The 288,358-nt window shown below is 50.3% G+C and overlaps 2 protein-coding genes and 1 pseudogene across 3 annotated transcripts; 1 reads left to right on the top strand and 2 right to left on the bottom strand.

Moving 5' to 3' along the window:
• Positions 1–12,083: 12,083 nt before the first annotated feature.
• DISP3 (dispatched RND transporter family member 3) lies at positions 12,084–125,758 on the top strand. Of its 2 annotated transcripts, none has more exons than XM_083163438.1 (21): positions 12,084–12,428; positions 27,007–27,939; positions 30,987–31,206; positions 54,463–54,599; positions 54,683–54,817; positions 56,710–56,870; positions 57,483–57,622; positions 67,522–67,667; positions 68,415–68,576; positions 75,648–75,809; positions 79,675–79,797; positions 81,912–82,048; positions 85,329–85,510; positions 90,543–90,670; positions 99,264–99,436; positions 102,348–102,474; positions 105,868–106,013; positions 111,036–111,195; positions 114,393–114,506; positions 117,010–117,176; positions 124,534–125,758. In XM_083163438.1, the coding sequence occupies exons 2-21, from the start codon at positions 27,012–27,014 to the stop codon at positions 124,891–124,893; spliced, it is 4,008 nt and encodes a 1,335-aa protein (XP_083019564.1). In that variant the 5' UTR covers positions 12,084–12,428; positions 27,007–27,011; the 3' UTR covers positions 124,894–125,758. The 2 variants fall into 2 exon arrangements, with proteins under 2 accessions (XP_083019564.1, XP_083019565.1); XM_083163439.1 differs by lacking the exon at positions 12,084–12,428 and adding an exon at positions 19,908–25,450.
• Positions 125,759–239,409: 113,651 nt separating this feature from the next.
• On the bottom strand, positions 239,410–266,986 carry LOC146043054 (F-box only protein 2-like). Its single transcript, XM_083163440.1, has 6 exons — positions 266,691–266,986; positions 264,197–264,281; positions 260,074–260,200; positions 256,993–257,088; positions 243,869–244,004; positions 239,410–240,036 (listed from the first exon to the last, which is right to left on the bottom strand). Exons 1-6 carry the CDS (start codon positions 266,853–266,855, stop codon positions 239,902–239,904), a joined length of 744 nt encoding a protein of 247 aa, XP_083019566.1. The 5' UTR covers positions 266,856–266,986; the 3' UTR covers positions 239,410–239,901.
• A 2,447-nt stretch (positions 266,987–269,433) lies between these two features.
• LOC146044439 (U2 spliceosomal RNA) lies at positions 269,434–269,563 on the bottom strand (annotated as a pseudogene).
• Between the last annotated feature and the right edge of the window lie 18,795 nt (positions 269,564–288,358).

Here is a 288,358-nt window from a genome sequence, read left to right on the forward strand (position 1 = left end):
TGTCTAACTGTTCACTGGACGCTGCTCATTCACTCATCAGCAATCACGTCTGAATCGCGCCCAAAGCCTGGTTCCACCCCTCAGTGGACATTCCTATGAACAGGCCATATTGAAGATAACATATAATTGATATTTCCCAGTCCTGCCCCTTCGGGTCATTACAGGCCCCATGGACACTCTTCAATACATCTCTGTCAGGGGCGCTAAAATCTATTTTTGCTTACCAAAAAAATTAGGCTTAGGCCGGCCCTGGTTCCAGGCCTGTCCAATTGCACTGCCTGCCCCAGCCTAACTCTGGTTCCAGTCCGGTCCAGTTGCACTGTCAGCCCCAGCCTAACTCTGGTTCCAGTCCAGTCCAGTTGCACAGTCAGCCCCAGCCTAACTCTGGTTCCAGGCCGGTCCAGTTACACAGTCAGCCCCAGCCTAACTCTGGTTCCAGTCCGGTCCAGTTGCATAGTCAGCCCCAGCCTAACGCTCTCCAAAGGCTGAGCATGCCGTATCTAACCCAGCCCTCCATAGTCTGAGCATGCCACATAACCCCACCCCTGCGGGCTGAGCATGCCACATCTATCCCAGCCCTCTGCGCTTATACTGACCACAGACCCCAAACCTCCATCATGCAGACAATAACATTACCAGGCCTCAGTGATGCTGGCACAGCTGTCTGACCACATCACTGAGTCAGACCGACATGGTCAGGAGACACGTGGCCTCCTCCTCCTGTGGCCACATAATGGAATGTGTCACACTTTCCCAGATAGCGCTCCCTTAGATCGCTTTATCTGCATGCCTAAGTGTTATTATACTCTGGTGGCGTCAGATAAAGGGCGTCAGCAGCTGTAGCGGCGTATGACAGGTTTACAAGACGTTAGATTCCGCAGTGTTATATAGTAATATATTCTGCGCCTCCAGTGAGAAATGCTCCACAAATATCTAAACTCCTAAATTTAATAAAAATGCAGATGAACAGAGATATGCGCGCCACACAAACCTCAGTGGGGACGGGATCCGGATGTTTTTAGGGCATTTTAAATTTCAATATTTCTACACTTTCCCTTGATGGTTCTTGATTGAGAGAATCATTGGTTTATATTCCTCAAAGCTCTCCTCACATAAATACAGCATTACCATAAAGCTGCTGTTATATAGGAGATGCTGGCGGCTGTGTGCACAGACTCTGACACACAGCGTAGGCTGGGACCCCTGCACTAGGGCACTGGGGTACTGGCAATTACTGGCCACATCACATTAATACATAATTACCATAAAGCTTCTATTATATAGGAGATGCTGGCCGCTGTGTGCACAGACTCTGACACACAGCGTAGGCTGGGACCCCTGCACTAGGGCACTGGGAATTACTGGCCACATCACATTAATACAAAATTACCATAAAGCGGCTGTTATATAGGAGATGCTGGTGGCTGTGTGCACAGACTCTGACACACAGTGTAGGCTGGGACCCCTGCACTAGGGCACGGGGGTACTGGCAATTACTGGCCACATCACGTTAATACAGAATTATCATAAAGCTGCTGTTATATAGGAGATGCTGATGGCTGTGTGCACAGACTCTGACACGCAGTGTAGTGTGGGACTACTGTACTAGAGCCCTGGGGCACTGGCAATCACTGGCCACCTCACATAAATTCAGCATTACCATAAGCTGCTGTTATATAGGAGATGTTGGTGGCTGTGTGCACAGACTCTGACATGCAGTGTAGTGTGGGACTACTGTACTAGAGCCCTGGGGCACTGGCAATCACTGGTCACCTCACATAAATACAGCATTACCATAAGCTGCTGTTATATAGGAGATGCTGGTGGCTGTGTGCACAGACTCTGACACCTAGGGGCACCACCTGCTGAGGGTAGCACAGAAGGACACCGGTCTGTGCCGGTGCACCATGACAGTCCAGGTTTTTAAGCTATCAATGGTAGAGCAGAGATGAATAAATCAAATTGACGAAGGTGCTAATTGAGTCACCTATGCCCAAGCATGGAGATCCTTACCACCCATGAGCTATTTAGGGATGGGGTTAAATAACGTTTTGAATATAGACGGCCTGACGCCTAAATCTGCCTTTGTCTATAATGTAAAGTTACTGTAAGCTGAGGCTTTCATTAAAGCACACAACAGACATGATAATGTATACACCGAGAACTGTCACAACTTACAGTAAAATACCAAGGGGAAATGATGTGTATACGGAACAGCTCACAATACACAAAAAGTATTCTACCAAACCATATAAACTGGTATAAACAACAATGAAATGGGAAAGACAAACAGAAAGAGAAGAGGGACCCAAGAACATATACCTCGAGCACAATAGATAAAAAAGGGTATAAAAGAATATAAAACCGTAACCTACCACCAAGTAAAAATAATAGAGTTAATCAATGTCAGATCTAGGGGAATGGAGTATCGTGACATCGATGGTATCACTGCAAATAAGGGACTGGTCCTGCCTTTCCCGATACTCACTCCACTTGAACCATCTAAATATGAATGGAGGATGCCGAGGAGGAGTACTTGCAATTCTGTAAAATGAGTTTTATGGGGTGAGGAACCCTAAGGAAGGAACTCTAAGATTACGTGGTTATAATCAGTGGTGAGTTTTACCTACGGGCTTCAGGACTGCACTGGTTACACTGTGACTGTCACTTATGTCCTATTGGAAGTCCTCCCTGATACATGCAGACACTACAGGCAGCCCCAGGGCGAGGTGTTTCCTGTCAGTCCCAAACACTACAGGCAGCCCCAGTGCGAGGTGTTTCCTGTCAGTCCCAAACACTACAGGCAGCCCCAGGGCGAGGTGTTTCCTGTCAGTCCCAAACACTACAGGCAGCCCCAGGGCAAGGTGTTTCCAGCCAGTCCCAAACACTACAGGCAGCCCCAGGGCGAGGTGTTTCCAGCCAGTCCCAAACACTACAGGCAGCCCCAGTGTGAGGTGTTTCCAGCCAGTCCCAAACACTACAGGCAGCCCCAGGGCGAGGTGTTTCCAGCCGGTCCAAAATACTACAGGCAGCCCCAGTGCGAGGTGTTTCCTGCCAGTCCCAAACACTACAGGCAGCCCCAGAGCGAGGTGTTTCCAGCCAGTCCCAAACACTACAGGCAGCCCCAGGGCAAGGTGTTTCCAGCTGGTCCCAAACACTACAGGCAGCCTAAGAGTAAGGTGTTTCCTGTCAGTCCCAAACACTACAGGCAGCCCCAGGGTGAGGTGTTTCCTACCAGTCCCAAACACTACAGGCAGCCCTAGGGTGAGGTGTTTCCTGTCAGTCCCAAACACTACAGGCAGCCTCAGTGCGAGGTGTTTCCAGCCAGTCCCAAACACTACAGGCAGCCCCAGGGCAAGGTGTTTCCAGCTGGTCCCAGACACTACGGGCAGCCCCAGAGTGAAGTGTTTCCTGTCAGTCCCAAACACTACAGGCAGCCCCAGGGCGAGGTGTTTCCTACCAGTCCCAAACAATACAGGCAGCCCTAGGGTGAGGTGTTTCCTGTCAGTCCCAAACACTACAGGCAGCCCTAGGGTGAGGTGTTTCCTGTCAGTCCCAAACACTACAGGCAGCCCCAGGACAAAGAGTTTCCTATCAGTACCAGACACTACAGGCAGCCCCAGGGTGAGGTGTTTCCTACCAGTCCCAGACACTACAGACAGCCCCAGGGCAAGGTGTTTCCTGTCAGTCCCAAACAATACAGGCAGCCCTAGGGTGAGGTGTTTCCTGTCAGTCCCAAACACTACAGGCAGCCCTAGGGTGAGGTGTTTCCTGTCAGTCCCAAACACTACAGGCAGCCCCAGGACAAAGAGTTTCCTATCAGTACCAGACACTACAGGCAGCCCCAGGGTGAGGTGTTTCCTACCAGTCCCAGACACTACAGGCAGCCCCAGGGTGAGGTGTTTCTTGTCAGTCCCAGACACTGCAGGCAGACTGGGGGTGAGGTGCTTCCTGTCAGTCCCAAACACTACAGGCAGCCCCAGGGCGAGGTGTTTCCTGTCAGTCCCAAACACTACAACCAGCCCCAGGGCGAGGTGTTTCCAATGAGTCCCAAACACTACCGGCAGCCCCAGGGCGAGGTGTTTCCTGTCTGTCCCAAACACTGCAGGCAGACCGGGGGTGAGGTGTTTCCTGTCAGTCCCAAACACAGGCAGCCCCAGTGTGAGGTGTTTCCTGCCAGTCCCAAACACTACAGGCAGCCCCAGGACGAGGAGTTTCCTATCAGTACCAGACACTACAGGCAGCCCCAGGGTGAGGTGTTTCCTGTCAGTCCCAGACACTACAGTCAGCCCCAGGGTGAGGTGTTTCCTGTCAGTCCCAGGCACTACAAGCAGCCCCAGGGTGAGGTGTCTCCTGTCAGTCCCAAACACTACAGGCAGCACGAGGGCGAGGTGTTTCCTATCAGTACCAGACACTACAGGCAGCCCCAGGGCGAGGTGTTTCCTGTCAGTCCCAGACACTACAGGCAGCCCCAGGGTGAGGTGTTTCCTTTCAGTCCCAAACACTACAGGCAGCACCAGGGCGAGGTGTTTCCTACCAGTCCCAGACACTAAAGGCAGCCCCAGGGTCCTAGGGTGAGGTGTTTCCTGTCAGTCCGAAACACTACAACCAGCCCCTAGGGGGAGGGGATTCCTGTCAGTCCCAAACACTACAGGCAGCCCCAGGGCAAGGTGTTTCCTGTCAGTCCCAAACACTGCAGGCAGACCCAGGGTGAGGTGTTTCCTGTCAGTCCCAGACACTACAGGCAGAACCAGGGTGAGGTGTTTCCTGTCAGTCCCAAACACTACAGGGGGAGGTGTTTCCAGCCAGTCTCAAACACTACAGGCAGCCCAAGAGTTATGTGTTTTCTACCAGTCCCAAAAACTACAGGCAGCCCTAGGGTGAGGAGTTTCCTACCAGTCCCAGACACTACAGGCAGCCCCAGGATGAGGCGCTTCCTACCAGTCCCAGACACTACAGGCAGCCCCAGGACGAGGCGCTTCCTACCAGTTCCAGACACTACAGGAAGCCCCAGGTCAAGGTGATTCCTGTCAGTCCCAGACCCTAAAGACCTCAATCAGCCGGATTCTATTGCATGGGACTAGTAAATCCTAGATTACCCACACTAGGATAACCATGGTGAGTGGCGCATGGACTTGCAGCTAATTGCATGCAGGGCCCAGCAATCAGGTCTGGTTATCTGTGGACTGTCACAGCTGAGACAGCCCGGTGTTCCATCTTTGTTGTCATGTCAGGTAAATTAGGAATAGTGTTCAGCAATGCAATGAGAGTCCCTGCACCCCATGGAATCCGCGTCCTTCCTCCTCCCACCGGTTACTGGTATTTCTCTGTACAATCTCGGAGACAGCTGTCTCCAGCCGCAGCCGACACCAACAAATCATTATATGCAGCGTCTGCCTGCGCTGTGCACAACAAAGTGATGCTAAATGGATGATAAGCAGGGTGTAATGAGGCCGCCATCTGATAACACAATTTCCCAGTGAGGCCTGAGCTGGACGGTATTTGCAGCAATGGGAGAATATCAGAAGTATAAGCACACATACTGTACATTACCTCTATGCACTGAGGGCCTAATTCAGTACCGCTTACCAAGCAGCAATCGTTTGCTGCTTAGCGAGTGGCTTAACGTCCCCCTCGCATGTGGCCGAAGAGGAAAGAAAGGGGAAACAAATCATTCAATAGTCGCCAGTAGGCAGGCAGCAGCAGTACTAATAGGCAGACAGCAGCAGTAGGCAGGCAGACAGGCAGCAATAGTAGTAATAGACAGGCCACAGCAGTAGTAATATGCAGGCAGCAGCAATAGGCAGGCAGACAGGCAGCAGTAGTAATAGGCAGGCTGCAGCAGTAGTAATAGGCAGGTAGCAGCAGTAGCAATAGGCAGGCAGCAGCAGCAGCAGCAGTAATAATGGGAAGACAGCAGCAGTAGGCAGGCAGCAGTGAAAGTCAGGCAGCAGCAGTAGTAGTAATAGGCAGGCAGTAGCAGTAGGCAGGCAGCAGCAGTAATAGTAGTAATAGACAGACAGCAGCAGTAGGCAGACAGCAGCAGTAGTAATAAGTAGGCAGCAGCAATAGGCAGACAGCAGTAATAGCCAGGCTTACAGGCAGTAGTAATAGGCAGGCAGCAGCAGTAGTGAAAGGCAGGCAGCAGCAGTAGTAATAGGCATCAGCAGTAATAATAGGCAGGCTGCAGCACTAGTAATAGGCAGGTAGCAACAGTAGCAATAGGCAAGCAGCAGTAATACTGGGAAGACAGCAGCAGTAGGCAGGCAGCAGCAGTAGTAGTAGTAGTAATAGGCAGGCAGCAGCAGTAGAAATAAGCAGGCAGCAGCAATAGGCAGACAGCAGCAATAGCCAGGCAGTAGTAGTAGTAATAGTCAGGCAGCAGCAGTAGTGAAAGGCAGGCAGCAGCAGTAGTGAAAGGCAGGCAGCAGCAGCAGCAGTAGTAATAGGCAGACAGCAGCAGTAGTAATAGACAGACAGCAGCAGTAGGCAGGCAGCAGCAGTAGTAATAAGCAAGCAGCAGCGATAGGCAGGCAGCAGCAATAGCCAGGCAGACAGGCAGTAGTAGTAATAGGCAGGCTGCAGCAGTAGTAATAGGCAGGCAGCAGCAGCAGCAGTAATAATGGGAAGACAGCAGCAGTAGGCAGGCAGCAGTTAAAGGCAGGCAGCAGTGAAAGTCAGGCAGCAGCAGTAGTAGTAATAGGCAGGCAGTAGCAGTAGGCAGGCAGCAGCAGCAGTAATAGACAGACAGCAGCAGTAGGCAGACAGCAGCAGTAGTAATAAGTAGGCAGCAGCAATAGGCAGACAGCATTAATAGACAGGCCGACAGGCAGTAGTAATAGGCAGGCAGCAGCAGTAGTGAAAGGCAGGCAGCAGCAGTAGTAATAGGCAGAAGCAGTAATAATAGGCAGGCTGCAGCACTAGTAATAGGCAGGTAGCAACAGTAGCAATAGGCAGGCAGCAGTAATACTGGGAAGACAGCAGCAGTAGGCAGGCAGCAGCAGTAGTGAAAGGCAGACAGCAGCAGTAGTAGTAGTAATAAGCAGGCAGCAGCAATAGGCAGACAGCAGCAATAGCCAGGCAGACAGGCAGTAGTAGTAGTAATAGGCAGGCAGCAGCAGTAGTAGTGAAAGGCAGGCAGCAGCAGTAGTAAAAGGCAGGCAGCAGCAGCAGCAGCAGTAGTAGTAGTAGTAGTAATAGGCAGGCAGCAGCAGTAGTAATAGACAGACAGCAGCAGTAGGCAGGCAGTAGTAATAAGCAGGCAGCAGCGATAGGCAGACAACAGCAATAGCCAGGCAGACAGGCAGTAGTAGTAGTAGTAATAGGCAGGCAGCAGCAGTGAAAGGCAGGCAGCAGCAGTAGTAGTAATAGGCAGCAGCAGCAGCAGTAATAGGCAGCAGCAGTAGGCAGGCACCAGCAGTAGTAGTAGTAGTAGTAGTAATAAGCAGCAATAGCCAGGCTGACAGGCAGTAGTAGTAGTAATAGGCAGACAGCAGCAGTAGTTAGACAACAGCAATAGGCAAGCAGCAGCAGTAGTAGTAATAGGTGGGCAGCAGTAGGCAGGCAGCAGCAGTAGGCAGGCAGCAGCAGTAGTAGTAGTAGTAGGCAAGCAGTAGCAATAGGCAGACAGGCATCAGTAGTAGTAATAGGCAGGCAGCAGCAGTAGAAGCAGGCAGCAGCAGTAGTATTAAGCAGGCAGCAGTAGTAGTAATAGACAGGCAGCAGCAATAGGCAAATAGACAGGCATCAGTAGTAGTAATAGACAGGCAGCAGCAGTAGTAATAGGCAGACAGCAGCAGTAGGCAGCCATCCAGCAGCAATAGGCAGGCAGCAGCAGTAGGCAGACAGCAAAGGCCAGCAGACAGGCAGTAGTAGTAGTAGTGGTGGTAGTAGTAGTAGTAGTAGTAGTAGTAGTGGGCAGGCAGCAGCAGTAAGCAGACAGCAAAGGCCAGCAGACAGGCAACAGCAGTAGTAGTAGTAGTCGGCAGGCAGCAGCAGTAGTAATAGGCAGACAGCAGCAATAGTAGTAATAGGTAGGCAGCAGCAGAACTAATAGGCAGGCAGCAGCAGTAGTAATAGGCAGGAAGCAGCAGTAAGAAGGCAGCAGTAATAGTAATAGGCAGGCAGCAGCAGCAGCAGCAGAAGTAATAGGTAGGCAGCAGTAGTAGGTAGAAAGACAGGTAGCAAGCAGTCCGCATGAGCTTCTACATGCACTTGTAGAGGATTGGTGGGGGTGGAAGGATCTGAGATCACACGCCCGCCTATAGAGGGTAGGCAGAGGCAGAAGAATCTGAGATCACATGTGCGCCTGTGGAGGTTAGACAGAGGCGGAAGGATCTGAGTTCACACGTACGCCTGTGGCGGATAGGCAGATGCGGAAGGATCTGAGATCACACATGCACCTACAGAGGGTAGGCAGAGGCATGAGGATCTGAGATCACATGTGCGCCTGTGGAGGGTGGGGAGAGGAAGACGGATCTGAGATCACACGTGCGCCTGTAGAGGGTGGGGAGAGGCAGATGGATCTGAGATCACACGTGTGCCTGTAGAGGGTGGGGAGAGGCAGACGGATCTGAGATCACACGTGCGCCTGTAAAGGGTGGGGAGAGGCAGAAGGATCTGAGATCACACGTGTGCCTGTAGAGGGTGGGGAGAGGCAGACGGATCTGAGATCACACGTGCGCCTGTAGAAGGTGGGGAGAGGAAGACGGATCTAAGATCACACGTGCGCATGTGGAGGGTAGGCAGAGGCGGAAGGATCTATGCCCACAAGTGCACCTGTGGAGGGTAGGTAGAGGCAGAAGGATCTGTGATCACACGTACGCCTGTAGAGGGTAGGGAGAGATGGAAGGATCTGAGATCACACGTACGCCTGTAGAGGGTAGGTAGAGGCGGAAGGATCTGAGATCACATGTGCGCATGTGGAGGGTAGGCAGAGGCGGAAGGATCTGAGATCACATGTGTGCCTGTGGAGGGTGGGGAGAGGCGCAAGGATCTGTGATCACACGTGCGCCTGTAGAGGGTAGGGAGAGGTGGAAGGATCTGAGATCACACGTGCGCCTGTGGAGGGTAGGCAGAGGCGGAAGTAACTGAGATCACACGTGCGCCTGTGGAGGGTAGGCAGAGGCGGAAGGATCTGAGATCACACGTGCTCCTGTGTAGGATAGGCAGATGTGGAAGGATCTGAGCTCACACGTGCGCCTGTAGAGGGTAGGAAGAGGCGGAAGGATCTAAGATCACACGTGCGCCTGTAGAGGGTAGGGAGAGGTGGAAGGATCTGAGATCACATGTGCGCCTGTGGAGGGTAGGGAGAGGTGGAAGGATCTGTGATCACACGTGCGCCTGTAGAGGGTAGGGAGAGGTGGAAGGATCTGAGCTCACACGTGCGCCTGTGGAGGGTAGGCAGAGGCGGAAGGATCTAAGATCACACGTGCGCCTGTGGAGGGTAGGCAGAGGCAGAAGGATCTGAGATCACACGTGCGCGTGTGGAGGGTAGGCAGAGGCGGAAGGATCTGAGATCACACGTGTGCGTGTGGAGGGTAGGCAGAGGCGGAAGGATCTATGCCCACAAGTGCGCCTGTGGAGGGTAGGTAGAGGCAGAAGGATCTGTGATCACACGTACGCCTGTAGAGGGTAGGGAGAGATGGAAGGATCTGAGATCACACGTACGCCTGTAGAGGGTAGGTAGAGGCGGAAGGATCTGAGATCACATGTGCGCATGTGGAGGGTAGGCAGAGGCGGAAGGATCTGAGATCACATGTGTGCCTGTGGAGGGTGGGGAGAGGCGCAAGGATCTGTGATCACACGTGCGCCTGTAGAGGGTAGGGAGAGGTGGAAGGATCTGAGATCACACGTGCGCCTGTGGAGGGTAGGCAGAGGCGGAAGTAACTGAGATCACACGTGCGCCTGTGGAGGGTAGGCAGAGGCGGAAGGATCTGAGATCACACGTGCTCCTGTGTAGGATAGGCAGATGTGGAAGGATCTGAGCTCACACGTGCGCCTGTAGAGGGTAGGAAGAGGCGGAAGGATCTAAGATCACACGTGCGCCTGTAGAGGGTAGGGAGAGGTGGAAGGATCTGAGATCACATGTGCGCCTGTGGAGGGTAGGGAGAGGTGGAAGGATCTGTGATCACACGTGCGCCTGTAGAGGGTAGGGAGAGGTGGAAGGATCTGAGCTCACACGTGCGCCTGTGGAGGGTAGGCAGAGGCGGAAGGATCTAAGATCACACGTGAGTCTGTGGAGGGTAGGCAGAGGCAGAAGGATCTGAGATCACACGTGCGCGTGTTGAGGGTAGGCAGAGGCGGAAGGATCTGAGATCACACGTGCGCGTGTGGAGGGTAAGCAGAGGCGGAAGGATCTGAGATCACACGTGCGCCTGTGGAGGGTAGGCAGAGGCAGAAGGATCTGAGATCACATGTGCGTGTGTGGAGGGTAGGCAGAGGCGGAAGGATCTGAGATCACACGTGCGCGTGTGGAGGGTAAGCAGAGGCGGAAGGATCTGAGATCACACATCAGTGCTGCTCTGAGGGGGTATCCTCCCAGCCCTGCATGAACACTGGGCTTTTGCATTGTTGTCAATCCCTTGGGAGGAAGCTTCAGCCTGTGCTCCTGCTTAAGCTCTGTGGTGTTCCAGTTACCCAGCATTTGCATCCAGCTATCCTGCACTGCTGTATCCCCAGCTTCCAGCTATCCTGCACTGCTGGTATCCCCAGCTTCCAGCTATCCTGCACTGCTGGTATCCCCAGCTTCCAGCTATCCTGCACTGCTGGTATCCCCAGCTTCCAGCTACTGCTGGTATCCCCAGCTTCCAGCTATCCTGCACCTGTGCTCCACCTGCATCCTGCACCTGTGCTCCACCTGCATCCTGCACCTGTGCTCCACTTGTGCTCCGTCTGCATCCTGCACCTGTGCTCCGTCTGCATCCTGCACCTGTGCTCCGTCTGCATCCTGCACCTGTGCGCCGTCTGCATCCTGCACCTGTGTGCTACAGTTGCCTGCACCTGTGCTTCCGAGTTGCCTGCACCTGTGCTTCCGAGTTGCCTGCACCTGTGCTTCCGAGTTGCCTGCACTTGTGACCACCTGCCTCTGCGTGCCTCAGTACCTGCACCCGCGACCACCTTCACCGCTGCACTCCGTGCTTCCGGCACCTGCGCTACAGTGGTCCTACTCCGTGCTTCTGGCACCTTTGCCGCAGTGGCCCTACTCCGTGCTTCCAAGTAACTGTTACCAGATTCCAGCTTCACAAAGACTATTACAAACTTTCAATTGTCTCCTGTACCAGTTTTCTTTCTATGCAATAAACATTACCTATTTGTATCCACGTGCCTCCGTCCTGTTTCCATTTGGTTGTCAGTTAGCCACCAAGGTCACTCCCGGGTCCCAAATCCCTAGTCGTGACACAAGGGGCACATGGTGGGGTAGGAACACAGCTGGCCAGGGCAGTGTGTTTGTCAGTACCCCCCTCACATACAGGGCACATGGTGGGTTGGGTGCCCAGCAGCCCCCTGGCCCGGGCAGTGTATCCCTCCTGGCATGGGCCATGTTGGGAGGTATGGGTATGCACATGGTGGGGTGGGAACACAGAAGGCCAGGGAAGTGTGTTTGTCAGTCAGTGCCCCCACCCCCCAGTCACATACAGGGCACATGGTGGGGTGGGTGCCCGGGCAGTGTATCCCTCCTGGCATGGGTCATGTTGGGAAGTATGGGTATGTTATGCACACGGTGGGGTGGGAGCACAGCAGGCCAGGGCAGTGTGTTTGTCAGTACCCCCCTCACATACAGGGCACATAGTGGAGTGGGTGCCTATCAGCCCCCTTGCCCTGGCAGTGTGTATGTGAGTACCCCCCTCACATACGGAGCACATAGTGGGGTGGGTGCCCAGCAGCCCCCTGGCCCGGGCAGTGTATCCCTCCTGGCATGGGTCATGTTGGGAAGTATGGGTATGCACACGGTGGGGTGGGAACACAGCAGGCCAGGGCAGTGTGTTTGTCAGTCAGTGCCCCCCCTCACATACAGGGCACATTGTGGGGTGGGTGCCCGGGCAGTCAGTCAGCGTAGTGCCAGCCAGCCGCCTCAGCAGCAGCAGCACACTATATACAGCAGCTGGGTCTGTACCAATGGCCGGGAGCACGGGGAGGACACGGTCCGGCAGAGGCTCCCTGGCATCGGGCACGGCCAGTAGCAGCCCTCGGGCACAGCCTGGGTGCAGCATCCTCCGGGCACAGTCTGGGTGCAGCGCTGGGGGCCGGTGCCAGGGAGGGGGTGAGTGAGGGCCGCCCCTCCGTCACTGCTGAGTGGTATCTGCCGCTATGAAAACAAAGGAGGAGAGAGAGAGCCGGCAGATATAAGGATGGCAGCCACCGTGTGTGGGCAGCAGAGGGGTCAGTCTGCCCGAAGCCTCCCGCACCACTAGTGCACCCGGCTCCAGGTACCGGGGAGGGGGGCATCACCAGGGAGGGGGGTACTGTGTATGACCGGGGGAGGGGGGCATCACCAAGGAGGGGAGTACTGTGTATGACCGGGGAGGGGGGCATCACCAGGGAGGGGAGTACTGTGTATGACCGGGGAGGGGGGCATCACCAGGGAGGGGGGAACTATGTATGACCGTGGGCATCACCAGGGAGGGGGGTACTGTGTATGACCGGGGGAGGGGGGCATCACCAGGGAGGGGAGTACTGTGTATAACCGGGGTGGGGGGCATCACCAGGGAGGGTGGTACTGTGTATGACCAGGGAGGGGGGGCATCACCAGGGAGGGGGGTACTGTGTATGACCAGGGAGGGGGGGCATCACCAGGGAGGGGGGAACTATGTATGGCCGGGGCATCACCAGGGAGGGGGGTACTGTGTATGACCGCAGGAGGGGGGCATAACCAGGGAGGGGGGTACTGTGTATGACCGGGGGAGTGGGGCATCACCAGGGAGGGGGGTACTGTGTATGACCGGGGGAGTGGGGCATCACCAGGGAGGGGGGTACTATGTATGACTGGGGAGGGGGGGCATCATCACCAGGGAGGGGGGTACTGTGTATGACCGGGGAGGGGGGCATCATCACCAGGGAGGGGGGTACTGTGTATGACTGGGGAGGGGGGCATCATCACCAGGGAGGGGGGTACTGTGTATGACCGGGGAGGGGGGCATCATCACCAGGGAGGGGGGTACTGTGTATGACTGGGGAAGGGGGCATCACCACCAGGGAGGGGGGTACTGTGTATGACCGGGGAGGGGGGCATCATCACCAGGGAGGGGGGTACTGTGTATGACCGGGGAGGGGGGCATCATCACCAGGGAGGGGGGTACTGTGTATGACTGGGGAGGGGGGCATCACCACCAGGGAGGGGGGTACTGTGTATGACCGGGGAGGGGGGCATCATCACCAGGGAGGGGGGTACTGTGTATGACTGGGGAGGGGGGCATCATCACCAGGGAGGGGGGTACTGTGTATGACTGGGGAGGGGGGCATCATCACCAGGGAGGGGGATACTGTGTATGACCGGGGGAGGGGGGCATCACCAGGGAGGGGGGTACTATGTATGACCGGGGGAGGGGGGCATCACCAGGGAGGGGGGTACTGTGTATGACCGGGGGCATCACCAGGGAGGGGGGTACTGTGTATGACCGGGGGCATCACCAGGGAGGGGGGTACTGTGTATGACCGGGGGCATCACCAGGGAGGGGGGTACTGTGTATGACCGGGGGCATCACCAGGGAGGGGGGTACTGTGTATGACCGGGGGCATCACCAGGGAGGGGGGTACTGTGTATGACCGGGGGCATCACCAGGGAGGGGGGTACTGTGTATGACCGGGGGCATCACCAGGGAGGGGGGTACTGTGTATGACCGGGGGCATCACCAGGGAGGGGGGTACTGTGTATGACTGGGGCATCACCAGGGAGGGGGGTACTGTGTATGACCGGGAAAGGGGGGCATCACCAGGGAGGGGGGTACTGGTTATGACCGATCGAGGGGGGCATCACCAGGGAGGGGGGTACTGTGTATGACCGGGAAAGGGGGGGCATCACCAGGGAGGGGGGTACTGTGTATGACCGATCGAGGGGGCATCACAAGGTAGAAAGGGGGGCATCACCAGGGAGGGTGGAGAATCGGTACAATCGGGGGCAGTGTAGGGGGTACTCTGCATTAGGATGAGTTGAATCTGTAGATTGGGAGGTCACTCTGCATGTGGGGAGCCACTTGGTGGGGTCACTCTAAATTTTGGGGTCGCTCGGTGGCGGTCACTCTGCTTTTAGGGAGTTACTTGTGCGGGTCACTCTGCATTTGTGGGGGTCACTGTTCATATGGGGAGCCACTTCGTGGGGGTCACTCTGTATTTGAGGAGTCACTTGGTGGGGTCACTGCATTTGGGGAGTCGCCCGGTGGGGTCACTCTGCATTTGGGGAGTTACTCACGGGGGTCAATCTGCATTTGGGGTGTCACTTGGTTGGTGTCACTCTGCATTTGGGGAGTCACTGGTACATTGTTACATGCGGGGGCTCCTGCTCTGCACTACCTGCTGGGGGACGGGTACCTATGACTGGTACATTGTTACATTCGGGGGCTCCTGCTCTGCACTACCTGCTGGGGGACGGGTCCCTGTGACTGGTACATTGTCACATACGGGGGCTCCTGCTCTGCACTACCTGCTGGGAGAGGGGTCCCTGTGACCAGAGCCGAATTTCCCATTAGGCACGTGAGGCACCGGCCTAGGGGCGGCACATGTTTGGGGGCGGCACTTGGATGCCTGTGATAGTACTGTCAGCCCAAAATGTACCAATAACTGCAAAAATCCACTGTACTGTACTATATTCCATCTTAAATAGAGGGTAAATGGATAGGACATGCAGATACTGCCCCTATAAACTGTCCTACTTAGTAAACATTATTGTTGTGCCTAGGGGCGCCCTCATCCCTAAATCCGCCCCTGCCTGTGACTGGTACATTGTTACATATGGGGGCTCCTGCTCTGCACTACCTGCTGGGAGAGGGGTCCCTGTGACTGGTACATTGTTACATTCGGGGGCTCCTCGCTTTGCACTACCTGCTGGGGGACGGGTCCCTATGACTGGTACATTGTTACATGCAGGGGCTCCTGCTCTGCACTACCTGCTGGGGGACGGGTCCCTATGACTGGTACATTGTTACATGCAGGGGCTCCTGCTCTGCACTACCTGCTGGGGGACGGGTCCCTATAACTGGTACATTGTTACATGCGGGGGCTCCTGCTCTGCACTACCTGCTGGGGGACGGGTCCCTATGACTGGTACATTGATACATGCAGGGGCTCCTGCTCTGCACTACCTGCTGGATGACGGGTCCCTATGACTGGTACATTGTTACATGTGGGGGCTCCTGCTCTGCGCTACCTGCTGGGGGACGGGTCCCTGTGACTGATACATTGTTACATGCAGGGGCTCCTGCTCTGCACTACCTGCTGGGGGACGGGTCCTTGTGACTGGTACATTGTTACATGTGGGGGCTCCTGCTCTGCGCTACCTGCTGGGAGACGGGTCCCTATGACTGGTACATTGTTACATGCAGGGGCTCCTGCTCTGCACTACCCGCTGGGGGACGGGTCCCTATGACTGGTACATTGTTACATACGGGGGCTCCTGCTCTGCGCTACCTGCTGGGGGACGGGTCCCTATGACTGGTACATTGTTACATATGGGGGCTCCTGCTCTGCGCTACCTGCTGGGGGACGGGTCCCTGTGACTGGTACATTGTTACATACAGGGGCTCCTGCTCTGCACTACCTGCGGGGGGAAGGGTCCCTATGACTGGTACATTGTTACATGCAGGGGCTCCTGCTCTGCACTACCTGCTGGGGGACGGGTCCCTTTGACTGGTACATTGTTACATGCGGGGGCTCCTTCTCTGCTCTACCTGCTTGGGGACGGGTCCCTGTGATTGGTACATTGTTACATACGGGGGCTCCTGCTCTGCACTACCTGCTGGGGGAAGGGTCCCTGTGACTGGTACATTGTTACATTCGGGGGCTCCTGCTCTGCACTACCTGCTGGGGACGGGTCCCTGTGACTGGTACATTGTTACATTCGGGGGCTCCTGGCTCCTGCTCTGCACTACCTGCTGGGGGACGAGTCCCTATGACTGATACATTGTTACATACGGGGGCTGCTGCTCTGCGCTACCTGCTGGGGGACGGGTCCCTATGACTGGTACATTGTTACATGCAGGGGCTCCTGCTCTGCACTACCTGCTGGGGGACGGGTCCCTATGACTGGTACATTGTTACATACGGGGGCTCCTGCTCTGCGCTACCTGCTGGGGGACAGGTCCCTGTGACTGGTACATTGTTACATACGGGGGCTCCTGCTCTGCGCTACCTGCTGGGGGACGGGTCCCTGTGACTGGTACATTGTTACATACGGGGGCTCCTGCTCTGCACTTCCTGCTGGGGGAAGGGTCCCTGTGATTGGTACATTGTTACATTCGGGGGCTCCTGCTCTGCACTACCTGCTGGGGACGGGTCCCTGTGACTGGTACATTGTTACATTCAGGGGCTTCTGCTCTGCACTACCTGCTAGGGGACGGGTCCCTATGACTGGTACATTGTTACATGCGGGGGCTCCTGCTCTGCACTACCTGCTGGGGGACGGGTCCCTGTGACTGGTACATTGTTACATTCGGGGGCTCCTGCTCTGCACTACCTGCTGGGGGACAGGTCCCTGTGACTGGTACATTGTTACATGCAGGGGCTCCTGCTCTGCACTACCTGCTGGGGGACGAGTCCCTATGACTGGTACATTGTTACATACGGGGACTGCTGCTCTGCGCTACCTGCTGGGGGACAGGTCTTTGTGACCGGTACATTGTTACATTCGGGGGCTCCTACTCTGCACTACCTGCTGGGGACGGGTCCCTGTGACTGGTACATTGTTACATTCAGGGGCTTCTGCTCTGCACTACCTGCTAGGGGACGGGTCCCTATGACTGGTACATTGTTACATGCGGGGGCTCCTGCTCTGCACTACCTGCTGGGGGACGGGTCCCTGTGACTGGTACATTGTTACATTCGGGGGCTCCTGCTCTGCACTACCTGCTGGGGGACAGGTCCCTGTGACTGGTACATTGTTACATGCAGGGGCTCCTGCTCTGCGCTACCTGCTGGGGGACGAGTCCCTATGACTGGTACATTGTTACATGCAGGGGCTCCTGCTCTGCACTACCTGCTGGGGGACGGGTCCCTGTGACTGGTACATTGTTACATTCGGGGGCTCCTTCTCTGCGCTACCTGCTGGGGGACGGGTCCCTGTGACTGGTACATTGTTACATGCAGGGGCTCCTGCTCTGCGCTACCTGCTGGGGGACAGGTCCCTGTGACTTTAATTACATTATATGATCAGCTGCAGGTGATGGGGAAGGTTTGTGCTCTCTCTGGTTCCTTTGTCTGATGGGCAGCTGTGTGGTGTGATAATGGGCAGATGCTGTAGGGGGCATTGTCCTGAGCACCTGGGGGAAGACCCAGCAGTCCAATAAGCAGGCAGTAATAACCCCTTCCCTCCTGACCCTCCAAAAAAAAGCAACTTGTGGCTGGTAACGGCTATGGTCTTTGTTATTTTATTACCGTATATTAAACTTTTTTAAAAATTATTATTATTATTAGAACCTTTGTGTTGTCTGGTTGTCATGTCTGGTTTGTCTGCCCTGTGTGTTTTGGTGCTGATCTGGGGGTAATACCTGGAGTTGCACCCCAGGACCCCCACGCTGGCAGCAGCCTCCTTGTTTGTCTGCCCTAGTGCTGATCTGGGGGTAATACCCTGAGTTGCACCCAGGACCCCCACCCTGGCAGCAGCCTCCTTTGTTGGCTGTCTAGATCATTCGTTACAGAAGACATGTTTTGTATCCCTCCGTTGGCAGGGCGCGGTGCCCCTGTGCATCTGACCTGATTATATAACCGTTTCTGTGGGCGAGATCCATGCTGCAGAGTGACAGCCTGCATATTAATGCCCTAACAGACTACCGCTCACTCATTACCCACTTAATCACATTTTAGCCTTTGCAATTAACACCAAGTTCTCAGAGGTGGCTGAGTGCCAGGCTGCTGTGCCCAGATACTCCGCGCCATGCCCGCTTTCCCAGGGACTGCATGAAACCTTTGTCCTCCATTCCTGTTCAAATAAGACTTTCATTCTGTCCGCCTGTATTCTACACAGCGGATTGTCAGCTCCTCGTTCAGTTTCTCCTAGTAAACATGAAGAACGGGACCTGACATCTATTCTGTAGATTCTGTCGATTCTATTCTATTATTATGCATTTCATTATTATACATTACATTATTAAATATTATATTATTATACATTGCATTATTTTATATTATGTTATTATACATTGTGTTATACATTTCCTTATTAGATAATATTATGCATATTATGCAATATTATACATTACATTATTAAATATTATATTTATACAGTACATTATTTTATATTATGTTATTATACATTGTGTTATACATTTCATTATTATATAATATGTTATTATACATTACATTATTATATATTATGTTATTATACATTATGTTATTGTACATTGTGTTATACATTTCATTATTATATAATATGTTATTATACATTACATTATTATATATTATGTTATTATACATTATGTTATTGTACATTGTGTTATACATTTCATTATTATATATTACGTTATTATACATTGCGTTATACATTACATTATTATACATTACATTATTATATATATATTTCTTTATTATACATTGTGTTGTTATATATTATGTTGTTATATGTTATGTTATTATATTATACGTTATTATACATGACTTTATTGTACATTGCGTTATACATTGTTATTATATATTACGTTATAATATATTATGTTATCATATAATACGTTCTTATACATTACGTTATCGTACATTGTGTTATACATTTCATTATTATATATTATGTTATTATACATTGCGTGATACATTACATTATTATACTTTACATTAATATATATATATATATATATATTATTTTATTGTACATTGTGTTGTTATATATTATGTTGTTATATATTATGTTATTATATAGTACGTTATTATACATTACATTATCGTACATTATGTTATACATTTCGTTATTATACATTAAGCGATTTTACATACTTTATTATACATTACGTTATTTTATAGTCCGTTATTATACATTATGTTATTATACAGTATATTACATTACCTTATTATATTACGTTATGGTACATTGTTATTATATATTATACATAATTATATTGTACATTGTTATACATTTCATTATTATACATGAAGTGATTTTACATACCTTATTATATATTATGTTATTATATATTACCTTATCTTACATGACCTTATACATTATGTTATTATATTATTATATATTATATTTATATACACATTATCTTTATATATATTATTATACATTACCTTTATGTATATTGTTATATATTTGTTACATTACATTATACACTCCTTAAAAAATACTCTGTTTCTCAATAACTTTTTTAGTTGACATTTTTAATTTTGAAGTGTTTTGTCCTTACTCCGAGCAGGCGCCCATTGTGTTACTGTGTCACATTGTGTTCCTTATGTGCGGCGGAGTGTTCTGATCAGTACATTAATAATTTTTAACGCCTGAAATGTGCGTAGGGAGAGTTTGGGTTTTGTGTACCCCACCCCAGTCAGGTGTGGGGTGACATCGCTGATCTACCTGGCACTTTACAGCAGTGGTGGGCTTCCGTATTCTACCATAATATGCCCTGTAACCACCTTTCCCCCGGTTACTCTGTCACATTAGGGGGAACAATGGGGCAGATGTATTAAGCCGTGCGAAGAGATAAACTGGAGATAAAGTGGAAGGAGTTAACGCACCAGCCAATCAACTCCCAACTGTCATATTTCAAACACAGCTGATTGGCTGGTGCGTTATCTCCTTCCACTTTATCTCCAGTTTATCTCTTCGCCCGGCTTAATACATCTGCCCCACTAGGCCCAGACCGCGGGAATGATATCTGATGATGGAGAAGTGGACTGTGCGTGGGAAATGGGGGTCTAGTTCTGAATTACACAGAGATTGTTAGGTGGAAAGGACCTTGGGAAATGCAGAGCCGGTAAGCCGTCATTGGTACATTGCTTTCTTCCTGCGAGGCTGCAAGGGTTAATCGGTTCCGACAATGCTTCGTCTCACAATGTCCTTCCTGCCAGAATAAGAATTGTATAAGGTGTATTTATTGTGACATCAATTACAGAGACACACACAGAAAGTTTATTGTGATTAAGATAAAAGTGGAAATTGTCCTCAGAGATAAATTCCAGGTTGTGTAATATTTCTCTATGGGTGCCGGGATTTATCTTCGGGACAGCTCGGTGTGTTCTGCCTTCCATTAACCCTTCATTCTACAGACTTGTTACCACAAGAGCTCACATCGTGTGTCCAGGGAGGCCGGCTGGACATGTGCACTGGTGATGTAATAGATTCTGCCATTGTTACGCGTGCTTTGTGTCTGTCGCTATGGGAAACACCGGTGATGTCATAGCGCTATATTCTGCCATTGTTATGTGTGCTTTGTGTCTGTTGCCATGGGAAACACCGAAGATGTCATAGCGCTATATTCTGCCATTGTTACGTGTGCTTTGTGTCTGTCGCTATGGGAAACGCTGGTGATGTCATAGCGCTACATTCTGCCATTGTTATGTGTGCTTTGTGTCTGTTGCTATGGGAAACACCGGGGATGTCATAGCGCTATATTCTGCCATTGTTACGTGTGCTTTGTGTCTGATGCTATAGGAAACACTGGTGATGTCATAGTGCTATATTCTGCCATTGTTATATGTGCTTTGTGTCTGTCGCTATAGGAAACGCTGGTGATGTCATAGCACTATATTCTGCCATTGTTACGTGTGCTTTGTGTCTGTTGCTACGGGAAACACCGGGGATGTCATAGCGCTATATTCTGCCATTGTTACACGTGCTTTGTGTCTGTCGCTATGGGAAATGCTGGTGATGTCATAGCGCTACATTCTGCCATTGTTATGTGTGCTTTGTGTCTGTTGCTATGGGAAACACCGGGGATGTCATAGCGCTATATTCTGCCATTGTTACGTGTGCTTTGTATCTGTTGCTATAGGAAACACTGGTGATGTCATAGCGCTAGATTCTGCCAATGTTAGGTGTGCTTTGTGTCTGTCGCTATGGGAAACACCGGTGATGTCATAGCGCTGTATTCTGCCATTGTTATGTGTGCTTTGTGTCTGTTGCTATAGGAAACACCGGTGATGTCATAGCGCTATATTCTGCCATTGTTATGTGTGCTTTGTGTCTGTTGCTGTAGGAAACACAGATGATATCATAGTGCTAGATTCTGCCATTGTCATAATAGCGTATAAGGAAACCAAGGGATATGTGCTAATGTTCAGCCGTAACCAATAGCTACAGTGCGCCATGTAGTGATCAGTCCAGTACTGGACTCATGTGCCAGTGGCCAATAACTAATAACACCATGGGCGCAGAGACAATCCCCCTCCCGATATATGGGTTTTGGTTGTTGTCACTTGTTATACACAGAGCCGATTCATTTTGTAGCTTTACTTACATTAGGAACAACCCTCTCCATTTATATTACAAGGTAACAGGACAGTGATACTACAGTATTGGCATGGTGGCCCCCCTTACCTGTGTAACTCACAGCTGTCCTCCTGACAGTGCCGCGAGGTAACACTACTCCCAGAGCATCACCAACCACAGGCCCTGCTTACTTGTATTCCCCCAGCTTCGTCCCTCCTGCGGCTACCGACCACTTCCTACTAACAGAGATCATCTGTCGCCATTTGCCACAGCAGTCATCTCTGTTGGTTTCTCACAGCTTGGCAGGTGGCTCCCCGCTGTTACTGGCGGCAGCGGTCATCTCTGTGGGTTTCTCACAGCTTGGCAGGTGGCTCCCCGCTGTTACTGGCGGCAGCGGTCATCTCTGTGGGTTTCTCACAGCTTGGCAGGTGGCTCCCCGCTGTTACTGGCGGCAGCGGTCTTCTCTGTGGTTTTCTCACAGCTTGGCAGGTGGCTCCCCGCTGTTACTGGCGGCAGCGGTCATCTCTGTGGGTTTCTCACAGCTTTGCAGGTGGCTCCCCGCTGTTACTGGCGGCAGCGGTCATCTCTGTGGGTTTCTCACAGCTTGGCAGGTGGCTCCCTGCTGTTACTGGCGGCAGGGGTTATCTCTGTGGGTTTCTCACAGCTTGGCGGCCGACTCCCCACTGTTACTGGTGACAGCGGTTATCTCTGTGGGTTTCTCACAGCTTGGCGGCCGACTCCCCATTGTTACTGGTGACAGCGGTTATCTCTATGGGTTTCTCACAGCTCGGTGGCCGACTCCCCGCTGTTACTGGTGGCAGCGGTCATCACTATGGATTTCTCACAGCTTGATGGCCGACTCCCTGGTGTTATTGGCAGCAGTGGTAATATGTATGGGTTTCTCACAGCTTGCTGGGTGGCTCCCCACTGTTACTGGCAGCTGCGGTCATCTATGTGGGTGTCTCACAGCTTGGCGGGTGGCTCCCCGGCTGTTACTGGCGACACCGGCCATCTCTGTGGGTTTCTCACAGCTTGGTGGGGGGCTCACCTAGTACAGTATATAAGCGTTACTGGGGATCTTTAGCCACTGGTAATGTCAGTCTAGCTGCCCCTGACAGACACTGAGATGATACAGTTAGGGGCCGTAGACACTACAGTGAGGGGCCATAGATGCTACAGTGAGGGGCCGTAGATGCTACAGTGAGGGGCCATATACCTTACCGTGAGGGGCCGCAGATGACACAGTGAGGGGCCGCAGATGACACAGTGAGGGGCCGCAGATGACACAGCGAGGGGCTGCAGATGACACAGTGAGGGGCTGCAGATGACACAGTGAGGGTCCGCAGATGACACAGTGAGGGGCCACAGATGACACAGTGAGGGGCCGCAGATGACACAGCGAGGGGCTGCAGATGACACAGTGAGGGGCCGCAGATGACACAGCGAGGGGCTGCAGATGACACAGTGAGGGGCTGCAGATGACACAGTGAGGGGCTGCAGATGACACAGTGAGGGGCCTCAGATGACACGGTAAGGGATCGCAGATGATACAGTGAGGGGCCGCAGATGACACAGTGAGGGGCCACAGATGATGCAATGAGGGGCTGTAGAGGATACAGTGAGGGGCTGCAGATAATGCAGCGAGGGGCCGTAGTCACTCCGTAATGCTGATAATGTGCTGGCCGTCGCTGACAGAACCTTCCGAGCAGCCATATATTGATTAGGTGGAACAATATGCTCCGTGTTCATTGAACGCCTAATGGGCTGGCACGTTTTTGGTCAATATTCAATTAGCTGTATTTCCCTGTAATCTATGACTTTAATAATGTGCGTGACTTCCAGTCATCGCTGGATAATATATACAGTAGGATCCGAATGCCTCAGATCCAGGGATCTGTGTGTGACGACTCAGCATTACTGGTGCACAGCCAATGAGGGCCCTGCTGCCAGTCCTGTGTGTGATCGGCGTCACAGCCAATGGGAGCCCTGCTGCCAGTCCTGTGTGTGATCAGGGTCACAGCCAATGGGGGCCCAGCTGCCAGTCCTGTGTGTGATCGGGGTCACAGCCAATGGGGGCCCAGCTGCCAGTCCTGTATGTGACTAGTGCACAGCCAATAGGGGTCCTGCTACCAGTCCTGTGTGTGTGATTGGGGTCATAGCCAATGGGAGCCTAGCTGCCAGTCCTGTGTGTGATCGGGGTCACAGCCAATGGGGGCCCTGCTGCCAGTCCTGTGTGTGGTCGGGGTCACAGCCAATGGGACCCTAGCTGCCAGTCCTGTGTGTGACTAGTGCACAGCCAATGGGGGCCCTGCTGCCCGTCCTGTGTGTGATCGGGGTCGCAGCCAATGGGGGGCCAGCTGTCAGTCCTGTGTACGATCAGGGTCACAGCCCATGGGGGCCCTGCTGCCAGTCCTGTGTGTGATCGGGGTCACAGCCAATGGGGGCCCTGCTGCCAGTCCTGTGTGTGATCGGGGTCACAGCCAATGGGGGCCCTGCTGCCAGTCCTGTGTGTGATCGGGGTCACAGCCAATGGGGGCCCAGCTGCCAGTCCTATGTATGATCAGGGTCACAGCCAATGGGGACCCTACTACCAGTCCTGTGTGTGATCGGGGTCACAGCCAATGGGGACCCTACTACCAGTCCTGTGTGTGACTAGTGCACAGCCAATGGGGGGCCAGCTGCCAGTCCTGTGTGTGATCGGGGTCACAGCCAATGGGGACCCTACTACCAGTCCTGTGTGTGAGTGGTGCACAGCCAATGGGGGGGCCAGCTGTCAGTCCTGTGTGTGATCGGGGTCACAGCCAATGGGGACCATGCTGCCAGTCCTGTGTGTGACTAGTGCACAGCCAATGGGGGCCCTGCTGCCAGTCCTGTGTGTGATTTGGGTCACAGCCAATGGGGGCCCTGCTGCCAGTCCTGTGTGTGATCTGGGTCACAGCCAATGGGGGCCCTGCTGCCAGTCCTGTGTGTTACTAGTGCACAGCCAATGGGGACCCTACTACCAGTCCTGTGTGTGACTAGTGCACAGCCAATGGGGGGCCAGCTGTCAGTCCTGGGTACGATCAGGGTCACAGCCCATGGTGAACCCAACTACCAGTCCTGTGTGTGACTGGTGCACAGCCAATGGGGGGCCAGCTGCCAGTCCTGTGTGTGATCGGGGTCACAGCCAATGGGGACCATGCTGTCAGTCCTGTGTGTGACTAGTGCACAGCCAATGGGGACCCTGCTACCAGTCCTGTGTGTGATCGGGGTCACAGCCATTGGGGGTCCTGCTGCCAGTCCTGTGTGTGATCGGGGTCACAGCCAATGGGGACCATGCTGTCAGTCCTGTGTGTGACTAGTGCACAGCCCATGGGGACCCTACTACCAGTCCTGTGTGTGACTGGTGCACAGCCAATGGGGGGCCAGCTTCCAGTCATGTGTGTGATCAGGGTCACAGCCAATGGGGACCCTGCTGCAAGTCCTGTGTGTGACTAGTGCACAGCCAATGGGGGCCCTGCTGCCAGTCCTGTGTGTGACTAGTGCACAGCCAATGGGGGGCCAGCTGTCAGTCCTATGTATGATCAGGGTCACAGCCAATGGGGACCCTACTACCAGTCCTGTGTGTGATCGGGGTCACAGCCAATGGGGACCCTACTACCAGTCCTGTGTGTGACTAATGTACAGCCAATGGGGGGCCAGCTGCCAGTCCTGTGTGTGATCGTGGTCACAGCCAATGGGGGGCCAGCTGCCAGTCCTGTGTGTGATCGTGGTCACCCAGGAGATTACATCACTGGTTATATAGGGAATTGTGAGGAAGTTCACAGAGGAGAACCTTGACCCTATGGAGGCATGAGGCACCAGTCCAGGCGCATTTCTACAGATCAGCGGCAGCGTGCCGGTATCTGGGTATGTGGGTGACAGATCAGCAGTGTGCCGGTATGTGGGTGACAGATTGGCAGTGTGTCAGTATCTGGGTATGTGGGTGACAGATTGGCAGTGTGTCAGTGTCTGGGTATGTGGGTGACAGATCAGCAGTGTGCCGGTATGTGGGTGACAGATTGGCAGCGTGCCGGTATCTGGGTATGTGGGTGACAGATTGGCAGTGTGTCGGTTTCCGGGTATGTGGGTGACAGATCAGCAATGTGTCGGTATGTGAGTGACAGATTGGCAGTGTGTCAGTGTCTGGGTATGTGAGTGACAGATCAGCAGTGTGTCGGTATGTGGGTGACAGATTGGCAGTGTGTCGGTATGTGGGTGACAGATTGACAGTGTGCCGGTATGTGGGTGACAGATTGGCAGTGTGTCGGTATGTGGGTGACAGATTGACAGTGTGCCGGTATGTGGGTGACAGATTGGCAGTGTGTCGGTATGTGGGTGACAGATCAGCAGTGTGCCGGTATGTGGGTGACAGATTGGCAGTGTGTCGGTTTCCAGGTATGTGGGTGACAGATCAGCAGTGTGCCGGTATGTGGGTGACAGATCAGCAGTGTGCCGGTATGTGGGTGACAGATTGGCAGCATGTCGGTATGTGGGTGACAGATTGGCAGTGTGTCAGTGTCTGGGTATGTGGGTGACAGATCAGCAGTGTGTCAGTGTCTGGGTATGTGGGTGACAGATCAGCAGTGTGTTGGTATGTGGGTGACAGATCAGCAGTGTGTTGGTATGTGGGTGACAGATTGGCAGTGTGTCAGTGTCTGGGTATGTGGGTGACAGATCAGCAGTGTGTCGGTATGTGGGTGACAGATTGGCAGTGTGTCGGTATGTGGGTGACAGATCAGCAGTGTGCCAGTATGTGGGTGACAGATTGGCAGCATGTCGGTATGTGGGTGACAGATTGGCAGTGTGTCAGTGTCTGGGTATGTGGGTGACAGATCAGCAGTGTGCCGGTATGTGGGTGACAGATTGGCAGTGTGTTGGTATGTGGTGACAGATTGGCAGTGTGTCGGTATCTGGGTGACAGGTCGGCATTCTAACCCCCCCCCCCATAAAATACTTATATATATATATATATATATATATATATTATTTGTGTATTTTAGCTTAAAGCTTTACAACATTGAGGGCCAGATGTAATAAGCTTGGGAAGTGTTAACATGGAGAGTGATAAACCAATAGCCAATCAGCTCCTAACTGCCATGTCACAGGCTGTGTTTGAATAATGACAGGTGGGAGCTGATTGGCTGGTGGTTTATCACATGTTATTACTTTTTCTGGCCCTCAGAATGAAGCCAGGCCAGGTTTTCAGCTGCAACTTGCCGACACTGCCGACTGCAGCCTATGTTTATTTATATATGCATTCCTCTGAACGCCATCCCTACTGACTGGCCTGCAGGGGAGATGCCAGTGGTTGCGGATGGTAGTAGTATGGAGTGTTATAAATGACTTTTATGAAGCTTTGTTTCACGTCCTTAACCTGTAATTAATTGTTTCATCTCTGTTCCTATGGCAACCCTTATTTGTAGAGAACATGGACAGCGATGGGCCCCTGTTACAGGATGCGTGGATGGATGACAATGAAGATGAGGAGGAGGTGGCCTTCAGGACACCAATATGCACTACTTGCCGGGGGACCTCTAAGCCGTGTACGGACTCCATGCTGACCTGTGGGTTCTGGAACATAGTTGGATGGATATTCACCAATGTTTATTGCGCTACGTTTCTGCTGGCCTTCGGATGTCTAGTTCCCGTGGTCCTCTCCATCATCATGTTTGTGTATTACCCTACACTGGACATTGACATCTCCTACAATGCATTTGAGATCCGCAACCATGAGTCGTCCCAGCGGTTTGACGCCCTCACCCTTGCCCTGAAATCCCAGTTTGGCACCTGGGGGAGGAACCGGAGGGATGTCGCAGACTTTACATCGGAAACTCTACAACGACTCATCTTTGAGCAGCTCCAGCAGCTCCACCTGAATACGTCCCAGCTGGACAGCTCGGTGAGAGTGAAACGTGACTGCGTGTGGCCCAATGCCACAGAAAGGACTAACTATACAGACACCCAAACATCATTGCCCAGCTTCTCCACAGCCAATCAGTCTCGCCACCCTCGCGGGGCATCCGTGAAGGAGTTCTCAGGTGTATACGTGACCCCGAACACGCAGAGCCACGCTCATTGGCGGATTGAGCTGATTTTCTTAGCGAGAGGGGATGATGAGAAGAACATATTTACTAAAGAGCGATTGCTGACCATCCACAAGATTGAGCGAAAGATCATGGACCACCCAAATTTCCGAGAGTTTTGCTGGAAGCCTCATGAAGTTCTCAAGGACCTTCCGCTGGGATCATACGCCTACTGCTCGCCGCCGAGTTCCCTCCTGACCTACTTCTTCCCCACCGAGAAAGGGGGCAAGATCTACTACGATGGAATGGGGCAGGACTTGGCCGATGTGCATGGTACGTATTATTTGTACACTGATCTATGGGATGGGTGCAGGGCACAGGTAGAACTATACTGGGAGCTCCAGTGCAGGGTGATGCTGGACATATAGATCTACAGGGCAATGCTGGACATATATATCTACACAGGGCAATGCTGGACAATATACAGGGCGATGGTGGACAAATATACAGGGCAATGCTGGACATATATATATACAGGGGGACACTGGACATATATATCTACACAGGGCAATGCTGGGCATATTTACATACTGGGCAATGCTGGACATATATACAGGATGATGCTGGACATATATACAGGACGATGCTGGACATATATACAGGGTGACGCTGGACATATATATACAGGGCGATTCCAGACATATATATATATACAGGGCAATACTGGACATATATATATACAGGGCAATGCTGGACATATCTATCTACACAGGGCAATGCTGGACAATATACAGGGCGATGGTGGACAAATATACAGGGCAATGCTGGACATATATATACAGGGGGACGCTGGACATATATATCTACACAGGGCAATGCTGGGCATATTTACATACTGGGCAATGCTGGACATATATACAGGATGATGCTGGACATATATACAGGACGATGCTGGACATATATACAGGGTGACGCTGGACATATATATACAGGGCGATTCCAGACATATATATATACAGGGCAATACTGGACATATATATATATATATATATATATATACAGGGCAATGCTGGACATATATATATATATATACAGGGCAATGCTGGACATATACAGTGTCTACAGAGCAATGCTGGACATATATATCTACACAGGGCAATGCTGGGCATATTTATATACAGGGCAATGCTGGAAATGTATACTGTATATATACAGAGCAATGCTGGACATATATAAAACAGAGATTGATGGCAAGGTGCATTAAATGGATTTATTATATAAAAATAGCATAAAAGCCAGGATACTGCATAGATTTGCTCATACCAAATTAAAAACAGTGTGGGCTGGTTACCACTTGGCATGCTCACTCAGACCGGCCCAGGATCACTCAGCACATATAAACACTGGATTGCGATGCGGCATCAGGGAGAGCGTCAGGGAGAGCACGGTGTCGGGAGAGCCATCGGGTAAGAGGTGAGTGTAGCAGGCCTCACCCTGACATGTTTCGTCACTAGCACTCTGTCAGAGGCTTGGCCTGCTACACTCTCCTCTTTCCTGACGGCTCTCCTGGCACTGTGGTCTCCCTGACGCCTGTGCACATCAATGCATGATGGGTCGTCCTCTTTGGCTGAGGTTTCCTCCTTGTTCGCATCATCACCTACATGTTTCCCTTGGCTATCCTCCTGTTCATCCTCCCAGTCCGTGTCAGAGTCATGCTGATGTAGGAGCTGAGAGGAAGAGCTTTCCCTGATCATAGCCCTGCACGTATCGGGTCTACCCTGTAAGTTTTTTTTGCAAACCCTGGACAGAGGCGGATAATGTGCCCACACACGGTGGCTCCACCACAGGGGAGTTACGGTGCAGATGAGAGCCTATCTACCAGCTGCGCCAACATCTGAGTAAGCGACGTGGCCCAGGCAGGATCCTGAGTGGAGGCTGAAGCTGTGGGCGGATGGTAGCATAAGCCGTCCTGGACATAGTCCTGGGGATAGGCCAGCATTACAGGCTGTGCAGGACAGCAGCGCTGGGGCCCCTGTCTTACTGGGTTTACCCCTAGAAGACATAACCAGGCTCTGTATACACTGAAAACAGCGAAAAAGACCGGCAGCTATTAGATACAGCTAACATAGAATATTGCTGACAGGCAGTGATAGTGTTAATGCAGTACACAATACACAGCAAGCATACAAAGCATACAATGCAAAGAAGGCAATGGCACTAAGCTCTTTAAGCAGCTATGGCTGACTGGAGCACACCGGCACTGCTGCCCTCACACTATGTCCCTGTAGGACCAGCCGTCCGCTTGTTAGCGCAGCCCAGCGGTCCCCAACGCCAGGCTGCATATCTGCGAATAGCCTCTCTCCGCATGCGTGCGCTCACGGTAGGGAGCGTGTTACCTTGTTTGTCTTGTGTCCCAGTGCCCGGCTTGCGATAGGTCTCCCAAGTGCCTGGGGTTGGCTGCAGTCACACACCGATGCGTGGTGCTGCAGCCGCTGGGCTCGGGTGATGGAGCAGCATCGCTGGTGTCTAATAGACCCCCTGCGCTGCTGACGACGGTCAGTGTAAAAATTGATGAAGTAAGACTGCTTATTGCAGCCCCTCAGGAAGGTGCATGTTGGCTCCAGCCAGCACAGAAAAAAACGAGTTGCCTGGCATGGAGGCGGGGTAGAGGAGTGGAGGAGCCTGGCTGCCTGGGAGGCAGAAGAAGTTTGACCTCTATAGGTGCTGGAAACTTCCTCCCACTCCCACTACCCAGCGTTAAGCCTGTGGCCACTGAATATATATATACTGTCTATATATACACACGGCAATGCTGGGCATATATATATGGCAATGCTGGACATTAATTAAGCATATCAGATATATATATATATATATATATATATATATATATATATATACACTTAACATCGGCACTCACCTTTCCTAGTTTTGGGGTGCCCTATGGCTTGTGACCACACACATATACATATATAAAACACAGTTCCGGTGCCAGGCACACAAAGGTTGATAATAAAAGCACTTACCTCCCCACGACGTGAGGAATTAGAGCCGGCACACGGAGTTGAAGAATAGGTGATTTAATGTATCAGCAACATGTAGACAGTAACAGCTGTATTACCCAACAGCCGTTTCAACTGCTCACAGGCAGTTCACTCCCCTAATTAAAACTGCCTGTGAGCAGTTGAAACGGCTGTCGGGTAATACAGCTGTTACTGTCTACATGTTGCTGATACATTATATCACCTATTCTTCAACTCCGTGTGCCAGCTCCAATTCCCCAAATCGTGGGGGGAAATATATATATATATATATATGCACAAGGCAATGCTGGACATTCCTGTATTGTGCACCCGTAATAATGAGCATTTTCTTTGCAGGCTCCCTAAAGCTGGCAATGACCCATCCCGAATTTTATTGGTATGTGGATGAAAGTCTCACTTCCGAAAACCTGAAGAGTTCCCTCCTGCGGAGCGAGATTCTGTTTGGGGCCCCCCTGCCCAATTATTACTCAGTGGAAGATCGCTGGGAGGAGCAGCACAGAAAGTTCCAGAGCTTCGTCACCACCTATGTCAACATCTTATCAAAAGAGTCCACAAGGTGCGTTAGTGTTGTTACTGTATATTCTGCAGAGTTTCGTTACTGTATATTCTGCAGAGTGCCGTTACTGTATAGTCTATGGCAAGCCATTACTGTATATTCTGCGGAGTACCGTTACTGTATATTCTACAGAGTACCGTTACTGTATATTCTGCGAGTGCTGTTACTGTATATTCTGTGGAGTGCTGTTCGCACCTGTTTATTCTGCGGAGTGCCATTACTGTATAGTCTACTCTATGGCATGCCGTTATTGTATATTCTGTGGAGTGCCGTTACTGTATAGTGTATGGCATGCCATTACTCTATATTTTGCTGAGTGCCGTTACTGTATAGTCTATAGCATGCCATTACTGTATACTCTGCGAAGTGCCGTTACTGTATATTCTGCGGAGTGCCATTACTGTATAGTCTATGGCATGCCATTACTGTGTATTCTGCAGAGTCCAGTTACTGTGTATTCTGTAGGGAGTGCCAGTACTGTATAGTCTATGGCATGCTGTTACTGTGTATTCTTCTGAGTGTCATTACTGTATATTCTGTGGAGTGCTGTTACTGTATAGTGTATGGCATGCCATTACTGTGTATTCTGTGGAGTGCTGTTACTGTATATTTTGCAGAGTGCCATTACTGTGTAGTCTATGGTATGCCATTACTGTATATTCTGTGGAGTGCCGTTACTGTATAGTCTATGGCATGGGATTCAGTATTGAATCCCGGCGATCTGGATCCCGGCGTTCAGAATCCCGACGCCGGAATCCCGACAGCCGAAATGCCGACAAGGGGGGGACGTGGATCGCCCCCCCTTGCGGGCTCGCTGCGCTCGCCACGCAGCGGGCCCGGTGCCTCGCTACGCTCGGCACGCTATTTTATTCTCCCTCCAGGGGTGTCGTGGACACCCCAGGAGGGAGAAAGTGTCGGCATTTCGGCGGTCGGGATTCCGGCGTCGGGATTCTGAACGCCGGGATCCCGACCGCCGGGATCTTAACTGCATCCCATGGCATGCCATTACTGTGTATTCTGTGGAGTGCTGTTACTGTATATTTTGCAGAGTGCCATTACTGTGTAGTCTATGGTATGCCATTACTGTATATTCTGTGGAGTGCCGTTACTGTATAGTCTATGGCATGCCATTACTGTGTATTGTGTGGAGTGCTGTTACTGTATATTTTGCAGAGTGCCTTTACTGTGTAGTCTATGGTATGCCATTACTGTATATTCTGTGGAGTGCCGTTACTGTATAGTCTATGGCATGCCATTACTGTGTATTCTGTGGAGTACTGTTACTGTATATTTTGCAGAGTGCCATTACTGTGTAGTCTATGGTATGCCATTACTGTATATTCTGTGGAGTGCCGTTACTGTATAGTCTATGGCATGCCATTACTGTGTATTCTGTGGAGTACTGTTACTGTATATTTTGCAGAGTGCCATTACTGTGTAGTCTATGGTATGCCATTACTGTATATTCTGTGGAGTGCCGTTACTGTATAGTCTATGGCATGCCATTACTGTGTATTGTGTGGAGTGCTGTTACTGTATATTTTGTGGAGTGCCATTACTGTGTAGTCTATGGTATGCCATTACTGTATTTTCTGTGGAGTGCCGTCACTGTATAGTCTATGGCATGCCGTTAATGTGTATTTTGCGGAGTGCCGTTACTGTGTAGTCTATGGAGTGCTGTTACTGCATAGTGTATGGAAACACAGATACATAGAACGTGATGGCAGATATCAACCTTTTAGTCTGTCCTTAAACATCATGCACAGTAATATGTAGCTCTGAAAATAGTCCCCAATATCACTCCAGCTTCCGTGATCCGGTCGTTATGGCGACACAAGAAAGGTCGGTACTCCTTAGGTCGACATCGGAAGGTGGACATGGACAGAAGGTCGACAGGGTCCTTAGGTCGACCGGTGCAAGGTCGACAATGCAGGTCGACACAGGTTTTTTTTTTTTAAATGTCCCCACTGTGGTTCCAGAACAGGCGGTAGTTCATGGCCTACCATCCACTAGGGTATGGAGGGAGAATAGAATGTGCCCAAAGGGGCTGCCGTACACTGACAGTGTCCAGAACCAGACGTCTAGATCTAGACGCTTATAAAAATACGTATTGACCTTCTGCATTGTTGACCTTTCTTGGGTCGACCTAGTGATCCATACCCCCAGCTTCCTGCCCTCATCACTCCGGCCTCCTGCCCCCTGTGTCATTCCAGTGTCCTTTGTACTTCAGCCTCCTGCCCCCATCACTCCAGCCTCCTGTCCCGCTCCAGCCTCCTGCCCTGTGTCTCACTCCAGCCTTCTGCTCCCTGTGTATCTTGAACCTTCTGTCATTCCAACCTCCTGTATCACTCCTGCATACTGAAACAAGCCTTCTGCCTCCTGTTACTCCAGCCACCTACCCTATCACTCCGGCATCCTATGTCACTCCTGCCTCCTGTCACTCCAGCCTCCTGCCCCGTCTCTGCAGCATCCTGTGTCACTCCTGCCTCCTGTCACTCCAGCCTCCTGCCCCGTCTCTCCAGCATCCTGTGTCACTCCTGTCACTCCAACCACCTGCCCAATCACTACAATCTCCTTCCTCCTGTGTCACTCCTGCCCCATCACTCCAGCATCCTATGTCACTCCAGCCTCCTGTCACTCCAGCCTCCTGGCCTGTCACTCCAGCATCCTGTGTCACTCCTGTCACTCCAACCACCTGCCCAATCACTACAATCTCCTTCCTCCTGTGTCACTCCTGCCACATCACTCCAGCATCCTGTGTCACTCCTGCCTCCTGTCACTCCAGCCTCCTGGCCTGTCACTCCAGCATCCTGTGTCACTCCTGTCACTCCAACCACCTGCCCAATCACTACAATCTCCTTCCTCCTGTGTCACTCCTGCCACATCACTCCAGCCTCCTGTCACTCCAGCCTCCTGTCACTCCAGCATCCTGTGTCACTCCTGTCACTCCAACCACCTGCCCAATCACTACAATCTCCTTCCTCCTGTGTCACTCCTGCCACATTACTCCAGCATCCTGTGTCACTCCTGCCTCCTGTCACTCCAGCCTCCTGCTCCGTCACTCCAGCATCCTGTGTCACTCCTGTCTCCTGTCACTCCAGCCTCCTGCCCGTCTCTCCAGCATCCTGTGTCCTCCTCCTGTCACTCCAAGCACCTGCCCAATCACTACAATCTCCTTCCTCCTGTGTCACTCCTGCCCCATCACTCCAGCCTCCTGTAACTCCAGTTGTCAGCCTCCCATCATGTCTTTTGCCCCCTGTGTATCTCACACTTTGGGGGAAATTTACTAAAGTGTATTTGTATCCAGAAATACACTTATTTTTGACATTTAGGGGGAAATTTACTAATATGAATTCGTAAAAAATAGGTGTTTTCGTAGGCAGAAATACACCTATTTTTTACACATTTGTATTTTCGGGATTTACAATCCCGAAAATACAACAATTCGTATTCCTAAAGATGGCACATTCGTATTTGTATTTACAAATACGAATGTCTACACCATCGATAGGATACGACAGGAATCACCATTCAAAAGAATGGTGACTCCTGATTTACTAAGCAGCCGTATTGATAATACGGCTGCTAATTGGTGTAAAACAGGCATGAAAATACGACAGGAAAATACACCTTGATTGTCCTGTCGTATTTGGCTTTAGCCTGCACGGATCAGTCAGATCCGTGCAGGCTTTAGTGTAAAAAAAATAGAAAAATAAATATATTAAAAAAAACAGCGTGGGGTCCCCAGCACCAGGCTGAAGGTGCTGTAACCAGCACCAGGCTGAAGGAGCCGTGGCCGGTAATTAAAAATCAGGGAACCCGACAAATAGGGGTTCCCCGATTTTTAACAACCAGCCCCAGGTCCGGGGCTGGTTCTCAAAATACGGGGGACAAAATGACTAGGGGTTCCCCGTATTTTAAGAACCAGCCCCAGGCCAAACCAGCCAGCAGGGTAATGTCACAGCCGGGGGACACTTATTATATAAGGTCCCGCGGCCAAAACATCACCCTACTGACCAGTCAGCCTGGTCAGGTAAGTCCTGGAGGGGGGGGACCCCTTTATTGGGGGGGTCCCCACTCCCCCAGGGCCCCTGGCCAGGCTGACTGGTCAGTAGGGTGATGTTTTGGCCGCGGGACCTTATATAATAAGTGTCCCCGGCTGTGACATTACCCTGCTGGCTGGTTTGGCCTGGGGCTGGTTCTTAAAATACGGGGGACCCCTAGTCATTTTGTCCCCCGTATTTTGGGAACCCGCCCCTGACCCGGACCCTGGGGCTGGTTGTAAAAAATCGGGGAACCCCTATTTGTCGGGTTCCCTGATTTTTTATTACCGGCCCCGGCTCCTTCAGCCTGGTGCTGGTTACAGCTGTGGGGGGGACCCCACGCTGATTTTTTATTTATTTATTTATTTTTTCAATTTTTTTTTACACCTTGCAGCCTGCACGGATCTGACTGATCCGTGCAGACTGCCTGAAAAATTTGTATTAGCGGCCGTATATACGGCCAGCTAATACGAATGGTTACACCATCGGAGGGTTACAAAGCAGTCGTATATGACTGCTTTGTAAATTCCCCTCCGGAACACGACTTTGCATACGACTGAAACAGTCGTATGCAGTCGTAGGGAAAATACTAATACGAATTTCTAGGGAATTCATATTAGTAAATTTCCCCCTTACTATCCCGAAAATATGGCAATTCGTATTCGTATTGATAGCACATCAATACGACTACGAATTGCCGTATTTTCGGTATAGTAAATGTAAAAAATAAGTACAAATACACCTGATTTTTTACAAATTTCCTTTAGTAAATTTCCCCCTTTATGTTATAAGAGCCTTTTGTGTCACTCCTGCCTACTGAATCTCTAGCCTCCTGCCTTTTGATACTCCAAATATGTTTTGTCACCCCTGGCTTCTGTGCCCCTTCACTACAGCCTCCGGCCCCCGTCACCCCAGCCTCCTGTTTCACTACAGCCTCCTTCTCTATAACTACAGTCTAATGCCCCCTGTGTTGTCTCCTAATTACAGGCAGCTAGATCCTGTCTCCACATTAGGAAAGACCATTAGTAAAGAACCATCAATGGTTCCACCCAACGATGGTCATCCCTGCCCTGTCATTCAGGAAGCTGCAGGCCAATCAGAGCCTGAGGGTGGGGCGTCACTCATCAGGGGCAAAGCTAGGCTCTTGATTCTGGCAACAACAGGAAAAAACTATTGAAGTGCTTTGTACCTCTAACATTGTATCAATGAACAGATAGATAGTCTCTGTATGTGATGGCGCCCCCTGTTGACAATGTTGCTCATGCATTTGAGACCAGCTGTGATGGACACTCGAACGCCATCCTGCCTATTACCACCTTGATCCTTACCTCCATGTGTTTTGTGCCCCAGCTGTCATGTCTGCTTATGCCCACCAGCCCCAAGTGGGAGGCAACTGGATGTGTGGGGTAAGTAGGAGTGGTAAGAGTTTATAATGAGGACAATGGTTTTCCATAGGCATATTGGGATGAGTGAGCATTTGATAATTGGGGTTAAAGAATGTTTTTATAATTATGTATCTATATAAATGCAGTGATGCACTTGCTGTGATGTGTTCTGTACTGCTGTAATGCAGTGATGCATAGCTGTGATGTGCTCTGTACTGCTGTAATGCAATGATGCATAGTTGTAATTTGCTCTGTACTGCGGTAATGCAGTGATGCATAGCTGTGATGTGTTCTATATGCAGTGATGCATAGCTGTGATGTGCTCTGTATTGCGGTAATGCAGTGATGCATAGCTGTGATGTGCTCTGTACTGCAGTGATGCATAGCTGTAATGTGCTCTGTACTGCGGTAATGCAGTGATGTATTCGCTGTGATTTGCTCTGTACTGAGGTAGTGCAGTAATTCATAGCTATGATGTACTCTGTACTGCAGTGATGCACTAGCTGTGATGTGCTCTGTACTGTTGTAATGCAGTGATGCATAGCTGTCATGTGCTCTGTACTGCGGTAATGCAGGGATGCACTAGCTGTGATTTGCTCTGTACTGTGATAATGCAGTGATGCATGGCTGTGATGTGCTCTGAACTGCGATAATGCAGGGATGCACTAGCTGTGATGTGCTCTGTACTGCTTTAATGCCTTGATGTATTCGCTGTGATGTTTTCTGTCTTGTGGTAATGCAATGATGTATTTGCTGTGATGTGTTCTGTACTGTTGCAATGCAGTGATGCACTAGCTGTGATTTGCTCTGGACTGCGATAATGCAGTTGTGCAAAGCTGTGATGTGCTCTGTACTGCAGTAATGCAGTGATGCACTAGCTGTAATGTGCTCTGTACTGCAGTGATGCATAGCTGTGATGTGCTCTGTACTTCGGCAGTGCAGTGATGCATAGCTGTGATGTGTTGTGCACTATGGTAATGCAGTGATGCATAGCTGTGATGTGCTCTGTACTGCGATAATGCTGTGATGTGCTCTGTACTGCGGTAATGCACTGATGTGCTCTGTACTGCAGTGATGCATAGCTGTGAAGTGTTGATTACTGTGGTAATGCATAGCTGTGATGTGTTCTGTACTGCGATAATGCAGCGATGCACTAGCTGTGATGTGCTCTGTACTGCTTTAATGCCTTGATGTATTCGCTGTGATGTTTTCTGTCTTGTGGTAATGCAATGATGTATTTGCTGTGATGTGTTCTGTACTGTTGCAATGCAGTGATGCACTAGCTGTGATTTGCTCTGGACTGCGGTAATGCAGTTGTGCATAGCTGTGATGTGCTCTGTACTGCAGTAATGCAGTGATCCACTAGCTGTAATGTGCTCGGTACTGCAGTGATGCATAGCTGTGATGTGCTCTGTACTGCGGCAGTGCAGTGATGCATAGCTGTGATGTGTCCTGTACTATGGTAATGCAGTGATGCATAGCTGTGATGTGCTCTGTACTGCGATAATGCTGTGATGTGCTCTGTACTGAGGTAATGCACTGATGTGCTCTTTACTGCAGTGATGCATAGCTGTGAAGTGTTGATTACTGTGGTAATGCATAGCTGTGATGTGTTCTGTACTGCGATAATGCAGTGATGCATATACTGTGATGTGCTCCGTACTGCAGTAATGCATAGGTGTGATGTGCTCGGTACTGCGGTAATGCAGCGATGCACTAGCTGTGATGTGCTCTGTACTGTGGTAATGTAGTGATGCATAGCTATGATGTGCTCTGTACTGCAGTGATGCATAGCTGCACTGTGCTCTGTACTGCGGTAATGCAGTGATGCATACCTGTGATGTGCTCTGTACTGCATGTGATGTGCTTTGTACTGCAGTAATGCAGTGATGCATAGCTGTGATGTGCTCTTTACTGCAGTAATGCACTGATGCATAGCTGTGAGGTGCTGTGTACTGCGGTAATGCATTGATGCATAGGTGTGAGTCAGTCACCTCTGAAGCAAGAGTACGGGCCTTCTACAAACTGCCAATATATTGGCCATTGTCTCTGCTGCAGGTCCGATGCGATGTGTCCAGTAATGTCGCTGCTACACACCAGCCAATGCGCCAGTGGTACTAAGCACCCGATATGTTGGCCAGTGTGTACCCAGCTTAAGGCCTTATCAAAAATGCAGCTTTCCAAACAAAAAAACAGAAAACCACCAAAACCCTGACTTCCTCCACTTAGTGTTACAAGCTGCAGACACAGCTTGTTTCTGCTTGTTTGGTCTCTGTTAGAACCTGCATGCCAGGTTTTCGGATGTATCACTGTTGTGAAAAAACTGGTATTGGGGTAAAGAGTCGGTTTCTGTTACGAGCCGCCTCCGGTGGGTCTGTGTCATTTATGTTCTGATTTATATGTTCTCTCTGGATTAGCACACCCGATTTTGCTGATCCACCTTGCCTGGTTTTTATGCATACCTTGGTCTTTGGGTGTGGGTGCCTGCTAGGCCTCTGTGTATTTCGGTATGCTCCCAGCAGCGAGAACCTGCCGGTTATAGTCTTGTTAGAGTCTGGTTAAAGTCCTCAGTATTCCTGTGATACTCATTGTATTCTGCTGGTTCCTGGTTATTTCCATGTTCCTAGACAGTCTCAGATACCTAGCAAACAACTGTCAATATTGACTCCAGAGTTCAGGTTATTCCAGTCTGTGTCTGAGGAGTCCTGAAAGCATACCTGCCATGTGTCTGAAATCCTGCCTGTGTAAGAGAGCCATTATTTCCAGTCCTGTTGGGGTTCAGAGTCTTCGTCCTGGCCTGGTAGTTTGCCTTGTTCCAGCAATGGAGATAACATATCTTTCTGCTATTTCTTGATTTTTCCACAGTCGCATGTGCAGCATCATCTGTATGGAGTTATATTGTCTCTCTTTCATGCATAATCTTTCCAACAGCACTGCATGGGTTATTTTCCTGATTCTGAATATCTTCATGCATTGTTGCATACATGATCTTAGTTTAAAGCAGGGGTGGGCAACAGGCGGCCCGCAAAACGCTCGCATCTGGCCTGCCACTCCTGAGTGTACCACAATTACAAGCGACCCCCCACAATGAAGTTCCTGAACAGCAGAGGTCCCGCTGCCACCGATACATGATCGCGCCATCCCCACACAGCACAGGGACTTTTTAAAGTGCCTTCGTTGCTGCTCTGTGCTCTCCTAACTAGTTCCACTGCCGCCGATGCACCGCGCCATCCCCGCACAGCATTACTGGGAGTGTGGGAGGGGACGCGGTCACGCGGTGGCCACACCAACCAATGGCGGGGAGGCGGCTGCTGCGTGACCGCATCCCCTCCCACACTCCCAGTAGTGCTGTGCGGGGATGGCGCGGCGCTGTCATGCATCGGCGGCAGCGGAACTAGTTAGGACTGGAGAGCACAGAGCAGCAACAAAGGCACTTTAAAAAGTCAGGATCCTCCTGTCCTGATCAATCAGGGATCCATACTTGGTTGGAGACACTCGTCTCACCCTCTGGCACACATGGATGTCTCTCCACATAGTCCACAGTAATTTCACCTTGCACTAAAAATCTATTATTCTAAAATCCAGAGAGTGCCGCCTATTTCTTCTACTTGTTGCTCTCACAGCAGGGGGAGGTAAAAACCGTTTATATATATATATATATATATATATATATATATACACACACACACACACATATGTACATGGTTGTGTAGGTAGGGGCCAGTCCTGGAAGACGCTGGGTGGCTTGCGGGGCAGCACTATGCTTTGATTGACAGATATTTTGTGTGCGGCCCTTGAATATTTATTGGAAGTGTAAAGCGGCCCCCAGCCAAAATAGTTGCCCACCCCTGGTTTAAAGGAATTGTTGAAATGTTTAACACCTTAATGCATTGTTGCATTCACAGTAGTTTGGTAGGAAATTGTATCACTCCTACTTCACAACCTTTGTTAGTAGACCTGCTTAGGGGTCACCTGTCCAGTGATATTTGTATGTTGGACTACTGGATAATCCTCTCCTGTGGGAGACAGCTGCACCACATTTTGTTTCGTTTACCATTTTTACAGGTTTTCGTTAGTCCTCCACTCCGCTCTGGAGGTGTTGGGCACCTTGTCTCCCTGCAAGGCCTGGTGGCACCAGATTTGGATCGGACCTAATTTGCCCCTTCAAACGTTGCTTTTATAGGTGAAGTCTTATCTCTGCAGGTGTCTATAATCTCTGGAGGAATTAATAGAGTCAGGGTTGGGATTGTGGCCTGTCATCACCAGTAAACTTTACTTGGGTTTTCTCCCTGAACCGTAACACGTAGGGCCCTGTCTGCCTCCATGTAGGGCCCTGTCTTCCTCTGCATAGGGCCCTGTCTTCCTCCACGTAGGGCCCTGTCTTCCTCCATGTAGGGCCCTGTCTTCCTCCGCATAGTGCCCTGTCTTCCTCCGTGTAGTGCCCTGTCTTCCTCTGTGTAGGGCCCTGTCTTCCTCTGTGTAGGGCCCTGTCTTCCAGAACCCTGTCTTCCTCTGTGTAGGGCCCTGTCTTCCTCTGTGTAGGGCCCTGTCTTCCTCGTCTTCATACTGTACATGTAGGGCCCTGTCTTCATACATGTAGTGCCCTGTCTTCCTCTGCGTAGGGCCCTGTCTTCCTCTGCATAGGGCCCTGTCTTCCTCTGCGTAGGGCCCTGTCTTCCTCTGCGTAGGGCCCTGTCTTCCTCTGCGTAGGGCCCTGTCTTCCTCTGCGTAGGGCCCTGTCTTCCTCTGCGTAGGGCCCTGTCTTCCTCCGTGTAGGGCCCTGTCTTCCTCCGCGTAGGGCCCTGTCTTCCTCCACATAGGGCCCTGTCTTGTCTTCCTCTGCATAGGACCATGTCTTCTTACATATAGGACCCTGTCTACATACATGTAGGACCGTGTCCTGTCTTCATACATTTATGTGTCAGTATTAGGAATATAATGTACCTGTCACCCCCTGGGGTGCACCGTTTGTGTTCCGGACGACCCTGTGCTGAGTAGCAGAAGATGAATGGAGACATTCTCTGACCCTCTTACTATCAGAGGCTGGATACCGTTGAGCAATAACTGTGAATGTCTCATTGAAGCAGTTACAGGGACACGGCCTAAGGGGCCCATTCATTCTGCGACGTGAACTTCTAATTACACCGCTTTAGACCTAATACGGGTAACACGAGAGATCCCGTAAAGACGACTAATGCCGCTTAATATCTAATTGGTCTTTACAGGTGGTAAATGAGGCCTGGACCAGGGACCTGGATCTGTCCAGGTCCCATTAGCAGCAGATGGCGACAGACGCATCTACAGCCGAGGAATATCTGGTACCCATACATACTGTATGGAATATACTCTGCGGAGATGTATCAAGCAGCATCTGCTGTAATTGACTGATTATACATCTATGCAGCTAATGGGGGGCACCGCGCAGTGCTGTTATGTCGCTAGGGAAGTGTGGTGCAGTGCTGTTATGTCACTAGGGAAGTGGGGTGCTGTTATGTCGCTAGCGAAGTGGGGTGCAGTGCTGTTATGTCACTAGGGAAGTGGGGTGCTGTTATGTCACTAGGGAAGTGGTGTGCAGTGCTCTTATGTCACTAGGAATGTGGGGTGCAGTGCTGTTGTGTCGCTAGGGAAGTGGTGTGCATTGCTGTTATGTCGCTAGGGAAGTGTGGTGCAGTGCTGTTATGTCACTAGGGAATGTTGGGTGCAGTACTGTTATGTCGCTAGGGAAGTGTTGTTCAGTGCTGTTATGTCACTAGGGAAGTGGGGTGCTGTTATGTCGCTAGGGAAGTGGGGTGCAGTGCTGTTGTGTCGCTAGGGAAGTGGTGTGCATTGCTGTTATGTCGCTAGGGAATGTTGGGTGCAGTGCTGTTATGTCGCTAGGGAAGTGTTGTGCAGTGCTGTTATGTCACTTGGGAAGTGGGGTGCAGTGCTGTTATGTCACTAGGAAAGTGGGGTGCTGTTATGTCACTTAGGAAGTGGTGTGCTGTTATGTCGCTAGGGAATTGGGGTGCAGTGCTGTAATGTCGCTTGGGAAGAGGGGTGCAGTGCTGTTATGTTGCTAGGGAAGTGGGGTGCAGTGCTGTTATGTCGTTAGGGAAGTGGTGTGCAGTGCTGTTATGTCGCTAGGGAAGTGGTGTGCAGTGCTGTTATGTCGCTAGGGAAGTGGAGTGCAGTGCTGTTATGTCGCTAGGGAAGTGGGGTGTAGTGCTGTTATGTCGCTAGGGAAGTGGTGTGCAGTGCTGTTATGACGCTAGGGAAGTGGGGTGCAGTGCTGTTGCTAGGGAAGTGGGGTGCTGTTATGTCGCTAGGGAAGTGGGGTGCAGTGCTGTTATGTCGCTAGGGAAGTGGGGTGCAGTGCTGTTATGTCACTAGGGAATGTTGGGTGCAGTGCTGTTATGTCGCTAGGGAAGTGGGGTGCAGTGCTGTTATGTCACTAGGAAATGTTGGGTGCAGTGCTGTAATGTCGCTTGGGAAGTGGGGTGCAGTGCTGTTATGTCACTAGGGAAGTGGGGTGCAGTGCTGTTATGTCGCTAGGGAATGTTGGGTGCAGTGCTGTAATGTCACTTGGGAAGTGGGGTGCAGTGCTGTTATGTCACTAGGAAAGTGGTGTGCAGTGCTGTTATGTCGCTAGGGAAGTGGGGAGCAGTGCTGTTATGTCACTAAGGAAGTGGTGTGCTGTTATGTCGCTAGGGAATTGGGGTGCAGTGCTGTAATGTCGCTTGGGAAGAGGGGTGCAGTGCTGTTATGTTGCTAGGGAAGTGGGGTGCAGTGCTGTTATGTCGTTAGGGAAGTGGTGTGCAGTGCTGTTATGTCGCTAGGGAAGTGGTGTGCAGTGTTGTTATGTCGCTAGGAAAGTGGTGTGCAGTGCTGTTATGTCGCTAGGGAAGTGGGGTGCAGTGCTGTTATGTCGCTAGGGAAGTGGTGTGCAGTGCTGTTATGTCGCTAGGGAAGTGGGGTGCAGTGCTGTTGCTAGGGAAGTGGGGTGCTGTTATGTCGCTAGGGAAGTGGTGTGCAGTGCTGTTATGTCGCTAGGGAAGTGGGGTGCAGTGCTGTTATGTCACTAGGGAATGTTGGGTGCAGTGCTGTTATGTCGCTAGGGAAGTGGGGTGCAGTGCTGTTATGTCACTAGGGAAGTGGGGTGCAGTGCTGTTATGTCACTAGGGAATGTTGGGTGCAGTGCTGTAATGTAGCTTGGGAAGTGGGGTGCAGTGCTGTTATGTCACTAGGGAAGTGGGGTGCAGTGCTGTTATGTCGCTAGGGAATGTTGGGTGCAGTGCTGTAATGTCACTTGGGAAGTGGGGTGCAGTGCTGTTATGTCACTAGGGAATGTTGGGTGCAGTGCTGTAATGTAGCTTGGGAAGTGGGGTGCAGTGCTGTTATGTCACTAGGGAAGTGGGGTGCAGTGCTGTTATATCACTAGGGAATGTTGGGTGCAGTGCTGTAATGTCGCTTGGGAAGTGGGGTGCAGAGCTGTTATGTCACTAGGGAAGTAGGGTGCAGTGCTGTTATGTCACTAGGGAAGTGGGGTGCAGTTCTGTTATGTCGCTAGACTCCTAGTCTCTGTTCCTCTGGCTGCAGGTGGAACGCAGCGCTGCCCGGCAATGTGGCTACTTCTGACATCACCCCAGAGCTGTGCAGCCGCTGCACAAAGAGTGTCGGCTAGCTTCTAGTGTAGCCGGGCAGTTTCTGCTCCAGTTCTTCTCCCCGCTTCCTACCTCCTCTCCTGCACGAGTAGCATCCTACCCCCAGTTTAACCATGTGGTGCCGGCGTTCTATCAGACCTCGCGGACCGTCAGGCATGGCACAACAAGCGCGCACAATTTATTCAGATCTGATCGCAGTATAAATTTATTCTCAAAATGGTCAAAACCATGTGCACTGCAGGTGGGGCAGATGTTATATGTGCAGAGAGAGTTAGATTTGGGTGGGGTGTGGTGAAACTGAGATCTAAATTGCAGTGTAAAAATAAAGCAGCCAGTATTTACCCTGCACAGAAACAAAATAACCCACACAAATCTAAATCTCTCTGCACGTTACATCTGCCCCACCTGCAGTGCACATGGATTTGCCCATTTTGAGAACAAATTTGTACTAAGCTCAGATTTGAATAAGGGTCAATATTTGAAATGTCCGCTGGAGGGGACACCAGTAGGGGAGCAGGAGCGCGCTCTGCACTGGGCTCTGCACTGCGCTCTGCTCCTCTACCCATAGAAGCAACTGCACCGCTCTCCGTCTCTCCCTGCAGCAGGTGCGGCATCATGTGTAATGTGTACTGTGGTGTGCGGCATCATGTGTAATGTGTACTGTGGTGTGCGGCATCATGTGTAATGTGTACTGTGGTGTGCGGCATCATGTGTAATGTGTACTGTGGTGTGCAGCATCATGTGTAATGTGTACTGTGGTGTGCGGCATCATGTGTAATGGGTACTGTGGTGTGCGGCATCATGTGTAATGTGTACTGTGGTGTGCGGCATCATGTGTAATGTGTACTGTGGTGTGCGGCATCATGTGTAATGTGTACTGTGGTGTGCAGCATCATGTGTAATGTGTACTGTGGTGTGCGGCATCATGTGTAATGTGTACTGTGGTGTGCGGCATCATGTGTAATGGGTAATATGGTGTGCGGCATCATGTGTAATGCGTACTGTGGTGTGCGGCATCATGTGTAATGTGTCCTGTGGTGTGCAGCATCATGTGTAATGGGTACTGTGGTGTGCGGCATCATGTGTTATGTATACTATGGTGTGCGACATCATGTGTACTGTGTTGTGCGGCATCATGTGTAATGTGTACTGTGGTGTGCAGCATCATGTGTAATGGGTACTGTGGTGTGCGGCATCATGTGTAATGTGTACTGTGGTGTGCAGCATCATGTGTAATGTGTACTGTGGTGTGCGGCATCATGTGTAATGTGTATTGTGGTGTGCGGCATCATGTGTAATGGGTACTGTGGTGTGGGGCATCATGTGTAATGTGTACTGTGGTGTGCGGCATCATGTGTAATGTGTACTGTGGTGTGCGGCATCATGTGTAATGTGTACTGTGGTGTGCGGCATCATGTGTAATGTGTATTGTGGTGTGCGGCATCATGTGTAATGGGTACTGTGGTGTGGGGCATCATGTGTAATGTGTATTGTGGTGTGCGGCATCATGTGTATTGGGTACTGTGGTGTGCAACATCATGTGTAATGTGTACTGTGGTGTGCGGCATCATGTGTAATGTGTACTGTGGTGTGCGGCATCATGTGTAATGTGTATTGTGGTGTGCGTCATCATGTGTAATGGGTACTGTGGTGTGCGGCATCATGTGTATTGGGTACTGTGGTGTGCGGCATCATGTGTAATGTGTACTGTGGTGTGCGGCATCATGTGTACTGTGGTGTGCGGCATCATGTGTAATGTGTACTGTGGTGTGCGGCATCATGTGTAATGTGTACTGTGGTGTGCGGCATCATGTGTAATGTGTAATGTGTATTGTGGTGTGCGGCATCATGTGTAATGGGTACTGTGGTGTGCGGCATCATGTGTATTGGGTACTGTGGTGTGCGGCATCATGTGTAATGTGTACTGTGGTGTGCGGCATCATGTGTAATGGGGTCTACTATTGAGTTTCATAATGTGTATATGGTGTGATACACTACACTCAAGGAAACACCCCCTTTTCCAGAGTGTGTATATGGTGTGTATATATATATATATATATATATATATATATATATATATATATATAGCCAGGTAGTACAAAGGTACACACAAACAGCGGCACTCAGTGGGTTTTCAAACAGGTGTATTCAAATATTGTCCAACGTTTCGGGGACTAGCCCCTTTGTCAAGGTGCAGGAAACAACCTTGACAAAGGGGCTAGTCCCCGAAACGTTGGACAATATTTGAATACACCTGTTTGACAACGGCCAGGGCGCTGGGGGGCGGACCGGGCACGCCGACGTCACAGCTGGGCGCGTGCCCGGGCCGCTGATGTCATGAAAGGGGCGTGCCCGCGCCACCGACGTCATGAAGGGGGCGTGCCCGGGCCGCCGCCGTAATGAAAGAGGCGTGCTTGGGCCGCCATTGTCATCAAAGGGGGCGGGCCCAGCTGCCACAGTCATCAAAGGGGGTGGGCCCGGCCCCTCCGAAGCCACTGTGCTGCCGGGGAAGCGCCAGGCATCGCCGTCAACGGCGACGCTGGGCTTCCCCGTGAGGCTGTTTTAGCGGGGCGCTGCGAGACGGGCAGGGCGCATTTTGCCCTTTAAAAATCGGGCAGGGCGCAGCGCCCCGCTAAAACAGCCTAGCAGGAACACTATATATAGCAGCAGGTTCCACAATTGTAGTTCCAAACACGGCACTGCAGGGACTTGAATAAAAGGTACTTTATTGCCTCAATATTTTGGAGACTGGGCTCCCCATCGTCAGGAGGAAGACATACAACATATAATGCTTATTGCTCATAGAGAGAACCAGCGATGCAGCCCGGCTGATGGAGGCCGGCGCTGCCATCAGACCCTCCCACCACTCACAGCCCGGCTGATGGAGGCCGGCGCTGCCATCAGACCCTCCCACCACTCAGAGTCCGGCTGATGGAGGCTGGCGCTGCCATCAGACCCTCCCACCACTCAGAGCCCGGCTGATGGAGGCCGGCGCTGCCATCAGACCCTCTCACCACTCAGAGCCTGGCTGATGGAGGCCGGCGCTGCCATCAGAACCTCCCACCACTCAGAGCCCGGCTGATGGAGGCCGGCGCTGCCATCAGACCCTCCCTGGGTACACCGGCGGTTTCCCAAAAAACAGCCAAATTGGGAGGGACTGAGATATATTTATTTATTTATTAACAGTTTCTTATATAGCGCACACATATTCCGCAGCGATTGAGATAAGATATTTTGGCTTGCGTATATGAGCTATAATCTGTACGCACACGCCGTCAATCCATTATCGATTGGATTGCAAAATCGCACAATAACAATCAGGTCTTCTGTATGGATTGTATATGAGAAGCTGCTCATCGTACAGTATGTGATCCTGCAATGCAAATGCAGAGGAGGTACAGTACCTACCACCCACCTGCTTGCATACAGCCTCCCCCCCCACATGCCTACAACCTCCTGCCTGCATACAGCCCCCCCCCCTCACCTGCCTAGCACCCACTGCTTGCATACTGCCTCCCCCCCTCCTGCCTACCACTGCCTGCCTGCATACAGCTTCCTACCACCCCCTGCCTACATAAGCCCCCCCCACCTGTCTACCACCCGCTTACTTGCATACAACCTCCATACTACCTGCCTACAACCCTCTGCCTGCATACAGCCTCCCCCCACCTGCCTACCACCCCCTGCCTGCATACAGCCTCCCCCCACCTGCCTACCATCCCCCTATCTGCATACAACCTCCCACCCCCATCTGCCTACCACCCCCATGCCTGCATACAACCTCCCACCCCCACCTGCCTACCACCCCCTGCCTGCATACAGCTTCCCCCTACCTGCCTACCATCCCCTTATCTGCATACAACCTCCCACCCCCATCTGCCTACCACCCCCATGCCTGCATACAACCTCCCACCCCCACCTGCCTACCACCCCCATGCCTGCATACAACCTCCCACCCCCACCTGCCTACCACCCCCATGCCTGCATACAACCTCCCACCCCCATCTGCCTACCACCCCCTGCCTGCATACAGCTTCCCCCTACCTGCCTACCATCCCCTTATCTGCATACAACCTCCCACCCCCATCTGCCTACCACCCCCATGCCTGCATACAACCTTCCACCCCCACCTGCCTACCATCCCCCCATGTTAGTAGCACCCCCCCCCCCCCCCCCCCCCCCCAAGTACAGTTAAACCCAGACAGGGCAGTTATCAGGGGTCACCAATTCTCTTCATAGGAAGAAATGCTGAGATTACACTGACTCAAAGCATCTATAATATAATTATAATTCCCTTCGCTTGTCTATCTGAATAAAATATGTACAGCAATAATAAAAAATGCATAAATGTCACTTTGAGTGTAGCAGGTAATAGATTTCCCATCTTCTCCTGGTTCCCATCTCGCCTCATTCTCCTGCTGACAGAGCAGCGCAGAGCTCACCTGCACCTCAGCGGGGTGACACCGCATTATGTGTCCCTCTTATCTCACCTCATTCTCCTGCTGACAGAGCAGTGCAGAGCTCACCTGCACCTCAGCGGGGTGACACCGCATTATGTGTCCCCTTATCTCGCCTCATTCTCCTGCTGACAGTACAGCGCAGAGCTCACCTGCACCTCAGCGGGGTGACACCGCATTATGTGTCCCCTTATCTCGCCTCATTCTCCTGCTGACAGAGCAGCACAGAGCTCACCTGCACCTCAGCGGGGTGACACCGCATTATGTGTCCCCCCTTATCTAGCCTCATTCTCCTGCTGACAGAGCAGCACAGAGCTCACCTGCACCTCAGCGGGGTGACACCGCATTATGGCATATATTCAATGCCGTGGGCGAGCGGTGACTGCGAGCAGGACTTTTTGCTCGCAGTCACCGCTCACCCTGTCAGTATTCAACTGACCCCCCTCATTCGCAAATTCCCCCTCACTCTGTTTTTTGAGCGAAGGGGAATTTGCGAATGTGCCTCCAAAAACTGCGAGAATCCAGGCTAATTACAGCGAGTTTGCTGCACTAGCCGCGGCTCTCGCAGTTTAGGGGAATCCTCGCCGTTCTGTGACTGCGAGGATTCCCCCGGAACATTGCATAGTGCGAGCGGCCGGCGCGGGGGTTAAACTGCGAGGATCACTGGTTTTCTGTAAATCCTCGCAGTTTAACCCCCTCGCCGGCCGCTCGCACCGGCATTGAATATGTGTCAATGTGTCCCTCTTATCTCGCCTCATTCTCCTGCTGACAGTACAGCACAGAGCTCACCTGCACCTCAGCGGGGTGACACCGCATTATGTGTCCCCCTTATCTAGCCTCATTCTCCTGCTGACAGAACAGCGCAGAGCTCAACTGAACCACAGCGTGGTGACATCGCATTATGTGTCCCGTTATCTCGCCTCATTCTCCTGCTGACAGTACAGCGCAGAGCTCACCTGCACCTCAGCGGGGTGACACCGCATAATGTGTCCCCCTTATCTCGCCTCATTCTCCTGCTGACAGTACAGCGCAGAGCTCACCTGCACCTCAGCGGGGTGACACTGCATTATATGTCCCCCTTATCTCACCTCATTCTCCTGCTGACAGTACAGCGCAGAGCTCACCTGCACCTCAGTGGGGTGACATCGCATTATGTGTCCCCCTTATCTAGCCTCATTCTCCTGCTGACAGAGCAGTGCAGAGCTCACCTGCACCACAGCGTGGTGACATCGCATTATGTGTCCCTCTTATCTCGCCTCATTCTCCTGCTGACAGTACAGCGCAGAGCTCACCTGCACCTCAGCAGGGTGACATCGCATTATGTGTCCCCCTTATCTCGCCTCATTCTCCTGCTGACAGTACAGCACAGAGCTCACCTGCACCTCAGCAGGGTGACATCGCATTATGTGTCCCCCTTATCTCGCCTCATTCGCCTGCTGACAGTACAGCACAGAGCTCACCTGCACCTCAGCGGGGTGACATTGCATTATATGTCCCCATTATCTCGCCTCATTCTCCTGCTGACAGTACAGCGCAGAGCTCACCTGCACCACAGCGTGGTGACATCGCATTATGTGTCCCCCTTATCTCGCCTCATTCTCCTGCTGACAACAGCACAGAGCTCACCTGCACCTCAACGGGGTGACACCGCATTATGTGTCCCGTTATCTCGCCTCATTCTCCTGCTGACAGAGCAGCGCAGAGCTCACCTGCACCTCAGCGGGGTGACATCACATTATGTGTCCCCTTATCTCACCTCATTCTCCTGCTGACAACAGCACAGAGCTCACCTGCACCACAGCGGGGTGACATCGCATTATGTGTCCCCTTATCTCGCCTCATTCTCCTGCTGACAGTACAGCGCAGAGCTCACCTGCACCTCAGCGGGGTGACATCGCATTATGTGTCCCCTTATCTCGCCTCATTCTCCTGCTGACAGTACAGTGCAGAGCTCACCTGCACCTCAGCGGGGTGACATCACATTATGTGTCCCCTTATCTCGCCTCATTCTCCTGCTGACAGTACAGCGCAGAGCTCACCTGCACCTCAGCGGGGTGACATCACATTATGTGTCCCCCTTATCTCACCTCCTTCTCCTGCTGACAGTACAGCGCAGAGCTCACCTGCACCTCAGCGGGGTGACACCGCATTATGTGTCCCCTTATCTCACCTCATTCTCCTGCTGACAGAACAGCGCAGAGCTCACCTGCACCTCAGCGGGGTGACACCGCATTATGTGTCCCCCTTATCTCGCCTCATTCTCCTGCTGACAGTACAGCGCAGAGCTCACCTGCACCTCAGCGGGGTGACATCACATTATATGTCCCCTTATCTCGCCTCATTCTCCTGCTGACAGTACAGCGCAGAGCTCACCTGCACCTCAGCGGGGTGACATCACATTATGTGTCCCCCTTATCTCACCTCATTCTCCTGCTGACAGTACAGCGCAGAGCTCACCTGCACCTCAGCGGGGTGACACCGCATTATGTGTCCCCTTATCTCACCTCATTCTCCTGCTGACAGAACAGTGCAGAGCTCACCTGCACCTCAGCAGGGTGACATTGCATTATGTGTCCCCTTATCTCACCTCATTCTCCTGCTGACAGTACAGTGCAGAGCTCACCTGCACCTCAGCGGGGTGACATCGCATTATATGTCCCCTTATCTCACCTCATTCTCCTGCTGACAGTACAGCGCAGAGTTTACCTGCACCTCAGCGGGTTGACACCGCATTATGTGTCCCCCTTATCTCACCTCATTCTCCTGCTGACAGTACAGCGCAGAGCTCACCTGCACCTCAGCGGGTGACATTGCATTATGTGTCCCCTTATCTCACCTCATTCTCCTGCAGTGCTGACAGTACAGCGCAGAGCTCACCTTCACCTCAGCGGGGTGACATCACATTATGTGTCCCCATTATCTCGCCTCATTCTCCTGCTGACAGTACAGCGCAGAGCTCACCTGCACCTCAGCGGGGTGACACCTTGTCATCTGACTGCTCTGCATGGATATTTCCGCTCTGCCTGGCTGCTCTGCACTAATCCCGCTCTGCTTTTGCTGACATTGCAGTCAGTGGTTGCAGCTGGTACCCAGAATCCCTTGCTTATCTATCACATCAGTGCGGTGACATTATCAGACAGAGATGACGGCTGTATCAGGCTCTGCAGATGACATTCCGCTCCGCTCACTCTGTCTTACATACAGGAGATATATTTGGATGCTTGTGAATGTATTATACAGAGAGACACAAATGGGATCGCAGCGGTATAATGTGTAATACTCAGATTGGTGATTCCCTGGGCGCAATGTACTAAACCAGAAATGTGGTAACGTTCCCTCTGCTGGGGCATCGCTGCGGAGGGTACTGCCAGCTGTGACCTGTGGGCTTCTCTCCGCTACAGAGGAATCCGGCACAGATCCCACCCCCGGCATGCTCCGCAGCTGCTGCCGTCGCTATCCTCTGTCACAGACCCAGAAGTCTGTTGACCAGCGGCCATCACAAAGGACAGCTTTGCTAGATGCATGGCTGATCACATGGTGGCATTGGGCGACGGGAGGTAACGCCAGTGGTTGGCACTCCCCCTGTCACTACAATATGTCGCCAGACTGCACTAGTAGACAGAGTGTTACCCCTTCTCCCTAAGGGCCTTATTCTAGTTCACTCTTTCTGACAAATTCCTTCTTAGCTGGACAAAACCATGTGCACTGCAGGTGGGGCAGATGTTACTTGTGCAGAGAGAATTAGATTTGGGTGGGGTTTTACTTCAAAGTGAGATCTATATTGCAATGTAAAAATAAAGCAGCCAGTATTTACCCTGCACAGAAACAAAATAACTCACCCAAATCTAATTCTATCTGCACCTGTTACATCTGCCCCCCTGCAGTGCACATGGTTTTGTCCATCTAAGAAGGATTTTGTCAGAAAGAGTGACCTAGAATAAGGCCCTATACCACGGTGCCAGTGCTTGCTTCATGCACTCTGCATCATGCCATGGAACACACCGCCGCTGGCTCAGGATGATGGAAGCTGAGTATCACACCAATGATTGCATGCTACGTGTCCCAATAGCATAGAATTCATCTGATTGGATAAATTACATCAGAGGAGTATCCCAGCCTATTGTAAGACATGGGAGGAGATGCGACCAGGCCTGCATGGGTGCCACTGATACATACTAAGCCCCGCCCTTGTTGAGGCATGATGCACCAAATAGCAGGTCTGCGGGGAGGGGGCTGGGGCAATTTGCAACCAGAGTTAGGGTGCCCCCCCCCCTGTCTCCGCAGTAAGGTACAGGTCCTGTATGGCGGCACAGATAGACCATGGTGGGAATATAACCCATGACTTCAGTGCTGGATGAGCCCCAGTAATTGTGTGTTGGTGTCTCCGCAGTAAGGTGCAGGTCCTGTATGGCGGCCAAGATAGAACCTGTGACCTCAGTGCTGGATGAGCCCCAGTAATTGTGTGTTGGTGTCTTCGCAGTAAGGTGCAGGTCCTGTATGGCGGCCAAGATAGAACCCGTGACCTCAGTGCTGGATGAGCCCCAGTAATTGTGTGTTGGTGTCTCCGCAGTAAGGTGCAGATCCTGTATGGCGGCACAGATAGAACCCGTGACCTCAGTGCTGGATGAGCCCCAGTAATTGTGTGTTGGTGTCTCCGCAGTAAGGTGCAGATCCTGTATGGCGGCACAGATAGAACCCGTGACCTCAGTGCAGGATGAGCCACAGTAATTGTGTGTTGGTGTCTCCCTTGTCTCCGCAGTAAGGTGCAGGTCCTGTATGGCGGCACAGATAGAACCTGTGACCTCAGTGCTGTATGAGCCCCAGTAATTGTGTGTTGGTGTCTCCGCAGTAAGGTGCAGATCCTGTATGGCGGCACAGATAGAACCCGTGACCTCAGTGCTGGATGAACCCCAGTAATTGTGTGTTGGTGTCTCCCTTGTCTCCGCAGTAAGGTGCAGGTCCTGTATGGTGGCACAGATAGAACCCGTGACCTCAGTGCTGGATGAACCCCAGTAATTGTGTGTTGGTGTCTCCCTTGTCTCCGCAGTAAGGTGCAGGTCCTGTATGGTGGCACAGATAGAACCCGTGACCTCAGTGCTGGATGAACCCCAGTAATTGTGTGTTGGTGTCTCCCTTGTCTCCGCAGTAACGTGCAGGTCCTGTATGGTGGCACAGATAGAACCCGTGACCTCAGTGCTGGATGAACCCCAGTAATTGTGTGTTGGTGTCTCACTTGTCTCCGCAGTAACGTGCAGGTCCTGTATGGTGGCACAGATAGAACCCGTGACCTCAGTGCTGGATGAACCCCAGTAATTGTGTGTTGGTGTCTCCCTTGTCTCCGCAGTAAGGTGCAGGTCCTGTATGGCGGCACAGATAGAACCCGTGACCTCAGTGCTGGATGAGCCCCAGTAATTGTGTGTTGGTGTCTCCGCAGTAAGGTGCAGGTCCTGTATGGCGGCACAGATAGAACCCATGACCTCAGTGCTGGATGAGCCCCAGTAATTGTGTGTTGGTGTCTCCCTTGTCTCCGCAGTAAGGTGCAGGTCCTGTATGGCGGCACAGATAGAACCCATGACCTCAGTGCTGGATGAGCCCCAGTAATTGTGTGTTGGTGTCTCCCTTGTCTCCGCAGTAAGGTGCAGGTCCTGTATGGCGGCACAGATAGAACCCGTGACCTCAGTGCTGGATGAGCCCCAGTAATTGTGTGTTGGTGTCTCCCTTGTCTCCGCAGTAAGGTGCAGGTCCTGTATGGCGGAACAGACCTCTTTGACTTTGAAGTGAGGACGACGTTTAATAACGACATGTTACTTGCGTTCATCAGCAGCAGCTGCATCGCCGTCCTGGTGTACGTCCTCACCTCCTGCTCAGGTACCTGCCATTGGCTGTCAGGGGTTAGGGGTGTTCCTGTGTGTCCGGTGACTGTAATGTGTCCATGTTTCTCCCATGTGCAGTGTTCTTGTCCTTCTTCGGGATTGCCAGCATTGGTCTTAGCTGCCTCGTGGCCCTTTTCCTCTATCACGTGGCCTTTGGAATCCAGTATCTGGGAATCCTGAATGGCGTGGCAGCGTTCGTCATTGTTGGGATTGGTGAGTAACCGGTATCACTGATCCGTCATTACTGTAATAGACTAGAGCAGTGGTGTCAAACACACGGCCCTCCAGATGTTGTGAAACTACACTTCCCAGCATGCCCTGCCACAGTTATACCAGTCCGTAATATAAAAGCTGCGGCAGGGCATGCTGGGATGTGTAGTACCACATGGCCCAGCTGTAGGGCCATGAGTTTGACACCACTGGATTAAAGCCATTATTTACATACAGGATAAATGGACCCCTACCCCCCCCCCCCCCCCCCCACACACACACACATCTGCACCCCAATCAGCCTGTACTGCCCCCCATATTGCAGTCTGTGAAGTCTGTGCCCCGATGTGAGTGCATGCAGCCACTGGGAGCGTGGGGGGAGCGGCTGCAGCCTGTGCCCCGGAGGGGGGGGGGGGGGGGGGGCGGCTTCAGCCTGTGCACCATTGGGAGCGGGGGGAGCGGCTGCAGCCTGTGCCCCGGAGGGGGGGGGGGGAGCGGCTGCAGCCTGTGCACCATTGGGAGCGTGGGGAGAGTGGCTGCAGCCTGTGCCCCTGGTGAGTGGCTTCAGCCTGTGCACCGGTGGGAGTAACGGCAGCCTGTGTCCCAGTGGGAGCGTGGGGGGAGCGGCTGCAGCTTGTGCCCTGGGGGGGGCTCAGGCTGGGGTGATCGCTGTTCAGTAAAGTTACAGACGAGTGCGATTAGACCTCTGTTGCCCAGACAGAAAGAGAAAACGCCCCGTGCTAATGAGAATTATAGAAAACACTGAGCTCCCCCAAGACGGGCAAGACATGTCCCCCAGTAGTGCCAGTTACAGATTATGTCCCCCAGTAGTGCCGGTTACAGATCATGCCAGTTACACATCATGTCCCCCAGTAGTGCCAGCTACACATCATGTCCCCCAGTAGTGCCAGCTACACATCATGTCCCCAGTAGTGCCAGTTACACATCATGTCCCTAGTAGGGCCAGTTACAGATCATGTCCCCCAGTAGTGCCAGTTATACATCATGTCCCCCAGTAGTGCCGGTTACACATCATCTCCCCAGTAGTGCCGGTTACACATCATGTCCCCAGTAGTGCCGGTTACACATCATGTCCCCAGTAGTGCCAGTTACACATCTTGTCCCCCATTAGTGCCAGTTACACATCATGTCCCCCAGTAGTGCCAGCTATACATCATGTCCCAAGTAGTGCCAGTTACACATCATGTCCCCAGTAGTGCCAGTTACACATCATGTCTCCCAGTAGTGCCAGTTACACATCATGTCTCCCAGTAGTGCCAGTTATACATCATGTCCCCCAGTAGTGCCAGTTACACATCATGTCCCCAGTAGTACCGGTTACACATCATGTCTCCCAGTAGTGCCAGTTACACATCATGTCCCCCAGTAGTGCCAGTTACACATCATGTCCCCCAGTAGTGCCAGTTACATATCATGTCCCCAGTAGTGCCAGTTACACATCATGTCCCCAGTAGTGCCAGTTACACATCATGTCCCCCATTAGTGCCGGTTACACATCATGTCCCCCAGTAGTGCCGGTTACACATCATGTCCTCCGTTAGTGCCGGTTACACATCATGTCCTCCGTTAGTGCCAGCTACACATCATGTCTCCCAGTAGTTCCGGTTACACATCCTGTCCCCCAGTAGTGCCGGTTATACATCATGTCCCCCAGTAGTGCCGGTTACACATCAAGTCCCCCAGTAGTGCCGGTTACACATCATGTCTCCCAGTAGTGACAGTTATACATCATGTCCCCCAGTAGTGCCGGTTACACATCATGTCCCCCAGTAGTGCCGGTTACACATCATGTCCCCCAGTAGTGCCGGTTACACATCATGTCCTCCATGTAATAATAATTGCTGCACTGAGCCTCGCTCTTATGCCTTGTCTAGGTGTGGATGACGTGTTTGTGTTTATAAACACCTACCGCCAGGCGGACGGGCTGAAGGACCCTCGGCAGCGCATGATCCACACCGTGCAGACAGCAGGAAAAGCCACGTTTTTCACCTCTCTCACCACAGCATCGGCCTACGCCGCAAACATCTTCTCTCAGGTCTGTACCTTGTACATCCCTGGCCTGATGGTACCCACAATAATGGTATATAATGTGCATTGAACTAATGTTTCTCAGAAAGCAACCTATCAGATAGTTGGGCAGCTGTGACATCACTGAATGAAAAAGTGCCTCAGTGATGTCACCTCCGAATGTATGAGCTGCCTTCTCATGAATGCTTTGGGCCTATTTCAGATATGTAGAGAATTGCAGGGTAGCATCTGTGCAAGTCCATGCGAATAAGATTTGAATGCAGCGAGAGGCATCTGTAGGAGGTAGACATTCGTCAGATCCGAGGGCTGCATCTGAGGCCCTTTAGATCACCATGGTCGGATCTTCTGGCAGCCGTATGTTAACCACGCTGAGGCTGGCGGGTTCCGAGAGATATCACATGTTCCATTCTGCACATGTACAGTTACCCAAACATTGAGATTGTATATAAAGCATTGGGGTCATGTATTTACCTGACTTAGGCCCTTAGTGACATCACTGGCTCCTACTAAGCTGTTTGACTGATTAATATTGGTTGAGGCACAGAGTGGGCGCACCTCCCCAGATGGGGTAGTGTAAGGTGAGGTAATAATGAAGAATGTTTGCATCTGCCCCCTGTAGATTCCGGCTGTCCATGACTTTGGTCTCTTCATGTCGCTCATTGTCTCCTGTTGCTGGGTGGCCGTCCTGTTTATCATGCCTGCCGCCCTGGGAATATGGGGCGCCTATATCTCTCCGCTGGAGTCTTCCTGCTACTCAAAGTGAGTGTTGTCTTCTGCTTGCCAGTCAGTGAGTGTCGACATTGTTCTGTGCGTAACTGATGCAGTGGGAGGAGCCTGGTTATGGAGTGCGCGCAGGCGGGCCGGTAGGTGGCGGAGCTGCCTTTGCTTCTACTACAGTAATCCTGAGTAGGTGTCATGTAATCGTGTATTTCATATGTATATAACGTGGCCTGATGGATTATATCTATGTCCCTAGTGTGACATGGCAATAAATAGGTGGTTTCCCTAGTGATACGTGGCCTGGCGGTGGTGTGTGTATATCTATCTATCTATCTATCTATCTATCTATCTATCTATCTATCTATCACTCCTACAGTATCCTATCTATCTATCTATCGTCCTAGTGATACGTGGGCTGGCGGTGGAATATATATGTATGACCCTAGCGATACGTGGGCTGGCAGCGGAATATATATGTATGGCCCTAGCGATACGTGGGCTGGCAGTGGAATATATATGCATGACCCTAGCGATACGTGGGCTGGCAGTGGAATATATATGTATGGCCCTAGCGATACGTGGGCTGGCGGTGGAATATATATGTATGGCCCTAGCGATACGTGGGCTGGCGGTGGAATATATATGTATGACCCTAGCGATACGTGGGCTGGTGGTGGAATATATATGTATGGCCCTAGCGATATGTGGGCTGGCGGTGGAATATATATGTATGGCCCTAGCGATACGTTGGCTGGCGGTGGAATGTATATGTATGGTCCTAACGATACGTGGGCTGGCGGTGGAATATATATGTATGACCCTAGCGATACGTGGGCTGGCAGTGGAATATATATGCATGACCCTAGCGATACGTGGGCTGGCAGTGGAATATATATGTATGGCCCTAGCGATACGTGGGCTGGCGGTGGAATATATATGTATGGCCCTAGCGATACGTGGGCTGGCGGTGGAATATATATGTATGTCCCTAGCGGTACGTGGGCTGGCGGTGGAATATATATGTATGTCCCTAGCGGTACGTGGGCTGGCGGTGGAATATATATGTATGACCCTAGCGATACGTGGGCTGGCGGTGGAATATATATGTATGTCCCTAGCGGTACGTGGGCTGGCGGTGGAATATATATGTATGACCCTAGCGATACGTGGGCTGCCAGCGGAATATATATGTATGGCCCTAGCGATACGTGGGCTGGCGGTGGAATATATATGTATTGCCCTAGCGATACGTTGGCTGGCGGTGGAATGTATATGTATGGTCCTAACGATACGTGGGCTGGCGGTGGAATATATATGTATGACCCTAGCGATACGTGGGCTGGCAGTGGAATATATATGCATGACCCTAGCGATACGTGGGCTGGCAGTGGAATATATATGTATGGCCCTAGCGATACGTGGGCTGGCGGTGGAATATATATGTATGGCCCTAGCGATACGTGGGCTGGCGGTGGAATATATATGTATGTCCCTAGCGGTACCTGGGCTGACGGTGGAATATATATGTATGACCCTAGCGATACGTGGGCTAGCAGCGATACGTGGGCTGGCGGTGGAATATATATGTATGACCCTAGCGATACGTGGGCTGGCAGTGGAATATATTTGCATGACCCTAGCGATACCTGGGCTGGCAGTGGAATATATATGTATGGCCCTAGCGATACGTGGGCTGGCGGTGGAATATATATGTATGGCCCTAGCGATACGTGGGCTGGCGGTGGAATATATATGTATGTCCCTAGCGGTACGTGGGCTGGTGGTGGAATATATATGTATGACCCTAGCGATACGTGGGCTGGCAGTGGAATATATATGTATGACCCTAGCGATACGTGGGCTGGCGGTGGAATGTATATGTATGTCCCTAGCGATACGTGGGCTGGCAGCGGAATATATATGTATGTCCCTAGCGGTATGTGGGCTGGCAGCAGAATATATATGTATGTCCCTAGCGGTACGTGGGCTGGCGGTGGAATATATATGCATGACCCTAGCGATACGTGAGCTGGCAGTGGAATATATATGCATGACCCTAGCGATACGTGGGCTGGCAGCGGAATATATATGTATGGCCCTAGCGATATGTGGACTGGCGGTGGAATATATATATGGCCCTAGTGATACGTGGGCTTGCGGTGGAATATATATGCATGACCCTAGCGATACGTGGGCTGGCAGTGGAATATATATGCATGACCCTAGTGATACGTGGGCTGGCAGCAGAATATATATGTATGTCCCTAGCGATACGTGGGCTGGCGGTGGAATATATATGTATGGCCCTAGTGATACGTGGGCTGGCAGTGGAATATATATGTATGGCCCTAACGATACGTGGGCTGGCGGTGGAATGTATATATATATATGTCCCTAGCGATACGTGGGCTGGCGGTGGAATGTATATATATATATATATATATATTTATATATGTCCCTAGCAATACGTGGGCTGGCGGTGGAATGTATATATATATATATATATATGTCCCTAGTGATACGTGGCCTGGCAGTGAAATGTGTATATATATATATATGTGTGTCCCTAGTGATACGTGGCCTGGCAGTGGAATGTGTATATATATATATATATATATATATATATGTCCCTAGTGATACGTGGCATGGCAGTGGAATGTATATATATGTGTCCCTAGTTATACGTGGCCTGGCAGTGGAATGTATATATATATGTCCCTAGCGATACGTGGGCTGGCGGTGGAATATATATATATGTCCCTAGCGACACGTGGGCTGGCGGTGGAATATATATATATATGTGTCCCTAGCGATACGTGGGCTGGCGGTGGAATATATATATATATATGTCCCTAGCGATAAGTGGGCTGGCGGTGGAATGTATATATATGTCCCTAGCGATACGTGGGCTGGCAGTGGAATATATATATATATGTCCCTAGTGATACGTGGGCTGGCGGTGGAATATATATATATGTCCCTAGCGATACGTGGGCTGGCGGTGGAATATATATATATATATATGGCCCTAGCGATACGTGGGCTGGCGGTGGAATATATATATATGTCCCTAGCGATACGTGGGCTGGCGGTGGAATATATATATATGTCCCTAGCGATTGTCACGCGCCGCCGCGGCGGTACACGGCGGGTCCTGTACTCACCCGTCCGTGTCCGCAGTCGGCTGGCGTGTGTCGGCCTCCATGTCAGGTGAGGCAGCAGGCAAAGGTCCGGCAGTGTTGGAGGGCAGCATGGAAGTCTGCAGCGTGGTCTCACTCTAGGCTATGGGTGCCGTGAGACCAGCGCCGCCATCTTGCTTAAGGGCAAACAGGGGATTGGGCCAGGTCAGAGCTGCACACCTGTTCCACTGTGATAGCCAATGGCAGCCGCCTTCTATGCATATAGAGGATCTGCCCAGGTAACTCAGTGTCAGTGCAAAGAGTCTTCTGTGCCGTGCACTTCCTGGAAGGCTCCTGACTCATTGTGTCCTTGCTATCCCAGCTGTGTCCGTCAGCTCGCTTTGGCTTCAGATCCAGTGCTCCTTTCCAGTCACGCTGGTCGCCAGCTTCTCTCTGGTACCCTTGGGTGCTTCCTCCTGGATTTCCCAAAGACCTCCTCTTCAGCTACCTCCAGCCGCAGTCACCTCCCATCTTCTTCCAGTTCCGGATCCTCTATTTGCCACCATCTTTTCATCTCTTCATCAGGATTTTCTTCTTCATTGTCTTCTGGACATTCATCCTCATTGTCTTCTGGACATTCATCCTCATTGTCTTCTGGACATTTATCGTTTGCCATTTACTTTGATTCCTATTACAGTTGTTCTCAAAGAAGTATTTGAGTCCTGTATGACAGCCTTTATTAAACCTGCTCGTTTTAACCCTACTACTGCCTCCTCCTCAGTCCCTGAGCACCACACGACCTCATCAGAATCTTCGGCCGTGACAGTTTGCACTGACCCGATGGAGTCGGGTGAAAATCAGGGATCTCTGGCAAACGTATTGCAAGGCATTATGGGCCGCCTGGAAAAAGTGGAGTCTTCACAGCGGCAAGTGGCGCAATTTTTACAATCACTGACTTCCTCACAAACCACCCCTCCAGCGGCTACAGCAACATCTTCAGTATCCTCGGGAGGAGTTTCCGCCACGCCACCAGTCGGGTCCATTATTCCCCCTCGGTTACATTTGCCAACCCCCAGCAAGTACGATGGGTCTCCTAAAGGATGTCGCGGGTTTTTGAATCAGTGCGATGTGCACTTCACTCTCCAAGCCTCCAACTTTCCAACTGACAAGGCGCGTGTAGCCTACATTGTCTCCCTCCTCTCGGGATCTGCCCTAGAGTGGGTTTCGCCTCTGTGGGAGAGAGCAGATCCTCTACTAAACAACTACGATGATTTCATTGCCTCCTCCCGACGAATCTTTGACGAACCAGGTCGAGTGTCATCAGCCGCTGCAGAGATTCTGAGAATTCGACAAGGTAGCAGATCGGTGGGCCAATATGTGGTGCAGTTCCAGACACTAGCATCGGAGTTGGAGTGGAATGAAGAGGCTCTCGTCGCCGCGTTCTGGAATGGTCTTTCCAGCCGTCTCAAGGACGAACTAGCTACCCGTGACACCCCTTCCACTCTGACAGCGCTAATCTCCTTGTGCAATAAAGTTGATCTGCGGCTTCACGAGCGACAACTGGAAAGGACTCGTTCTGAACGTTTTCGACCTCGTTCTTCTTCTGTGGTTACTTCTCCTGTAAAGATTGGATCATCTACTCCTTCTGCCACAGAAGAACCAATGCAAATAAATCGGTCCCGTCTCTCTCCCGAGGAAAAGAACCGACGTCGCAGAGATAATCTCTGTATGTACTGCGCTTCATCTTCTCATCTTCTGATCTCTTGTCCTCTTCGCCCGGGAAACGACCGCTCCTAATCTCCACGAGGGAGGCTAGATTAGGAGTGTTATCGCCTGCTCCCTCCACCATAGACTCTACCATCTCAGTCACCCTGAGTACTCCTCAGGGACAAACGTCCATGCAAGCTCTACTGGACTCAGGTGCGGCTGGGAACTTCATCTCGGCCGACATGGCTGCACAACTCTCCATACCTCTCCAACCACTGGAACAACCTCTGGTCCTGACAGCCGTCGATGGCAGCCACATCTCCAGTGGCCATGTCACCTCACAGACGGTACCGATCCATCTTCAAGTTGGAGCCCTGCACCAAGAGAAGTTAGAGTTTTTGGTTCTCCCTCAGTCCTCTCACCCTGTAGTCCTAGGGATGCCGTGGCTTACCAAGCATAACCCCCATGTCGACTGGCTAACTATGGAGATTAAGGCCTGGAGTAAGGACTGCTTTTCTTCTTGCTTATCTCCTGTTATTCCTATTCTTCTGAGCAAACCTCAAGCATTTTCTCCCCAGCCTCCTGCCTCCACCATACCCGCACCATACTCGTCTTTTTCAGATGTCTTTAGTAAAGGAGGTGCCGATACATTGCCGCCCCACCGGCCATGGGATTGTCCCATTGATCTCATTCCAGGCAAGACACCACCACGGGGAAGAACGTACCCTTTATCGTTGCCTGAGACCGAGGCCATGTCGGCATACATCCAGGAGAATCTGGAGAAGGGATTTATCCGGCCATCCACCTCTCCGGCAGGAGCAGGCTTCTTCTTCGTCAAGAAGAAAGATGGCAGCCTGAGACCGTGTATCGATTATCGGGGGTTGAATGACATCACCGTTAAAAATCGCTATCCGCTGCCCCTCATCACTGAATTGTTCGACCGAGTTAAGGGGGCCACGGTCTTCACCAAACTAGACTTGAGGGGAGCATATAACCTGATCCGTATCCGCCAGGGGGACGAATGGAAAACGGCCTTCAATACCCGAGATGGACATTATGAATACCTCGTTATGCCGTTTGGTCTGTGTAATGCTCCAGCCGTTTTCCAGCAATTCGTGAATGACATCTTTCGGGACTTGTTATATATTTCCATTGTTGTCTATTTAGATGACATCCTCATCTTCTCGTCCAATCTCAGCACTCACCGGCACACCGTTCGGGAGGTGTTAAGCCGTCTTCGCCAGAACCAGCTTTTCTGTAAGCTCGAAAAGTGTGCCTTCGAAGTCTCGTCAATTCCCTTCCTGGGTCATATTCTTTCAAGTACTGGGCTGGAGATGGATCCTGAAAAAGTCCGCGCTATTCAAGATTGGACACCCCCAACCACTCTCAAAGGTTTGCAAAGATTCCTCGGCTTTTCCAACTACTACCGCCGCTTCATCCGCAATTTCTCCTCCATAGCAGCACCTCTGACGGCTCTTACCCAAAAAGGGGCCAATCCTGCCCAATGGCCGTCCGCAGCTACCAAGGCTTTCCAACTACTGAAACAGGCGTTTATCACCGCTCCAATTCTTCTTCAACCTGATGTGAACCGACCCTTCATCCTGGAGGTTGACGCCTCTTCTGACGGAGTAGGAGCAGTTCTTTCGCAAAAAGGAGAGGATGCAGAGCTTCACCCTTGCGCATACTTTTCCAAGAAATTTCTCCCGGCAGAAAAGAACTACCCTATTGGAGAACAGGAGCTGCTCGCTGTTAAGTTAGCCTTCGAGGAGTGGCGGTATCTGTTAGAGGGGGCTCGTCACCAGATCACAGTTTTTTCCGACCACAAAAATCTTTCTTTCTTAAGACAAGCACAATGTCTCACTTCACGCCAGGCTCGTTGGGCTATGTTCTTCGAACGCTTCAATTTCCAAATCAAGTATCGTCCAGGTGTTTTAAACAATAAAGCTGATGCCTTGTCTCGGTCCTTCAATCCCAGCTCAGATTCTGAACCACTTAAACAGTCCATCCTGAACCCTGTCGTTTTTGCTCATGTCTCTCCTCACCCTACACCACCTGCAGGCAAGTCCTTTGTGCCGCCCAATTTACGCAAGAAGCTGTTGACGTGGGGCCACGCCTCCCGCTTTGCTGGACATTCCGGGGTACAAAAAACTTTACAATTTCTCCTACGATCATATTGGTGGCCAACCATTCGACAGGATGTAAAACACTTTGTATCTTCATGTGTCAAGTGCGCCCAACACAAGACGTCTCGGACTCCCCCAGCTGGGGCTTTGCTACCACTGTCCATCCCAACGGAACCATGGACTCATCTGTCGATGGACTTCATTTCTGAATTACCCTCCTCTAGCGGTTACACTGTTATCTGGGTGATAGTCGACCGATTTTCCAAAATGGCCCACTTCGTGCCCCTAAAATCATTACCTTCGGCTCCAGTACTAGCCCAACTCTTCATATCCACCATCTTCAGGCTTCATGGGTTGCCCAAAGAGATCATATCCGATAGGGGTGTGCAGTTTGTCGCCAAGTTCTGGAGAGCTCTGTGTACTGCCGTTCAGGTGAAATTAAAATTCTCCACCGCCTTCCATCCTCAGACTAACGGGCAAACCGAACGTGTCAACCAAGACCTAGAGACATTTATTCGACTTTTTGTGTCCTCCTCTCAAGATGAATGGAAGGATCTATTACCCTGGGCGGAGTATGCACACAACAACTCTTATCACTCCTCTTCAGGTACTACACCCTTCTTCACAGTCTACGGCAAACATCCACGGTCCCCTGATTTCTCAAGTTTGCCGTCTCCGGAGGTTCCGGCAGCTTCCATGTCTCTTCATCGTTTCAAAAAGATATGGGCTGAAGTTCACAAAGCTCTTCTTCAAGCTTCTGCCAGATATAAGAAAGCAGCTGATAAGCGAAGAAAGGCAGTTCCACCATTTAAAGTAGGGGATCGAGTGTGGCTGTCTACCCGCAATCTTCGACTTCGCGTACCCTCGATGAAACTTGCCCCTCGTTTTATTGGTCCATTCCCCATCACCCAAGTCATCAACCCGGTGTCCTACAGATTGCAGCTTCCATCTTCTATGAAGGTATCTAATTCGTTTCATATATCTCTTCTCAAACCATTGAAATTAAGCATCTTCCAAAAGAAAGTACCCCGACCCTCAAAGGTCAATACCGAGAAGGATGCTGAGTTTGAGGTCAGACGAATCATAGACTCTCGTTATCGCAACTCTCGACATCAATTTCTGGTGGAGTGGGCTGGTTTCGGACCGGAGGAGAACTCCTGGGTGGATCAAGCTGATTTACATGCCCCAAGTCTCGTTAAGCGCTTTTTTCAGAAGAATCCTCACAAGAAGCGCAAATGTCCTGAGGTTACCCGAAAAGGGGGGGGTACTGTCACGCGCCGCCGCGGCGGTACACGGCGGGTCCTGTACTCACCCGTCCGTGTCCGCAGTCGGCTGGCGTGTGTCGGCCTCCATGTCAGGTGAGGCGGCAGGCAAAGGTCCGGCAGTGTTGGAGGGCAGCATGGAAGTCTGCAGCGTGGTCTCACTCTAGGCTATGGGTGCCGTGAGACCAGCGCCGCCATCTTGCTTAAGGGCAAACAGGGGATTGGGCCAGGTCAGAGCTGCACACCTGTTCCACTGTGATAGCCAATGGCAGCCGCCTTCTATGCATATAGAGGATCTGCCCAGGTAACTCAGTGTCAGTGCAAAGAGTCTTCTGTGCCGTGCACTTCCTGGAAGGCTCCTGACTCATTGTGTCCTTGCTATCCCAGCTGTGTCCGTCAGCTCGCTTTGGCTTCAGATCCAGTGCTCCTTTCCAGTCACGCTGGTCGCCAGCTTCTCTCTGGTACCCTTGGGTGCTTCCTCCTGGATTTCCCAAAGACCTCCTCTTCAGCTACCTCCAGCCGCAGTCACCTCCCATCTTCTTCCAGTTCCGGATCCTCTATTTGCCACCATCTTTTCATCTCTTCATCAGGATTTTCTTCTTCATTGTCTTCTGGACATTCATCCTCATTGTCTTCTGGACATTCATCCTCATTGTCTTCTGGACAGTTATCGTTTGCCATTTACTTTGATTCCTATTACAGTTGTTCTCAAAGAAGTATTTGAGTCCTGTATGACAGCCTTTATTAAACCTGCTCGTTTTAACCCTACTACTGCCTCCTCCTCAGTCCCTGAGCACCACACGACCTCATCAGAATCTTCGGCCGTGACAGCGATACGTGGGCTGGCGGTGGAATATATATATATGTCCCTAGCGATACGTGGGCTGGCGGTGGAATATATATATATGTCCCTATCGATACGTGGGCTGGCGGTGGAATATATATATATGTCCCTAGCGATACGTGGGCTGGCGGTGGAATATATATATATGTCCCTAGCGATACGTGGGCTGGCGGTGGAATATATATATATGTCCCTAGCGATACGTGGGCTGGCGGTGGAATATATATATATGTCCCTAGCGATAATTAGGCTGGCGGTGGAATATATATATATATATATATATATGTCCCTAGTGATACGTGGGCTGGCGGTGGAATATATATATATGTCCCTAGCGATACGTGGGCTGGCGGTGGAATATATATATATATGTCCCTAGCGATACGTGGGCTGGCGGTGGACTATATATATATGTCCCTAGCGATACGTGGGCTGGCGGTGAAATATATATATATGTCCCTAGCGATACGTGGGCTGGCAGTGGAATATATATATATGTCCCTAGCGATACGTGGGCTGGCGGTGGAATATATATATATGTCCCTAGCGATACGTGGGCTGGCGGTGGAATATATATATATATGTCCCTAGCGATACGTGGGCTGGCGGTGGAATATATATATATGTCCCTAGCGATACGTGGGCTGGCGGTGGAATATATATATATATATGTCCCTAGCGATACGTGGGCTGGCGGTGGAATATATATATATGTCCCTAGCGATACGTGGGCTGGTGGTGGAATATATATATATGTCCCTAGCGATACGTGGACTGGCGGTGGAATATATATATATGTCCCTAGCGATACGTGGGCTGGTGGTGGAATGTATATATAGGTCCCTAGCGATACGTGGCCTTTCATCCCTATCTCCGTGTTTAGCTGTGGTGACAGCTGTCGGAGGAGGACATACCTGGACATACACGAGGATCTGCTGGTCGGTCAGGACCCCTGCTGCAGGCCGGTCCCCGGGACTATCCCATACCTAGATGACGACATCCCTCTGCTGACTGTGGAGGAGGACTCAGGTTGGCTGCAGATGAATCTCTGAATGTTGTATGATAAGTATAGATCAGACATACACCAGCAGGGGGCTGAGAGGATCAGGTCTCAATGCTTGGAGACAGATACGGGTGTGAGAGATACAGTACCAGCCAATCGCCTTCTGCGGTATGTAAGAAATGCCAGTTAGGAGCTGCTTAGTTGCTACTTTATCTCTCACTGGGACAGATGTATTAAGCCTTATCAAGAGATAAATGCAAGGGGGATAAAGAGAGAGAAAAAGTCCAGACCATTGGCTCCTAACTGCCATGTTACAGGTTGAAAAAAGTCAGTAAGAAGCTGATTGGCTGGACGTTTATCTCTCTTTGGGGCCCATTTACCAAACAATATTTGTGACTACATCACCGAAAACACCTGTTTTTGTGGGTTAGCCGCATATATTAAGTATTACCCAGATGTACTATAGGGGGGGACTGCAGCAGGAATCTCCGATCCCTCCTGCGATCCCCCCTTCACTGCCACCGGCCGCATCCCCCGTAGGTTTCTATGGGGGATGCGAAGCTGCCCGATGTATGAACAACTGGCAGCCCGGCTTCGTAACCCTGGGCTATTGGCATTATGAGATGGCGATAGCCCATTGTAGCCTATGGCTACGGGATCGCACTTCCCCGGTGGCAGTGCGGTCAGCGGGGGGTCAGCGCAGACACATACATGACACACATAAGTCAGGACACGGCAGCCTGTGATCATTGTGTGGTTCTCTCTCCCCCCAGGGGCCACAGAGTTTGGTGACGTGCCTTTGGTGTCTGTGCTCCCAGACCACACAGAACAGAGGACAGATACAGACAGGAGAGATGACGTGATCAGGTGGCTGCATACCGTCCTGCACCATTGTGTCCTGTGGACCAGCGATAAGGGGCGCTACATCACTGCAGGTAAGAGCCGCTTCCTCTGCTGCTGGTCCCCGCCAGTATAGGAGCCGGGACACCAGCAGCACACGTGGGGGGCATGGAGACCTGCTGTAGCCACAGGCCAGCACTGTAGTGTATGCACACGTGGAGTCCGGCTCCTTTACTATGTTACACTTACTGCACCAGAAGTGGGTGCGGGATGGCGTTCCGACAGTCGGGATCACCCGCAGAAGTCACCTTGCAGAGAGACAGCGCCCGGATATATATGGGAAGGGGTGATGCCTCACTAGCCCTCTCCTAACCCTAATACTTCCTGCCCGTCCTCTGTGGCTTTATCTTTGCTGGTTCTTGTAGTACAGCTTCGTAGATCTCCATGTACTTATTTAAATTGGGAAAAAAATAATATATATTAAATAACATTTAAATAAAAGGTTTCCCTAGAGTTCAACGCTGCACTCCCTGAATGCAAGGAAATATCTAGTCCATGGGGATTCACAGTTCTAGTGCTGATCCACCTAAATCAGCTTTCGGTAGCGCAGTGTATACCCCCCACCCCACCACACCACCACAAATCTCCGGTTTGGTGCAATTTTTTCAATTCCTACAAACATCAACCTTGGTAGGTCCATGTTATGGACTTTGGGGAAATTCTGAGAGACGCTGTGGGGTGTTGAGCATGTGCTGTAGATAGGTAGGAGAGCATAGGGAGTGGCGACCTGACCCGGGAGAGGGGAGCGACGTCATGACCCGGGAGAGGGGAGCAGGGATCTGACCTGGGAGCGGGGACCTGACCTGGGAGAGGGGAGCGGGGGCCTGACCCAGGAGGGGGAGCAGGGACCTGACCTGGGAGAGGGGAGCAGGGACCTGACCCGGGAGAGGGGAGTGGGGACCTGATCCGGGAGAGGGGAGCGACGTCATGAACCGGGAGAGGGGAGCGGGGATCTCACCTGGGAGCGGGGATCTGACCTGGGAGAGGGGAGCGGGGGCCTGACCCAGGAGGGGGAGCGGGGACCTGACCTGGGAGAGGGGAGCAGGGACCTGACCCGGGAGCATGAACCTGATCCTTAAGAGCAAGGTCCTGATCCGGGAGGGGGGAACGAGGACCTGACCCGGGAGGGGGGGAACGAGGACCTGATCCGGGAGGGGGGACCTGACTCGGGAGGGGGGAACGGGGAACTGACCCGGGAGGGGGGAGCGGGGACCAGACCCAGGAGAGCAAGGACCTGACCTGGGAGAGGGGAGCGGTGACCTGGGAGGGGGGACCTGACCCAGGAGGGGGGAGCATGGACCTGACCCTTGAGAGCAAGGACCTGACCCGGGAGGGGGGGAGCGAGGGCCTGACCTGGGAGGCGGGTACGAGGACCTGACATGGGGGGGGGGGGGGATGGACAAGGACCTGACCCGGGAGGGGGGACCTGACTCAGGAGGGGGGAGCGGGGACATGACCCGTGAGGGGGGAGCAGGGACCTGACCCAGGAAAGCAAGGATCTGACCCGGCAGAGGGGAGCGGGGACCTAACCCAGGAGAAGGGAGTGGGGACAAGACCAGGAGAGCAAGGACCTGACCCAGGAGAGGGGCGTGGGGACCTGACCCGGAAGAGGGGAACGTGGACCTGACCCAGGAGAGGGGAGCGGGGACCTGACCCGGGAGAGGGGAACGTGGACCTGACCCGGGAGCGTGGGCCTGATCCTTAAGAGCAAGGACCTGACCCGGGAGGGGGGGACCTGACCCAGGAGGGGGGAGCGGGGACCAGACCCAGCAGAGCAAGGACCTGACCCGGGAGAGGGGAGCAGCGACCTGACCCGGGGGGGGGGGGGCGAGGGCCTGACCCGGTAGGGGGGAACGAAGACCTGACCCGGGAGGGGGAACGAGGACCTGACCCAGGAGAGGGGAGCGGGGACCTGACCCGGGAGAGGGGAGAGGGGACCTGACCCGGGGGGGGGGGGGGGGGCGAGGGCCTGACCCGGTAGGGGGGAACGAAGACCTGACCCGGGAGGGGGAACGAGGACCTGACCCAGGAGAGGGGAGCGGGGACCTGACCTGGGAGAGGGGAGCAGGGACCTGACCCGGGAGCGTGAACCTGATCCTTAAGAGCAAGGACCTGACCCGGGAGGGGGGAACGAGGACCTGACCCGGGAGGGGGGGAGCGAGGGCCTGACCTGGGAGGCGGGTACGAGGACCTGACCAGGGGGTTGGGACAAGGACCTGACCCGGGAGGGGGGACCTGACCCGGGAGGGGGGAGCAGGGACATGACCCGGGAGGGGGGAGCAGGGACCTGACCCAGGAAAGCAAGGATCTGACCCGGCAGAGGGGAGCGGGGACCTGACCCGGGAGGGGGGGACCTGACCCGGAAGGGGGGAGCGGGGACCAGACCCAGCAGAGCAAGGACCTGACCTGGGAGAGGGGAGCGGCGACCTGACCCGGGAGAGGGGACCTGACCCCGGGAGGGGGGGGGGGGCGAGGGCCTGACCCGGGAGGGGGGAACGAGGACCTGACCCGGGAGGGGGGGAACGAGGACCTGACCCCGGGGGGGGGGGGGAAGGACCTGACCCGGGAGAGGGGAGCGGGGACCTGACTCGGGAGGGGGGACCTGATCCAGGAGGGGGGAACGGGGACCTGACCCACGAAAGCAAGGATCTGACCCGGGAGAAGGGAGCGGGGACCTGACCCGGGAGAGCAAGGACCTGACCCGGGAGAGCAAGGACCTGACCCAGGAGAGGGGCGCGGGGACCTGACCTGGGAAAGGGGAGCCGGGACCTGACCCGGGAGAGGGGAGCCAGGACCTAACCCAGGAGAGCGGGGGCGGGGACAAGAACCAGGAGAGCAAGGACCTGACCCAGGAGAAGAGAGCGGGGACCTGACCCGGGAGAGCAAGGGCGTGACACGGGAGAGGGGACCTGACCCAGAAGAGGGGAGCAGGGACCTGACCCGGGAAAGGGGAGCCGGGACCTACCCCTGGAGAGCAAGGACCTGACCCGGGAGAGGGGAGCAGGGACCTGACCGGGGAGAGGGGAGCGGGGACCTAAACCGGGAGAGGGGAGCGGGGACCTGACCGGGGAGAGGGGAACGGAGACCTAACCCGGCAGAGGGGAGCGGGGACCTGACCGGGGAGAGGGGACCTGACCCGGGAGAGGGGAGCAAGGACCTGACCCGGGAGAGGGGAGCGGGGACCTGACCCGGGAGAGGGGTAGCTGGGATCTTTCCTGGAGAGCAAGGACCTGACCCAGGAGAGGAGAGCGGGGACCTAACCCGGGAGAGGGGAGCAGGCATCTGACCCGGGAGAGTATAGCAGGGACCTGACCCAGGAGAGGGGAGCAGGCATCTGACCCGGGAGAGGGGAGCGGGGACCTGACCCAGGAGAGTAGAGCAGGGACCTGACCAGGGTGAGGGGAGCGGGGACCTAACCCGGGAGAGTAGAGCAGGGACCTGACCTGGGAGAGGGGAGCAGGCATCTGACCCGGGAGAGGGGAGCGGGGACCTGACCCGGGAGAGGAGAGCGGGGACCTGACCCGGGAGAGGAGAGCGGGGACCTGACCCGGGAGAAGAGAGCGGGCATCTGAATCTGGAGAGGAGAGAGGGCATCTGACCTGGGAGAGGGGAGCGGGACCTGACCCAGGAGGGGGGAGCATGGACCTGACCCTTGAGAGCAAGGACCTGACCCGGGAGGGGGGGAGCGAGGGCCTGACCTGGGAGGCGGGTACGAGGACCTGACCAGGGGGTTGGGACAAGGACCTGACCCGGGAGGGGGGACCTGACCCGGGAGGGGGGAGCAGGGACATGACCCGGGAGGGGGGAGCAGGGACCTGACCCAGGAAAGCAAGGATCTGACCCGGCAGAGGGGAGCGGGGACCTGACCCGGGAGCGTGGGCCTGATCCTTAAGAGCAAGGACCTGACCCGGGAGGGGGGGACCTGACCCGGAAGGGGGGAGCGGGGACCAGACCCAGCAGAGCAAGGACCTGACCCGGGAGAGGGGAGCGGCGACCTGACCCGGGAGAGGGGACCTGACCCGGGAGGGGGGAGCGGGGACCAGACCCAGCAGAGCAAGGACCTGACCTGGGAGAGGGGAGCGGCGACCTGACCCGGGAGAGGGGACCTGACCCCGGGAGGGGGGGGGGGCGAGGGCCTGACCCGGGAGGGGGGAACGAGGACCTGACCCGGGAGGGGGGGAACGAGGACCTGACCCCGGGGGGGGGGGGGAAGGACCTGACCCGGGAGAGGGGAGCGGGGACCTGACTCGGGAGGGGGGACCTGATCCAGGAGGGGGGAACGGGGACCTGACCCACGAAAGCAAGGATCTGACCCGGGAGAAGGGAGCGGGGACCTGACCCGGGAGAGCAAGGACCTGACCCGGGAGAGCAAGGACCTGACCCAGGAGAGGGGCGCGGGGACCTGACCTGGGAAAGGGGAGCCGGGACCTGACCCGGGAGAGGGGAGCCAGGACCTAACCCAGGAGAGCGGGGGCGGGGACAAGAACCAGGAGAGCAAGGACCTGACCCAGGAGAAGAGAGCGGGGACCTGACCCGGGAGAGCAAGGGCATGACACGGGAGAGGGGACCTGACCCAGAAGAGGGGAGCAGGGACCTGACCCGGGAAAGGGGAGCCGGGACCTACCCCTGGAGAGCAAGGACCTGACCCGGGAGAGGGGAGCAGGGACCTGACCGGGGAGAGGGGAGCGGGGACCTAAACCGGGAGAGGGGAGCGGGGACCTGACCGGGGAGAGGGGAACGGAGACCTAACCCGGCAGAGGGGAGCGGGGACCTGACCGGGGAGAGGGGACCTGACCCGGGAGAGGGGAGCAAGGACCTGACCCGGGAGAGGGGAGCGGGGACCTGACCCGGGAGAGGGGTAGCTGGGATCTTTCCTGGAGAGCAAGGACCTGACCCAGGAGAGGAGAGCGGGGACCTAACCCGGGAGAGGGGAGCAGGCATCTGACCCGGGAGAGTATAGCAGGGACCTGACCCAGGAGAGGGGAGCAGGCATCTGACCCGGGAGAGGGGAGCGGGGACCTGACCCAGGAGAGTAGAGCAGGGACCTGACCAGGGTGAGGGGAGCGGGGACCTAACCCGGGAGAGTAGAGCAGGGACCTGACCTGGGAGAGGGGAGCAGGCATCTGACCCGGGAGAGGGGAGCGGGGACCTGACCCGGGAGAGGAGAGCGGGGACCTGACCCGGGAGAGGAGAGCGGGGACCTGACCCGGGAGAAGAGAGCGGGCATCTGAATCTGGAGAGGAGAGAGGGCATCTGACCTGGGAGAGGGGAGCGGGACCTGACCCAGGAGGGGGGAGCATGGACCTGACCCTTGAGAGCAAGGACCTGACCCGGGAGGGGGGGAGCGAGGGCCTGACCTGGGAGGCGGGTACGAGGACCTGACCAGGGGGTTGGGACAAGGACCTGACCCGGGAGGGGGGACCTGACCCGGGAGGGGGGAGCAGGGACATGACCCGGGAGGGGGGAGCAGGGACCTGACCCAGGAAAGCAAGGATCTGACCCGGCAGAGGGGAGCGGGGACCTGACCCGGGAGCGTGGGCCTGATCCTTAAGAGCAAGGACCTGACCCGGGAGGAGGGGACCTGACCCGGGAGGGGGGAGCGGGGACCAGACCCAGCAGAGCAAGGACCTGACCCGGGAGAGGGGAGCGGCGACCTGACCCGGGAGAGGGGACCTGACCCGGGAGGGGGGGGGCGAGGGCCTGACCCGGGGGGGGGGGGAGAGGACCTGACCCGGGAGAGGGGAGCGGGGACCTGACCCACGAAAGCAAGGATCTGACCCGGGAGAAGGGAGCGGGGACCTGACCCGGGAGAGCAAGGACCTGACACGGGAGAGGGGACCTGACCCAGGAGAGGGGAGCAGGGACCTGACCCGGGAAAGGGGAGCCGGGACCTACCCCTGGAGAGCAAGGACCTGACCCGGGAGAGGGGAGCAGGGACCTGACCGGGGAGAGGGGAGCGGGGACCTAAACCGGGAGAGGGGAACGGAGACCTAACCCGGCAGAGGGGAGCGGGGACCTGACCGGGGAGAGGGGACCTGACCCGGGAGAGGGGAGCAAGGACCTGACCCGGGAGAGGGGAGCGGGGACCTGACCCGGGAGAGGGGTAGCTGGGATCTTTCCTGGAGAGCAAGGACCTGACCCAGGAGAGGAGAGCGGGGACCTAACCCGGGAGAGGGGAGCAGGCATCTGACCCGGGAGAGTAGAGCAGGGACCTGACCCGGGAGAGGGGAGCAGGCATCTGACCCGGGAGAGGGGAGCAAGGACCTGACCGGGGAGAGGGGAGCGGGGACCTAAACCGGGAGAGGGGACCTGACCGGGGAGAGGGGAACGGAGACCTAACCCAGCAGAGGGGAGTGGGGACCTGACCGGGGAGAGGGGACCTGACCGGGGAGAGGGGACCTGACCCGGCAGAGGGGAGCAAGGACCTGACCCGGGAGAGGGGAGCGGGGACCTGACCCGGGAGAGGGGTAGCTGGGATCTTTCCTGGAGAGCAAGGACCTGACCCAGGAGAGGAGAGCGGGGACCTAACCCGGGAGAGGGGAGCAGGCATCTGACCCGGGAGAGTAGAGCAGGGACCTGACCCGGGAGAGGGGAGCAGGCATCTGACCCGGGAGAGGGGAGCGGGGACCTGACCCAGGAGAGTAGAGCAGGGACCTGACCAGGGTGAGGGGAACGGGGACCTAACCCGGGAGAGTAGAGCAGGGACCTGACCTGGGAGAGGAGAGCAGGCATCTGACCCGGGAGAGGAGAGCGGGGACCTGACCCAGGAGAGGAGAGCGGGGACCTGACCCGGGAGAGGAGAGCGGGGACCTGACCCGGGAGAAGAGAGCGGGCATCTGAATCTGGAGAGGAGAGAGGGCATCTGACCTGGGAGAGGGGAGCGGGACCTGACCCGGGAGAGGAGAGCGGGCATCTGACCCGGGAGAGGAGAGCGGGGACCTGACCCGGGAGAGGAGAGCGGGCATCTGACCCGGGAGAGGAGAGCGGGGACCTGACCCGGGAGAGGAGAGCGTGGACCTGACCCGGGAGAGGAGAGCGGGCATCTGACCCGGGAGAGGGGAGCGGGGACCTGGCCCAGACCCTGACTGCCTCCCCTTCTCTTCCAGGTGTATTTGTGGTAGTGCTCATCCTCTCAGTGTCCTTTGCGGCTCATCTTCATCCAGCCAGCAGGGCCCCCGTCCTCTTCCGGCCCGACACTAATATACAGCTGCTCCTGGACCTGAAGTATAACCTCAGTGCGGAGGGGATATCCTGCGTCACCTGCTCCGGTAAGTGTCCACTCCCAGCTAAGGGGACACTCAGCCTGTTACTAGCAATATGTGTATATATAATACATGTGTAATATGTAGTATTTGTGTAGTATTTGTGTAATATGTAATATATGTGTAATATGTAGTATTTGTGTATATGTAATATATGTGTAATATGTAGTATTTGTGTAATATGTAGGATTTGTGTAATATGTAGTATTTGTGTATGTGTAATATGCAGTATGTGTGTATATGTGTAATATGTAGTATTTGTGTATATGTAGTATTTGTGTAATATGTAGTAGTATTAGTGTATATGTAGTATTTGTGTAATATGTAGTAGTATTTGTGTATATGTAGTATTTGTGTAATATGTAGTAGTATTTGTGTATATGTAGTATTTGTGTAATATGTAGTAGTATTTGTGTATACTGTATGTGTAATATATGTGTAATATGTAGTATTTGTGTATATATAATATATGTGTAATATGTAGTATTTGTGTAATATGTAGGATTTGTGTATATGTAATATATGTGTGTAATATATGTAGTATTTGTGTATGTGTAATATGTAGTATGTGTGTATATGTGTAATATGTAGTATTTGTGTATATGTAGTATTTGTGTAATATGTAGTAGTATTTGTGTATATGTAGTATTTGTGTAATATGTAGTAGTATTTGTGTATACTGTATGTGTAATATATGTGTAATATGTAATATATGTGTAATATGTAGTATTTGTGTATATGTAATATATGTGTAATATGTAGTATTTGTGTATATTTAATATATGTGTAATATGTAGTAGTATTAGTGTATATGTAGTATTTGTGTAATATGTAGTAGTATTTGTGTATACTGTATGTGTAATATATGTGTAATATGTAATATATGTGTAATATGTAGTATTTGTGTATATGTAATATATGTGTAATATGTTGAATTTGTGTATATGTAATATATGTGCAATATGTAGTATATGTGTATATGTAGTATTTGTGTAATATGTAGTAGTATTTGTGTATACTGTATGTGTAATATATGTGTAATATGTAGTATTTGTGTATATGTAATATATGTGTAATATGTAGTATTTGTGTATATGTAATATATGTGCAATATGTAGTATTTGTGTAACTTGCGTGCCAGAGACATGCATGCACTGGGCACATGCACTCTCTCCCTTGTTCTAGAAGGACAGAGGGGAGTGGTTACTCCTCTGAGTCACAGCCCACCTGGGGGGCCAGGTACCACCCAGGTGCCGGTCTGTCTGGCTAGGGGGAAGGTTTTCCTGCCAGGGAACCAGCTGAACACCTCTAGCCCGCCGACTGGGCACACATTTACCAGCTGTGTTTGGCCCCAGTACAGTGACCCTGCCAGGCTAGGGGCAATTGAGTGCATACAGGGGTGTGGCATGGATGCCGTCTATCCCAGAGGTAATACAACTCACCGATTTGCAGTCTCCTGGCAGTAATTCCACACACCAGCTCCCCCTTAGTAATGCCCCCATTAGTAATGCCACACACCTGCCCCCATTAGTAATGCCACACACCAGCTCCCCCTTAGTAATGCCACACACCAGCTCCCCCTTAGTAATGCCACACATGCCCCTCTCATTTCCACACACTAGCTCCACCTTAGTAATTCCACACACCAGCTCCCCCTTAGTAATTCCACCCACCAGCTCCCACCTTAGTAATTCCACACACCAGCTCCCCCTTAGTAATTCCACACACCTGCTCCCTCTTAGTAATTCCACACACCAGCTCCCACCTTAGTAATTCCACACACCAGCTCCCACCATAGTAATTCCACACACCAGCTCCCCCTTAGTAATGCCACACATGCCCCTCACATTTCCACACACCAGCTCCCACCTTAGTAATTCCACACACCAGTTCCCACCTTAGTAATTCCACACACCAGCTCCCCCTTAGTAATTCCACACACCAGCTCCCACCTTAGTAATTCCACACACTAGCTCCCACCTTAGTAATTCCACACACTAGCTCCCACCTTAGTAATTCCACACACCAGCTCCCCCTTAGTAATTCCACACACCAGCTCCCCCTTAGTAATTCCACACACCAGCTCCCACCTTAGTAATTCCACAAACCTGCTCCCTCTTAGTAATTCCACACACCAGCTCCCCCTTAGTAATTCCACACACCAGCTCCCCCTTAGTAATTCCACACACCAGCTCCCCCTTAGTAATTCCACACACCAGCTGCCACCTTAGTAATGCCACACACCAGCTCCCCCTTAGTAATTCCACACACCAGCTCCCACCTTAGTAATTCCACACACCAGCTCCCCCTTAGTAATTCCACACACCAGCTCCCCCTTAGTAATTCCACACACCAGCTCCCACCTTAGTAATGCCACACACCAGCTCCTCCTTAGTAATTCCACACACCAGCTCCCACCTTAGTAATTCCACACACCAGCTCCCCCTTAGTAATTCCACACACAAGCTCCCCCTTATTAATTCCACACACCAGCTCCCACCTTAGTAATGCCACACACCAGCTCCTCCTTAGTAATTCCACACACCAGCTCCCACCTTAGTAATTCCACACACCAGCTCCCCCTTAGTAATTCCACACACCAGCTCCCCCTTAGTAATTCCACACACCAGCTCCCCCTTAGTAATTCCACACACCAGCTCCCCCTTAGTAATTCCACACACCAGCTCCCACCTTAGTAATGCCACACACCAGCTTCCCCTTAGTAATTCCACACACCAGCTCCCCCTTGGTAATTGCACACACCAGCTCCCATCTTAGTAATGCCACACACCAGCTCCCATCTTAGTAATGCCACACACCAGCTCCCACCTTAGTAATGCCACACACCAGCTCCCCCTTAGTAATTCCACACACCAGCTCCCCCTTAGTAATGCCACACACCAGCTCCCACCTTAGTAATGCCACACACCAGCTCCCACCTTAGTAATGCCACACACCAGCTCCCACCTTAATAATGCCACACACCAGCTCCCACCTTAGTAATTCCACACACCAGCTCCCCCATAGTAATGCCACACACTAGCTCCCACCTTAGTAATTCCACACACCAGCTCCTCCTTAGGTGAGGTCCCCCTTAGGTGAGGTGAGGTCACCTGTAATGTGTACTGCCCTTTGATGTGATCTGGGATGTATACTGCCCTTTGATGTGACCTGTGATGTGTACTGCCTTGTGATGTGTACAATCCTGTGATGTGTACTGCCCTGTGAGGTGACTTTTGTGTAGTACCCTGTGAGGTGACCTGTAATGTGTTCTGCCTTGTGATGTGTACTGCTCTGTGATGTCACCTGTGATGTTATGTGTACTTCTCTGTGATGTCACCCTTGCTAGGGATTTGTACTGCCCTGGGATGTGCCCTGTGAGGTGTACTGCCCTGTGATGTGACCTGTGATATGTACTTCCCTGTGATGTGATCTGTGATGTGTACTGCCTTGTGAGGTGAAGTGATGTGTACTGCCCTGTGATGTGCCCTGTGATGTGTACTGCCCTGTGATGTGCCCTGTGAGGTGTACTGCCCTGTGATGTCACCTGTGATGTGTACTGCCCTGTGATGTCACCTGTGATGTGTACTGCCCTGTGATGTTCCCTGTGAGGTGTACTGCCCTGTGATGTGACCTGTGATATGTACGTCCCTGTGATGTGTACTGCCCTGTAATGTCACCTGTGATGTGTACTGCCCTGTGATGTGTATTGCCCTTTGAGGTGTACTGGCCTGTGATGTGACCTGTGAGGTGTACTGCCCTGTGATGTGCCCTGTGAGGTGTACTGCCCTGTGATGTGTACTGCCCTGTAATGTCACCTGTGATGTGTACTGCCCTGTGATGTCACCTGTGATGTGTTTTTGTCTTACAGGATTGTTCCAGGAGAAACCCCGCAGTCTGCAAAACAACATCCGTACCTCATCAGAGAAGAAGAAGAGAGGGTCCCTGTCAGCCTGGAACAGCAGGACAGCCATGGGCGATGCTGGACATGAAGGTAAGGTCTGCTGCAGTGTTAGTGATCTGAATAATGGCTGCTATGTACCTGGTCTTACAGTGCCACCAATGTGCCCTGCTGTACTCCTCAGGGGGGAGGTGTATGCCGCCAGTGTGCCCTGCTGTCCTCATCAGGGGGGGAGATATATGCCCCCAGTGTGCCCTGCTGTCCTCCTCAGGGGGAGGGTATATGCCCCCAGTGTGCCCTGCTGTCCTCCTCAGGGGGAGGGTATATGCCCCACTGTGCCCCCTGCTGTCCTCCTCAGGGGGGAGAGGTGTATGCCCCATTGTGCCCCCTGCTGTCCTCCTCAGGGGGGAGGTGTATGCCGCCAGTGTGCCCTGCTGTCCTCATCAGGGGGGGAGATATTTGCCCCCAATTTGCCCTGCTGTACTCCTCAGGGGGGAGATATATGCCCACAGTGTGCCCTGCTGTCCTCCTCAGGGGGAGGGTATATGCCCCATTGTGCCCCCTGCTGTCCTCCTCAGGGGGGGAGGTGTATGCCCCCAGTGTGCCCTGCTGCCCTCCACAGGGGGGGGGGGGGTATATGCCCCAGTGTGCCCCCTGTTCTCCTCAGGGGGGGAGGTGTATGCCCCCAGTGTGCTACTGCATTCTGTAATACAGTCCGGCACAGTGCGATGTGTTGCTATGAGTTACTGCATTCTGTATTACAGTCCGGCACAGTGCGATGTGTTGCTATGAGTTACTGCATTCTGTATTACAGTCCGGCACAGTGCAATGTGTTGCTATGAGTTACTGCATTCTGTATTACAGTCCGGCACAGTGCGATGTGTTGATAGGAGTTACTGCATTCTGTATTACAGTCCGGCACAGTGCGATGTGTTGATAGGAGTTACTGCATTCTGTATTACAGTCCGGCACAGTGCGATGTGTTGCTATGAGCTACTGCATTCTGTATTACAGTCCGGCACAGTGCGATGTGTTGCTATGAGTTAATGCATTCTGTATTACAGTCCGGCACAGTGCGTTGTGTTGCTATGAGTTACTGCATTCTGTACTACAGTCCGGCACAGTGCAATGTGTTGCTATGAGTTACTGCATTCTGTATTACAGTCCGGCACAGTGTGATGTGTTGCTATGAGTTACTTCATTCTGTATTACAGTCCGGCACAGTGCGTTGTGTTGCTATGAGTTACTGCATTCTGTACTACAGTCCGGCACAGTGCAATGTGTTGCTAGGAGTTACTGCATTCTGTATTAGTCTGGCACAGTGCGATGTGTTGATCGGAGTTACTGTATTCTGTATTACAGTCCGGCACAGTGCGATGTGTTGCTATGAGTTAATGCATTCTTTATTACAGTCCCGCACAGTGCGATGTGTTGCTATGAGTTAATGCATTCTGTATTACAGTCCGGCACAGTGCGATGTGTTGCTATGAGTTACTGCATTCTGTATTACAGTCCGGCACAGTGCGATGTGTTGCTATGAGTTAATGCATTCTGTATTACAGTCCGGCACAGTGCGATGTGTTGCTAGGAGTTACTTCATTCTGTATTACAGTCCGGCACAGTGCGATGTGCTGCTAGGAGTTACTGTATTCTGTATTACAGTCCGGCACAGTGCGATGTGCTGCTAGGAGTTACTGCATTCTGTATTACAGTCCGGCACAGTGCTATGTGTTGCTAGGAGTTACTGCATTCTGTATTACAGTCCGGCACAGTGCGATGTGTTGCTAGGAGTTACTGCATTCTGTATTACAGTCAGGCACAGTGCGATGTGTTGCTAGGAGTTACTGCATACTGTATTACAGTCCGGCACAGTGCTATGTGTTCCTAGGAGTTACTGCATACAGTATTACAGTCCGGCACAGTGCGATGTGTTGCTAGCAGTTACTGCATTCTGTATTACAGTCCGGCACAGTGCCATGTTTTGCTAGCAGTTACTGCATTCTGTATTACAGTCCGGCACAGTGCGATGTGTTGCTATGAGTTACTGCATTCTGTATTACAGTCCGACACAGTGCGATGTGTTGCTAGCAGTTACTGCATTCTGTATTACAGTCCGGCACAGTGCGATGTGTTGCTATGAGTTACTGCATACTGTAGGGCTGTTTCCTAGTAAGTTTCATCTGATCTATGTTTTTTTATCTGTTCAGATCCGCAGAGATCGGTCTATGTTACCAGATGTAAGTGGCAGAGACGGACTACAATATACAGACTGTCCTTTAATGCGACTGCTCCCACCCCCTGGCTGACATCACTGCCTGGGGACGATGACATCACCTCCTTCCAGGTAAGACAGCCAGTGTTGGTGACATCACAGCTGTATAACAGTACAGGGGGGACTTACAGGAGATACAGCTGTATAACGGTATAGGGGGGACTTACAGGAGATACCGCTGTATAACGGTATAGGGGGGACTGGTGATACAGCTGTATAACGGTATAGGGGGACTTACTGTATGTGATGTCAGCACCAGGCTGGATATACCTGTATTAGGGGAGGGTGTGTGACATCAGCACCATGCCGGATATACCTGTATTAGGGGAGGGTGTATGACGTCAGCACCAGGCCGTATATACCTGTATTAGGGGAGGGTGTCTGACGTCAGCTCCAGGCCGGATATACCTGTATTAGGGGAGGGTGTGCCTGTATTAGGGGAGGGTGTGGGATGTCAGCACCAGGCCGGATATGCCTGTATTAGGGGAGGGTGTGTGACGTCAGCTCCAGGCCGGATATACCTGTATTAGGGGAGGGTGTGTGACGTCAGCACCATGCCGGATATACCTGTATTAGGGGAGGGTGTGGGATGTCAGCACCAGGCCGGATATGCCTGTATTAGGGGAGGTGTGTGATGTGAGGCCGGATATGCTATTTTCCATCTCACCGGTGACTAAGTCTCTGGTTATGCCAGGGTTGCCGACCCTCCCGGAATTTCCGGGAGTCTCCCGAAAATCGGGTCCCCCTCCCGGCCCCCCGGAAGGGTGGGCAACCTTCCCGGATTCAGGGGGGGCCCCCGCTGACCCCCGGATCGCGGCATTAAAATGCCGCAATCCTCGGGTCTCAGAGGAGGGGGCGGAGCTAAAACGGCACAATCGTGTCATTTTAGCCCCGCCCCCTCCACGGAGATCCGTGAATTAGCTGCTTTACCAGCATGGGCGGGGCTTAGTGATGTCACTCGCAAAGCCCCGCCCCCTGAGTGGCTTCTGAATCTCGGCAACCCTGGGTTATGCTGAGCCTGCGATGACTGGTGTTCAGTGTAATAATCATTGGATGGTGAGACTGTTACGATGGGATGGATTTGTAGCCGTACAGCGAGCACAATGATTTGCACAATGATTTCACAGTAGCGGGGTGGCGGCCTAATTGAATGCAGGCCGGTCTGAATTGCTTCCATACTGTATATTATGTAAACACAGTTACTGGTTCCCTGTCAGTGGAACATTCGCCTCTCCCGGTGCCCAGCAGCTGGTTAGGATGGCATTCCTATTACCCGGCTGCCCAGTACATGCCATATGAGGCACAAGGTGTTGTGCAGAGCGGTTTGGGGTAACAAGATTCTACACAGCGATTTCTCATTACCAGAGAGTGATATGTTTTTAGCACAGATATAATGGCGACCGCCGGTGGTCTCATTACCCTCACTCTGCTCCAGGCGGCAGATCATTACCTCACACAGAGCTGCGTCTCCCTCCTGTGTTGTGCACAACTACTTATTAGGCATCTCAAGCAGTGCGGATTATCCGGAATATTCTAGGGCAGGAAGATGTGACACTGTGATAAAGGTTCTCACAGTGCTTTTAGCAGCTGGCGTGTTGCCAGGCGATGTGGTGCCATTCCACCTGAGTGCAGATGCCACAGTACACACTGCGTGGTATTACACTGAGGTACGCAGCATAGTACACACTGAGCAGTTTTATGCTGAGATAGGCGGCATAGTACACACTGCGCGGTATTATGCTGAGGTAGGCGGCACAGTACACACTGCACAGTATTACGCTGAGGTAGGCGGCATAGTACACACTGCGCAGTATTACGCTGAGGTAGGCGGCATAGTACACACTGCGCAGTATTATGCTGAGGTAGGCGGCACAGTACACACTGCACAGTATTACGCTGAGATAGGTGGCTTAGTACACACTGCGCAGTATTACGCTGAGGTAGGTGGCATAGTACACACTGCGCAGTATTACGCTGAGGTAGGCAGCATAGTACACACTGCGCAGTATTACTGAGGTAGGTGGCTTAGTACACACTGTGCGGTATTACACTGAGGTAGGTGGCATATTACACACTGTGCGGTATTACACTGAGGTAGGGAGGCATAGTACACACTGCACTGTATTATGCTGAGATAGGCCGCATAGTACCCACTGCGCAGTATTACGCCAATATAGGCAGCATAGTACACACCGCATGGTATTACGCTGAGGTAGGCTGCATAGTACACACTGCACAGTATTACTCTGAGGTAGGTGGCTTAGTACACACTGTGTTGTAATATGCTGAGGTAGGCCTCATAGTACACATGTGCGGTATTACACTGAGGTAGGCGGCATATTACACACTGTGCGGTATTACGCTGAAATAGGCGGCTTAGTACACACTGCGCAGTATTACGCTGAGATAGGCGGCTTAGTACACACTGCGCAGTATTATGCTGAGATAGATGGCTTAGTACACACTGCGCAGTATTACGCTGAGGTAGGCGGCATAGTACACACTGCGCAGTATTACGCTGAGGTAGGCGGCATAGTACACACTGCGCAGTATTACGCTGAGGTAGGCAGCATAGTACACACTGCGCAGTATTACGCTGAGGTAGGCGGCATAGTACACACTGCGCAGTATTACGCTAAGGTAGGCAGCATAGTACACACTGCGCAGTATTACGCTGAGGTAGGCAGCATAGTACACACTGCGCAGTATTACTCTGAGGTAGGTGGCTTAGTACACACTGTGCGGTATTACGCTGAGATAGGTGGCTTAGTACACACTGTGGTATTACGTTGAGGTCGGCCTCATAGTACACACTGCGCAGTATTACGCTGAGGTGGGCGGCATAGTACACACTGCGTAGTATTACGCTGAGGTCGGCGGCATAGTACACACTGTGCGGTGTTACACTGTAGGCGGCATAGTACACACTGCACGGTATTACGCTGAGGTAGGCCTCATAGTACACAGTGTGCGGTATTACGCTGAAGTAGGCCTCATAGCACACACTGCGCGGTGTTATGCAGAGGTAGGCGGCATAGAACACACTGTGCGGTATTACGCTGAGGTAGGCCTCATAGCAGATTCTGCGCGGTGTTATGCAGAGGTAGGCGGCATAGTACAAACTGGTATTACGCTGAGGTAGGAGGCATTCTACACACTGCGCAGATACTCAGGGACACACGGTGTTAGGCTCTAGTAGTCCGCATAGTACATATTGTGCGGTGTTATGCTGTTGTAGGCCTCATAGTACACAATGCGCGGTGTTAGGCTAAAGTAGGCCGCACAGGATACTCAGGGACACACTACTACGGGTGTCACATTGTAAATATGTTTTCATTAATTCATTGTTTAGGTGTATAAGATTCCTTACGGTAACTACACGTGGAAGCTGACCGCTTGTATGTCCACCATAGGGCTGCAGGGTGACACATGTCCCAAGAAGTGGATGATTACCTCATCAGCATGTGACACTCGGAGAGGATGGAAATTTGACTTCAGTTTCTATGCAGCGGATAAGGAGCAGTCCTCTGCCAGGTAATCACTGCTTACTACCCACCCTCAGCTCTGCCATAGTCCTAGCCAGGGGGTCTGCCATAATCCTAGCCGGGGGTCTGTCATAGTCATAAACGGGGGTCTGCCATAGTCCTAGCCAGGGGGTCTGCCATAATCCTAGCCGGGGGTCTGCCATAGTCCTAGCCGGGGGTCTGCCATAGTCCTAGCCGGGGGTCTGCCATAATCCTAGCCGGGGGTCTGTCATAGTCCTAGCCGGGGGTCTGCCATCGCCAGGGGTCTGCCATAGTCCTAGCCGGGGGTCTGTCATAGTCCTAGCCGGGGGTCTGTCATAGTCCTAGCCGGGGGTCTGCCATAGCCAGGGGTCTGCCATAGTCCTAGCCAGAGGTCTGCCATAGTCCTAGCCGGGGGTCTGCCATAGTCCTAGCCGGGGGTCTGCCATAGTCCTAGCCGGGGGTCTGCCATAGTCCTAGCCGGGGGTCTTCCATAGTCCTAGCCGGGGGTCTGTCATAGTCCTAGCCGTGGTCTGTCATAATCCTAGCCGGGGGTCTGCCATAGTCCTAGCCGGGGGTCTGCCATAGTCCTAGCCGGGGGTCTGCCATAGTCCTAGCCGGGAGTCTGTCATAGTCATAACCGGGGGTCTGCCATAGTCTTAGCTGGGGGTCTGTCATAGTCCTAGCCGGGGGTCTGCCATAGCCGGGGGTCTGCCAGAGTCCTAGCCGGGGGTCTGCCATAGTCCTAGCCGGGGGTCTGCCATAGTCCTAGCCGGGGTCTGCCATAGTCCTAGTCGGGGTCTGTCATAATCCTAGCCAGGGGTCTGCCATAGTCCTAGCCGGGGTCTGTCATAGTCCTAGCCGGGGGTCTGTCATAGTCCTAGCCGGGGGTCTGCCATAGTCCTAGCCGGGGTCTGTCATAGTCCTAGCCGGAGGTCTGTCATAGTCATAACCGGGGTCTGTCATAGTCCTAGCCGGGGTCTGCCATAGTCCTAGCCGGGGTCTGTCATAATCCTAGCCGGGGGTCTGCCATAGTCCTAGCCGGGGTCTGTCATAGTCATAGCCGGGGGTCTGCCATGGTCCTAACCGGGGTCTGCCATAGTCCTAGCCGGGGTCTGCCATAGTCCTAGCCGGGGGTCTGCCATAGTCTTAGCCGGGGTCTGCCATAACCGTGGGTCTGCCATAGTCCTAGCCACGGGTCTGTCATAGTCCTAGCCGGGGGTCTGCCATAGTCTTAGCCGGGGTCTGCCATAACCGGGGGTCTGCCATAGTCCTAATCGGGGGTCTGCCATAGTCCTAGCCGGAGGTCTGTCATAGTCCTAGCCGGGGGTCTGTCATAGTCATAGCCGGGGGTCTGTCATAGTCCTAGCCGGGGGTCTGTCATAGTCCTAGCCGGGGCCTTTCATAGTCATAGCCGGGGGTCTTTCATAGTCATAGCCGGGGGTCTGTCATAGTCATAGCCGGCGGTCTGCCATAGTCCTAGCCGGGGGTCTGCCATAGTCCTAGCCGGGGGTCTGCATAGTCATAGCCGCGGGTCTGCCATAGTCCTAGCCGGGGGTCTGCCACAGTCCTAGCTGGGGGTCTGTCATAGTCATAGCCGGGGGTCTGCCATAGTCATAGCCGGGGGTCTGTCATAGTCATAACCGGGGGTCTGCAATAGTACTAGTTGGGGTCTGTCATAATCCTAGCCGGGGGTCTGCCATAGTCACTGCCGTAGCCGGGGGTCTGCCATAGTCCTAGCCGGGGGTCTGCCATAGTCCTAGCCAGGGGTCTGCCATAGTCATAGCCAGGGGTCTGCCGTAGCCGGGGGTCTGCCATAGTCCTAGCCGGGGGTCTGCCATAGTCATAGCCAGGGGTCTGCCGTAGCTGGGGGTCTGCCATAGTCCTAGCCAGGGGTCTGTCATAGTCCTAGCCGGGGGTCTGTCATAGTCTAACCGGGGGTCTGCAATAGTGCTAGTTGGGGGTCTGTCATAATCCTAGCCGGGGGTCTGCCATAGTCATAGCCAGGGGTCTGCCGTAGCCGGGGGTCTGCCATAGTCCTAGCCGGGGGTCTGCCATAGTCCTAGCCGGGGGTCTGCCATAGTCATAGCCAGGGGTCTGCCGTAGCCGCGGATCTGCCATAGTCCTAGCCGGGGGTCTGCCATAGTCATAGCCGGGGGAATGTCATAGTCATAGCCGGGGGAATGTCATAGTCCTAGCCGGGGGTCTGCCATAGTCCTAGCCGGGGGTCTGCCATAGTCATAGCCAGGGGTCTGCCATAGCCAGGGGTCTGCCATAGTCCTAGCCGGGGGTCTGCCATAGTCCTAGCCGGGGGTCTGCATAGTCATAGCCGCGGGTCTGCCATAGTCCTAGCCGGGGGTCTGCCATAGCCAGGGGTCTGCCATAGTCATAGCCGGGGGTCTGCCATAGTCATAGCCGGGGGTCTGTCATAGTCATAACCGGGGGTCTGCAATAGTGCTAGTTGGGGTCTGTCATAATCCTAGCCGGGGGTCTGCCATAGTCACTGCCGTAGCCGGGGGTCTGCCATAGTCCTAGCCGGGGGTCTGCCATAGTCCTAGCCGGGGGTCTGCCATAGTCCTAGCCAGGGGTCTGCCATAGTCATAGCCAGGGGTCTGCCGTAGCCGGGGGTCTGCCATAGTCCTAGCCGAGGGTCTGCCATATTCCTAACCGGGGATCTGCCATAGGTGTGCCATATTCATGACCAGGGGTCTACCACAATCTTAGCTAGGGGTCTTCCATAGCCGGGGATCGGCCATATTCATAGCCGGAGGTCTGTCATAGCAATAGCCGGGGTCTGCCATAGCTGGGGGTCTGCCATAGTCTTAGCCGGGGTCTGCCATAGTCCTAGCCGGGGGTCTGCCATAGTCCTAGCTGGGGGTCTGCCATAGCCATAACTGGGGGTCTGCCATAAGCGGTCCCCATATGTGTTTATGGGGGTCGTCTCTCTCTTCTCCCTTCCTCCCTCCCTCCCTTCCTCTCTCTCCTTCCTTCTGCCCTTCCTCTCTCCCCTCACTCCCTTTCTTTCTCCCCTCCATCCTCCTCTCCCATCCCTCTCTCCCCTCCCTCTCTCTATTCTTCCCCTTTCTACCCTCTCTCTCCCCTCCTTCTTCCTCTCTACCCTCCCTCTGTCTCTCTTCCCCTACCACCCCCTCTTTCCCTCTCCCTTTTTCTCTCCCTCTCTTTTTCTCTTTTTTTCCCCTCTCTCTCTCCCCCTCCCTTTCTCACCGCTTTCCCTCTCTTCCCTCCCCCACCTGCTCTCTACCCTCAACTTGTCTGTCTCTCTTTTTCTCTTCTCTCACCGGTACCTCTCCTCCCTCCTCTTTTCCACCATCCTCTCTCCACTTCCACCCTTCCTTTCTCCCCTTCCTCCCTCTCGCCCACTCCCTCTCTCTAGCCTTCCCCTCTCTACCCTCTCTCTCATCTCCCCCTCTCTCCCCCCTCTCTCTTCCCCCTCCTTCCCTCTCTCTCTCTTCCCCTTACTTCCTCTCTTTCCCCCTCCCTTTTTCTCTCCCTCTCTTTTCTCTTTTCTCCCCATCTCTTTCCCATCCCTCTCTCTCTCCCCTCCCTCTCTTTTCCTCCCCCTCCATTTTTCACCGCTTTCCCTATCCTCCCTCCCCCACCTGCTCTCTACCCCCAACTTGTCTGTCTTTCTTTTTCTCTTCTCTCATCGGTACCTCTCTTCCCCCCTCGCTTCCACCATCCTCTCTCCCCCGCTTTCTCCCCATCCCTCTTTGTTTCCCCACCTCCTTCTCTATCCTTTCCTCTCTTCCGTCTCCCTCTTTTACTCGCTCCCCTCCCTCTCTCACTTCTCACCCTTTCCTCCCTCCCCCTCCTCCCTACCCTCCCCCACTCTCCCCAAACTTGTCTGTCTTTACCCCTTCCTCTCTCCCCCATTCCTCTTTCCCCCTCACTCTCGCACTCTCTCTTCCCCCCTCTTGCACTCTCTCCCCAAACTTGTCTGTCTCTACCCCTTCCTCTCTCTCCTCCTTCCTCTCTCCCTCCTTCCTCTTTCTCCCCTCTACCCCTCCCTCATCATTCCTCTCTTCCTTCCTCATCCCTCTCTCCCGCACTCTCTCTTCCCTCCTGCACTCTCTCTCCCTTCCCCTCTTTACAGTCTCAATGTACGTACAAAGATGAAATCAGGATACATGGCCTGTTACTGTGCCTGCATCGCTTGCGCGTCACTCGGTGTCCGCCCGGGGGCGCAGCTATGACTGAGGTATCAGAATTCTATTGCAGTATGCCAGGGAAGGGCTCATACCAGCAGAATGGCACCAAACCATTGGTGGTGAATTTGTCTGCTCAGGTCCTAGGATTGGGGCCACGGTGCATGTTCCTGTAATGCTAATGTGAGCCTGTGAGCAGGGCCCTCCTACCATCTGACTTTCTGTAAGTACCCAGTGTGTACCCTATTTCCAATTGTAAATCCTGATCCAGAAGAAGATGCCCCTGATTGAGCCGAATTCAGCATGACTGGCTTTTTAGAGAATTCGCAAATGGAGCGATTATCGAACATTCACGCAAGCTTACAGTTTGCTTTGTGCATGCTTACCATTGACAGCATTGCGAGCGGATCACAATGTAGCCTCAGAGACTGGCAGTTGGCGTTTGGGGGTGGTGATTGGCCGTTTCCTGGGTGTGTTGGAGATAAATGCAGGTGTGCCCAGGTTTATCTGTGATGCCAGCGATGACCACTCCCCGTCTGTCGCAGATTAGTGGCAGCCTCAGACCTTCTCCCAATAGCACGTTGATGTTCCCGGGATTGGAATGGATTTGCATATAGATTTCAGTCAGATCCAATCGCATTTCTTTGGCAGTTTAGCAGGGGTGTTCTTTTCTTTCAGACTGGATGCGAATTCCCCGATTAGCGATCCGTGCTGAATTAGACCCCAAGTACGCTTCAGCCTTTGTTGCATTGTTGGAGCCGTTCTCTTGTGTTGTACAATGGGTGTCACTAGTACTGCGCTTGTCATGCCCAATACCTGCACAGCGACGTCAGTACACCCTAGTTTGTTGTATGGGTCGTTCATTCTCTGTGCTTTGTGCTTCTTCTCCCACCACAGGAAGCTGTATTTTACCTTGGTGCACAAGAACCCTACACACGGCAGGATCTGCGCCAAGGCAGCGGGGTGTCCTGGGTCTGGGTCAGACGTGACCAACAGAGGAATCTTCTATGCACCTCCGGAGAAAGGTGAGAATGCTACGGCTGCAGGCGAACCCTGTAGAATCATCCGGAACACACCATTATCACCTTATAGGAATGATATGCAATTCATGGGGGCGATTTAAATAGCCACAGATTTGGGGAGTTCCTGCCTGGATGCCTTTATGCAGCTTCAGTGTCAGGAAAACGCGTGCCCACAGCCCCGGCCAAAGCTTGCGTCAAATGGCCGTAATGCGTCCTATTAGCATTAGTGAGTATTGCATAGAATAAGGACAGAATTTTTAGCACATTTAAACAAATGGGGGCTAACTGAGCCGCCCCTATGGGTTATATTACTAGCACCTGTGTGTGTGGCCGGCTGTATGTGTGCGGGATGCACCTGTGTGTGGCCAGCTGTATGTGTGCGAGATGCACCTGTGTGTGTGGTCGGCTGTATGTGTGCGGGATGCACCTGTGTATGACTGGCTGTATGTGTGCGGGATGCACCTGTGTGTGTGGCCGGCTGTATGTGTGCAGGATGCACCTGTGTGTGGCCGGCTGTATGTGTGCGGGATGCACCTGTGTGTGGCCGGCTGTATGTGTGCGGGATGCACCTGTGTGTGTGGTCAGCTGTATGTGTGCAGGATGCTCCTGTGTGTGGCCGGCTGTATGTGTGTGGCATGCACCTGTGTGTGGCCGGATGTATGTGTGCGGGATGCACCTGTGTGTGGCCGGCTGTATGTGTGTGGCATGCACCTGTGTGTGGCCGGATGTATGTGTGCGGGATGCACCTGTGTGTGGCCGGCTGTATGTGTGCGGGATGCTCCTGTGTGTGTGGCCGGCTGTATGTGCGCGGGATGCACCTGTGTGTGTGGTCGGCTGTATGTGTGCGGAATGCACCTGTGTGTGGTCGGCTGTATGTGTGTGGGATGCACCTGTGTGTGGTCGGCTGTATGTGCGCGGGATGCACCTGTGTGTGGTCGGCTGTATGTGTGCGGAATGCACCTGTGTGTGGTCGGCTGTATGTGTGCGGAATGCACCTGTGTGTGGCTGGCTGTATGTGTGCGGGATGCACCTGTGTGTGGTCGGCTGTATGTGTGTGGGATGCACCTGTGTGTGGCCAGCTGTATGTGTGCGGGATGCACCTGTGTGTGGTCGGCTGTATGTGTGCGGGATGCTCCTGTGTGTGTGGTCGGCTGTATGTGTGCGGAATGCACCTGTGTGTGGCTGGCTGTATGTGTGCGGGATGCACCTGTGTGTGTGGCCGGCTGTATGTGTGCGGGATGCACCTGTGTGTGTGGCCGGCTGTATGTGTGTGGGATGCACCTGTGTGTGTGGTCGGCTGTATGTGTGCGGGATGCACCTGTGTGTGGCCGGCTGTATGTGTGCGGGATGCACCTGTGTGTGGCCGGCTGTATGTGTGCAGGATGCACCTGTGTGTGGTCGGCTGTATGTGCGCGGGATGCACCTGTGTGTGGCCGGTTGTATGTGTGCGGGATGCACCTGTGTGTGGCTGGCTGTATGTGTGTGTGATGCGCCTGTCTGTGTGGCTGGCTGTATGTGTGCAGGATGCACCTCTGTGTGTGGCCGGCTGTATGTGCGCGGGATGCTCCTGTGTGTGTGGCTGGCTGTATGTGTGCAGGATGCTCCTGTGTGTGTGGCTGGCTGTATGTGCACAGGATGCACCTGTGTGTGTGGTCGGCTGTATGTGCGCAGGATGAACCTGTGTGTGGCCGGCTGTATGTGCGCGGGATGCACCTGTGTGTGGCCGGCTGTATGTGTGCGGGATGCACCTGTCTGTGTGGTCGGCTGTATGTGTGCGGGATGCACCTGTGTGTGGCCGGCTGTATGTGTGTGTGATGCGCCTGTGTGTGTGGCCGGCTGTGTGTGTGCAGGATGCACCTGTGTGCGGTCGGCTGTATGTGCGTGGGATGCACCTGTGTGCGATCGGCTGTATGAGCGCAGGATGCACCTGTGTGCGGTCGGCTGTATGTGCGTGGGATGCACCTGTGTGTGGCCGGCTGTATGTGCGCGGGATGCACCTGTCTGTGGCCGGCTGTATGTGTGCGGGATGCACCTGTGTGTGGCTGGCTGTATGTGTGTGTGATGCGCCTGTGTGTGTGGCTGGCTGTATGTGTGCAGGATGCACCTATGTGTGTGGCCGGCTGTATGTGTGCAGGATGCACCTGTGTGTGGCTGGCTGTATGTGTGTGTGATGCGCCTGTGTGTGGCTGGCTGTATGTGTGTGTGATGCGCCTGTGTGTGTGGCTGGCTGTATGTGTGCGGGATGCACCTATGTGTGTGGCCGGCTGTATGTGTGCAGGATGCACCTGTGTGCGGTCGGCTGTATGTGCGCGGGATGCTCCTGTGTGTGTGGCCGGCAGTATGTGTGCAGGATGCTCCTGTGTGTGTGGCTGGCTGTATGTGCACAGGATGCACCTGTGTGTGTGGTCGGCTGTATGTGCGCGGGATGCACCTGTGTGTGGTCGGCTGTATGTATGCAGGATGCATATGTGTGTGTGGCTGACTGTATGTGCACAGGATGCACCTGTGTGTGGCCGGCTGTATTTTTGTAGGATGCACCTGTGTGTGTGGCCGACTGTATGTGCGCGGGATGCTCCTGTGTGTGTGGCCGTCTGTATGTATGTAGGATGCTCCTGTGTGTGTGTGGCCGTCTGTATCTGTATGTGTGCAGGATGCACCTGTGTGTGTGGCCAGCTGTATGTGTGCAGGATGCACCTGTGTGTGTGGCCGGCTGTATGTGTGCGGGATGCACCTATGTGTGTGGCCGGCTGTATGTGTGCAGGATGCACCTGTGTGCGGTCGGCTGTATGTGCGCGGGATGCTCCTGTGTGTGTGGCCGGCAGTATGTGTGCAGGAGGCTCCTGTGTGTGTGGCCGGCTGTATGTGCACAGGATGCACCTGTGTGTGGCCGGCTGTATGTGCGCGGGATGCACCTGTGTGTGGCCGGCTGTATGTGTGCGGGATGCACCTGTCTGTGTGGTCGGCTGTATGTGTGCGGGATGCACCTGTGTGTGGCTGGCTGTATGTGTGTGTGATGCGCCTGTGTGTGTGGCCGGCTGTGTGTGTGCAGGATGCACCTGTGTGCGGTCGGCTGTATGTGCGTGGGATGCACCTGTGTGCTGTCGGCTGTATGTGCACGGCATGCACCTGTGTGCGGTCGGCTGTATGTGCGTGGGATGCACCTGTGTGCGGTCGGCTGTATGTGCACGGCATGCACCTGTGTGCGGTCGGCTGTATGTGCACGGGATGCACCTGTGTGTGGCCGGATGTAAGTGCGCAGGATGCACCTGTGTGTGTGTGGTCGGCTGTATGTGCGTGGGATGCACCTGTGTTTGGCTGGCTGTATGTGTGTAGGATGCACCTGTGTGTGGCCGGCTGTATGTGTGTAGGATGCACCTGTGTGTGTGGCCGGCTGTATGTGTGTGGGATGCTTCTGTGTGTGTGTGTGGCCGGCTGTATGTGTGCGGGATGCTCCTGTGTGTGTGGCCGGCTGTATGTGTGCAGGATGCTCCTGTGTGTGTGGCCGGCTGTATGTGTGCGGGATGCACCTGTGTGTGGCCGGCTGTATGTGTGTAGGATGCACCTGTGTGTGTGGCCGGCTGTATGTGTGTGGGATGCTCCTGTGTGTGGCCGGCTGTATGTGTGTAGGATGCACCTGTGTGTGTGGCCGGCTGTATGTGTGTGGGATGCTCCTGTGTGTGTGGCCGGCTGTATGTGTGCAGGATGCTCCTGTGTGTGTGGCCGGCTGTACAGATAGCGCAGGGCTTGTCTTTGCTGGGGATGGCGGAGGACTCGCCACCCGCCATCCCCCGCCCCGCGCCATCTGTATGTCGGAAGGGGACGCGCGTGCACGAGGTGCACGCGCGTCCCGTTCCGACGGAGCTTTTGCCCGGGTCCCCGCCGGTCCACACCGCCCCCCCGCAGCCCCCCGCAGCCCTGCCCGTCTCCCTGAAGCTGGAGACGGGCAGGACTGCACCCGCCGCGCCGCCTCGCCGCCCGGCTATTGAGACGCTCGTGCGTGGGAGACGCACGAGCGTCTCATTCAGCCAGAGCGCCAGATTGCTGGCGGATCGCCAGGGACACGGTCCTGGCGCTCCGCCAGCAATAATAAGCCCTGCTCCATCTGTATGTGTGTAGGATGCACCTGTGTGTGGCTGGCTGTATGTGTGTAGGATGCACCTGTGTGTGTGGCCGGCTGTATGTGTGCAGGATGCACCTGTGTGTGTGGCCGGCTGTATGTGTGCAGGATGCACCTGTGTGTGTGGCCGGCTGTATGTGTGCAGGATGCTCCTGTGTGTGTGGCCGGCTGTATGTGTGCGGGATGCACCTGTGTGTGGCCGGCTGTATGTGTGTAGGATGCACCTGTGTGTGTTGCCGGCTGTATGTGTGTGGGATGCTCCTGTGTGTGGCCGGCTGTATGTGTGTAGGATGCACCTGTGTGTGTGGTCGGCTATATGTGTGCAGGATGCACCCGTGTGTGGTCGGCTGTATGTGCGCGGGATGCACCTGTGTGTGGCTGGTTGTATGTGTGCAGCATGCACCTGTGTGTGGCCGGCTGTATGTGCGCAGGATGCACCTGTGTGTGGCTGGCTGTATGTGTGTGGCCAGCTGTGTGTGTGCAGGATGCACCTGTGTGTCTGGCCGGCTGTATGTGTGCGGGATGCACCTGTCTGTGTGGTCGGCTGTATGTGTGCGGGATGCACCTGTCTGTGTGGTCGGCTGTATGTGTGCGGGATGCACCTGTGTGTCTGGCCGGCTGTATGTGTGCGGGATGCACCTGTCTGTGTGGCCGGCTGTATGTGTGTGTGATGCTCCTGTGTGTGTGGCTGGCTGCATGTGTGCAGGATGCACCTGTGTGCTGTCGGCTGTATGTGCGCAGGATGCACCAGTGTGTGGTCGGCTGTATGTGCGCAGGATGCACCTGTGTGCGGTCGGCTGTATGTGCACGGGATGCACCTGTGTGCGGTCGGCTGTATGTGCACGGGATGCACCTGTGTGCGGTCGGCTGTATGTGCACGGGATGCACCTGTGTGTGGCCGGATGTATGTGCGTGGGATGCACCTGTGTGCGGTCGGCTGTATGTGCACGGGATGCACCTGTGTGCGGTCGGCTGTATGTGCACGGGATGCACCTGTGTGTGGCCGGATGTATGTGCGCAGGATGCACCTGTGTGTGGCCAGTTGTATGTGTGCAGCATGCACCTGTGTGTGGCCGGCTATATGTGCGCAGGATGCACCTGTGTGTGGCTGGCTGTATGTGTGTGGCCAGCTGTGTGTGTGCAGGATGCACCTGTGTGTCTGGCCGACTGTATGTGTGCAGGATGCACCTGTGTGTGTGGCTGGCTGTATGTGTGCAGGATGCACCTGTGTGTGTGACCAGCTGTATGTGTGCAGGATGCACCTGTGTGAAGCCAGCTGTATGTGTGCAGGATGCACCTGTGTGTGACCGGCTGTATGTGTGCAGGATGCACCTATATGTGTGGCTGGCTGTATATGTGCGGTATGCTCCTGTGTGTATGGCCGGCTGTATGTGCGCGGGATGCTCCTGTGTGTGTGGCCGGCTGTATGTGTGTGGGATGCTCCTGTGTGTGTGGCCTGCTGTATGTGTGCAGGATGCTCCTGTGTGTGTGTGTGGCCAGCTGTATGTGTGTGGGATGCTCCTGTGTGTGTGGCCGGCTGTATGTGTGTGGGATGCTCCTGTGTGTGTGGCCGACTGTATGTGCACAGGATGCACCTGTGTGTGGCCGGCTGTATTTTTGTAGGATGCACCTGTGTGTGTGGCCGACTGTATGTGCGCGGGATGCTCCTGTGTGTGTGGCCGGCTGTATGTATGTAGGATGCTCCTGTGTGTGTGTGGCCGTCTGTATCTGTATGTGTGCAGGATGCACCTGTGTGTGTGGCCGGCTGTATGTGTGCAGGATGCACCTGTGTGTGTGGCTGGCTGTATGTGTGCAGGATGCACCTGTGTGTGTGGCCGGCTGTATGTGTGCAGGATGCTCCTCTGTGTGTGGCCGGCTGCGTGTGTGCAGGATGCTCCTCTGTGTGTGGCCGGCTGTGTGTGTGCAGGATGCTCCTGTGTGTGTGGTCGGCTGTATGTGTGTGGGATGCTCCTGTGTGTGTGGCCGGCTGTATGTGTGTGGGATGCTCCTGTGTGTGTGGCCGGCTGTATGTGTGCAGGGTGCTCCTGTGTGTGTGTGTGTGGCCGGCTGTATGTGTGCAGGATGCTCCTGTGTGTGTGTTTGGCCAGCTGTATGTGTGTGGGATGCTCCTGTGTGTGTGGCCGGCTGTATGTGTGCAGGGTGCTCCTGTGTGTGTGTGGCCGGCTGTATGTGTGTGGGATGCTCCTGTGTGTGTGGCCGGCTGTATGTGTGCAGGATGCTCCTGTGTGTGTGTGTGTGTGTGGCCAGCTGTATGTGTGTGGGATGCTCCTGTGTGTGTGGTTGGCTGTATGTGTGCAGGGTGCTCCTGTGTGTGTGTGGCCAGCTGTATGTGTGTGGGATGCTCCTGTGTGTGTGGCCGGCTGTATGTGTGTGGGATGCTCCTGTGTGTGTGGCCGGCTGTATGTGTGCAGGGTGCTCCTGTGTGTGTGGCCGGCTGTATGTGTGCAGGATGCTCCTGTGTGTGTGGCCGGCTGTATGTGTGCAGGTTGCTCCTATGTGTGTGTGGCCGGCTGTATGTGTGCAGGATGCTCCTGTGTGTGTGTGTGGCCAGCTGTATGTGTGTGGGATGCTCCTGTGTGTGTGGCCGGCTGTATGTGTGCAGGGTGCTCCTGTGTGTGTGTGGCCGGCTGTATGTGTGTGGGATGCTCCTGTGTGTGTGGCCGGCTGTATGTGTGCAGGATGCTCCTGTGTGTGTGTGTGTGTGTGTGTGTGTGTGTGTGTGGCCAGCTGTATGTGTGTGGGATGCTCCTGTGTGTGTGGTTGGCTGTATGTGTGCAGGGTGCTCCTGTGTGTGTGTGGCCAGCTGTATGTGTGTGGGATGCTCCTGTGTGTGTGGCCGGCTGTATGTGTGTGGGATGCTCCTGTGTGTGTGGCCGGCTGTATGTGTGCAGGGTGCTCCTGTGTGTGTGGCCGGCTGTATGTGTGCAGGATGCTCCTGTGTTTGTGTGTGTGTGTGTGTGTGGCCAGCTGTATGTGTGTGGGATGCTCCTGTGTGTGTGGTCGGCTGTATGTGTGCAGGGTGCTCCTGTGTGTGTGTGTGTGGCCGGCTGTATGTGTGTGGGATGCTCCTGTGTGTGTGGCCTGCTGTATGTGTGCAGGATTCTCCTGTGTGTGTGTGTGTGGCCAGCTGTATGTGTGTGGGATGCTCCTGTGTGTGTGGCCGGCTGTTTGTGTGTGGGATGCTCCTGTGTGTGTGGCCGGCTGTATGTGTGCAGGGTGCTCCTGTGTGTGTGGCCGGCTGTATGTGTGCAGGATGCTCCTGTGTGTGTGTGTGTGTGTGTGTGTGTGTGTGTGTGTGTGTGTGTGGCCAGCTGTATGTGTGTGGGATGCTCCTGTGTGTGTGGTTGGCTGTATGTGTGCAGGGTGCTCCTGTGTGTGTGTGGCCAGCTGTATGTGTGTGGGATGCTCCTGTGTGTGTGGCCGGCTGTATGTGTGTGGGATGCTCCTGTGTGTGTGGCCGGCTGTATGTGTGCAGGGTGCTCCTGTGTGTGTGGCCGGCTGTATGTGTGCAGGATGCTCCTGTGTTTGTGTGTGTGTGTGTGTGTGGCCAGCTGTATGTGTGTGGGATGCTCCTGTGTGTGTGGTCGGCTGTATGTGTGCAGGGTGCTCCTGTGTGTGTGTGTGTGGCCGGCTGTATGTGTGTGGGATGCTCCTGTGTGTGTGGCCTGCTGTATGTGTGCAGGATTCTCCTGTGTGTGTGTGTGGCCAGCTGTATGTGTGTGGGATGCTCCTGTGTGTGTGGCCGGCTGTTTGTGTGTGGGATGCTCCTGTGTGTGTGGCCGGCTGTATGTGTGCAGGGTGCTCCTGTGTGTGTGGCCGGCTGTATGTGTGCAGGATGCTCCTGTGTGTGTGTGTGTGTGTGTGGCCAGCTGTATGTGTGTGGGATGCTCCTGTGTGTGTGGCCGGCTGTATGTGTGCAGGGTGCTCCTGTGTGTGTGTGGCCTGCTGTATGTGTGCAGGATGCTCCTGTGTGTGTGGCCGGCTGTATGTGTGCAGGGTGCTCCTGTGTGTGTGTGTGGCCGGCTGTATGTGTGTGGGATGCTCCTGTGTGTGTGGCCGGCTGTATGTGTGCAGGGTGCTCCTGTGTGTGTGGCCGCCTGACAATAGGACAGGTTATGGCTGCTGATTCATGTTCCTATCTGCTGGATAAATGTGTTTGCTATTTGAAAATGAGTGACAGGCAGGGTGCAGCCGCTGGGGTCTGGCCAGCATTTAATGGGCGTGGCCATGAAACTGCAGGCGTGGCCCTGCCTGTTGGGGCAACACATGATGTCAGCGAATTTGGCAGAAAGCCTTTTCATACCGGACAGAACGTATGTGTCAGCCCGCAGCGTAGCGCGGGGATTCAAACAGCAGGGAGGGATTTTTAATTGGTGGGGCAGCGAATGTATGCAGCCTAGCGTGCAGGTCTGCATGACCCCCTAAGATGCATAGTCATTTTCTACCTTGGATTTTCAGGAACTCCAAAGAAGTTCTCTCCTACACTGGAATTCAATCCTTGTCTGAACAGTGCGTGCGGGAAGCCGGCGGTCCGTCCTCTGGTAGACACCGGAGCCATGGTGTTTGTCGTGTTTGGGATTCGAGGAGTAAATCGGACAAGGATCCCTGATAATCATGTGCTTGGGGAGCTGGTATGATACACAGGTTCTATACATCTCAATCACGTGTGAGGCATGAGGCACTCCGTAGAATCATTCATCAGTAGTGCTCATAGGGAAGATCACTGGTCCCCCAGCAAGCCAGTCACAGATATTTATAATGGGTGTGTTACTAATTAGGAATGCTTTGTGAAGTCCAGTAGTTACTGTGTATAAATTCTCAAATATGTCCAAATAGGCAGTCACTCCCCATTGTGTGTCTGCTGCGGCACTCCTGGGGCTTCTCGTCTGGCAGTGATGTGCTATAGTACCATAGTGTGTCTGGGCTGCGGCACTCCTGGGGCTTCTCGTCTGGCAGTGATGTGCTATAGTACCATAGTGTGTCTGGGCTGCGGCACTCCTGGGGCTTCTCGTCTGGCAGTGATGTGCTATAGTACCATAGTGTGTCTGGGCTGCGGCACTCCTGGGGCTTCTCGTCTGGCAGTGATGTGCTATAGTACCATAGTGTGTCTGGGCTGCGGCACTCCTGGGGCTTCTTGTCTGGCAGTGATGTGCTATAGTACCATAGTGTGTCTGGGCTGCGGCACTCCTGGGACTTCCTGTCTGGCAGTGATGTGCTATAGGACCGTAGTGTGTCTGGGCTGTGGTTCTCCTGGGGCTTCTCGTCTGGCAGTGATGTGCTATAGTACCATAGTGTGTCTGGGCTGCGGCACTCCTGGGACTTCCTGTCTGGCAGTAATGTGCTATAGTACCATAGTGTGTCTGGGCTATGGTTCTCCTGGGACTTCCTGTCTTGCAGTGATGTGCTATAGGACCTTAGTGTGTCTGGGCTGCGGCACTCCTGGGGCTTCTTGTCTGGCAGTGATGTGATGTAGTACCATAGTGTGTCTCGGCTGCGGCACTCCTGGGACTTCCTGTCTGGCAGTAATGTGCTATAGTACCATAGTCTGTCTGGGCTGCGGCACTCCTGGGACTTCCTGTCTGGCAGTAATGTGCTATAGTAACATAGTGTGTCTGGGCTGCAGCACTCCTGGGACTTCCTGTCTGGCAGTGATGTGCTATAGTACCTTAGTGTCTCTGTGCTTTGGTTCTCCTTGGGACTTCCTGTCTGGCAGTGATGTGCTATAGTACCATAGTGTGTCTGGGCTGCGGCACTCCTGGGACTTCCTGTCTGGCAGTAATGTGCTATAGTAACATAGTGTGTCTCGGCTGTGGCACTCCTGGGACTTCCTCTCTGGCAGTGATGTGCTATAGTACCATAGTGTGTCTAGGCTGCGGCACTCCTGGGACTTCCTGTCTGGCAGTAATGTGCTATAGTAACATTGTTTTTCCCGGCGCTGCGGCACTCCTGGGACTTCCTGTCTGGCAGTGATATGCTATAAGACCTTAGTGTGTCTGTGCTGTGGTTCTCCTGGGACTTCCTGTCTGCCAGTGATGTTCTATAGTACCATAGTGTGTCTGTGCTGTGGTTCTCCTGGGACTTTCGGTCTGGCAGTGATGTGCTATAGGACCTTAGTGTGTCTGTGCTGTGGTTCTCCTGGGACTTCCAGTCTGGCAGGGATGTTACATAGTTACATAGGGGGTTATTCTAGTCCATTCTTTCTGACAAAATCCTTCTTAGATGGACAAAACCATGTGCACTGCGGGTAGGGCAGATGTAACTTGTGCAGAGAGAATTAGATTTGGGTGGGGTTTTTCTTCAAAGTGAGATCTATATTGAAGTGTAAAATCATGCAGTCAGTATTTTCCCTGCACAGAAACAAAATAACTCACCCAAATCTAATTCTCTCTGCAGGTGTTACATCTGCCCCCCTGCAGTGCACATGGTTTTGTCCATCTAAGAAGGATTTTGTCAGAAAGAATGAACTAGAATAAACCCCATAGTTTTTAAGGCTGAATAAAGACTCACGTCCATCCTGTTCAACCATGGAGCCCAGAATTGTACTCCATCGGTGAAATGTAATAGGATGAGAGATACAGAAAGTGAGAGATTTGGAAATCTCCAGGTTTTTTTAAAGCGGCAATCATTTACACTGCAAAATCAAACTGATTTTGCAGTGTAAATGATTGCCGCTTTAAAAAAACCTAGAGATTTCTTACCAAACCTCTCACTTTCTGATTCTCTCATCCTATTACATTTCACCCCATATTCCAGATGTGGTCTAACCAATGCTTTGTACAGTGGCATAATTACATTTGAGTTCCTAGACTCCATACCCCTTTTTATGCATGCTAGTATCCTGTTGGCCTTAATTGTTGCTACATTACATTGAGCGCTACACCCCAGTTTGTTGTCTATTTGGACTCCTAGGTCCTTTCTAAGTTCTGAATTACACAGTGCCTTCCGACTTAGGTTATATTTAGCACACTGGTTATGTTTCCCAAGATGCATAACCTTGCATTTATCCACAGTGAACCTCATTTTCCACTTTTTTGCTATAGGGCGGTAGTGTGTCTGTGCTGTGGTTCTCCTGGGACTCTGGTATTATCGCATATTACTGCCATAAGGAAGTCCCAGAAGAACCACAGCACAGACATACTATGGTATTATAGCACATTACTGCCAAACAGTAGTGTGTCTGTGCTGTGGTTCTTCTGCAACTTCCTATCTGTGATATATATATTACAATAAGAGAATGTGGCCATTTTTCTGCGCTTACAGAACAGCAGCACTTCCATAGAACCTGCTGTTAATAGAGGAACGGGGGTAGAGATGAAAGAAAAGTAAACCTAGAAGTTCGCTCTATATATTCACCATAAAGTATTCACAATGGTAAAATCCAGCATGTTTATTCAACTCTTCAATAAACTAATCTTTCTTCAGACCTACATTTCTCATATGGTTCCAATGTTTGATCCAGCACAAGTATGATTATATATATATTATTGCTCACATTTTGCAGATTCAGCTTCTGATGCGCTTCTTGCTTTTGCCTTCTGATAGGGCAGGGTGATCTACGATGAGAAGTTTGACCTCTTTAAAGAGATTGGTAATCTGTGTCGGCTGTGCAAGATGATTGCCGGTAACTCAGAGCTGGTGAAGCCCGGTGGAGCGCAGTGCCTACCTTCAGGTGCATATCACATATTTACTTGTCATATTGGATATTTGTAAAGCAGTGGAAATCTCAGATCATTGGTCCAGGTGAGAGGCAGAGAAGGCTGATGTATAATGAACAGATACTCAGCAGCTGTCAGGGTCGCTGGTACTGATTTACCTTGTTACAGTATTGCTGTATTGTGCGCAGTAGAAGCAGCGGGTGGTGTCACGTGGAGTTAAGTGACACAATGATTATGTCACTTAAATCCCTACCATGAGCAGACCATAGACAGATCTCCCCTGTACCTGGTGATATCAGGAACTACCATGATAGGACCATGGGCAGATCTTCCCTGTACCTGGTGAGATCAGGAACTACCATGATGGGACCATGGACAGATCTTCCCTGTACCTGGTGATATCCAAAACTACCATGATGGGACCATGGACAGATCTTCCCTGTACCTGGTGAGATCAGGAGCTACCATCATAGGACCATGGGCAGATCCCCCTGTACCTGGTGATATCAGAAACTACCATTATGGGACCATGGACAGATCTTCCCTGTACCTGGTGAGATCAGGAACTACCATGATAGGACCATGGGCAGATCTCCCTGTACCTGGTGAGATCAGGAACTACCATTATGGGACCATGGAGAGATCTTCCCTGAACCTGGTGAGATCAGGAGCTACCATCATAGGACCATGGGCAGATCCCCCTGTACCTGGTGATATCAGACACTACCATGATGGGACCATGGACAGATCTTCCCTGAACCTGGCGAGATCAGGAGCTACCATGATGGGACCATGGACAGATCTTTCCTAAACCTGGTGAGATCAGGAGCTACCATGGTGGGATCATGGACAGATCTTCCCTGAACCTGTGAGATCAGGAGCTATCATGATGGGATCATGGACAGATCTTCCCTGAACCTGGTGAGATCAGGAGCTACCATCATAGGACCGTGGACACATCTCCCTGAACCTGGCAAGATCAGGAGCTACCATGATGGGACCATGGACAGATCTTCCCTGAACCTGGCTAGATCAGGAGCTACCATGATGGGACCATGGGCAGATCTTCCCTGAACCTGGCTAGATCAGGAGCTACCATGATAGGACCATTGGCAGATCTTTCCTGAACCTGGCGAGATCAGGAGCTACCATGATGGGACCATGGACAGATCTTCCCTGAACCTGGTGAGTTCAGGAGCTACCATGATTGGACCATGGACAGATCTTCCCTGAACCTGGTGAGATCAGGAGCTACCATGATGGGACCATGGACAGATCTTTCCTGAACCTGGCGAGACCAGGAGCTACCATTATAGGACCATGGACAGATCTTCCCTGAACCTGGCAAGATCAGGAGCTACCATCATAGGACCATGGACAGATCTCCCTGAACCTGGCAAGATCAGGAACTACCATGATGGGACCATGAACAGATCTTCCCTGAACCTGGCGAGATCAGGAGCTACAATGATGGGATTATGGACAGATCTTCCCTGAACCTGGCGAGATCAGGAGCTACAATGATGGGATTATGGACAGATCTTCCCTGAACCTGTGAGATCAGGAGATACCATGATGGGACCATGGGCTGATTTCTGCTGTATACGGTGAGATCAGGAGCTACAGACCATGGACACATCTCTGCTGTACCTGGTGAGATTAGGAGCTACCATGATAGGACCATGGACAGATCTCCCCTGTATCCGGCGAGATCAGGAGCTACCACGATGGGACCATGGGTAGATCTCTGCTGTATCTGGCGAGATCAGGTGCTACCACGATGGGACCGGGATACAGTCATTGGGTCACCAGCATGATGTTCGACAAGCATTAGGTTGACATGCATTTAGGTCGACATGCGGGAAGGTCAACATGACGTTAGGTCGACAGAGTCATTAGAGCCCCAGGGTCATTAGGTCGACATTGTTAAAGTTGACCCGGTCATTAGATCGACATGTTGTTTTTTTACTGTTGTTTGAGCCAAAATGTGCAGACAGGCAGTATTTTATGCCCTACCATCCAGTAGGACGTGGTGGGAGAATAAAATAGTGTGCCGAACATTCCAGTTAAAAAAAAAAATTGACTTTTTCAATGTTGACCTTACCCATGTCGTCCTAATGAACCTGTCAACCTAAATGCATTTCGACCTAATGGTGCCAACCTAATGCTTGTCGACCATAATGCTGGTGACCTAATGATCCATACCCATGGGACCATGGACAGATCCCCCTGTACCTGGTGAGATCAGAAGCTACCATGGGCAGATTTCTGCTGGATTTGGCGAGGTCAGGAGATACCATGATGGGACCATGGGCAGATCTCCCCTGTATCTAGCGAGATCAGGAGATACCATGATGGGACCATGGGCAGATCTCCCCTATATCTGGCAAGATCAGGAGATACCATGATGGGACCATGGGCAGATCACCCCTATATCTGGTGAGATATGGAGATACCGTGATGGGACCGTGGGCAGATTTCTGCTCTATTCGGCGAGTTCAGGGGATACCATGATTGGACCATGTGCAGATCTCCTGTGTATCCGATGAGATCTGGAGCTACCATGATGGGACCATGGGCAGATCCCCCTGTACCTGGTAAGATCAGGAGCTACCATGATGGGACCATGGGCAGATCTCCGGTGTATCTGGTGAGATCAGGAGATACCATGATGGGACCATGGGCAGGTCTCCGCGGTATCTGGTGATATCTGGAGATACCATGATGGGACCATGGGCAGATCCCTCCTGTATCTGGTGAAATTAGGAGATACTGTAGAGAAAAGCTCCAGGATATGACCCACGGATATGACGCAATGGCCACCCAACATGGTGGGATTCAGAGACGGCTCCGTTGTCCCAACCAATGTGACTGAATTACGTGATTGTTCCCAACCAGCCCAAGCAGAAAACACATTTATCTGTTATATTAGTACTTACAAAGGTTTTTTTAAGGAAACAAAGATGGCAGGATATTCTGGACAGGGATGGATCCGATACCGTGGACTAGCGGGTGGAGTGCGAGGAGTGGGCGAAGGGTGGGGAGTAGGCGGAGAGTGATTAGAGGGCAAGGAGTGGACGGAGCGTGAATAGCGAGTGGAGGAGCGGGCAGAGGATGAGGAGAGGGTGGGAGGAGGGTAAACAGAGGACGAGGAGCAGGCAGAGGGTGAGGAGCTGGTAAGGGGAGGGTAAGCAGAGGATGAGGAATGGGCGGAGGATGAGGAGCGAGCAGGTGGGGGAGGGTAAGCAGAGGACGAGAAAGGGGTGGGGGAGGGAAAGCAGAGGACAAGGAGCGGGTGGGGGAAGGTAAGCAGAGGATGAGGAGAGGGTGGAGGGTGAGGAGCGGGCAATCGTGGGTCACGGGCAGGAATACAGGATGCCTGTAATTTATTGTCTCGTTCTCCCCAGGTTACAGTATATCCTCCATCCTTCAGATGTTACATCCCGAGTGTAAAAACATCCCGGAACCAAACCTCCTCCCGGGCCAGCTGTCCCATGGGGCTGTCGGAGTAAAGGACGGGAAGGTCCAGTGGATCTCGATGGCGTTTGAATCTGTAAGAGCGATAAATTTGGCAGTCGTTGTGGGAATTTTTATTTATCACAGACGCAGTAATGCAGGGCAGCGCCGGGTAATAACACATCGCAATGGAAGTGCTTCTTATTGACGCTTATTGGGATTTCAGTGACACAGAGGGTGAAATTTACCAAGGCAAATATGCCTAAAAAAAAATCGTATTTGTAAATACAATTTTTGGGGGGACCGTATTCGTATTTTTGGCATTTACTATTCCAAAAATGCACCGATTTGTATTCGTAATTCATATTGATGGCACATTCGTATTTGTATTTACAAAAATTATGAAAACCATTGGGTTCTGCTGCAAGCCTGGACCGCATACTGGGACTTGGAGAACCACAAGTCCCAGCATGTGGCCCATTAATGGGCTTGCTGGGACTCTTAGTTCCACAGCAGTACCAATAGTTAAATAAAAACACACAGGCCCGACTACAGCAGCCGGGGTGGACTATAGATAGCGGGAGCAGCACAGGCCCGACTACAGCAGCGGGGATGGACTATAGAGAGCGGGAGCGGCACAGGCCCGACTACAGCAGTGGGGGTGGACTATAGAGAGCGGGAGTGGCACAGGCCCGACTACAGCAGCGGGGATGGACTATAGAGAGTGGGAGCGGCACAGGCCTGACTACAGCAGCGGGGATGGACTATAGAGAGCGGGAGCGGCACAGGCCTGACTACAGCAGTGGGGGTGGACTATAGATAGCGGGAGCAGCACAGGCCTGACTACAGCAGCCGGGGGTGGACTATAGAGAGCGGGAGTGGCACAGGCCCGACTACAGCATCGGGGATGGACTATAGAGAACGGGAGCGGCACAGGCCCGACTACAGCAGCGGGGGTGGACTATAGAGAGTGGGAATGGCACAGGCCCGACTACAGCAGCGGGTATGGACTATAGAGAGCGGGAGCGGCACAGGCCCGACTACAGCAGCGGGGATGGACTATAGGGAGCGGGAGCGGCACAGGCCCGACTACAGCAGCGGGGGTGGACTATAGCGAGCGGGAGCGGCACAGGCCCGTCTACAGCAGCCGGGGTGGACTATAGAGAGCGGGAGTGGCACAGGCCCGACTACAGCAGCGGGGATGGACTATAGAGAGCGGGAGCGGCACAGGCCCGACTACAGCAGCAGGGGGTGGACTATAGAGAGCGGGAGCGGCACAGGCCCGACTACAGCAGCAGGGATGGACTATAGAGAGCGGGAGCCGCACAGGCCCGACTACCGCATCGGGGGTGGACTATAGAGAGCGGGAGCGGCACAGGACCGACTACAGCAGTGGGGGTGGACTATAGAGAGTGGGAGCGGCACAGGCCCCACGACAGCAGCGGGGGTGGACTATAGAGGGCGGGAGCGGCACAGGCCCGACTACAGCAGCCGGGGTGGACTATAGTGATCGAGAGCAGCACAGGCCCGACTATAGCAGCGGGGGTGGACTATAGAGAGCGGGAGTGGCACAGGCCCGACTACAGCATCGGGGATGGACTATAGAGAACGGGAGCGGCACAGGCCCGACTACAGCAGCGGGGGTGGACTATAGAGAGTGGGAATGGCACAGGCCCGACTACAGCAGCGGGTATGGACTATAGAGAGCGGGAGCGGCACAGGCCCGACTACAGCAGCGGGGATGGACTATAGGGAGCGGGAGCGGCACAGGCCCGACTACAGCAGCGGGGGTGGACTATAGCGAGCGGGAGCGGCACAGGCCCGTCTACAGCAGCCGGGGTGGACTATAGAGAGCGGGAGTGGCACAGGCCCGACTACAGCAGCGGGGATGGACTATAGAGAGCGGGAGCGGCACAGGCCCGACTACAGCAGCAGGGGGTGGACTATAGAGAGCGGGAGCGGCACAGGCCCGACTACAGCAGCAGGGATGGACTATAGAGAGCGGGAGCCGCACAGGCCCGACTACCGCATCGGGGGTGGACTATAGAGAGCGGGAGCGGCACAGGACCGACTACAGCAGTGGGGGTGGACTATAGAGAGTGGGAGCGGCACAGGCCCCACGACAGCAGCGGGGGTGGACTATAGAGGGCGGGAGCGGCACAGGCCCGACTACAGCAGCCGGGGTGGACTATAGTGATCGAGAGCAGCACAGGCCCGACTACAGCAGCGGGGGTGGACTATAGAGAGTGGGAGCGGCACAGGCCTGACTACAGCAGCGGGAGTGGATTATAGAGAGCGGGACCAGCCCAGGCCTGACTACAGCAGCGGGGGTGGACTATAGAGAGCGGGAGCAGCACAGGCCCGACTACAGCAGCGGGGGTGGACTATAGAGAGCGGGAGCGGCACAGGCCCAACTACAGCAGCGGGGGTGGACTATAGAGAGCGGGAGCGGCACAGGCCCGACTACAGCAGCGGGGGTGGACTATAGAGAGCGGGAGCGGCACAGGCCCGACTACAGCAGCAGGGATGGACTATAGAGAGCGGGAGCCGCACAGGCCCGACTACCGCATCGGGGGTGGACTATAGAGAGCGGGAGCGGCACAGGCCCGACTACAGCAGCGGGGGTGGACTATAGAGAGTGGGAGCGGCACAGGCCCCACGACAGCAGCGGGGGTGGACTATAGAGGGCGGGAGCGGCACAGGCCCGACTACAGCAGCCGGGGTGGACTATAGTGAGCGAGAGCAGCACAGGCCCGACTACAGCAGTGGGGGTGGACTATAGAGAGTGGGAGCAGCACAGGCCCGACTACAGCAGCGGGGGTGGACTATAGAGAGCGGGAGCGGCACAGGCCCGACTACAGCAGCAGGGATGGACTATAGAGAGCGGGAGCCGCACAGGCCCGACTACCGCATCGGGGGTGGACTATAGAGAGCGGGAGCGGCACAGGCCCGACTACAGCAGCGGGGGTGGACTATAGAGAGTGGGAGCGGCACAGGCCCCACGACAGCAGCGGGGGTGGACTATAGAGGGCGGGAGCGGCACAGGCCCGACTACAGCAGCCGGGGTGGACTATAGTGAGCGAGAGCAGCACAGGCCCGACTACAGCAGTGGGGGTGGACTATAGAGAGTGGGAGCAGCACAGGCCCGACTACAGCAGCGGGGGTGGACTATAGAGAGCGGGAGCGGCACAGGCCCAACTACAGCAGCGGGGGTGGACTATAGAGAGCGGGAGCGGCACAGGCCCGACTACAGCAGCGGGGGTGGACTATAGAGAGCGGGAGCGGCACAGGCCCAACTACAGCAGCGGGGGTGGACTATAGAGAGCGGGAGCGGCACAGGCCCGACTACAGCAGCGGGGGTGGACTATAGAGAGCGGGAGCTAGCTCTGCTCCCTCCAGCGGACACGCGATGCCCCCTCTGTCCCCTTCCGGTTGGCGGCGCAGCATGGGTGCTGGCTTAGCCGCTTCACTTGCGCACTTCCGGGTTTTCCTCTCCACATACCGGTTGGTCAGGCGCGTGTCACTCAGAGTGCCTTGGCGTGCCACGCGTGTCATAGGTTAGCCATCTTGGCCTTAGGCTGTACCGTCTGCCAGACAGTAGCCTCCGGAACAGGTCATGTGCAGGGTGGGACTTGTCCTCAATGATCTTACCTGCTCATTTCAGGACCCGGGCATTATAGATGTCCTACACTGCAGGGAGGTTTGTGCCGATGATTTTCTATGCTGGTTTCACATTGCATTGTAGTCTGTGTCTGTCGTTATCTGAGGCCGAACTAAACCATAACCACATAGACACATGACAGTCACTGCGCAGTGTAACACAGCGACACTAAGTGCCCCAAATCATTACGTTGTCTTAAGTGCTGTCCCCTGACATGAATCTAGAAGTGGCCTGATTCTGTAACCATGTACCCGGTGCTATAACTCTCTGTGCAGTAATCATGTACCTGGTGCTATCCCTGTCTGTAACCATGTACCCGGTGCTATCCCTCTCTGCGGTAACCATGTACCCGATGCTATCCCTTTCTGTAACCATGTACCCGGTGCTATCCCTCTCTGTAACCATGTACCAGGTGCTATCCCTGTCTGTAACCATGTACCCAGTGCTATCCCTCTCTGTGCTGTAACCATGTACCTGATGCTAACCCTGTCTGTAACCATGTACCCGGTGCTATCCCTCTCTGCAGCAACCATGTACCCGGTGCTATCCCTGTCTGTAACCATGTACCCGGTGCTATCCCTCTCTGCGGTAACCATGTACCCGATGCTATCCCTCTCTGTAACCATGTACCAGGTGCTATCCCTGTCTGTAACCATGTACCCGGTGCTATCCCTATCTGTGCTGTAACCATGTACCTGATGCTAACCCTGTCTGTAACCATGTACCCGGTGCTATCCCTGTCTGTAACCATGTACCCGGTGCTATAACTCTCTGTGCAGTAACCATGTACAGTACCTGATGCTATCCCTGTCTGTAACCATGTACCCGGTGCTATCCCTCTCTGCAGTAACCATGTACCCGGTGCTATCCCTGTCTGTAACCATGTACCCGGTGCTATAACTCTCTGTGCAGTAACCATGTACCTGATGCTATCCCTGTCTGTAACCATGTACCTAGTGCTATCCCTCTCTGCGGTAACCATGTACCCGATGCTATCCCTCTCTGTAACCATGTACCCGGTGCTATCCCTGTCTGTAACCATGTACCTGGTGCTATCCCTCTCTGTAACCATGTACCCGGTGCTATCCCTCTCTGTAACCATGTACCTGATGCTATCCCTGTCTGTAACCATGTACCCGGTGCTATCCCTCTCTGCGGTAACCATGTACCCGATGCTATCCCTCTCTGTAACCATGTACCCGGTGCTATCCCTGTCTGTAACCATGTACCCGGTGCTATCCCTCTCTGCAGTAACCATGTACCTGATGCTATCCCTGTCTGTAACCATATACCCGGTGCTATCCCTCTCTGTAACCATGTACCCGGTGCTATCCCTGTCTGTAACCATGTACCTGGTGCTATCCCTCTCTGTGCTATAACCATGTACCCGGAGGGATGGAGATGGCAGCACTGAGCGGACCAGAGAGATCGCCACTAATTCTCCATATCTCTGCACAGACCACCTACAAGGGCAAATCCTCCTTCCAGACATACAAGGATTACCTACGGTGGGATACGTTCCTGCAGCAACAGCTGCTGCTCCTCCCTGCGGACTCTGCGCTGAGACGTGGTTTCCAGACCTGTGAGCACTGGAAACAGATCTTCATGGAAATCATAGGTGAGCGCACACTCTGCACAAGATGGCTGCCATCCTCGTGCTAGAGAAAGAGTTTACTCATTGTACTATTGTTACATGGCTGGGAGGGGCAACCGCACACCCTGCTCCCTACGATCAACTGACCACAGAGCAAGTAATGTGTCCCACACACCCTGCTCCCTACAATCACCTGACCCCAGAGCGATTAACATGTCTCCCCTCCGATCACCTGACCACAGAGCGAGTAACGTGTCTCCCCTCCGATCACCTGACCCCAGAACGATTAACATGTCTCCCCTCCGATCACCTGACCACAGAGCGAGTAACGTGTCTCCCCTCCGATCACCTGACCACAGAGCGAGTAACGTGTCTCCCCTCCGATCACCTGACCACAGAGCAGGTAACGTGTCTCCCCTCCGATCACCTGACCACAGAATGAGTAACGTTTCTCCCCTCCGATCACCTGACCACAGAGGAGGTAACAGGTCTCCCCTCCGATCACCTGACCACAGAACGAGTAGCGGTTCTTCCCTCCGATCATCTGACCACAGAGCGAGTAACGAGTCTCGCCTCCGATCACCTGACCACAGAGAGATTAACAGGTCTCCCCTCCGATCACCTGACCACAGAGCGAGTAACGTGTCTCCCCTCCGATCACCTGACCACAGAGCGAGTAGCGTGTCTCCCCTCCGATCACCTGACCACAGAGCGAGTTACTTGTCTCCCCTCCGATCACCTGACCACAGAGCGAGTAACGGGTCTCCCCTCCGATCACCTGACCACAGAGCGAGTAACGTGTCTCCCCTCCGATCACCTGACCACAGAGCGAGTTACGTGTCTCCCCTCCGATCACCTGACCACAGAGCGAGTAACGGGTCTCCCCTCCGATCACCTGACCACAGAGCGAGTTACGTGTCTCCCCTCCGATCATATGATCACAGAGCGAGTAACATGTCTCCCCTCCGATCATCTGACCACAGAGCGAGTAACGGGTCTCCCCTCCGATCACCTGACCACAGAGCGAGTTACGTGTCTCCCCTCCGATCACCTGACCACAGAGCGAGTAACGGGTCTCCCCTCCGATCACCTGACCACAGAGCGAGTAACATGTTACCCCTCCGATCACCTGACCACAGAGCGAGTTACGTGTCTCCCCTCCGATCATCTGATCACAGAGCGAGTAACGTGTCTCCCCTCCGATCACCTGACCACAGAGCGAGTAACATGTTACCCCTCCGATCACCTGACCACAGAGCGAGTTACGTGTCTCCCCTCCGATCACCTGACCACAGAGCGAGTAACGGGTCTCCCCTCCGATCACCTGACCACAGAGCGAGTAACGGGTCTCCCCTCCGATCACCTGACCACAGAGCGAGTTACGGGTCTCTCCTCCGATCACCTGACCACAGAGCGAGTAACGGGTCTCCCCTCCGATCACTTGACCACAGAGCAAGTAACGTGTCTCCCCTCCGATCACCTGATTACAGAGCGAGTAACGTGTCTCCCCTCCGATCACCTGACCACAGAGCGAGTAACGGGTCTCCCCTCCGATCTCCTGACCACAGAGCGAGTAACGTGTCTCCCCTCCGATCACCTGACCACAGAGCGAGTAACGTGTCTTCCCTCCGATCACCTGACCACAGAGCGAGTAACGTGTCTTCCCACCGGACACCTGACCACAGAGCGAGTAACCGGTCTCCCCTCCGATCACCTGACCACAGAATGAGTAACGTTTCTCCCCTCCGATCACGTGACCACAGAGTGAGTAACGTGTCTCTCCTCCGATCACCTGACCACAGGATTAGTAACGTGTCTCCTTTCCAATCACGTGACCACAGAGCGAGTAACGATTCTTCCCTCCGATCACCTGACCACAGAGCGAGTTAAGGGTCTCCCCTCCGATCACCTGACCACAGAGCGAGTAACGGGTCTCCCCTCCGATCACCTGACCACAGAGCGAGTAACGGTTCTTCCCTCCGATCACCTGACCACAGAGCGAGTTACGTGTCTCCCCTCCTATCACCTGACCACAGAGCGAGTAACGGGTCTCCCCTCCGATCACCTGACCACAGAGCGAGTAACGTATCTCCCCTCCGATCACCTGACCACAGAGCGAGTAACGTGTCTCCCCTCCGATCACCTGACCACAGAGCGAGTAACGTGTCTCCCCTCCGATCACCTGACCACAGAGCGAGTAGCGTGTCTCCCCTCCGATCACCTGACCACAGAGAGAGTAACGGGTCTCCCCTCCGATCACCTGATTACAGAGCGAGTAACGTGTCTCCCCTCCGATCACCTGAACACAGAGCGAGTTACGTGTCTCCCCTCCGATCACCTGACCACAGAGCGAGTTACGTGTCTCCCCTCCGATCATCTGATCACAGAGCGAGTAACGAGTCTCCCCTCCGATCACCTGACCACAGAGCGAGTAACGTGTCTCCCCTCCGATCACCTGACCACAGAGAGAGTAACGGGTCTCCCCTCTGATCACCTGATTACAGAGCGAGTAACGGGTCTCCCCTCCGATCACCTGACCACAGAGCGAGTAACGTGTCTCCCCTCCGATCACCTGACCACAGAGAGAGTAACGGGTCTCCCCTCTGATCACCTGATTACAGAGCGAGTTACGTGTCTCCCCTCCGATCACCTGAACACAGAGCGAGTTACGTGTCTCCCCTCCGATCACCTGACCACAGAGCGAGTTACGTGTCTCCCCTCCGATCATCTGATCACAGAGCGAGTAACGAGTCTCCCCTCCGATCACCTGACCACAGAGCGAGTAACGGGTCTCCCCTCCGATCACCTGATTACAGAGCGAGTAACGTGTCTCCCCTCCGATCACCTGACCACAGAGCGAGTAACGGGTCTCCCCTCCGATCACCTGATTACAGAGCGAGTAACGTGTCTCCCCTCCGATCACCTGACCACAGAGCGAGTAACGTGTCTCCCCTCCGATCACCTGACCACAGAGCGAGTAATTGCGAATAATGGGAATTGTCTTTCAAAGAAATTGGTCAAAAATGTATACAGTGTGTATGCACCTTTACACTTTTATTGCTTTTTGCTTGTTTATAAATGTGGCATCACATATCCTGGACTGTATCCTAAGCTGTCCCAAAGGCTTGCAATCATTGATGAACTAGACCCACTATAATTACCAAAATGAAGATGCTGTTTTATAAAACTTAATGTCACATTCTATATAATCTGTCTCCTAGGTGTACAGAGTGCATTGTACGGCCTGCTCCTGTCGCTAGTGATCTGCGTGGCCGCTGTCGCCATCTTTACCACCCACCTCCTGCTGCTAATCCCCATACTGCTGACCATCTTAGGTACAAATCTATGCAGTGTAATAAACTCCAACTCTTCCTGCATGCCCAGAGGACACCAATGCAGAAACTGTATGATCTGTATGCTTGGGAGTGCGCCAGCACAGGTACTGTATGTCTGGGAGTGTATGACCTGTATGCCTGGGAGCGCACCAGTGCAGGTACTGTATGTCCGGGAGTGCACCAGTGCAGGTACTGTATGATCTGTATGCCTGGTAGTGCGCCAGTGCAGGTACTGTATGCCTGGTAGTGCACCAGTGTAGGTAATGTATGCCTGGTAGTGCACCAGTGCAGGTACTTTATGATCTGTATGCCTGGGAGTGCACCAGTGCAGGTACTGTATGATCTGTATGTCCGGGAGTGCACCAGTGCAGGTACTGTATGATCTGCATGCCTGGTAGTGCACCAGTGCAGGTACTTTATGATCTGTATGCCTGGGAGTGCACCAGTGCAGGTACTGTATGATCTGTATGCCTGGGAATGCACCAGTGCAGGTACTGTATGCCTGGGAGTGCACCAGTGCAGGTACTGTATGATCTGTATGCCTGGGAGTGCACCAGTGCAGGTACTGTATGTCCGGGAGTGCACCAGTTCAGGTACTGTATGATCTGTATGTCCGAGAGTGCGCTAATGCAGGTACTGTATGCCTGGGAGTGCAGATACTCTATGATCTGCATGCCTGGGAGTGCACCAGTGCAGGTACTGTATGTATGGAAGTGCACCAGTGCAGGTAGTCTATTCCCAGGAGTGCACCTGTGCCAATACTGTATGATCTGTATGCCTGGGAGTGCGCCAGTGCAGGTACTGTATGCCTGAGCGTGCGACAATGCAGGTACTGTATGTGTTGAAGTGCACCAGTGCAGGTACTGTATGTATGGGAGTACACCAGTGCAGGTAGTGTATTCCCAGGAGGGCACCAGTGCAGGTACTGTATGTGTTGAAGTGCACCAGTGCATGTACTGTATGTATGTAAGTGCGCCAGTGCAGGTAGTGTATCCCCTGGAGGGCACCAGTGCAGGTACTGTATATGTTGAAGTGCGCCAGTGCAGGTACTCTATGTATGGAAGTGCACCAGTGCAGGTAGTGTATTCCCAGGAGGGCACCAGTGCAGGTACTGTATATGTTGAAGTGCACCAGTGCAGGTACTCTATGTATGGAAGTGCACCAGTGCAGTTAGTGTATTTCGGGGAGGGCACCAGTGCAGGTACTGTATGTAGAGAATAGGGGGTTGGCTCTGCGCTCACCTTCTGGGTGTGTAACTATGTGGTGTCCCTATCAAGCACAGTAATAATGATTACTAAGTATATGGATTATAATAAAGTGATTTATTTGAACCAATACTGCAAGATGTTACACATTTTTGCCATATGTGGCATGCATGGTAATTACATGTTGGAAAAAAGTGAAAAACTTTAAATCACTTTATTATAATCCATATACTTAGTTATCATTATTACTGTGCTTGATAGGGACACCACATAGTTACACACCCAGAAGGTGAGCGCAGAGCCAACCCCCTATTCCAGTGGTTCCCAAACATTTTGAATCACGGCACCCTAAAGTAACAGAATATTTTTCACGGCAACCGTAGGCCAAAAGTTGGTTACTAATTTCAGGAAAAATATTAAATAAGTTGTGATTTAAATGTTTTCCTTAGGTCCACTTATGTGGTGAGAAACATGATTCACTATTGTTTACCTACATATTCTTAATTGGAAGCCACAAACACTGATTTTATCTATTTCATTGGCCATAAATAACTTGAACTGATTCTGGACCACCAACCTGAGGCACCCCTGCAAGTGCTCCAAGGCACCCCAGGGAGCCTAGGCGCACAGTTTGGGAACCACTGCCCTATTCTCTATATACTTGGGAGTGTGGACACACTCCAGCTCTGCAGCCCCTTCGTCCATATAGGGTAACTAGAGCGTGGGCAGACTCCCATCCATAATAGGTACTGTATGTGTTGAAGTGCACCAGTGCAGGTACTGTATGTTTGGAAGTGCACCAGTGCAAGTACTGTATGTATGGAAGTGCACCAGTGCAGGTACTGTATATGTTGAAGTGCGCCAGTGCAGGTACTGTATGTATGGAAGCGCACCAGTGCAGGTAGTGTATTTCTGGGAGGGCACTAGTGCAGGTACTGTATGTATGGAAGTGCACCAGTGCAGGTAGTGTATTTCTGGGAGGGCACCATTGCAGGTACTGTATTCCTAGGAGGGCACCAGTGCAGGTACTGTATTCCTGGCAGGGCACCAGTGCAGGTACTGTATGTATGGAAGCACACCAGTGCAGGTACTGTATTCCTGGGAAGGCACCAGTGCATGTACTGTATTCCTGGGAGGGCACCAGTGCAGGTAGTGTATTTCTGGCAGGGCACCAGTGCAGGTACTGTATTCCTGGGAGGGCACCAGTGCAGGTATACTGCTGTACTCCTGCTTCCTGCCATATACTCCTGTCTCGCCTGTACTTGGCAGTGACACTGGTCTCTCATTGTGTCCTGCAGGTGTGGTGTGCTTGGTGGTGACCATCATGTACTGGCTGGGATGGGAGATGGGAGCTGTGGAGGCAATTTCCCTTTCCATCCTTGTGGGCTCTTCGGTGGATTACTGTGTCCATTTGGTGGAGGGTTACCTTCTCGCTGGGGAGAACCTACCTCTGCATCTCATGGAGGTGAGTGTCTGATTACATTATACGTCCATGTTATACAGTTCTGTATGGGGGACTGGTACACGCGGGACAGCCTAGCTAATGGCAGTAATGATGCCTAGCCTGGGGAGAGGGCATTATGTAACCCATGTATTTAACCCGTGTGCCTAATGCAGTTATGTAAATAATGTATCTAACTCATGTCCTCCGGCACAGAGCGCTGTCTAACTTCCAGCAGTCATACGCTCTATCAGACTGCATGTAGTCCTCTATAGCAGGACTTCCTCTGCAGCGTACGCCAGTACTACCCCTCTGAAGGTAGATGCAGGTGATGCATAGGTGAACACTACACATAGGCCCTTATACAGATCTGATTGCAGTACAAATTTGTTCTTAAAATGGACAAAACCATGTGCACTGCAGGTGGGGCAGATGTAACATGTATAGAGAGAGTTAGATGTGGGTGAGCTTTTTTGTTTCTGTGCAGGGTAAATACTGGCTGCATTATTTTTACATGCAATTTAGATTTCAGCTTCAACACACTTGGCGGGATGGTCTAAACCAGAAATGAGGTAAAAACCCAGTTATCAGGGTTTTTACCGCATTTCTGGATTCTCTATCCCCCCTCCGCAGTGTCAGTACAAAAAAGCTGGTGATTCCATGCAGAAGCTTATGGGCTTCTTACCGCAGCGCTGTGTGAGGGATCCGTCATGGATCCCTCCAAGCATGCCCCGCACATGTGCAGACGGACTCCCAGGTCTCAGACCCGGAAGTCCAGCGCCGTCGCCGCATCGCAAGGGACAGCTCTTATCGCAAGAGCTGTCCCTTACGTTAATATCGCCAGGCACCGCATTCTTAATAACCGCATATGCTCTAACATATGCGGTTATTAAGTATGTGGTGCCCGGCGGCGATACAGGGCAGCAGATGTTACCACTGTGTGGTATATCTCTGGGTACTGGTGAGATACCTCATACATCCAGCTTCAGTGTACTATGCAGCGTGATATACCTCATAGATCCAGCCTCAGTACACCATGCAGCACCTCATATATCCAGCCTCAGTACACATGCAGCGTGATAAACCTCATAATCCAGCCTCAGTACACCATGCAGCGTGATATACCTCATACATCCAGCCTCAGTACACCATGCAGCGTGATATACCTCATACATCCAGCCTCAGTACACCATGCAGAGTGATATACCTCATACATCCAGCCTCAGTACACCATGCAGCGTGATATACCTCATACATTAAGCCTCAGTACACCATGCAGCGTGATATACCTCATACATCCATCCTCAGTACACCATGCAGTGTGATATACCTCATACATCCAGCCTCAGTACACCGTGCAGCGTGATATACCTCATACATCCAGCCTCAGTACACCGTGCAGCGTGATATACCTCATACATCCAGCCTCTGTACACCATGCAGCGTGATATACCTCATACATCCAGCCTCAGTACACCATGCAGCGTGATATACCTCATACATCCAGCCTCAGTACACCGTGCAGCATGATATACCTCATACATCCAGCCTCAGTACACCGAGCAGTGCCTCATACATCTGGCCTCAGTACACCGTGCAGCGTGATATACCTCATACATCCAGCCTCAGTACACCGTGCAGCGTGAGATACCTCATACATCCAGCCTCAGTACACTATGCAGCGTGATATACCTCATACATCCAGCCTCAGTACACCATGCAGCGTGATATACCTCATACATCCAGCCTCAGTAGACCATGCAGTGTGATATACCTCATACATCCAGCCTCAGTATACCATGCAGTGTGATATACCTCATAAGTCCAGCCTCAGTACACTATGCAGCGTGATATACCTCATACATCCAGCCTCAGTACACCATGCAGCGTGATATACCTCATACATCCAGCCTCAGTACACCATGCAGCGTGATATACCTCATACATCCAGCCTCAGTACACCGTGCAGCGTGATATACCTCATACATCCAGCCTCAGTACACCATGCAGCGTGATATACCTCATACATCCAGCCTCAGTGCACCATGCAGCGTGATATACCTCATACATCCAGCCTCAGTACACCGTGCAGCATGATATACCTCATACATCCAGCCTCAGTACACCATGCATTGTGATATACCTCATACATCCAGCCTCAGTACACCATGCAGCGTGATATACCTCATACATCCAGCCTCAGTACACCGTGCAGTGTGATATACCTCATACATCCAGCCTCAGTGCAGGAGGAGGGTGTGTGTGCTGTAGCTCCTGAGAAGGTAGAGAGGCTGTACTCTAGCAGTGGCTCCTCCTCCAGGTATCCCCAAGCCAGGGGACCCAGGTGGGGGAAGCATTCGGGCAAGCCCTGGTGCTTTGGGCCTGCTACAACCAGCAATGGTGAAAGGAAAAGGACGGGCTATCGGGAACAAGCCTCAGAGGAAGAAAATCCCTGCTGCTGCCTCAACATCTGCAGCAGGAGCCTCTGATAAAGATCCCAAAGATGGCAGAAGGAAAGTCCCCCCGGATGAATCCGGAGGTACCCCTGCAGCAAGCCAGCTGCAGGGGGAAGTGATGGAGGAACCCGGCGGGGAGGCCAACGCCGGCGGCGGCATAACAGCTACCGTGGGGGGACCAGATTCGCTGTCTGAGAATGAAGATGATGATGATATGGAACTGAAAGAAGATGAATCCAGTGAAGAAGAAAGTGAAAATGAAGCTTTTGCTAAGATGACCCTGCAGGAGCTAAGTGCAGAAGTTAAGAAAGTGTGTTGCAGAATGTATAATGCAAAGAAGCAAAGAAACTCCTGCCGCAGCTGGGAGCGCCAGATGTGGAGAGACCACATAATATTATGCACTAATACTATAAGTAAGCTGAAAAGTCACATTGCTAAGAAAAGGAAACAAAAAGACTATGTAAAGGTGAAACCAGCAGATCAGGGGTTAATTGCAACCCAGTCACTGCAGGATTCCCCTGTTGCTGAGAGCCAGGTGCAGGAGCCTGCAGATCCAGAACAGGGAGTGGCCGGCTGCAGAGAGGTCAGAGAGAGGTCAGACCAGACTCCAGCTGAGAGGGAGAATCCAGAGCCAGGGGATGGGCAGATGACACTGGCTGATGAGAAGCTGAGTCCAGGCCAGCCAGAAGACATTGCACACAGTATGGACTGCTCAGAGGTCAGTGTGGTGGAGGATGATGGGCAGAAGCCTGGACAGAGCCTTGTGGAGAAGGCTGGAGGAACCGCTAATAACAATGACATTGCACACAATATGGACTGCTCAGAAGTCAGTGTGATGGAGGATGATGGGCAGAAGCCTGGACAGAGCCTTGTGGAAAAGGCTGGAGGAACTGCTAATATTGCATCTGAGAGTAAAATGACTCAGGGCCAGAAGTGCCTGGACACTGATAAGTTGTTGCCTGTGGAATGGCAGGTCATGGAGACTGTGTATGGGGATATGATGGTCCCAGAAAGGGCAGGGGCAGCACTTAAAATCATTGCTCAGACTATCCAGAGCAAAAAGGTGCCGTTACCTGCTGCTGCTGGGGGTAATGTGTCTGACCCTGTCTGCAATGTATCACCTGTATCATATGCAAATGTGCTGAAACAGACAGGTAGCAACAATATGGACAGGCAGAGTCAGGTCACGGGCCAGGAGGTAAATGGGAGACGGAGGCATGTTGTTCAGTTTAAGTGGGTGGATACAGATCCGGTACCCCCAAAGGAAACATTTCTAAATATGATATTTACATTAAATTGTTGTGCCCGTGACTTGACAGCCTGTATCCATCCGGAAAGATCCCCAATCTTTGATTTGAGTTTCTTGCGGGAGGATAAAATGAATGAAGTGGTGGAGCAATGGGGAGTAAAGAGGCACGAGGTAGCATACAAAGGGTACCTCATTTCATCAAAGTCCAGAGTGGAAAATGTTAGGGTCCGAATTCTAGTGCGGGACGAAACTATCCCAGCCAATGATATTAAATACTGGTTGAGTAGGCAGTGCAGCTTGCAAGGGGACCTGCAGAAAGTAGATCACACGTTGGGGGTATGGGGAGGTGCATGGACCATTCAGGTTAGGCTGCACCAGAATGGGGGGAGGAAAGTGCATCTCCCTTCAGCTGCACACATAGGTAGGGACCGCATTCAGGTGTTCTATCCGGGCCAACCAAGGACCTGCTTTCGTTGCGGGGAGGAGGGACATACCAGCAGTGAATGTGGAGTGGTAAAGTGTTCTCTCTGCAACGAGGCAGGTCACCTCTCGGGGTCATGCAATACAGTGAAATGTAATTTGTGTGGCCTCGAGGGGCACCCCTATAGTAGATGTCCAGAGTCGATGCGCCATGCGGATAGAGCACCTGAAGGTGGAGCAGGGGGTAAGTTCAAGAAAGTAGTAATGGAGGGGCAGACAGTGGTAACATGGGTGAAGGATCAGGAACAGAGGAAGGAGGAACAGTTTCAGGAAGTAAGGAGAAACAAAAGTGCCACAAAGAGGAAAGGGGAGGAGGAGGTGATAAGTCTGGCCAATAGATTTTTAGCCTTTTCAGGAGAAGAGGAGGATAGTGAAAGTGAAGAGGAGGGAGAGGAGGAGATTTATAAGGAGGGGGAGAGTTTAGTCCTGAGAAAAAATATAGCTGATGGAGGGAGGAGGAAGAAAGGAAACGCAAGCAAGGAAGGGAAAAGGAAAAAGCTCAGGAAAAAGAGTAGAAGGGAGGAGGAGGAGGTAGAGAAAGTGGAAAGACTGTCCTTGGAAACAGGGAAAGTAGTGCAGATTAGCAGTCGGAAAGGAAAAGGGGAGGGAGAGGGAAAGGAGGTAGCACGGGAGGAAGCAGAGGAACGGGGAGGAATAGACAAGGCAAAGCCTGAGGACAATAGGGGAAAGTTGATAGGCTTTTCAGCTAGGCCTCCTGATCCTGGGAAAGGGGATGTAGGTTTGTCTGAGAGGTCAGTTGATGGTAAGAATGTGTTGGGTGGAGGGGAATGCAAGGATGGTGGTGGGTCAGGTGAAATAAGGGAAAAGTGAGATATGGCCCTACTCTATGAGGTTTTGTGAGTATGGGTAAAGAATGTGTTTTATGTGTTTAAAGGTGATGGGTTAGGGTGAGGGTGATGGGGATGAGTGATAGGTATGAATGATGGGAGAGTGAGTGATTGGGAAGAGTGTAAGGATAAGTGAGAATGATGGTTGGTATAGTGTGGTGTGGCAGGTGAAATGAATAGGGGAGTAAGGGTATGGAAGGGTTTGAATGGTTTTGGATGGAGTAAGGATACAGTTCTCATTTCCCGGATCGGGAGGTAGTAGATAGTAGGTCTAAACCATAGTTAAATGAATGTTATTGAAGAGGGATGGTGAAGGTTGGTGGGGTGGGGGAGGGTTTTTAGGTTTGATTCTATATATGTAAAAAGGATGTATATATGTATATATTTTTGTATAAAATGGATGTAATTTTCAATAAAAGAAGCATTACCTCATACATCCAGCCTCAGTACACCATGCAGTGTGATATACCTCATACATCCAGCCTCAGTACACCGTGCAGCGTGATATACCTCATACATCCAGCCTCAGTACACCATGCAGCGTGATATACCTCATGCATCCATCCTCAGTACACCATGCAGCGTGATATAGCTCATACCTCCAGCCTCAGTACACCATGCAGCGTGATATACCTCATACATCCAGCCTCAGTACACCATGCAGCGTGATATACCTCATACATCCAGCCTCAGTACACTGTGCAGCCTGATATACCTCATACATCTGGCCTCAGTACACCATGCAGAGTTATATACCTCATGCATCCATCCTCAGTACACCATGCAGCGTGATATAGCTCATACCTCCAGCCTCAGTACACCATGCAGCGTGATATACCTCATACATCCAGCCTCAGTACACCATGCAGCGTGATATACCTCATACATCCAGCCTCAGTACACTGTGCAGCCTGATATACCTCATACATCTGGCCTCAGTACACCATGCAGAGTTATATACCTCATACATCCAGCCTCAGTACACCATGCAGCACCTCATACATCCAGCCTCAGTACACATGCAGCGTGATATACCTCATACATCTCGCCTCAGTACACCATCCAGCGTATTATACCTCATACATCCGGCCTCAGTACACCATGCAGCGTGATATACCTCATACATCCAGCCTCAGTACACCATGCAGCACCTCATACATCCAGCCTCAGTACACATGCAGCGTGATATACCTTATACATCCAGCCTCAGTACACCATGCAGCGTGATATACCTCATGCCTCCAGCCTCAGTACACCATGCAGTGTGATATACCTCATGCCTCCAGCCTCAGTACACCATGCAGCGTATTATACCTCATACATCCGGCCTCAGTACACCATGCAGCGTGATATACCTCATACATCCAGCCTCAGTACACCATGCAGCACCTCATACATCCAGCCTCAGTACACATGCAGCGTGATATACCTTATACATCCAGCCTCAGTACACCATGCAGCGTGATATACCTCATGCCTCCAGCCTCAGTACACCATGCAGTGTGATATACCTCATGCCTCCAGCCTCAGTACACCATGCAGCGTGATATACCTCATACATCCAGCCTCAGTACACATGCAGCGTGATAAACCTCATACATCCAGCCTCAGTACACCATGCAGTGTGATATACCTCATACATCCAGCCTCAGTACACCGTGCAGCGTGATATACCTCATACATCCAGCCTCAGTACACCGTGCAGCGTGATATGCCTCATACATCCAGCCTCAGTACACCGTGCAGCGTGATATACCTCATACATCCAGCCTCAGTACACCATGCAGCGTGATATACCTCATACATCCAGCCTCAGTACACCGTGGAGCGTGATATACCTCATACATCCAGCCTCAGTACACCATGCAGCGTGATATACCTCATACATCCAGCCTCAGTACACCGTGCAGCGTGATATACCTCATACATCCAGCCTCAGTACACCATGCAGCGTGATATACCTCATGCATCCATCCTCAGTACACCATGCAGCGTGATATAGCTCATACCTCCAGCCTCAGTACACCATGCAGCGTGATATACCTCATACATCCAGCCTCAGTACACATGCAGTTCTTCATGCCTCACACCTCCAGCCTCAGTACGCCATCCCCTACACCAGGCATGTCCAAACTATGGCCCTCCAGCTGTTGTGAAACTACAAGTTCCATCATGCCGTGCCACAGTTTTGCTATTAGAGAATTCTAAAACTATGACAAGGCATGCTGGGATGTGTAGTTTCACAACAGCTGGAGGGCCATAGTTTGGACACTGTCATATACAGATGTGATGCTGGTGCAAGCAGAACTTGTTGATTTTACTATTTTGGTCCTTTGTTCCTTTTGCAGGAGCCAGTGGCATGCCGTCAGTGGAGAGTCACAGAGGCCATCCGCCATGTTGGTGTTGCCATCGTGTCCAGCGCAATAACAACTGTCATCGCCACCATCCCACTCTTCTTCTGCATCATTGCGCCATTTGCAAAGTTTGGAAAGATTGTTGCTCTGAACACCGCTATCTCCATCCTGTACACCCTGGGCGTGAGCACGGCGCTACTCGCCATCATGGCACCCAGCTCATTCGTCAGAAGCAGGACTTCTTTCCTGAAAGCCACTTTGGCGGTCGTTCTCTGTGCCCTTGGGAGTCTCTGTGTTTACATCGTCCTACTCAAAACAGGGTTGTCCATTCCGTTCCTCAGCGGGACCCCATAGTGCAGACGTTTGTGACGGATAATGGCAGACGGGAGCCACACACTGTGTTTTCTTTTATTACAAACGCACTTTGTTTTATTTTCTCTAGAGGATGCACTGACAACACCCCCAGGAGCCGTGCGGAACCTCTGCGATTACTGGCGGACCCTGCCGCAGAGCATTGTACGATACAGACGCAGATTTGTGGCCTTATTCAGCATTGAAGGTCTAGAATAATGAGTCCTGCTGTATTACCACTGTACAAACTTGTGTGTCCTTGTACCCTCTGGAAGGGTTCTCAGTTCCGCCTTTAACATACTGTCGTAGACTATCGTTTCATTAATCCATACGTAATTACTGTTTCCTCACATTTTCCTGTGGGTGCTACTGACTACTGTGCTTTTATACTATTGCTGTGGAAAATACTTCTTATTCTTTTGCTGGTTCTGTCCCAGAATCCGACCGTGAAACGCGTTTCGCCAATCTGCTAATGAACGCGGCTAATTCCTCAGCAATTTTATTTTCTAATGGCACAAAATAAAACCTGAAATTGTGTTCCTGGCGTTGCTAACAGGCCGGCTGGGAACAGAACTGTTTGCAGGTCATCTGCGATGGTTCAGCCTTGCTGGAATTCTAGCTGCCATAACTCCGGAAACATCACCCCAGATCTCCAGCAACATTCTCCGACCTCTGAGTCCTGCTCAGAAAGTTCTGGAAATAATAAGATGGGAAATGGCGACGTCAGCAATAACGTCCTCTGTTCCTTTCTTCTGAAAGCACAATTGTGGCTGGTTCTTTATTCAGAAAACCAATATTCCCTCAGTAATGAGCAGACTGTGGACTTGTGACTTTGTAATTTGTTCAATTAAAACAGAACTTGGAAGGAGCTGAGTGTTGGATGAGTAATTATAGGGGTATTGGTGCCAGTTGGCACAGGGCAGTGGCGGGAGGCATCTACAGAGCGCTGTGCGCTGTACGGGACATTGTGACATTTGCTGTAAATACCATGACAACGCAAAATACACATCGTGTGGTCCAGTGCACATCGCACAGCACAGGCAGTACAGTGAACATCGCTCCGTGTATGGGCATGACAGATGGGTACTGACAAAGTTGGCTGATCCCTACATGACAGGACATAAGGCGGAGCTTGCATACAGATCAGTGATCCCTGCTCTCTAGAGAGGGCACATAGAAAGGACGTACACCTCGTCATAGGCCCTACATAGGGATCAGTGATCCCACCCTGCGCAAGTCAGCAGCAGATCACAGCCAGGCGGAGGAGATTAGCTGAAGGCAGGAAGCAATAATACAATGGTGTCAACATTACGACTACAATAAAGTTAATCTATACTGTATCAATATATATATATATATATATATATATATATATATATATAAAAAGGCTAACTACTCCTCACCTCTGTGAGGTGATGTATCTCCATTGACCACTTGATGGACCAAATTACTCCTTTGTGTGCTAAAATATGTCCTACCAGAAAGTGAGAGCAATTTTTTACACGGGACACTATGTAGGAGCAGATAGGAACTAAGGAAGGGGGGGGGGGGGGAGAGGGAGAGTCGGTGGGCTAAAACTTTCACAGCACAAAGTGAAAGTAAAACCTGTCACAGCTCTGAGTGACAGTACATTGCAGAAGCCATCATTTTGCTGTGCGTTTAACCAGTAAAGACAATATAGTGAAAGATAAGGAAATAAACGGCTACAAGCCGCGCTTAATGTCAGCCATGCTCAGGTATACAGCTCCTCACATCCAGCCGCAGGATGAGGGCCACTGGGCCGAACCACGACACCAGAACCCAGTGTCTGACTGTGGTAACTGGTCTAAGTTATTATACCATGTGGTAGGCCCAGTGCCAACCGCGTATAGATTCTGGGGGTGGCAATATGCGTATAGCCATGTGTCCGTATACCCTCTTATATATCTCCCGTACCATGACTTCCTTTATAAGTTCCGCTGCATGACCGCAAACATGGCGGGCATGCGTCTGGCGTTGTAGCTAGACCAAGGGCAGCAGGGCACGTGCGATGTGCTTGTCGCATACCTAAACTGCGACTGTGTCTGAATCAGGCACAGGGCTCTAGGGGCCTGATTCAGAACTGATCGCTGGAGCGCAGCGATCTGGTATACACCGTGCACGCAGGGAGGAGCGCTTTCACCATTGAATGGATTTCCGCCTGCTTGCACCCCGAAATAATCCGATGGCCGTGGGAACGCCCAGAAAATGCTGGCCAATCACACACCGAGCAGTCACACAATACAGATGATTGCACAGGGGGCATGAGCAGGAGCACTGTGAACCGTACTGAATCGGGCCTTATAGCCTATGCTCATACATAAGGCTTCATCATGAATACCAGTCCCGGAGCACATAGTGGCTGCGCTCTCTTCGCTAATGGCCTGGCTCGGCGTACAGCTGCTGAATATTGAGATGCTGCAGACAGCGCCATGAGCCATGAAATCGGATTTACTGTTATGTTACCGGGATACAAGAGCCCATTGATCTATGTTAGAGGTAGGAGATCCCAGCTCACCATTACCAGCCTGCGCATTCCACTGCCTCCCAGCTCAGACCATCCATAATCTACGGGTGTCAGTGAGTGGAAGAGACGCTCTGTCACAATGTGCAGCACTTAGTGTGAGGATCCCGGGGTCATGCAGCTGCACCGCGCGACTTATGCCTCCCGCATGGGCCCCAGTTTCCTTCCGAGCACCAAAGATCGCACAGGAAGACACAATAGCAAGGTACAATGGCACCTTTATGACATAAAGACTAAATCAAACATGTAAACCGTAACCCCACTATGTACATATATATATACAGGAAGCATTAACATAGAACACAGTTATAAATAGACCAATATGACTAGAACCACACAAAGCAAGAACCCCTGCCCCTATACCGGGAATATCCACCTCAGGGAATACTTGCGTCTGCCGGATGTTGGTCGCTGGGAGGGCGATGATGATGATGTCGTCCTGCTGATCTCGGCCTGCGCCAATCACTACTCTGGGAGTAGGGCACCCTGGAAAAGTCACCCAGCTCCAGCTGGCACACTTAAGCCAGGTTCCTGTGATTGCTCTGGTGGGCAATACGCCTGGCTGCGTTCCCACCTATGGGCCCCAGGCGGACAGGAATGTTCCTCCTGGCAGCCGCCTGTCCTCTCCAGTTTCTTAAAGTCAACAACCCCCAAAACCTTGTGCGAGACCTCTTGAAATGTTCCAAACTCCCAGAATGCTATGCTCACCTGGGGACGTCGCAGAGTGCCCTGATTGGTGGGATTTTAATCCTGCTCTTTAGAAAGTGTCTATAAATATGTGGTATATATAATCCTGTGGTTATGGAGCCATTGAGTCTGGCAGTAGCCCTGCTACAACAAGGCTAGGTAATTATGCTGATAAGGGGGTTGTCCACTTTGGGATGGTATAATGAGCCATGTTAGCCCCTTGTAGTCATTTGTGATGTCACAGCCCCCTCAGCTGACTGCTGTTTCCTGTGAGGGGGGGGGGGGGGGTCAGCCCTGGACTTCCTATGTATCACTCAAACAGGACAGACACCTCCGCTGCCAGTTCCCTCTGCTGTCCGTGCACATTTCTTGAATTCACAGAAACCAAATGACGCCGCGTTTAGTAAAAGTACAACATATCCTCAGCAAACAGCCAGCGCCGCCCGGCCAAAAATACATAGAAAACTGCGACTGTGTCATTTAGAAACGTCTGTCAGACAATGGAGGTTTAGGTCACTGATATGGAAGATTCGCTGGGCGTACAGGTGCATGTCCAATTCTCCATCATCTCCAACTAGCATTATGAGGACAAGCAGGAAAACCTGTCCTGTTCTGAATATGTCCCGAACATCGTGTGACTGGCTGCGTGACATAGCCAGCATGAGTTTGTAAGTTGCGGTGCGCAGGCGTCATCTGTCTTGAGCCTACGTGTGATGTCATCCGGGTAAAACTCTGCATATCCGCCAACTGCCCCATCTGCGTTACCATAGATACATATAGACGAATGAAAGAAAGAAAAACGGTACTCTTTACCTAGCACGGTGCCCATCGCGGTCATCGCGGGCATTGAATGCACTAAAAAATCGGGTGCGACGCGACCGACGCGGAGCCCGCGATTTACCATAGGGAACAATGTTACATTTCTCAATTGACCCGATTTTACTGTTCAATGCCTCAATTGACACAATTTTTCCATAGGAAACAATGTTAAATGGCCCACAGAGGCCAAATAGCCACCCTGAAGTGTGAAGTGGCCCCCACAATTGTTAACGCCACCCCACAATCAACGTGAACCCGAAGCGTGGCGAGCGCAGCGAGCCCGCGAGGGGCGGCGGTACGCGTCCTACAACCTTTTCATACCCCCACTATCCACGTCGGCGTGGAGTTGAGAATAAAATAGTGTGGCGAGCGCAGCGAGCCACCGAGCCCGAAGCGTGGCGAGCGGACGCGGATACCTGTGAAGCCCGCGAAGGGACGCGTTTACCTGTGAAGGTATCCGCGTCCGCTCGCCACGCTTCGGGCTCGGTGGCTCGCTACGCTCGCCACACTATTCTATTCTCAACTCCACGCCGACGTGGATAGTGGGGGTATGAAAAGGTCGTAGGACACGTACCGCCGCCCCTCGCGGGCTCGCTGCGCTCGCCACGCTTCGGGTTGATCGTGGGGTGGCGTTACCAATTGTGGGGGCCATTTCACACTTCAGGGTGGCTATTTGGCCTCTGTGGGCCATTTAACATTGTTTCCTATGGAAAAATTGTGTCAATTGAGGCATTGAACAGTAAAATCGGGTCAATTGAGAAATTTAACATTGTTCCCTATGGGGAATCGCGGGCATCGCGTCGGTCGCGTCGCACCCGATTTTTAGTGCATTCAATGGCCGCGATGCCCACGATTTTTTTACCTGCGATGCCCACGATCAAAATCGTGGGCGCCGTGCTAGGTAAAGAGTACCAGAAAAACCACAGCTAGGCACCAAACCAAAAGAGCAGACGCCCACAGCACAATATAATGTAATATAATGGATCCCGGCCGTTATACAATATGTCATCAATAACCATATACAGTATGATTGAATGTGCATCCATGCCTGATTACAGAACACAATATAAGGGTAGGAGCGCATGATGTCCGGAGGGTGAAACGTATCGGGTTTGTGGACCCACCTAGGTTGAGGTCTTACCTGGGCTCGGCCCTCCTCACCACAAGGACAGCATGTGATGTAAGCACCGTATCAGCTGGTACAGGAAGTATTCCCCACCTGCAGGTAGCTATAGTTATAGCCCGGCTTCTCAGGCAGTAAATGACCACCACTGGATGTTATGGACAGATAGTTTGTATGTACAACCATCTCGAGTGTTTCTTCCACACCTATAGCAAGGCGTGATCCTGGACAGGGGCGGAATTAACACTTTGTGAGCCCCAAAGCAGTTCCATCCCCTGAACCCTCTGTAATTACGCCAATTATCCTGGTGATTCCACTTTTTATGGATTTCTGGATGACACCTAAGCTGCACAGCATCCAGGCCCAGACATCGACCTGACAGCACAGTGCGGGGGGGAGGGGGGGGTGTCTGCACAGCATCCAGGCCCAGAGATCACCCCAGTATTACACATCGACCTGATAGCACAGCGGGGGGGGGGGGTGTCTTCACAGCATCCAGGCCCAGAGATCGCCCCAGTATTACACATTGACCTGATAGCACAGCGCGGGGGGGGGGGGGGGTGTCTGCACATCATCCAGGCCCAGAGATCACCCCAGTATTACACATCGACCTGATAGCACAGCGCGGGGGGGGGGGGTTTGTCTGCACAGCATCCAGTCCCAGAGATCACCCCAGTATTACACAGCGACCGGATAGCACAGCGCGCAGGAGGGGGGGTGTCTGCACAGCATCCAGGGCCAGAGACCACCCCAGTATTGCACAGTGACCTGATGACAGCACAGCTGCAGGAGGGGGGAGGGGTCTGCACAGCATCCAGGCCCAGAGATCATCCCAGTATTACACAGTGACCTGATAGCACAGCACACCTAAGGGGGTTCTGCACAGCATCCAGGCACAGAGATCATCACTATATTACACAGCAACCTAAGAGCACAGCTAAGTGGGGGTCAGCACAGCATCCAGGCCTAGAGATCATACTGGTATTACAAGTCGACCTGATAGCACAAGGGGGGGGGGGGGGGTGGTGCTCTGCACAGCATTCAGGCCCAGACAACGACCTGACAGCACAGTGCGGGGGGGTCTGCACAGCTTCCAGGCCCAGAGATCACCCCAGTATTACACATCGACCTGATAGCACAGCGCGGGGGGGGGGGGGGTTCTGCACAGCATCCAGGCCCAGAGATCACCCCAGTATTACACAGCGACCTGATAGCACAGCGTGGGGGGGGGGGGTTGTCTGCACAGCATCCAGGCCCAGAGATCACCCCAGTATTACACATCGACCTGATAGCACAGCGCGGGGGGGGGGGTGTCTGCACAGCATCCAGGGCCAGAGACCACCCCAGTATTGCAGAGTGACCTGATGACAGCACTGTTGCAGGAGGGGGGAGGGGTCTGCACAGCATCCAGGCCCAGAGATCATTCCAGTATTACACAGTGACCTGATAGCACAGCACACCTAAGGGGGTTCTGCACAGCATCCAGGCACAGAGATCATCCCCATATTACACAGCAACCTAACAGCACAGCTAAGTGGGGGTCAGCACAGCATCCAGGCCTAGAGATCATACCGGTATAACAAGTCGACCTGATAGCACGGGGGGAGGGGGAGGGGGGGGTAGTGGTGCTCTGCACAGCATCCAGGCCCAGAGATCTCCCAAGTATTATACAGCAACCTGATAGCACAGTAAAGCAGGGGGAGAGGGTTGTGCACAGCATCCGGGCTCAGAGATCATTCCAGTATTACACAGCGAACTAACAGCACAGCTAAGTGGGGGTCAGCACAGCATCCAGGCCCAGAGATCATCCCAATATTACACAGCAACATGACAGCACAGCGTGGGAGGGGGGTCTGCAAAGCATCCAGACCCAGAGATCATCCCAGTATTACACAGCGACCTGTTGACAGCACAGCACAACTGGGGGGTGTCTGCACAGTATTATCCCAGCATTATACTGCGACCTGAGAGCACAGCACAATGGGGGGGGGGGGGGCAACTGCACAGCATCCAGGCCCAGAGATAATCCCAGTATTGAACTGCGACCTGATAGCACAGCTGGGGGAGGGGGGGGGGGGGGTTCTGCACAGCATCCAGGCCCAGAGATCATCCAGGTATTACACAGCGACCTGATAGCACAGCTGGGGGGGGGTGTTGGTGTTTCTGCACAGCATCCAGGCCCAGAGATCATCCAGGTATTACACAGCCACTTGAGAGCACAGCACAACTGGCGGGGGGGGGGGGGGGGTCGGCATCCTGCACCCAGTTGCCACCGGTATCTGGGCATCCTGTGTCCGGTTACCACCAGTATCCGGGCATCCTGCGTCCGGTTACCACCAGTATCCGGGCATCCTGGGTTCAGTTACCACAAGTATCCGGGCGTAACACCAGTTTCCGGGCGTGACACCAGTATCCGGGCGTGACACCAGTATCCGGGGGTGACACCAGTACCCGGGCGTGACACCAGTACCCGGGCGTAACACCAGTACCCGTGCGTAACACCAGTACCCGGGCGTAACACCAGTATCCGGGCGTAACACTAGTATCCGGGTGTCGTACACTGTCTCTAATGAAACATTTGCAGACAATTCTATGAAGTTCTCACAAAGGGAAGATCTGACTGACGCGGGTACAGTAGGTGGCATTTGGCATTGAATCATTGAAGACTGTGAAATGCCAGCATATGAAGCCAATTAAAGTGTTCCTAAGACATTAGCATACCAGCTGCCGGCCACACCAGGGACCCAGCTTATAATAAGGTCAGGATTCATCTGGAGATTCCGCCTTTCTTCCCGCAGAAATACATCTCAAACTGTAATAAAGTTCTTCAATTAAAATAAAAGCTTCGTATTTAACAAAAAATGTTTTGCAAGAGACAAGGATTGTTCTAGACATTCCCCTAAATGTCAGACCCCATCCTGCCGCCCGTCTCCCTCCGATACATGAAACAGTATCATGTATGAAGTGTTTAATGAGCTCTGTCAGAATATTACTTTTATCTGAACATAAAAGTCTAAGGAACATCCGACAGGCTGTAGCAATATCTAGGCCCATTGCAGATATACAGGTGCTGCAGCTATTGGGGGCTAGTCCGACCTAATCGCACAGCTACAAATTCACAGGCCCGGCCGATAATCGAAAGATTGCGCATGAGCGAGGCCGTCCTATGATAACATCCAGCGACTATTTTATTCCTGCCCTAATGCAAGTGACAGGAAGCCAGCGTTTGGTGGGGGTTTCACTGGGCGTTTTCTGGGACTGTCAGGTAATACGCAGACGTGGCCAGGTGTATGAGGGGAAGTCATGTGATGTCAGCTCCGCCCCCGATCTGCCTGATTCTATCACAGCTGCTGAGTAAGTCCTGGGCTACGCACACACTGCACACACTGCGGAATCATAAAATGGTGAGCGGCTGTTATCTGGGAGTGTCAGGTAATATGCAGACGTGGCCAGGTGTGTGAGGGGAAGTCATGTGACGTCAGCTCCGCCCCCGATCAGCCTGATTCTATCACAGCCGCTGAGTAAGTCCTGGGCTACGCACAGACTGCACACACTGGGGAATCATTACATGGTGAGCGGCTGTTATCTGGGAGTGTCAGGTAATACGCAGGCGTGGACAGGTGTGTGAGGGGAAGTCATGTGACATCAGCTCCGCCCCCGATCAGCCTGATTCTATGACAGCCGCTGAGTAAGTCCTGGGCTTCGTACAGACTGCTCACACTGGGAATCATTACATGGTGAGCGGCTGTTATCTGGGAGTGTCAGGGATAATACACAGGCGTGGCCAGGTGAGTGAGGGGAAGTCATGTGATGTCAGCTCCGCCCCTGATCAGCCTGATTCTATCACAGCCGCTGAGTAAGTCCTGGGCTACGCACACACTGCACACACTGGGGAATCATTACATGGTGAGCAGCTGTTATCTGGGAGTGTCAGGTAATACGCAGGCGTGGACAGGTGTGTGAGGGGAAGTCATGTGACATCAGCTCCGCCCCCGATCAGCCTGATTCTATGACAGCCGCTGAGTAAGTCCTGGGCTATGCACAGACTACACACACTGGGGAATCATTACATGGTGAGCGGCTGTTATCTGGGAGTGTCAGGTAATACACAGGCCGTGGCCAGGTGCATACCTCCCAACTGTCACGATTCCGTGGGGACAGTCCCGATTTTCGGGTCCTGTCCCGACGTCCCACCCGCGGCAGGCATTGTCCCGCTGCGGGGGGTGGCAGTTGGGAGAGCCCCCAATCTAGTAGAATAGACGCTGTGCGCATGCGCACAGCGTCTATTCTCGTATGAAAATGAGGTCGCGGCTAATTAGCATAAGCCGCGCCCTCATTTGCATACGCCCCGCCCCCTTTTCGGGCGCTATTGTCCCTATTTCCTCCAGACGAAAGTTGGGAGGTATGCAGGTGTGTGAGGGGAAGTCATGTGATGTCAGCTCCGCCCCTTATCAGCCTGATTCTATCACAGCCGCTGAGTCAGTCCTGGGCTACGCACACACTGCATACACTGGGGAATCATTACATGGGGAGCGGCTGTTATCTGGGTGTGTCAGGTAATACGCAGGCGTGGACAGGTGTGTGAGGGGAAGTCATGTGACATCAGCTCCGCCGCCGATCTGCCTGATTCTATCACAGCCGCTGAGTAAGTCCTGGGCTACGCACACACTGGGGAATCCTTACATGGTGACTTATGGTGTGTACATACTGTGAGATTCCCTTGCTATTCGACTTAAGATTCGAGTGCTATACAATCTTTGCTATCTCTGTACTATTTACATACAATTCATACAATCAGCTTTACATTTGCACTATATAGTCATTGCTGCCCTGTCTATCTGCGTTTTGATTTGTGCTGTCACAGGAGCGCGCATCGGGATCGCAAGGTAAAAAATCTGTGCACTCTGCATGTGATCTGCTTGCGATCTGCATGCGATTTTGACTATATAGTCAAAATCTCATGCTGGATTGTACCGTGTGTACACAGCATTAGTTGCATATGGATTTGCAGCTGGCCGCCGATCAGTGTTCATTTTCGCAAACCATTTGCAGCCGTGCACAGGGCGTGGTTTCAATCTGGCTGTGTCGGTTATTTGATCGCAGATTTGCAGAGAATCGATCAGGTTTAGTTCCTAAGCCAATGGCAGAGAAGCCGCGTACACACTACACAAACAATGTTTAAAAAAAGTTCGGTACTTGTGTAGATTCACGGTGCCACGTACGTAGTCAGCGTAGTGTCCCTGTCAGCATCATGTTCCCGTAGCCAGACGTAGTCTCCCTGTCAGCATCATGTTCCCGCAGCCAGCGTAGCCAGCGTAGTGTCCCTGTCAGCATCATGTTCCCGCAGCCAGCGTAGTCAGCGTAGTGTCCCTGTCAGCATCAGCATCATGTTCCCGTAGTCAGCGTAGTGTCCCTGTCAGCATCATGTTCCCGCAGCCAGCGTAGTCAGCATAGTGACCCTGTCAGCATCATGTTCCCGCAGCCAGCATAGTCAGCGTAGTGTCCCTGTCAGCATCAGCATCATGTTCCCGCAGCCAGCGTAGTCAGCTTGTGTCTGCGTCTGTGTGTATGTTCGCAGCTAACCGGAGCATTCGCAGGTATCGTAGTCAGTCAGCGTTGTGTCACCACGAGCTGAAGCGACTGTGACTGCGACACAAGCTCCTTATTACATTGTGTGGGTTATGGCTGCCGAACCATTGACCATTTTTAACCTTCCACAGACCGAGGACGAGTCGGTGCTTTTTTTTCAGCAGCACCACTTACTGGCAGAGACACAGACCGGTGTCAATGGCCATCCTATGGCGCTTAATGCGAAGGAGCGTATGTGGCGCTGCCACATAAGAGGCTGCAGGAAGAAAAACAGTCTCCGCGGGGCAAATTGGTTTCATGGATGTCACCTATCCTTTCTGACCCTTCTGCGTTTTATTTTTTCATGGGCCGAGGAGTTGACGAGTATAAGGTTTTTTCAAAATCTTCACCGAAACTGCCATTTTGTACAACAACCTGATGCGAGAGGCGTGTACCCTTGATCTTATGGCACTACCCCAAGGCAAGATTGGTGGACCTGGAAAAGTTGTAGAGGTGGACGAAAGTCTATTTGTTCAACGTAAAAGCCACATCTGCAGCCCTAGTCCGCCGCACATCACTGGTTACCGCACAGTTAATTATCGCACATGCACTACCATTAATAGCGTTTATTATTGCAAAGGACAGCTCTTGTGTTAAGACCTGTCCTTTGCGATGCTCCTGGCGATGGCAGCGGGCCCCCGGCAGATCCTCAGCGGCTCCATTTTCCGGCTGGCTGCTGCTGTAGGACAGGCTCTGCTTCTCCTCCCTGCACCCGGAAGGGGATGTAGGGGCTAGGAGGGAGGAGGTCGCTGGTCTGGGCAGCCTGGACTCAGGTAATGGGGGGGCATTGGTGCGGGGCGGCGGGGGTCCGCCTCCCCTGTGCGCCCGCCGTCATCCTCAGGCCCCAGCACGCCCACTGTCATCCACGGGAACGCAGCATGCCCGCCGTCATCCCCGGCACCCAGCGCGCACACCATCATCCCCAGCACCCAGTGTGTCTGCCGTCATTCCCATTCATTGCTGACCTGGAAATCAGATTGGGTGTGTTATTTTTACACAATCTGCTCCAGTTGTGAGACGGAAATGATCAGATGTAGGGACATTCATCCTCCCGGCACCTGCTCCATATCACGTCATTTACAGCAGGTTCAGGCATCTTGTTTTACAAAACTTTAATAATATATAAAATAATAATAATATTGACTCCAGTATCAGATGCCAGCAGTTTGAGCCAGTCCATGTAATCTCCATCCCAACATCCTCATCATCAGCCTCCTCCAAATCCAATGACAAGTGGTCATGCACCTCATCTTTCATAGTCATGTCCTCATACGTTTACCCTCAGTACGCCATACACCGTGTGACCGCAGTGCGCCAGCAGATCCCAGCAACAATGCCAGTCAGGAGACTTTTTGGTCAGAATGTGTCTTGTTTGTATTGCTGTGTGAATAAGATGCACAAGCAGACCTTGCTGAATTAAATGATAGAGTGGCATTTGCGCACATATATAGGACCACATATCATTTTATTGGTCTGGACTGCTTTTGCGTCTTATTTGCATAGTGATGTGACGAAGATGCAGATCAGTAGTACAGAGTTATGCCCAACAGCGTATGGGTGCTCGCACTTACACAAGTAAGGGTGTGTTTTACACAATTGTGCTGCCTGCAGACTCTGACGCATTATACATGAACCTGGAAATATGTTTTGTGCATTAAGCTTGGCTCCATCTATCATGGCGGCCCGCGTCACAGTCTGATTATACTCCTGCCTGCTGCAAGGTGATTATTAATTGCTACAATTTCTGGAAAATATCGCCATTTCCCCGTAACCGCTGCATCGCCCAGAAGTGTTATTCTGCGTCGGCACAATGATCAATAGCTCTTCTCCTGAAAGCGAAAGGGTTTCGTGGACTGTACTTTATTAGACCGATGAATTCCTGCTCGCCTTCTTGAAATCTATCATATCTTAATAAAGAGCTGTCAGCGAGCGAGGAAATATTCTGCTGTTGCTGAAACGAGAGATCCGTGTTGCTGAGGAAGCAGAAATAACGACATTTGCACAACAACTTTCTGAACAAACAACACGACTGTACAAAGGCGACTTTCCCGCTCATCGCATAACGATTTCCGCTCCCGGTCTTGCAGACGTTCTGTCTCCCAAATGAATATCTGATAGATTTGTTTTTCTGCTGTACAATGCTAATTAGATAAATTCCTTAGTAATTACAATAGATGAGGTCTGGTGCTTTCAATAGACGATTATTCCTATTTTCAGCAGTTTGATTGTAAATGCAGCAATAATTGTATTGATCCCATGTGGAAGTGCTGAGTGTATTCACTGCTGGGACTGCAGCAGGAGAAATCTGCTGTATACTGTATATAGTCTCATATGCACATTACCGGAATTATCGTCCTAGCATTATGGCAACTGCATTAATCATGCCAATTGATTTGTGCTGTTAATTAACCCGATGATTAGCATTCAGCATCATTAGTAGTAGAGGTGAAGGACATTAGGGGCAGCAGCTTCTCCGATATCTCTGTATGACATTATCTGTGTGATGATTACAGCCCAGTGTGTAACGGATCTGTGAATACAGTATGGGCGGTATTCAATGAGGCTGATTCGACAGGTTTTTATGGCGATTTTGTGCTGTAAGGTGAATTTCTGACTAAAACGGTGAATCACCCTATTCAATGACCACATGGTGAATACATTTCAAGGTTTTTTTCGCCATGATTCACCGAGTAGCAATCGCTATCTTTTTATGGTGAAGTGGAATGTGAACTTTTAAAATAAAGTGTTTTGTTTTTTACATTTGGTGTCAAAAAACTCAGGAATTTTATTCTGAGGAGGGGCATGCTATTTTTTTCATGTGCTGTAAGCACATGAATATATATTTAATTTTAAAAAAAATATATATTTTTTTTTACACAGCAGCCAGCAGGGGGCCGGTGCCGAGCCGCACATTAGATATTCATATATTCACTGCACCCGATCATTACATATGCATGATCGGGTGTAGTGAATATACCCGGTCCCCTGCTGGCACCCCCGGGGGGCAGCCTGTGCTGCCTGGCACCCGGGGAGCCCACCTCCCCCCCCACAAACGTTCTGGGGCAGGCAGGGAGACTTCCATCTCCCTGCCTGCCGCCGTCCTTGGGCTCCCTGCGGCATCGCCGCAGGAGTTAAAATTCGCCAGTCAGGGGCAGCGAGCCCCTGACTCGTTGAATACTGGAGCCCGGCGAGGCTCCCGGAAAGCAGCAAGCAGTGGCGAATGTGCAGCGAATCCTAAACAGGATTCGCTGCACGTCGTCAGTATTCTCATTGAATACTGCCCAATGAGTGATTAGAGTGTGGACACATTTACTCTACACTCCAACCATAGAAACTAGAGATGGGGGAATGGGGAGCTTAGTACTCTGGGACCTGAGAGAATCTGAGCCCTGCGTCAGGTTCCAAAACGAGGGGGGGGAAATCTTCATTTTTCCAGCATCGGATCTTGCGTGTTATGGATTCAATATAAGTCCCTCCCATGGTGATTTGTGAGCACATGGACACTAGATTTCTAGGGCAAATATCCACAATATCATCCTCCTAATATAGGGGCAGCCTTAACCTACTGATGTTTTTTTGTCACAGCCTTCAGTGCAGCATTAACCCTTTATTGGCGGACACTGGTGCATGCCACCATTACTATAAATACAGAAGTGCAGTTTGTAAAAAATATAGATATCTGTGAAAGAATAGAAAACAAAGCTTGTGTATGGTCAGGTCCACACTGTGACTCGCTACATTCATAGATATAAGCACTGTGAGTTGTCATTTTTTTTTTTTTGTACAACTTGATGTTTTCAATAAAGCTCTGTAGGTGCCACACTGTGTAAATGGATATATGCACTGTGAGTAAATATAGATCACAATCAGTTGGTAGAAGAGCAGGAGCAGCAACCAAGCTCTAGTGCTGCCAGTCATTACAATTGTGGACAGAGCCCCGGCTGTGAGTGAGAAATCCCCGGCAATAAATAAGAGAACAAGGACACAGGGCAGCACTACCCACTTACAGAACAAGGACACTGGGCAGCACTACCCACTGACTGAGCACAAAGACATTTGGCTGCACTCTCACTAACAGAACAAGGATATGTGGCCTCACTACTCACTAACAGAGCCAAGGACACATGGCCACACTACCCACTGTCAGAACAAGGACACAACATAACCACACTACTCATTGACAGAGAACAAGGACACATAGCCACACTACTCACTGACAGAGAACAAGGACACAACGTGGCTGCACTACTCACTGACAGAGAACAAGGACACAACGTGGCAGCACTACCCACTGACAGAACAAGAACACAACGTGACCGCACTACTCATTAAGAGAACAAGGATACATGGCTGCACTACTCACTGACAGAAAACAAGGACACATGGCCGCAATACTCACTGACAGAGAACAAGGACACAACGTGGCTGGATTACGCACTGGCAGAGAACAAGAACACATGGCTGCACTACTCACTGACAGAAAACAAGGACACAACGTGGCAGCACTACTTACTGGCAGAACAAGGACACAACGTGACCGCACTACTCACTGACAGAGAACAAGGACACATGGCCGCACTACTCACTGACAGAGATCAAGAACACAATGTGGCCACACTACTCACTGAACAAGGACACAACATGGCCACACTACACACTGAAAAAACAAGGACACATGGCTGCACTACTCACTGACATAGAACAAGGACACAATGTGGCAGCACTACCCACTGGCAGAACAAGGACACAACGTGAAGCACTACTCACTGAGAGAACAAGGATACATGGCTGCACTACTCACTGAGAGAACAAGGATATGTGGCCACACTACTGACAGAGAAAAAGGACACACGGCCGCATTACTCACTGACAGAACAAGGACACATGGCCTTACTACTGACAGAGAACAATGACATGTGGCCACACTACTCACTAACAGAGAACAATGACATGTGGCCGCACTACTCACTAACAGAGAACAATGACATGTGGCCGCACTACTCACTAACAGAGAACAATGACATGTGGCTGCACTACCCACTGGCAGAACAATGACACAATGTGACTGCACTACTCACTGACAGACAACAAGGACACATGGCTGCACTACTCACTGACAGAGAACAAGGACACGTGGCTGCACTACCCACTGGCAGAACAAGGACACGTGGCTGCACTACCCACTGAAGAGAACAAGGACCCGTGGCTGCACTACCCACTGAAGAGAACAAGGACCCGTGGCTGCACTACCCACTGGCAGAACAAGGACATGTGGCTGCACTACCCACTGGCAGAACAAGGACACGTGGCTGCACTACCCACTGAAGAGAACAAGGACCCGTGGCTGCACTACTCACTGACAGAGAACAAGGACACGTGGCTGCACTACCCACTGACAGAGAACAAGGACACATGGCTGCACTAGGATTTATATGGTTGTGACCATAGGATGCGGCTGCAGTGACCCCAAACCTCCATTACGTCACATACCGGACACTTCCAGCATAACATAGATATGAGGTTTCCATCATTTATCCGGTGATTAGTTATGTCTGTGCTGTGACCGCCCTGCACTATTCACCTCCGAGGACATGAGGTGGCAGAGACGTCACTCCGGGAATATTAATGTGTCCTACTTCATGTTCATTGTACATTATAATTCCGCTGTATGAGGAGGATTTGGCAGGAATTATAAATCAGACTGGAATTTACAGCATTGAGGATTGCAGCGAGCGCATTTCCTCATGTCTGCAGCCATATAACATCCAATGTATTATCATATAGATCTTATTCTCCGCTTGTAGTAATGCTGATTTATAACTGGCGGCACAGGATGTGCAGGATTGTCCCACCACTCCCAGGGGCCCATTCATCACTGTATGTGAATTGTTCTTTTGGGCGAGGTACCGGAAAATAATGTGTCTCACACAGGAGGCATCTCTTACCTACAGGCACACTCTGCTCCATTCGCATTTCATTGTACGGTTCCTTGCAGCAATACCAACCACACCGTAACCATGCCCTACTGTATATTAGGTCCAGTATATTCCTCACTGACTTACTAGCCCCCATAGGGAATATTCCGGAACCTCCATGGCAAGAATGAGAACAGCTAAATTTTATGTACATTCCAGGTGGGCATTTACCAAAGAAGGATCTTGGCTGAAATAATGTCATCATTAAAAGTCACAATTTCCAAGTGAAAGGTGATAAAACACAAAGTTCTGGGACTGGGCAGCTTCATACAGACATGTGGGACGTGGGGCCATGGAGCGTTCTTCAGAGGATGTAGCAATCTCGGGACCCCAGTGCACCATGGGATTCCTTGTTTTACATCCCGTGTGGAGCCCATCAGGCACTGGCCAAGATACGGGATTCAGGGGCAAACGCAGGATTTGTAAGGGGGGGGGGGGGGGTGGGGGTGTCTTGTCACCAACCAGACCTAGTGCAGTACATATGTGTGTGTGTATATTTTGCACACCGTAATGCCACTTACACGTTACGTCACACACCGTAGTGCCCAATTCCTTTTTACGTCACACACCGTAATGCCCATTACACATGTCACACACTGTGATGCCCATTACACATTATGCAACTTACTATGATGGCCATATTATACCACACACCGTAATCCATATTATGCCCAATAAGTGCCACTTACGTACATTTTATTTGCTAGACGCTTCATGCTTGATGCCATGGGGGATTACATGCTCAGGGTCCAGGAAGGGACACTGGGACTGGGATCTGGTGTTAGCCTGCCCTATGGAGAACAGGGAGTAGGAGGGCCCTGCTAGGGCAGGGGCTCCTCAGCTGACAGGAGTGGAGCCACAGTCAGGAACATGCCCACACAGGGCTGGAGCACTGTGCTTGGGTGGCAGAGCCAGGACACTGTGACAGGCTGGCAGCCATCCTGGTGTGGTGTCAGCAGTCAGCCAGGCTGTTATGTGATGGAGGACAGGCAGCATGGACAGGGAGTAGGAGGTGCTGAAGTCTCATACCCTGGGGTGCTGCCTCATTCCCCACTTTCAGCACCAGAACTAAGTAAGCAGCAGCACCACCCAGAGGGAGCCTCTCCCCCCCCCCCCCCCCCATCATTGGAGCGGCTGTCAATCACATGCCGGTTCCCGTGCCCAGTTCAGCAGCAGCAGCTGCACAGCAGGGGAGCGGGGGGGGGGTAAGGGAAAGATGGAGGAGAAGATGCAGCCGGCAGCAGAGCCCCTATAGCCTCCTAAAGACCGTTCCAAGAGGTCCCTGGGCTGCGGGCAGGATGTGCGAGAGGTGCTGATTTCACATACCCGCTCCGGCTTTCTATCCCTGCGGCGCGCATCTCATCTTCAATTCGTCACTGTCGGCGGCGCCGGGTGGTGAGGTATGGTCGTGGAGGAGGAGACTAGGTGAGTCCAGCTGCTTAAGATTTTATAGTCCGGGAATGCCACCCGTTGCTCCCACTGCTGCAGAGCACCCATCTCCTGTTCCTCCCACTGCTGCTTCACTGCTTAGTGCCTGCATTTGAAACAGGAGAGCTCTGTCTGTCAAATGTGCGGCGGCAGCAAATACTGTAGAGATGGAGACAGAGCTGTCTCCGTCTCATAAAACAAACCCTGGTCGGTCAGGGGGTGGTTTCTGTGTACTCCCAGTTTTGCTCTGCCAGGTACCGAAGCAGAGGCCTGGTCTGTGACCAGTGGGGAACCAACCAACGCCAGTAAGGGGGTGTCAGCAGCGGGTCGACGCACACACTCCAGCAGGTAGTACTCTGGTGCCAGCGTTTGGGCCTGAGGAGGTTATCCAGGGTTCCGGCACCACATAATAGGAGTCTGGTGGTGGCAGCGATATCCCCACCCACTGCATAGTGGGCGGAGTCAGTAACAGGCAGTTACTGACAGTAACAGGGAATCACCTATTGGCCAGGTACCGTGAGACCAGGAACTGCCATTTGTGGACTCGAAGGGCATAGCCAGAGCGTAAGGGCAGGTGTCCACTCACAGAAATTGGTGGCAAGCGGGGGAGTTGAACAAGAGTTGCGAGATGTTGCTGTCATGGATGGCCTCCCAACAGATGTAGTCCTGGGGAATGATCTTGTTGGCGGAATCGTTACCACATATGCTAACGCCATCGCCTGGAGTCAAGCTGCCAGACTACAGTTGTTACCATCAACACCAGCACAGCCCAGCTCAGAGGAACAGACCACAGCGGCCAGACAACTGCCAGCACAGCCAACCACAGCATCAACCAGCCCAGAGGAAAAGACCACAGCAGCTAGATCAGCGCATCTACCCAGCATGCCTTTTGCCTCTGGTGTGCCTACGTCCCCTAGCAACGCAGAGGATGTGTGTGCCAGCTTGTTGAATCCTGTGGGGGTGCCCAGTGATGCTCCTTTTCCTAGTGGTTTGCCAACTCCAGCGATGAGTATGAGTGACCACACTGACCTTTACATGACTGACCCAAACCAGAATGACCCTAGACATCCCAACCTAGATCCCCCTGTAGAGTGTTCCCCTTTAGGAGAAAGTGAGGGCCACTGGCAGGGGGTTAGGGATGCTCAATTCTCTGACTCGTCCCTGGCAGGCAATCAGGTGCCAAGCTCGCAGCGGCCTTAATGGGGTGGGGTTAGGGAGTGTGCCCTGGCAGAAAAGGTTCAGTCCCAGGGTACTCGGAAAGGTAGGAGGGGATAGACCAGACAAGGCAAATTCCCCGAGACCTAGGTCCTTTGAGGAGGACAGGAGGGCAGGTCTGACAGTTACTGCAGACAGGTGCCCGGGAGAAGTGGCAGAGGTGCAGTACCTGGGAGATCGTGTGGGAGGAGACAGGGGTAGACCCAGACCAGTTAAGGTAGAAGTGACCAGAGGCTGTCCCCGTCCCACAACCCCCAGACAGGTACTGACCTTAGAAACTGTAAGACCCTACGGACCGGTTGTTCCTGACTCTAGTTCGGTAGTTACACCCATAACAGTAGTGGCTACGAAGGGTCTTCCCAAGACAGTGGACTGTACACCTGCTTGTGAGTTGGATTTCCAGTTGCTGAAGGAGGCTCTGGTACTAGCTCCAGTGCTGATGATGCATATTTATTACCGGGACATTGTGGTACGGACTATTGCGTCACTGCACAGACTGGGAGCAGTACTGAGCCAGGAGAAGCCAAATGGGCAGGAGCACCCTGTGGCTTGTGTGAGCAGAATACTGCTATGGTGGGAGGTGGGGTATTCCACAATTTGGACACAGGATATCCCCTATTGGCCAGGTCCTGTGAAACCAGGAAACGCCAACTGTGGACCCGGAGGGCGTAGACAGAGCCTAAGGGAAGGCATCCGCTGGATGGTGTACTGAGGCTGAATGTTTGAGGTATATCACACTGTATGGTGTACAGAGGCTGGATGTATGAGGTATATCACGCTGCATGGTGTACCGAGGCTGGATGTATGAGGTATATCACAATGCATGGTGTACCGAGGCTGGATGTATGAGGTATCTCACGCTGCATGGTGTACTGAGGCTGGATGTATGAGGTATATCACGCTGGACGGTGTACTGAGGCTGGATGTATGAGGTATATCACGCTGCACGGTGTACTGAGGCTGGATGTATGAGGTATATCACACTGCAGTGTACTGAGGCTGGATGTATGAGGTATATCACGCTGCATGGTGTACTGAGGCTGGATGTATGAGGTATCTCACACTGCACGGTGTACTGAGGCTGGATGTATGAGGTATCTCACGCTGCACGGTGTACTGAGGCTGGATGTATAAGGTATATCATGCTGCATGGTGTACTGAGGCTGGATGTATGAGGTATATCACGCTGCATGGTGTACTGAGGCTGGATTATGAGGTATATCACGCTGCACGGTGTACTGAGGCTGGATGTATGATGTATATCACGCTGCATGGTGTACTGAGGCTGGATCTATGAGGTATAGCATGCTGCATGGTGTACTGAGGCTGGATGTATGAGGTATATCAGGCTGGATGGTGTACAAAGGCTGGATGTATGAGGTATATCACGCTGCACGGTGTACTGAGGCTGGATGTATGAGGTATATCACGCTGCATGGTGTACTGAGGCTGGATGTATGAGGTATATCACGCTGCATGGTGTACTGAGGCTGGATGTATGAGGTATATCACGCTGCACGGTGTACTGAGGCTGGATGTATGAGGTATCTCACACTGCATGGTGTACTGAGGCTGGATGTATGAGGTATATCACGCTGCATGGTGTACTGAGGCTGGATGTATGAGGTATCTCACACTGCATGGCGTATTAAGGCATCTCACACTGCATGGTATATTAAAGCTAGAGGTACAGTATAATGCATCACACATTGTATGGTGCACTGAGGTGGGAGGTATAAGGCACATGTCACTGCATGGCATATTCAGGTTAGAGGGCCTGCAAATATTAACCCTTTCATGAATGATGCAGACTGGGACATGTTTCTGCGCAGCTCTGATGACGTCAACATGTTTACTGAAGTGGTCATGGGATTCATCGGGAAACTAGTAGAGGACACAGTCCACAAAACTACCATCACTATGTTTCCAAATCAGAAGCCGTGGGTGGATAAATCCGTACGCGATGCTCTGAGATCCCGTTCCGCTGTGTATAACTTGGGGCTCGCCAGTGGGAATATGTCCGAGTATAAGGCTACATCCTATAGCGAACGCAGAGTGGTGAAAGAGGCAAAATGGCGCTATGGTCAGGAATTAGAGTTACAACTTACCCAGAACGGCTCTAGGAGTCTGTGGCAAGGACTTAGGACTATGACGGACTAAAAAACACCATCTTCCAGATTGACGAATGCAGACGCTTCTCTGGCTGACGAGTTAAACTCTTTTTATGCTCTCTTCGAGACTGCAGCTCACAACGCTAACAATGGTAGCAGCGCTAACAGCGCTATGGGCGGCACACTACTGGAGCGTACCGGAGTGGTTAACTCATTCATCATCTCGGAGCACAACGTGAGGAAGGCATTCAGGAGAGTGAACATAAGGAAAGCAGCAGGACCAGATGGCATTACGAGTCGGGTCCTGAAGGCCTGTGCAGACCAGCTTGCTCCAGTGTTCACAGAGATATTCAACCTCTCACTAGACCAGTGTATCAGCCAGACATGCTTCAAGCAGTCCATCATTGTTCCGGTTCCCAAGAAACCACAGCCCACCGGACTGAATGACTTCCGTCCAGTGGCCCTTACCTCAGTAGTGATGAAGTGCATCGAAAGACTAGTCAGAGACTTCATTACTTCTTCTCTACTGGCCACCCTAGACCCGCTACAGTTTGCGTATCGCCCTAACTGATCCACTGAGGACGCCATTGCATACCTTCATCATACAGCCCTGAGCCACCTGGACTGCAGAAGGGTGAACTATGTCAAAATGCTGTTCGTCGACTATAGTTCAGCATTTAATACTATAATCCCCTCTATACTCACCACTAAACTGGAGACCCTGGGCCTCAGCCCATCCCATCCCTGTGTTGACAGACAGACCGAAGGTGGTACGGATGGGCAACCACGTCTCACCCTCACTCACCCTCAGCACTGGAGCTCCCCAGGGCTGTGTTCTGAGCCCCTTTCTGTACTCTCTATACACTCACGACTGTGTGGCCACTACGAGCTCCACCAACACCATTAAGTTTGCAGACGACACTGTAGTGGTGGGCCTGATCTCTAACAACGACGAGACAGCCTACCTAGAGGAGGTTAACACCTGGAATCTTGGTGCCAGGTCAACAATCTCTACCTCAACATCAGCAAAACTAAGGAACTAATAGTGGACTTCGGGACAAAGCGGGAGAAAAACTACCAGCCACTGACCATCGACGGGACCCCAGTGGAGAGAGTAGACAGTTTCAGGTACCTGGGTGTCTACATCACGCAGGACCTGACATGGTCCTGCCATGCCAACTCCCTGGAGAAGAAGGCCCAGCAATGTCTTTGTCATCTTAGACGACTGAAGGACTTTAGACTATCCTCAAGGGTACTAAAGAATTTCTATGCCTGCACCATTGAGAGCATCCTGACAGGAAATATCACGGCCTGATTTGGAAACAGCACCAAAAAGGACAGACAAGCTCTCCAGAGGGTTGTGCGAACGGCAGAGAGTACCATCCGTATCGAGCTTCCAGACCTGGACATGATATACAGCAAGCGATGCTGGACAAAAGCCAGGAAGATAATGAAGGACCTCAGCCATCCCAACAATGGACTATTCTTCCTATTGTGATCAGGGAAACGCTACCGCTCATTGAAGGCAAACACAGAGCGAATGAGAAGGAGCTTCTTCCCGCAGCCATTAGTGCCCTCAACCAGACCTCCTAGTACCGGGACTTTCCTTCCTTCTTTCTAGACATACCCCACAAAATCTCTCTATCTACGCTCTTCCTCAGCCGATCTACTTATTCTAACGTAAAGTAGACAAGTTGTAGTAGACAGGCCAGCCATGTATACTTTACCGCCACCACTGCCCACCAATGTATATTTTATTATGGCGGTAACATATACATGGCTGGTGCAGGTGAATGGATTTCTCCCTACATGCACAGCTGCAATGAAGTAACCGCCGTGCACATGGGCGGGATTTTGATCGCTGGGCTCTGAATATACGCTGCCCAGGAATAGTTCTGAATCAGGCCCTCAGCTCAGTTCTGAATCAGGCCCCAAGGACAGAAATGCACTGAATAAAATGGCCCCTGCTCCCACCTTTGAAGTTTAAGGCCCATACACACTGGGCGACTTTGAGCTGAAAGTCGCTCAAAACAGCAGGTTTGAGCGGCTTTCAGGGTAAAGCCGCCCAGTGTTTATGGTCCAGCGGTGAGCGGTGAGCGCTGCTGCGCGCTCCCGCAACATCACCGGGAAAGCCGTTCATCTGCCGTTCCTCAGCAGATGAGCGGCTTTCAGGACGGCTTTTCATAGCGATCCGCTATACAACGCCGTCCTCATCCCTCTGTCGGCGCCGGGCAGGGGGAAAACCGCTCAGTGTGTATGCAGTGAGCAGCTTTCCCCACAGCGATGAACACGATCATCGCTATCCCTACACGCTGGGCATAGTCGCCCAGTGTGTATGGACCATTAAACCCAGCCCATTATGTAAATTATTTTTTATATGAAAGATTTTCAGCAAAGTTTTCACCTCCTAAAAATCTAAAAGAGACCTCATCCGTAATGAGGACTCTTGTCAATGGGGAGCTACTCAGCATGCCGCGTGGCTTCGACCACTCACCCAGATACATCCTCTCCTGAGACTCACACCTGGCACTCTTCTAGGGCACCTGTACAGGTGCACTGACACCTGTAGTCCACTCCCACAATGCATATGTAATTAAACTCCTGATTATTCAGGGGACCCCCTAGTACCTGTACCATGACAGCCGGAGGAAAGTAAGTCTGATGCACTATACACAGTGACTGCAGGTATGCCATACCAAGTGCCAGTGGGGTTTTACACATGTCATTAACCCGCTGCTCCCCCAGTGTTATATCCTCGCCCGGCCCTATGAAACAAGGGGAAGGCAGGAGATAAGGCCACTTGTCCATAGGTGGTGGGGCGACTACCTTTCTCAGATAGTACCCCCTGATCAGCGCACCTTTCCGTGGTTTGCCTAGTGTACCAGGGGATGCCTACCATCAGAGCCAAGGGACTATTTATCAAACAGTATTTGCAGCTCTTTCCTCAAAAACCAGAACATTTTCTAGGGATAAGCGCAATATATTAAGTATCCTGCAATGTATGTAGGAGGGACTGCTGCAGGAACCTGTGATCCCAACATCCCTGTCAGCAGCTGTATCCCCACGGGAGTCATGCCCCCTGTGGAGTATGTTATAGACATAGAAAACATTTGATGACTTATAATCAGGTCCCGCTGGCGAGGAAGAATAATGAGCGTCTGAGAGTAATGATTTCAGCACTTCAGACACAATGATGGCATCTCAAGGTGATTGCACACTAATTGCCAACACACTTGTATGCCGCTGTCTCATAGCTTACACCGTAAGGAGCAAGAGACATGCAGATTAGAAAATGTGCAATTCTTACTGTAATCACAATATCTTGTTTACAAACTGCCTGAGACAATGTATAAAGTGGGGGGGGGGGGGGGGACCAGAGGCCCTCATGGTGGAGAGAGCAAAGGCCCTCACAGCTAGAGGGTCGTGTTGGTGGTGGTGGGGGGGGGGGGGGGGGAGACACAGAGGCCCTCACAGTGAGGGGGTGGGGGGAAGCACAAAGACCCTCACACCGAGGGGGGAAGGCCAGAGGCCCTCACAGCTAGATGGGGGTGGACAGAGGCACTCACAGCAAAGGGGGGGGGGGGGCGCAGAGTCCCTCACAGTGAAGGGGGGGGGGACAGAGGCCATCAGAGCAAGGTGGGGGGGGGAAACAGAGGTCAGGAAGTGCAGAGCCCCCATCATGACATCACATAGACCCTCCTACGCCCCCATCATGACATCACATAGACCTGGGGTAGCCAACCCTAGTCCTCGAGAGCTACCAACAGTGCATGTTTTGCAGGTCTCCTCACAGAATCACAAGTGAGCTAATTAGCTCCATCTGTGTATCTTTTATAATGTGTCAGTGATTAATGAGTGCAGCTGTGCAGCAGCTAGGTTGTCTGGAAAATGTGCACTGTTGGTAGCTCTCGAGGGCTAGGGTTGGCTACCACTGACATGCCCCCATCAGGACATCACATAAACCCTCCTATGCCCCCATCATGACATCACATAGACCTTCCTATGCCCCCATCATGACATCACATAGACCCTCCTACCTCCCCATCATGACATCACATAGACCCTCCTACGCCCCCATCATGACATCACATAGACCCGCTGGAAGGGATGTCACGGGGGTCCCGCGAATCGCGTGAGGGGGGTCGCGGGGGTCCAGGGGGGGTTGCTGTCAGAGGGGGGGGGGGTGCAGGAGTAATGGTGGATGGTGGCTGTGGAGTAATGGTGGATGGTGGGCGTGTACTGTAGCCCTGGCTGGGTGGGGGGAGGTGATGTCAAGGGGGTGGAACGTCAGACACATGAAAACGTTATACACATAAAACACTGGTCTTTTCCCTAGGAGGGGCGGGTTTGTGTATGCCGCTGGGCGGGAATGTTAGCTACACAGGGGATGAGAGACAGATCTGGCTAAATATATAAGAGATATATTATACACATACATACTGATATATATATATATATATATATATAAAAATAAATATATATATATATATATATACTGCATAGGGACATACTGGGGACATACATGCAAGGGAACAAACTGAATGGAATGACAGTGCACTCTAACCTGCTGCTGCTCAGTGTCAAAGTGGTGAAGTTTCTTGTAGAACAGCTGATTGCCGCGCTCCCAAGATGCTACCGAGTTACATACTGTATGCTGCTGATGTCCTGACAACTTTAACAGAGGTGCCTCCAAACATGTCCCGCTGACACGCTGACCGCTGGTTATGCTTCCAGGTGCCTGACGTTCCCCAAGCACAGAGAGCACCTCGTCACTCTCGCACTGCAGAGCCACAAGTATGTGTAAAGGCGCCATATGTCTATGCCGGGCACTCAGAAACAGCAGCGCTGTACAAGCAAGACAGCGGCCACACCACACCATGCTAACGAATCTGGCGCTGCCTCTGTAAAGACTTGTGAGATGATGACATCATCATCTCGCGAGTCCGTCTGTAGGCGCAGGTAGCTCCACAGCGGCGGCAGGATCGTGCGCATAATGGGGAGGCTTTTTAAGTCAGAATCCGGGAGACATGAAAAGCCTCCTGGAGGGTTGCCACCGATTCCGGGAGATTCACGGAATTCCAGGAGAACCCTAGTTGCATACCTTTGTGTTATCTGCAAAAAGGCACATTTTACCCTCAATTCCATTTGCAATATCACCAATAAAGATATTAAAGAGAACTGGTCCAAGTGCAGACAGGACAGAAAACAGAGAGTTGTAGTAAACAGAGTACAGTCAACGGAGGGACAGGTTACAAGTGGAGTACCCCAGGGATCTGTACTTGGACCGGTGCTTTTTAATATCTTTATTGGTGATATTGCAAATGGAATTGAGGGTAAAATGTGCCTTTTTGCAGATGACACAAAGGTATGCAACAGGGTAGACACACCAGGAGGGGTAAAACAAATGATTGAGGATCTAGGTAGATTAGAGGAATGGTCAAGAGCATGGCAACTACAGTTTAATGCCAAAAGATGCAAAATCATGCACTTGGGTCTCAAAAATCCAAAGACTAAATATACTGTAGTATAAATGGCACTATAATGGAAACTACAGAGGAAGAGAGGGATCTAGGTGTCACTATTTCAGGGGACTTAAAGGCAGGTAGGCAATGTAACAAAGCAATGAAGAAGGCAAGTCAGATGCTTGGTTGCATAGGGAGAGGTATCAGCAGTAGGAAGAAAGAAGTAATAATGCCACTGTATAGGTCATTGGTACGACCTCACCTAGAGTACTGTGTTCAGTTCTGGAGGCCATATCTCCAGAAGGATATAAATACATTAGAGACTGTACAAAAAAGGGCAACTAAAATTTTGCATGGCCTACAATACAAAACATACCCGGTGTAACGATCAGATCAGGTGATCGATCAAATTAAAGTATGCCTCACGTTATTATTGTTATGTGAGATCAATGTATGTCTGATATTGTTGTAAAGTTATGTCTCCTGTGATTATTATGTTTGGAATCAGGACATGTCATGTAGTATGTGTGTAAACTATTGGTGACCCAGGGAGGGTAACCATCTGTGGACTTCTCTGAAGTTAGGATGTCAGATAAGATCGGAGACCCCTCATAAACCAGATTGGGGGGAAGAGCAATAGTGTCTGGCCAACAGGCCAAAGGTGCTCCGCCCCTCCACTAAATTACCTCTTATCACTTGAGGAATGTGTAAAATCTACTTCACAGCAGTGGACCAATTCTTTATTTATCCAGGAACAAGTGATCAGCATGGAAAGAGTCAAATCCCAAAGGTGGGAGGGATGAGGGAGCCTGCAAGTATAACTAAGACACTTCTCCCTATAGACTGTTGTACTTCTTGGGGTGCCACATCGAGCTGGAAGCGACCTCTTGTTTCTTGTGGAGACCCCCCCCACGCCAGAATTTGTATTTACGTGTAAGAAACGGTTCTGTCATTTCTTTTTATTTCCTTTTATTTCTGAAATTGCATTTATTTTGTGTGTGCTTTTAAAATCATTGTACTATCTTGTAACAATTTTTATCACTTAAAGCTCTGTAGTATTTCTAGGAATAAATAATACATATTTCCAGTTTCTGATTCTGTGTTCCTAGGACTTAGCCTCAGAAGAGAAATGCTACAAAGTTACCATTTTTATACTGCATTGTGTGGTCAGGTGCGAGCTACGCCGCCCCTTGCGCAGTTTCAAGCACTAAAATCAGGTTTTGGCTGGTGGCAGTGTACCTCAAAGAAAGGACCTGAGTGTCCAAAGTGAACCCCAGTAACGGCCGGAGCTGCTCAGATTGACGTATCAGAGCAGGCGACCGGTGGGTATGTAACACCCGGAAAGACTAAAAGATCTTTACATGTATAGTTTAGAGCAGAGAAGGGAAAGGGGGGACATGATAGAAACTTTCACATATATCAAGGGTTATAACAAGGTGCAGGTGGGAGACATTCTTCACAGGAAGAGGAGCAGCAGAACACGAGGACATGCACTGACACTAGAGGGAGGAAGATTCGGGAAAAAGCTGAGGGAACAATGACATCACAGAAAGAGTTGTGGATAAGTGGAATAGCCTCCCATCAGAGGTGGTAGAGGCAAATACAGTAGTACAATTTAATCATGCTTGGGATAGGCATATTGATATCCTTACAAAGAAATAAGGACCAAATATGGTTTGAGGTAACATGTTTAATAAAGGGGCAGACTAGATGGGCCAAGTGGTTCTTATCTGCCGTCACATTCTATGTTTCTAAGTTTTGTGACTGGATAGATTAGTCATGGAAGCTTAGGGTGACTGATAGATGGGTCAGCCAATTAGATAGTCAAGGTGTGGTAGCTTGTGCAGGGGTATATTAGGAGTAGTCAGATAATGCTGCTTTTTTCTGAGTCTGGAAACCCACCCTCCCTTCCTCTCTCAATTGCTACCTGGCCTGTTGGCTATCACCTTGTGAAGGGTACAAATTTTGTGAACCCGGCATATGTGTGATGTCTGTGTGAGAGGGTAGAGACAAGCGAAAGAGACAGAGCAACCCCTGACCGGGAATCAAAGCCGGGCTTCAGCAGAGAGAGCCGTATCCTGACCACTGGATCACCAGGGAGCTAGTACTGAGAGATGAATGATGAATGTATAGTTGTATGAATGAATTGTACAGGTTATTAGTGTTCTATGGGTGAGACAAGATATTGATAGGACTGTACCGGATTCTATACTGGAAACAACTGCACCGGACTGGACTGGCTGTATACAGGATATGACTGGAGGCCGGAATGGTTCACCAGGAGACTGGACCGTACATCAGGAGGAGCACAGGTGCCAGTAGCTGGAAGCGCACAGGTGCTGGTGGCTGGAGGTGCCGGTGGCAGAAGCAGAGGTTACCATGAACCAGGGAAGTCAGTAGATACCCACAGGAGGCTCAGATACCAAGCTCACACTGACATACCTCCCAACATGACCCTCTCCAGGAGGGACACAATGCTCTGTGTCTGGACTTCCCTCTGAATGAATAACTGCATCACCTGTGTTGAAAAACACCTTTCTTATCAATTACCCTGTTCAACACAGGTGATGGCAATCATACATTCAGCGTAAAGTCCAGAAACAGAGCATTGTGTCCCTCCTGGAGAGCGTCATGTTGGGAGGTATGTACACAGCGCTGATAGCAGCCAATCCGGCATCAGCAGTAATGTACACAGCACGGCGGGCAACCAATCCAACATTAGCAGTAATGTACACAGTGCGGGGGCAGCTAATCCGGTATCAGCAGTAATGTACACAGCACGGCGGGCAGCCAATCCGGCATCAGCAATAATGTACACAGTGCGGGGAGCAGCCAATCTAGAAGCACTTCCTAAACAAGCTGGAATTACACAATTTGCAGCCTCATTCCCATTTCCTTCAGCTCAGTAGTTACTGTACTAAGTAGAAGTGCGGAGACAGTAAGATAAAGCGAGGGCTGCCTAAGCCAGAGCGTACTTAAGAGGCTTACATTTTTTGGGTTGGCAGGAAAGAGTTAATGACTGCTAGTGGGCTAAAGTTAGTTTCAGTTTTGTGGTCAGACTATGGGAGAGCTTAGGGGCGTGAGCTTAGGAGAGGGGTATATAGGCAGGTCCTTACAGGAAATACTTCCTCTTGCAAAAGTTTCTTCAGCCAAGCAGTCGTGTGGTGCAGCCCAGGAGTTCTACCGCAGATAAGGCCTGTCTGTACATTTTGTGTTTCCCCTCTGTCCACCCAGAGTAGCACTGCCATGTCCCGTCCCCGGCGCTCAGCTTCCCCCCCCCCCCCGCCGCTTCAGGGATGATTATCTGCCCCTTCAGTTCGTCAGTGGGCCCCCCCCTCCGCTCCCCCCCCCCCACTGGGTTCTCCGGCCATACAACCCCCGCCCGTCCCGGGGACCCTCAGCTCCTTGCCTCCGCCACCTACCATTGGTAGCACGCCCTGCTGAATCATGCGGGCCTGATCCGGCCCGACCTTCCCCGGCCCCGCGGCGGTGGCAGGTCCCCCGCCCCCTCCCTTGGGGCCTCCCGGAGGCTCTCTCGTGACGCCCGGCGCCTTCAGCCAGGCGCTCCCTTCTTCCGCGGCTCAGCAGCCGCTCGGGGCCGGCGCCGTGTATCAGCACGCGGCGCAGCCCTGTGACGCGGCGGTAGTCACTTCCGCCCTCGCGCCTGCGCCCGATCCCGGCACCTCCGGGACGGGCGCTGCAGCCACGCACCCTTCTGCCGCCGCATGAGGCACCCCCCTGCCGCCGCTCTATTATCCTCCTTCCACGGCCATTAGGCAGAGGGGCGCCGCATCCAGCCCTGCCAGTTAAGATGGTCACCCACGGGCGCCGCCGTTTGCCAGGCCCCGCCCCCACCCCTGTCCCCAGCATATCAAGTAAGGGGCCTCATTCAGCCCTCAGTCGGGGCTGGCCCCAGCCACACAGGCTCAGCCACACAGCACCCGGTCCTACCCAACCATGAAAGCCCAGCGATCCGGGCCCCTCCCGGGCTGGGGGACGGGTACTCCTACACGGCCACCCCAAAAAACGGGCTGTAGGCACCTCTAGCGCCCGCCTCCGCCCCAGGGGAAGTACTGGCACCGGTTGCCCTCACCACCGCCGCCCACGGAGGCCAAAGTGCGCCGGACCGTCCTGCCCTCCCCCCCCCCCTCCCCCTGGCTCCCTCGTCCGGAGCCGGGGGTACCCCCCCCCCGCACCACACCGTGCCCCAGAGGGTCTGGTGTGGAATGCCGGGGTCCCCGCCGCGCCAGCCTCCGGCGCGGTCCAGTTGGTGTCCGCCCAGTCCTCTTTCATTCCTGATTGGTTGCTATAGGCAACATTCCCATTTATCACTTTTAGAAGCTTTAGTAAATGTATCCCCTAGTCTCTACTACAGCCATGTAAAAACTTTTTCCAATCCCACTAAGTACAGTAATCTAGCTTTGTGTGTGTGTGTGTGTGTGTGTGTGTGTGTGTGTGTGTGTGTGTGTGTGTGTGTGTGTGTGTGTGTGTGTGTGTGTGTGTGTGTGTGTGTGTGTGTGTGTGTGTGTGTGTGTGTGTGTGTGTGTGTGTGTGCATGTGGGTGGTACTCAGCATTGCAGTATAATCTTGGGATGCAATAGAATAGGGTGTAATGTTGAAGGTTTACTATGCGTGATTGCAATTTGTATAATAAATAGATTAATAGTACTAGCTCATATGTAGTAAATAATACAAAGACCCAAATGTCTTACATTTACAGTTACAGGCACAGCACATTTTTCACCAATTTAGCCCCTAATAGGTAGAGCAGCAATACCTATAAGAAGAAAATACCCTGGCTTTGCAGCTAAATTTACTGTATCATCATTTTAAAACTAATGGCTAAATCACAGTAAACGGATTGGTGCATTCAACACACAGGCTTAATATATTACAGTGGCTCAATATATTACAGTGGCCACTCATAAATTGTATTTAGAAACAGTTGAAGGTGCACTTGATATTATCCTGAACATAACTTTTCCTTAGTATATAACCTGTATAGGGTTTATTTATGAAGTGTGTGGCAGCAGCAGCGCTTTTGGCAGCAGTCCCACCCCTTCGGTCCCCTGCCGGCTCCTTCATACCCCCCCGGGGCCCCACCGTCCAATGCGTATGTGGGAGGCAGATACGCATCAGCTTCCGCCCCCCCCTATACCCCCCACGCTGCAGTCCATGGCAGGGCCGCCGCTGCGGTCCTTCGATAGCGTGGTTAATGCATCGGGTAACTTTTCATCTTTTGTCTCCTCAGAAGTTTCTTCCAGGTGGCCGGCTCCAGCCACCACTACCTCTTTACCATCCACCATGGATCCGGGCGGGAATGTTGCTCCACCTATACCCGCGATCCTTCCCGGGGCCCAGCCGGCCCTCTTGCCTTTGCCAGCGGCAGAAGTGCTCCCGTCAGGATCAGCCTGGATCCAGTGGAATCTTCTGGATCTCTTTCCCGTCAGCCGTGTTGGATGCAGTGCCGACGCCCCCCCACCACGAGCTGTCAAGAGATGAACTGGCTTCCGTGCAGGTTTTCCTCACGCATCGTCCGGCGGGAAACGGAATTCCTCCTCTAGGTATTCAGACAGTACCAGCTTTTCAAAAAAGACCCAGGATATAATCCCGGGTTTTGGTGCTGATCCATTTTTGGCGTCGCCGCCGCAGGCTTTGCGGCGGCTGCAATGTTTAGTGCTGAAATTGCCTGTGCGGGCAGCTACCTGCGCAGCGGCCAGCAGGCTTCCTGACTCTTCCGTTCAGACAATGGGGACGATGGAAGTCCGCTGCAATTAGGATTTATATAAGGTAGATAAGATTTGTATGTAGTGCGCCTGTGGCGCTGACCCAAAAACGCTGTTTACTCGCTGGTTTTGGAACAGCTAGTGTTCCGGAATCAGGGGTGTGAAGGACTTTCTTGCATTTCTTACCTCCGTGGGTCCTTATTAATTTCAATTCGGCCCACCTCCCCCTTCCGGGACACACGAGAGGTTTTTTATCAAGTTTTCGACTTCACTTGGGTCCATTGTACTAACTTACCTTGCCGTACTAATCAATGCAATGTATAATTTATAATGGTTAGGAACATTTTCTTTCAGGAACTTTTTCTTTCAGCCTCCCCGTCAATTAGTTTAGGGGGTTTTTGTTGAGGTATAGTTCAGATTTAGTTTAGGATAGCGGACACTTAGGTAGGTCTTCGTGGGTGGCATGCGGCGGCTCTTAGAGCTCATCTAGTTAATCTCTTAAGAGCCTGGCGGTGGCGGTAGGGCGTCACGGTCCAGCGGTCACTTGTGGCATGAGAGGGCGCTGGGAGGCACTACCCCCGGGAAAGACGGCGGGGTGTCCTGCCTTTGCGGGGGGGCGCTGTGGGCACTTCGTCAGCGGAGTGTCCACACCAGCCAGAGAAGGGGTGGTGAGACTTCCCAGCGTTAGGTTGTGCCTTAGTCGGATGGGGCCGTCTCAGTCGTCCCCATGTTAATATCAGTCAGTTGGGGCGTTTAAGTCGCCGCCATTTTTGATGTGACTAGAGCTGGGCAGCCGTGACGCCTTATTGCCAGCCCTTTACGAAGAAGGGTCATACCACTTAATAAATATCCTATGACCTTTAAATCTAATTGCTTTGGTGTCCGTGTCTTTATTGTGTCAGTGTGAGTTATTATTAGTTAAGCTAGCTTAAAGTGAATGTTAAGGTTCAAGCCAAATAAATGTATAGACGCCTTAGATAAAGCGAGGGCTGCCTAAGCCAGAGCGTACTTAAGAGGCTTACATTTTTTGGGTTGGCAGGAAAGAGTTAATGACTGCTAGTGGGCTAAAGTTAGTTTCAGTTTTGTGGTCAGACTATGGGAGAGCTTAGGGGCGTGAGCTTAGGAGAGGGGTATATAGGCAGGTCCTTACAGGAAATACTTCCTCTTGCAAAAGTTTCTTCAGCCCCACCCACCCTCCCTTGCCTTTGGCATTTCAATTTTATAGTCAATTCATTGGTACATTTACCATTAGCAGAACTGGGGCGGTAGGGCGTCACGGTCCAGCGGTCACTTGTGGCATGAGAGGGCGCTGGGAGGCACTACCCCCGGGAAAGACGGCGGGGTGTCCTGCCTTTGCGGGGGGGCGCTGTGGGCACTTCGTCAGCGGAGTGTCCACACCAGCCAGAGAAGGGGTGGTGAGACTTCCCAGCGTTAGGTTGTGCCTTAGTCGGATGGGGCCGTCTCAGTCGTCCCCATGTTAATATCAGTCAGTTGGGGCGTTTAAGTCGCCGCCATTTTTGATGTGACTAGAGCTGGGCAGCCGTGACGCCTTATTGCCAGCCCTTTACGAAGAAGGGTCATACCACTTAATAAATATCCTATGACCTTTAAATCTAATTGCTTTGGTGTCCGTGTCTTTATTGTGTCAGTGTGAGTTTATTCTTTAGTTAAGCTAGCTTAAAGTGAATGTTAAGGTTCAAGCCAAATAAATGTATAGACGCCTTATAAGGATGAGAGAGGCAGCAGCTATGGTTGAGATGTGAGGAGCACCATGAGATCGTCAGTGCCCAGTGACATATGTCCCAGCTACCCAGAGGCATGATAAATATTGGTGCGTCTCCCCCCCACACACCACCTTATATTATTATATGTATTTTCACTCTGTGCCAGCAGATGGCAGTGTTTCGCGACTCACAGATGGTAGAGATAAAGATAGATACAATGTGGTCACAAGCCATAGGGCACCCCAAAACTAGGAAAGGTGAGTGTCGATGATTAGTATATATGAATGGAGCATAATCAGTAATCAGTGTTCCTCCTTCCTCCGACTCTGAGGTTTGTGGTCTTGAAGGCTAATAACGTTATAAGGGATTAGAATAGGGTGGTGGATGCACTGCTGAATTTTTAATTTAATAGATTTTAGGAACTGGCTCCTGAGACCAATTCATTTGGTATGGCATTTGGCGTGGGGTGACTGGGGGATTTAGGCATAGGCCAATGGTTAAGATTAGTGTGATAAACAGAAACATAACAATATATATATTTCTCCAGCAACCCATCAATAAATCTATGTTTTATTATATGTTTTACTATTTACTTAAATGGACTAATACAGCAGGTGCTATTGCTTGTTGCACAAGTAGCCACCATTTTGTCAGCTACGACTTGCAGAAATGATTTCCAAAATGGCTGAAGATTCAGAACACTGCTGGAAAAGTGACTTCTTTTAGAAAATTGTTTTGATTTGATACGTTTAAGAATGTAATACTGACAGAGGACGGGGACAGACGGCTAGTCTCCATGTTTTTGTCAACAAAATGAGAACTACCAGATTACAGGGCCACGTATGCGTAGACCCCAAGGCCACTGAATCTTTCCCTAGCAACAAGGAAGTTGGGTGATGGGTGAATTAAGACATTGTGATTGAAAGCAGAAGCTTGGCATTAAGACTCAATGCTTATGAATAACTAATTAATTAAAGTGATTAAGGTATAAATACCAGAGATTGAGAAGGAGGCGGCAGTCAGTTGAGGAAGAACAGGCAAGCATGTGGAAAGGGGCTGGAGGGTAACGTATGAGATTATCATGGCTGCTCACTGTCCTGGGAAGGTTTCCATTTGGATTTGATTTAGAATTATTGTTTAAGTATAAGCTAATCAATTTTATGTTTCTTGCATTTTCAAATACCTGTAATCAAACTAGCTTTCAAGTAAAGCATTGTCATTCATTTTTTGTTTTTGTGTTGGCGTGCAATTATTTCAGCGTTTGCTGTTATATTGAAGGGATATAAAGTAATTAGACATATGCACGTGTTATTTGCTTGGAGATATTATCAGGGAGGTTGGTCTAAGTTGGCCGTGTCTTCATCTATTGCCAGGACATCATTTATCTCCATCCTTCATGGTGGTTCACTTGTGTTGTACAAACGCCTCCTTGTTTTGGTTGCCTCTCTTCATTACTTCTATTCTTTATAGATTACTGACGCTTTGCGTTCTGTCAAAGTTTCAGATTTGGCCACGTCTTATGGGCAAGTGTGGCTGGGGGCTGGTGGGCTATTTCTTTATTTATCAGGGAGAGAGGCATGGCGTGGCACATGAGGTGCCATTGTTGTTAGGTGGTTGCCAGGCTTGGTGGTTGGGGTCTGCCTTGTTGGACATTGTGTTTCAGTATGAGCAATACGGGGGAGCCATCCTGATTCATCTTGGAAGTACCAATGTTGGGCACCTGAAGGACATTGGTTATTCTTGAATATGAAGTCTGATTTGTCCTTGGTTCAGGTTCAGTGGCCCAGGATACGAGTTGTTTGGTCAGAGATTATCCCCAGGCATATATGATGGAGTTCCATGGACTCAGTTGCATTGTATAAGGCAAGCAGGAAGATCATTGTGGCTATTTCACTGTGTGTTCCAGGTTTTGGCACCTGAGGTTAGGATTGGGTGAATTTGTTTGGGTCAGAACTTGTCTTGTTCTTGGGAGATGTGTTTTCTTTTCTAGATTCACTCTACTTTGTTGTTTAAGTGTCAGTCTGTGGTTCTAGAACCCTAATGTTATGAGCCGCCTCTGGCGGGTCTGTGTAAATGCAGCCTGACTCTTGTATTTGTTCTGTGTTCAGTTTCACCTGTCATAAAATTAGGCAATTTGCACTCTTCCTTGTGTCAGGCTGCTCACCTGCAGTGGCTTTCCTCATTAAGGGGGCTTGTCCATTCTAGCTATACTGATTGGACATTGCTCCCTATATTACCCAGTCTACCCGAAGCTCTGTGCTGGTGAAACTGCTTGTTTCTAGCTGTCACGGACCAACTGGTCACTTCTCCAGATACGTCAATCTGAGCAGCTCTGGCCATGACTGGGGTTTATTTTGGACACACGGGTCCCCTATATGATTGGCTTAAGTCCTAAGTACCAACTTGCTATAGGGAGAGATGTGCAATTATACCTGCAGACTCCCTCATTCCTCCCACCCTTGGGATTTTGACCATTTCTCTGCGGGACATTAATGAACCTCCCTAGATAGTTGATCTTCTACATGAAGAATTGGTCCACTGCTTTAAAGTTATTTGTATACATTCCTTATCCAGTGGGAAGTACCGTGTTTCCCCGATAATAAGACATCCTCCGAAAATAAGACCTCCCCCAGATTTTGGACATGTGTCCAAAATAAGACCTCCCCCAAAAATAAGGCCGATCCTGTTGATTTCAAACAATAAATACTAGACCCCGTTAACCTCCGCTAACCTCCAGGTGATCTTCAATCACCTCTGAGGTATTTAGAGACCTCCGGCTTCTACAGATGCCGCTTTGCTCCCGGTCCCAGGGATGCATTGCGGGAGCCGCGTGACGTCGCCGCACACATCACGCAGCTGCAGCAGAGCGGCTGCAGCAGAGCACGGATCGCTGGCGTTGATGAGACAGAGAGGAGGAGAGGTGTGTAAAGGAGGCTACGGTACGTTCCCTCTCTTTAACTGGGGGCATGTTTACAAGGAGCCCTGGGGCATGTTTACAAGGAGCACTGGGGCATGTTTAAAAGGAGGACAGGGCATGTATTAAAATAAGACCTCCCCTGAAAATAAGGCCTATGGTGTTTTTTGTGGGTTGAAAAAAAAATAAGACAGTGTCTTATTATCGGGGAAACACGGTAACAGACAAGCACCAAGACTGATAAGAAATCTGTACTGGAGGTGGGGGGGGGGCATCTTGTTGATCTAACCCCCAATCTGATTTATGAGGGGCCTCAGACCCTAACTTCAGAAAACTACACAGATGGTTACTCTGAGGGAATGTCCACAGTACTTACACTCTGCAGAGGGAAATGGCAGACAGCCCCCCTTTTGGTCACATTAAGTTTACACGCATAATACAATACAAGAATAATAGTAGAAGACATGATTTCACAAACAGAATATAAGACTTTCCTTCATCTCACACATAATAATAACAGGAGGCATGATTTATTCAATCCATGACGTGGTTGGATCGTGACACTAGCCATTACAGCAGAGCACATGCATGCTTTCCTTACCTACCCTTATGCTTCTCTCCAGTACTTAGTCCATGTCTGTATACCCTATCCAACCCAGCCCTGAGTTTGTACCTACCTGGATTCTGTTTCCCACAGCTTCATGTGCCTGTGCTGTGTTTGGTCCTGTTTGTCCCAGTTGATACTTGCTCAAATAGAGCTTCTGTATATGTACCAGTGTTTTCACCGATTTGTCTGTCTGTAACCAGAACTGCCCCACATTCTGGTCCTGCTGTATGAACTGTCTGTATCTACCTGCCTGTGCCGGCTTTGCTGCGCAATCCAGTCCTGTCCCTTGTCTGCCGGTCCTGTATTGCATTTAGACACTTCGTGGGACTGCACCTCAAACGCCATTGCAGTTCAGTACCCAGTGCTTGGTAATTCTATCTCCAGTGCTGTGGTCCTTGCACACCCTTCTGTAGCAGCCTTGTCCCCTCAAAAGTCCTGGCGGCATCGGGGTTGGGGTGAACCTAATTTATCCCTTCAAACATGGCTGTTAAGGTGAAGCCTGCAGGAGGCTTCAAGGACTGCTGGGCAAGTGCAACAGCGCCACCTATCCCACCTTGGTGGCATCCCTAACACCTAAGATATCAGGAAAACAAACTGTAAGTAGCCATTGTGGAGCACGTACCCTGTGAAGGGTGTGACCTACCTCTGCTGGCGTGCTTTGTGTACCGGTCACTGTGGACAGACTCCTACATTTGTCATATCAGTTGCCTCTTAATTTACTTTAGAACCACATGGCTGGAGCTAAGTGCCGGTAGTGCCCTTCTTTGACCCCAAAAATAAAGTAAAAGCTCAGGGCACCTTTAATAAATACAAGTTCTGACTTTTAGTGATAACATTGTTCCATAAGTTCTAGATATTGCTGTTTAAATGCAGTATTGTTACCTGTTACTATTTATGCTGGTCCAATAGCTGATTATGACAGCAGTAATGATGCTGGCTAGGTCTAACTTCTCCTGTACCCCGCTCCTGCAGTGAGAGAGACATACGGCACCATCTGAGAGCAGTCTCCGATCACGTTCCACCTCCTCTGTCCCAGCTGACCCCAATGTTTCACATTTTATGAAATGAAATCTTGTTACATCTGGTTTCTATACATGAAGAACACTTTACTGTTCCCCGAGGTACTTAAAACCTTCATTAACTGAAAAGACTTTTATTTTCTGCAATTCTCTGCTTATGAATAGTGATGCGCATTTATACATGGAAATTGCTTTTCTATTTAAAACCTGTCATTCCCTTAAATTGGATAAAATGTAAGTATGAAGAGCGGCCCAAAGGTCATTTCCAGCATATTATTTCCCCCAAGTATTAGTGCTAATAACACATCTGATGGGTTTGCTATTAATTACTTTCATTAGCACAGAATAACGCCACGCTAATTAGGGGATAGCAAGAAACGCCGCAATACTGTAAGGAATAATAACATATATAACAGGCAGCGATGCGCACATTCAGGGCCCCAGTACAATGCGCACACAGGGACTCCCTGCTAATGGGAGTGTGGCCACAGCATGATGGGGTGTGGCCTCCCCTCATTGGCAGACTCAGGTACTTACTGTAAATGCCTTACATCACTATATAATACGGGCGAGACAATCACTCTGCGGAGCATTGGGGCAGTATTGTAATGACCTCATATGTGGCTGTGATGTACCTTGTATATGGCAATACTGCACCATGTATATGGCAATACGTGGCTGGGATGTACCTGCACCATGTATACTGTAATACGTGGCTGTGATGTATCTGCACCATGTATACTGCAATATGTGGCTGTGATGTACCTGCACCATGTATACTGTAATACGTGGCTGTGATCTACCTGCACCATGTATACGGCAATACGTGGCTGTGATCTACCTGCACCATGTATACTGTAATACGTGGCTGGGATGTACCTGCACCGTGTATACTGTAATACGTGGCTGTGATGTACCTGCACCGTGTATACTGTAATACGTGGCTGGGATGTACCTGCACCATGTATACTGTAATACGTGGCTGGGATGTACCTGCACCATGTATACGGCAATACGTGGCTGGGATGTACCTGCACCATGTATACGGCAATACGTGGCTGGGATGTACCTGCACCATGTATACTGCAATACGTGGCTGGGATGTACCTACACATGTATACTGCAATACGTGGCTGGGATGTACCTGCACCATGTATACGTAATACGTAGTTTTAGCCATATTCTGCCATGGTGTCCCTGCACTGAGCCCCTCATTGTATGTAACTTCTCTTTCTGGCAGAGAATGTTCCAGATGAGATGAGATATGGTTGGCGCTGTACCGGGTGTAGGGCGGCGCAGTGAGTTAATATGCTGGGGAAATGTCATTTGCTTGGAAGGAATATCGAGTCTGACATTTAGAAATCCCGGCTGCATCGCCTCCTTCATCCTCACTCGCCAACATCTGGGAGGATGAGAAGCACAGTCTCTAACCTCAGAGAAATTCCTCAAAGATCTGAGAAAGAAACATACAGAAAAATAATATATATTATACTGAACACAGACTGTTCCGCTCTCCCGCCAGTAACCTGCCAACACCAGAGATGGCAGAAACCTCTGTACCGGGAAACAACTAGGCACCATTTACCAGGCATCAACCTTTGGGGGCATTTGTTAACATTTGTGCCCCTGTCGTCACCGCACTAGTGTGTGTGTGTGTGTGTGTGTGTAGTATAGTATAATTATATATACATAAAGAGAGAGAGAGATCAGAGGGCGTACCCCCTTAAATAAGAGTACCTTATTGGTAATAAAGATTTCTTAACAAAAGTCATAAAATCAATATTTTTTTATCTCACAAGTTCATTAATCAATCCATAATGGTTAATTTCCTTCTTGGTGCGTCCAATTGTAGATAGTGCAACGGACCAGCGCGTTTCGTCCTAAGACTTCCTCAGGGAAAAGAACACTAATTAGAATAGTGAGATATTCCAAGTCTTCTCATACTCATAGATACAATCAGGGTTGTCCACACAACCGTAATACACAATTCACAATTCACTTCAATTGGGTGTGTGCTGATCCTGGGTAGTAATCCTTCCAAAAGGTGGGGCTCCCACTTCCCCAGGGACCAGCCATGGTGATAATACGTTGGCCTGGGGCCCTTGCATAGAAAGTGTCCTGTAGCTGTGGTATTACACCGCTTGCTGTTGGGGCCCGGTGCTGGTTCCAGGACCGATCCAAGAGCCATGTGCTGGTTTCATAATTATAGGTGGATCCCAACACTTCTTTCCTCCATATTTGAAAACCAGGAACATCTGAAAGAGCCGGGGCTGGTTACACTGTACAGCACAAACACACTCCTGTTACTAAGAAAGTCCCCAGTGATTTCTGGCTTGGTGCAAAGATTTGCACCGTGTGACACGTGCGATTTGTGACACGTGCGATTTGTGACATGGGATTTGTGACATGTGCAATTTGTGACATGTGTGATTTGTGACATGTGCGATTTGTGACATGTGTGATTTGTGACACGTGCGATTTGTGACACGTGCAATTTGGTGCAATTTTTTAGCTGTCTAAGAATTCGCACCCTAATATATCTCGCCCATGATGGTCACAATGATTGGAACTGGTGTGGCCAGAATCACCATAACCAGAGGGAAGCTCCGCCCAGTTGCACCGCTACCAGAACGCAGTCAGCATTGAGGGCAATAAGCCCCAATTCTCACCATGTGCAGAGGGTTTGACAAGCGCGTTCTGCTGATGAAGCAGCGGCGGCGTTACAATGCGCTAAAATCTGGCAGCGTTACAATGCGTTACAATCTGGCAGCGTTTCAGTGTGCGGACACATCCTGGTAATTACCATCGTAACTTTGCTTTATTGCTACATTTTGTTTTAAGGCTTTTTAATGGCCTCTGGAATAAAAGGGGGTTTGCAGTCACTATAAGCACAATAATGATACGATCCACGCTGCATTCCCATTCCCACTGTCATTACTCAATGTGTCCTCTAGGAGGTTAGTGCTGAGAGTGACATCACAATTCACTGTCATTATTCAATGTGCCCTCTTGGGGGTAAGTGCTGGGTAGCGACATCACATTTACTGTCATTACCCAATGTGTCACCCCATACATGAGTGTTTGGCAGTGAGTGCATGTAAGTGTGCCCGCCCAGTTGTGACATCAGTCAGGGTGGTATGGGCAATGTGCATGGGGAACACGTTGCCTGATCTGGTTAGAGACAGTGCAGTGGCGTAAGTTCATCCATATAGCCCGGAGGCAAGATATAAACTGGTGCCCCCCCAAGCCCCCCCACCCCGGCCACCAGCAGCCCCAGGGCCGGACTGGGACCAGAAATCGGCCCTGGCATTTTGAGCACACAGGCCCACCCGCAGCAGGCAGGACCCTTGCGTGGCAAAAAGGGGGCATGGCCTCACGGAAAGGAAGCGTGGCATCACAAAAAAGGATTAATTACACTGCCCATTACACATTATAGAACACACCATTATGGACATTACACATTATGCCGCTCACCGTAATGCCCATTACACATTATGCCGCTCACCGTAATGCCCATTACGCAAAATGCTGCACACTGCAGGGGCAAACGCAGAATTTCTCTGGGTTTTTTTCCAAATATATGCACTATACACTACGTGCTACACTACATCCCCCTACACACTGGACTACACTACACATTACACTACAGTACATCTTCCTAGAAGTTGCACATTACCCCCACACTACCAGGGCCAAAACTAGGATTCCTGGCGTCTGGGGCGAACAAGTGACTTGGTGCCCTGCCCCCCTACACACACACACACACACATACAAAAAAACCACAAATGTTTACAGATCTTAATAGACTGTTTGGAAATAAAGCTTGCCAATAAAACTGCATATGATTCAACATTCCCAGGACACTGCATATGCTGGTACATGTAGTTCTTCATGTTAAAACACATCTATGAACACTGCCACCCCCATTTGAAAGGTGACTTATACAAATGCAAAATAAAATATCCACCCTGCTGATAACTGTGACCACCGACAGCATACAGACAGCACACATACACAATGACAGCACATATACACACTGAAAGCACAGATAAATAAATAAATACACACAGTGATCCCCACAGTTGACTTCATATACTTAAAATGGTGGCTCAGCAGGTGGCAGGCTCCTTTTTACAGCCACAAACACACCACAGCCTGTAGCAGCAGCAGCAGCCGGCTCACCTTTCCTCAGGGGCTGTCAGGAAGGCAGCAGGATGTATAATGAGATTGTGTGTGTGCAGTACCACTGTACTACAGTACGCAAGGCCTGCCAGTGCTGGAATGTGCCGCTGACTGTTCAGTGCTTCGGCCAATCACAGGGTTCTTCATACGGCCCGCTGATGGATGATCTGTGGCGGCTAGACAGTAGCTGTTCATGCAATGCAGGGGAGACAGGGGGGTTCCGGCGGGGAGCAGGTTGACTGGCGGCTCTTTCCAAATCCCAGCGCGAGTACCACTGCGTAGGATGTCCCCCCCCCCCCTAGTTCAGCAGCATGAGATGGCACTTTAAAGACAGAGCGGAGGCACGGCTTCCAGAGATGCGGCCGTCGCTAGAATAAGAATCTCGGCCTTGATGTCTCACCTTTCAGGGGGTGGGGGGGTGGCTACAGCGGCGGGGAGTGTGTGACAGACGAGTGCCGATACGTGTTGAGGGGAGAGGGATGGACGGATTTTTTATTAGTACTGCAGCTTAATCTCAGCACTGCGGGGGACCCGTTCATTAGGTATGCAATGGGCGGGGACCGGAGAAGTGCATAATGCATACCTATTGAGTGGGGCACTTTTCCTCACAGGGGCTGTGGAATCTCTGGCCAGACTCCCAGGAGGCAATGGAGCCAGTGCCCCCTTTAAGGCTGGCGCCCGGCGGCAGATGACTCCATTGCCTCCGGGAGTTCCGCCACTGAGACAGTGTGTTCCTGGGTAAGTGCAGGTTCTAGTAGCAGTGAAGTGAAAGTAACAAATTCTGTGGGTCAGAAAGTAGCGGAGACTCACAGTATTTCTGACTGTGTGGCAGGACACACTGGGACATGCACGATTTAATCGCCAAAAACAGGTGAATTCGCACTGTTTTCTTAAATCGACAACTTGATGGGATGCGAATTGCGGCAAAAATCACACTTTTTGCCCCTAATTTGCACGTTCAGAAGTGGCAATTTATCAATTCGCATCCAGATGTTTTCCCATTGAAAAATTTAGAAATCGCCAATTTAATGGTGTGCGATTTTTTAAATCGCCAAAAAAATGGACCAGGTTCTGACTGGCGAATTTGACAGAACCATGCACAGATCATTGAGATCTGTGCATGGTTCTGTGTTAAAATATGTGCAAAAGTAAAATAAAATACAGCATAAAGAGCCGATCCTGGTTTCATAAAATCACAGGGACAAATAAGTAGGGGTCCCCTTGATTTTACAAAATCAGCTCCAGGCTCAAGGGCTGGTCCTGGTTCCCAAAATACGGGGGACAAAATGAGTAGGGGTCCCCCGTATTTTAAGAACCAGCACTGGGCCCAACCAGCCAGCAAGGTAATGCCACAGCCGGACAGACTTTTTATACAAGTTCCCCTGGTTCTCCCTGTGACTGTTCAGCATGGGCTGGGGAATATAGGGATCACCCCTCCAGAACTTACCTGCCCATGCTGCATACTTGCCTACTTTTGCTGGCTGCCTTCCGGGAGAGGGCAGCCAGCTCTGTTGTACAGGGGGGCGGGGCTATCGCCGGGAGCTAAAAAGAGGCAGATTGGGGGCGGAGCCACAGAGGGCTTTCCTGTTGGGGGGCGTGCCTACAGTGATCACGTCATTTTAGCCACGCCCTCCGCCGTGCAATGCCGGTATTTCAGGCATTGCACGGCGGGAGGCGGGGTTAAAATGACGCCTTCGCGTCATTTTACTCACGGACCCCCCCGCCGAGGGGCGGATCGCGGGGGATTGGGGTTAATGCGGGAGGGTTGCCCCCCTTTCCGGGGGGCCGGGAGGGGGACCCGATTTCCGGGACCCTCCCGGCCATTCTGGGATGGTAGGCAACCCTGCCATGCTGAACCCTGGGGCTGTCCTCAATGCCCCTGGGCTGTGGGCATCAAGCTGATTAAAGTGTAAAAAAACTATTGTGTATTGCTGTGGCACTTCAAGTCCCAGCAAGCCAGCACCACATGCAGGGACTTGAAGAACCACAATTCCCAGCATGCGTGGCAATAATGTGCTCACTGGGACTAGTAATCCCCTAGCAGTTCAAATAGTTAAAAAAACACACACACACCTGGAAGGGGGAAGGGGGGCAACCCTCCCACACACCTGGAAGGGGGGGCAACCCTCCCCCATAAACCCCCATCTCCAACGAACCGCCCCTCCACGCACGGGGGGGGGGGGGGGGGTAGTCCGCTGGTAAAATGACACGATCGTGTAATTTTAGCCCCGCCGGCTGCAGTGCAATGCCTGAAATACCAGCATTGCGCGGTGGGGGCATGGCTAAAATTACGCGATCACTATAGGCACGCCCCCAACAGGACAGTCCATCTGTGGCTCCACCCCCGAACCACCTCTTTATTTACTCCCAGCGATGGCCCCGCCCCCTGCCTAACAGAGCTGGCTGCCCTTTCCCGGAGGTATATTGTACCATATCACATTTTTTACATAAGAATTCGCATTTGATTAAAAATGCGATTTTTTTAAAAGTGCAACATGGTGCGATTTGCGGCGGTTTGGAAAAGTGAGAAAAAAAATCGCACTTCAGTAAATCTCGTCCGTAGTTCCGCTATAGAATCAGTTTGATTATCTCTTTCCTTATTTTGGAGCTATCTTCTCCAGTTGTCAGGTCAGTGATTTAAAGCAAGCGCTGTAGCTGTCTGGGCACAGCCATAAAGCCTCTATGTATAAATACTGCTTCAGAGATTTTATGTCTAATGTCCCCTGTACATAACTCAGACCTTTATAGCGCAGTTGCGGAGAGAAAAATCCACGTAATTGCCAATTCAGAGATTTTAGCTGCTGGTGTGTGGAGGAAATGTTTTACAGAATAGCGAGCTGGCAAATCGTGTCGGGAAAGTACAAAACATGCCGACGTTTTAGCAGAGCAAGGTGAGTGCAGGCAGCTGTACTGTGTGCAGGAAAGTATTTCCAGTCTTACAGCTAATGTCCGTATGACGGCTGTAATTACCAATGGAATCTCAGATTACTACGGATATTTGTAATGGGAGCGGGGTATAATCAATGGCGGCTTTTGCCTATGGGCTGCACTGACATTTTTAAACATAAAACCCTGGAGCAAAATTGTTATTTTTATTTTTTTAGATCTTAAACATCCGGGGCCTAGTAATGAATGGAAACCCCCGATAAATACGAGCAAGGGGGCGCTTACAAGCCATCTGAGGAAGCCGCTGACACTCCAAGAGGCGGGGAAACGCGTCACAGGAATACTCTATTTGTCAATTGACACTCTGAAAGCACCCTGCTGGGAGACCCGGAAGCCGGAGCAGCGTGTTCGAGACAAGGCTGACAGCTCTCACAGCCGTGAACCCTCTCCAGGCGTGGGCAACAGAATCAACTCCCCTAACAGTGGATTACAAACGGAGCATAAGTATACCTTTTTTGCATCCATTCAATTACAAAGCTTTCTAACACCTTCAAGCTTGTATGTGGCTCTAATGACTGAGTGATAACGTTTGGCTGGAAATTAACCCTTACCTGTGCTTAAAAGAAGTATGTCTGCCTAAAAAACGCTATTTAAGCCTCTGATACCAGACTAACATCGCTTTGCACAAAAGACTGCCAGTAACTAATCCTATGTCTGCTTGAATCGCTGATAAAGCTCTGCATAAATAGATGTGCTTTATATGGGATACTAAATAGTATCATATAACCTTTGCTGGACTGTGCAAATTGCATCCAGTCTATCTGCTTTAAAAACCGTTACTTATGCACCAATAGGTTTTCTTAATTCTACAAACCACCGGCCGGTGTTTTCAGTTTTATAAGCAACTGTTATTGTGATTATTGTTAAATAAATTTGTACTTTTTTAAGATTGTGTGCCTTCAGTGTCCTTTAGCGCCGCCTACTTTTTTTCCATTAAGATACTGAAAGGGTCAGGTTCATTCCTGCCAATAGGAAGCAGTGGTTTACAGTGATGCCATTTGGTGGTAGAGATGGACTCTGATTGTGTTTTGTTGCCATTTAGGGGAGAGAAGAAGTCAGGGATCTCCATCATAGAATAAAGGTTTCCTAGCCTCTGCAATGGACAGCTTGCATGGGAGCAAGGGGGCTGTGATACAGGCCCCCATTTATCATTGATCGCATTTACAATGCGATCTGGGCGGAATATTACCGCCCAGGATCGCATTGTAAAATGCGATCATTTCGCCCCCATGTATTATCTGCCGGGCGCAGGGACAGGGCTCCGAAAGGAGCCTGTCCCTGCGATACCCAGTGCCGGAAGCCGGGGGGTCTGCGCATGCGCGGTTACGCGCTGACCCCCCCACGACCCCGCTGACCGCACTGCCGCTCGGGCAGTGCGATATGTAGCCATAGGCTACAATGGGCTATCGCCATATCAGAATGATATGGGATGGGGATATGGTGAGACAGGATGAAGAGATGGCATAATGAGAAGGCATGGTGAGATGGTGAGAAGGCATGGTGAGATGGTGAGAAGGCATGGTGAGATGGTGAGAAGGCATGGTGAGATGGTGAGAAGGCATGGTGGGATGGTGAGAAGGCATGGTGAGATGGTGAGAAGGCATGGTGGGATGGTGAGAAGGCATGGTGAGATGGAGAGATGGGATGGAGAGAGGGGATAGTGAGAAGGGATGGTGAGATGGTGAGAAGGCATGGTGAGATAGTGAGAAGGGATGGTGAGATGGGATAGTGAGAAGGGATGGTGAGATGGGATAGTGAGAAGGGATGGTGAGATGGAATAGTGAGAAGGGATGGTGAGATGGGATAGTGAGAAGGGATGGTCAGATGGCATAATGAGAAGGGATGGTGAGATGGTGAAAAGGCATGGTGAGATGGTGAGAAGGGATGGTGAGACGGGATGGAGAGACGGGATAGTGAGAAGGGATGGTGAGATGGGGAGAAGGAATGATGAGATGGCGAGAAGGGATGGTGAGATGGTGAGACGGGATGGAGAGACGGGATAGTGAGAAGGGATGGTGAGATGGTGAGACGGAATGGAGAGACGGGATAGTGAAAAGGGATGGTGAGATGGGATGGAGAGACGGGATAGTGAGAAGGGATGGTGGGATGGTGAGATGGTGAGACGGGATGGAGAGACGGGATAGTGAAAAGGGATGGTGAGATGAGATAGTGAGAAGGATTGGGGAGATGAGATAGTGAGAAGGGAAGGTGAGATGGGATAGTGAGAAGGGTTGGTGAGATGAGATAGTGAGAAGGGAAGGTGAGATGGGATAGTGAGATGGAATGGTGAGATTGGATAGTGAGACAATGAGCCCGGATGGTGAGATGGGATGGAGAGACAGGATGGAGAGATGGTGAGACCGGATGAAGAGACAGTGAGCCCGGATGGTAAAACTGAATGGAGAGACTGTGAGGCGGGATATTGAGATGATGAGATGGAATGAGAGAGGGTGAGATGGAATGGAAAGACGGCGAGACAGGATGGTGAGACGGAATGGTGATATGGTAAACTGGGATGGAGAGATGGAGAGACGGTGAGACGGGATGGAGACACGGGATGAAGAGATGGGATAGTGAGACAGTGAGCCTGGATGGTGAGATGGGATGGAGACATGGTGAGACGGGATGAAGAGACAGTGAGCCTGGATGATGAGATGGGATGGAGAGACGGGATGAAGAGATAGTGAGACGGGATGGTAAGACTGAATGTAGAGACTGTGGGCCTTATTCTAGTTCACTCTTTCTGACAAAATCCTTCTTTGTTGGACAAAACCATGTGCACTGCAGGTGGGGAAGATGTAACATGTGCAGAGAAAATTAGATTTGAGTGGGGTTTTACTTCAAAGTGAGATCTATATTGCAGTGTAAAAATAAAGCAGTCAGTATTTACCCTGCACAGAAACAAAATAACTCACCCAAATCTAATTCTCTCTGCACATTTTACATCTGCCCCACCTGCAATGTACATGGTTTTGTCCATCCAAGAAGGATTTTGTCAGAGAGTGAACTAGAATAAGGCCCTGTGAGACAAGATAGTGAGATGGGGAGATGGAAGGAGAGGGGGTGAGATGGAATGGAAAGACAGTGAGACAGGATGGTGAGACGGAATGGTGATAATGGTAAGACAGGATGGAGGACGGTGAGATGGGCTGGATTGATCATAAGATGGGAGGGTGAGGTGGGGATATGGAATGGTAAGACAGTGAGACAGGATGGTGAGACTGTGAGATGGGATTATAAGACTGTGAGAAGGGATGGTGTGACAGTGAGACGGGATGTTGAGATGGGATCATAAGACTGTGAAATTGCCACTGTGAGATGGGATGGCATGATGTGAGACAGGATGGTGAAAGGATCGATGTTGCCTCCCTCTGCATTACAATACAGCACTATCCCTCCAGCTTACAATGAGGAATAGCAACGCTGATCACATCTGAATCAGGCAACTTGTTATAAGGAGCGATACTGTACTGCATATCAACAAAGTTTTTCATTTCCTGGGGCACCACGGACGGTGTAATGGTTAGCATTACTGCCTCACAGCGCTGAGGTCATGGGTTCTATCCCCACCATGTGTTATATATACGGGGCAGTACGGATGGTGTAATGGTTAGCATTACTGCCTCACAGCACTGAGGTCATGGGTTCTATTCCCACCATGTGTTATATATACGGGGCAGTACGGATGGTGTAATGGTTAGCATTACTGCCTCACAGCACTGAGGTCACGGGTTCTGTCCCCACCATGTGTTATATATACGGGGCAGTACAGATGGTGTAATGGTTAGCATTACTGCCTCACAGCACTGAGGTCATGGGTTCTATTCCCACCATGTGTTATATATACGGGGCAGTACGGATGGTGTAATGGTTACATTACTGCCTCACAGCACTGAGGTCATGGGTTCTATTCCCACCATGTGTTATATATACAGGACAGTATGGATGGTGTAATGGTTAGCATTACTGCCTCACAGCACTGAGGTCATGGGTTCTATTCAAACCATGTGTTATATATACACGGGGCAGTATGGACGGTGAAATGGTTAGCATTACTGCCTCACACTGCTGAGGTCATGGGTTCTATTTCCACCATGTGTTATATATACGGGGCAGTACGGACAGTGTAATGGTTATAGCATTACTGCATCACAGCACTGAGGTCGTGGGTTCTATTCCTACCATGTGTTATATATACAGGGCAGTACGGATGGTGTAATGGTTAGCATTACTGCCTCACAGTGCTGAGGTCATGGGTACTATCACCACCATGTGTTATATATACGGGGCAGTACGGATGGTGTAATGGTTAGCATTATTGCCTCACAGCACTGATGTCATGGGTTCTATCCCCACCATGTGTTATATATACAGGGCAGTACAGATGGTGTAATGGTTAGCATTACTGCCTCACAGCGCTGAGGTCATGGGTTCTATCCCCACCATGTGTTATATATACGGGGCAGTACGGATGGTGTAATTGTTAGCATTACTGCCTCACAGCGCTGAGGTCATGGGTTCTATCCCCACCATGTGTTATATATACGGGGCAGTACGGATGGTGTAATGGTTAGCATTACTGCCTCACAGCACTGAGGTCATGGGTTCTATTCCCACCATGTGTTATATATACGGGGCAGTACGGATGGTGTAATGGTTACATTACTGCCTCACAGCACTGAGGTCATGGGTTCTATTCCCACCATGTGTTATATATACAGGACAGTATGCAGGGGCGTAGCTAAGGGTTCGTGGGCCCTGGTGCGAAAGGTCAGCTTGGGGCCCCCCTACATACAACAAAATTAAAATCTCGGTCTGTTTATATCTGCGCATCTGCGACCCCTGAAGCTACGCCACTGATTGGCTATTTGTTTGTTTTTGCTGGCCAAAACCTGATCATAGAGTTGAATCCTTATATAGAAAAAAAAAGCTTCTGACCGCAGAGACACTTCCAAAATTGGACATTTTGGCCAAGATGTAACCCTGAGAACAGTGAAGAATGATGAATCCTGCATTGTGGATATTGCACAGTTTAATTATATTTAATACTATCTCTATAAGTCAACGTCTTGGGCAGCTGTTGGCATTTAATTAGCCCTGTCCAAAGCAGCTGTACCGCCCCCTGTTAAATCACAGCTACACCTCCCCACCATTACCCTGCAAACAGCTGCCGGGCTGCGTCCCGAGCTTAAGGTTCATCCCCCCAAATCCTAAACAAACGTCTGCAGAATCTGCAGAATGAACTCACTGTAGTCTTTCCGAATCCCGATATAGGGCGCCGGGCGGTCCTGCTTCCTGCTGGCACAGCCTACTACACGTGCTGCTGTGTGATGGCGCGGTGGGAGAGGGAGGGGGAGGTTGGAGCCCGCGTGCGTCGCGCTGACGTCACGCGGCAAGGGCTCCCTCCCCTTACTATTGGCTGCCTGCGGCTGGGGACGGGACACGTTGGCCGTATCTGAGCTGTGATTGGCTGCAGCGGCGGAGCCGCTGCAGCCAATCACAGCTCAGATACGGCCACCGTGTCCCGTCCCCAGCCGCAGGCAGCCAATAGTAAGGGGAGGGAGCCCTTGCCGCGTGACGTCAGCGCGACGCACGCGGGCCCTCAAAGCAGCACTGGGAAAGGGTGCGTTCGCATCCCTATTCCAGGTCAGTGGCGGGGGTTGGGCCCCCTGGCTCAGGGGCCCGGTCGCATCTGCGACCGCTGCGACCACTGAAGCTACGCCACTGACAGTATGGATGGTGTAATGGTTAGCATTACTGCCTCACAGCACTGAGGTCATGGGTTCTATTCAAACCATGTGTTATATATACGGGGCAGTATGGACGGTGAAATGGTTAGCATTACTGCCTCACACTGCTGAGGTCATGGGTTCTATTTCCACCATGTGTTATATATACGGGGCAGTACGGACAGTGTAATGGTTATAGCATTACTGCCTCACAGCACTGAGGTCGTGGGTTCTATTCCTACCATGTGTTATATATACAGGGCAGTACGGATGGTGTAATGGTTAGCATTACTGCCTCACAGTGCTGAGGTCATGGGTACTATCACCACCATGTGTTATATATACGGGGCAGTACGGATGGTGTAATGGTTAGCATTATTGCCTCACAGCACTGATGTCATGGGTTCTATCCCCACCATGTGTTATATATACAGGGCAGTACAGATGGTGTAATGGTTAGCATTACTGCCTCACAGCGCTGAGGTCATGGGTTCTATCCCCACCATGTGTTATATATACGGGGCAGTACGGATGGTGTAATGGTTAGCATTACTGCCTCACAGCGCTGAGGTCATGGGTTCTATCCCCACCATGTGTTATATATACGGGGCAGTACGGATGGTGTAATGGTTAGCATTACTGCCTCACAGCGCTGAGGTCATGGGTTCTATCACCACCATGTGTTATATATACAGGGCAATACGGACGGTGTAATGGTTAACATTACTGCCTCACTGCGCTGAGGTCATGGGTTCTATTCCCCCCATGTGTTATATATACTGGGCAGTACGGACGGTGTAATGGTTAGCATTACTGCCTCACAGCACTGAGGTCATGGGTTCTATCCCCACCTTGTGTTATATATACGGGGCAGTACGGAAGGTGTAATGGTTAGTATTACTGCCTCACAGCGCTGAGGTCATGGGTTCTATCCCCACCATGTGTTATATATACAGGGCAGTACGGATGGTGTAATGGTTAGCATTACTGCCTCACAGCACTGAGGTCATGGGTTCTATCCCCACCATGTGTTATATATACGGGGCAGTACGGACGGTGTAATGGTTACATTACTGCCTCACAGCGCTGAGGTCATGGGTTCTATTCCCCCCATGTGTTATATATACAGGGCAGTACGGATGGTGTAATGGTTACATTACTGCCTCACAGAGAGGTCATGGGTTCTATCCCCACCATGTGTTATATATACAGGGCAGTACAGACGGTGTAATGGTTACATTACTGCCTCACAGCACTGAGGTCATGGGTTCTATCCCCACCGTGTGTTATATATACGGGGCAGTACGGATGGTGTAACGGTTAGCATTACTGCCTCACAGCGCTGAGGTCTATTGGCAGAGTGTCTATAAATACGTGCTGTGTGGTTGTTAGACGACACACTTAGAAGATATAACCAACTTGAGGTTTATTCAAGTGACAGGCTTGCAGAATACAACAGTACTTCAGTAGTTAACTTCAGGTGTAATACAACTGATGCATTGGAATCACAGTCTCAGGTGTTACTTATCTGTAGCGTTCAGCTTGTGCAGGGTTAATGGCAATTAACTGGTTTACGCTGCGGTATCTCTCCCAGCCGACGCTGCTGCCAATGATGAATCTCCCTGTATAAAGGTCACGCTTGTAACGGGAGTACAGCGGGGCTTGCTCTTACGCGCTCCGGTGCACGTGGAGCTGCAAACAGGCATGGAGGATCTCACACACGCTCTCTGAGGCACACGATCACGCTATCACTTCCCTACAGGAAAGGAAACGCTGCCAGCAGGGTCAGGGGTCTCTGCCCTGCTATTCGCTATGCGAGCTGTCACTCAGGGTGACGTCTAGCTACAGTGGCTGCAAGGGGACAAGGCAGTCTGTAGGCTGCACACTAAACAGTGTATGGAGACAGACGCTGGGCGCTGCATTCTAACAAGGTCATGGGTTCTATCCCCACCATGTGTTATATATACGGGGCAGTACGGACGGTGTAATGGTTAGTATTACTGCCTCACAGCACTGAGGTCATGGGTTCTATCCCCACCATGTGTTTTATATATACGGGACAGTACGGATGGTGTAACGGTTACATTACTGCCTCACAGCACTGAGGTCATGGGTTCTATCCCCACCATGTGTTATATATACGGGGCAGTACGGATGGTGTAATGGTTAGCATTACTGCCTCACAGCACTGAGGTCATGGGTTCTATTCCCACCATGTGCTATATATGGAATGGGATTATATGGTCGACGCGTATTATATCGACGTGATTTAGGTCAAAGCCGTTAGTCAAACTGTACGGGTTTACCGAAAGTTTATAGATAGACAGTAGCATATGGTCGATCATAATTAGGTCGAAATATGCAAGGTCGAACGGTAGAAAGGTAGACCGATAATATTAATATCGATGTATTGCGGTTCGATCTTCGGTGTATCGACCTAGTTGTTGTCGACAGTGGCGTAAGTTCATCCAAGTTGCCCGGAGGCAAGATAAGTATTGGTGCCCCCCCAAATAGCTCATTCAGTAAGGTGTCTGTCTCCAGTAAGGTCATGGGATCTAATACAGGGTGTGATACTTGCAAAAATGATGTTAGAAGGAGGAGTAAGCCACATTAGAAATATCAACTGCTTTCAATTAACTGATTCAAAGTTTCAAACTTGATGGGGAGGAGAAGTGCCCCCTTGGGAGCAGGAGCCCGGCGGCAGATGACTCCATTGCCTTCCAGAGTTCTGCCTCTGGTTGTCGATATAAGTACTGTCGATGTATTGTGTGTTCGATGTTCTGTGTTTCGACCTAGTAGTTTTCGATGTAAGTCCGTTCGATCTATTGCATTTCGATCATTTGTGTGTCTACCTAGTTGAAGTCGATGTAAGCATAGTCGATGTATGGTATTGTCGGCGTTCTATGTTTGCCGATCATGTTAATGTCGAACTTATGTTACATTCGACCTAAAAGGTTTCGATGTAATGTTACTGTCGACCAATGGAGTGTCTGTGAAGTGGTGGCGAGCTAAGTTCGTTCGATCTTCCCGTGATCGACCAAATGACCGTATACCGATTCCCACCATGGCCCTAACTGTGCAGAGTTTGTATATTCTCCCCGTGTTTGCGTGGGTTGACTCCGGGTACTCCGGTTTCCTCCCACAATCCAAAAATATACTGGTAGGTCAATTGGCTTCCAACAAATTAACCCTAGGATGTCTGTGTGCATGTATATGTGGTAGGGAATATAGATTGTAAGCTCCACTGGGGCAGGGACTGATGTGAATGTTCAACTATACTCTGTAAAGCGATGCGGAATATGTATGCGCTATACAGTAAAGGAAAATGTGGTACTTGTGTAATATCTGGGCGCACGATTTTTTACGAAACGCATGCGATGCGATCAACGCGATTTTCCATAGGATTCAATGTTAAAATGGTCCTGTTCATTTCCCCACTATCCAAGTGCGCATAGAGTTGATTTTATATAGTGTGGCGAGCACAGCGAGCCACCGAGCCCGAAGCGTGGCGAGCGTAGCGTGGCGAGCGTAGCGTGCCCCGCGAGGGGACGCAGAATAAATATTAAGTAATCTGCGTGCCCTCGCGGGGCTCGCTGCGCTCGCCACACTTCGGGCTATATAAAATCAACATTGAATCCTATGGAAAATCGCGTTGATCGCATCTGATTGTATGCCTTAAGTTAAGGCATACAATCAATCGCATCGGGCGCCCAGAAACTGTTAATAAATAAATAATAAAATAAATTTCCAATAATATTAACCCCTTCAGTGGTAATCCCAAGAATTTTACGGACTATGCTTCAGTGCCCAAACTGGCAAACATGGAAAATTCTCGGGATTGCCGCTGCTTCAGCGCTGCCCGGTTCCGGCTGCTCGGCCACGCCTCATCCGCTTACCCTGGCTGTGTGAGAGTCTGCAACGTGACTTTTTTTTCTTTTGTGCTGGCAATTTTTTTTTTAAAGTGCCGAACAGCACAAAACGCGCTGGGGCAGAGGAGGACATCTCACCGCTAACCCGACCAACTCACAGCCACCAAAGAAGACAATGCAGGGGACGCCGGCCGAAAGCTTCCTTCGCTGCATCCCGCTGCACATGGGACTGGAAATAAGAAGCTGCCGCTATCAATCGTACCCCACAGCCGCCGAGCTGTGCCACGTGCTTCTGAGAGGTAGGGACAGGCAGGTAACACCAACGGGGACTCCACCACTCCAAAGCAGTGTAAACATTATTTTTTAACAAAAAAAAAAATCTTTTTACAGGTGTTCACTCTAATTTGGTGTAGTATTTTTAAAGTTCACGAGCGCTCCAACCATTAACTATTTAAGATACATATTACTGGAACTGCCATGAACACTGAGCACGGTACATCTATCCTTAACAAACATCAATGTATTTTAGTACACTTATAGACTCCGCCCTCTGCGCCATTAGCAGCCAAACTACCTTCCTTTGAATAACGAATGCTGCATCATTATCGCATGGAAGGTAACGAACATACAGATAATAAGCTTCCACCAATATTATTTGTCCCTGAGTATTGGATACAAGTGGCAGAGCTCAGAGCTGAGGCCTTAGCGCCGGCGCCTTAGCCGAGCCGCGTGTGTCCTTGGGAAGCTCTCACCCCGCCAGTAATGTTTGTATAAATCACAGTGTGTGGCAGCTTTGTAAGTAACACTCGGGAGTGTATGATGACCTTGCTGTGGCTGCAAGGACGGGTGGCACAGCTGTGCCCGCTTCTCGCTGTACGCCAGAAACTTTCAATGCATTTGCTGTCAGGAGGTTTCAAGTAAAATATTGCAGAATGCATCGCCTTGGACGGGAAAGTGAGGTCATAAACGTGGCGGGTTCATTAACTGGTACCTATGAAATCCTACTGAGAGCAGCATAATGGTGCTTTATGGCTTCGCTCTTCATGGGTGAGAAGGAAGCGTGGTCTATCCTTACTGCGCACTGCAGCCGGAGAGGGGGATCATTATCCTGTAACAACAGAGACAATCTCAGCCTCTGGAGGGTTTATCTGAGTGCTGTCGCCTCAGCTTCTATTGCTGCAGAAATGTGAGCAACCTGCACCTATTACACTGCAGACCCCAGTAAGATCCCCCCTCAGTGTCGGTGAGAACGTAACTCAAGGTGTCTTCCTATTGGCTCAGACAGCAGCGTTCCAGAGATCTGGTGCAGGGTCGCTGTTATGGGGCCTTATTCAAAATCCAAAACCCACAACAATCTGATGCTAGATGACCTTTTACCTCAATGTACAAACTGAAGGGTAGATGTATGAAGCAGTGATAAGGGAGGAGAAGTGATAAAGTGCCTGGTACTTTATCACCGGTCAATCAGCTCCTGACTGTTAAGTTACAGGCTGGGTTTAAAAAGGGACAGTCAGGAGCTGATTGGCCGGTAATAAAGTACCAGGCACTATATCACTTCTCCTCCCTTATCACTGCTTTGTACATCTGCCCCATTATTACTTCTCCTCCCTTATTACTGCTTCATGCATATGTTCATTTATCACTTCTCCTCCCTTATCCCTGCTTCGTACATCTGCCCCTTTATGACTTCTCCTCCCTTATCACTGCTTCGTACATCTGTCCCTTTATGACTTCTCCCTTATCAATGCTTTGTACATCTGCCCCTTTATCACTTCTCCTCCATTATCACTGCTTCATACATCTGCCCCTTTATCACTTCTCCTCCCTTATCACTGCTTCGTACATCTGCCCCTTTATCACTTCTCCTCCCTTATCCCTGCTTCGTACATCTGCCCCTTTATCACTTCTCCTCCCTTATCACTGCTTCGTACATCTGGTCCTTTATCACTTCTCCTCCCTTATCATTGCTTCGTACATCTGCCCCTTCATCACTTCTCCTCCCTTATCACTGCTTCGTACATCTGCCCCTTTATCACTTCTCCTCCCTTATCCCTGCTTCGTACATCTGCCCCTTTATGACTTCTCCCTTATCAATGCTTTGTACATCTGCCCCTTTATCACTTCTCCTCCCTTATCACTGCTTCATACATCTGCCCCTTTATCACTTCTCCTCCCTTATCACTGCTTCGTACATCTGCCCCTTTATCACTTCTCCTCCCTTATCCCTGCTTCGTACATCTGCCCCTTTATCACTTCTCCCTTATCACTGCTTTGTACATCTGCCCCTTTATCACTTCTCCTCCCTTATCACTGCTTCGTACATCTTCCCCTTTATCCCTTCTCCTCCCTTATCACTGCTTCATACATCTGCCCCTTTATCACTTCTCCTCCCTTATCCCTGCTTCGTACATCTGCCCTTTTATCACTTCTCCTCCCTTATCCCTGCTTCGTACATCTGCTCCTTTATCACTTCTCCCTTATCCCTGCTTCGTACATCTGCCCCTTTATCACTTCTCCTCCCTTATCCCTGCTTCGTACATCTGCTCCTTTATCACTTCTCCCTTATCACTGCTTTGTACATCTGCCCCTTTATCACTTCTCCTCCCTTATCACTGCTTCGTACATCTTCCCCTTTATCCCTTCTCCTCCCTTATCACTGCTTTGTACATCTGCCCCTTTATCACTTCTCCTCCCTTATCCCTGCTTCGTACATCTGCCCCTTTATCACTTCTCCTCCCTTATCCCTGCTTCGTACATCTGCCCCTTCATCACTTCTCCTTCCTTATCCCTGCTTTATACATCTGCTCCTTTATCACTTCTCCCTTATCACTGCTTTGTACATCTTCCCCTTTATCCCTTCTCCTCCCTTATCACTGCTTTGTACATCTGCCCCTTTATCACTTCTCCTCCCTTATCCCTGCTTCGTACATCTGCCCCTTTATCACTTCTCCTCCCTTATCACTGCTTCATACATCTACCCCTGAGTCTGGAGAGAAAACTTGAGACACATCTTGCATATACTCAGATCCTGAAGGTCCGGGCGGGTTCAGCTCTCAGGATTAATGAAAGAAATATGTTACCAGTGATTCATTAACACTCAATGGTGGCAAACATCAAAATTATAAAATTCTGCCACTAAGGGCCAGATGGCTGTGTGCAGAAATGCGATGCGACTGTATGGTATACAGTCTGGATATGACTGTGTTGTCCAGACTGTGTAATCCCAAAGTTCCATCATCACCCCCTACCGACACACAAAATGTGAGCTGGATGCGACCGCAGTTTGAGGTCCGCGCACTCTGAAGCAGTCGCAATAGTGATTTTTGGCACTTCTGCGATTGAAGCTGAATCACCAACGTAGATCTGAAGCTTCTGACTATCATCAACTCTGTTCGATGTATAGGTCTAGGAGTTGGGGAGTCTCAGGTTGGTTGGCACACTGGCATACTGAGACTTGTAGTTCCACAACAGCAGATATAAGGACTATGATATAAGCATTGTAACGGTACTAGCTAAATGTATAAGGGCAAATAATGTTATATATGAGGTTAATGCAGGTTGCCGGCCCAGCCCCCTGGCGCTGTGCGCTGTCGGACACATAGATGATGAGGTTTCTGTGTGTATTGATTTTGCAGTCTGAGATTTTGTCATAACAAGCCCCAATTGTGTGCGCAGAATACGTCTCCGCTGCTAGGGACTGACAAGTCCCAGCCATGTACCATGTAGATCAATATTCTGTTGTGCAGGTATTGTGGGGGGGAGGTGATGCACGTTCCTGTCTGCAGGCTGAGCAGCGCCACATTCTGAGACCAGGAACAGAGGTCACCTTCCCCATAACGGGTGGGAATACACAGGGGACATGAGGAGTATAAGTGCAGACTGCACAGCAACACATTCTGAGACCAGGCACAGAGGTCACCTTCCCCATAACGAGTGGGAATACGCTGGGGACACTAGGAGTATATGTGCAGACTGCACAGCATCACATTCTGAGACCAGGCACAGAGGTCACCTTCCCCATAACGAGTGGGAATACGCAGGGGATACTAGGAGTATATGTGCAGACTGCGCAGCGCCACATTCTGAGACCAGGCACAGAGGTCACCTTCCCCATAACGGGTGGGAATACACAGGGGACACTAGGAGTATATGTGCAGACTGCGCAGCGCCACATTCTGAGACCAGGCACAGAGGTCACCTTCCCCATAACGGGTGGGAATACACAGGGGACATGAGGAGTATAAGTGCAGACTGCACAGCAACACATTCTGAGACCGGCACAGAGGTCACCTTCCCCATAACGGGTGTGAATACGCAGGGGACACTACGAGTATATGTGCAGACTGCGCAGCGCCACATTCTGAGACCAGGCACAGAGGTCACCTTCCCCATGACGGGTGAGAATACACAGGGGACATTAGCGTTGTGTGTTTTCGGGCAGACCTGCCACTCCATGCTCTGGCGGGGGTGCGGGGTGCGCTGCTCCATCTGGGGGGGATGGGGGGTATTGCGGGCAGAAACGCTGCTCACCTGCAGTTCCAGTCAGGGCGGCATGCTGGTGAGGATGACTTCACTTCATGCCACCCTCTAGTGGCCTAATGCTGTCTAGTGGTGGCGCTACAGAGGCTATTATCTGCGCAGGAGAAAGCCGGCTCACCCCGCTGTCAGTGCGGGGTGAGCTGGCTCTGCAGCACAGAGACCAGCGCTGGAACCTGGATTGGTAAGTATGTTGGTGCAAAAGTGAGGTATGTGGTTGTGTGTGTAATAAAGTTATATTTTAACAGGTAATACCCCGCATGCTGGGACTTGTGCTTTTCCAAGTTCCAGCATGTGGGGGAGGTCTGCTGGCACTTGTAGTTCACCTGCATAAAGCAATGTTAAGAATGTGTGATTTAAACCTATCAAGGCTGGCGTCCACTGGCCACGGATGCCGGTGACAACCCCAGGCTTTAGCCCTGGACGGGTGAAGCCTGGGGGGGACCCCTTTATTGGGAGGATCCCCACTCCTCCAGGTACCCCATCCAAGGCTGACCAGCCACGGCGCTCATGCTTCGGCCGGGGGACCTTATGTAAAAAGTGTCCCCCGGCTGTGTCATGACATCGCGGGCTGTTGGAGCCAGGTGCTGGATTTTTTGGAACCAGGACCGGTCCAAGAGTCCGGGGCTGGTTTCAGAAATACGGGGGACCCCTGTGCTTTTTGTCCCCCATATTTTTGGAACCAGGTCCGGCTCAATGAGCCCGGGGCTAGTTATGCTCAGGAGGGGGGAACCCACTCCATTTTTTTTTAAACACAAATTCGCACATTTTCATGCCTAAAATTCGCACATTATCGCACTTATTCGCACTTTTTTACCAAGAATACGCACCTCATTAAATATGAGAATTCGCCGCAAAAAAATGCAATTTTAAAAAGTTTTAAGTTTTTAAAAATGACTAAAAATGGCATCCTATTAAATGTCACCCATAGAGCTGGTAATGGGAGCTCCGTCTCTCCGAACATTTCTGTACAGCGTCTCTGCATCAGACGGGCGCCGCGAGGCTTCGTTGTGGCATCTAGGACCAGACAGTGACTAATTATGAAGCCGTAGGTCATCCGAGAAACAAGCGATCTGTTCTGCTACATGACAGGAGTATCCGTCCTCACATCTGTCGCTGCCGGCGCTGTAATGACTCCAGCTCGGCGCTTATCGGCTAAATCACGTCTCTTTATTGAGAGATGCAGACAACGTGTAATTACCGCGGGCGATCAATGCTTTATTACCCAATGATGATTCACGAGGGAGAATTAGGCCGCTTGCTATTATTCAGTAATATAGTTGTTTGTATTTGATGCTATATACAGAATACAGTCCACCCCTCACCCCTTATATTAATCATGATGTCTTACATTGCATTTTGTTCTTTTAGGCAACATGAGGGCACAGTGGCTAGCACTGCTGCCTCACACTGACCATGGCCATGTGATACGTGTCTGTGTGTGCATGCCTGTGTGTTCCTGTGTGTGTGTGTGTCTGTCCTTATGTGTCTCTGTGTTTGTGTGTGCATTTCTGTATGTATCTGTGTGTCTGTGTTTCCCATGTGTGTGTATGCGTGTTTTTGTGTGTGTGTGTGTGTGTGTGTGCCTGTCTGTGTGTTTACCATGTGCATGTATGTGTATGTGTGTGTTTGTGCCTGCCTGTGTGTTTCCCCTGGGTGTGTATGTGTCTGTATGTTTCCCATGTGTGTGTGTATGTGTCTTTGTGTTTCCTCTTGGTGTGTATGTGTCTGTGTTTTCTTCTTGGTGTGTATGTGTCTGTGTGTTTTCCATGTGTCTGTGTGTGTATGTGTCTGTGTGTGCCTGCCTGTGTGTTTTCCCATGGGTGTGTATTTGTCTGTGTTTCCCATGTGTGTGTATGTGTCTGTGTGTGACTGTCTGTGTGTTTCCCCAGGGTGTGTTTGTGTCTGTGTGTTTGCCATGTGTGTAAATGTGTCTTTGTGTGCCTGTCTGTGTGTTTCTCATACGTTTCTATGTATGTGTAATGTATGTATGTATGTTTGTATGTATGTACATAAGTGCGTACTGTATGTGTGTTTCTCATACGTTTCTATGTGTGTGTATGTATGTATGTATGTATGTATGTACTGTATGTCTGTGCCTGTCTGTTTGTTTCCCATGTGTGTGTATGTGTCTGTGTGTGCCTGTCTGTGTGTTTCTCATATGTTTATATCAGGGTTGCCGACTTTTTAACGCTCCTCTCCGGGAGAAGCCCGGAGAGGAGACTTTCCTTACCCAATCGGGGGGCGGGGCTTGACGGTGACGTCATTAAGCCCCGCCCCCATTACGGGAAATAGCATAAATGACTGCTATCCATGGAGGGTGCGGGGCTAAAATGACGCGATTGTGCCATTTTAGCTCCGCCCCCTCCCCTGAGACCGCGGATTGCGCCATTTACATGCCGCGATTCGGGGGGCTCAGGGGGGTCCCCCAGATTCCGGGAGGGTTGCCCACCCTTCCGGGGGGCCGGGAGGGGGACCCGATTTTCGGGAGACTCCCGGGAATTCCGGGAGGGTCGGCAACCCTGGTTTATATGTGTGTGTGTGTGTGTGTGTGTATGTATGTATGTATGTACTGTATGTCAGGGTTGCCAACCCTCCTGGAATGGCCGGGAGGCTCCCGAAAATCGGACCCCCCTCCCGGTCCCCCGGATTCCGGCTGTCCCCTTGCCCCCTCATGTACCTTGTGGTGGCAAAAAGCGTTAAATTGCCGTGATTCGCTGCATTTTGGTGGAAGGGGCGGGGCTAAAAATGCAAATTGCGCATATTTAGCCCCACCCCCTCATCGGAGACCCGCGTATTGCGGGATTTGCATCACTGGGGGCAGGGACTGATGATATCTCCATCAGGCCCCGCCCCCAGAAGTGATATTGACAGTTTCCTCTCCGGGGTTCTCCCAGAGAGGAGATTGTAAAAGTCGGCAACCCAGCTGTATGTGTGTGCCTGTCTGTGTGTTTCACGTGGGTGTGTATGTGTCTGTGTGTTTATTGTCTTAGTCCAGCTCTCCGTAATTCGGAGAGGCCCACGGTTGTGGGCTCACTCCTGTTTTGGGGTACCGTTACTGTTAGTGTACTGTTTTGTGTTATTACTTTGTCCGGTGCCTGTGACTCGGTCACACTCCCCGTCCTTGGCCTGGTGCCGTTAGCTAGGGTGTTTAGTCCAGATAGGCCCTGTAAGTTAGATCGTCCTCCTGGTCCTGTCCCTGACGGTCGCCGTAGGTTTGTACCATCCTAAAACCTGGTTGCATCAGGGTCGGAGCGGGCTTTACTCGCTCTATCGAACGCGGTGACTAAAAGAGAAGCCTAGTACCTTGCAACCTATGGTCACCTGCCCCGGACGGCCAATAGAGTGAGAGTAGGGTCTTGCCATGGCCGTTCTAAACAGCGGTCCTGGCTGAGGGCCCTACCCACCACCACTGCTTGCATGCACCCGCACTCATTACACTTCCGCGCTGTTCTGTGGTGCCTCACCATGGCCACCTTCAGATGACTTCCATTACTGACTTTCTGGAGTCCATGAGTCACCCATATCCCATGGGTTTTTGCCGTCCCTTTTTGTGCGGTGTTATTTTGTGTATTGTGTGGTGTATTTTTGTTGTATATTGGCGTGGTGTATTATACAGTATTGTGTGTTTAGGGGTCTAGATCCCCAGGAGATTGTGTGGTTCACAATCATGTGTATGCGACGAGGTTGCATAACTTTGTGTTTGCGACGAGGTCATGGTATCTTCAGTTGTGCCAAAAGGTCACTGTTTATTCGGTTTTGTTACAAGGTGGCAGATTGTTTAGTAACTGGTAGGTAGATCCTCTAGTTAGATCTCCTCTTGCCAGCTCCCAGTAAATTCCAGATCCTCGTCCCATGTAAGACTTGGTGGCACTGGAGTTGGGGGGCGGACCTAATTTGCCCCTTCAAACGTGGCTGTTATGGGAGAAGCCTAGTGCCGCAGGATTTGGTTGTTCCGAGGGAGAACAGAGTGAGTGTAGGGTCTCGCCGTGCTTATTTTCAACAACAGTCACGACGGTGGGGTTCATTCCCTGGATCATAACAGCTACAGAGCTGCCCCCATATAATACACAGATTACAATGCAAGGTTGAGTGTATACATTCTGCGGAGCCAAGACCCCCCTGAAATGGCTGCTCCTATATTGGAGAAGATGCCATAAATGATGTGGGCTCAGAGCGCAGGACATACATCAGAGCTCCTGCAGAATTGTAAACATTTTCTAATATACAGGACATGATTCTTGTACTCTGGTGACCTTGAAACAATCGGTTCTAAATGATTATCAACTAAATGCCTTCTTCTTTTATTCAGTGGACCTATCACAGACACTACAGGGTTTCCCTCTCATGGTCTAGTGGGTTTATGTACTTTAGGAAGGTAATGAAATACTGTAGTAGGAATAATAGAATGTTCTGCACACAGATATCAAACTTCTCTCAGAGAAATAACTCCCTGATTTACACCCCATGAAATTAAAGACTGAAGAGTATTCTAAAAATCAGCAGAATGACAAGAAGTCATTCTGTTTCTAATTCTATTTCTATATGTGCAGGGCCGGCGCCACCACTAGGCAAATCTAGGCATTTGCCTAGGGCGCCAGCCACTGGAGGGCGGCACTAGGCCAGAGTCACTTGTGTAATTGATTAGTCAGGCTCTAGGCCTGCACAACCGCTAAAGGCCTGTCAGTCATTTTAGGCCTCTTAAAGGGAAGAGGTGAAGAAAGGGGGAACAGCTGTGGCTGTTCCTGAGTAGGGGCGGTTCTAGGTAAGGGGAGGGTGATAAGTAAATTCCCACTGATTGTATTCTCTGTTGCTTAATGTTATGGTCTGTGTGTTTTTGACATGTTACTGTTTTGCATATTAGTTCATTGTTTGAGGGATTAGATACCTGCAGCCTTAATGTAACGTTGTTACGGGAGCGTAGGTCAGTTAGCCCCGTGTAAAGGAAAGTTATAGGATAGAGAGGTTGTGTTTCCCCTACAGGTGCCGGAGAGCGCCCGTCAAGGTGACAAGAGCCTGGGAGTGAGTAAACTTTACGTTTGTCTGTCTCCCCTTCCCTTACGTACCAGCTTAGGGACTGCACACGGACGAGCAAGCGCCTATAGGTTAAACTGGGTGGCTGAGGCTCCGGCCGGTTATGACCATTCACCCAGCCGGTGAAGGTCGCGGCACCCGATAACCCCCTCCACATTCGACCCTCTGTGAGTTGAACTGTGGAGCCTGCTTAACCACCCTTTTGTCCCTGACAGTACGGCAAAGAATACCGGGAGAGGAAATCATCAGGAAGAAGATCCATCGTGTCCGGGTGCCGGAGTTTCCAGGACCGTGGTTTGACACAGCCTGAAGGTGAGAGGGTGCGGCGCCAGATAAGTGGTCCAGAGACATCTGCTCGGCAGCAGGCACCACACTGCACCGCCCCCAACACCCCTCTCACACAGGTGGTACAGATTCAGGTGACTAGTGTCTGCAGGGGGAGGGCTGACAGGTAGGGTGTGGTATGACTCACCGACAGTCGGGATCCCGACAGTCATTATCCCGACGTCGGGATCCCGACTGCCTGGCCTCAGACAGCGTGGCCAGCGCAACAAAGCCCCTTGTGGGCTCGCTGCGCTCGCCACGCTGCGGGCACGGTGGCGAGCTACGCTTGCCACCTATTCTATTTTCCCTCTATGGGGGTCGTGGACCCCCACGAGGGAAAATAGCCGCCGGCCGTCGGGAACCCGGCCGTAGGTGTTTTAACAGTCGGGATCCCGACGTCGGGTTAATGACTGTCGGGATCCCGACTGTCGGGACCCCGTCCGGCACCCGACAGGTAACGCGCTGACTACAGGGACAGAACCAATAGGGTTACTGTAATACCAGCATGCCAGCAATCACACCTGACAGTAGGGGGCGCTGTTACATCCCATGGCGTGTGTTACATTCTGTTTCCCTATATCCAGGGCACATTATTATGTGTGTTGTGTAGATTCTCTATGGAGACGCCTGTTCTGTCTGTCATACCGCCACCTGCGCTGCCCGCCATACAGACGGCACGTAGCCTCATGGTCATTTATTCACATCAGGTTTTCCTTCATTTACCACAAGGTCTAATTTATTCATTGAAACCAACATGGGACGCGTTGTATACTCTGCCTGACGGAGCCTTGTTCAGCTGGAACTTATTATTGAATAGTTAATTTATCAGCCTTCTGTGTTCTTCTCCCTGACTACCGTCCTCATGCAGCATCAGAACGGCGTTCGTCCCAGTGACATCTTCATCTGCAAAGCAAAGGCGGCGAATGAAACATTCCCGGGTGAATGACAAGAGCGAAAACAGCAGCGTATTATCTCTCGGTTTCACGACAATACCACAGCAGCCATGGTGTATTCTCTGGTATCAGGACAATACCACAGCAGCCGTGGTGTATTCTCTGGTATCAGGACAATACCACAGCAGTGATGGTGTCATCTATCTCTGTATCAGGACAATACCACAGCAGCCATGGTGTATTCTCTGGTATCAGGACAATACCACAGCAGTGATGGTGTAAAGTAAACGATCTCTGGTATCAGGACAATACCACAGCAGCTGTGGTGTATTCTCTTGTATCAGGACAATACCACAGCAGTGATGGTGTAATCTATCTCTGGTATCAGGACAATACCACAGAAGCTGTGGTGTATTCCCTGGTATCAGGACAATACCACAGCAGTGATGATGTAATCTATCTCTGGTATCAGGACAATACCACAGCAGCAGTGGTGTATTCTCTGGTATCAGTATAATACCACAGCAGTGATGGTGTCATCTATCTCTGGTATCAGGACAATACCACAGCAGCCGTGGTGTATTCTCTGGTATCAGGACAATACCACAGCAGTGATGATGTAATCTATCTCTGGTATCAGGATGATACCACAGCAGCCGTGGTGTATTCTCTGGTATCAGGACAATACCACAGCAGTGATGGTGTCATCTATCTCTGGTATCAGGACAATACCACAGCAGTGATGATGTAATCTATCTCTGGTATCAGGACAATACCACAGCAGCTGTGGTGTATTCTCTGGTATCAGTATAATACCACAGCAGTGATGATGTAATCTATCTCTGGTATCAGGACAATACCACAGCAGTGATGATGTAATCTATCTCTGGTATCAGGACAATACCACAGCAGCTGTGGTGTATTCTCTGGTATCAGTATAATACCACAGCAGTGATGGTCTCATCTATCTCTGGTATCAGGACAATACCACAGCAGCCGTGGTGTATTCTCTGGTATCAGGACTATGAGGAAAGGCTCATAGAGAAACCATGATAATGGTTTACACCCGGATTATTGATACCGTACTGATATACTGTATGTACTACTGTAGATGATGATGTTCCCTACTGTGTAGAGACGCAGAGATAATGGGTTATACTCGGATTATTGATACTGTACTGATATACTGTATGTTCTTCTGTAGGTGATGATGTTCCTTTCCCTGCTGTATAGAGATGCAGAGATAATGTAGTGTTCCCGCTAGGCTGTTTTAGCGGGGCGCTGCGCCCTGCCCGATTTTTAAAGTGCAAAATGCACCCTGCCCCTCTGGCAGCGCCCCGCTAAAACAGCCTGCATTGTGCCCTCTGTTGTGACCGGGGAAGCCCGGCGTCGCTGTACTTAGCGATGCCCGGCACTTCCCCGGCAGTGTACAGCCGTCCGGGTGGCCAGGATGCGCCCCCTGTGCGTGATGTCACCGGCCGGTCCCGCCCCTTTGCGTGACGCCACCGGCCGGGCCCTCCCCTTTACGTGACACCGCCGGCCAGGCCCGCCCCTTTACGCGATGCCGCCGACCGGGCCCGCCCCTTTTGTGACGTCGGCGGCCCGGGCACGCCCAAAACAGTGACGTCGGCGGGCCCGGTCCAACCCTCTTCCGCCCTGCACACCCTAGTTCCTAGAAGGAACACTATAATGGATTACACCCAGATTATTGATACTGTACTGATATACTCTATGTACTACTGTAGGTGATGATGTTCCTTTCCCTGCTGTATAGAGACACACAGATAATGGGTTACACCCGGGTTATTGATACTGTACTCAGTGCTCGAAGTGGAAATTTAGAAGTGGGGGTATGCAAAAAATAAGGATGTAATTATTTGCGCGCCGAAGGCGCGCGCGCTCGGGGCAAGGGGGCGTGGCTACTTTTAAAAGGGGCGTGGTCATGTGTAAAGTGGGCGTGGTCATGTCCCCAGGCACCCTGACCCCGGCCCAGCACCCGATGCAGATCATCTCACATGGTGGCTTGGTGGGCTGCTGGCATATAAATAAGTATATTTAATAAATAAATAAATGGTTGTCTCTTTGCTGCAGGGATAGGGAGACAGGGGTTGGCTGGGGTTCACAGATCTACGCCGGTGCTGTGTACCCTCCAGGGAACGCTAGTGTGGGACCCAGCTACACAGGATGGCCGGCAAGTACTGGGTCCCACGGCTGCTGGGCTCTGTAGTGCTGGACTCGGCAGTGCTCCACTCTGTAGCGCTGGACTCTGTAGTGCCCCACTCTGTAACACTGGGCTCTGTGAGGGGCTGTACTTACAGCCCCTCACAGAGCCCAGTGTTACAGAGTGGGGCACTACAGTGCCCAGCCCTACAGAGTCCTACAGCCCCTCACAAAGCCAAGTGTTCCAGAGTGGGGCACTACAGAGCCCAGCCCTACAGAGTCCTACAGCCCCTCACAGAGCCCAGTGTTACAGAGTGGGGCACTACAGAGCCCAGCCCTACAGAGTCCTACAGCCCCTCACAGAGCCCAGTGTTACAGAGTGGGGCACTACAGAGCCCAGCCCTACAGAGTCCTACAGCCCCTCACAGAGCCCAGTGTTACAGAGTGGGGCACTACAGATCCCAGCCCTACAGAATCCAGCGCTATAGAGTGGAGCACTACAGAGCCCAGCACTGCCGAGTCCAGCACTACAGAGAGAGCCAGCCATGTGTGCAGGCGCTCTCTCTCTCTCTGCTTGACAGGCGCTGCTGCACTGCGCCTCCCCGCTCCTGACACCCGCTGTGTGTAGAGGTCAGCGGGGGTCACAGCCTCCTGTGCACACGGCAGGTCGGGCGATGCTGCACTGCGCCTCCCGTCTGACTCACCCGGCTGGAGGTCGGCGGGGGTCACGGTGACGCGCGGCCTTCTTCCTCTTCGCTCCCGTGCCGTCACTCACCGCTCTCTCTTCTCCGGCTGGCTGCGGGGTTCCAATCAAGGTGGCTGGACCCATGCTTCTCCTCCTCACCTTCCTGCCGCACGCTGCCCTCTTCCCCTCACGTGAGTCCTAAGCTTCCTCCTTCTTTTGCCTCCCCCAATCGTTGGCAGCTCTGGGCTGTCAATTAATGCTCGCCCCTGCCTCCGGCCCCATTAACCCGGTCAGGGCTGGGCCTGCTGTGCTATGCATATAGTAATAGCAGTGTGCAGACGCTAGTCTGCACACTCCTATTACTTAAAAAAAAAAAAAAATGACTGACAGTGGAGAAGTGGCGGTATGGTATACCGTTGTATACCGCCCCACTTCGACCACTGACTGTACTGATATACTGTATGTACTAATGTAGATGATGATGTTCCCTACTGTGTAGAGACGCAGAGATAATGGGTTACACCCGGATTATTGATACCATACTGAAATACTATATGTACTAATGTAGATGATGATGTTCCCTACTGTGTAGAGACGCAGAGATAATGGGTTACACCCGGATTATTGATACCATACTGATATACTCTATGTACTACTGTAGGTGATGATGTTCCTTTCCCTGCTGTATAGAGACGCACAGATAATGGATTACACCCAGGTTATTGATACCGTACTGATATACTGTATGTACTAATGTAGGTGATGATGTTCCTTTTCCTGCTGTATAGAGACGCAGAGATAATGGGTTACACCCGGATTATTGATACTGTACTGATATACTCTATGTACTACTGTAGGTGATGATGTTCCTTTCCCTGCTGTATAGAGACGCACAGATAATGGATTACACCCAGGTTATTGATACCGTACTGATATACTGTATGTACTAATGTAGGTGATGATGTTCCTTTTCCTGCTGTATAGAGACGCAGAGATAATGGGTTACACCCGGATTATTGATACCGTACTGATATACTGTATGTACTAATGTAGGTGATGATGTTCCCTGCTGTATAGAGACGCAGAGATAATGGATTACACCCGGATTATTGATACCATACTGATATACTGTATGTACTAATGTAGGTGATGATGTTCCCTGCTGTATAGAGACGCAGAGATAATGGGTTACACCCGGATTATTGATACCATACTGATATACTCTATGTACTAATGTTATTCTGTTGTGACTATGCATTAGGTTTCGTTGGGTTACTTGGCAGGTTCTGTGACAGCTCCTCATCACCCCGGACAGTCCTCACATTGCGAGTGCAGTGACATGACGCAGAGCTGTGACCGACGCTCGCTGGGAGATTGAAGCGAGTCTCCCAGGGGAAGTGTCTGTCACCATGATTGACAGCTGGAGCATTAAATGTCAGAAAACAATTTTATAGAACACGGGCTTTGTGGATCTAGAGAGCTTCATTTAACAAGACAGCTTTATTGCCGGGGAATATTTACTGCGCACAATTCTGGAAAATAATCTGATTTATCCAACAGTGATGTCTATAAACAAAGCATAATGTAACCGATCTGTATACTAGATGCTTTACAGTCTACAAACCCAGACCCCCCCCCCCCCCGCCAAGGCTGTACTGTCAGGCTGTCATCCGGCACCCCCCCCCTGCAATATGTGATCTCCTTGGTAGTATGAGCAGGCCTTTCACCATGTTAATAAATAATTGTGCGCTGAAGGCAATGGCTGCAATCATTCTACAATGTCAATAGTTCCAGACAAGTTTTTAGGTGATGTTCTGAAGAATATTGGTCTTCTGACAAAATGGCTGCCTCCCCACCTTTTACGGACTCATACATGTCACAGGGTGCGGGAACATGCAAACTCACCTGTTTCTGCCTTTGCCAAAACCCACTATGGGAAACTCTCATTCAGAAGTTTTCCCATTCACAGCATACATCTCACCCAATGAGTGATGTTATGTGCTGTTATGATCAGGGCAGCCGAGAGGAATGCCGGGCCCCGGTAAAATTTTGGGGGAGTGGCCTAAGTGTGTGTGGTGTGGGCACCTCCCACACTTAGGCCACGCCCCCAAAATGTTAGAGGAGGGTGAAAGAAAACTCTAAAAACTGTAATCTCAGAGGCAGCACACACCTACAGCATGTGCTGTGCTGACATCAGGCTCAGCATGACCTCTCACGCCGTCAGTGAGACACTCATGCTGAGCCTGCTGTCAGAACAGCACATGCTGTAGAAGTGTGTGCTACTGTTGCTACCCGGGAGGGACAGAGTGGGAAGGGAGGGGTTGGACCAGGGCCCCTGCAGGGCCCCTCCAGCAAGCCTGGGCCCGGGTAATTAGTACCTGCTCCCCCCCTCTCTCGGCTCCCCTGGTTATGATGCCTGCCGAGGCACGGGGTGGAACTATAGGAGGGAAAGGTTAGAAGGTCAGGCGTGAGCCCGTAGCTGGGACCGCTGTTTAGGATGGCCACAGCGAAACCTACGCTGACTCTGTTGAGTCCCCCGGGCAGATGGAACACCCCTGCAGGTGCTAGGCTTCGCCTGTAGCCGCCGTGTCCGAAGGAGCCGGTTAAGCGTGCTCCGACCCAGATGCAGCCAGGAGTTAGGAAATGACAAGGGGTGAGCGATCATCAGGGGGTGGCTCAAAAGGATATTCTGACTACAGGGCCTAGCTGGAAAAGTACCCCTGACTACCGGCACCAGGCCAAGGACGGGAATAGCGACCCAGTCGCAGACACCAGAGACGAAATGGGGATAACGGAACTGGGGTACACAAAAGGCTAGAGATTCCCCAAAGCAGGGTATAGATGGAAAGGGGTGGACCCCTGCCTAACGGGAACTCGGGAGACAGACAAAGGAAGAACCGGAAAGGACAAAGGCACAGATGACACCGGAAAGAACAACGGACCCACGGAGGGAGAGAGAAGCCACGGAGGGCTATGGAGGGAAATGCAAAATACCCGGGCTCCACTGGAGGACTTACGTGACCCACAGAAGGATGGAGAAAGTGGATCAACCGCAAGGAAGGCCCAGGAAGGATGGAGCTATCAGCAGCCACGGAAGGATGGGAATGGAAGAAGGTGCAAGCACAGGACTGCAAGGACACAGCTCTTCAAGTAAACAGGAGACCAGGAACCAACTCTCACAGAACAGGAGGATGAGATGCTGATGGCTGAAGACACCAAGGACCGGGAGTTACAGCTGGTAGCTGAGAACTATTTATTTGAATCAGGCGCCGCCTGCGTGAAGCGAGGCGGCCGCGCACTCTGACGCCGGGCGGAAGTTCGGGGACATTGCCTAGCAACGCCCCGACGCCCGAGCTCAGAGCGAGGCTTGGGACGCTGCCAGGCAACGTCCCCGGCCTCCCCGCTCAGCCGCACATCCGCCGACCGTCCGGGTGCTGGGGGTCCCGGACGGTGGCGCGCAACAAGTGCGAGGAGTAATCTCTACCAAATGCACATCTCAGCGAGACATGGACATGCTTATATCTGCAAACGTTCTGTGATGACCAGACATGACCAGCCCCGGGCTCCTTGAGCGAGTCCTGGGTCAAACTAGAGGAGAAAATGTGGAGGGTTGCATAGTATTTATTGAAGAGGTGCGCATGTGGGACCGTGCAGAAAGAGGTAGAAGAGGTGCGCATGTGGACACGTGCAGAAAGAGGTAGAAGAGGTGCGCATGTGGGCACGTGCAGAAAGAGGTAGAAGAGGTGCTCATGTGGGCACGTGCAGAAAGAGGCAGAAGAGGTGCGCTTGTGGGCACGTGCAGAAAGAGGCAGAAGAGGTGCGCTTGTGGGCACGTGCAGAAAGAGGTAGAAGAGGTGCGCTTGTGGGCACGTTCTGCTGGACACAGAGAAAACAGCTCATATTTACAGTCTCTGTAAGGATGGCATATAAAGGGCATGTGGAGGGTTGTGGCGGCGTATCAGGGGCATGTGGAGGGATGTGACGGTATATCAGGGGTATATCACGGTATGTCATTACATGTGCAGGTTACTAATACTCCATGATGCCCCCACCCCCAGGGGTGGCCCTACCGGCGGTGCAGCTGGTGCAGTGCACCGGGGTCTGTGGCAATGAAGGGCCCACAGCCTTGGAGTCTCCCGCTAAGCTGCCTGTGTCCCGCTGCCAAAACCTACCAATCCCCTTGGCATCCCCAGCCCTGCACAAATTGTGTACTGCCCATGTGCGAATTAAGCCACGGTGGCAACTAACCGTGTGCAGCAGGGTAGACATGAAGCAGGTCTCCGACAGCTACAAACCTAGAGCCACTGCAGGAGAGGACAGCAGTGGGCGTGGCCTCAGCTGCCATGCACTGCTGCCTGCCAACACTCAGATGGAATATTTATTTTGCCTCCGGGCAACTCTGAAGAGCTTACACCACTGGGTAGAATTGTCAGGAGGGTGCCCTGAATGTGAAAGATCAGCCGAGGGAGAGGTGATCTATCTGGGAGCTGTGTGTGTGTGTGTGTGTGTGTGGGGGGGTGTATGTGCTGCATATGAGAGAGCAGTAAGTGTGGGGGTGCACTGAATGTAAGAGCAGTGTGGGGGGTGCATCGAATGTTAGAGCAATGTGGGCGGGTGCACTGTGTGTATGGGCAGTATGGGGGTGCACGCTATAAAAGCAATGTGGGGGGTGCACTGAATGTAAGAGCAGTGTGGGGGATACACTTAATGTAAGAGCAGCGTGGGGGAAGCACTGAATGTAAGAGCAGCGTGGATGGTGCACAGGGTGGCGCCACCACTAGGCAGCTCTAGGCATATGCCTAGGGCGCTGGCCACTGGAGGGCGGTAGTTTGGAGCAGGTCCCCCCCAGATGGAGGTGAGTGGCAGCGGCGGTGGCCCTGGATATACTGTTCCCCCTCCCCTCCCCCCTGGCACCCCCCCCCCTTCGTGGAACGACGTGGCGGCCTGGCGCTGCAATACCCGGCACACCCCAACCGCCATGTAGATAGAGCGGCCGAATACCCGGCACCCCCCCCCCCTGTGGTGCGGCCAAACCCCCCCCCCCTGTGCAGCGGCCAACCCCTCCCCCCCCCCCAGGCCCTGGGGGTGCACTGTGTGTAAGAGCAGCGTGGGGGGGGTACTGTTGTTCGATGAGCACAGCCATGGGCACTCATTGCAATAATGTACTAAACACCTTGTTTTCCTTTAGTGGGGCCCAAAGCATATGATTGCACCTGGGCATGCCAGCCATTATCTCCGCCACTGCCCACCTGTGCCGCACGGAGATTCCCCTTATTTGTACGTTACCTCGATGCCTGTACATATAAATGGGGGAATATTCTGTACAAATCGCTCCTATCACACGTTCAGTCCCCACATGGTCAAGTGGAAGTAATGATGTCTGCACAGTCGCCAGCAGGTGACCGAGATGCGCTCCTTCAGTTACCGTAGTTACCCCAAACTACTTGTCCTCAAAGAATCTGCACAGACGGAAAAGCCTGTGGTTGCCAATTTCAGCATTCCAGCTAATGAGGGCTGATTATCTGTCTGACATTGAGTCATTATGGGCTGACACAGAAGATGTGTGCTCACGCTGCCCGCCATACTGCAGATATATATTACAGCTATAAATACATGCTGGCCCGGCATACTCCGTGAACAGTTATCAGGTATGGCCTTGATGTGTTTTTGATGCCAGACTATCTAATACTATTGCTAACACTAGCTCTAAAGGAGCCCATACACGCTCCGTTGTGGTCCGGCTCCGTTCTGTACTATGTGATGCGCGCTCCCGCGCATCACATAGTACGGTACAAAAAGTATGTGCTGCACATACTTTTTGTACTAGCTACACATCGTATCGGATCGCAATGCATGTACAATGCATGCACAAGTCATGCAATCCGATACGATGTGTACTTTAAAAGTACAAAACGGAGCCGCAAAACGGAGCGTGTATGGGCTCCATTAGAATCATATTAATATCAAATAGATAGATAGATAGATAGATAGATACCACTTTATTGTCATCACCCTAATTTAGGGTGACAAAATTCAATCTAGCATCCATCCGAATACGTACATACAATAAAAAAACAGAAATCCATAAACAATTTACAATGAATACTTAAAACCCATTAACCCCCCTCCCCTAACCAACTTCGTATTTAATTCTACAATAGCCCTCGGAAAAAAGCTATTCTTCAGCCTACTAGTCCTACTCCGTAAACAACTAAAACGTCTGCCTGACGGTAGTAACACAAATAAACCATTTGCCGGGTGGGTGTTATCTTTTAAAATGTTATGAGCTCTGCGCAAACAGCGCTTACTCTGAATCTCCTCAGCAGACGGGAGAGTAGTACCCATTATCCGTTGGGCCAGTTTGATTACCCTCTGTATAAGTTTCCTTTCTGCAGCGGTACAATTCCCGTACCAAACAGAGATAAAGCTGATCAAAATACTCTCCACTGCACAACGGTCGAAATTTAGCAATATGCCCTGTGACAGTTGACGTTTTTTTCAACATCCGAAGGAAAACAAGGCGTTGATGAGCCTTTTTTACCAAACATTTAATATTAACTGACCATGTTAGGTACTCAGAAATCTGAGCACCCAAAAATTTAAAGCTAGAGACACGTTCCACACACGTACCATTAATCTGAATCGGCATGATTGGGGTAGATTTTTTCCTCCGAAAATCTACCACAATCTTCTTAGTCTTACTAGCATTAAGAAAGAGATTATTTACACCGCACCAATCAGCCAGATGCTGGATCTCATCCCTATATGCCAGTTCATCATTATTATCAATCAGGCCAATTAATGTTGTATCATCAGCGAATTTAATAATGTAAAGTAACCCTAATGTTATTGAAAAACATAATCCTAATGCTAACTCTAACACCAACACTAGCCCTAATACATAGAATCCTAATACTAACCCTATATATTAACTATTATACCAATCCTTATACTAACCCTTATTCTAACTATTATACTAATCCTAATTCTTACCCTAATACACAGAACCTAATACACATAATCCTAATTTTAACCCTAATACTAACCCTTATACTAACCATTATACTAATACTAATAGTTATCCTTATACTAACCCTGAAACTATTATACTAATCCTAATACTAACCCTAATACTAACCCTTATACTAACTAATATACTAATCCTAATACTAACTATTATACTAATCCTTATACTAACCCTAATGCTAACTTTTATACTAATCCTAATTCTTACCCTAATACACAGAACCTAATACACATAATCCTAATTTTAACCCTAATACTAACCCTTATACTAACCATTATACTAATACTAATAGTTATCCTTATACTAACCCTGAAACTATTATACTAATCCTAATACTAACCCTAATACTAACCCTTATACTAACTAATATACTAATCCTAATGCTAACTATTATACTAATCCTTATACTAACCCTGAAACTAACTATTATACTAACCCTGATACACATAATCCTAATACTAACCCTTATAATAACCATTCTACTAATCATAATACTAATCATTATACTATCCCTAATACGAACTATTATACTAATCCTAATACTAACCCTTATAATAACCATTCTACTAATCCTAATACTAACCCTAATGCACAGAACGTAATACACAGAATCCTAATATTAACCCTAATACTAACCCTTATAATAACCATTCTACTAATCCTAATACTAACCCTAATACACAGAACATAATACACAGAATCCTAATATTAACCCTAATACTAACCCTTATACTAACCATTATACTAATCCTTATACTAACCCTGAAACTATTATACTAATCCTAATACCAACTATAATACTAACCCTAATACTAACCATTATACTAATCTTAATACTAACCCTTATACTAAACCTAACACTAATCCTAATATGCCAAATCCTAATACCAACTATAATACTAATCCATATACTAACCACTATATTAATTCTAACCCTTCTACTAACCCTAATACTTCTCTTATACTAACCCTAATACTAACTATTAAAACTAATCATAATACTAACCCTTATACGAACACTAATGCAAACCCTAATACGCCAAATCCTAATTCCAACTATAATACTAACCCTAATACACCGAATCCCAACACCAACTATAATACTAACCCTAATACTAACCCTTATACTAAACCGTATACTAACTCTAATACTAATTCTAATACTAACCATTATACTAATCCTAATACACAAAATCCTAATGTCAACTATAATACTAACCATTAATCATGGGTCCTCAAACTGCGGCCCTCCAGATGTTGTGAAACTACAATTCCCAGCATGCCTTGCCACAGTTTTAACTCTCCCTTATAGGAAAACTGTGGCAAGGTATGCTGGGATTTGTAGTTTCACCACATCTGGAGGGCCGCAGTTTGAGGACCCATGCATTATATTAACCATTATACTAATCCTAATACTAACCCTAATACGCCGAATCCTAATGCCAACTATAATACTAACCTTTATACTATCCCTTATACTAACCGTATATGCCGAATCCTAATGCCAACTATAATACTAACCCTTATACTAACCTGTATACTAGTCCTAATACTAACCCTAATATTAACTCTTATACTAATCCTAATAGTAACCCTAATATGCCAAATACTAATACTAACCTTAATATTAACTCAAATATTAACTCTTATACTAAACCAAATACTAACCCTAATACGCCAAATAATAATGCCAAGTATAATACTAACTCTAATACTAACCCTAATACGCAGAATCCTACTACCAAGTATAACCCTAATCCTTATACTTACCCTAATACTAACCCTAATACTAACCCTAATACACAGAATCCTAATGCCAACTATAATAATAATCCTAATACTAACCCTAATGCCAAGTATAATAATAACCCTAATACTAACCCTTATACACGGAATCCTAATGCCAACCCTAATACTAACCCTAATACACAGAATCCTAATGCCAAGTATAATACTAACCCTAAAACACAGAATCCTAATGCCAAGTATAATACTAACCCTAATACACAGAATTCTAATGCCAAGTATTATACTAACCCTAATACTAACCCTAATACACATAATCCTAATGCCAACTATTATACTAACCCTAATACTAACCCTTATGCACAGAATCCTAATGACAACTATTATACTAACCCTAATACTAACCCTAATATGCAGAATCCTAATGCAAAGTATAATACTAACCCTAGTACACAGAATCCTAATGCCAAGTATAATACTAACCCTAATACACTGAATCCTAATGCCAAGTATAATACTAACCCTAATACACTGAAATCCTAATGACAAGTATTACCCTAATACACAGAATCCTAATGCAAACTATTATACTAACCCTAATACTAACCCTTATACACAGAATCCTAATGCCAACTATTATACTAACCCTAATACTAACCCTAATATTCAGAATCCTAATGCAAAGTATAATAGTAACCTTAATACACAGAATCCTAATGCCAAGTATAATACTAACCCTTATACACAGAATCCTAATGCAAAATATAATACTAACCCTAATACTCCGAATCCTAATGCCAACTGTTATACTTACCCTAATACTAATCCTAATATGCAGAATTCTAATGCAAAGTATAATACTAACCCTAGTACACAGACTCCTAATGCCAATTATAATACTAACCCTGATACACAGAATCCTAATGCCAATTATAATACTAACCTTAATACTCCGAATCCTAATGCCAAGTATAATACTAACCCTTATACTCTGAATCCTAATGCCAAGTATAATACTAACCCTAATGCTAACCCTAATATGCAAAATCCTAATGCAAAGTATAATACTAACCCTAGTACACAGAATCCTAATGCCAAGTATAATACTAACCATTATACTAACCCTTATACTAACCCTAATACTACTCCTAGTGCACAGAATCCTAAAGCCAACTATTATACTAACCCTAATACACAGAGGGCCTTATTTTGGTTCATTCTTTCTGACAAAATCCTTCTTAGATGGACAAAACCATGTGCACTGCAGGGGGGGGCAGATGTAACATGTGCAGAGAGAATTAGATTTGGGTGGGGTTTTACTTCAAAGTGAGATCTATATTGCAGTGTAAAAATAAAGCAGTCAGTATTTTCCCTGCACAGAAACAAAATTACTCACCCAAATCTAATTCTCTCTGCACATGTTACATCTGCCCCCCCTGCAGTGCACATGGTTTTGTCCATCTAAGAAGGATTTTGTCAGAAAGAATGAACCAAAATAAGGCCCAGAATTCTAATGCTATTGGGGAGCATAATCCTAATACTAACCCTAATAGTATCAGGCCTGAATAACTCCCACTAGCCAAGCAGAGGGACACCCAGGGTTTTAAATATTTTTTTTCAAATTCTTCTGCCGCCGTTGACCCCTGCCAGCTCTCCTGCACAGCACTGTGCTACTCCACCGCCCGCACTAGCGCTCTGGCCGCCGATCACATTGTGAATGATTGCATGTGGTCAAAAACCACACGGAATTTGATAGATTTTATGTGCAGCGTCGGGCGACCCATTTGGTGTGCCTACAATCCTTCGATTCATCGCACAGATGCGGTCAAAACCAAAGGATTGTATGCAACATCATCAGCAGAACTCCAGGACGCCCCGGAGGCTTTTCGGCACCTGACAGATGACGTTCCTGTGCTCGGTGTCTCGGCCTCCTCGCTGCACTGTTAATAAATGATTATTGTTCCTAGAACACGTGAAGTTGTCAGAAAAGAACATCGTTCTCTGCGTTTCCCGCTCCTGTGCGCCGGGCACATTACACAAGTCAGTGGCGGCTGGGACAGATTTATGGGAGCAGTGGGGGAATACAGAGATCGTGGAGAAAGAAAAAGCAATTGGCGTTTGCATTGTGCAGGTTTCTCAGAGCCTGGGGTAATATGTCAGCTCAGCGCGGGAACAGTACGTCCGGCACAAGGCTCCTAGCTGCGCTGCCTGCAGAACAAAGTCACATATCAAACTATAAATGGTGTCCTGCAATCAGCGGCTGGATGTCATTAGTCAGCAGGGTAACGCGCACCTAATGATGGAGGATACTGTGGGAAATGTCCTCAGCGGGAGTCAGACGTATTGTGGGAATGGTCCTACTATGCTGTGATTGGTACCCGGTGCCCTTAGAGAATCTTATAGGATATAAAATGGCATTCCCTGGGGTAACTTTATTGTTATTTAAATGTGGAGAGGGGCAAAACGGGTCACTAACGAGAGCTGGGATCCGGCAGATCAGCCCGTGAAAAGATCCGGATCTTTTACGCGGGTCGACGGTTCACTTTGAAAGAAGGGGTAATTTGATACTAAAGAAGCACAATTAGTTTTACAATAATTTTTTGCCATTTTTTTTTAACTTTTTTTTTTTTTTTAAAACAGTGAGCTGAACAAATAAGAACATACATGACCGAGTAAAACTGATCGATGGCTGGGTGCAGAATCAGCATTGATGGCAACCATCGATGGCCATCCCTAGCAGCAGCAGCCTTGTTATTCTTTCTTTCACTTGCAGTAGCAGCACTGTACTCAGTCTCCGGAGTCAGTACATCTCAGCTGCCACAGGTGGCAGTGCTGAGCTCAGGCAAATGCATTGTAATGAAAAACGAAACTGAAAGTAAAAGAACAACGGGTCACCTTTTTGGGATCGGCGGCTCACTTGGTCTTACATGGGATCCGTCCAAAAGACCCGCTTCGTTCGCGAACGACCCATCTCTATTATTCATACTTCAGTGGAGTTTATACTTGCCAGGTTCCGAACGTACACGGGGTGCATTTTTTTTTCCTAAGTCAAATTCTGGCCTTTTATGAAGTTCCCGTGATTGCCGGATTGGTGTTTTCCGGCGGTTTTCCATCAAATGTGACGTCCTCATCAGAGGCGTAACTACTTTTTTTGCGACCCCCGCCGGACATTTCGGGCGCCCCCCCCCCCCCAAAAAAAATATTAACCCCCTCCTTACCCGTCCCCATTGCCGCCGGCGCTTCTGCCTCTAACCCGACACGCAGATCTGTGTCGGGTGACGGGCGGTCCCCGGCTCCGGCTGCAGAGCTAATATAATAACAGACACTCGGAAAATGGCTGCCCCCATACAGCATTATGGGGGCAGCCATTTTCCGAGTGTCTTTTATTATATTAGCACTGCAGCCGGAGCCGGGGACCGCCCGTCACCCGACACAGATCTGCGTGTCGGGTTAGAGGCAGCGGCGCCGGCGGCAATGGGGTAAGGAGGGGGAGGGCAGGAGTCGGGAGCCGGGACCAAGTGGTAACTATAGTCCCGCAGACCCCCCAGGCGCCCACACCTGCCTAGCGCCTCCCCCCCACCGCGGGGGCTGCGGGACTATAGTTACGCCACTGATCCTCATAGATCAGTCAGACCCAGTCCAGTCCCGTCCCACACTTGTTATTGTTATAATAGAGGTGCGTTTTTTATACCAATATTACCAAAATGCCAGGGCAGGGGGGAGCAAAATTTAGAATTACACCACTGGCATGTATCTGTATGTGAGCCAGCATGTGTCAGTATGAGTATGTGCAAGTGTCAGCAGGTGTAACAATGTGTGTCAGCATGTCTAAGTTTAAGCATGTGTCAGTATGTGTGTCAGTATGAGTGTATGTAAGTGTTAGCATATGTAAGTATGTGTCCAGTGGCGTAGCTACGTTTTGGGCGCCCCCCCGCCGTTAGGGCCCCCCGTCGCCGCCCCGCCAAGCACCCCTACCCCGCCGCCCATGCAAACCCCCCCTCAATCCCCCACAGCCTTACCTATCGCGCTGGTCCCGGCGGCTCCGTTCTTCTGCTGAGGACCAGCAGAAAATGGCCGCCCCCATACAGCAGACAGTTTCAGAGAACAGTGTGCTATATGGGGCAGCCATTTTGTGGTGGTCCTCAGCAGAAGAACGGAGCCGCCGGGACCAGCGCGATAGGTAAGTCTGCGGGGGATTGAGGGGGGGTTTAACTATAGCACCGCAGCCCCCGGCGCCCCCACATGCACAGCGCCCCCCCGTGGTGGCGGGGGCTGCGGTGCTATAGTTGCGCCGCTGTATGTGTCAGTGTGAGCATGAATATGTGTAAGTGTTAGCACATGTAAGTATATGTGTCTGCATGTGTGTCTCATAGTTACCTCCCCTCCTGCATTCTGCAGGAGACTCCCTGACATAGCAGCAATCTCCCTCATTAGTCTAGCAATCTCCCTCATGTCACCTAGCCCACATTACACTGTTACACCATAGTTACCTCCCTTCCTGCATTCTGCAGGAGACTCCCTGACATAGCAGCAATCTCCCTCTCTCCCTCATTAGTCTAGCAATCTCCCTCATGTCACCTAGCCCACATTACACTGTGACATCATAGTTACCTCCCCTCCTGCATTCTGCAGGAGACTCCCTGACATAGCAGCAATCTCCCTCTCTCCCTCATTAGTCTAGCAATCTCTGTCATGTCACCTAGCCCACATTACACTGTTACATCATAGTTACCTCCCCCCCTGCATTCTGCAGGAGACTCCATGATATAGCATCAATCTCCCTCTCTCCCTCATTAGTCTAGCAATCTCCCTCATTTCACCTAGACCACTTTACAATGTTACATTTCTGGGGGAAAAAAAGAATGAGAGATATATGCATTTACATTGCATCATCAGCGCCATTTCCCAGCACTTTACCAAGTATAGTATCTCTTACTAACTGCTTTGGGGCTCATCTACATTTGGATATGTCATTTTACAAGACTCCTCTCAGATGTAGCAGTACACACCCACGCTTCTAGGTGCCACGTTCACAACCTCTTTTCACAATCTCTCCATATAAGGAACTAGACACGCCCTTTATGTGGAGCATGACACGCCCCCTCAATGGGGCGCTGTGCAAAATTCTACTACCAACTATAATCTCCCTGAAACTAGTTTTAAAAAGTAGGCAAGTCTGGTGTGTCTGCATGTGTTTAATATGTGTGTCAGCATTGGTAAGTGTCAGAATGAGTAGGTGTAAGTGTCAGCATGGGTAAGTATGTGTGTCAGTTTGTGTGTAATCTATGCTATCTACGGTGTGTGTCCTATCTTTAATGCCCCATATGCTGGTACTTGTGGTTCTCCAAGTACCAGCATGCATGGGAGCTTGCTTCTACATATAAAACACAACATAAATTCTATTTTTTCCACTTGATGTGTGTATGTAGCATACCTTCCAACATTTGTTCCCAGCGAGGAGTGTAGGCGCATGCCATATTTTGGGGGCATGGCCTAGAATAAATGGGGCATGGCCTGTACCCGTCCAGCTGCCGTGAGGCCATACCCCCATTTTTGCTGCTGGGGGGGAAATCTATGAACTGCTGGCTATGCCCCCAGCCCCTCTGACTGCATAGGCGGATGACAGGGATGACATGCACAGCGAATAAACATTGGTCCCCTTTGCGAATTCACTGGGGACCGAATTCATTCGAATCAGGCCCTTAGTGACATGGCGCCACCTCACTCTCAGCTCCGGGACGTCACATATATCCCAGCGGCTGCGGCGGTGACTGTGAAATCTGACAATGACTCGGCGGCGGCGCTGGCAGCAGCTGTGTAGTGGGGAAATCTGAGACACCACTGAATCAAGTGTTGCGGGATCAGTATCAGCGGCATGCGCGATTTAAGGAGAGAGTGTGAAGGCCCTAATGTGTGGGGACCCCAAGATGACCGCCCCCTTCCTAGCCCCTCCTTCTATCCGACCATGGCTTCAGTAGTCTAATATAAAATAATTATTGAAACACTGTATGTAAAATGTATTTAGTAATAATAAGTAGACAAGGGATCGGCATTACAGTAAGATGTAAGAATGCTGGGAGACTGGTATTGCTGTTGCTGTGTGCTGTATATAGTTTTAGAGGTGGGTGCTGTCCGCTCTATTAGGGAGGACACAGGTGCCTATCTTATCTGTATCTTCCTACCTCACTCCTTACCTTTCACTCCATCCGGCACTGTCCGGTCATCTGGAAGTGACAATGACATCACTTCCGGTTTGGCAGTTTCCATTCTCAGCATACCCTTACTCACTCACTCCCTAACAGCAGCAGCCTATGGATAAGTGCACACTAGTACAGAAGACTCTGTGATCATTTGCTGCTCTCTCTTTCTCTCTCTGCACATAGGGGGTTATTTTGGTTCACTCTTTCTGACAAATTCCTTCTTAGATGGACAAAACCATGTGCACTGCAGGTGGGGCAGATGTTACTTGTGCAGAGAGAGTTAGATTTAGGTGGTGTTTTACTTCAAAGTCAGATCTATATTGCAGTGTAAAAATAAAGCATCCAGTATTTTCCCTGCACAGAAACAAAATAACTCACCCAAATCTAATTCTCTCTGCACCTCTGCATCTGCCCCCCTGCAATGTACATGGTTTTGTCCATCTAAGAAGGAATTTGTCAGAAAGAGTGAACCGAAATAACCCCCATAATGACACAGGGCCTTCTCTGCTGGATGTATTAACGAGAGGGTTACTTGAACCTGCAGATGACAGATACAGTAACAGTGTTTAATGTAACTTTTAACAAACTAATATAAAATTACTGTACAGTCATGTCCTGTCCCCCAAAACGCTGGAAAGAAAAATCACCCACTTGACACCTTTTACCTGGTTTACTCTGTCTGCCGCAAATTCGCAAGGGGGAGCGATGTGCTGCAGATGTATATACACTGGGTGAGTGTGAACTCGGTGAAACTTGGCGACCATCGAAAGATGGGGGAGGTTCCCACTGGCATGGGAATGGATGTTTATGTAAAACATCCATTTGCATGCCGGGCGAATGAAAGTGGAGCGGGTGTACCACCATTCGCAGGGCGGGTTCTGGTTGACTCGCAAGGGTGCAAATTCGTGCTCGAGCGAGTCGACCAGAATAAGGGCCTTAGTCTTGGCCTCGACCCCTTGGAGGAGACATCCAGGATACATCTGCGCAGTACGCTGTGCCAAAGCTGCTGAATTTGGCTCATTTAACGCTGCAAACAGGTGAACAAATGATAATTGTGATCTCAGACTTGTATCTAATGTGTCCCCAAGGACGACGGCAGCTAATTGGTCTGAAGAAATCATGTGAACATGAGGAGAGGCAGAAGAGCACAGGTGTGAGAGAACAACGTATCATTACCGGACTACACAGCTGGTGTCATTGTATACAAACATTGCTTCTCTGTGTATGCAGACGGTCATTATTCCAAGATCATAAGCCAATGGCCTCGTCACAGCTCCCGGAAGCCAATCACTGCTGTGCACGGCAGATCTCTGGGACATGTATTCCTGTACAGTGGCGATCACGCATGCCGGGCGCAATATGTCTGCAATGACTGACACATCGCATCCACATCCACCAGTGATGTCACCAGATCAGACACGTGTGGCACAGTACCGGAATTAGAAATGTCACTGGCAAAGGCGACCATCAGCGGGAGATCATGGCGTTGCCGCAAAACAAACAGCCAGCTAGAGACCGGCAGCACCACGAGGATGAGGCGAGCAGGAACAGTTTTGCCTGCGGTTATTTCAAATAGCCCGCCTGCCCTGCTCGAGGTCCGGCAGCCAATCAGGGGCCGCCGCTCCCAATTGGCTGGTGGACTGCGAGCAGGGCAGGCATCCTCATGGCACTGCCGCTCTCTAGCTGGCTGTTTGTTTTGCGGCAGTGCCATGATCTCCCGCCGACGGTGGCCTCCAGTGTCCAGTTCCCGGACAATGTTTGACAATAGTCCGGGAATGCCACCCGTCCGGACTCCGGACACCCGGTCTAATTACCGTACTGTCCGGAGTAATCGCGGATGGGTGGTAACCCTGGTAGAGAGCGGTATACAGATGTAGCTGGCCACATCTGTGCAGGGGCTTGCGATTCTATCGCCAGCCACCACCAGCGGCCGACTATTGCCAGGGGCGCGCGCGTACAATACGGGTCGCTTCCAGTCCCCCTTGCTGCCCAGACCCCCCCCCCCCCCGAACTGGGCAGCATCTCCCTGAACCGGAGAGACGGGCAGGGAGACGCTGCCCAGCCGCCGTGATACTGGGACGCGTGTGCACGTGAGACGCACGCGCGTCCCAGTCCCTATTGCCGGCGCTTGCCAGTGTGAAAGGGATCTGGTGGGCGCCCGGCAAGGATGAAGAAGGCTACATCTGTAGGTGTCCTGTGTAATAGCAGAGCTCTCCCGTCTTAGTAAATTCCCCCCTATGTAACCTGACATGTACCGAACGTTGTTATTATCCATGTATAGAACTTTCTGGTTATTGTCGGCTGAATCTAGTTCCCATCATGAATATAACGTGAGCTGTTGGCTCCTGTGCGCTGGAATAAGCCCGGAATTATCCTGGGACCGCGGCCTGCCAGCTCCAGCAGATATTGGCATGTGTGCACTGGGATAATGCCTACATTCTGAGACATCGGTTATATTAATTATCCAGCTCTAATTGTTACAAAACCATTTCCCCGGATGAAGAGGATTTGGTTTCTCAAGCAGTGAATTTACCCGCAGGGGACACAGAGGTTTTACACATTCAGTCTGCAAGTCTGATCTGGGAGCATAAGGAACCGTAACCCATAGCAACAATGGCTTTACATGAAAAGATCAGGCAGTACATTTACCAAAGCTTATAAAAATGAAGAGTTGTTCTCTTAGCAACCGATGATATTCTGTCCAACAGCTGTTACACCCCTAAACAGGCAGCACCTTGTGAACGGAGCATGCACATAGCGTACCATATGCATGCATGGTCTTACGATAATCGTCAGGGCTGGGAATGTACTGCAGACATCGGACACATGTAGAAGCGTCTGTTGTACACACACTGCGGACATCGGACACATGTAGAAGCGTCTGTTGTACACACACTGCAGACATCGGACGCATGTAGAAGCATCTGTTGTACACACACTGCGGACATCGGACACATGTAGAAGCGTCTGTGGTACACACACTGCAGACATAGATGTGCCATTCTCTTATTGTACCTGCTACCATAGATGTGCCATACTCTTATTGTACCTGCTACCATAGATGTGCCATTCTCTTATTGTACCTGCTACCATAGATGTGCCATTCTCTTATTGTACCTGCTACCATAGATGTGACATTCTCTTATTGTACCTGCTACCATAGATGTGCCATACTCTTATTGTACCTGCTATCATAGATGTGCCATACTCTTATTGTACCTGCTACCATAGATGTGCCATACTCTTATTGTACCTGCTACCATAGATGTGCCATACTCTTATTGTACCTGCTACCATAGATGTGCCATTCTCTTATTGTACCTGCTACCATAGATGTGCCATTCTCTTATTGTACCTGCTACCATAGATGTGCCATACTCTTATTGTACCTGCTACCATAGATGTGACATTCTCCTATTGTACCTGCTACCATAGATGTGCCATTCTCTTATTGTACCTGCTACCATAGATGTGCCATACTCTTATTGTACCTGCTACCATAGATGTGCCATACTCTTATTGTACCTGCTACCATAGATGTGCCATACTCTTATTGTACCTGCTACCATAGATGTGCCATACTCTTATTGTACCTGCTACCATATATGTGCCATACTCTTATTGTACCTGCTACCATAGATGTGCCATACTCTTATTGTACCTGCTACCATAGATGTGCCATACTCTTATTGTACCTGCTACCATAGATGTGCCATACTCTTATTGTACCTGCTACCATAGATGTGCCATACTCTTATTGTACCTGCTACCATAGATGTGCCATTCTCTTATTGTACCTGCTACCATAGATGTGCCATACTCTTACTGTACCTGCTACCATAGATGTGCCATACTCTTATTGTACCTGCTACCATAGATGTGCCATACTCTTATTGTACCTGCTACCATAGATGTGCCATACTCTTATTGTACCTGCCGTGTGTTTGTCCCACTGCTCTTTAAATTAATTTAGCAAGTTTAGCCTTATGCCTGTATTGCTGATCAATATTGTGAGCTGTGATGTGGTCAGAATTGACTGAAAATGAATTTTACTGAGGTTAAAATACTGTAGAAACAAAAACAGGCTGAAATGACATGATGTACTTGTTTCCTAGAATGGCGCCCACTAAGCTATTTGCTTAGTCGGGTATTCTGCGTAGTGAAATCGCATGGCATGCTATTGTAGTGCCGTGCTATGCGATGTGATGCGATGCGATTTTTTCATGTAATATTAGGTATACTATAATATGATTGTATGACATACGATGATGGTTTACACACCCCCCCACTATCCACGCCACCCCGAAGCATGGTGAGCGCAGCGGTACGTGTCCTATGACTTTTTTTTTTATACCCCCACTATCCACTTCGGCGTGGAGTTGAATTTATATAGTGTGGTGAGTGCAGCGAGCCACCGAGCCCGAAGCGTGGCGTACGCAGCGATCCCCGCGAGGGGACGCGGAATACATGTAAAGTTATCCGCGTCCCCTCGCGGGGCTCGCCACGCTTCGGGCTCGGTGGCTCTATATAAACAATATAAAATCAACTATAAGATATTCTGGTACTTATGTATTATCTGGGCTCCCATGTTAAATGCACACCATTTTTTCATACCCCTACTATCCAACTACGCATGGAGTTGATTTTATATAATGTGGCGAGCGCAGCGAGCCACCGTGCCTGAAGCGCACGGGAGCCCAGATATTACATAAGTACCGATATTCGGTACTTGTGTATTTTGGCGGCGCCCCCGATGTCCGTCGTACGACGATGCACCCGATGGCATGCGATGCGATGCGACGCGATTTTGACCCCCTATACGACCAAAAATCGTATAAGCACCCTAAAGGGTGCTTTTGAGCACCCAAATGGGTGCTAACAATGTTAAATGCACCCCCACGCCACCCCCCACTATAAACGTGAACCCGAAGCGTGGCGAGCGCAGCGAGCCCGCGAGGGGCGGCGGTACGCGTCCTACGACCTTTTCATGCCCCCACTATCCACGTCGGCGTGGAGTTGAGAATAGAATAGTGTGGCGAGCGCAGCGAGCCACTGAGCACGAAGCGTGGCGAGCGCAGCGAGCCCCGCGAGGGGACGCGGATACCTTCACAGTTATACGCGTCCCCTCGCGGGCTTCACAGGTGTCCGTGGCGACGCGGACACCTGTGAAGCCCGCGAGGGGACGCGTTTACCTATGAAGGTATCCGCGTCCCCTCGCGGGGCTCGCTGCGCTCGCCACGCTTCGGGCTCGGTGGCTCGCTGCGCTCGCCACACTATTCTATTCTCAACTCCACGCCGACGTGGATAGTGGGGGTATGAAAAGGTCGTAGGACGCGTACCGCCGCCCCTCGCGGGCTCGCTGCGCTCGCCACGCTTCGGGTTCACGTTTATAGTGGGGGGTGGCGTGGGGGTGCATTTAACATTGTAAGCACCCATTTGGGTGCTTAACATAGTATAAGCACCCATTAGGGTGCTTATACAATGTTTAATCGCATCGCATCCTATGGCATCGTATGCCATGTACAATGGCATACAATTTCAAAATTGTATGCCATCGTGCACTATCGTACGATATCGCGTCGCATCGCATACCATCGTATGTGTTATGGTATGCGATGCGATGGGCGCCGCCAAAATACACAAGTACCCGATATTCTTATTCTGGAGCTTTATATTTAGGTTTTTATTCCTGGCAGAATTTTTAAACATACCAAATGAAGGAGATATGTAAGCCTATATAGTCCAGTAATACTGTCTGTGGGCAGTTTCATTGGAACTACTGTATAATGTGTGATTTGCAAGGTACTGATTTAACAGGAGAGAGGTGCTTACAGATGCGGTGACTGATGACATCACAAAAATAAATGCAAATCACAAAAGCCACAAAACAATACATTATTGTTACTCATTGTCTATATGTATCAGACGGATAGAATGTTACTTGTTGTCTTGCTACAGAGGAAGCTGCTGCAGGTACTAATGTGAGGAGAGCCCCTGGATCACAGCCCATAGCACTCTGTGGACGATTCCCAGCCATATACGCTGCCAGAATGGTATTACAGACAGATAATCCTAATGAGGTGACCACATCGGAGATAGTGCACGTATAATTCACACCTTACGTGGGCAATATCTTTTCCTAAATCCTGTTTGATTTAATATTCCTCTCATGCGGCCTCTACACTGCCAGTGCTATAACAATGCCTCGCAGTAATTTATGTAAAACATAATCCTGCATTGTTCTGAAGGCAACCGCTGCCAAATAGAATCCGTGTGAACGAAGGCAGAATGGGCCTATAATCGGGGCAGTAGTCCTGCTGTGCGCTGTCGCTGACACAGCTGCGGAGAGACAGAAGAGGTGGCGGTACACTTTGGAGGTCATTCAGTTCACAGCTTTACGAGTCAACCAAACGCCGCCCGCATGACCCCCCTCGCGCACAGAGTTTCCCCGCACGCATGCAGCCTTGCGTGCAGCCTTGCATGCTGGGACAAAATCATTAGTTGTTCGCCAACCATCAAATGATTTGGCAAGTGCTCACAGATTGGTGTCCTACATCTGCGAGCGCCCAGTACGGGAAGCGGGTGGGCAGCTGGCATCTGCTGACGTCAGCATGAAAACACCCAGCATTTTCGTGGGAACGCCCATGAAACGCTGGGCGTTCCCATGGGCACGACGACGGCCCACTGCCCCACATCCCCCACCCGCAATGCAGTGTGCAAGGGGACGGCGAATAATCAATTTCCCGTGCCCGCTCGCAAAGCAAATGCACGTGCGCATACATTGTTACGCGCACGTGTAGTCATGCAACATTGCTCACGGTTGAGAATAAACCTGAATAACCTCCTTTGTGTATTGTGTAGTTTATACAGGAGTTTATGTTTACCATTAGCGTTAGGGGGGGGGGGGGGGTTGTGTGTGTGTATATACTGTATACAGTATACAGTATATCTTCTCTGTAGTCTGCAGACCCTGGAGTTATATACATGCTGGGCATGCTTGTACATGTAGTGCTCTATTCCTGCACAAAGAATACCAGTAATCTATTCATCAGCAACTCATGTAATTGATATTCATCTTGCAAATCCCATATTTATATTTAAAATAATTGTGTGCTATTCATATGCCCTCTCCTGCCTCCCGTGAATCCCCCATGCATTCATAATAGCCCTGATATAATGCATATTATTTTGCTTTGCCTTGAAAAAAATGGGTTATAATCTCATTTTTCCACTCACCTGAATATAAATTGGAAAAGCTGAGAACAAAATTGCTCCTCGCTCGCTGCTATTAATTTGCAGCTGGAAGTTGCTGTGAGTCCCTGACATGCGGTGCAGGCGTTAGGTATGTGCCGTTAAAGAGTCACTTGGTGGCTAGTTTATGGTCGACTCCATTATCCCCAAATGTAATTCCTGATCCTACTAGAATAAATAAAACAGTGATATTACCTGAACGTCAGCACCGACGCTGCAGAACAGATGTACTCATCACCCATGTCTACAGATGTACTCATCACCCATGTCTACAGATGTACTCATCGCCCATGTCTGCAGATGTACTCGTCACCCATGTCTACAGATGTAATCGTCACCCATGTCTACAGATGTACTCGTCACCCATGTCTGCAGATGTACTCGTCACCCATGTCTACAGATGTACTCGTCACCCATGTCTACAGATGTACTCGTCACCCATGTCTACAGATGTACTCGTCACCCATGTCTGCAGATGTACTCGTCACCCATGTCTGCAGATGTACTCATCACCCATGTCTGCAGATGTACTCGTCACCCATGTCTACAGATGTACTTGTCACCCATGTCTACAGATGTACTCATCGCCCATGTCTACAGATGTACTCATCGCCCATGTCTACAGATGTACTCATCGCCCATGTCTGCAGATGTACTCGTCACCAATTTCTACAGATGTAATCGTCACCCATGTCTACAGATGTACTCATCACCCATGTCTACAGATGTACTCGTCACCCATGTCTACAGATGTACTCATCACCCATGTCTGCAGATGTACTCATCACCCATATCTACAGATGTACTCGTCAACCATGTCTACAGATGTACTCATCGCCCATGTCTACAGATGTACTCGTCACCCATGTCTACAGATGTACTCACCACCCATGTCTACAGATGTACTTGTCACCAATGTCTACAGATGTACTCATCGCCCATGTCTACAGATGTACTCGTCACCCATGTCTACAGATGTACTCGTCACCCATGTCTGCAGATGTACTCGTCACCCATGTCTACAGATGTACTCGTCACCCATGTCTACAGATGTACTCGTCACCCATGTCTGCAGATGTACTCGTCACCCATGTCTGCAGATGTACTCATCACCCATGTCTGCAGATGTACTCGTCACCCATGTCTACAGATGTACTTGTCACCCATGTCTACAGATGTACTCATCGCCCATGTCTACAGATGTACTCATCGCCCATGTCTACAGATGTACTCATCGCCCATGTCTGCAGATGTACTCGTCACCAATTTCTACAGATGTAATCGTCACCCATGTCTACAGATGTACTCATCACCCATGTCTACAGATGTACTCGTCACCCATGTCTACAGATGTACTCATCACCCATGTCTGCAGATGTACTCGTCACCCATATCTACAGATGTACTCGTCAACCATGTCTACAGATGTACTCATCGCCCATGTCTACAGATGTACTCGTCACCCATGTCTACAGATGTACTCACCACCCATGTCTACAGATGTACTTGTCACCAATGTCTACAGATGTACTCATCGCCCATGTCTACAGATGTACTCGTCACCCATGTCTACAGATGTACTCGTCACCCATGTCTACAGATGTACTCATCACCCATGTCTACAGATGTACTCATCACCCATGTCTACAGATGTACTCATCGCCCATGTCTACAGATGTACTCGTCACCCATGTCTACAGATGTGCTCATCGCCCATGTCTGCAGATGTACTCGTCACCCATGTCTACAGATGTACTCGTCACCCATGTCTACAGGTGTACTCATCGCCCATGTCTGCAGATGTACTCACCACCCATATCTACAGATGTACTCCTCACCCATGTCTACAGATGTACTCGTCAACCATGTCTACAGATGTGCTCATCACCCATGTCTACAGATGTACTCGTCACCCATGTCTACAGATGTACTCGTCACTCATGTCTACAGATGTACTCATCACCCATGTCTACAGATGTACTCATCACCCATGTCTACAGATGTACTCGTCACCCATGTCTACAGATGTACTCATCGCCCATGTCTGCAGATGTACTCGTCACCCATGTCTGCAGATGTACTCGTCACCCATGTCTACAGATGTACTCGTCACCCATGTCTACAGATGTACTCATCGCCCATGTCTGCAGATGTACTCGTCACCCATGTCTGCAGATGTACTCGTCACCCATGTCTACAGATGTACTCATCACCCATGTCTGCAGATGTACTCGTCACCCATGTCTACAGATGTACTCGTCACCCATGTCTACAGATATACTCGTCACCCATGTCTACAGATGTACTCATCGCCCATGTCTGCAGATGTACTCGTCACCCATGTCTACAGATGTACTCGTCACCCATGTCTACAGATGTACTCATCGCCCATGTCTACAGATGTACTCGTCACCCATGTCTACAGATGTACTCATCGCCCATGTCTACAGATGTACTCATCGCCCATGTCTGCAGATGTACTCGTCACCCATGTCTGCAGATGTACTCATCACCCATATCTACAGATGTACTCGTCACCCATGTCTACAGATGTACTCATCACCCATGTCTACAGATGTACTCATCGCCCATGTCTGCAGATGTACTCGTCACCCATGTCTACAGATGTACTCATCGCCCATGTCTGCAGATGTACTCGTCAACCATGTCTAGAGATGTACTCGTCACCCATGTCTGCAGATGTACTCGTCACCCATTTCTACAGATGTAATCGTCACCCATGTCTACAGATGTACTCATCACCCATGTCTACAGATGTACTCGTCACCCATGTCTGCAGATGTACTCGTCACCCATGTCTACAGATGTACTCGTCACCCATGTCTACAGATGTACTCGTCACCCATGTCTACAGATGTACTCGTCACCCATGTCTACAGATGTACTCGTCACCCATGTCTACAGATGTACTCATCACCCATGTCTACAGATGTACTCCTCACCCATGTCTACAGATGTACTCACCACCCATGTCTACAGATGTACTCACCACCCATGTCTACAGATGTACTCGTCACCCATGTCTACAGATGTACTCATCACCCATGTCTACAGATGTACTCGTCACCCATGTCTACAGATGTACTCGTCACCCATGTCTGCAGATGTACTCGTCACTCATGTCTACAGATGTACTCATCACCCATGTCTACAGATGTACTCGTCAACCATGTCTACAGATGTACTCGTCACCCATGTCTACAGATGTACTCATCACCCATGTCTACAGATGTACTCAACACCCATGTCTACAGATGTACTCATCACCCATGTCTACAGATGTACTCGTCACCCATGTCTACAGATGTACTCGTCACCCATGTCTGCAGATGTACTCGTCACTCATGTCTACAGATGTACTCATCACCCATGTCTACAGATGTACTCGTCACCCATGTCTACAGATGTACTCGTCAACCATGTCTACAGATGTACTCGTCACCCATGTCTACAGATGTACTCATCACCCATGTCTACAGATGTACTCATCACCCATGTCTGCAGATGTACTCGTCACCCATGTCTACAGATGTACTCATCACCCATGTCTGCAGATGTACTCATCACCCATGTCTACAGCTGTATTCGTCACCCATGTCTACAGATGTACTCGTCACCCATGTCTACAGATGTACTCGTCACCCATGTCTACAGATGTACTCGTCACCCATGTCTACAGATGTACTCGTCACCCATGTCTACAGATGTACTCGTCACCCATGTCTGCAGATGTACTCGTCACTCATGTCTACAGATGTACTCATCACCCATGCCTACAGATGTACTCGTCACCCATGTCTACAGATGTACTCATCACCCATGCCTACAGATGTACTTGTCACCCATGTCTACAGATGTACTCAACACCCATGTCTACAGGTGTACTCGTCACCCATGTCTACAGATGTACTCAACACCCATGTCTACAGATGTACTCATCACCCATGTCTACAGGTGTACTCATCACCCATGTCTACAGATGTACTCATCACCCATGTCTACAGGTGTACTCATCACCCATGTCTACAGATGTACTCATCACCCATGTCTACAGCTTTATTCGTCACCCATGTCTACAGATGTACTCGTCACCCATGTCTGCAGATGTACTCGTCACTCATGTCTACAGATGTATTCGTCACCCATGTCTACAGATGTACTCGTCACCCATGTCTACAGATGTACTCGTCACCCATGTCTACAGATGTACTCGTCACCCATGTCTACAGATGTACTCGTCACCCATGTCTGCAGATGTACTCGTCACCCATGTCTGCAGATGTACTCGTCACCCATGTCTGCAGATGTACTCGTCACCCATGTCTACAGATGTACTCGTCACCCATGTCTACAGATGTACTCGTCACCCATTTCTACAGATGTACTCATCACCCATGTCTACAGATGTACTCGTCACCCATTTCTACAGATGTACTCGTCACCCATATCTACAGATGTACTCGTCACCCATGTCTACAGATGTACTCGTCACCCATGTCTACAGATGTACTCGTCAACCATGTCTACAGATGTACTCGTCAACCATGTCTACAGATGTACTCCTCACCCATGTCTACAGGTGTACTCATTACCCATATATACAGATGTACTCGTCAACCATGTCTACAGATGTACTCATCAACCATGTCTACAGATGTACTCCTCACCCATGTCTACAGATGTACTCCTCACCCATGTCTACAAATGTACTCGTCACCCATGTCTACAGATGTACTCGTCACCCATGTCTACAGATGTACTCCTCACCCATGTCTACAAATGTACTCGTCACCCATGTCTACAGATGTACTCGTCACCCATGTCTACAGATGTACTCCTCACCCATGTCTACAGATGTACTCGTCACCCATGTCTACAGATGTAATCGTCACCCATGTCTACAGATGTACTCGTCACCCATGTCTACAGATGTAATCGTCAACCATGTCTACAGATGTACTCATCACCCATATCTACAGATGTACTCGTCACCCATGTCTACAGATGTAATCGTCAACCATGTCTACAGATGTACTCGTCACCCATGTCTACAGATGTACTCATCACCCATGTCTACACATGTGCTCACTACCCATGTCTACAGATGTACTCATCGCCCATGTCTACAGGTGTACTCATCACCCATGTCTACAGATGTACTCATCACCCATGTCTACAGTTGTGCTCACTATCCATGTCTACAGGTGTACTCATCACCCATGTCTACAGATGTGCTCATCACCCATGTCTACAGATGTGCTCATCACCCATGTCTACAGGTGTGCTCATCACCCATATCTACAAATGTGCTCACTAATCTTGTCTACAGGTGTGCTCACCACCAATGTTTACAGGTGTACTCATTACCCATATCTACAGGTGTGCTCATCACCCATGTCTACAGATGTGCTCGTCACCCATGTCTACAGATGTACTCGTCACCCATGTCTACAGATGTACTCGTCACCCATGTCTACAGATCTACTCATCACCCATGTCTACAGGTGTGCTCACTACCCATGTCTACAGGTGTACTCATCACCCATGTCTACAGATGTACTCCTCACCCATGTCTACAGGTGTGCTCATCACCCATGTCTACAGATGTGCTCACCAATCATGTCTACAGGTGTGCTCACCAACCACGTCTACAGATGTACTCGTCACCCATATTTACAGATGTACTCGTCAACCATGTCTACAGATGTACTCATCACCCATGTCTACAGATGTACTCATCACCCATGTCTACAGATGTGCTCATCACCCATGTCTACAGATGTACTCCTTACCCATGTCTACAGATGTACTCATCACCCATGATTACAGATGTACTCATCACCCATGTCTACAGATGTGCTCATCACCCATGTCTACAGATGTACTCACCACCCATGTCTACAGATGTACTCCTCACCCATGTCTATAGATGTACTCACCACCCATGTCTACAGATGTACTCACCACCCATGTCTACAGATGTACTCACCACCCATCTCTACAGTTGTGCTAACCACCCATGTCTACAGATGTACTCATCACCCATGTCTACAGATGTACTCACCACCCATGTCTACAGATGTACTCACCACCCATGTCTACAGATGTACTCACCACCCATGTCTACAGATGTGCTCACCACCCATGTCTACAGATGTACTCATCGCCCATGTCTACAGATGTGCTCACCAACCATGTCTAGAGATGTGCTCACCAACCATGTCTACAGATGTACTGGTCACCCATGTCTACAGATGTACTCATCACCCATGTCTACAGATGTACTCATCACCCATGTGAAGGGTAATATCTGTATGTATAGCAATGGGGCAAGCTCTCAGGGAGGGGAAGGATTGCAGCATGCTCCAAGTATCCCTAGGATCAGTTTACGGTAGCCTGCACAGCGCCATTCCACAAACACCAGGGGCCTACATAACAGGGCCCGAGAATGTCCAGGGTGCCGGATGCTGGCCCATCTCAGATGTCTTAAGGCAAAACCAAGCGACTTTATTGATCAAAGCTTTATAAAACATCTGTGATTGTTCAGCTTCTCACACCTCCAGCAGTCTCTTACATATGCTCCCAAGTTCCATACTGTGACAGCCATTCACTGATCACAGCCCCTGGGAATACCTCTCAATACTATGCTGGGCACACACGTATAACCCTTTTCCATTAGGCCAATTATCCCAGGTTTTTGCACGGGAGCGCACAAAACCCCGGATTTTAGGCAGGTGGAAACGCCCATGTCTACAGATGTACTCATCACCCATGTCTACAGATGTACTCATCACCCATGTCTACAGATGTACTCACCACCCATGTCTACAGATGTACTCACCACCCATGTCTACAGATGTACTCACCACCCATGTCTACAGATGTGCTCACCACCCATGTCTACAGATGTACTCACCACCCATGTCTACAGATGTGCTCACCACCCATGTCTACAGATGTACTCATCGCCCATGTCTACAGATGTGCTCACCAACCATGTCTAGAGATGTGCTCACCAACCATGTCTACAGATGTACTGGTCACCCATGTCTACAGATGTACTCATCACCCATGTCTACAGATGTACTCATCACCCATGTGAAGGGTAATATCTGTATGTATAGCAATGGGGCAAGCTCTCAGGGAGGGGAAGGATTGCAGCATGCTCCAAGTATCCCTAGGATCAGTTAACGGTAGCCTGCACAGCGCCATTCCACAAACACCAGGGGCCTACATAACAGGGCCCGAGAATGTCCAGGGTGCCGGATGCTGGCCCATCTCAGATGTCTTAAGGCAAAACCAAGCGACTTTATTGATCAAAGCTTTATAAAACATCTGTGATTGTTCAGCTTCTCACACCTCCAGCAGTCTCTTACATATGCTCCCAAGTTCCATACTGTGACAGCCATTCACTGATCACAGCCCCTGGGAATACCTCTCAATACTATGCTGGGCACACACGTATAACCCTTTTCCATTAGGCCAATTATCCCAGGTTTTTGCACGGGAGCGCACAAAACCCCGGATTTTAGGCAGGTGGAAACGCTCCCTGTAGAAATAACCCAGGTCGTGAGACCCGGCATTTCTACCCAGGTAGCAACCAGGGATTAACACAGGTTCAACCTGGGTCACTGTGTAGTGTAATGGTAGCAAATGCTGCAGACATTTTACCTTTCAGGTCGCACCCAGGATTTTGTTCACGTGACCCAACTGAGACCCCTTCCAGGCTGGTGGCCCAAACTAGGAAAGGAAGAATAGGAACCAACCTAAGGTTGGAACCAAAGGGCGCTTGAAATGAGTGGTCTCCTAGCAGCTGCTGAAAACAGGTTAGTTGTTCCTGTGGGTTGTACACATAGAAAAACAAAAAGAAAAAATGCGTTTCGCTGCGTCTAGCAGCTTTTTCAAAGGTAAAGCTGCCAGGTGCAGCAAAACGCGTTAGAACGTGCCAGTACCACACTCCACCGTCCGCACCAGGATCGCAGTCCGGACCAGCCTTCAGGATATAGCCACCAGCAGACGCCCTGCCTAACATCTAAAGGGCTACCTTTAACATCTTCATAAAGAACCCTCCTTCTCCCTGGTCAAACTGGGCCCCCAAAGTCATTCCAGTGGACCGGTAATTTGTGCCGACCTTGGGCCGACCACTTGGACACTTGGACTCTCTAAGATTGTTACACCAGGAGTGGTAATTATCACATCATTTATCAATACTGTTAGGCATCATTAGGAACGGACTCTCCTTTAAAGTGCTGCTAGTGTGGATGTGGGATTATCTGTTACCATTGTTTTTACCAATTGCTTATATCGAATACATTTTATGCTTTAGCAATTTTATTACCAATAAATTTATTGTACAGATCATCTAACTTTCTGAAAAGTTTTTAAAGGTACAGTGCTGCTTTATACTTTTTGTTTTCCTGGTGGCCCAAACTGCATTATTGCTAGTATGGTAACGTCTCTGCTGATGCTTCCTGAGCCAGCACTTAGAGATGAGATCTGTGTATTCTGTGAACAGGTGGCAGGCAGGGAGAGCTCCTCAAAATACTGGAGCCTCCCATCATGCAGGAATCAGGGAAAGTTGCATGCAGTACTGGAACCTCCCATCATGCAGGAGTCAGGGAGAGCTCTATGCAGTACTGGAGCATCCCATCATGTAGGAGTCAGGGAGAGCTCTATGCAGTACTGGAGCCTCCCATCATGCAGGAGTCAATGAGAAATCTATGCAGTACTGGAGCCTCTAATCATGCAGCAGTCAGGAAGAGATCTATGCAGTACTGGAGCCTCCAATCATGCAGGAGTCAGGGAGAGCTCTATGCAGTACTGGAGCCTCTAATCATGCAACAGTCAGGAAGAGCTCTATGCAGTACTGGAGTCTCCCTTCATGCAGGAGTCAGGGAGAGCTCTATGCAGTACTGGAACCTCCCATCATGCAGGAGTCAGGGAGAGCTCTATGCAGTACTGGAGCCTCCCATCATGTAGGAGTCAGGGAGAGCTCTATGCAGTACTGGAGCCTCCCATCATGCAGGAGTCAATGAGAAATCTATGCAGTACTGGAGCCTCTAATCATGCAGCAGTCAGGGAGAGATCTATGCAGTACTGGAGCCTCCCATCATGCAGGAGTCAGGGAGAGATCTATGCAGTACTGGAGCCTCCCATCATGCAGGAGTCAGGGAGAGATCTATGCAGTACTGGAGCCTCCCATCATGCAGGAGTCAATGAGAAATCTATGCAGTACTGGAGCCTCCAATCATGAAGGAGTCAGGGAGAGATCTATGCAGTACTGGAGCCTCCCATCATGCAGGAGTCAATGAGAAATCTATGCAGTACTGGAGCCACCAATCATGCAGGAGTCAGGGAGAAATCTATGCAGTACTGGAGCCTCTAATCATGCAGCAGTCAGGAAGAGCTCTATGCAGTACTGGAGTCTCCCATCATGCAGGAGTCAGGGAGAGATCTATGCAGTACTGGAGCCTCCCATCATGCAGGAGTCAATGAGAAATCTATGCAGTACTGGAGCCTCTAATCATGCAGCAGTCAGGAAGAGCTCTATGCAGTACTGGAGCCTCCAAACATGCAGGAGTCAGGGAGAGATCTATGCAGTACTGGAGCCTCCCATCATGCAGGAGTCAGGGAGAGATCTATGCAGTACTGGAGCCTCCCATCATGCAGGAGTCAGGGAGAGATCTATGCAGTACTGGAGCCTCCCATCATGCAGGAGTCAATGAGAAATCTATGCAGTACTGGAGCCTCCAATCATGCAGGAGTCAGGGAGAGATCTATACAGTACTGGAGCCTCCCATCATGCAGGAGTCAATGAGAAATCTATGCAGTACTGGAGCCACCAATCATGCAGGAGTCAGGGAGAGATCTATGCAGTACTGGAGCCTCCCATCATGTAAGAGTCAGGGAGAGATCTATGCAGTACTGGAACCTCCCATCATGCAGGAGTCAGGGAGAGATTTATGCAGTACTGGAACCTCCCATCATGCAGGAGTCAGGGAGAGATCTATGCAGTACTGGAACCTCCAATCATGCAGGAGTCAGGGAGAGATCTATGCAGTACTGGAGCCTCCCATCATGTAAGAGTCAGGGAGAGATCTATGCAGTACTGGAACCTCCCATCATGCAGGAGTCAGGGAGAGATCTATGCAGTACTGGAACCTCCCATCATGCAGGAGTCAGGGAGAGATCTATGCAGTACTGGAACCTCCAATCATGCAGGAGTCAGGAGAGATCTATGCAGTACTGGAGCCTCCCATCATGCAGGAGTTAGGGAGAGATCTATGCAGTACTGGAGCCTCCCTTCATGCAGGAGTCAGGGGGAGATATATTCAGTACTGTAGCCTCCCTTCATGCAGGAGTCAGGGAGAGATATATTCAGTACTGGAGCCTCCCTTCATGCAGGAGTCAGGGAGAGCTCTATGCAGTACTGGAGCCTCCCATCATGCAGGAGTCAGGGAGAGATCGATGCAGTACTGGAGACTCCCATCATGCAGGAGTCATGGAGAGATCTATGCAGTACTGGTGCCTCCCATCATGCAGGAGTCAGGGAGAGCTCTATGCAGTACTGGAGCCTCCCATCATGCAGGAGTCAGAGAGAGCTCTATGCAGTACTGGAGCCTCCCATCATGCAGGAGTCAGGGAGAGCTCTATGCATTACTGGAGCCTCCCATCATGCAGGAGTCAGGGAGAGCTCTATGCAGTACTGGAGCCTCCCATCATGCAGGAGTCAGGGAGAGCTCTATGAATTACTGCAGTCTCCCATCATGCAGGAGTCAGGGAGAGCTCTATGCATTACTGCAGTCTCCCATCATGCAGGAGTCAGGGAGAGCTCTATGCAGTACTGGAGCCTCCCATCATGCAGGAGTCAGGGAGAGCTCTATGCATTACTGCAGTCTCCCATCATGCAGGAGTCACAGAGAGATCTATGCAGTACTGAAGCCTCCCTTCATGCAGAAGTCAGGGAGAGATCTATGCAGTACTGGAGTCTCCCATCATGCTGGAGTCAGGGAGAGATATATTTAGTACTGGAGCCTCCCTTCATGCAGGAGTCAGGGAGAGCTCTATGCAGTACTGGAGCCTCCCATCATGCAGGAATCAGGGAAAGTTGCATGCAGTACTGGAACCTCCCATCATGCAGGAGTCAGGGAGAGCTCTTTGCAGTACTGCAGTCTCCCATCATGCAGGAGTCAGGGAGAGCTATATGCAGTACTGGAGCCTCCCATCATGCAGGAGTCAGGGAGAGCTCTATGCAGTACTGGAGCCTCCCATCATGCAGGAGTCACAGAGAGCTCTATGCAGTACTGGAGCCTCCCATCATGCAGGAGTCAGGGAGAGCTCTATGCAGTACTGCAGTCTCCCATCATGCAGGAGTCAGGGAGAGCTCTATGCATTACTGCAGTCTCCCATCATGCAGGAGTCAGGGAGAGCTATATGCAGTACTGGAGCCTCCCATCATGCAGGAGTCACAGAGAGCTCTATGCAGTACTGGAGCCTCCCATCATGCAGGAGTCAGGGAGAGATATATTCAGTTCTGGAGCCTCCCGTCATGCAGGAGTCAGGGAGAGATATATTCAGTACTGGAGCCTCCCATCATGCAGGAGTCAGGGAGAGCTCTGTGCAGTACTGGAGCCTCCCATCATGCAGGAGTCAGGGAGATATATATTCAGTACTGGAGCCTCCCTTCATGCAGGAGTCAGGGAGAGATATATTCAGTACTGGAGCCTCCCTTCATGCAGGAGTCAGGTAGAGCTCTATGCAGTACTGGAGCCTCCCATCATGCAGGAGTCAGGGAGAGCTCTATGCAGTACTGGAGCCTCCCATCATGCAGGAGTCAGGGAGAGCTCTATGCAGTACTGGAGCCTCCCATCATGCAGGAGTCAGGGAGAGCTCTATGCAGTACTGGAGCCTCCCATCATGCAGGAGTCAGGGAGAGCTCTATGCAGTACTGGAGCCTCCCATCATGCAGGAGTCAGGGAGAGCTCTATGCAGTACTGGTGCCTCCCATCATGCAGGATTCAGGGAGAGCTTTATGCAGTACTAGAGCCTCCCATCATGCAGGAGTCAGGGAGAGCTCTATGCAGTACTGGAGCCTCCCATCATGCAGGAGTCAGGGAGAGCTCTATGCATTACTACAGTCTCCCATCATGCAGGAGTCAGGGAGAGCTCTATGCATTACTGCAGTCTCCCATCATTCTGGAATCAGGGACCTGTGTGCTTTTTTGTATACCTACATTTTGTGGCCATGAAACCAGACATGAAATAAATGCCTTGTATAAATGCTGTGCTTTAAAAAAAAAAATTAAATGCAAGTTTGCTTTTCTGGGACAATTATGGAAGGAAGGTGAAAATGTGTAATTGCATTAAATAAATATGAGCCTTTGTGTTATACAGAGAATCGGATGTTAGGTGTAAAAACTGTAAAATAAATGTAGAGTGTGACTGCCACCTGGTGGCCATGAGCTGTGCTGCATCTATTCTACAGCTGTGATACCAGGCACCCAGCAAGTAGGGATTGTGCAGTCTAAAGGATTTTGGTTTTGCCTAGTGCACCTCATCCTGCCCCTGGGAATATGGGCTCCTCACTCTCCTCTGTCCACTCCCAGGAGGTGATTCCACATCTTCTGAATCTCGGGACCCGGTCAGCTAGGGGCATTACCTATGCTGGATATGCCAAACCCCCATTTTCGATGCTGTGAAGCATGGCCAGCGCTGTGTGAGCTGCTGACCATTCCCCCAGCCCCTCTGTCTCCGGGAATAGATGCTGAGCAGAGCAGTGACAGACAGGGAGATGTAGGGATAGCCATCGGTACGGCCGCCATCGATGGTTGCCATCAATGGCATTATGAGTAATGGGCACTATTACTGTGGGCATTATGTGTAATGGGCACTACTACTGTGGGCATTATATATGACAATACTACTATGGGCATTATGTGTATAATGGACATTTCTGTGGGCATTTTGTGTGGCACTACTACTGTGGCACAACTCTTTAACCCCTTACCGTCGCAGCATGTTTTTGCCTTCCTGACAGAGCCCTTTTTTTCAAATCTGACATGTATCACTTAAGTGGGGATAACTTTTTTTTGCTTTTACTTATCCCAGTGATTTTGAGATTGTTTTCTCGTGACACATTGTACTTCAAGGTAGTGGTAAATTTTGGTCGATACAGTTTTTTTTTTTTTTGTGAAAAATACCAAAATGTCGTAAAAAAAATCATACCACTCAAAATAGTTAATAACTAACATAGACCATATCTAAACTTTATTATTACATCATTATTTCAACTTTCTTTTATTTTTTTTTGGACACTAGGGGGCAGCAGAGTCTAAATTTTACACATTACACAGTAAACGCTGCTTTTGGCTGTTCACGTTTGAACAGCCAATCGCAGCGATCGCCCATGGCGGGGGGCATCGCTGCCCCCCCTGGGCAATGAGGGAAGATGTCTGCTGTCAGGGAAAGCAGACATCGCCCCTCTGTCACAGCGTCTCTAGACGCGGTGACACTTTGAAGTCATGACGTACATTTATGTCATGTGTCGGGAAGTACATCCCGACCATGACGTAAATGTACGTCAAATGTCGGGAAGGGGTTAAAGCTCCGGTGAGGGAATTCTGCATCTAGAAGGGAATAAAGAGCCTCTTCAGGTTTATTCGGCAGCTGCCTGGATATTTATCTCAGGATATATTCCAGATATAAGTCACCTAACGCCGCTATCATCATCCAGACACAGATGCATTACATTACAGATAGATTGTAATTACAATATAAAGCGATGGGAAATTCACCCTGCACAGCATAAATCCGGGTGACAGCAGACGGAGGCAGAATGGAACAGGGACATTATATAGGAGGGATGGTTAACACGGTCATCAGCCATTTGGATGTAGTGCACTGTGACAGGACACTGAGAACCACTGGGGCAGATGTATTAAGCCTTAACAAGAGATAAATGCAAGTGTGATAAGGAGAGATAAACGTCCAGCCAATCAGCTCCTTACTGACTTTTTTCAAACACAGCCTGTAACATGGCAGTTAGCAGGTGATTGGCTGGATGTTTATCTCTCCTTATCACCCTTGGATTTATATCTTGTTAATACATCTGCCCCTTTGTTTGTGGAAACCTGCTCCGTTCTGATAAGTAGGAAACACCTTGTAGATCTTTCCATGCTGGGACATATTTCATGCCACATTTATACATTACAAAAGGAAGGGATTGGAGCGTGGCGCTGAGAACGCCAGGTGCAGGAACATGGCCGGAGACTTACAGCTCTCTCTGTAGGATATAGAGAGACTCCTGTAATTGCATGTGACTCAGAGCTTTATGGCAAGTGTCCATCTGTTCTGTATCATGCAGGTAACACGGTGCCGCGTCGAGGCCTGGCCGGGTAATGAAAGCACAGCACATAAATGAGGCCCATGTGCAGCACAACTAGGTACAACACATGGCTTTGCCATTCCAGAGAGACGTCAGTCCCCCAATTATCATGGCGCAAGCATAACATGGGGTTCTGTCAGTGTCAGTCCGTGGTCTCTCAGTGGTCACCGCTCTGTGCTTACATAAATAAGTATAAGGCAGGATGCTGTCATTGTCAGGCCATGGTCTCTCAGTTGTCACCTCTCTGTGCTTCCATAAATAAGTATAAGGCAGGACACTGTCATTGTCAGTCCATGGTCTCTCAGTTGTCACCTCTCTGTGCTTCCATAAATAAGTATAAGGCAGGACACTGTCATTGTCAGTCCATGGTCTCTCAGTTGTCACCTCTCTGTGCTTATATACAGAAGTATAAAGCAGGCCACTGTCATTGTCAGTCCATGGTCTCCAAGTTGTCTCATCTCTGTACTTCCATAAATAAGTATAAGGCAGGACGCTGTCATTGTCAGTCCATGGTCTCTCAGTTGTCACCTCTCAGTGAATACATAAATAAGTATAAGGCAGGACACTGTCATTGTCAGTCCGTGGTCTCTCAGTTGTCTCTTCTCTGTGCTTACATAAATAAGTATAAGGCAGGACACTGTCATTGTCAGTCCATGGTCTCTCAGTTGTCACCTCTCTGTGCTTCCATAAATAAGTATAAGGCAGGACGCTGTCATTGTCAGTCCATGGTCTCTCAGTTGTCACCTCTCTGTGCTTCCATAAATAAGTATAAGGCAGGACGCTGTCATTGTCAGTCCATGGTCTCTCAGTTGTCACCTCTCTGTGCTTCCATAAATAAGTATAAGGCAGGACGCTGTCATTGTCAGTCCATGGTCTCTCAGTTGTCTCGCTTACATTTAGAGTGTTTTTTCAACCCCCTCTAAACATTTTGGAGGCATTGCCTAATTGCGAGAGGTGGCCATGCCTCCAACAATTAGGCCACACCCCACAATTTTACCAGGCCCGGCATACCTCTCGGCTGCCCAGAGGACAGGTGGGAGGTATGCGCACTTACCTGTGGTGCCTTTCCCTTACACGTGGTGGTACGCCCTTTCTGCCTTCCCTAAGAAATTCATATCATGGTGTAACCCAACCGCTATTGCACATTGGATGTGTCTCATGCATTTCCATAAACTCCCTAGGGGAGAATCCTGGTCAGCCCGAGTCTAGAAGGTCATTGAGTGATGGAAAATGTCATCTCATAACATGAGTGGGGCAGGTCCAGCACTATCTAACTCTAACATTAAGTTTTCAGTATAAGATATCTATATATGTCCGCGTATCATGGTGTAACCCAACCGCTATTGCACATTGGATGTGTCTCATGCATTTCCATAAACTCCCTAGGGGAGAATCCTGGTCAGCCCGAGTCTAGAAGGTCATTGAGTGATGGAAAATGTCATCTCATAACATGAGTGGGGCAGGTCCAGCACTATCTAACTCTAACATTAAGTTTTCAGTATAAGATATCTATATATGTCCGCGACACCAATTGAGGAGGGCGTCTCGTCTATAACTCCTAAATAGTCTCTTTATGTGCAAAGGCCCATACACACTGGGCAACTTTGAGCTAAAAGTTGCTCAAAACATCATCGCTGGGAAAGTCGTTCACCTGCTGTTATTACCAGCGGATGAATAGCTTTGAGGATGGCTTTGAATAGCTCTGCGCTATGCAAAGCCGTCCTCCCCCTGTCGTCGGTGCCAGGCAGGGGGAAAGCCGCTCAGTGTGTATGATCTGAGCAGCTTCCCCCCCCCCCCCCCCCCCCAGCGATGAACGCGATCATCGCTGTCCATAGACACTGGGCATAGTTATCCAGTGTGTATGGATCTTTACAATCACTACTAAACATTGGAAAATCATAAATACATTCCCTGGTGACCATCTGGGTTTAATCATTCAAAACCTGCAGCGGCCCATGTGCAGCTTCCTCCATCCGGGCCCCTCCCCTCTGCCGGCAGCAGCGCAGCGCTATTCATTAATAAGGAATTGAGGGGGGGGGGGGGGAATATTTGTTTAATAGGTTATAAGAATTCTGTACAAACAGATGATTATCAATAAGTCGCCTCCACAAGATCGACATTCACAAGGTCAACAATGGAAAACCGGTCACACACGCTCGGCAACAGGGGTCACAGGGTCACACACGCTTGGCAACAGAGGTCACAGGGTCACACGTGCTCGGCAACAGGGGCTCACAGGGTTACACACGCTCAGCAACAGGGGCTCACAGGGTCACACACACTCAGCAACAGGTGGTCACAGGGTCACACATGCTCAGCAACAGCGGGTCACAGGGTCACACACGCTCGGCAACAGCGGGTCACAGAGTCACACCCACTAAGCAACAGGGGCTCGCAGGATCACACACGCTCAGCAACAGGGGGCCACTGGGTCACACCGGCATCAGGGGGTCACAGGGTCACACACGCTCGGCAACAGGGGGTCACAGTGTCACACACGCACTGCATCAGGGGGTCACAGTGTCACACATCCGCTGCATCAGGGGGTCACAGGGTCATGCACGCTCAGCAACAGGGGGTCACAGGGTCACACACGCTCGGCAACAGGGGGTCACAAGGTCACACGCGCTCAGCATCAGGGGGTCACAAGGTCAAACACGCTCGGCATCAGGAGGTCACAGGGTCACACACACTCGGCAACAGGGGGTCACAGGATCACACACGCTTGGCAACAGAGGTCACAGGGTCACACACGCTCAGCAATAGGGGGTGACATGGCAACATGTGCTCAGCAACAGAGGTCACAGGGTCACACACGCTCAGCAACAGGGGGTCATAGGGTCACACACGCTCAGCAATAGGAGGTCAAAAGGTCAATCACGTTCGGTAAACAGGAGCTCACAGTGTCTCACACGCTCAGCAACAGGAGCTCACAGTGACACACATGGGCTGCATCAGGGGGTCACAGTGTCACACACGCGCTGCATCAGGGGGTCACAGTGTCACACACGTGCTGCATCAGGGGGTCACAGGGTCACACACGCACAGCAACAGGGGCTCACAGGGTCACACACGCTCAGCAACAGGGGCTCACAGGGTCACGCATGCTCGGCATCAGGGGGTCACAGTGTCACACGCGCTGCATCAGGGGGTCACAGGGTCACACACACTCAGCAACAGGGGGTCACAGGGTAACACACGCATTGCATCAGGGGGTCACAGGGTCACACACGCTCAGCAACAGGGGCTCACAGGGTCACACATGCTCAGCAACAGGGGGTCACAGGGTCACACACACACTCAGCAACAGGGGGTCACAGGGTCACACTTGCTCAGCAACAGGGGGTCACAGGGTCACACACGCTCAGTAACAGGGGGTCACAGGGTTACACATTCTCAGCAACAGGGGGTCACAGGGTCACACTGGCATCAGGGGGTCACAGGGTCACACATGCTCAGCAACAGGTGATCACAGGGTCACACTGGCATCAGGGGGTCACAGGGTCACACATGCTCAGCAACAGGTGGTCACAGGGTCACACTGGCTTCAGGGGGCCACAGGGTCACACACGCTCAGCAACAGGGGATCACAGGGTCACACACGCTCTGCATCAGGGGGTCACAGTGTCACACACGTGCTGCATCAGTGGGTCACAGGGTCACACACGCTCAGCAATGGGGGCTCACAGGGCACACATACTCAGTTAAAGGGGCTCATAGGGTCACACACGCTCAGCAACGGGGCTCACAGGGTCACACACGCTTATTAACGGGGTCACAGGGTCACACATGCTCAGCAATAGGGGGTCACATTGGCATCAATGGGTCACAGGGTCACACATGCTCAGCAACAGGGGGTCACAGGGTCACACCGGCATCAGGGGGTCACAGGATCACACACGCTCAGCAAAAGGGTGTCACAGGGTCACACCAGCATCAGGGGGTCACGGGGTCACAAATGCTCAGCAAGAGGGACTCACACATGCTCAGCAACAGGGGGTCACAGGGTCACACATGCTCAGCAACAGGGACTCACAGGGCACACACGCTCAGCAACAGGGGCTCATAGGGTCACACACGCTCAGCAATGGGGCTCTTAGGGTCACACATGCTCAGTAACAGAGGGTCACACATGCTCAGCAATAGGGGTCACAGGGTCACACTGGCATAAAGGGGTCACAGGGTCACACATGCTCAGCAACAGGGGGTCACAGGTTCACACCTGCATCAGGGGGTCACAGGATCACACACGCTCAGCAACAGGGGGTCACACCAGCATCAGGGGGTCACAGGGTCACACACGCTCAGCAACAGGGGGTCACAGGGTCACACCGGCATCAGGGGGTCACAGGGTCACACAGGCTCAGCATCAGGGGCTCACAGGGTTACACGTGCTCGGCAACAGGGGGTCGCTTGGGAGTGAGGGAAATTCATTAGCGTCCAGCATGAAACTGATTAAAAACTCCATGGGGTGGGAGGGATGAGGGGAGCTGGAGTGAGGTATACCCTTCTCCCATATCAATCTGTGTCCATTTCTTGGGGAAAACAGCTATTCAGGCTGGGAATGTACCAATCCTCTTCGTTTGTGAAATTCCCCCACAAACAGTTTCTTGGTACTTGGAGTAATTAAATATTCTGGATTTTCATCCCTTTTATTTTGTTTGAGTTGTATTCTTCTGTGTGTGCTCTTAAAATATATTTAATCATCTTTGTAACCATTTTTGTAACTAGAGCTCTGAAGTATTCTTGGAAATAAATAATTCATATTCCTAGCCCTGAATCTGTGTTCTTTATGCTACAACCTTTTTATATTGTATTGTGTGGTCAGGTGCGAGCGAAGCATACCTTGCGCAATTTGGAAGCGCTAAACCAGGCTTTGCTGGTGACAGCATCCCTTATATAGGGGACCTGTGTGTCCACAGTGAACCTCCAGTCATGGCCATTGCTGGAGGAGCAACCGGTGGGTCTGTGACAGGGCCGATTCTGTTTCACACGGAGTGAACAGAATTCAGCCTCTTCCCTGATGGTCGAGGTTTGTGCATGCACACGTCTACGCATGTGCAAACCTCAACTGCGAATGGTCTAATTGATTTACAGTGTTGCCTCCGGTTTGCAGTGGGGTGGAGGGTGGAAGGGGACATATGGGGTAGGTGGCAATGCTTGGACACGGGAATGCCCAGCATTTCATAGGCATTCCCATGAAAACACTGTGTGTTCCCATTGGTATGTGCGCAGCGGGGGGGGGGGCAGGGATTTGTTTGGGTGGAGGGGCGGCATCACATGTACTCGGGTGAGCTCCGCAGTTTACCTACTCGATATCATCCAAATTTATGTCCGGATCTACTTTGTGATGCATAAATTCATGCTGTTGAAGATAGACTTACTCTAATACAAAGTAATCTTGAATTATTAAAGGAAAGGCAAAATGCTCAAAACATACATAAATGGAATGCAGACAGACCCCGAAGAGCTGGTCCAACATTTAATATTGGCGATGAAGTATGGCTATAAGGATGAAGGTACCATCTGTTAAATTGGGCAGTAGTTTTTATTGGTCCTTCTAAGATCCTTGCACAGATCAGTCCAGTGGCTCTTCGACTGGATCTGCCTGAGTCTATGATGATGATACATCCTGTTATTCATGTGTCATTGCTAAAATCTTCAGTGAACAACACATTTCATGGTCACAATTCCCCCCCCACACACACACACACTGAGCCTATTCAAGTTGATGAACATGAGGGATTCATAGTTGAAAAGATCTTGTATTTTTCGATCTTGCCTACAGTATCTGCTGCGTTGGCAGGAGTATGGCCCAGAATATATCTCTTGCAATCTGCTGAGGATGTACAAGCCCCACTTTTGGTGGGACAATTACATGGACAGTATCCTAGGAAGCTTGGTCCTAATACAGTACGTCCAGAGGATGTCATTGAGAAGTGGGCATCCTGTTATAAACTTGCCTATAGTTTATCCCTTTTCCGAAATGGCTGAATCTGTCTCATGAAGTTTACATCTTAAATCTCAGTTATGAATTTGCCCTCAGTATAGCCCTTATACAAGATGGCCGAGTATAGCTATAAATGTTTTATCTTGGGTCTCATTTCCTGTGTGGGCCTATAAAAGCCACTTCCTGCTTTGAAGCCTTGATGGTGTATTGTGTTTGAATTCAGCACTGGATGATCTCACATGACTTGCTCCCTTTGTTATTTGGATTTTATTGGATTATCTCACAGGGCCTTACTACCTTCAGGTACATGGACTATAATGTGTGATACTAGTACTGGACCATTATTGTATTGTGTACTTGAACTTTATTTGCTGGATTTAAACAAATCCTGGTTATATTAGACATACCTGGCTATTGAATTCTATCTTTGATACCAGAAGTGTGACCTACTCATTCCTTACCGCTCTTCACCAATATCCTCATCCTCCAACTACTTATTCCTTACTGCTCCTCACCACCATCTCCCTCCTACTACTACTCATTCCTTACCCCTCCGCGCCACCACCCTCCTACTACTACTATTAATTTCTTACCCCTCTGCGCCACCATCCCTCCTCCCTTCTACTACTTCTTATTCCTTACCTCTCCTCACCACCACGTTCCTACTACTACTCATTCCTTACCCCTACTCACCACCACCCCCCTTAAAACCTACTGTACTCATTCCTTACCCCTCTGCACCACCATCCCTCCTCCCTTCTACTACTACTTATTCCTTACCCCTCCTCACCACCACGTTCCTACTACTACTCATTCCTTACCCCTACTCACCACCACCCCCCTTAAAACCTACTGTACTCATTCCTTACCCCTCTGCACCACCATTCCTCCTCTCTCCTACTACTACTTATTCCTTACCCCTCCTCACCACCATCCCCACCTTACTACTACTCATTCCTTACCACCCACCACCATCCCCCTCCTACTACAACTCATTCCTTACACCTCTTCTCCACCATCCCCCTCCCTCTAACTACTCACTCCTTACCCCTCCCACCACCATCCTCCTACCTATTACTACTCATTCCTTACCCCTCCCCATTGCCACCCACCTCCCTTCTACTAATAATTCCTTACCACCCACCACCATCCTCCTCCCTCCTTTTACTCATTCCTTACCACCCACCACCATCCTCCTCCCTCCTACTACTCATTCCTTACCACCCACCACCATCCTCCTCCCTCCTACTACTCATTCCTTACCACCCACCACCATCCTCCTCCCTCCTACTACTCATTCCTTACAACTCCTCTCCACCATCCCCCCTCCTTCTAACTACTTACTCCTTACCCCTCCTCACCACCATCCTCCTCCCTCCTACTACTCATTCCTTACCACCCACCACCATCCTCCTTCCTCCTACTACTCATTCCTTACCACCCACCACCATCCTCCTCCCTCTAACTACTCACTCCTTACCCCTCCTCACCACCATCCTCCTCCCTCCTACTACTCATTCCTTACCCCTCCACCACCACCATCCTCCTCCCTCCTACTACTCATTCCTTACCACCCACCACCATCCTCCTCCCTCCTACTACTCATTCCTTACAACTCCTCTCCACCATCCCCCCTCCTTCTAACTACTTACTCCTTACCCCTCCTCACCACCATCCTCCTCCCTCCTACTACTCATTCCTTACCACCCACCACCATCCTCCTTCCTCCTACTACTCATTCCTTACCACCCACCACCATCCTCCTCCCTCTAACTACTCACTCCTTACCCCTCCTCACCACCATCCTCCTCCCTCCTACTACTCATTCCTTACCCCTCCTCACCACCATTCTCCTCCCTACTACTACTACTACTCACTCTTTACCACCCACCACCATTCTCCTCCCTCCTACTACTCATTCTCTACCCTTTACCACCACCCCCATCCTCCTACTACTCATTCCTTACCCCTCCCCACCACCATCCGACTCCCTGTTAGTACTCATTCCTTACCCCTCATCAACGCCACCCCCTCCCTCCAACTAATCTTTCCTTACCACCCACCACCATCCACCTCCCTACTACTACTCATTCCTTACCACCCACCACTATCCTCCTCCCTCCTACTACTCATTCCGTACCCTTTACCACCACCCCCATCCTACTACTACTCAATCCTTACCCCTACTCACCACCATCCCCATCCTACTACTCATTCCTTACAACCCACCACCATCCCCATCCTCCTACTACTCATTCCTTACCCCTCCCCACCACCGTCCGACTCCCTGTTAGTACTCATTCCTTACCCCTCATCAACGCCACTCCCTCCAACTAATCTTTCCTTACTTACTACCCACCACCATCCACCTCCCTACTACTACTCATTCCTTACCACCCACCACCATCCACCTCCCTACTACTACTCATTCCTTACCACCCATCACCATCCTCCTCCCTCCTACTACTCATTCCGTACCCTTTACCACCATCCCCATCCTACAACTGCTCAATCCTTACCCCTATTCACCACCATCATATTTCCCCCTATACAGTATATTGTAGATACAATTCTATTCATAAAAAAGCACCATACATACATGGTCACTGCAGAAGGTCAAGTTGTTTATTTTATTGTTGTATTCAGTGTAAAATGCACAAGCCGGACACATTATCTTTTGATTGCAAAATAACATTTACTGTTTAAAAATGTTTAGTTTTTTTTGTTAGATTCAGAATAATTATATTATTTATTATCAGCGGCCATACTAATACTGTGGTCCGGTATCCAGCCACTAATCACTAGGCCACGTACAGCCCCAGTGCACACATACACTGATAGCGCTCATTTTTGTGAGCTATGATATCTGACGCAAACTCTGTATACAATGGCGGAAGCAGGTTCCACAGCATGGTCCTGATGTCTATCATTGCTGTCACCTATAGGATATATATGTATGCAGAGTGATCCCTATGCAATTATTGTACCATTTGCAGTGATTGAGTTTCCCGTGATCCCTACACCCTAATTATCTCCTCCAGATTAAGTCCTGCTGCGGCCAGTAGGCCAAACATCAGTGGTTTCGCCCAGGTCTGTTACACTTCAATCTTCACGCTGCTCTTGGTGACCCGCACTCCATAGAAGCCCTTCCAAGTTTTAGAGTCTTGACCGCCATGCTTGAAAGAAATATAGCGCACCCCAGGGCCATAGTTGGAGAAAGTATGACCGATCTGTAGCGAGAAATAAAGAGAATGAGCAGACGTACAGGTACACAGCAGTTATAGTAATGTGACATTTATGTGACAGATCAGGAATTACACCATGACCAGCTCATACATTCACTGACTAATTACTTCCAGCAAGGTGTCATTATTGGGGGGCTGGACTGCTCTCCCTAATAATAAAGTACCCTCTATTACACTACCTACCGGAACATTCAGCTATAGCAGACAGACCTGTATGTAAGAGCACCATCCTAACACAGCCTTCATCTTAGTATAGGTCATCTACAAGCTAAAAGGGCATGCTGGCCATTGTAGTTCTGCAATACCAGCCGAGTCATATACTCCCTGTTTCTGGTCTATAATGCATCATCATGGGAGATACATTTACAGTATGCCAAGATAATAACAGTACATTAACATTGTTCAAATTTCACTCTACCTACCTCTCTGCTCATACACCTTCCCTCTGGCGCCATTGCCGGGCACCTACCTCTCTGCTCATACACCTAACCTTTGGTGCCAATGGCGGGGACCTACCTCTCTGCTTCTACATCTTCCCTCTGGTGCCAATGGTGGGTACCTACCTCTCTGCTCCTACACCTTCCCTCTGGCGCCAATGACGAGTACCTACCTCTTTGCTCCTACATCTTCCCTCTGGTGCCAATGGCGGGTACCTATCTCTCTGCTCCTACATCTTTCATCTGGCTCCATGGCTGGGCACCTACCTCTCTGCTCCTACACCTTCCCTCTGGCACCTTTGCTGGGCACCTACCTTTCTACTCCTACACCTTCCCTCTGGTTCCAATGGTGGGTACCTACCTTTCTGCTCCTACATCTTCCCTCTGGCTCCATGGCTGGGCACCTACCTCTCTGCTCCTACACCTTCCCTCTGGCACCTTTGCTGGGCACCTACCTTTCTACTCCTACACCTTCCCTCTGGTTTCAATGGTGGGTATCTACCTCTCTGCTCCTACACCTTCCATCTGGTTCCAATGGTGGGTACCTGCCTGTTTCTACACTTTCCCTCTGGCACCATTGCCGGGCACCTACCTCTCTGCTCTTACGCCTTCCCTCTGGCACCATTGCCGGGCACCTACCTCTCTTCTCCTACACCTTCCCTCTGGCACCATTGCAGGGCACCTCCCTCTCTCATCCTACATCTTCCCTCTGGCACCATTTCTGTGCACCTACCTCTCTGCTCCTACACCTTCCCTCTGACACCATTGCCAGGCACCTACCTCTCTGCTCCTACGCCTTCCCTCTGGCACCATTTCTGGGCACCTACCTCTCTGCTCTTACGCCTTCCCTCTGGCACCATTGCCAGGCACCTACCTCTCTGCTCCTACGCCTTCCCTCTGGCACCATTTCTGGGCACCTACCTCTCTGCTCCTACACCTTCCCTCTGGCACCATTGCCAGGTACCTACCTCTCTGCTCCTACACCTTCCCTCTGGCACCATTGCCAGGCACCTACCTCTCTCCTCCTACGCCTTCCCTCTGGCACCATTGCCAGGCACCTACCTCTCTGCTCCTACGCCTTCCCTCTGGCACCATTTCTGGGCACCTACCTCTCTGCTCTTACGCCTTCCCTCTGGCACCATTGCCAGGCACCTACCTCTCTGCTCCTACACCTTCCCTCTGGCACCATTGCCAGGTACCTACCTCTCTGCTCCTACACCTTCCCTCTGGCACCATTGCCAGGCACCTACCTCTCTCCTCCTACGCCTTCCCTCTGGCACCATTGCCAGGCACCTACCTCTCTGCTCCATGGTGGGTTAGATCACCAGATATGATGATGAGCATGTGAGAAGATGATGAGGATGATGCTGCGGTGGCTGCAGTTGTGTCTATGGTATATAAATGGGAATTCACGCCGCCCATGTGCTGTGACCTAGATTGTCAGCTCTGTGCCTGTAGTGACATCAGGTGAATATACACCCAGATACAGCCGTACACCCCCTGCTCACAAACACAAGGAACGTGCTGCAATATGTGTTCTCACTGGCATAAATAATACCCCACCAACCAGCTTCTGCATTGTCTTCGCAATTCGTTTCTACACTTTCCCTCTGGCACCATTGCCGGGCACCTACCTCTCTGCTCTTACACCTTCCCTCTGGCACCATTGCCGGGCACCTACCTCTCTTCTCCTACACCTTCCCTCTGGCACCATTGCAGGGCACCTCCCTCTCTCATCCTACATCTTCCCTCTGGCACCATTTCTGTGCACCTACCTCTCTGCTCCTACACCTTCCCTCTGACACCATTGCCAGGCACCTACCTCTCTGCTCCTACGCCTTCCCTCTGGCACCATTTCTGGGCACCTACCTCTCTGCTCTTACGCCTTCCCTCTGGCACCATTGCCAGGCACCTACCTCTCTGCTCCTACGCCTTCCCTCTGGCACCATTTCTGGGCACCTACCTCTCTGCTCCTACACCTTCCCTCTGGCACCATTGCCAGGTACCTACCTCTCTGCTCCTACACCTTCCCTCTGGCACCATTGCCAGGCACCTACCTCTCTCCTCCTACGCCTTCCCTCTGGCACCATTGCCAGGCACCTACCTCTCTGCTCCTACGCCTTCCCTCTGGCACCATTTCTGGGCACCTACCTCTCTGCTCTTACGCCTTCCCTCTGGCACCATTGCCAGGCACCTACCTCTCTGCTCCTACACCTTCCCTCTGGCACCATTGCCAGGTACCTACCTCTCTGCTCCTACACCTTCCCTCTGGCACCATTGCCAGGCACCTACCTCTCTCCTCCTACGCCTTCCCTCTGGCACCATTGCCAGGCACCTACCTCTCTGCTCCATGGTGGGTTAGATCACCAGATATGATGATGAGCATGTGAGAAGATGATGAGGATGATGCTGCGGTGGCTGCAGTTGTGTCTATGGTATATAAATGGGAATTCACGCCGCCCATGTGCTGTGACGTAGATTGTCAGCTCTGTGCCTGTAGTGACATCAGGTGAATATACACCCAGATACAGCCGTACACCCCCTGCTCACAAACACAAGGAACGTGCTGCAATATGTGTTCTCACTGGCATAAATAATACCCCACCAACCAGCTTCTGCATTGTCTTCGCAATCAGCCAATCAGAAGAAGTGGTGGGGACCATCAGGTGTTGGTGTCTGTGCGCGCATCTCTGCGCAGGCAAATAAGCCCCTCCAGGCATAGCGTCATACGACATATGTGCAGAGACAGGGATAGGTGTGCGTATACCACAGCATCTCCCCTGAGCCGGTAGTGATGCGGATGATATAGTCCCAGATTTATAGGTCCCACATTATATTGCTGTACACGTTGCCACACATACAAAGGTCATGGCTAAGTTGGGTGTACACCCATTGCACAGATACTGTCACCAGCTGTCTCCATATTGTCCTGTTTCCAGGGATTTTCAGCACCTTCAAGGTCATAAATGTGATGTACTTTCCTATACTGAAACCCCATTGTATTGTATTGTATTGTTTTACATCTGGGGAGTCACTGGGCTCTGTTACACCCGGTAGGCATGGATAAGAAGGGGGTGTGGCCTCCCAAGAAGGTGTGTTCTTGTGGCCCGAACACTCTGGGGCGTGTCCAGCTTTCCAAGAGATGTTGAGCTGCTTCTGAAAGTGTAACTGGTTGCACTGCTATCTCCTCCCTAGAGCTACTTATAATGTCACCTCAGAGGCTGACCCCCAGGTTCTGCCTAAACCCCCTAGCGACACCATTACATGACATGAATATAATTCTGGACAAAGAAACTCTATAAAGGATCAGTTCCACCCGAATTACACCCAACATCCAGCACAACATGTGTAATATTCCAGCCTCCCGGATCCCCACTCACCTGGTGCCACTGGTTGTTCGTTGTCTCAGGGATGTTGATCTTGTCGCTCTTGTACTCTGCGATTACCTGGTGATTATCACCTAGAAGCTGCACATCCAACTCATAGACACATCCGCAGTCACTCCGGGAACTGTACCTGCAATTGTCCCATGTACCATGATTACCAATGGGCATTATAGGAGGAGAACTGCCCCATCACACTATACATATACCACATCTGGGGCATATGTGACTATGGGGGGAGAACTGCCCCATCACACTATACATGTACCACATCTGGGGCATATGTGACTATGGGGGGAGAACTGCCCCATCACACTATACATGTACCACATCTGGGGCATATGTGACTATGGGAGGAGAACTGCCCCATCACACTATACATGTACCACATCTGGGGCATATGTGACTATGGGGGGAGAACTGCCCCATCACACTATACATGTACCACATCTGGGGCATATATGACTATGACAGGAGAACTGCCCCATCATACTATACATATACCACATCTGGGGCATATGTGACTATGGCAGGAGAACTGCCCCATCACACTATACATATACCACATCTGGGGCATATGTGACTATGGCAGGAGAACTGCCCCATCACACTATACATGTACCACATCTGGGGCATATGTGACTATGGGAGGAGAACTGCCCCATCACACTATACATATACCACATCTGGGGCATATGTGACTATGGGAGGAGAACTGCCCCATGATACTATACATATACCACATCTGGGGCATATGTGACTATGGGAGGAGAACTGCCCCATCACACTATACATATACCACATCTGGGGCATATGTGACTATGGGAGGAGAACTGCCCCATCACACTATACATATACCACATCTGGGGCATATGTGACTATGGGAGGAGAACTGCCCCATCACACTATACATATACCACATCTGGGGCATATGTGACTATGGGAGGAGAACTGCCCCATCACACTATACATATACCACATCTGGGGCATGTGTGACTATGAGGGGAGAACTGCCCCATCACACTATACATATACCACATCTGGGGCATATGTGACTATGGCAGGAGAACTGCCCCATCACACTATACATATACCACATCTGGGGCATATGTGACTATGGCAGGAGAACTGCCCCATCACACTATACATATACCACATCTGGGGCATATGTGACTATGGGAGGAGAACTGCCCCATGATACTATACATATACCACATCTGGGGCATATGTGACTATAGGAGGAGAACTGCCCCATCACACTATACATATACCACATCTGGGACATATGTGACTATGGGAGGAGAACTGCCCCATGATACTATACATATACCACATCTGGGGCATATGTGACTATGGGAGGAGAACTGCCCCATCACACTATACATATACCACATCTGGGGCATGTGTGACTATGAGGGGAGAACTGCCCCATCACACTATACATATACCACATCTGGGGCATATGTGACTATGACAGGAGAACTGCCCCATCACACTATACATGTACCACATCTGGGGCATATGTGACTATGGGGGGGAGAACTGCCCCATCACACTATACATATACCAGATCTGGGGCATATGTGACTATGGGAGGAGAACTGCCCCATCACACTATACATATACCACATCTGGGGCATATGTGACTATGGGAGGAGAACTGCCCCATCACACTATACATATACCACATCTGGGGCATATGTGACTATGGGAGGAGAACTGCCCCATCACACTATACATGTACCACATCTGGGGCATATGTGACTATGGGAGGAGAATTGCCCCATCACACTATACATATACCACATCTGGGGCATATGTGACTATGGGAGGAGAACTGCCCCATCACACTATACATATACCACATCTGGGGCATATGTGACTATGGGAGGAGAACTGCCCCATCACACTATACATATACCACATATGGGGCATATGTCACTATGGGAGGAGAACTGCCCCATCACACTATACATATACCACATCTGGGGCATATGTGACTATGGGAGAAGAACTGCCCCATCACACTATACATATACCACATCTGGGGCATATGTGACTATGGGAGGAGAACTGCCCCATCACACTATACATATACCACATCTGGGGCATATGTGACTATGGGAGGAGAACTGCCCCATCACACTATACATGTACCACATCTGGGGCATATGTGACTATGGGAGGAGAACTGCCCCATCACACTATACATGTACCACATCTGGGGCATATGTGACTATGGGAGGAGAACTGCCCCATCACACTATACATATACCACATCTGGGGCACATGTGACTATGGGAGGAGAACTGCCCCATCACACTATACATGTACCACATCTGGGGCATATGTGACTATGGGAGGAGAACTGCCCCATCACACTATACATATACCACATCTGGGGCATATGTGACTATGGGAGGAGAACTGCCCCATCACACTATACATATACCACATCTGGGGCATGTGTGACTATGAGGGGAGAACTGCCCCATCACACTATACATATACCACATCTGGGGCATATGTGACTATGACAGGAGAACTGCCCCATCACACTATACATGTACCACATCTGGGGCATATGTGACTATGGGGGGGAGAACTGCCCCATCACACTATACATATACCAGATCTGGGGCATATGTGACTATGGGAGGAGAACTGCCCCATCACACTATACATATACCACATCTGGGGCATATGTGACTATGGGAGGAGAACTGCCCCATCACACTATACATATACCACATCTGGGGCATATGTGACTATGGGAGGAGAACTGCCCCATCACACTATACATGTACCACATCTGGGGCATATGTGACTATGGGAGGAGAATTGCCCCATCACACTATACATATACCACATCTGGGGCATATGTGACTATGGGAGGAGAACTGCCCCATCACACTATACATATACCACATCTGGGGCATATGTGACTATGGGAGGAGAACTGCCCCATCACACTATACATATACCACATATGGGGCATATGTCACTATGGGAGGAGAACTGCCCCATCACACTATACATATACCACATCTGGGGCATATGTGACTATGGGAGAAGAACTGCCCCATCACACTATACATATACCACATCTGGGGCATATGTGACTATGGGAGGAGAACTGCCCCATCACACTATACATATACCACATCTGGGGCATATGTGACTATGGGAGGAGAACTGCCCCATCACACTATACATGTACCACATCTGGGGCATATGTGACTATGGGAGGAGAACTGCCCCATCACACTATACATATACCACATCTGGGGCATATGTGACTATGGGAGGAGAAGTGCCCCATCACACTATACATATACCACATCCGGGGCACATGTGACTATGGGAGGAGAACTGCCCCATCACACTATACATATACCACATCCGGGGCACGTGTGACTATGGGAGGAGAACTGCCCCATCACACTATACATGTACCACATCTGGGGCATATGTGACTATGGGAGGAGAACTGCCCCATCACACTATACATATACCACATCTGGGGCATATATGACTATGGGGGGATAACTGCCCCATCACACTATACATATACCACATCTGGGGCATATGTGACTATGGGAGGAGAACTGCCCCATCACACTATACATATACCATATCTGGGGCATATGTGACTATAGGAGGAGAACTGCCCCATCACACTATACATGTACCACATCTGGGGCATATATGACTATGGGGGGATAACTGCCCCATCACACTATACATATACCACATCTGGGGCATATGTGACTATGGGAGGAGAACTGCCCCATCACACTATACATGTACCACATCTGGGTCATATGTGACTATGGGAGGAGAACTGCCCCATCACACTATACATATACCACATCTGGGGCATATATGACTATGGCAGGAGAACTGCCCCATCACACTATACATGTACCACATCTGGGGCATATGTGACTATGGGGGGAGAACTGCCCCATCACACTATACATATACTACATCTGGGGCACATGTGACTATGGGGGGAGAACTGCCCCATCACACTCTACATATACCACATCTGGGGCATATGTGACTATGGGGGGATAACTGCCCCATCACACTATACATATACCACATCTGGGGCATATGTGACTATGAGAGGAGAACTGCCCCATCACACTATACATATACCACATCTGGGGCATATGTGACTATAGGAGGAGAACTGCCCCATCACACTATACATATACCACATCTGGGGCATATGTGACTATGGGGGATAACTGCCCCACCACACTATACATATACTACATCTGGGGCATATGTGACTATGGGAGGAGAACTGCCCCATCACACTATACATATACCACATCTGGGGCATATGTGAATATAGGAGGAGAACTGCCCCATCACACTATACATATACCACATCTGGGGCACATGTGACTATGGGAGGAGAACTGCCCCATCACACTATACATATACCACATCTGGGGCATATGTGACTATGGGAGGAGAACTGCCCCATCACACTATACATATACCACATCTGGGGCATATGTGACTATGGGAGGAGAACTGCCCCATCACACTATACATATACCACATATGGGGCATATGTCACTATGGGAGAAGAACTGCCCCATCACACTATACATATACCACATCTGGGGCATATGTGACTATGGGAGGAGAACTGCCCCATCACACTATACATATACCACATCTGGGGCATATGTGACTATGGGAGGAGAACTGCCCCATCACACTATACATATACCACATCTGGGGCATATGTGACTATGGGAGGAGAACTGCCCCATCACACTATACATATACCACATCTGGGGCATGTGTGACTATGAGGGGAGAACTGCCCCATCACACTATACATATACCACATCTGGGGCATATGTGACTATGGCAGGAGAACTGCCCCATCACACTATACATATACCACATCTGGGGCATATGTGACTATGGCAGGAGAACTGCCCCATCACACTATACATATACCACATCTGGGGCATATGTGACTATGGGAGGAGAACTGCCCCATGATACTATACATATACCACATCTGGGGCATATGTGACTATAGGAGGAGAACTGCCCCATCACACTATACATATACCACATCTGGGACATATGTGACTATGGGAGGAGAACTGCCCCATCACACTATACATATACCACATCTGGGGCATATATGACTATGGGAGGAGAACTGCCCCATCACACTATACATATACCACATCTGGGGCACATGTGACTATGGGAGGAGAACTGCCCCATCACACTATACATATACCACATCTGGGGCATATGTGACTATGGGGGGAGAACTGCCCCATCACACTATACATATACCACATCTGGGGCATATGTGACTATGGGGGGATAACTGCCCCATCACACTATACATGTACCACATCTGGGGCATATGTGACTATGGGGGGATAACTGCCCCATCACACTATACATATACCACATATGAGTCTTATGTGACTATGGGGTGCGAACTGCCCCATCACACTATACATATACAACATCTGGGGCATACGTGACTATGGGAGGAGAACTGCCCCATCACACTATACATGTACCACATCTGGGGCACATGTGACTATGGGAGGAGAACTGCCCCATCACACTATACATGTACCACATCTGGGGCATATGTGACTATGGGAGGAGAACTGCCCCATCACACTATACATATACCACATCTGGGGCACATGTGACTATGGGAGGAGAACTGCCCCATCACACTATACATGTACCACATCTGGGGCATATGTGACTATGGGAGGAGAACTGCCCCATCACACTATACATATACCATATCTGGGGCATATGTGACTATAGGAGGAGAACTGCCCCATCATACTATACATATACCACATCTGGGGCGTATGTGACTATGGGAGGAGAACTGCCCCATCACACTATACATATACCACATCTGGGGCACATGTGACTATGGGAGGAGAACTGCCCCATCACACTATACATATACCACATCTGGGGCATATGTGACTATGGGGGGAGAACTGCCCCATCACACTATACATATACCACATCTGGGGCATATGTGACTATGGGGGGAGAACTGCCCCATCACACTATACATATACCACATCTGGGGCATATGTGACTATGACAGGAGAACTGCCCCATCACACTATACATGTACCACATCTGGGGCATATGTGACTATGGGAGGAGAACTGCCCCATCACACTATACATATACCACATCTGGGGCATATGTGACTATGGGAGGAGAACTGCCCCATCACACTATACATATACCACATCTGGGGCACATGTGACTATGGGAGGAGAACTGCCCCATCACACTATACATATACCACATCTGGGGCATATGTGACTATGGGAGGAGAACTGCCCCATCACACTATACATATACCACATCTGGGGCATGTGTGACTATGAGGGGAGAACTGCCCCATCACACTATACATATACCACATCTGGGGCATATGTGACTATGACAGGAGAACTGCCCCATCACACTATACATGTACCACATCTGGGGCATATGTGACTATGGGGGGGAGAACTGCCCCATCACACTATACATATACCACATCTGGGGCATATGTGACTATGGGAGGAGAACTGCCCCATCACACTATACATATACCACATCTGGGGCACATGTGACTATGGGAGGAGAACTGCCCCATCACACTATACATATACCACATCTGGGGCATATGTGACTATGGGAGGAGAACTGCCCCATCACACTATACATATACCACATCTGGGGCATGTGTGACTATGAGGGGAGAACTGCCCCATCACACTATACATATACCACATCTGGGGCATATGTGACTATGACAGGAGAACTGCCCCATCACACTATACATGTACCACATCTGGGGCATATGTGACTATGGGGGGGAGAACTGCCCCATCACACTATACATATACCACATCTGGGGCATATGTGACTATGGGAGGAGAACTGCCCCATCACACTATACATATACCACATCTGGGGCATATGTGACTATGGGAGGAGAACTGCCCCATCACACTATACATATACCACATCTGGGGCATATGTGACTATGGGAGGAGAACTGCCCCATCACACTATACATGTACCACATCTGGGGCATATGTGACTATGGGAGGAGAACTGCCCCATCACACTATACATATACCACATCTGGGGCATATGTGACTATGGGAGGAGAACTGCCCCATCACACTATACATATACCACATCTGGGGCATATGTGACTATGGGAGGAGAACTGCCCCATCACACTATACATATACCACATATGGGGCATATGTCACTATGGGAGGAGAACTGCCCCATCACACTATACATATACCACATCTGGGGCATATGTGACTATGGGAGAAGAACTGCCCCATCACACTATACATATACCACATCTGGGGCATATGTGACTATGGGAGGAGAACTGCCCCATCACACTATACATATACCACATCTGGGGCATATGTGACTATGGGAGGAGAACTGCCCCATCACACTATACATGTACCACATCTGGGGCATATGTGACTATGGGAGGAGAACTGCCCCATCACACTATACATATACCACATCTGGGGCATATGTGACTATGGGAGGAGAAGTGCCCCATCACACTATACATATACCACATCCGGGGCACATGTGACTATGGGAGGAGAACTGCCCCATCACACTATACATATACCACATCCGGGGCACGTGTGACTATGGGAGGAGAACTGCCCCATCACACTATACATGTACCACATCTGGGGCATATGTGACTATGGGAGGAGAACTGCCCCATCACACTATACATATACCACATCTGGGGCATATATGACTATGGGGGGATAACTGCCCCATCACACTATACATATACCACATCTGGGGCATATGTGACTATGGGAGGAGAACTGCCCCATCACACTATACATATACCATATCTGGGGCATATGTGACTATAGGAGGAGAACTGCCCCATCACACTATACATGTACCACATCTGGGGTATATATGACTATGGGGGGATAACTGCCCCATCACACTATACATATACCACATCTGGGGCATATGTGACTATGGGAGGAGAACTGCCCCATCACACTATACATGTACCACATCTGGGTCATATGTGACTATGGGAGGAGAACTGCCCCATCACACTATACATATACCACATCTGGGGCATATATGACTATGGCAGGAGAACTGCCCCATCACACTATACATGTACCACATCTGGGGCATATGTGACTATGGGGGGAGAACTGCCCCATCACACTATACATATACTACATCTGGGGCACATGTGACTATGGGGGGAGAACTGCCCCATCACACTCTACATATACCACATCTGGGGCATATGTGACTATGGGGGGATAACTGCCCCATCACACTATACATATACCACATCTGGGGCATATGTGACTATGAGAGGAGAACTGCCCCATCACACTATACATATACCACATCTGGGGCATATGTGACTATAGGAGGAGAACTGCCCCATCACACTATACATATACCACATCTGGGGCATATGTGACTATGGGGGATAACTGCCCCACCACACTATACATATACTACATCTGGGGCATATGTGACTATGGGAGGAGAACTGCCCCATCACACTATACATATACCACATCTGGGGCATATGTGAATATAGGAGGAGAACTGCCCCATCACACTATACATATACCACATCTGGGGCACATGTGACTATGGGAGGAGAACTGCCCCATCACACTATACATATACCACATCTGGGGCATATGTGACTATGGGAGGAGAACTGCCCCATCACACTATACATATACCACATCTGGGGCATATGTGACTATGGGAGGAGAACTGCCCCATCACACTATACATATACCACATATGGGGCATATGTCACTATGGGAGAAGAACTGCCCCATCACACTATACATATACCACATCTGGGGCATATGTGACTATGGGAGGAGAACTGCCCCATCACACTATACATATACCACATCTGGGGCATATGTGACTATGGGAGGAGAACTGCCCCATCACACTATACATATACCACATCTGGGGCATATGTGACTATGGGAGGAGAACTGCCCCATCACACTATACATATACCACATATGGGGCATATGTCACTATGGGAGAAGAACTGCCCCATCACACTATACATATACCACATCTGGGGCATATGTGACTATGGGAGGAGAACTGCCCCATCACACTATACATATACCACATCTGGGGCATATGTGACTATAGGAGGAGAACTGCCCCATCACACTATACATATACCACATCTGGGGCATATGTGACTATGGGAGGAGAACTGCCCCATCACACTATACATATACCACATCTGGGGCATATGTGACTATGGGAGGAGAACTGCCCCATCACACTATACATGTACCACATCTGGGGCATATGTGACTATAGGAGGAGAACTGCCCCATCACACTATACATATACCATATCTGGGGCATATGTGACTATGACAGGAGAACTGCCCCATCACACTATACATGTACCACATCTGGGGCATATGTGACTATGACAGGAGAACTGCCCCATCACACTATACATGTACCACATCTGGGGCATATGTGACTATGGCAGGAGAACTGCCCCATCACACTATACATGTACCACATCTGGGGCATATGTGACTATGACAGGAGAACTGCCCCATCACACTATACATATACCACATCTGGGGCATATGTGACTATGGGGAGAAAACTGCCCCATCACACTATACATATACCACATCTGGGGCATATGTGACTATGGGAGGAGAACTGCCCCATCACACTATACATATACCACATCTGGGGCATATGTGACTATGGGGGAGAACTGCCCCACCACACTATACATATTAGGGATGGGTAATCATATGATGTTTCATCGGTAACATCGGATTTATGGTTTCAATGTTCGATGTTTAACCCTGCTATGTTGAGGATCCAATGTTTCATCAACATCGCTAGATTTCTCCCCCGATGTTTTTCTCAATCTTCCAATGTTTTTTCTTTTGTGTGTCAATGTGTGCTGCTTTCAATGCTTTTGCAGCCAGCTCACTCTCTCCTTGATTTATATTCATTAAAATCTTAAGAGACTGATAAAAAACATTAACAAACATGGCAGTATCACTGCTGGCTGGGCTTTCATATGTGTGTGTGGCTGTGTGCTGCTGCTGTGGTTGGTAGCTGACAGTGAAAGACAGTCTGGCCAGCCATTCAGCAGCAGCACACAGGACAGCCCCACCCCTGCCTCACTGCAACTGGTGCTGTTAGTGAGTCACTGTTACTGTCTACTGTGGTGTTTCTAGCACAGGTCTGGTTTGCATATCAGTGCTGATATACAGACCACACTGTGCTAGAAGCACTACAGCAGACAGCGACACTCCAGGCAGGGTTTTCAAAGATAGTGGGTGCTAGAATAAACAGTATAATATGAAAGTCACTAGTAGTGACATTGTGGTGAACTCCCTACATATTTATTTATTTATTTATTAATAGTTTCTTATATAGTGCAGCATATTCACTTGCGCTTTACAATAGGAGACAGTGATACAACAAACTGGGTATTTACAGTCAGTCAAAGGTATGAGGGCCCTGCTCGCAAGCTTACAATCTATCAATTGATTTATTATTATGCAGCAAGCATATCACAGCACCTTACAAAGGGCCTGATTCAGTTGTGGATGCAGACATTTGCACAGTTTATTTCTTTGAAATGAAATGTCAGTCACACTGCACATGTGCAGTGATTTATTAGTAACAGTGGACGCAGATACTGAGTGACAGGTACAGTAGTTTCTATTTGAGGGAGGGGATGGGGGCTGTTTTTTCAAATGCAGATGTGTTTCAAACATTAATTTGCAGTTGCACTGGCTCCAGCATCTTTGTTCTGATGGTTATTCTAAGCAACAATAGGGTTGCTCAGATGTTTGATGTTCTCAATGTTGCATCTTTTATACTTAAGTTGTGGATTTGAGAGAGCAACTGCATCCACCTCTGAATTAGGCCCAAAGTTTTTGTATATTAAAACAATCGTGATAAACTTATTTAAATTAAAGTTTTTTTTTCAATGTACTATGTGATTGTTCTATGTAGTATGTTCTATGTTGCACTGTGTGTACAGTTTTTTTGTTATTTTCTATGATCAACATAAGTTGCTACAGTTAAAAATCTAGGTAAAAATAGCAGATTGTGAGTTGTTGCAATAAAGGTTTGATAGTTAATGCTTCATGTTTTTTTCCTTCCATAACAAATTTGATTTACCACAAAACATGAGTCCTACATCCATTGTGTGTGTATAAACTGTAAGCCTCCAACAAGATAAACTTAATAGAGGGATTATTTATCATTTCAGAAGCTTATTAGTGTATTCTATGCTTTGGTAACCAGTTTATTTAAAAAAAACATTGAAACATCGGTTAACATCGGTTAACATCGGGTTCACAGTACCAATGTTTAGGTCTAAATGATGTTTTGCATTCAATGTTGAAAAACATCATTTGACCGATGTTTTCTTTCGATGTCCCATCCCTAATACATATACCACATCTGGGGCATATGTGACTATGGGGGGAGAACTGCCCCATCACACTATACATATACCACATCTGGGGCACATGTGACTATGGGAGGAGAACTGCCCCATCACACTATACATATACCACACCTGGGGCACATGTGACTATGGGAGGAGAACTGCCCCATCACACTATACATATACCACATCTGGGGCATATGTGACTATGGGAGGAGAACTGCCCCATCACACTATACATATACCACATCTGGGGCATATGTGACTATGGGAGGAGAACTGCCCCATCACACTATACATATACCACATCTGGGGCATATGTGACTATGGGAGGAGAACTGCCCCATCACACTATACATATACCACATCTGGGGCATATATGACTATGGGAGGAGAACTGCCCCATCACACTATACATATACAACATCTGGGGCATATGTGACTATGGGAGGAGAACTGCCCCATCACACTATACATATACCACATCTGGGGCATATGTGACTATGGGGGGAGAACTGCCCCATCACACTATACATATACCACATCTGGGGCATATGTGACTATGGGAGGAGAACTGCCCCATCACACTATACATGTACCACATCTGGGGCATATGTGACTATGGGGGGATAACTGCCCCATCACACTATACAAATATGCAGTCAGTGTGGGGGGAGAGGATATGCATTAGGTAGTGGGGGGGATATGCAATAGGTGGGGTGGAATATGTAATAGATGGGGTGGGAATATGCTGTAGGAGGGGTTGTATGCAGTAGGTGGGGGGCAGTGCCATTGCTTGTGACCGCTGCAGGGCCTGTGCCCCTGTGCAAAGCTGGTATTGTCAGAATTGAATAATGGGTATGTGACCATGATTATAGCAGCCACATCTGGGTGACTTACAGGTATAGTCAGTGGTTAAAGTGGGGGGGGAACTGGGTGGAACTGAGTTCCACCACCTCTAATGGTAGGGGGAACTTAGTTCCCCCTCCACCACAGTCCTGCATAGTAATTCCAACAGAAAACCTGTCCCAACGACTTCCTTTTCTGTCAAGGCGTATGTGATGTCATCCTGTCACTGACACTGACGTGAAGAAAGCCACTAAAAGAAGCAGGATTTGTGCATGCTGAAGACAATATGTTCTCCTTATACATATATGTGTGACATACAGTACATGTATAAAGAGTACTACTGTGTAGCGTAACTTGAATAAGGGACACTGCTGTGTGTCATAATGTGATTACTATGTGGTGTAATATGAATCAGGGACACTACATGTGGCATAATTGGAATTGGGACACTATTGTCAGACTACCTTCCCTTTATAAAGCATGGCAGGTAAAGCACAAATTTGTTGTTTGTAGGGGGGTGCTGAAAACCCTGGCACTGGCCCGATCTCATCTCAGTTGGGGGCTCGCGCGGGCGGGAGGGGGGGGGGGGTATGCGCATGTGAAATGAGTTCCACCACCTCTCCAGGACCACTTTAAGCCCTGGGTATAGTCACTTTGTTTGGTTGCCATGTTGTACAGCGCTACTGTCACTACAGAGCCTCTCATCTTACCAGTCGCTGACCACAATGCACGGCTGGTTCTTGTCCAATATCTCCTTGGTAAATCCTTCCTGCAGGAGATTAATGAGCTGAGATTTGCTGCACCACCTGAAAGTGACAATGACATAGAAACACAGCGGTCATCAGAACTGTGTATTCGGGAAATGATGAGTGTTGTAATTATGAGCTAAAACTGTCCCTAGTCAAACCCAGTCTCTCCCACACCACATGTCGTGTTCTCCCAGTCTCTCCCACACCACATGTCGTGTTCTCCCAGTCTCTCCCACACTCCACGCTGTGTTCTCCCTGTCTCTCTCACACCACACTCCGCGTTCTCCCAGTCTCTCCCACACCACACACCGTGTTCTCCCAGTCTCTCTCACACCACACACCGTGTTCTCCCAGTCTCTCCCACACCACACACCGTGTTCTCCCAGTCTCTCTCACACCACACACCGTGTTCTCCCAGTCTCTCCCACACCACACGCTGTGTTCTCCCAGTCTCTCCCACACCACACACCGTGTTCTTCCAGTCTCTCTCACACCACACACCGTGTTCTCCCAGTCTCTCCCACACCACACGCTGTGTTCTCCCAGTCTCTCCATCACACCACGCGCCGTATTCTCCCAGTCTCTCCCTCACACCACGCACCGTGTTCTCCCAGTCTCTCCATCACACCATGCGCCGTGTTCTTCCAGTCTCTCCCTCACACCACGCTCCGTGTTCTCCCAGTCTCTCCCTCACACCACGCGCCCTGTTCTTCCAGTCTCTACATCACACCACGTGCCGTGTTCTCCCAGTCTCTCCATCACACCACGCGCCGTGTTCTTCCAGTCTCTCCCTCACACCACGCGCCGTGTTCTTCCAGTCTCTCCCTCACACCACGCGCCCTGTTCTTCCAGTCTCTACATCACACCACGCGCCGTGTTCTCCCAGTCTCTCCATCACACCACGCGCCGTGTTCTTCCAGTCTCTCCCTCACACCACGCGCCGTGTTCTTCCAGTCTCTCCCTCACACCACGCGCCGTGTTCTTCCAGTCTCTCCCTCACACCACGCGCCGTGTTCTTCCAGTCTCTCCCTCACACCACGCGCCGTGTTCTTCCAGTCTCTCCCTCACACCACTCGCCGTGTTCCAGTCTCTCCCTCACACCATGCGCCGTGTTCTCCCAGTCTCTCCCTCACACCACGCGCCGTGTTCTTCAAGTCTCTCCCTCACACCACTCGCCCTATTCTTCCAGTCTCTCCATCACACCACGCGCCCTGTTCTTCCAGTCTCTCCATCACACCACGCGCAGTGTTCTTCCAGTCTCTCCCTCACACCACGCGCCGTGTTCTTCCAGTCTCTCCCTCACACCACTCGCCGTGTTCTTCCAGTCTCTCCCTCACACCATGCGCCGTGTTCTCCCAGTCTCTCCCTCACACCACGCGCCCTGTTCTTCCAGTCTCTCCCTCACACCACGCGCCCTGTTCTTCCAGTCTCTCCATCACACAACGCAGCCTGTTCTTCCAGTCTCTCCATCACACCACGCACTACCATCTCTTGCCCAGTTTTTTTATGTAGTGGGGGTTTCTGTAGTAAGTTCCATATGGGTGATGATCAATCTGCAATGTAAACACTAAGCTGCTAGGGCGTTAACTAAGCGTTGTGGGGGTGCGATCCAACCGACCCAAAACATGGTAACCCTGCACCTGGCTTCACAGTGATGCATCCTGAGGGCGGGACCCGGCAGATATAATACTAGTAATCTAATGTCATGACTCTGACTCCCCAATGTTCCGCATCTCCTGTATCATTAGTTTCTACCATGGAAAAAGTGCAGATTCCTTATACAATGAAATACATGGGGGGAGAGAGAGAGAGTGGGATTGCAAGATTCCATTCTGAAGAAGCCGCTGACCCAACCCCAGGCGGAGAAACGCATAAGTCGGAAGTACTCGGAACTGGGACTACCTCATACGCTATAGTATATTGTACCGGACTACATTTTAATTGGATCAGAAATAACTCTTACAGCAATTATAGTCAGGAATGTATATACAAGAAATGTCACCAAGACCATATTATACCTACGGCACTGACTGTGGTGAGGTGTGAGACCTGCATCACTTTATACCTCCTACTATCTGCACAGTACAGAATGTGCTGTGTCACCCCCCCCCCCTCTATATCAGCAGCACTGTGCCCCCCCCCCCTCTATAACAGCAGCGCTGTGCCATCCTCCCCCCTCTATATCATCAGCACTGTGCCCCCCCTCTATATCAGCAGCGCTGTGCCATCCCCCCCTCTATATATCATCAGTGCTGTGCCGTCCTCCCCCCCTCTATATCGGCAATGTTGTGCCATCCTCCCCCTCCCCCCTTTATATCAGCAGCGCTGTGCTGTCCTCCCCCCCTCCCCCTATATCTGCAGAGCTGTGTCCTCCTCCCCCCCTCTATATCAGCAGCACCATGCCATCCTCCCCCTCTATATCAGTAGGGCTGTGCTGTCCTCACCCCTCTATATCAGCAACACTGTGCTGTCTTCCCACTCTATATCAGTAGGGCTGTGCTGTCCTCAACCCTCTATGTCATCAGTGCTGTGCCGTCCACCCCCTCTATATCAGCAACACTGTGCAGTCCTCGCCCCTCTATATCAGCAGCGCTGTGCCGTCCTTTCCCCCTGCCCCCCTATATCGGCAGCGCTGTGTCCTCCCCCCCACTATATCAGCGCCCCCTCTTTATCAGCAATGCTGTGCCATCTTTCCCCCTCCCACTCCCTTTATATCAGCAGTGCTGTGCCATCCTCCCCCCTCTATATTATCAGTGCTGTGCCACCCCCCCCCCCCTCTTTATCAGCAGCGCTGTGCCGTTTCTCCCCCATCCCCTCTATATCAGAAGTGGAGCCCGGATCCTGTCCCTGTTCATTGCACAAACCATCACTGCAGGAGAGGGTGCAGGGGACATCGCAGGCCAAACGCACAGGCCCTGTAGCAGTTTCACCCCCTGCTCCCTCCATGGTTACACCACTGATTATAGTATAGCGCTGCAGCAGCCGATCCTACAGTATGTAAGCCAATGGTTATTGGTATCACTGTGGATACAATGCACTTACTCAAAGGATGTAGCAAAGTATTTCTTTGCTGAATTAGATGGGAAACTTGCTCCACAGCCTCCGGGAACATCCTCAACTTTCCACCCGTCTCCTCCATTCTCAATGTCCTTCCATTGCGCCAGCCCCTCTGTAACACAGGGCAAAGGGTCAGATAATCCCCTGATAATGTATAACAGGGAATAAAGAGAGCGCTGGGGAGATTGGGGTGTGGCCTGGTTAGGTTACACATGGTCACATTGGGTTGAGGTGTGGTCTGTGTAGTATAGGAGTGGTCTTGGTAGATTGGGCATGACGTTGTGGCCTGAATAGATTGGGCATGGTCTGAGTGGAGATTGGGTATGGTCTGGGTAGGTCGGGTGTGGTCTGGGCAGGTTGGGTGTATTTTCAGGGTATACTAGTTGTGGTCTCTACAGCTAAACCTGGGGGTTATTCAGACCTGCTCGCACAGCTGCAAATACGCAGGTCAGGCAGTTATCGAATGACTGCGCATGCGTACAGATTGTAATGCGTGAGGCCATCCTGCAAAATAATCCATTAGCAAGCCACTTGCAAAATGATTGACAGGGAGCTAGCAATTGTGGGTGTTACCCATCCATTTTTAGGAAGGTCTGTGACATCAGCTCCTCCCCCGATCAGTCTCCTATCACAGCCGCTGAGTAAGTCCTGGGCTACGCACACACTGGGGAACCATTACATGGGGAGTGCCTATTATCTGGCATTTAGTGTTACATATTTATTACATATATGTTCATTCTAGGGGGAAGCCTGTCTCCACAGCAGATGTTCACTGTGTGCCCCCCAGTAGTGCCCCAGTTCACTGTGTGCCCACCAGTAGTGCCCCAGTTCACTGTGTGCCCCCTAGTAGTGCCCTAGTTCACTGTGTGTTCCCCTAGTAGTGCCCTTGTTCACTGTGTGCGCCCCTTGTAGGGCCCTAGTTCACTCTGTGCCCCCTAGTAGTGCCCTAGTTCACTGTGTGCCCCGCAGTAGTGCCCTAGTTCACTGTGTGCTCCCCTTGAAGAGCCCTAGTTTACGGTGTGCCCCTAGTAGTGCCCTAGTTCACTGTGTGCCCCGCAGTAGTGCCCTAGTTCACTGTGTGCTCCCCTAGTAGTGCCCTAGTTCACTGTGTGCTCCCCTTGAAGAGCCCTAGTTCACTGTGTACCCCCTAGTAGTGCCCTAGTTCACGGGGTGCCCCCTAGTAGTGCCCTAGTTCACTGTGTGCTCCCCTAGTAGTGCCCTAGTTCAATGTGTGCCCCCTAGTAGTGCCCTAGTTCACTGTGTGCCCCCTAGTAGTGCTCTAGTTCACTGTGTGCCCCCCAGTAGTGCCCCAGTTCACTGTGTACCCCCTAGTAGTGCCCCAGTTCACTGTGTGCCCCCTAGTAGTGCGCTAGTTCACTGTGTGCTCCCCTTGTAGAGCCCTAGTTCACTGTGTGCCCCCTAGTAGTGCCCTAGTTCACTGTGTGCTCCCCTAGTAGTGCCCTAGTTCACTGTGTGCTCCCCTTGAAGAGACCTAGTTCACGGTGTGCCCCCTAGTAGTGCCCTAGTTCACTGTGTGCTCCCCTAGTAGTGCCCTAGTTCACTGTGTGCCCCCCAGTAGTGCCCCAGTTCACTGTGTGCCCCCCATTAGTGCCCCAGTTCACTGTGTGCCCCCTAGTAGTGCCCTAGTTCACTGTGTGCTCCCCTAGTAGTGCCCTAGTTCACTGTGTGCTCCCCTTGTAGAGCCCTAGTTCACTGTGTGCCCCCTAGTAGTGCCCTAGTTCACTGTGTGCCCCCCTAGTAGTGCCCTAGTTCAATGTGTGCCCCCTAGTAGTGCCCTAGTTCACTGTGTGCTCCCCTAGTAGTGCCCTAGTTCACTGTGTGCTCCCCTAGTAGTGCCCTAGTTCACTGTGTGCTCCCCTAGTAGTGCCCTAGTTCACTGTTTGCCCCCTAGTAATGCATTAGTTCACTGTGTGCCCCCTAGTAGTGCCCTAGTTCACTGTGTGCCCCCTAGTAGTGCCCTAGATCACTGTGTGCTCCTCTAGTAGTGCCCTAGTTCACTGTATGCTTCTAGTAGTGCCCTAGTTCAATGTGTACCCCCTAGTAGTGCCCTAGATCATTATGTGCTCCTCTAGTAGTGCCCTAGTTCACTGTGTGCTCCCCTAGTAGTGCCCTAGTTCACTGTGTGCCCCCTAGTAGTGCCCTAGTTCACTGGGTGCTCCCCTAGTAGTGCTCTAGTTTACTCTGTGCCCCCTAGTAGTGCCCTAGTTCACTTTGTGCCCCCTAGTAATGTCCTAGTTCACTGTGTGCCCCCTAGTAGTGCCCTAGATCACTGTGTGCCTCCTAGTAGTGCCCTAGTTCACTGTGTGCCCCCTAGTAGTGCCCCCGATCACTGTGTGCTCCTCTAGTAGTGCCCTAGTTCACTGTGTGCTCCCCTAGTAGTGCCCTAGTTCACTGTTTGCCCCCTAGTAGTGCCCTAGTTCACTGTGTGCCCCCTAGTAGTGCCCTAGTTCACTGTGTGCCTCCTAGTAGTGCCCTAGTTCACTGTGTGCCCCCTAGTAGTGCCCCCGATCACTGTGTGCTCCTCTAGTAGTGCCCTAGTTCACTGTGTGCCCCCTAGTAGTGCTCTAATTCACTGTGTGCCCCTTAGTAGTTCCCTAGTTCACTGTTTGCCCCCTAGTAGTGCCCTAGTTCACTGTGTGATCCCCTAGTAGTGCCCTAGTTCACTGTGTTCCCCCAGTAGTGCTCTAGTTAACTGTGTGCCCCTTAGTAGTGCCCTAGTTTACTGTCTGCTCCCATAGTAGTGCCCTAGTTCACTGTGTGTTCCCCTAGTAGTGCTCTAGTTTACTCTGTGCCCCCTAGTAGTGCCCTAGTTCACTTTGTGCTACCTAGTAATGTCCTAGTTCACTGTGTGCCCCCTAGTAGTGCCCTAGATCACTGTGTGCCTCCTAGTAGTGCCCTAGTTCACTGTGTGCCCCCTAGTAGTGCCCCCGATCACTGTGTGCTCCTCTAGTAGTGCCCTAGTTCACTGTGTGCTCCCCTAGTAGTGCCCTAGTTCACTGTTTGCCCCCTAGTAGTGCCCTAGTTCACTGTGTGCCCCCCTAGTAGTGCCCTAGTTCACTGTGTGCCCCCTAGTAGTGCCCTAGTTCACTGTGTGCCCCCTAGTAGTGCCCTAGTTCACTGTGTGCCCCCTAGTAGTGCCCTAGTTCACTGTGTGCCCCCTAGTAGTGCCCTAGTTCACTGTGTGCCCCCTAGTAGTGCCCCCGATCACTGTGTGCTCCTCTAGTAGTGCCCTAGTTCACTGTGTGCCCCCTAGTAGTGCTCTAATTCACTGTGTGCCCCTTAGTAGTTCCCTAGTTCACTGTTTGCCCCCTAGTAGTGCCCTAGTTCACTGTGTGATCCCCTAGTAGTGCCCTAGTTCACTGTGTTCCCCCAGTAGTGCTCTAGTTAACTGTGTGCCCCTTAGTAGTGCCCTAGTTTACTGTCTGCTCCCATAGTAGTGCCCTAGTTCACTGTGTGTTCCCCTTGTAGTGCGCTAGTTCACTGTGTGCCCCCTTAGTAGTGCCCTAGTTCACTGTGTGCCCCCTAGTAGTGCCCTAGTTCACTGTGTGCCCCCTAGTAGTGCCCTAGTTCACTGTGTGCCCCCCTAGTAGTGCCCTAGTTCACTGTGTGCCCCCTAGTAGTGCCCTAGTTCACTGTGTGCCCTCATAGTAGTGCCTCTAGTTTACATTGTACCACACAGTGCACCCAATTCATATTACAGTGCCCAAAGTTAACATTATGCCACATTGTTATGCCACCAGTACACATGCAACACACTTTTATACCTTCATCTATTCATTGTATCATGGAAAAGGTCTGCACTGATCTCCTCATTGTCAGCATAGAACCCATGCTAGACACCTGTTATACACCTGTGCACCCTTCCCTCACCTGTACTGCATACCTGCTCTAAGGAGGTGCAGATCATGGAAATACAAAATACTGCACATGCATGCACATACAGAATTTACAAACAAACGCCCTTCTCAGTTCTAAATGATTCTATATACTATGCTCGATATACAGTATATAGTATAATAATGCTACATAGAGAAAATCAAACCCCAATAACCATGAACCATTCCATAATAGAAAGGATCGGTATTACCTTCCCCGCTGCTGTTCTTGATGAGATTTCTCGCCATTGTTCTGGATGTAGCTGTGAATGTGGATGTCTGGACACGCTCTGCTCTCTGTACCGGAAATGCACCTGGTTAGTCCTGGACCTGACCGTTCACCAACACAAGTGTAACAAGGACTATCCCTAATTGTGTCTGATATATACAGAATGCGTATAGTTATCATCCTGTACTGCCCCAGCATATAGATGTAACGCTGCCCCCTATATGTTATACACACATAGACACGTACTACCCCAGTATATAGATGTAACACCGTCCCCAATAGGTTATACTCACATAGACACGTACTACCCCAGCATATAGATGTAACACCGCCCCCTATAGGTTACACTCACATAGACACGTACTACCCCAGCATATAGATGTAACACTGCCCCCTATAGGTTATACTCACATAGACATGTACTACCCCAGAATATAGATGTAACGCCACCCCCTATAGGTTATACTCACATAGACATGTACTACCCCAGCATATAGATGTAACACTGCCCCCTATAGGTAATACTCACATAGACACATACTACCCCAGCATATAGATGTAACACTACCCCCTATAGGTTATAATCACATAGACACGTACTACCCCAGTATATAGATGTAACACCGCCCCCTATAGGTTACACTCACATAGACACGTACTACCCCAGCATATAGATGTAACACCGCCCCCTATAGGTTACACTCACATAGACACGTACTACCCCAGCATATAGATGTAACACTGCCCCCTATAGGTTATACTCACATAGACATGTACTACCCCAGAATATAGATGTAACGCCACCCCCTATAGGTTATACTCACATAGACATGTACTACCCCAGCATATAGATGTAACACTGCCCCCTATAGGTAATACTCACATAGACATGTACTACCCCAGCATATAGATGTAACACTGCCTCCTATAGGTTATACTCACATAGAGACATATACTAACCCAGCATATAGATGTAACGCTGCTCCATATAGGTTATACTCACATAGACACGTACTACCTAAGCATATAGATGTAACGCTGCCCCCTATAGGTTATACTCACATAGACACTTAATACCCCAGCATATAGATGTAACGCTGCCCCTATAGGTTATACTCACATAGACACGTACTACTCCAGCATATAGATGTAACGCTGCCCCCTATAGGTTATACTCACATAGACACCTACTACCCCAGCATATAGATGTAACGCTGCCCCCTATAGGTTATACTCACATAGACACATTCTACCCCAGCATATAGATGTAACGCTGCCCCCTATAGGTTATACTCACATAGACACGTACTACCCCAGCATATACGTGTAACACTGCCCCCTATAGGTTATACTCACATAGACATGTACTACTCCAGCATATAGATGTAACACTGCCCCCTATAGGTTATACTCACATAGACACGTACTACCCCAGCATATAGATGTAACTCTGCCCCCTATAGGTTATACTCACATAGACATGTACTACCCCGGCATATAGATGTAACACTGCCCCCTATAGGTTATACTCACATAGACATGTACTACCCCAGTATTTAGATGTAATGCTGCCCCCTATAGGTTATACTCACATAGACACGTACTACCCCAGCATATAGATGTAATGCTGCCCCCTATAGGTTATACTCACATAGACATGTACTACCCCAGTATTTAGATGTAACGCTGCCCCCTATAGGTTATACTCACATAGACACCTACTACCCCAGCATATAGATGTAACACTGCCCCCTATAGGTAATACTCACATAGACATGTACTACCCCAGCATATAGATGTAACACTACCCCTATAGGTTATACTCACATAGACACCTACTACCCCAGCATATAGATGTAATGCCGCCCCCTATAGGTTATACTCACATAGACATGTAATACCCCAGCATATAGATGTAACGTCGCCCCCTATAGGTTATACTAACATAGACACGTACTATCCCAGCATATAGATATAACACTGCCCCTATAGGTTATACTCACATAGACACCTACTACCCCAGCATATAGTTGTAACATTGCCCCCTATAGGTTATACTCACATAGACACGTACTACCCCAGCATATAGATGTAACGCTGCCCCCTATAGGTTATACTCACATAGACACCTACTACCCCAGCATATAGATGTAACGCTGCCCCCTATAGGTTATACTCACATAGACACCTACTACCCCAGCATATAGATGTAACGCTGCCCCCTATAGGTTATACTCACATAGACACATACTACCCCAGCATATAGATGTAACGCTGCCCCCTATAGGTTATACTCACATAGACACCTACTACCCCAGCATATAGATGTAACGCTGCCCCCTATAGGTTATACTCATATAGAGACATGTACTACCCCAACATATAGATGTAACACTGCCCCCTATAGGTTATACTCACATAGAGACGTACTACCCCAGCATATAGATGTAACGCTGCCCCCTATAGGTTATACTCACATAGAGACCAGCAGCTGGTGATGTGCAGGACGGCAGGTAATCAGGACCTCTAGAATGAACAGCTCCTGGGTAATCTGACACATGCTGTCGGCTCTCTCCTCTTATAAGGCTGCTGACAGCAGATTTCACAACCTCCCCCATCATCCCTCCTCCTACAACTCTCATTTTGGAGAAAAATACCAGAAAACTGCATTCTCAGAAAAGGTAATAGCCCTAGGTATGGGAACCTGTTCTCAGGAATCTTGTTTCAGTGCCGTCTGCAAAATGTTCTTTCACTGACAGGCACTTTACAAGGTACTGGTTAGACCCCATTTGGATTTGGATTGCAATTCTGGGCTCCTACAAAAAGGACATGGGAGAATTGGAAAACATGTACAGAAGAGAGACCCAGTTATTAAATGGGATGGAGTCTTTAAGCAACGAGGATAGACTAGCCAAACTAGGGATGCTTAGGATGGAAAATAGCCAATTGAGAGGAGAGAGCCTTAACATGTACATATTGTGACTGAAAGAGCAAATCTTTATTGTACATAAAGAAAGCTAAAACAGACGATAACATTTATCACACATATACCGTGTCGCAGCACAGCCAAAACACAGTACACATGCAAACAGTATAGTACATATTACAACATACAGCATAAAATTACACTATAGACTATACTATGCACTATGCATTCTAACGGTAACATTACACAACACTATATAAGACTTATGGGTGTAGAGGGTAGGGGGGGGAGGGGGGGGGGAATCACATGCCCAAAGCTTTATTGTCCAGACAGACACATATAAGGGGAGGGCAATAAATAGAAAGACATCAACAAAACAGACATTGTGAAGTGAGGGGGAAGGGCCACGGTCCCAAAGTCTTATAAAATAGTTCACACAAGGGGAAAGGACTAGAAGAAAAGGGGGGTTTAGTCCTTCTTCCTCAGGGCTATCGCGAATGGAATAGTCTCTGAGCAGGCTGTGAACCAGCCTGCGGCAGTCCTGAACGGACATTCTCTCCCTCCACAGTATGAGACGATTTCTGGCAAACCACAAAGCGTCCTTAACACAGTTTATAAGGCGCCAGGCTTCCTGGGTCGCCCCATATGTGTGGGTGCCTGGGAATAGTCCATACAGTACCGAAAGGTACGAAAGACAGTTCCTGGGCACGGAGTCCTTGAATTCAGTCTCTAGGGCATCCAACAACAACTGTGCGTAGGCGCAGTCCCAGAAGATGTGCATGGAGGTTTCTTAATACACGAAGCACCAGGGACAATGTCTATACCTACACAAGTTTCGGGAGTGCATGAATGACCGGTGAGGCAAGCCCCCTTGAATCGCCATCCATGACATGTCTTTGTGTCTATTTGTGAGCCTTTTGGAGGCCACATATTCCCAGACAAACTTGGCAGTTGCTGAAGGGAGCCCTGAAATCGGTTCCATGACGTCTTTGGCTCTGATGAGCTTGTGGACAGTTTTAGGTTTCCACAAGTCGAGTTTCAATCCCTCCAGTTGGTGTTCCCTCACAAACTTGGACCCGTCCAGGTAGAACCATGGAGTAGTCCAGTTGTAAGGGATGGAGCTGTCCCACTTGTCCCATTTAAGGGTCCTCCACATTGGTAGGAGGAAGAAGCGGGACATGGAGTTCCTCGCAGAGCCAGCACAATTGTCTATCAAAGTTCTGCAAATACAGTTATCATATGAGTTTGAAAAAAACTCAGGAGCCCGAGGTGTGCTCCCACCACCAGTGCTGTGTCTAAACATGTGCATAGGGGGTCATGCGATCGAATAGGCTCTCTCCCGAAGGAGAAGGGCCCCGTTTTTCCCCTAACCCTTCTCAACCATAAGGCCGAAGAGGGGAAAATAGGGATTGGTGGGTCCTCTTCGCCGAAGCTTAGAGGAACCCGCTTTCCTGAACCCTCCCGAAGGTTTAGAGAGACCCGCATTAGACTTCCCTCCGCCTTGCGGCTCGGGGTCGTCCTCGAGGGGACCGAAGCTCTCCCCAAAAGGATGAGAGCTTTGGCACATTGGGGAAATGGAAAACTACAGAAAACAAGGAACGTGGAAAGTGACAAACGTGAGAGGAAAGAGATATAAATAAAGAGACCCCAGCCAGAAGGCCGGGGTGGGGGTGTGAAAAATTGTCCTACCCCATCCAAAAGGATGAGGTAAGGACGTGAAGCGCTAACCTAAAGGGAAGTGCGCAGTGCAAGTGCTTACTTGTGCAAGGGGATTTTTGGGATCACCCGTGCATGTTCGGCTCCCCCGAGTTTCCCCGGGGGCACAGTGCAGCCTCGGTCTTCAGGCAGCTGGCCAGTCAGCGTCCAACCAAGTGTTTCTCTGCTCCCATCGTAGGGCACTTTCCAGCCCCTGGCATGGGAATGGGTACTCCACTGGGCTTTTTGAATTACTCCCTTAGGGGTTGAGGCCCCCTCGGAAGAGCAATCTACTCTCAGTGTTTCTCCGATCCCAAGGTTAAGGTACTAAGCTGGGCTTTTCGCGGTCTCCCCATCAGAGGCTACGAACCTCTGGAACAGGAGCCATCTATATCAGTCCCAGCCTTTCTCCTCTCCTTGGAAATGGATACTAGACTGAGCCTTTCGCTCTCATCCTTCGGGGGCTACGTACCCCGTTGAGAGAGCCAAACTACTAGGCCCAGTGTTTCTCCCCCCCTCCTACCAGTGGGTTTACGGAAACCTTCTACCACTGGCAGAGGTGAAGGTACTCAATCAGACTTTTCACCACTCCCAGGCATGAGGGGTCCCAAACCCTCCACCCATCAGAGCAGCTACTCAGTCCAGCCTTTCTCTGCCAGAGGCCAGTCCATACCCCACTGATAAGAACAGATACTACACTTGATCTTAGCCAAAAGGCCGAGAAGCGATACAGTTATCATATAGATTACTCAATGATACTACTACTTATATGAAGCTTAGTAACGATCCAACTTATGATATAGACGGTAAAATGAAAACTATGATAGAACTGCATAAATGCCTTGTAAAACCCCCAGGTTGACCCATAGTGGCCAGCATTGGGTCAGCTACTTCAGCATTATCTGAGTTTGTAGATCTCCATATTGGTAAATATGTATTTAATCTAAACTCGTATCTCAAAGATTCCACCCAGGTTTTATGGTTTCTTAAAAATTTCGAATGGAAGGAAGATTTTCTGTGGTGTACAACAGATGTCGAGGCATTGTACCCCTCAATACCTCACTCAGGAGGAATTGCAGCTATTAAGGGGGAAATTTACTAAAGGAAATTTATAAAAAAAATAGGTGTATTTGTATCCAGAAATTCACTTATTTTTGACATTTACTATCCCGAAAATACGGCAATTCGTATTCGTATCGATAGCACATCAATACAAATACGAATTGCCGTATTTTCAGGATAGTAAGGGGGAAATTTACTAAAGGAAATTTGTAGAAAAATAGGTGTATTTGTATCCAGAAATACACTTATTTTTGACATTTACTATCCCGAAAATATGGCTATTCGTATTGATGTGCTATCAATATGAATACGAATTGCCCTATTTTCGGGATAGTAAATGTCAAAAATAAGTGTATTTCTGGATACAAATACACCTATTTTTTTTACAAATTTCCTTTAGTAAATTTCCCCCTATATGTCAATAACTATAATTTACGAATTACCAGTAATATTAATAAGAGTAAAACTGAATTCCTAGATCTTGTGTTGGATACAGGAGATTGGCCTACAAATTCTAAAATGATGTCCTATACACATCTTAAGGACGTTGATAGTAATAGTTATGTCGATTTACAAGAGTTGCCACTATCGTGGCTGGCTTGATAATGTTCCTTATTCTCAGTATATGAGAATAAGGAAAAACTGCAGTTCTGAGAATAAATTTGAGGAACAATCCAAGATCTTTGTTAATAGATTTGCTGAGAAACATTACCCTGAACCTTTAGTCAAAAAATGTAATAATAATAAAGGCAAAAATTTCAATAGAATGGATTTACTACAATACAAAACTAAAAGTAAAGAGGATACTGATATTTTTGTACTATTTGTTACATCTTATAACTCTTTGGGTGGCCAAATTAAAAATATACTTAATAAACATAGGGACCAAGGATGCCTTGATAAAGCCTTTTAGGTGAAACGGCCGTAGGCTACTAGGGCCACTGTCCACATGTTAAATTGTGTTTGTATTTTGTGATAAGAAATAACCACTGCATTGAGATATAGAATTTAGCACAAAATAAGAGTGTCATATAGGTCCCCACTGTCACCTGAAAACAGTGCGGGACGGACAGCGGGAGACAGCGAGCGGCATCTAAGTCACTCTGACAAGCCAGCTCACTGATTCTCCAGAACACTGTCTGCCTCTGCAAGAGGGAATATTACAGCAAGTCGCCACGGTACCTGCGAATAATACATCAGGCATATTTAAGCCTAAATCACAGCTAGTTAGTACCAGGGCGGCGGAGCCTGCATGCTGCAGAATTAACAGCTACAGCATAGCAAATCTGAGGACGGCATAATATACAAAAGCTGCTTATTCCTCAGGGGAGGCCTATACAAATGATAACACTCCACATTGTGGCAACTTTGTTTAAAAAACATTCATACACATCAGAGACTCCTCTATTAAGAAAGTAACAAGAATATACAAAATAAATTGAACTATCAATCTACGAATTGTATGGTGTGTATGATAGTGTGAGATCTGACAATTTTGCGAAAAAATAAATATTACAGTGGTAAAAAAGTAAAATTTGAATACACACTCTCACTGTGTCTGTATTAAAGTGTATTGGTTATAAAATAATACTAAAAGTACATTAAAGACACACAGAGAAGGGTGGTGTATATCATTGTCTATTTGTACTTGCACAAATATACAAAAAACACACAGGGACATCGTCTCCCTGCAAATTAAGGATTTAGGCCCTTATTCTGATGGGTGCGGCCGGATCCGAATATGCGGCCAGGACCATGTGTGCGAAACCCCACCTTCCATACGGATCTCCAACTCCGTCCGTACGCGGCAAGAAGTTGTCCGAACGGACCGCATGTGTATTTTTCATGAATACACCTCCTCCATCTCAGGGAACCTCCCCCATCATTCGATGGTCGCAGACCATCGAATGCAGGACCGAGTGTTCCACCAGCTCCCGCAACCTCAGACCACACGGACATTTTTCCGTGCAAAAGCAGGGATCTGGGCGGGCAGCTGACATCCGGCAATGTCATATGTCCGCCCCCTACACGTGCGTCACGGCCGCATAAACATACGTACGCCCAGCGTTTGCATGGGAACGCCCATGAAACGCGGGGCGTACGCATATGGTAATGAGCCCAAATAGCCCTTCACGCCCCTCTCCACCCCCTGGTCGGAGTGTTCACATTTCATGCGGGATTTGGCCGTACACCCCGCTCGCACATGCGCAGAGACGTCTCTGCACATGCGCAGACACAAAACATCGGCGGCACGAACGCACGCGGATATTACCACACCAACCAGAATAAGGGCCTTAATGAGGCAGTGGTCCGACACTGTTTTAATACACTTATTCCAATTTCTTTATCTTTCTCACATCTGTCGCTAACGTTTTAAAATTTCACCTTTTTATTAGCAAAATCATTAAAAGTTATAATTTATAATTATCAAAAAAGGACGTCTTAGTGCAACCAGCAATACTTTATTTTTTTGTGTGGTTGTGTAGCACGTATACTCATGTCTAATAGTCCACTGTATGCAGGCAGCATGTACGCTCCTGTCTAATAGTCCACTGTATACAGACAGCACGTATACTCATGTCTAATAGTCCACTGTATACAGGCAGCACGTATACTCATGTCTAATAGTCCACTGTATACAGGCAGCACGTATACTCCTGTCTAATAGTCCACTGTATACAGGCAGCACGTATACTCCTGTTTAATATTCCACTGTATAGAGGCAGCACGTACGCACCTGTCTAATAGTCCACTGTATACAGGCAGCACGTAGACTTCTGTCTAATAGTCCACTGTATACAGGCAGCACGTACAGTATACTCCTGTCTAACAGTCCACTGTATACAGGCAGCAAGTACACTTCTGTCTAATAGTCCACTGTATACAGGCAGCACGTATACTTCTGTCTAATAGTCCACTATATACAGGCAGCACATATACTCATGTCTAATAGTCCACCATATACAGGCAGCACGTTTACTTCTGTCGAATAGTCCACTTTATGCAGGCAGCACGTAGACTTCTGTCTAATAGTCCACTGTATACAGGCAGCACGTATACTGCTGTCTAATAGTTCACTGTATACAGGCAGCACGTATACTCATGTCTAATAGTCCACTGTATACAGGCAGCAAGTACACTTCTGTCTAATAGTCCACTGTATACAGGCAGCACGTATACTTCTGTCTAATAGTCCACTATATACAGGCAGCACAAATACTCATGTCTAATAGTCCACCATATACAGGCAGCACGTTTACTTCTGTCGAATAGTCCACTGTATACAGGCAGCACGTATACTCCTGTCTAATAGTTCACTGTATACAGGCAGCACGTATACTCATGTCTAATAGTCCTCTGTATACAGGCAGCACGTATACTCCTGTCTAATAGTCCACTGTATACAGGTAGCACATATACTCATGTCTAATAGTCCACTGTATACAGGCAGCACCTATACTGCTGTCTAATAGTCACTATATACAGGCAGCACGTATACTCCTGTCTAATAGTCCACTGTATACAGGCAGCACGTAGACTCCTGTCTTATACTGTAGTCCACTGTATACAGGCAGCACGTATTCTCCTGTCTTAGTCCACTGTATACATGCAGCACGTATACTCCTGTCTAATAGTCCACTGTATACAGACAGCACGTATACTCCTATCTAATAGTCCACTGTATACAAGCAGCACATATACTCCTGTCTAATAGTCCACTGTATACAGGCAGCACGTATACTCCTGTCTAATAGTCCACTGTATACAGGCAGCATGTATACTCCTGTCTAATAGTCCACTGTATACAGGCAGCACGTATACTCCTGTCTAATATTCCACTGTATACAGGCAGCACGTACGCACCTGTCTAATAGTCCACTGTATACAGGCAGCACGTAGACTTCTGTCTAATAGTCCACTGTATACAGGCAGCACGTATACTTCTGTCTAATAGTCCACTATATACAGGCAGCACATATACTCATGTCTAATAGTCCACCATATACAGGCAGCACGTAGACTTCTGTCTAATAGTCCACTGTATACAGGCAGCACGTATACTCCTGTCTAATAGTTCACTGTATACAGGCAGCACATATACTCATGTCTAATAGTCCTCTGTATACAGGCAGCACCTATACTGCTGTCTAATAGTCACTGTATACAGGCAACACGTATACTCCTGTCTAATAGTCCACTGTATACAGGCAGCACGTATACTCCTGTCTAATAGTCCACTGTATTCAGGCAGCCTGTATACTCATGTCTAATAGTCCACTGTATACAGGCAGCACGTATTCTCATGTCTAATAGTCCACTGTATACAGACAGCACGTATGCTCATGTCTAATAGTCCACTGTATACAGGCAGCACGTATTCTCCTGTCTTAGTCCACTGTATACAGGCAGCACGTATACTCCTGTCTAATAGTCCACTGTATACAGGCAGCACATATTCTCCTGTCTAATAGTCCACTGTATACAGGCAGCATGTATACTCCTGTCTAATAGTCCACTGTATACAGGCAGCACGTATTCTCCTGTCTAATAGTCCACTGTATAAAGGCAGCACATATATTCCTGTCTAATAGTCCACTGTATACAGGCAGCACGTATACTCATGTCTAATAGTCCACTGTATACAGGCAGCACATAGACTTCTGTCTAATAGTTCACTGTATACAGGCAGCACGTATATTCCCGTCTAATAGTCCACTGAATACAGGCAGCACGTATACTCATGTCTAAAAGTCCACTGTATACAGGCAGCACATATTCTCCTGTCTAATAGTCCACTGTATACAGGCAGCATGTATACTCCTGTCTAATAGTCCACTGTATACAGGCAGCATGTATACTCCTGTCTAATAGTCCACTGTATACAGGCAGCACGTATACTCCTGTCTAATAGTCCACTGTATACAAACACCATGTAGACTTCTGTCTAATAGTTCACTCTATACAGGCAGCACGTATACTTCTGTCTAATAGTCCACTGTATACAAGCAGCACATATACTCCTGTCTAATAGTCCACTGTATACAGGCAGCACGTATACTTATGTCTAATAGTCCACTGTATACAGGCAGCACGTAGACTTCTGTCTAATAGTTCACTCTATACAGGCAGCACGTATACTTCTGTCTAATAGTCCACTGTATACAGGCAGCACGTATTCTCATGTCTAATAGTCCACTGTATACAGACAGCACGTATACTCATGTCTAATAGTCCACTGTATACAGACAGCATATATACTCATGTCTAATAGTCCACTGTATACAGGCAGCACGTATTCTCATGTCTAATAGTCCACTGTATACAGGCAGCACGTACACTCCTGTCTAATAGTCCACTGTATACAGACAGCACGTATACTCATGTCTTATAGTCCACTGTATACAGGCAGCACGTAGACTTCTGTCTAATAGTCCACTGTATACAGGCAGCCTGTATACTCATGTCTAATAGTCCACTGTATACAGGCAGCACGTATACTCATGTCTAATAGTCCACTGTATACAGGCAGCATGTAGACTTCTGTCTAATAGTCCACTGTATACAGGCAGCATGTATACTCATGTCTAATTGTCCACTGTATACAGGCAGCATGTAGACTTCTGTCTAATAGTCCACTGTATACAGGCAGCACGTATACTCATGTCTAATAGTCCACTGTATACAGGCAGCACGTATTCTCATGTCTAATAGTCCACTGTATACAGGCAGCACGTACACTCCTGTCTAATAGTCCACTGTATACAGACAGCACGTATACTCATGTCTTATAGTCCACTGTATACAGGCAGCATGTATACTTCTGTCTAATAGTCCACTGTATACAGGCAGCACGTATATTCCTGTCTAATAGTCCACTGTATACAGGCAGCACGTATACTCCTGTCTAATAGTCCACTGTATACAAACACCATGTAGACTCCTGTCTAATAGTCCACCATATACAAGCAGCACATATACTCCTGTCTAATAGTCCACTGTATACAGGCAGCACGTATACTTATATCTAATAGTCCACTGTATACAGGCAGCACGTAGACTTCTGTCTAATAGTCCACCGTATACAGGCAGCATGTATACTCCTGTCTAATAGTCCACTGTATAAAGGCAGCACGTATACTCCTGTCTAATAGTCCACTGTATACTGGCAGCATGTATACTTCTGTCTAATAGTCCACTGTATACAGGCAGCATGTATACTTCTGTCTAATAGTCCACTGTATACAGGCAACACGTATACTCCTGTCTAATAGTCCACTGTATACAGGCAGCATGTATACTTCTGTCTAATAGTCCACTGTATACAGACAGCACGTATACTCCTGTCTAATAGTCCACTGTATACAGGCAGCATGTAGACTTCTGTCTAATAGTCCACTGTATACAGGCAGCACGTATACTCATGTCTAATAGTCCACTGTATACAGACAGCATGTATACTCAAGTCTAATAGTCCACTGTATACAGGCAGCACGTATTCTCCTGTCTAATAGTCCAATGTATAAAGGCAGCACGTATACTCCTGTCTAATAGTCCACTGTATACAGGCAGCACGTACACTCATGTCTAATAGTCCACTGTATACAGGCAGCATGTAGACTTCTGTCTAATAGTCCACTGTATACAGGCAGCACGTATACTCATGTCTAATAGTCCACTGTATACAGGCAGCACGTATACTCATGTCTAATAGTCCACTGTATACAGGCAGCATGTAGACTTCTGTCTAATAGTCCACTGTATACAGGCAGCACGTATACTCCTGTCTAATAGTCCACTGTATACAGGCAGCACGTATTCTCATGTCTAATAGTCCACTGTTACAGGCAGCACGTAGACTTCTGTCTAATAGTCCACTGTATACAGGCAGCACGTATACTCCTGTCTAATAGTCCACTGTATACAGACAGCACGTATACTCCCGTCTAATAGTCCACTCTATACAGGCAGCACGTATTCTCATGTCTAATAGTCCACTGTATACAGGCAGCACATATTCTCCTGTCTAATAGTCCACTGTATAAAGGCAGCACGTACTGTATACTCCTGCCTAATAGTCCACTGTATACAGGCAGCACGTATACTCATGTCTAATAGTCCACTGTATACGGGCAGCACGTAGACTTCTGTCTAATAGTCCACTGTATACAGGCAGCACGTATATTCCTGTCTAATAGTCCACTGTATACAGGCAGCACGTATACTCCTGTCTAATAGTCCACTGTATACAAACACCATGTAGACTCCTGTCTAATAGTCCACCGTATACAAGCAGCACATATACTCCTGTCTAATAGTCCACTGTATACAGGCAGCACGTATACTTATGTCTAATAGTCCACTGTATACAGGCAGCACGTAGACTTCTGTCTAATAGTCCACCGTATACAGGCAGCATGTATACTCCTGTCTAATAGTCCACTGTATAAAGGCAGCACGTATACTCCTGTCTAATAGTCCACTGTATACAGGCAGCATGTATACTTTTGTCTAATAGTCCACTGTATACAGGCAGCATGTATACTTCTGTCTAATAGTCCACTGTATACAGGCAACACGTATACTCTTGTCTAATAGTCCACTGCATACAGGCAGCATGTATACTTCTGTCTAATAGTCCACTGTATTCAGGCAGCACGTATACTCCTGTCTAATAGTCCACTGTATACAGGCAGCACGTATACTCATGTCTAATAGTCCACTGTATACAGACAGCACGTATACTCCTGTCTAATAGTCCACTGTATACAGGCAGCACGTATACTTATGTCTAATAGTCCACTGTATACAGGCAGCACGTAGACTTCTGTCTAATAGTCCACCGTATACAGGCAGCATGTATACTCCTGTCTAATAGTCCACTGTATAAAGGCAGCACGTATACTCCTGTCTAATAGTCCACTGTATACAGGCAGCATGTATACTTTTGTCTAATAGTCCACTGTATACAGGCAGCATGTATACTTCTGTCTAATAGTCCACTGTATACAGGCAACACGTATACTCTTGTCTAATAGTCCACTGTATACAGGCAGCACGTATACTCCTGTCTAATAGTCCACTGTATTCAGGCAGCACGTATACTCCTGTCTAATAGTCCACTGTATACAGGCAGCATGTATACTCATGTCTAATAGTCCACTGTATACAGACAGCACGTATACTCCTGTCTAATAGTCCACTGTATACAGGCAGCACGTATACTCCTGTCTAATAGTCCACTGTATACAAACACCATGTATACTTCTGTCTAATAGTCCACTGTATACAGGAAGCACCTATACTTCTGTCTAATAGTCCACTGTATACAGGCAGCATGTATACTTCTGTCTAATAGTCCACTGTATACAGGCAGCATGTATACTTCTGTCTAATAGTCCACCGTATACAGGCAGCACGTATACTCCTGTCTAATAGTCCACTGTATACAGGCAGCACGTATACTCCTGTCTTATAGTCCACTGTTTACGTGGTCAGAGGGTATAATCATTAGGAATTACTGCTTGCCTTATCGGCTCCTAGGGAACCGATCTTTGTAAAATAATACAGGGGTAATGGAAAGAACAAAATCCTTTATCCGGTGTTACTGTCACTCAAAGTGAAACCATTATGTCTGATTGTTATCACTGATGGCGAGATTATATCCATGACACAATGTAGACTGGTGCCCAATTTCTCCAGAAACCCCAACCTGAAAGACTGGCTTGTCCACGATGACATTACTTCCTTTAAAACCAGAGAAACTACTTTTCTGTACGGATGATTTCAAAATCAGTGATGGTTTATGACCAATGTAAAATAATTTTGCCATCAGTGGGGTTTTAATATATATAATATTGTATTGCGACAAGGAATCACATACACTGGATAAGATTAAGTCTTGATCTTTATTTTGTTGCAGGTTAACAGCACACCAGGTACGCAGCCTAGGCAAGCCATGGTTACAGCATTGCAGCATACAGGTGATCACAGCATAGTACAAACTCTTCAGAGAGCTCCAGTGGTTCCTATCATAGCCCACAACCCCGGCCAACACCTGGGCAGCTATTGCACCATCAGGAGCAATGAGCCTCTGCCCTGGAAACTCTTTTATTAGGAAGCCACAGATGGCAGCCCAACCCTGATTACATTGGTTAAGTGGTTAAGAAATATGGGGGGAGATTCTCTAAGCTAAAAATGCGGTAAAAACCCGTTATCAGGGGGCATCGCCAGAAAAATCTGGCGATGCCCCATAGAAGCCAATGGGCTTCTATCGCAACCCTCCGCCGCCAAGCGCCGACCCCCCGCCGCCCCGCATCGCCCCCTCACCTGTGACCGGGCAGCACAGCGCAGTGCTGCCCGGACCGGTGACCTCCTCCCTGCACTGATCCTCTTCCGGGTGCAGGGAGGAGGAGAGCCCGGCGCAGCAGCAGCAGTGCCGGGTGTGGGAGGGAGGGGAGAGCCGCCGGGACCTGCTGGGACCCGGCGACTCTCACCGCAAAGGACAGCTCTTAACGCAAGAGCTGTCCTTTGCCTTAATTATCGCATATGTTACAGCATATGCGATAATTAAATATGCGATGGGCGGCGAAGGGGGGCGGAGATTCTTAGAGAATCTCCCCCATGGACTGGATCAAATTTTCCTGCTGCTGCTCTAAAACCTGGTCTGGATTTTCCACATTATCCTCATTTGGAAATACGCTGTATCTGCCACCATACATACATACATACATACATACATGCATACATACATGTGTGGGCTAGGTACTACAAGATATTTTATCGCGACCACTGGCAATCAGCTCACGTTCCTGTCGGGGCTACCGGGACCACACGCCATGCTGGTTTCATTCACGCCGGGGACCTTCTCCTCCATAAGATGGGGAGGGGGGGGGGGTATTGGTGGTGGTATATTTTGAAGCAGCCCAGGGGGGGGGGGGGGGTGGTGGTATATCTTGAAGCAGGGGGGTGTGTTGGGTGATGGAGGTGGTGGTAGTAATGCCACTTACCATGACTCGTCCAGCCTACCACGCTGCGGGAAGATGCCCTGTGCGGGCAGCAAAGGGTTAATCCGGTGCACAGAGCAGATGGAAGGTGGCCCCATCCAGCCGCACTCTCACGTGCGGACAGAGCACCAAAAGCAGCCAGCCCTCCCGTGGCCATCTTTAAACAGGTCAAAGACGTGCCCGACCATGGCCATCTTTAGTTTGGGCAGGACGGACGCCGCGGTCGCTAACCGCTGTGGTAGAGTGGTCCGCAGCCAAGCCAGGGGGGAAGCGGCCATGTCTGGACCGGCCCACCGGAAAATGGCCCGATTTCCCACCAGGCCAATCCAACCCTGCTTCCCGCTGTTCAGGTAGATGGTCTGTTAAAAATTGTGTCACTTTTTATAGTATGCAAATTCTGTGTAATATTCTTTCCTGTAGTAATATTTCTCTTTGAGCGGAATTATAGTGAATGACAATATGACAAGTGTTCTGATTCCTTTAAGGTTATTGTTTCTTTATTTTATAGGTAAGGAGTTCAGTTCTGTCTTGTTTTAACCTTACTTTTTGATTTTTCTATTTGATGTCTTGGATACCCTCTTTCTGTAAACCTGTCCGTAAAAGTTTCAGCATGTTCTTCACATTTACTCACATTTGTTCAGTTTCTCCTTAACCTTGTGAAATGAGATAAAGGAAGGAATGTTGTCTTTCCACATCGGGATATCACAGCTTGTAGCTACTGTATTACACTAATTAAAATGCATAAAAGTTTCTATTCCCCCATTTTGTTCAAAGTTTTCTGTACTTATTACTAGGTCCAAGTATTCAACAAGAGTATTGATAGTGTGAGTGAAACGAAGATTAAAATCATTAACATTGATCGTAGTCATGAATGTTTCAAAAAGTTCCACTGATCCATCCCCCATCTAGTACATCATCTGTGTACTTTTTTATGAGCACTAGATTGGGTTTAGAGGGACCAATTCTCAGTTCTTTTTCCCCACTGTCCCATGTATGCATTTACCAGACTGGCAAGGACAGTTTTATAGTTTCTCTAACAAACAAATAAACCCATTTTCAGCTGTGCTAACATAATTGCACAAGGCGTTTCTAATCATCCATTAGTCTTCTAATGCGATTAGCAAACACAATGTACCATTAGAACACTGGAGTGATGGTTGCTGGAAATGGGCCTCGCTACACCTACAGTATGTAGATATTCCTTTAAAAATCAGACGTTTGCAGCTAATATATGTATTTACTAGAGATGTGCAGACTTGGATTCCGGAGATCCGAGCCCCCCCGGACGCCATCATTCCGAGCCCGATTTCGAGCAGCGCTCGGAGATTCCTGCCTGACTTGGGTCCGTCCGCGTGATTAGAATGTCATCTCCCGGCGCCGGATTTCGCGAGGCTTTAAAAGCGGCTGCCGCACCTGCCATCTTCACTCCAGTCAAGTAGTGGGTTGGGAAAGGGTGTGTTGGTGCTGCTGCTGGGGCTTAAAATTGAGCTTGAGCGCAATATTTTTCAATCGCTGGTGCTGTCTCTCAGTGCTGCTGTGTAGTCTAACTGTGTACTTGTAGTACTACTGTCTCCTCTGTGCGGTCTACCTCTGGTGTGCTGTGCTGTAATTAATTATTTTATTTGCTGGGGCTGTCTCCCTCAGTGCTGCTGTGTACTCTGTTCTCCTCTGCTTAGGAGAACAGTCTAACTGTAGGGGCCGGACTTGAGGCAAAGCCTAGAGGTAGGCCTTCCCTGACAGGGTTTGTAGGGAGCTGATTAGTGGGGAAGTTATAGAAGGGGTTTCAAAAGAAAGGGTCATAGTGGGAGGGGTTTATAAGCAGGGTTCAGGCGGGAAAAGGGGACACTGGGAGTTTTTACAGCAGCTCCCACCCACCCTCCCTTTTTTATAGGGGTTAGGTAGATGATTGTGATATTATGTCCTTTTTGTCACAGTGGCCTGTGCGGAGGGGGGTCCTCGAGGTTAGTGGCATTGAGGCTTAATTATGTGGCGGGGAGGGCCCCATGAGGGGGCTGGACTCCCCTGGGTGAGGTTAAGTAATGAGCACTGGGTGTTGACAATTGGTGCCCCCGAGCCAATCGCTATCGGCTGGGGGTAAGAACTCCTGGAAGTGCTTGAATGTGTGGATAGGTTTATTGGGGCCTCGGGGACCACCTCCGTTGGGAATGTTTTTGGTTATTGTTAAAATTGTATTGTTTTAATAAAGATGGCCGCTGTGGCCAATTTTATCCAACAGGAGGTGTTGTGTCATTTTTGGTAAGCGGGGTCAAGGAAGTATGGGTCACAGCGATTAGACAATACCCTGTCATGTGTACCTGCAGTACTACTGTCTCCTCTGTGCTAGGGCCTACCTCTGGTGCTGTGCTGTGCCTGTAACTCTTTTTTGCCTGGGAGTGGTGAAAAGTCTGGCTGAGTACCTTCACCTCTGCCTTTGGTAGGAGGTGTTGTTTCCGTAAATCCACTGGTAAGAGGGGGGGGAGAAACACTGGGCCTAGTAGTTTGGTTCTCTTGACGGGGTTCGTAGCCCCCGAAGGATGAGACAGCGAAAGGCTCAGTCTAGTATCCATTCCCAGGGAGCGGAGAAAAGCTGAGACCGAGTAGATTGGTCCAGGTTGGCTAAGCCACCAGCCTGGGCACAGCGAAAAGCTCAGCCTAGTATCTTAACCCTGGGAGCGGAGAAACACTGGGACTGAGTAGATTGCTCTTCCGAGGGGGGTGCAGCCCCTAAGGGAGTCTTTCGAAAAACCCAGTGGAGTACCCATTCCCATGCCAGGGGCTGGAAAGTGCCTGCTGTTGAGACGGAGAAACACTTGGTCGGACGCTGACTGGCTGGCTGCTTGGAGTCCGAGGCTGCACTGTGCCCCCGGGGAAACTCGGGGGTGCCGAACATGCACGGGTGATCCCAAAATCACCATGCACTAGTAAGCACTAGCACTGCCCACTTCCCTCTAGGTTAGCGCTGCACGTCCTTACCTCGTCCTTTTGGATGGGGTAGGACAATTTTTCACACCCCCACCCTGGCCTTCTGGCTAGGGTCCTTTATTATTTATTTCTCTTCCCCTCTCACGTTCGTCACTTTTCACGTTCCTTGTTTTTTGTAGTTTTGTCACGTTTTTTTGGGTAGTGTGGTCGACCCTTTCGGGCCTTCCATTTCCCCAATGTGCCGAAGCTCTCGCCTTTTGGGGAGAGCTTAGTGCCCCCCGAGGACGACCCCGAGCCGCAAGGCGGAGGGAAGTCTACTGAGGGTCTCTCCAAACCTTCGGGTGCGGAGGACCCACCGTCCTAACCCTTCCGGGGGTTGAGGAATGAGGGTCTCTCTAAGCTTCGGCGAAGAGGACCCACCGTTCCCTATTTTCCCCTCTTCGGCCTTATGGTTGAGAGGGGTTAGGGGAAAAACGGGGCCCTGTCTCCTAGGAGACGGACCCATTCGATCGCACGGCCCCCTTTGCACGTGTTTAGGCACAGCACTGGTGGTGGGGAGCACACCTCGGGCTCCTGAGTTTTTTCAAACTCATTGTATTATATATTAATAATTAATTAATTATATTATATACAGGTTGAGTATCCCGTAACCAAAATGCTCGGGACCAGGAGAATTTTGGATAACGGATTATTCCGTATTTCGGAATATTTTAATATTTCAATTATGTATTTTGAAGTATCTTGCATGTATGCTGTATAAACACATAAAATACACACAAATATATTTTATTACCACATAAAATACACACAAATATATTTTATTTGTTCAAAAAACAAGGTTTCAAAACATGAAACAAAATTTGTGTACTATCTCAGATATTGAATTTGAATGCCAAGCAATCATTTTCTTGCACATATATAGTGCCAGTTACATATCATGTCACCAGTAGTGCTTTTACAAATGTCCCCAGTGAGTTTTTAGCAAAAATTTTTTATTTTTTTCACTTTCTGGAATGTATGGTTTTCGGAATAATTCGGATAACGGATACTCGGATACGGGATACTCAATCTGTATATAGTCCACTGGTGCTGCCTGCACTGAATCTGCCAGTAGTAGTTACTCAGTCCACTGTTGCCACTGGCAGTGCTTCTGCCTACCTAGTGTACCTACCTAGTATATACTAGGCTGCTATATCTAATTTAATTAAAAAATAATACTTGTGCTGTGTGGGACTGTAAAAAATAATTCCATGCTGCTGGTGCACTGACGTGTACCACTGAGTGCCACTGCCAAGCAGTACCTAATATAAAATTAATTATTATATAAATTCTGCTGGTGCACTGCATAAAGCTACTGGTGGTGTGTAATATAACTACCTTTTGAGGTGACCACTGGCAGTGCTACTGCCTGCCTGCCTGCCTACATACCTAGTAGTTTATTTTCTCTACCTACTAGGCTGCTATATTATTAATAATTAATTGAATTATATATAGTCCACTGGTGCTGCCTGCACTGAATACTGTGAATAGAGGTTGCCAGTATTATTTACTCAGTCCACTGTTGCCACTGGCAGTGCTACTGCCTAAGTGTACCTACCTAGTAGTACAACTACATACTAGGCTGCTATATCTAATTTAATTAAAAAATAATGCTTGTGCTGTGTGGGACTGTAAAAAATAATTCCATGCTGCTTGTGCACTGACGTGTGCCACTGAGTGCCACTGCCAAGCAGTACCTAATAATAAAATTAATTATTATAAATTCTGCTGGTGCACATACTAGTATTGCTGACGTATCTACCTGTCTTGTGCCTAGTACTGCCGTATTTACATGTCTGGTGCCTAGTACTGCCGTATCTACCTGTCTGGTTTGGGGCCCACTGCCTAATACTGTCATATCTACTGTCTGGTGCCTAGTACTGCCGTATCTACCTGTCTGGTCTGGGGCCCACTTCCTAATACTGTCGTATCTACTGTCTGGTGCCTAGTACTGCCGTATCTACCTGTCTGGTCTGGGGCCCACTGCCTAATACTGTCATATCTACTGTCTGGTGCCTAGTACTGCCGTATCTAGCTGTCTGGTGCCTAGTACTGCCGTATCTACCTGGCAGTTTTAACAAAGAAACAATAAAAGTTAATTTTTATTAATTACAATTATATTCTCTCTGAGGTGCGCCACACCCACACAGTCTTTCTCTTTCCTCCAAAAATTCTGGGCGAAATGTAATAGGGTGCGATTTTTGGACGAGTTCCAAACTCGCCAGAAATCGCACCTTTAAAAATCGCGTTTTCTGCCGCGAATTCGCATATGTAATGAGATGCGAATTAGCGGCAAAAAATGCGATTTGCCGCGATTTCGGGTGATTTTCAGTCATGAAGGGGCCCTGGGGGAGTGGGGACCCCCCAAAGAAGGGGTCCCCCCCTCCAGAACTTACCTGCCCATGCTGAAGCCCGGGGCTGTCCTCGATGCCCCTGGGCTGTGGGCATCGAGCTGATTAATGGTGTAAAAAAATAGATAAAATCCTATTGTGTATTGCTGTGGATCTATGAGTCCCAGCAAGCCTGCACCACATGCAGGGACTTGGAGAACCACAAGTCCCAGCATGTGGGACAATAAAGGGCCCGCTAGGACTAGTAGTCCCACAGTACTACAAATAGTTAAATAAAACACACTGACACCCTGAAAAATAAAAGTTTATTACATACATAACACACACATACTGATACTTAAATACCTTGAGCCCGTAGGTCGGTCCCTGGGTCAGGGGTCCGGGGCTCCAGGGCAGAAGTGTCCGGTTCCAGGGCCTTGGTCCTGGTTCCGGGGCTGGTCCGGGGCTCCAGGGCAGAAGAGTCCGGTTCCGGGGCCTTGGTCCTGGTTCCGGGGCTGGTCCGGGGTCCTGGGCTCCAGGGCTGAAGTCTCCGGGGTCCAGGATCCGAAGTAGTCCAAAAGGGGTACCTAAGGAAGGAAATCCTACTTACCTGGTCCCCGGCGACGACCTCGGCATCTTCTCCGGCAGACGCGCTGCTCCCGGCTGGTACCCGCTCACGGACTGGAGAGACGCAGAGATTTTCATCTTCCGCGCCTTTCCTCAGAATGATTCCATTGGCCGCCTAGCGGCCAATCAGGAGCCGAGAAAGTCGCAAATCGCACCCTATAAAATATGCGATTTTCGGGAAATGCCCGAAAACGGCATATTTTGCGGAAAAAATCGCAAAAAAAAAAAAACGCCTCCCATTACATTTCGCCCTCTGTATGCTGCCAAATCCCAGTGAGACAGTGAACTGGGACCCCCAATTCTGAGGAGATTGACTAAAAGGCAGGAGCGTGCTAGGTGCAGAGAGGCAAATCCTGGGGGTGTGGTATAACACACCGACAGTCGCTATTCTGATAGTCACTTGCCCGATGACGGCATCCCGACTGCACAGCTGGGGGGGGGGGAGCGCAACGAAGCCCCTTGTGGGCTCGCTGCGCTCGCCACGCTGCGGGCACAGTGCGCTCGCAACCTATTTTATTCTCCCTCTATGGGGAGCAGTTGGGATTCTAATGCCGGGGTAATGACTGTCGGAAACCCGACTGTCGGTGAGTCGTCCGGCACCCAATCCTGGGTTCCCTCCCTTAAAAAGCAGAGGCAAGGCCTGGAGGTAACTAACAGCCATGGACGGGCCATTTAGTCAGGCCCATCAGGAACTGAGAGTAAGGCAGCAAAGAGGGCTGGTAACGGAGATCCTAATAGGATATAAAAGGCATATCAGCCAAGGCAGAGTTATTGTCCCCGCTGGAAGTGAGACACAGTCAGTCACTAAAGAGACTACAGAGCTTACTTGTTGCGGCTAATGTGACTAGCTTACCAGCCATAGACTTGTTATCACACAGTTCCAGTTATTTCTATATTAACTTGAGCTTGAATATCGTCTTTATACAGAACTGTTGGTTAAATATTATCTGCAGCAAGAACGGAATTGATGCAGCGTTGGGCATAATATAACCCGATACTGGTTAATAAATCACCTCAGGAAAACCTCAGTGCATAATGTGACGGAGAGAGTTTCAGTGAGAGAGACAGACAGAGAATATGCATGAGTAATTGGAGTACCAGTAGCGGTATATCCTGAGATTATTTACAGCAAAGGAACAGCAAACAAAAGTTTCTACAGTGTTGATAAAAAGTGCACCCAGTATAAGGAAATTAACTTTTAGACCAGGCATGTCCAAAATCCGGCCCGGGGGCCAATTGCGGCCCGTGATGTCACTTTAAGTGGCCCGCCGTCTCCAGCCGGAAGCAGGCTGAGCATTAGAAGCAGGACGCACAGCGAGGGACTGTAGAGGCGGGGCCCACAGCGAGCGCCCATTACCTTGTGTCCGTCAGTGAGAGGGTGTCGGCAGCCATTGTTCGTGTCTTCATGTGAGTATGTGTCCAACCCCTGTCCCCGCCTGGGCTCCACTCCATCTTCTGTCTGCAATCTCTCCGCTTGCTCGTGATCACAGTATCCCGGGAGGAAGGCGCAGCATGCAGAGAAGACTCAGCAGAGGAGGGCAACGGCGGGAGCGAGGAGCACAGGGATCTGTCTCCTCTCCTTGTGGTGCCTGCTTGTCCTCTCCATCCTGTGGCTTACAGAAGGGGCCATACAGAGAAGGAGGGTCAGGCAGGGGGAATATAGTGTGAAGGAGCAGGCTGGGGGAAATACACTGAATGGGGCCAGAGTGGGGGACATACAGAGAAGGGGAGAGCAGGCTGGGGGAAATACACTGAATGGGGGCAGAGTGGGGGACATACAGAGAAGCAGGGAGCACAGCACATATACTCATGTCTAATAGTCCACTGTATACAAGCAGCACGTACACTCCTGTCTAATATTCCACTGTATACAGGCAGCACATACGCTCCTGTCTAATAGTCCACTGTATACAGGCAGCACGTACACTCCTGTCTAATATTCCACTGTATACAGGCAGCACGTACACTCCTGTCTAATATTCCACTGTATACAGGCAGCACGTACGCTCCTGTCTAATAGTCCACTGTATACAGGCAGCACGTAGACTTCTGTCTAATAGTCCACTGTATACAGGCAGCACGTACGCTCCTGTCTAATATTCCACTGTATACAGGCAGCACGTACGCTCCTGTCTAATAGTCCACTGTATACAGGCAGCACGTAGACTTCTGTCTAATAGTCCACTGTATACAGGCAGCACGTATACTCCTGTCTAATAGTCCACGTATATTCATGTCTAATAGTCCACTGTATGCAGGCAGCACGTACGCTCCTGTCTAATAGTCCACTGTATACAGACAGCACGTATACTCATGTCTAATAGTCCACTGTATACAGGCAGCACGTACACTCCTGTCTAATAGTCCACTGTATACAGGCAGCACGTAGACTTCTGTCTAATAGTCCACTGTATACAGGCAGCACGTATACTCCTGTCTAATAGTCCACGTATATTCATGTCTAATAGTCCACTGTATGCAGGCAGCACGTACGCTCCTGTCTAATAGTCCACTGTATACAGACAGCACGTATACTCATG

Source organism: Crinia signifera, chromosome 19 (genome assembly GCF_055691185.1).
Source record: "Crinia signifera chromosome 19, ASM5569118v1, whole genome shotgun sequence".
In the NCBI taxonomy this organism is placed as follows: domain Eukaryota; kingdom Metazoa; phylum Chordata; class Amphibia; order Anura; family Myobatrachidae; genus Crinia; species Crinia signifera.

Excerpts from the sequence above, each read along its gene's own strand:
- DISP3 (XM_083163438.1), top strand. The coding sequence starts at position 27,012 with ATGGACAGCGATGGGCCCCTGTTACAGGATGCGTGGATGGATGACAAT. Across the intron at positions 56,871-57,482 it reads CCGCAAACATCTTCTCTCAG|ATTCCGGCTGTCCATGACTT; the intron begins GTCTGTACCTTG and ends TGCCCCCTGTAG. Across the intron at positions 57,623-67,521 it reads GAGTCTTCCTGCTACTCAAA|CTGTGGTGACAGCTGTCGGA; the intron begins GTGAGTGTTGTC and ends CTCCGTGTTTAG.
- LOC146043054 (XM_083163440.1), bottom strand. The coding sequence starts at position 266,855 with ATGAGAGTTGTAGGAGGAGGGATGATGGGGGAGGTTGTGAAATCTGCT. Across the intron at positions 260,201-264,196 it reads CAAGAACAGCAGCGGGGAAG|AGGGGCTGGCGCAATGGAAG; the intron begins GTAATACCGATC and ends CCTGTGTTACAG. Across the intron at positions 244,005-256,992 it reads TGCATTGTGGTCAGCGACTG|GTACAGTTCCCGGAGTGACT; the intron begins GTAAGATGAGAG and ends GGACAATTGCAG.